This window comes from Schistocerca nitens, chromosome 1, assembly GCF_023898315.1.
Source record: "Schistocerca nitens isolate TAMUIC-IGC-003100 chromosome 1, iqSchNite1.1, whole genome shotgun sequence".
Lineage (NCBI taxonomy): Eukaryota > Metazoa > Arthropoda > Insecta > Orthoptera > Acrididae > Schistocerca > Schistocerca nitens.
Genome location: NC_064614.1, coordinates 571653560 through 571941917, shown reverse-complemented (window position 1 = coordinate 571941917; position 288358 = coordinate 571653560). Strand labels below are relative to the sequence as shown.

Genomic DNA, 288358 nt, shown 5'->3' with positions numbered 1-288358 from the left:
CACGTGCATTCATGGGGGATTGTCAATACTTACATTCTAAATCTATATACTACATACAATTGTTACATTTTTGATCCTTTTTACACAATTAATATATATTTACATACAGTTTGTTTGAACAAGCTGCTCGCCAGCGCAGTTAATGTTGTGCGCTTCCAGCGTTGGTTTCCCAATGCATCTCTAGCAGCACGTAGTCTTCGCGCATGCGCAATAGCATCACTGAATTTCGCGTGCGTCAGTTTCAAAATCGCTGTGTTATGACAATTTTGCACAGTATTCACTTTCACATAGTGTTCATTACAAGTTGTTATTCCAGCATAAATGGCGTGTTAAGTCCGGTGATACCATAAGATTGAACGTGTGCGTGATCTGAAGCAACGTTCATGTCTTCTGTTACGACACAACACTCCAGGTCCTTGTGTGTTTTCATGACTATTGTTCCCGGGGCATATATGGTCGATGTAGTTTTTAGCCTCCACATCGCTTACGACAGGTGCTGAGTTTATTGTCTCTAAAGCATCTGAAGGCCGGCCAGGAACAACGGCGTCGATGTTCGCAAAGGTAGGTGTTTCACCACATTGTTTACACTTGCCAACAAACGTTCATTTGCAGTGTGAAAATCCTCATTATCGTCGAAGTAAATTGCAGTTTATATCGATTTACAAACAGTTATTTGGTTTATGCACCATAAGTTTCACAAACAACACAAAATTCTTCGTTTATAACGTTCACAGTTTAACACAGTTTGCAACACTTTTTTGCCATATTTACATTTTAACAGTTCACTTTGTCCAAGCATGTTTACATCGTTAATTATGAAAGCTGACATTTCGTGGTCACATTTCAAAATATGTTGACAATATGCAAAGTTTTAATACATATACAAATACATATAAATTTACAAGAATCTGCATGTGAAATATTTACACTAAAAAATTATACTAAGTCCCATTGGCTTTCTTTTATTGGGGTATTAATTTTTTTTTATTCAGGTTTGGGCGTGCCAAGGGATATCAGACTTAATACTTAAAGCACGGGCTTTCCTTCATTTATTATTTATCTCTTTCTTTTGATTCCATATCTTGGCTAGTGGCTGACCAGGCTTGTAATGCCATACTTAATTTTCTTCATGTCTTTTAATTCATACCTGAAAGTTTACTGTCACACAATATATTCTTACATTCCATAAACAAACAATACCCAGCTGCAGGAGGTGGTAGGATAATGGAGAAAGAAAGAAAGATAGACTGGAAGAAACTATTCACTACCTATAAACTACCAAATCCTACAGCTAATACATAAAAAGAGAACATAATACATTATAACGTTTGCACCACCTTCAGGGGGTGTGTGAAAGGACGTGCTTACAATTTACCAAATCATGGGTAAATGTGTCCTTACCTCAAGTCTGTGTAGTGTGACATCATGACAGATTCTCTGTGTTCTGACTGTTCATATGACTAAGTGTATTATACATTAACAAATCCTTGCATGAGTAAATCACATAGCTGCTCAGTACTTCCTCGATATCTCCACTTCTTGTGGATACCGTCTAGCCCGCATCTCGTGGTCGTGCAGTAGCGTTCTCGCTTCCCACGCCCGGGTTCCCGGGTTCGATTCCCGGCGGGGTCAGGGATTTTCTCTGCCTCGTGATGGCTGGGTGTTGTGTGATGTCCTTAGGTTAGTTAGGTTTAAGTAGTTCTAAGTTCTAGGGGACTGATAACCATAGCTGTTAAGTCCCATAGTGCTCAGAGCCATTTGAACCATTTTTGATACCGTCTATACAAATGGAAAATATATCTCACAGAGATTGTCTCTCTCATAATGTGTATTATATAATAACGTACCAAATTTCCTCTCAAGAGTTCAACCATGAACTTTCTTCTACTTTAGTGAAGGTTAAACATCATGTGTGTGGTGTATACATATCATTTCTTTCTATAAAACATAAACAAAGAACATAGTATTATAATTGACAATATAATATCTCTTCCTCAGTGTCCGTTGCTCGACGTTGGTTGCACGGGTGGTCACTGCTCCTTTGCACTTACCTTGCATTACCTGAAAAGTCAAATGTTTTCAACGTAGATGTAATTTTGTCATCTGTTCGCTTAAGTGGAGGTGTTGTACGAATCGCAAAACGGCATTAATAACTCTCCTATCTTTCGTTTCCTCAGGGTTTTCTGTTGTGTGTATAATAAAGGCTAAAATGGCACTAAATTTCACTTTCGTATACACAAATGTATTCACATGAGGGATGTGTAAAAACTATATTTCAACTTAAGTTTCTTAAAATATCATTCTCCTGTCTGAACACGAACCATAAATGTTTTCTTCCACACAATGGCTTAACAAAACTTAACGAAAGGTTACTAAGTTACACTTCTGAAATAAATTAAAGCTAATGTGTTTCCAGGTTACATTCTTATTACACTTCTTTCCACAGCTGTAATCATCATTATGTTCACCTGCTTTTCTTGCATTCGTTCATTTTCAAGGGCACTGTAAATAGATTCACCTTTAACGTCTTGTACTCACGTGTTCTAACTCATCACAAATGTTTCCTTTCAAACTGAAATTCTTATGTAATCTTAAAGATGTAGAATGTTTACTCACTTCTCTATGTAGCACAATATTACCAAAACGTTCTCACTCATTCCTTACTCACATATTCATCATAATATATATATATATATATATATATATATATATATATATCCTTATACATTAAACATATTCCTCATCAAACATTAATATATCACATACGTGGGGCCATCTGGCGCTTCCATTCTCATAAAACTCCAATATCATCTTCCTCAAATAATCTCTTGTCTCCATCAACTACTTCACAGTAATTTACCTTCTTATATTAACCTAAATATTAACTCATTCATACTGATCATTCATTCTTACGTCCTCATTTATTCTGCTGATCTCAATAGCTATTATTTCCTCTCATTATAGTGCCTTGAAATAACTAACTAGTTGATGATTCACCTTATAATTTACAATTAACAACGAATGTAGTCTGCGTAGACCTCATTCCTATATGAATATCTTTTCTCATTCAGTAAGTGTACTCACCTGGGTTTACATTCCATTCATAATTATGTGTACAAGTGTAACTGCAGTATATAATTTCCATAAATTAATGTTTGTGTTCTTAGGCTGTATAACGTAATGTCCTGTATTCAATACAAATATTTATGATCTCATTTTCACAGCAACTTGCTCATGTTCAACTTAGTTATTATTATATTATGTTGTTTTAGTGCACAAAGGGTTTCAAATGTCTGTGGGGATGCAGCCCCCTCGGCTTGTGAGATAACGGGTATTCTAGGGAGTAACAACCTGGGTGAGGTATGCTTGCTATTCTGAAAGGACCTCAATATAATAGCTGCCGTTTTCTGTTCAGTTGTTTTAATTTTGTAGACTTGGGACGTGAACGCAAAATAACAAGGTCATCAACCTGATAGGTTTGTTAATTCCTGTTCTGCTGTCATTTTGTCGTCGTACCTGAGGAAACAAACCGTCTCAGCCGTTGCGCTCTTACAACACCCCACGACCGAAGCACGAGCGCTTAGCTCGGTCGTCGACTGTTTTCCGTCGTTTGCTGTGTTTGGCCGGGTTCATTGACCAGCTCCACATGTTTACATTCCGGCCGGTTGGCGCCAACGCGTCAGCTGATGGCGCGCCGCAGTTGTTATTGCTACTTCGTGGCGGGGAGTGCATCACTGTACTGGGAAACGGCGGCGGATTCCGTGGAGGGTTATGATTTGTCATGCGTGAATTTTGTGTGTTCCACATATTCTGTCGGTGATTGTTGGGATTGTTATTGTTTTGGTGGTAATTATGTCTGTTATATGGCATGTTCCTGTCAAAGTAGCCCTGGTTGTACCGGTTATTCTCACGTCTCCCATTGCGGTTGTTGTTGTACTGTCTGTGATTTTCATTTTGCATGTAGTTCCCATTTTGATATGGGTGATAATTATTGTTGTTATTATTAGCCGGCCGAAGTGGCCGTGCGGTTAAAGGCGCTGCAGTCTGGAACCGCAAGACAGCTACGGTCGCAGGTTCGAATCCTGCCTCGGGCATGGATGTTTGTGATGTCCTTAGGTTAGTTAGGTTTAACTAGTTCTAAGTTCTAGGGGACTAATGACCTCAGCAGTTGAGTCCCATAGTGCTCAGAGCCATTTGAACCATTTTTGTTATTATTATTCCACGAATTTCTGCGGTTGTTCCTACCGTCATACACGTTTCCATTTGAATATGTTTCGCGCGCAGGCATCGTACTGCGTCGCGGCGCGGAGGGATGGTTCCACCAACCACCGTCACTACGATTCCTTTGGGGTGGGTGCTGATTGTGGTTACTAATATGAGTAAAATTTGAATGGCGTGAATCGCCTCTGTAAACTACGTCCATTTGATCTAAGAAGTTTAAGAAAGTCTTAACGTCATTCTCCGGCACTCCTGTTAATCTGTCTCGATATGGAAAGGGTAAGTGGCTCTTTAAAGTGTCAATTATCGCTGGCAAGTCGGCTGGTTTGGACCAGTACAGTGTCTTGTCTAGGTACCTCTCAAAGTATTGTCTTAATGTCTCTTTTTTAGGGTCATAGGTCTCGGGGTTGCACACTTCTCTCCTTAGACTCTGTTGCTCATTCTCGGACCAGGATTCGTCCAAGAAGGCTTCTTTGAACTGTTCAAACGTAAGGCACCGCCGTTTCATAGCGGCACCCCACTTAGCTGCTCGTCCTCTCATGAGATTGGTGACGTATCTGATTTTATCGACTTCTGACCAACTACGTGGAAAAAAAACCGTCAAATGATCTAATAAACACAATAGGGTGGACTTTGTGCTTGTCCTCACTGGAAAATGTCTGGAAATACCCATGCCTTACAAACGTGTCATCGGCCATGCCGGTGGGTATAGCACTATTGACATGGTTTGTGTCACTTGCTACTCTAGGTGTCGTACTGTAATATTGTTCGTTTGGTGGAAAAGAAAGCGGCACATTGTAATTTTGATTGGAAATAGGTGATTCAACAATAGGTGTTCTGTCTGTGTCATTAGCCATGGTTTTAGCTGTTCTGTCGTTCCCTGACGATGCGTTTGCACCAATCGCCAAACACGGCACAACATTCTCTCGTAATTTTGTCACTTCGTCTTCTATGCGTTTCGTCTCGTCTTTAACACGTATCATTGTTTTTGAAAGTATGCCCTGTGTAATTGTTTCAAGTTTTTTGTCCAGATAGTCGTCACACAACTTACATTCATGTACGATTCTTTCGGCCATGTTGGTGTCGTTGTTAAGTGACGCGAGGTCTTCTAATTTTTCTATCTCTTCTTTGAGGTGGGTTTGTTCAAGAACTACCATTGTGAGCTGTTGGGTAATATTTCCCACTTCTTCAGTCAACTTTTCTTGGGTGGAGCTAGCTGAAGTGTGGGCCTGAGCTAACTCTTCCACACGGGTGTTCACTTCCTGCTGCACATTAACTATTTGAGTTAACTGATTCTCACATCTGGTGATATTGTTTTTTGTTTCATGTGTGTATGTAACCAAAGTTTCTTCCTGTTTAGTGACTCGGTCGGACAATGTCTCAAATCGCTGGCTGAGCTGTTGAGTGGTGTTATTTAATTCTGTCATCTGTTTTGTCGTTCGTTCAAAATTTTCGGTCATAGTATGGTTTAATATGTCAATTTTCTGACTAACGTCTCGTTTCATGTCTGCAAATAACTCTAATAGTCGGTCCAGTTTGTCAGTTTCCTGTGTCCGATTTGTGTCACATTGCTGAATTTGTCTCATATTCGGGTCTGACATTGATGTTAACAATGACGCTGACGGTCTAGTCTCGCGTCCATTCCACATTTCGTCATTTAAAATCGCCATCTGTGTGTTATCACAAATGTTGCGAGTTTGAGGCAAAATCATTGCATTTATCTGTGAACTCGTCCATGGAGGGAAACGCGGACTTTTTTATTGGTTGAAAGATGAATCTACTTCACTTAACTCATCTGCCGAAACAATCTCTACCTTACCGCGTTCCATTGTAATAGGATGTATAATCGTAAGTCAAAAAGGGAATAATATAAGTCTGATTAATAAAGATTGGACTCAAATTTAGGATCAAATATTTTCTCGTCAATGTAAATGATTGCTCTATTGCAAACAATGCTTGAGAAAGATGCAGCAGAGTGGACAAAATTTTTCGTAACAAATGACTGTTTAGCGGTCAAATTCACGATCTTCATATGCTACAACAATACTATAATTACCACAAACTACAATGGAGATAGATAATTTTGGAAAAATCTAGAAGAAAACTACTGGATTCGTGGAAAGGGAAAAATGGATTCTGCAGTTGGCTATTGAATGTTTGAATGAAATATAATTGTGTGACTCACCATTAAATTTTCTGTCCTGCAGTGGCTGGTCAAACACTTCTGCATAAATCGTATTCGTCAAAATATGGATTTTCTTAATACATCTCCATCGGATAATCACCAAAAGGTCTCAAAATAACAGTTTTGCATTAATATATGCCATGAAAAGAAAAACAGATTGAATTAGTTACAAAAATTCTTTACAATATTGTTGTGTAATCATTTGCTTAGGTACAATAAAGTTGGTGTTTTAGTTACCCTTTAAACTTCAGGATTTTTGGTTATTCTCTCTTGGGAAAAAATACAAATTAAAGTTTCAAATTTGCTCAAAAACGACACATCCGAAAATTGCGTCCTGTCACGGTCGCCAGTTGTAGTGGTTAATAAAAAAAGAAAAGAGAGAAGAAAAGAAAAAGAAAAAAGGTTGAAAATGTGGGAAAAAATCGTGAGTGAAAAGGTTTTTTTTAAAAAAATCGTTAATGACCGTGAAAAAGGGAAAGAATGAAAAGCAAATCGGACTTCGTATTACAGAAAAGCTATCGGACTTCGTGATTCGGAAAAGCTATTGTTGGGTTGGTCCTTGTGGCGTTTTTGAGCAAAAGTTAAACCAATTTCCACTACAAAAATTATTGAAAAAGAAACAGAGAATAACAAAATGTAACTGACAGGGGGATGTGGCGTAGATAAGAGTTCATCCTTTACCAGGTTAACTTGTCTTCTTCCGTGCGGCGTCCAGGTCTTCAAAAATCTCCTTCATTTCTGCGTGAAAAGTCTGCTCCGAAATCTTGCGATAAGTTTCATTGTCCAGGAATTTCTAATGTATCCAAAACCGTCTTGATATTAAATGCAATTTATTTTAGTTGCTTCTCTCCATCCTCCGAATTTCATAACAACTCCCACAATGTCTACACATTAATAAGTTTTTTTCGTCTTAATCAGGTCACGTCTGCATTAAGCGTCGGCTATCAAGAGACAATCAAGAAACGGATAGAAAACAAAAAAAGAGTTACAATTTTAGTATTTTCTCTGCCGTCAAGCGCTCATACCGCTGCGACGGGATATTTTTTATCTGAGGGAACGAGTGTAGCGCTGCGAAATTCAATGTCCCGCTACACTACAAAGCACGACTGCTCTCTGCGAGCAGTATATGACATTACTGATAAATAATGTAAGTAAAGAACATATTAAGAAATGTCTTAAAGTGCACACTGTCGCGTAATCCCAACAGCACACCCTTTTTACTTTTTATGTAGTTTATATGGTATAATATTTTAATTAATTTTATATTGCTTTTTGTTGCGAGCACGACAGATAAAATACGATTTTCACAATTAGTTTTTGCAGTTCAAAATATTTTAACTTGATGCACTTTGATCTATTATGTGGGTATACGCACAACACTGAAAGATTTCCTGCTGTGTACGTACGATCTTTAATTTGCACACTATTTTTGGATAACACTGATCTGGCTTGTTAGATATGGAACATGGTATAATTACTGTAACTAATTATGGAATAAAAAAATGCCTTCGCTACTTTCACCTCTTGAATGCTCAGACAATTACTCTTATTACCTGTACGGAAGTTACAGTATTTCATGTTCACTAAACATAAAAGGTGCAGTGGATTTTTTTAATTAAATATATGTACACTATTAACTGCTACGACAAACATGAGAGCATGAAACTAAAAAAAAGGGAACGAAATTTGATTATTATGTTATTAGCCAGAACAGGTTTTGCACAGCAGTCTTTGATCACATGCAAGTAAAATTTTATTGCTCATGAATTTCTTACGTAACTGATGACATAATAGCAGCTGCCCATGTCCACCTGAAAATGACATAATAAAATCCACAATTTCCCTCTGAAGTCTCCAGGAAGCTGAAAGAGATAATTTTAATGTACCGTTACCTGCCCACTATATTGCGGGAAAACTGCTTTCATTTAGTTTAATTTGAATTTGCCACGGCAAATGAAATCTTGGGCAAGCTAGCAATAAATTATTACAAGTAATAATTTTAACAATTTCTATATTCAAACAATCAACATAAGTTGAAAGTACACACCTTTTACAAATATCAACCTCCAATGGCGTTTTTCTCAATCAAAGGACAAACGAAGGCTACCTACGCATTATAGCGAGCGCCACAGGCTCTTAGAACTTTAACGGCTACAAGAAGACAAGAAGACAGAGAGAGCAATAAATTATTACAGGTAATAATTTTAACAATTTCTATAAAGAAAAATCAACATAAATGGAAAGTACACACCTTTTACAAATATCAACTTCGAATGGCGTCTTTCTCGATCAAAGGACAAACGAAGGCTACCTACGCATTCAAGCGAGCGTCACAGGCTCTTACAACTTTAACGGCAACAAGAAGACAGAGAGAGTAATGTTTTAACTTCCACTATTTATAGGCAATTTAATAAGCATCTTTATAATTATTTTTCATTATCTGCTCTGATACATTCGCTGACCACAGAAGTTATTTGTGAAATATAAGTACATAAATATTGCACAAACATAAAAATGAAAAATTGTTATTTCTTTTTATACATAATCTACTACCATTCATACAGTAAGGAAATAATAATAATACAGATAAATGTTTATTTTTTAAAATAAATTCTAACGATTTTGTAAATGTCTTGCTAGGAGACGTTACAACACGCACTGTAAAAGTCTTTAGCATTTTTACAAGAATTGAACATACTAAAAACTGAAATAAAGTGCACACACACTGTAAAGACTTTAGCATGTTTAGGAGAATTTGTCATATTAACAAATGAAATGAAGTGCACATGCACTGTATAAGTCTTTAGTATTTTTACAAGAACTGGGAAAGGAATGGGAAGGATAGCATCATGGTTGTAGCACAGTGGGTTGCACTAAAAGTCCATATCTTTTTACAGAAGCACAACAGCAAGTGTGACAATCTGAAGTTCTCTTCCCTGAAGTATTTATCAGTGTAGCCAAGACACTGAAATGTTGCATTAATATTGTATGTTATCATTTTGGTAGTACATTAGGTACACCAAACAGTAGGTCCATAATAGCATCTCCGTTGTTTAAGGTGGTGGAAAGCTTGATATGACAACACCACATTCTTGTAGAATCCATACTCTTACATCAACGTAGAATTAGTGCAAAAACCAAACACAGTGCTCCATGACCATGAGGATGGCAGGATAAAGGGATGCCTCAGCAATTGGTGGTAATTAGGTCATAAGGCGAAGGATACATTGAGTTTTATACTAATCAACATACAGAAGTACATATTAGTATATCATCTTAGTTGAATAACTGTTGGCACTCAGTGGCCTGTTCCATTATGTATTACAAAACATTCATTGAGCATTACAAAGCATCATTCAGAAGTACTTATTGGTATATCATCTTAATTAAATAAGTGTTGGCACTCAGTGGCCTGTTGTTCCATTATCTATTACAAAGCATTCATTGAGCATTACAAAGCATCATTCAGAAGTACAATTGGTATGTCAACCGAAGTAAATAAGTGTTGGTACTCAGTGGTCTGTTGTTCCATTATGTATTACAAATGATATAGAAGTCATTCTTCAAAAACAGGAGTTATTGCATGTAGCAATAAGCTGCTAGTGAGTACATATGATATTATGCAAGTGACATAAGATATATTTAAAATGTAAGACATTTGACCTAGTACTCAAGGTGCTTAGCCTAATAATACATACAGGTAATGGAATCAATACATCAGATAGAATGGACCATTGCATTATATTTTGGACTAGCAATATCTTTTAGACTGGTAACATTATTTATTTGAATACTGGTAAAAGTTGGGACTGGTAATAATTTTTTTCTGTACTTGGGATTAATATTTAATTGCTGGATCATGAAAATATTTGCCTTTTATGTACTGCTGGAAATAAAGTAATGAACGTCGTTTGTCATTCGTCATGAGCCAGCTGTAGCAAGGTTAGCAAGCAAGTAGAGTATATGTGATCATATTCATGAATCATAGAAACAACTGGGTAAAATGCAAGTACTGGAACATGTTTAATAAATAGGTGCCTGTAGCACATAACATATTTCAGAAATCATCTTAATATCATGAAAAGCTTCTCTTGGAAAAAAATTCCAAGTGTGTTATTTGGCGGAAAGAAGAAATGTATTCATATTATGCTGAAAAGTAGTAAACTTCGAATTAACAGGTAATGAAATGTGTACTTAATATGTATGTACTCTAGCTGTCTTTCCCAAAACATTCAGTCATATACTATGCAACATATGACATACTGTCAAAAAGAACTGCAACAAATACTTAAATAACTACATAGCATCTCTTAACTAATAGAAAAAATATAAACTTCTTCATTATCATCATCTTCAAAGAAAAACTTCATTATTCATATTACCATATTTTTCATATAACTATCATCATCATTTATTATCATTTCCAAAAAAATAGAGACTTCATTATTCATATTACCATTTTCTTCATACAACTATTCATCCCATCATTCATTATTTCATATATTATAGAGTTTATTATGGTACTTCTAGCATATTTCATCACTAAAATTAGCATGTGTAGTTTTGTCTGAGAGCCTGCCACAATTGCGTCATATTCTGAAAGAAAAATAATTAGTGAAGACTGCTATCATATGGTGTGTATAGTATATTTTTGTTAATGCTTGTTAATTCCGATCCATTTACTTTCCATGACAAAATATTGCATCTTCTTTCTTTCATTCTGATGGTTAAATGTCCAGATCATTTTACAGTAAATACTGTGATTGTTTAATTTATTTCTTTTATGGGGTATTGCTTTCTGAAAATGATGAATATGGATTATTATCTTGCATTTATATCATACACTCATTGAAGGAACTCATGTTTCTAATAATATAATTAAGCATACAGAAAATGTATTAGGTCAAATCCATAGACAAGAATATTTTCAACTGCAGAAATGTATACACAATATCATAATGTAGTAGCATAAAAATGTAGAACAGTCTAGATAGTGCGATGTCACAAGGCAAAATGTCAAGGTCACCTGGTGTTTGTGATATCTTAAAGACTACATAGTGCTTACAGAGAATATTCTACTTTCTATAGGAAAACTATGATATATACATTATAAAGTGGAAAATGTCTCAGGTCTGTGATTATAGTACATGGATTGACTTGCTAAGTTCAACTTCTTGGGACTTTCCCAAGAAAATTATGTCATTTAGGAAATGTGCATGGTCAGATATATAACCGCAAGAAAAGCGACCTGCTAATCTTACTTTGCCAGGCACTTGCCAAAAAAATTACGATTGTCATCAGTAAATCGTCATATAAATGTAAGTGTATCTGGAGAAAATGGCATTACAGTGTGATAAATCATAAAGTATGTTCATTCTATAAAGGGTTTAATATTTGCAATGTGGTGGTTGCCCTTGGATTTTCTGGTTCTTGAAGTTTCAGTATGTACTACACTGGGGTGAGGAATGCTGCGAATTATATATGGACCAGCGTATAGAAGCTCAAATTTACTGCATCTACTCTTTCCTCTGTTGGATAAATAGTGTGTGCGTACTAACATCTCCTGTCCGATGTGAAATTCACGGCATTTGCAAACCTGTTTTTGCTGTCTTCTGTGGCGCTGTGCGGCACTCTTGATATTGTTGAGCGCAATGTCAATTATTTCATGATGGCGTATTCGACGTGATGTAGGAAAAGACAGTAATTCTTTAATTTTGTTCGGTGGTTCAACGTTTTTCAAGATAACAGTAGGAGATAACATAATATATTCATTTGGTGTAGAGTTAATGAATGAGAATATGTGTGTGGCCCAATCAATATGTCTTTTATGGAAGTATATTCTACATAGTTTACCAATTCTTTCACCAGTAGTTCAGAAGGATTCGAGAAGCGTGATACTTGGATACATCGATCGGAGAAATGTTTCTAGCTTGTAACATACGTGTCCATGTCACAGGTCGAAATTGTGGTCCATTGTTGGAAATTACTTTCAATACATTACCTACATGAGATGGAAAATGTTTTACAAATGCATTTGAAATAGATTTAGCAGTAGCTTTGCATAGCGGAGTCAAGGTAACAAATTTCGAATTGAGTTCAACAGCGACAATAATGTAACAAAAACCTCTATTAGATCTGGGAATCGGTCGAAAAATGTCTACAGAGGCCATATGTCTTAATTTAATTTAATGGGTACAATAGGATATAACGGTGGAATATGTGAAGTCGTGTCTGATTTAGCTTTCTGGCAGATTTTACATGACGCTAAAACTCGTCTAATACATTTCTCCATGTTGGCAAAATAACAATTCTGTCGTAGGATAAGAAAACATTTTCTGGCTCCATAACGTGCGTAGCTTAAATGAGTATAACAAATTAATTTGTTAACCAGTTGTTGCTGTCAGGGCGAGAGCGGCGAAACAGAATGTTGTTGCATACAGTATAATTTTTTCTAATGGTGACATTATTCCTATCTTGCCAAAAGTATATAATTTCTTTCCACACGTTGCCTTTGCTCTGTTCTTTTGCTATGTCTCGTAATGACGACGAAATAAAATTTTCAATTGCAACTTGTTGAATATACATGAGGCTGAAATTTGTAAGGCAGAAGTTGGTTGCGACGTCTTGCTGAGTGTTGCTGAGAGAACAGGATAGTGCGTCTGCTAAAATATTTTTTGTACCGGGAATGTGCACAATTGTCAAATTAAATTCCTGTAAATAAAGTTTCCATCTGCTTAACCTGTCATGTGTAAATTTAGTGGAAAGTAAAAACTGTATAGCTCTATGATCTGTGCAAACGGTAGTATGTAATCCATAAAGAAAACGCCTAAATCTGGTACATGCCCATACAGCACATAATGTTTCAAGATCTGTAACAGAATAATTGCGTTCATCGGGTGACAGAATGCGACTTGTAAAGGCGATGTTTTTAATTACTGTAGTACCGTCTTCTTCAGTTTCCTGAAAAATATGTCCGCCTACAGCGGTGGTAGAACTGTCAGTCGCAATGGAGAAATTTCTGGTGGGATCTGGGTGTGATAAAAGTGGTGCGTTCAACAGGGCATGTAACAGATTAACAAATTCAGACTGTGCTTGGCTATCCCAGGACCAAATAGTGTTTTTGCCAGTGAACTGGCATAATCTAGGGGTGTCTAAAGCAGAGTAATGAATAAATTTACGAAAAAAGTTAACCCATCCTAGAAAGCGGCGTAGTTGTTTCTTGGTCATTGGAACAGTAATGTCACGTAACGCTTGAATTTTTTCCGGGTCAGGCGCAATGCCTTCTGCTGATATTACATGTCCAAGACATTTTATGGAGGTTCTGCCAAAGTGCGACTTGCTAAGATTAACTATGAGTCCTTGTGCACGAAAAGTTTGTAACAGCTGTTCAAGAATCAAATTATGATGAGACCAGTTAGCTTCTGCGATAAGGATGTCGTCTACGTGCGTTGTGATTCTTTTAAGTTCTGTCGAAAGTATTGAATTCGGGCCACGAATAAATGCTGCTGAAGAAATTGTTAGATAAAACGGCAATTTGCAAAATTGAATCACCAAAACAGAGAAAAGCTGTGTACTTTCTGCAGCTCGGATGGAGCTGAATCTGCCAAAATCCCGATTTTAAATCTAAGATGGAATAAATAGCAATACCATGAAATTTCTGTAGAAGTTCCTCTAGTGTCTGTGGGTGATCAATTTCATTAATAATAATGTTGTTGACATGACGGGAATCAAGTACGAGGCGAAGTTAGCCATCCTTTTTCGTAACAATATGGAGCGGGTTTGCCGGCCGCGGTGGTCTCGCGGTTCTAGGCGCGCAGTCCGGAACCGTGCGACTGCTACGGTCGCAGGTTCGAATCCTGCCTCGGGCATGGATGTGTGTGATGTCCTTAGGTTAGTTAGGTTTAAGTAGTTCTAAGTTCTAGGGGACTGATGACCACAGCAGTTGAGTTCCATAGTGCTCAGAGCCATTTGAACCATTTTTTTGGAGCGGGTTTATATACGGACTCAGTGCCGGTTCAATAATACCCTGTAATTCTTTCTTAATTTGTTCTCTGTGGATATAAGGAATAGGATAATGTTTAGCTTTCAACGTGTCGTGCTGTTTAACTTGAAATTCGTATATAAAACCGGACATAGTACCAGGAATGTTGTCAAAAACTGGGGCTTGCTGTAAAAGAATTTTGCTTAGCTCTGTACGTTCATCATCTGTATTTGCATTGCTCTGTTTTACTTTATCAGAAATCATTTGCATAACGTCGCAATCGGCTTCATCTGGTGTATTGTAATTGTCTACATAAGTATCTATGTTATGGGACACAGAAGTGACCTCTGATCGATTAATTGCCTGTTCTGCTGACAATGCGTGCTGAAATCCCAATGCCAGTTATACCTTTTCATCCTTTAACATCAAATAGGAACTTTGAAAGTCGATAATTGCGTTATGTTGCACCAAAAACTTCGTAGCTAAAATAACTTCTGTTGTCAGTAATGGAACAATCCAAAAATTTGTTTGAAACATACGACCTTCAATAAAAAATGATATGTAAGTCTGTAATTTTACATCTACTCCTTTACCAGAAACTGCTCCTCTTACTTTAGTTTTGTCTAGTGGTAATGTAGGATAAGTACTCTCTTTGTTACATTTGTTGAAAGTCTGTTCATTTATCGCTGACATAGGTGATCCAGAATCGATTGCTGCTGAAAATGTGGATGATCCCATTTTTACTTCTATAACAAGGTGGGAAATGTTTTTTTGTATAACTGGTTTTTCATGTAAAAGTGTGTTTCGGCTATCGTCAAAAGTAATAACATTTTCGTGAACAAAATCCTGTGTGCCAAAAGTATTGTCTATGTTGCTGGAAGATGTAACCTGTAATGTATCCATTCAAGTTTCTTCTGACGTACTGTTATTTGCAGGAGGATGCTGTGACATTTCGACTATTTGTAATGTTCTGTTACTTCGTCGTGACGTATTTGGCTGAGGATGATACCGACTATATGGTTCATTCATGATAATCTGTGGTTGTGGACGATTCTGCTGTTATTAAATGTGCGTTGAAAACTATGCTCATTGTATTTACGTTTGTCATGATAGTTACTATGATACGGCGCGTTGCGATGAGAATTGAAATAATGGGTTTTCTGTGCGTACTGGTTTCCTTGTTGCTGAGCGTTACTACTCGGCGGAGCCGATGCTGTATTTGTAGGCGGCGTAACATTAAAAGTTTGTCTGACCTTGGAAATTACGTTGCTGGCTAGATACGCCAACCGGCAGGTTTTGTTGCTGTTGTGGGGAAAAGCCCCGATTGTTGCCAAAATGTGTCTGCGGTTGCTGATAATTTTGTACATACTGATGATTAAAATTCTGTCTGTCATTAAAGTTGTGTTGGGAGTTCTTGTCTCCTTTGCTATTAAAATAGCCATAGTTGCCATATACATGTTGGCCGTGGTTTTGCTGTGAAAAGTTTTTATTTATGAACGAATCATCTGATTGCTGTACTTCCAAAATGTGTAATAAATCTCTAAATGCCGAAATATTTTCAAAACTCCTCTGAGCACTATGGGACTTAACATCCGTGGTCATCAGTCCCCTAGAACTTAGAACTACTTAAACCTAACTAACCTAAGGACATCACATACATCCATGCCCGAGGCAGGATTCGAACCTGCGACCGTAGCGGTCGCGCGGTTCCGGACTGAAGCGCCTAGAACCGCTCGGCCACACCGACCGGCTGAAATATTTTCTTTCTGTTGTCGAGTTAAGAGCAATACTCTTAACGTTCGTGGTAATTTCGAAATACATAACTGAATTAATGCTGACTCGCTGTATGGTTCGCATAAATATTGGTTTTGCTGTAACATATGTTCAAGAAATTGCGTGATAGTGGAAAAATTTGAGTTTTCATAATTCGGTAGGCTAATTAACTGGTCCTTGATACCGCGCTGTGTCGTCTTCGACCAATACGTAGACAGAAAAGCAATTTGAAATTCTACTGAGTAACATTGTCTCGCGATAGGTCTCATTCGAGTTGCCGCTTCGCCTTCCAAAAGGCTGCAAATAAATTCTAGCTTGTATATTACAGGCCAAGTTTGTGGAAATGCAAAAGTAAATTGTTGTATCCAGTCCAAAAGGGTGAATCTGTGTTCTGTCATTCTTAAATACCGTACCTTAAATTTCCTCACGGACAGAAAGTGCTTGTAATCAAAATTATCGTCTCTAAATGTCTGACTAAGATCAGGATTGTATAAGAATCTGTTTGTCTGCGTCTGTTCGGAATCTAAGTCACATACTCTCTGTAATCTACTAAGTTGTGTTGGCTGTGGGTGTGTGACAAATGTTCAGAATGTGGGTTTGCTGTGAGATCTTAGAGGCTGAAATATTGTTCATATCTGTCACTTCATGCTGTAAAGATGACATTTTTCGATGTAGCATATTATTTGATGTACCTAGCTCACTGACAGTTTGCTGCATATTTTGAAATTCGGGTGTCTGATTGAAGGTAACTGGTGACGTATCATCTGATTTAGTGTCATTATTGTTCTCGATAATGTCAACTCTACTGGCTAATTCATCAATATTTCTCAGTCAATGCTTTTACCTGATTGTCATTTCTGGCGTCGCAAGCATCGATTTGTTTTTGCATTTTACACGTAGTTTTATTTAATTTCTTAATGTCTGCTTTAATGGCATCGGGATCTTGTACTAATTCCAACTGGTCAATTCTACTAGAAACTGTATGAAAGTCTTCTGTGTATTTATTTTCTAAGGTCTGAATATTAGTGTCTGGTTTTGTTTTCAGATCGGTAAGTTCATCCTGTAATTCTGTGTTCGATTTTTTGACTGTGTTAATTTCATCCGATGCTGTAACAATGTTGGTGTCTACGTATGTTTTTGCTTTTGCGAACAACTTACGCTTATCTTCCTGTCTCTGTGTAGTAATTGTTTGCATTAGTTGTTTCTTTACTTTGTTCTGTTCTTGCATGAATTTGCGGTAACGCGTTTTGTTGTTTTGTGAGGTGGTGATTAAAACATTCGTCAATTTGGGTTTAATGCTGTTCAAATTTATCATCAACTTTCGCATCCAAGGCGCATGAAAGTTCTGCTGCTACTGCTTTAAGATCATCGCGTAACCGTGTTGTGTTTTCTGAACACCGTTCAGCAACTGCGCTGATTTCATCTCGGTGTAACCGTGTTGGGTTTTATGAACACTGTTTAGCAACTGCGCTGATTTCATCTCTAGGTAATTTTGTTTTGGCTTCGTGTGTGTTGCGTATCTCTTGTGCAACGGATCTGATTTCTTCACTACTATGCCTAGCACAAGCCTTAATTTCCTCACGTAACTGTTCTTTAGTTTCATTGCACTGCACGGCAATGGCTGTAATCTGTTCGGTAAGCTGCACAATAGAGGTGTCAAGTTTTTCATTAATAAGTTTCCTGGTTTGTTTGTTCGATTCATAGAGTTGTCTATAGTTGTTGTCTTGTTGTCCATTTGACTGTTTGAAATTTTCATTAAGTTGTTTGTTCGATTAATTAAGTTGTAGCAATATTCCCATAACTTGATTAACATCAAAATTAGCTACTCTGTTTCGTGTGCTGTGTGATAGTGCATCTACATTTGATACGTGTTATGTAACCATTTGGTCATTGTCTGATTCATGAAAAGGTCTACTGATTGGTTGTGCACTGTTGGTCACTACATCGGAATTAAATATAGCTGACATATTTTGAGTAAATTGTTCATCTTCATTATTAATATTTATCTGATTACTGTGTAAATTTTGCACATCTGATGTGTCAAGCCGGCCGGTGTGGCAAAGCGGTTCTAGGCGCTTCAGTCTGGAACCGCGCGACCTCTACGCTCGCAGGTTCGAATCCTGCCTCGGGCATGGATGTGTGTGATATCCTTAGTTTACTTAGGTTTAAGTAGTTCTAAGTGCTAGGGGACTGATGACCTCAGCTGTAAGTCCCATAGTGCTCAGAGGCATTTGAACCATTTTGATGTGTCAAACTGGACAGCGTTTGTTGTGGTGGAACGCGCCGCGTCGTCAATTGTTGTTAAATTTACAGTGAACATAATTAAATTTGTTTGCTCATCATTTAAGTTTGAATTGTTACTAGTGGTTGACAAACACTGATTGTCTAAAGTTGCGAGATTAGAATTATGACACTGAATGTCTCTAGTATTATTAGTCAAACTACTCAAATCGGCATTTTCATTCATTACACTTCGCGATGTACTATTCGCAGTTTTTCGCGGCATTTTTCATAAATCAAAGGTAGACACAAAATCAAATAAAGACAAAGCGGATACGAAGTGGAACAAGTACAATGACAACAAAGAGCAATAAATTGCCGATGATCTGTGAAAAAAATAACAAATTAGCAAATGCGTTGCGCCAGATTCAAACTACACTTAACACTAGATAAATAAGAGCAGATATATAGCTGACTACTTCTCAGAAAATTTTCAAAAATTCGATCCCGGCCGGATGTCTACAAGTGTAACCTTCCAACAGAAAAATAAAATTATAATATTAACATTTAGTGTAACCTTCCAACAGAAAAATCTCGTTTAAGTTCCCAACAGAAAAATTTCTTTCCAATAATGAAATTCCCCCCCCCACCCTGAACCATGGACCTTGCCGTTGGTGGGGAGGCTTGCGTGCCTCAGCGGTACAGATGACCGTACCGTAGGTGCAACCACAACGGAGGGGTATCTGTTGAGAGGTCAGACAAACATGTGGTTCCTGAAGAGGGGCAGCAGCCTTTTCAGTAGTTGCAGGGGCAACAGTCTGGATGATTGACTGATCTGGCCTTGTAACATTAGCTAAAACGGCCTTGCTGTGCTGGTACTGCGAACGGCTGAAAGCAAGGGGAAACTACAGCCGTAATTTTTCCCGAGGACATGCAGCTTTACTGTATGATTAAGTGATGATGGCGTCCTCTTGGGTAAAATATTCCGGAGGTAAAATAGTCCCCCATTCGGATCACCGGGCGGGGACTACTCAAGAGGACGTCGTTATCAGGAGAAAGAAAACTGGCATTCTACGGATCGGAGCGTGGAATGTCAGATCCCTTAATCGGGCAGGTAGGTTAGAAAATTTAAAAAGGGAAATGGATAGGTTAAAGTTAGATATAGTGGGAATTAGTGAAGTTCGGTGGCAGGAGGAACAAGACTTTTGGTCAGGTGATTACAGGGTTATAAATACAAAATCAAATAGGGGTAATGCAGGAGTAGGTTTAATAATGAATAAAAAAATAGGAGTGCGGGTACGCTACTACAAACAGCATAGTGAACGCATTATTGTGGCCAAGATAGACACAAAGCCCATGCCTACTACTGTAGTACAAGTTTATATGCCAACTAGCTCTGCAGATGATGAAGAAATTGATGAAATGTATGACGAGATAAAAGAAATTATTCAGGTAGTGAAGGGAGACGAAAATTTAATAGTCATTGGTGACTGGAATTCGTCAGTAGGAAAAGGGAGAGAAGGAAACATAGTAGGTGAATGTGGATTGGGGGGAAGAAATGAAAGAGGAAGCCGCCTTGTAGAATTTTGCACAGAGCATAACTTAATCATAGCTAACACTTGGTTCAAGAATCATAAAAGAAGGTTGTATACCTGAAAGAATCCTGGAGATACTAAAAGGTATCAGATAGATTATATAATGGTAAGACAGAGATTTAGGAACCAGGTTTTAAATTGTAAGACATTTCCAGGGGCAGATGTGGATTCTGACCACAATCTATTGGTTATGAACTGCAGATTGAAACTGAAGAAACTGCAAAACGGTGGGAATTCAAGGAAATGGGACCTGGATAAACTGAAAGAACCAGAGGTTGTAGAGAGTTTCAGGGAGAGCATAAGGGAACAATTGACAGGTATGGGGGAAAGAAATACAGTAGAAGATGAATGGGTAGCTCTGAGGGATGAAGTTGTGAAGGCAGCAGAGGATCAAGTAGGTAAAAAGACGAGGGCTAATAGAAATCCCTGGGTAACAGAAGAAATATTGAATTTAATTGATGAAAGGAGAAAATATAAAAATGCAGTAAATGAAGCAGGCAAAAAGGAATACAAACGTCTAAAAAATGAGATCGACAGGAAGTGCAAAATGGCTAAGCAGGGATGGCTAGAGGACAAATGTAAGGATGTAGAGGCTTGTCTCACTAGGGGTAAGATAGATACTGCCTACAGGAAAATTAAAGAGACCTTTGGAGATAAGAGAACCACTTGTATGAATATCAAGAGCTCAGATGGCAACCCAGTTCTAAGCAAAGAAGGGAAGGCAGAAAGGTGGAAGGAGTATATAGAGGGTTTATACAAGGGCGATGTACTTGAGGACAATATTACGGAAATGGAAGAGGATGTAGATGAAGATGAAATGGGAGATAAGATACTGCGTGAAGAGTTTGACAGAGCACTGAAAGACCTGAGTCGAAACAAGGCCCCGGGAGTAGACAACATTCCATTAGAACTACTGATGGCCTTGGGAGAGCCAGTCCTGACAAAACTCTACCATCTGGTGAGCAAGATGTATGAGACAGGCGAAATACCCACAGACTTCAAGAAGAATATAATAATTCCAATCCCAAAGAAAGCAGGTGTTGACAGATGTGAAAATTACCGAACTATCAGTTTAGTAAGTCACAGCTGCAAAATACTAACGCGAATTCTTTACAGACGAATGGAAAAACTGGTAGAAGCGGACCTCGGGGAAGATCAGTTTGGATTCCGTAGAAATGTTGGAACACGTGAGGCAATACTAACCTCACGACTTATCTTAGAAGAAATATTAAGAAAAGGCAAACCTACGTTTCTAGCATTTGTAGACTTAGAGAAAGCTTTCGACAATGTTAACTGGAATACTCTCTTTCAAATTCTGAAGGTGGCAGGGGTAAAATACAGGGAGCGAAAGGCTATTTACAATTTGTACAGAAACCAGATGGCAGTTATAAGAGTCGAGGGGCATGAAAGGGAAGCAGTGGTTGGGAAAGGAGTGAGACAGGGTTGTAGCCTCTCCCCGATGTTATTCAATCTGTATATTGAGCAAGCAGTAAAGGAAACAAAAGAAAAATTCGGAGTAGGTATTAAAATTCATGGAGAAGTAAAAACTTTGAGGTTCGCCGATGACATTGTAATTCTGTCAGAGACAGCAAAGGACTTGGAAGAGCAGTTGAACGGAATGGACAGTGTCTTGAAAGGAGGATATAAGATGAACATCAACAAAAGCAAAACGAGGATAATGGAATGTAGTCAAATTAAATCGGGTGATGCTGAGGGGATTAGATTAGGAAATGAGACACTTAAAGTAGTAAAGGAGTATTGCTATTTAGGGAGCAAAATAACTGATGATGGTCGAAGTAGAGAGGATATAAAATGTAGACTGGCAATGGCAAGGAAAGCGTTTCTGAAGAAGAGAAATTTGTTAACATCGAGTATAGATTAAGTGTCAGGAAGTCGTTTCTGAAAGTATTTGTATGGAGTGTAGCCATGTATGGAAGTGAAACATGGACGATAACCAGTTTGGACAAGAAGAGAATAGAAGCTTTTGAAATGTGGTGCTACAGAAGAATGCTGAAGATAAGGTGGGTAGATCACGTAACTAATGAGGAGGTATTGAATAGGATTGGGGAGAAGAGAAGTTTGTGGCACAACTTGACTAGAAGGGATCGGTTGGTAGGACATGTTTTGAGGCATTAAGGGATCACAGGTTTAGCATTGGAGGGCAGCGTGGAGGGTAAAAATCGTAGAGGGAGACCAAGAGATGAATACACTAAGCAGACTCAGAAGGATGTAGATTGCAGTAGGTACTGGGATATGAAGAAGCTTGCACAGGATAGAGTAGCATGGAGAGCTGCATCAAACCAGGCTCAGGACTGAAGACCACAACAACAACAACAATGAAATTTCAAGTTTTAATGTGACCTTCCATTAAAGACTGACTGCATATCGCGATTAATAAGTTTTGACGTCAGCAGGGCTGCGTCATGACCCTGTGAAATCATTCTGAATAAACTAAAAAATTCTTACCTCACAATGATGTCGCCGGATAACGCTATCTATATATCTGCTCCTATAAGAAATTTTTAGCACAGCCCTGTGCAATGCTGGCCACTAGATTTTCATTTGTAGGAAAACAACTGATTTTCTTTTGCTTAATCAACATGAGTATGCACAGGAAAAATTCGTAAAATCTTTAAACTCAGATAAATGACTCGCAAAAGTTTTCTTCAGAACAAAAGTTATTATTGAAACACTTCTGCAAGGAATTACATGGGACTTTAACATTACAATTGTGGTTAAATCAGTTGTGGAAATTAACATATGCGCATGGCAACAAAGAACAATAATTTTTTTTATTACCTTATACTACATCGCTCAGCACTGCCATCGTTCTGCACGACCGGCCCAACACCAGCCTACCGCTGGACTGCCCTGTCTGAACTCCAGAACTCAAGTGCTCTGTGCGAGCTACAAAGCACAACTGCTCTCTGCAAGCTGACCAGTAACTTGGATAGTAATACATCGATGTGGTCTATTACTGCGGTGAAGCACTGTTCTACAGTGTAACGTAGCAAACATGTAGGCGACTTCTCATTAACAAAAAGTGTCCGCATCTTAGTGCATACGAAGTGTGGTATCTCAGAAGTGAAACCAATTTTTCATTTTTATAATCACGTAAGTTTCATATCGTTATCACTATGCTACTTAACTCCCTAAACTGTTATCAGTTATTTGCTTCCCTGCTCGGAAAGAAATGAGTCGATTTGAAATTTGGCAGTGTGGTGCCATAGTCAGATTGGTGACACCTTTAGCAAATCTTATAAAATTTGCTGTAATATTATCTTGACGCTGCTCGCCTGTGTGATCCGCCTTTGCCTGCGTTGAAATTACATAAAATGTAACGTTCTAATGAAACTTAGGAACTTCAGCAGGAAAAGGCAAGATTATAAGCTGTAGAGGCTGCTAAAGTGCTGTTCGAGGAACCATCTCACTAATCTTTCAGAGTGACTCAAGTACGTCACGAAATCCGCCCCCACTATAATACGACAGATTGATGGTTGCATCACATCAGTCACCCGTGAAACAACTACGGATACTTGACTGGATACCGGCAGCGCGGTTCCAATCTCCACCTCAGAGTTACGAAACTTCCTATCAGCTAAGACATCAAAAACGCCCTTTCCCCTTCCCTACTCCCTTCTCCTCCTCTCCTCCTCCCCTCATCTTGAGAGCGACTAAATATTGCATTGAAGGACATGTGGACACATGGTAAAGCCGGTAATTAAGATCATATCAAGATGCTGGCGGCCGAGGGCCACCTGTTCATTTTGTTAAGCGATCTTCCAGAGGCGTCATTCTCGATCTGCCTTACACCACATGGCCAATGGTTTAACGCCGCATCGTCCTGGAAAGGGCTCAGCTCACCCACCTTGACTTTTGTTTTGCTTAAACATCATAAGTGTACCCCAAAGTAATTTCCGCAGCTGATTACTCCCTCTCTCACTGTCACAAGTTTGTTTAGCGCTCCACCTGTTATTATCTTGCTCCCTAGTGAAAGTCGATGGCTTACAGGGGTATAGGAGAGGGAAAATACAAATAAAACAAATCTCTGTCGCCTATATGATTCGTTTCTTCCGATATCCTGCTCTTTCGATTTCCAACTAAAGGAAGTTGTCACTTTATAAAATACTGGTTTTGTCTCTGACAAGAATGTACTTTTTTCCAGTTTATTGGCTTTCGACCCGGGTCCATTCAGCCACCTCAACAGTAATATCAATTATGATGATACGAATGAAGGACAACACAACACTCAGTCCTGGAGCGGAGAAAATCTCCAAGCCGGCTGGAAATCGAACCCACTGCGCTCCTCGCGCAACTACCGAGGCGGATTAAGAAGGTACTTATACTGAGAAAAACTACACATGAATTCATTTATAATGAAAGTTAGTTGAATTCCCGGACTTTGCTCGATACCACACTCTACGGCACGAAAGTGTTTAAAAGAATGCTGCTTTATTTATGGATTAAGAGAAGCGAAACTCGTTCTTACTGTGTGACGACCTTCATCTTTTTTCGGGATAGACTGATAGAACCATCTAATAGCGAAGAGCAGAACCAAATGGAGTTGCATTGCCTGCGCACTGTAAATGATAATCGTGCAATTATTATAGCGTGTTGTCGTTTAGGGAAAAATAAATAATAAAATTAAAAATATTCTTGCAGATTCCAGATACACCTCAGGCTTTAATAACATGTGCTTCAACACCACTTGAATGTGACAGAAGCATCTAAGACTAGTTTCTCAGGGATGTGTAGCAGAATCAGAAGGATGACGAAGACTGAAATGAGTGTAACCAATATAACGGATGTCCCAAGTCCTCCCTCAATGATAAGAAAGGAAAACTAATTGAAACCACATAAACGGGGCTTTCGAAAGTTATAGCAGACTGCATCACATAAGCAACGAAGGTGTAACAAAATTTTTGAAGGTGTTCTCATCAGCTTAAAAATATGAAAGCAAATGTACTAGAATTTCGCAAAAGGCTGCCACAACTGAAGAGTCTGAGCTCTGGTCCTGAGTCGTGCGTTGATAACTTAATCGCCAAGAGCAGTGCCCTCGTGAGGCAAAGGTCCGATTTCGAACCCCGGGCCGGTGCCTAGTTTTAAACAGTTACTAAGTTTCACAAGAGCGTAGACTCGAGTACAGAGTGAACGATTCATTCAGGAAACCGTAACTTACGTTCACAAATAACGTTTAATAAAAAAATCTCGATATTATTTCACATAAGTGGGTACTGTTTGGTGACCACTTTACCGTTTACAAAATCTGCTTGGTGTTTCATTCTCCTCGTGTTTCTCCCATTTTCTATTGAAACTCATTGCTAGCCCTATTACCGAGCTAGACGCTTAATCATGTAAATTGAAGGTGGAAGAGGGAGTGAAAAGAGAGGAAAGGGAACGGACTAATAATATCAGCTGTATCGGGACTTTTTGTGGAATTAATGACGACGAATGAAAATGTGTGCTGGACTGGAGCTCCTGCTTACTAGGCATTTGCGTTAGTTAACCACTGCGACACCTTGACGCCATTGGGCGTACTGTGTAGACAAGCTAGCCGGCTGACACACACTGCCAACCAGCGCCACCTATCCGCCGTCGGCGTCCATGTCCTCCACCCTCGCTAATTTTAGATTCCTGCTGGAAGTCAAAAGTAAATGTGCAGCCGCAGTGAAGGTAGAGGATTCATTGCCCATCGAGGCGAATCAACTTTATGAATACGCGGTGTCTGTTCTTTCGGACACGTCCGCAGCTGTGATACATATAATGTAAATTGTAGATGGAGCGGGGACCACGTGGAGGACGTGTCCAAAAGATCAGACACCACGCATTCATATAACTGACTCTCCTCGATGGGTAACGAATCCACTGCCTTCACCGCAGATGCACATTTACGTTCGACCTCCAGCAGGAATCTAAAACGAGCGAGAATGGAGGGAATGGACAGGGTCTGCGGATAGGTGGCGCTAGGTGGGAATGTGGGTCGACCGAGACAGCCCGCTCTTTGCCGGGTGGCGCAGTGGTTAACGCAGCTGCCTAGTACAGCCGTCGGCGCACGGACCGTGCATTTGAGCGTTGAGCGTGCCGAGTATCTGACGTCATACCGTGGAATAGCACGTTCGGGAGTCTTTCCGAACGTGCAGAGCAATATCTGGCATGTCAGATATTCTGAGCGTGCGTCTGAGCGTTGACCAATGAGATGGCACAACACCACCTACGTCACACGCACGCCGTCTCCCTTTAGTATAGAGTTGTGATACGCCATATTGGCATTCATTTCAAGCCTATATGTATATATGCCGTTTCTGAGCACCAGCAAACTGAGAATCACTGGAAAACCAGTTGTTAACTGTGTAATTCGTTCCAATAAAATAATGAGAAACATCAAATTCGTGGCAAAAGAATTATTGTAACTTGCGTATTATGAGAGTAGTCTATTTGAAGGCAGCGACACACTGAAGATCCACCCAAACCGCATTGTTCTTGGTACAATTTGTTATAATTAAATTTCAATTAGTAACATATCTACGATTGAGATTTTCAGCAAGGGGTAACATACTATGTTGGATGTTACAGATGTGCGGTTGGTGTAGCGTAATGACTAGCGTCACTGTCCTGTATAGCGTTGTTTGTTGGGGCGTTGGTCCACGTCTTGACACTCAAACTGTTTTTCCTGACATTCGCGTTTTTATTAGGTTCTGATACTTTATTATTAGTTTAATATAAGTATATAATATGATATTTGATGCTATGTAAATATAAATTCACCTTTTTTTGAGGGGTGACTTTGTTCGATTGGCTTAATCTACAGGACAGCTTGCGCTACTTGTATAAAGATATTTTGCTCGTTTTTCTTTTACGCTACGTAATTCACGTGTTGCAAAGATTCTGCTACCGGGGAGGAACAGTGATCAAGTAAGACTGACCTTGGGGCTTTACTAAAATGTGGGAATGATGAAATAATGTTTATCTTATGTGGAGAAGTATTCCAAATTTGTACCGCACTGTTTGTAATGGAACTTTTATAAGCCTGTGTCCTTATTGATTGGCCACGGTACTTTCCTTTTCGTGGACGATGGAGGAAATGTGCATTTTAATAGAGATAACGTGGGAATTTTAAGCGCGCCCGTTGAGTAAACAGTGTGATTTACGAACTAGAAACATCCCTCAACTGCCGCTGTAGTGCGTTGCGATCGCGTATACCACGTTGGGGCCCATATTCCGAAAGCACAGGTCGCGTCGTTCCTGAGTGTTCAGCAGCACGTTGAACTTGGCACGATCAACGTTAACGTTCGACAGCACGGTCCGTGTGCCGACGGCTTAAGCAGGAGGTCCTGGGCTAGAGTTCCGTCTGCCACACATTTTCATTCGTATCTGCTTATTCCGCTAAAAACCTGATGCAGCTGATATCATTAGTTCCTTTCCTCTCCTCTCATCCCCCTCCCCCTCCACCATCAATTTAGATATGTATCACAGCCGCGGATTCATATAATAGATGCTTAATGTTGAGTGATTGTGGTGGTGGTGGTTAGTGTTTAACGTCCCGTCGACAACGAGGTCATTAGAGACGGAGCGCAAGCTCGGGTTAGGGAAGGATTGGGAAGGAAATCGGCCGTGCCCTTTCAAAGGAACCATCCCGGCATTTGCCTGAAACGATTTAGGGAAATCACGGAAAACCTAAATCAGGATGGCCGGAGACGGGATTGAACCGTCGTCCTCCCGAATGCGAGTCCAGTGTGAGTGATTGTTAGTTTATAGTTTGGTGAATGATTTATTTCTTGACACAAGTAATTTTTTTGCATCAGACTGTGTTTCTGCTTGAAACAAACACTACATTTTATTGGCGAACACCGAATTTCATCCAGTTGGGTGTTATGAAGCATCACACAAGCAATACGTTATTCACTTCCATTTTTCAGCACGTCATAATCTATACAACAGTGCTGAATACGTCGACATGTAATTGTGCCCCATATTCTCGGCGAACGGGCGAACGACCTAACATGACACATTCAAAGATGTGACGTTGTATTCACAAAACGAAAAATCTTCCTGAGGGCGTGATGCTTATGATATCAGATTACACGATGTTGTCCAACCAAGTTTGTCATTATTGTAAGACAGATGCTATTACATTAATGTAATCTTTGTGCTGTTACAGTGTTTAAATACGCATATGGATTGCACTTCTTGTTTCTAGTTATAGAACGTTACATCTGTGATTGTATGACATTACGTCATTTTATGTGTTCGAAAGTATTTATGCTGTAAAGATACCTATATCATGCAGAACTCCCAGCTTGCAGGACGAAGGCTTTGCTGACAGTTTTCCTTGTCTCAGCTGAAATGTTTGTCTTGGCCTTGAAACACTGTAGATGTGGAATAGAAATCCTTAAGGTAAGAGTGGTGTGAAAAACAGTACTGCGTTACCAAAGTAAGAGTGAAACAACGCAGCCGTTAGGTACACGAAACATATAGCGATGGAGAAAAGCTATGGAATGTCGACACCACACGTTTCTTCTCTGGGACGCAATGGTTCAAAAGGCTCTGAGCACTATGGGACTTAACTTCTTAGGTCATCAGTCCCCTAGAACTTAGAACTACTTAAACCTAACTAACCTAAGGAAATCACACACATCCATGCCAGAGGCAGGATTCGAACCTGCGACCGTAGCGGTCGCGCGGTTCCAGATTGTAGCGCCTAGAACCGCTCGACCACTCCAGCCAGCGGGACGCAATGGCATTGCCTCATAAGGCTGCAGTTTTTCTTTTACCTTGATAGTGACATCCCGTGCCTCACCTGGAAGGTCTCTGGTGAAATGAAGTGTGTACATGAGTTTCACGTAGTGTTCAGCAATGAGTCGCAGTGGGCTTGGCAACGCAAGCGGAGTGTCTGCATAGGACGAACGTTGAACAACAAGGAGCAAAGGCCGTCCTGTCCGAAAACGTCGAACCGTAGAATCTCTCTAGTCGTGGAAGACTGTTTGTGACACATTAATAAATCGAAAGTGAAACAAAAACGTTAAATTTTATTTTTGATACTTTGCACTGCTTGAACACAACTGTTGGCAGCATCGTATGGTGAACAAATCCAGTGATTTCCGTGCACAGCAGCATTGTTGCAGGTGTAGTTCCACGCATAAAAATATATTAATTTAGTTTTGATAATTATATGTCATATTTTTTATCGTGATTACATAATCTCAACGGATGAAGACAACGCTACCTGCTTTTATGAGACTCACGAATCTGTAGTTGATCCAGTGGACTCTGTTGAAAACAGTTTGCCTGAATACTTAGACTATGGTTTGCTTTACATTCCGACACTGAATTTTGACTGCAGAGAACTTGACTGAATCTCTCGAAAACGTAATTTTGACAGCTACTCATCTGTTTAGCTGTGTATTCAGCTTTATGAATGAGTCAGTCAGATTTCTTCGGTTATTTAACATCATAGGCTGCAATGTTAAGACGACTTCTAGTACACTAGTGAAAATGTTATTAAATACCGTGGCCTCCAAGTAATTTGTGTGTGGGCGACAGAAGCGCAGTCTAATAACGACTGCTGATTTTACGCTTTTTGTCCTCCTGGTATCTGCAGGTTACTGTTACGAGAGACTCCATTTGATACTTATTTTAACTAATTATTTTTGGCGCCTCCGCAGTGAAGCTTCTTGGAACATTTGTTATGGAATTCATTGCTTATTCCTTTAAATACTGCGTCTTTCTTACCTATATTATTTATTATTTTCGTAACTTGTTGAGGCATGCATTTAATGGTTTTACTCAGACAAAACATCTACATCTACATTTATACTCCGCAAGCCACCCAACGGTGTGTGGCGGAGGGCACTTAACGTGCCACTTTCATTACCTCCCTTTCCTGTTCCAGTCGCGTATGGTTCGCGGGAAGAACGACTGCCGGAAAGCCTCCGTGAGCGCTCGAATCTCTCTAATTTTGCATTTGTGATCTCCTCGGGAGGTATAAGTAGGGGGAAGCAATATATTCGATACCTCATCCAGAAAAGCACCCTCTCGAAACCTGGACAGCAAGTTACACCGCGATGCAGAGCGCCTCTCTTGCAGAGTCTGCCACTTGAGTTTGCTAAACATCTCCGTAACGCTATCACGCTTACCAAAGAACCCTGTGACGAAACGCGCCGCTCTTCTTTGGATTTTCTCTATCTCCTCCGTCAACCCGACCTGGTATGGATCCCACACTGATGAGCAATACTCAAGTATCAAATAGTTCCGCACGCATACTCCCAGATATTTTACAGAAGTAACTGCAACCAGTGTTTGTTCCGCTATCATATAATCATACAATAAAGGATCCTTCTTTCTATGTATTCGCGGTACATTACATTTGTCTATATTTAGGGTCAGTTGCCACTCCCTGCACCAAGTGCCTATCCGCTGCAGATATTCCTGCATCTCGCTGCAATTTTCTAATGCTGCAACTTCTCTGTATACTACAGCATCATCCGCGAAAAGCCGCATGGAACTTCCGACACTATCTACTAGGTCATTTACATATATTGTGAAAAGCAATGGTCCCATAACACTCCCCTGTGGCACGCCAGAGGTTACTTTAACGTCTGTAGACGTCTCTCCTTTGAGAACAACATGCTGTGTTCTGTTTGCTAAAAACTCTTCAATCCACACACACAGCTGGTCTGATTTTCCGTAGGAAAAGCGTGGTTCCAACATCATTGACTATTCCTCTGTCTGCAGGGTTGGTATTTTAACATGCTACCCTGAATGCAAGCATTTCACTTTTGTGAGGCCATCCACTGTCTTTAGTCCCGCTGTGTCCGTTTCGCAACGCTTTCTCGGCATAATTGTAAAGACTTGCAAGATGAATCCACAAAACTGAGCGCCGGGCGCAGTTCGTATGGCACTGTGATCATTATCAAGGGAAGCGGGTTTAAATCATTATACTGGTCATTCTGATTTGGATTGTCTACGGTATGCCTAGATCCCTTCAGACGAACGACAGGGACGGTTCAAGAAAGCCACGGTCGACTACCTGCGCCATCCTTGCCAACTCTTGTCTCTAGTGACCTCGAGCTAAACGAGGCGTTGTACTGTAATATTCTTTTCCTACTTACAATCTACAAGCTAATTTTTAAAACAAGTCTGGTAACTACATCCTGCAATTCGTTTCAAGATCTCTGCCTTCGTTTAACGCAGACTTCATCCAGTACTGATAAATTTGGTGTTTGTACCATTTTCAAAACCTCTTCGTCACTAACGATTTTTTGATAGTAAATCATGAAGATAACTAAACTCAATCATATGCTTCTCAATGATGATACTCTAATGTCACTTGCAATCTTGTTCTTGGCCTTTACGAAACTGCTTACAATTTCCCATATCTATCTTTTATTACTATCGATAACAGCTTCTTCAGATACTCGTTTGAATTACACCAGACAAAACATCTTTAGAAAGCTATAGTCACATTCCACAGGCGTGAGACGAATGTCTGTGTTCATCATGCCTATTTTGTGTGTTTTTCCTACACATTCCTAGTCCTGATTTCTAATTCCATTCTTGACGCTGTTACTTTGAATAAGACGCTAAGAGCTATCTTCTAGGGACCTCCAGTTGTTTGGCGAAAGTGACATTATGTCAAAGAGTATAAGCAGTACAGAACGAATAACTGTTACCCATGCTACGACACTATTTGAAATTGTCTCTTTCATATTCAACTTGTCGCTACATCTATTCACAGAGTAAAGGCCATACTGTTGGTTCCTGAGGAGGTTAACCACAAATATGTAATTTATTGATGACACTGTCTGTCCTACCAGTGTGGTGATTAGACACAGCAAATGTTAATCATATGTGATGTGAAGATTGTTAGCCGTTTTAGCTAGTTATCATGATTATAAATAATTTTTGCGATCTTGACTACTGAAGCATTATTAATAAGAATCCATAAATTTTAAAAGTCGTGCTTGAGACATATGAAATGCGACTGAACTGAACCAAATTTCCGGCTGATATATTTCTCTTTGAATACAGAAAATCGAGGGGGGAAGAGCAGAGGTTAAGACACGACGGCATGATATGTACTCGGAGCATCACAGGTACATATTACTTGACCACATATCTTTCAGACTAGACCTTCACTATGATTAGAAGCCGGCCGAAGTGGCCGAGCGGCTCTAGGCGCTTCAGTCTGGAACCTCGCGACCGCTACGGTTGCAGGTTCGAATCCTGCCTCGTTCATGGATGTGTGTGATGTCCTTAGGTTAGTTAGGTTTAAGTAGTTCTAAGTTCTAGGGGACTGATGACCTCAGCTGTTAAGTCCCATAGTGCTCAGAGCCTTTTGAACCACTATGATTAGAAGACAGTCCGTCCTCTCTTATGACAAGTGGAAGACAATATCTGCAGACATGTAGCGGTAGAAGCACAGAGAACACAACAGCAGCCGAATGATAGTCCAAAATAATACTGATTTTAAGAGAAATTAATGAAAACTAAATGCTGTGAATCCCCTGTCTATAGAGGAAGTATAATATAGATTTCTAATAGAACAAGTTTAAGAAAAGAGGGGCCACAACGTCAGTCTCTCTCTTTGGTTAGTAAAGTGATAAAGGCACAGTACATCCATTATTTATTTTGATGCAAACGTCTGGATTTAGCGTATGTTACCGACTCAGTGAGAACTTCGAAGTTTCCTCTCTGCTGCCGATATGTACCGAGCTTGTACTTCAGTTCCAACACGAAACTGCTCTGTGAGTGCGTATGCGAGTACTTACAACTCACAATTTTCTCATAAAGTAGCATACGAAAGCATAAAGCGCAGCTATCTCACACATCAGTGATTTTTTGAACACAACTGTTTCCAGTGGAGCCGAGTATCTGAGTCAATGTAGATCAAATACAAATAAACACTTAGGGAAAAATAATTTCCTGTTCATGAAGACTGAGTGAATGATTGATTATGTTCTTTTATTTTTTAGTATTGTATATTTTTGCGACATGCCACTGTGTAATTCTCGTGTGGTTCTATCGTGAAATACACTAAATAAAAAAAAAAAAGAACAAATAAACGTACCTCACCCTTATTACTAAACAACACTGAAATTGTGATTGAGCTCACCTGTCGTTTAATAATGATCATATACTTTTTGTGCTCTGATAAAAAGAGGAATGCGCCTATGTTTTGTGGCGTATTATTACCTTGCTTTAGTTCAAAAAATAGCTCTGAGCACTATGGGACTTAACTGCTGAGGTCTTCAGTCCCCTAGAACTTAGAACTACTTAAACCTAACTAACCTAAGGACATCACACATATCCATGCCCGAGGCAGGATTCGAACCTGCGACCGTAGCAGTCGCGCGGTGCCAGACTGTAGTGCCTAGAACCGCTCGGCCACTCCGGTCGGCCCTTGCTTTAGTGCCACGACTCTAATGAGCGTAATAAGACGACGTTTACCATCAATAACCGCGTTTGAAATGCTCTCTCATTCGTGGTAGCGACACTCGTCCGTCAAAGTGCAACGACAAGGTCAATAATTTCACGAAAAATGAAGAATAATTACTATACTGCCGGAAAAATGCGACAATATCAAGGGCAAAATCACGTGATGTGACAGGTAGTTTATCATAATAGCAGTGCATGATAACAAGTTCAGACCCAATGAAACACACGTATCACAGCAAAGGATATCTGAACTGTTGCATCAGAAAACAGTAGACCTATCTTTGGCGGCAACATACTCTTCTATTCTCACATTGCCATAATCATAAAGGAGCCGAATGTCATCCTGCGATAGATTGTTCCAAGCATCCTGCGCCTTTTGTTGCAATTCGGCAATGGTTCTTACAGGGCTGGAGAACGTGTAGGTTCCCTATTCGTCGTTTCCCGTAGGTACTTATTTTGTGAGAAATCTGGTGATCTTGCTGTCCAAGGCAGCTGTTTTGCACCACGGAGAGTACTTTGCATATTTTTGGAAATTTGTGGTAAGGTCTTATGGGACCAAACTGAGGGGTCATCGGTCCCTAAGCTTACGCACTACTTAATCTTATTTAAACTAACTTACGCGAAGGACAACACACACACCCATGCCCGAGGAGGACACGAACCTCCAAAGGGAGGGGGAACCGTGCGGACCGTGACAAAGCTCCCTAGATCGCGCGGCTACCCCGTGCGGCTTACACGTGCCTGGATTTAGGCCCTGGGTGAGGTTCACTCGGCCACCATTGCTCGTATTATGCATCGATCTTGACGTGCACACGTACTACACGAAAGTCCCTAAGCTTATCTAAGTGGGTGGAAATGTTCCATAGACGATTGGTGAAAAGAGGGACATATCACTGATACACTGTGCCCAAAATGTGCAGAATTTCGTCGATACGTCCATCCAGCTTCGCGCAGGGCCAGAATGTGACACCGTTCAAAGGTGTGAAACTGTTCAACAGGAGCACATACTCGTTGGTGTGCTATGTTTGTATCCTAGAATGAATGTTGCAAACACTGTCCACTTCCAAACGCAGAGCAGTTATTGAGTGTAGAGTCAAAACTGAGGGGGCACAGACAGGCCTTTTGAGCGCCATCTGATCGCCGATGACCGCGAAAAATGATTCACTAACATTAAAACCCCTCAGAACGCACATATTATACCCTGGTGCCACTGAACACAGTCTTTGAGGGTGTTGCATTTTTTTTCCGGCAGTGAAGTTATGACTGTTCGTGAAACTGGATTCCCAGAAACAGAGAGGATTAGAGAGATTAATAAGACGTGGAACATCGATAACAATGATAACTCCGCTTTTTATGCCACCAATCTATCTTCTTTACGTAATTTACGGAAACGGAATTAGAGAGGGTCTCAAGGAGGTCACCGCCTGAGATACGAACTTAAGCGAGTAAATATAATTTTATTGACTCAGTGCTTACACAAATAAGTGGTACACCCGTTTATGCAATACCGGTGGAAGCTGATCGTCAGTAATATCAGCAATGTGGAGATACAGTGCGGACTTCCTCAGCAGTGAAATGGCAGATCGAAATTGCTGAAAGCAGTATTCTGTGTTTCCAACTTGGAACGTTGTACATCAGACGAAACGCTTTAATAAACCGTTTATATGTTGGTAGAAAATCGTGATGTTATAAGAAAAACCGTGAAAAGCTGTAGTGCAGTGAAAGGAAAGTCGAGAAAATCTTTATTTGTTATTGAAATATACAGTTTAGGAATTTAGTTCTTGAAAATAATGTCATTTAAACGCAGTCCAGCACGGCTACGGCACACATTTAAACCATGAACAAAATTTTACATGACGGCTCGGCATGTAGACACTCGGATGGCTTCCACTTCGATACGAACATTTTGTTTCAGTTGCTCCAGAGAAGTCCGATTGTCGCTACTGGAGTACAATGAATCCTAAGCAGAAGCTTGAAAAACCACTTCATTCGCCAAAAGCAACAGCATGGGCTGCGATGTTGGCTCGAGGAATAATTGGCCTGTGCTTGTTCGAGGAGGAGAGCGTTCGTGCAGTCACAGTGAACTCAGAATATCACGTGATGATGTTAAATGACTTTTCGGTGCCTGAACTGCAAAACTTTCCCGGTTATAGCCAAAGAACATGGTTTCTGAAAGACGGAGCCACAGCACACACGTCCAATGCGTCTTTAGATTCGACGCATCACCATAAGAAAAAATCCATGGAGCTCAAATGTGTGTTGCGTGGATGCCAATTTATGTTAACCATCCTGGAGATCAATTTACCAGGGAAAATTCCACGAACTTGCGGTATAGACGCACTGGACGTGTGTGCTCTTGCTCCGTCTTGCTGAAACCTTGTTCTTTGGTTATAACCAGGAAGGTTTTGCAATTCAGGCACCAAAAATCATTTAACATTGTCACATAACTTTATGTATTCACAGTAATTGCAAGACCGCTCTCGTCCTCGAAAAAGTACGGACCAATTATTCCTCGAGCCGACATCGCAGCCCATACATTAACTTTTGCCGAATGAAGTGGTTTCTCATGCTTCTGTTTACGATTTGTTGCACTCCAGTAGCGAAAATTTTGTTTACTGATGTGACCGTTCAGGTGAAAACGAGCCCCGTTAGGAAACAAGGCTTTGTTAAATGAAAGGCACTCAGTCACATTATTAACGAACTGCAGCCTATGTCTGGCATCCTGAGGCTTCAATTCTTGCACCAATTGGATTTTCTAAGGGCACAGTTAAACGTCTTTTTGCAGAATTCGGTGCATTAATAATCAACGCACATTTAAATAAGTTGCACGCTTACGCAAGGAGAGTCACGAACAGATGATTATCACTCTCCAAGGATTCACACGTTCCTGATGATTTTGGTCACCCCAATTTCGGTTTGGCCAGTGTTGAACCGGTCCCCTCAAACGTTTTGACCCATTATGCAATGCACGATCACCGCAAAACTTCCTCTGTCTTACAGTCACTTATTATACCTAAAGGCAAAGCAAGCGATGAGCGCACAACTCACTCTCCTTCGATTTGCTAAATATGCGCAGAGTGCCCTTCAAATATAGACTTTCTTTTGAGACATCCTTAATTAACCGTCCTGCCTTATGTTCAGCTATTCAATGTCTGTCGGTGACGCTTTCTCTCACCATCGACTTTATGGACTATTCGTGAGGCAGAGGTAGTTCCTGGCGCTGCATCCGCACTGTACTCTATACGTGAGAGGTTTGTCACTTACTAACCATTCTACGAACGCCATATACCACGCCTTTTGAGTTTTAGTAAAAAACAATATGTCCTTGGTACAACCACAAATTACTGATGTTACTATTGCGTGCGTTAGACAGTTGCTGTATGTAATTTCAGTCAAAATAAAGGTGTAAAGGGACGCCTGGGAATTCTCACACATAGTGTTAACCTACATGTGGTTAATTAGGATTTGAAAGAGAAAAATAATTAAAAGAAAAAGATTACTTGTTGCAGATTGTCCCACAAACTATATATAAAGCTTTAAAGCTTTTGCTTGCATCACCCCCTGTGTTAATTGAGATTTGTATACCTCTCAAAAAAAAAAAAAAATCACTTTTCCATGTACAAAGCGATACATGATGTGGCACCCTGCGCCAGACATCAGGTTACGTCACTGTTCTGCTTTGAAAGTGAATCGAAACGCGGCAAGTCGAGACCAACTCCCGTAATGTGTGAAGCTCCTTCTGTGACGGGGCAAGCGGGAAATTTATTGGCTTCCATTGTGACAGGCTCTGAAACCTGAGTCGCTCAGCATCCGAGAATAAGATACAAATAATAGGAAGGTGCTTCTGGCTTGAATGGTGAATGAAGGTATTAAAAACATCAGATTTCTGTGGCTGTCAGCTGGCACCACGTTTATTAAGATACGTTAATCACTTCTGATCGAAGTGTTTTTCCCAAGATCTGTGTCAGCCCATTCAAAACAAACCTCGAGGAATTCTGTCCCAGGAAATTTGCTTACTGCAAGAAAATACCCGTCCATCACGGTGTGATTCAAGTGCGAAGCTTCGGTCTATCGACAGTCCTGACCTCCGTCAAAGTGACGATCAAATGTTTCGAGAATCGAAGGAAATAGCATCTGTGTGGAAAGATCTTCCTCTGCAGCGATGAATTTCAAGAGGCACTCATGAAGTGGTTGAGTGAACTAGTTTCTAAAATTTACAGTAACAGGACCAAACCATGTAAGCACCATATTTTCATAGTTTGCGCTTATATCTAACAACAACAAGAGGTGTATTTTAAGCATATGTCTAGTTAATGTTTCTGTGTATTCAAGAGCAAGGAGGTTAAAGTTTAATGACGAGACCATTAGAGATAGGAAAAGGATTTAAGAAAGTCGACAATGACTTTTCCGTAACAATAATCCCAGCATATGCTTCATGTAATGGAGGAAAACCGCTGAAAACATAAATCTGATAGCCAGATAAGGATCTAAACCACGTCCTTTCCGAATACGAGTCCCGTGCGTTAACAGTCTTCTTCCTCACTCGGTTTGTGCTTTCGCTATTCATTTTTTGGATTAAGTCGTTTTTGACACCATTAAAGGTTATCTGTGTACGCATTACAAAAATTTTTAAGACTGAGCAACTGTGTGGATATTTGAGATGTGGCAGGATCATCAGATGAAACTCTTAGTATATGACAGTTTATTCTAACAAGGTCAGCCACAGAGCCATATCAACGCAGAACTTCGATCTTTCACCACACATAAATCGGACAGTGTTGTATTGCCATGACGCAATTTTAACGCAGATTTCAGATTATGATGTTTCGCGATACCGCACAGCTACCAACGTTCATGACTTAAACAAGTTGTTCCAGATGCCGTATGAGTTTTGATTTTTCGTGTGCGTTTCTCCGTGACTATTCGTCCCCATGTTCAGTGATTCAGATTACGTACCGTTGCTTTATGTCTAGAATTACATTTCGATTATGACGTCCACTCCTCGTTGTCGCATCGACCAATGTTCCTGTCGACACAACCACAATGTCAGTCATCGCGGCAGCCGGCCGGAGTGGCCGACCGGTTCTAGGCGACCGCTGCAGTCGCAGGTTCGAATCCAGCCTTGGGCATGGATGTGTGTGATGTCCTTAGGTTAGTTAGGTTTAAGTAGTTCTAAGTTCTAGGGGACAGATGACCTCAGAAGTTAAGTCCCATAGTGCTCAGAGCCATTTGAACCATCTTCGTTGCACTTGCATTAATTAAGGATGCTGCTATAATATGCACAGTTGAAGGCAAATGGGGTTATTCGTTCTGCCTCACATGGGTCTGTTAAGTAACCAATAAGTAACACGCTGATAAGCACACTGCGGATCAACTTAGTGCATTCCAATCACACACAACAGTTGGCGCACACACCTGAGCGCTGCTAGTGTCTGGCTATGGCTCTCAGCACTATGGGACTTAACTTCTGAGGTCATCAGTCCCCTAGAACTTAGAACTACTTAAACCTAACTAATCTAAGGACATCACACACATCCATGCCCAAGGCTGGATTCGAACCTGTGACCGTAGCGGTCGCGTGGTTAAAGACTGAAGCGCCTAGAACCGCTCGCCCACTCCGGACGGCTGCTAGTGTCTCACGAAAACACATTCCTCCATCGAGAGCGCACCCACGATCTAAGGAACACTATGTGATCAAAAGCATTCGGACACCTGGCTGAAAATGACTTACAAGTTCGTGGCGCCCTCCTTTGGTAATGCTGGAATACAGTACGGTGTTGGCCCACCCTTAGCCTTGATTACAGCTTCCACTCTCGCAGGCATACGTTCAATCTGGTGCTGGAAGTTTTCTTGGTGAATAGCAGCCCATTCTTCACGGAGTGCTGCACTGAGGAGAGGTATCGATGCCGGTCGGTGAGGCCTGGTACGAAGTCGGCCTTCAAAACATCCCAAAGGTGTTCTATAGGATTCAGGTCAGGACTCTGTGCAGGCCAGTCAATTACAGGGATATTATTGTCGTGTAACCACTCCGCCACAGGCCCTGCATTATGAACAGATGCTCTATCGTGTTGAAAGATCCAATCGCCATCCTCGAATTGCTTTTCAACAGTGGGAAGCAAGAAGATGCTTAAAACGTCAATGTAGGCCTGTGCTGTGATAGTGCCACGCAAAACAACAAGGGGCGCAAGCCCCCTCCATGACAAACACGACCACACAATAACACCACCGCCTCCGAATTTTACTGTTCGCACTACACACGTTGGTAGTTCACGTTCACAGGCCATTCGCCATACCCACACCTTGCCATCGGATCGCCACTTTGTGTACCATGATTCGTCACTCCACACAACGTTTTACCACTGTTCAACCATCCAATGTTTACGCTACTTACACCCAATGAGGCGTCGTTTGGCATTTACCGGCGTGATATGTGGCTTACGAGCAGCCGCTCAACAATGAAATCCAAGTTTTCCCACCTCCCGCGTAACTGTTATACTACTTGTAGTGGATCCCCATGCATTTTAGAATTCCTGTGTGATGGTCTGTATAGATGTATGCCTATTACACATTACGACCCTCTTCAATTGTCGGCGGTCTCTGTCAGTCAATAGACGAGGTCTGCCTGTACGCCTTTGTGCTGTACGTGCCCCTTCACGTTTCCACTTCACTATCACATCGGCAACAGTGGACGTAGGGATGTTTAGGAGTGTAGAAATTTCGCGTACATACGTATGGCACAATTGACACCCAATCAGTCAGGCAGCAGTAGCCGCCCGAGCCACAAGCAGCAACAGGAAAGCAACCGATATTGTGACTTTTACGAGTTCCTAGCCAGAAGCGAATTGTATATCATCTGTGTGCTTTAATAGTTTCGTTTCTTGAGTTTCTGCGTGTTAATTTAATACCTAATAGCCATAGTTCTCGTGTTTTCGTTTGCGTCAGAAAATAAACCGATTTTGTGACATATTACAATTTCCTAATCAGGGGAGAGTTCTTCGGTAGTTGTTGGTGTTGTTGTGGTCTTCAGTCCTGAGACTGGTTTGATGCAGCTCTCCATGCTACTCTTCCCTGTGCAAGCTTCTTCATATCCCAGTACTTGCTGCAACCTACATCCTTCTGAATCTGCTTAGCATATTCATCTCTTAGTCTCCCTCTACGATTTTTACCCTCCACGCTGCCCTCCAATGCTAAATTTGTGATCCCTTGATGCCTCAGAACATACCCTACCAACCGGTCCCTTCTTCTTGTCAAGTTGTGCCACAAACTCCTCTTCTCCCCCATTCTATTCAATACCTCCTCATTAGTTACGTGGTCAACCCATCTAATCTTTAGCATTCTTCTGTAGCACCACATTTCGAAAGCTTCTATTCTCTTCTTGTCTAAACTATTTGTCGTCCATGTTTCTTCTCTTCTTGTCCTAACTATGTATCGTCCATGTTTCACTTCCATACATGGCTACACTCCATACAAATACTTTCAGAAACGACTTCCTGACACTTAAATCTATATTCGATGTTAACAAATTCCTCTTCTCCAGAAACGCTTTCCTTGCTATTGCCAGTCTACATTTTATATCCTCTCTACTTCGACCATCATCAGTTATTTTGCTCCCCAAATAGCAAAACTGCTTTTCTTCTTTAAGTGTCTCATTTCCTAATCTAATTCCCTCAGCATCACCCGACTTAATTCGACTACATTCCGTGACCATCGTTTTGCTTTTGTTGATGTTCATATTATATCCTCCTTTCAAGACACTGTCCATTCCGTTCAACTGCTCTTCCAAGTCCTTTACTGTCTCTGACAGAATTACAATGTCATCGGCGAACCTCAAAGTTTTTACTTCTCCATGAATTTTAATACCTACTCCGAATTTTTCTTTTGTTTCCTTTACTGCTTGCTCAATATACAGATTGAATAACATCGGGGAGAGGCTACAACCCTGTCTCACTCCTTTCCCAACCACTGCTTCCCTTTCATGCCCCTCGACTCTTATAACTGCCATATGGTTTCTGTACAAACTGTAAATAGCCTTTCGCTCCCTGTATTTTACCCCTGCCACCTTTAGAATTTGCAAGAGTGTATTCCAGTCAACGTTGTCAAAAGCTTTCTCTAAGTCTACAAATGCTAGAAACGTAGGTTTGCCTTTCCTTAATCTTTCTTCTAAGATAAGGCGTAAGGTCAGTATTGCGTCACGTGTTCCAACATTTCTGCGGAATCCAAACTGATCTTCCCCGAGGTCCGCTTCTACCAGTTTTTCCATTCGTCTGTAAAGAATTTGCGTTAGTATTTTTCTGCTGTGACTTATTAAACTGATACTTCGGTAATTTTCACATCTGTCAACAACTGCTTTCTTTTGGATTGGAATTATTATACTCTTCTTGAAGTCTGAGGGTATTTCGCCTGTCTCATACATCTTGCTCACCAGATGGAAGAGTTTTGTCAGGACTGGCTCTCCCAAGGCCGTCAGTAGTTCTAATGGAATGTTGTCTACTCCCGGGGCCTTGTTTCAACTCAGGTCTTTCAGTGCTCTGTCAAACTCTTCACGGAATATCGTATCTCCCGTTTCATCTTCATCTACATCCTCTTCCATTTCCATAATATTGTCCTCAAGTACATCGCCCTTGTATAGACCCTCTATATACTCCTTCCACCTCTCTGCTTCCCCTTCTTTGCTTAGAACTGGGTTTCTATCGGAGCTCTTGATATTCATACAAGTCGTTCTCTTTTCTCCAAAGGTCTCCTTAATTTTCCTGTAGGTAGTATCTATCTTACCCCTAGTGAGATAAGCCTCTACATCCTTACATTTGTCCTCTAGCCACCCCTGCTTAGCAGTTTTGCACTTTCTGTCTATTTCATTTTTGAGACGTTTGTATTCCTTTTTGCCTGCTTCATTTACTGCATTTTTATATTTTCTCCTTTCATCAATTAAATTCAATATTTTTTCTGTTACCCAAGGATTTCTACCAACCCTTGACTTTTTGCTACTTGATCGTCTGCTGCCTTCACTACTTCATCTCTCAGAGCTACCCATTCTTCTTCTGCTGTATTTCTTTCCTCCATTCCTGTCAATTGTTCCCTTATGCTCTCCCTGTAACTCTCTACATCCTCTGGTTTAGTCAATTTATCAAGGTCCCATCTCCTTAAATTCTCACCGATCGGTCCTCACCGGTGGCCATCCCAGTTACTGCTCGCACTGAAGTTGACCCCTTACCTGTGGTCGAGTGGGAGGTATCTCCGGGGTGTAGCAGGCGGCGGAAGACTGTCCAGGCGGCCGCACTAAGGCCTCCTCGGTTTGTCTGACAAACAGGTTCCAGGTGCTGTCTGTGGCTGACACTGTCGCTGAGCCACATGTTGTCGCCTGTCCTGTTTCAGAGGAAACCTTTCGGCCTGCAGGAACCGGACAATCACGGAGGGTGGGATTATTGACAGCTGGGAGCTCCAACTTAGGCGCATTATGGGGCCCGTTAAGGACATGGCTGCCAAGAAGGGAAAGAAAAGCAATGTGCACTCCGTGTACATACCGGGTGGAGTCATCCCAGATGTGGAACGGGTCCTCCCGGATGCCATGAAGAGCACAGGGTGCAGCCAACTGCAGGTGGTTGCTCACGTCGGTACCAATGATATGTGTCACTTTGGATCAGAAGAGATTTTTTCTGGTTTCGAGCGGCTAACAGAAGTAGTAAAGGCTGCCAGTTTTGCTTGCAAGATGAAAGCAGAGCTGACCATTTACAGCATCGTCGACAGGACCGATTGCAGACCTCTGGTACAGAGCCGAGTGGATGGTCTGAATCAGAGGCTCAGAAGGTTTCTGCTACGGTGTAGGCTGCAGATTCCTCGACATGCGCCAAGCGTTGGTTGGGTTTCGGGTTCCGCTGAATAGGTCAGGTGTCCACTATACGTGGGGGAGGGGGGGGGGGGGCGGCTACAGTGGTAGCAGGGGCTGTGTGGTGTGGACTGGGCGACTTTTTAGGTGAGAGGGCCTCGGGAAAACACAAGAAGAGCTTCAGTCACAAAACGTGCAGGCCGAACACAGGAAGAACGTAGAACAGTTGTAAATTGTCTTAGTTGTGTTGGGAAAGTACCAGAGCTCCAAGCGCTAATTGAAAGCGCTGATGCTCAAATCATTATAGACACAGAAAGGTGGCTAAAGCTGGATATAGGCTCAGCTGAAATTTTTGCGTACAACCTAACGGCGTTCCGAAAGGATAGACTAAACACGGTTAGCGATGGCGTATTTGTTGATGTTAGAAGTAGTTTATCTTGTCTTGAAACTGAACTAGATACTTTCTGTGAGTTAGTATGGGCAGACGTCATTGTTGGCAACCTAAATGAAATAATAACTGGATCCTTTTACCGACCTCCCCATTCAGATGATACAGTTGCTGAAAGGTTCAAAGAAAACTTGAGTTTTATTTCAAACAGGTTCCCGACTCATACGATAATAGATGGTGGTGACTTTAATTAACCCTCGATATGTTGGCGAAAATACATGTTTAATTCCGGAGGTACGATTAAAACATCATCCGAAGTTGTGCTAAACGCATTCTCTGAAAATTATTTCGAGCAGTTATTTCATGAGCCCACTGCGAATAGTAAACGCTGGTGAAAATGCACTTGACCTCTTAGCAACAAATAATCCTGAGTTATTAATGAGCATCAAAACTGATACAAGGATTGGTGAAGACAGAGTTGTCGTAGTGAGATTGAATACTGTAGCCCACAAATCCTCCAAAAATAAACGAAAAATATACCTATTCAGAAAAGCAGATAAAAATTCACTTGACGCCTTCCTGAGAGACAATCCCCACTCCTTCCAAATTAATAATATAAGTGTAGACCAGATTCAAAGAGATAGTATCGGCAGCAATTGAGAGATTTATACCAAATAAATTAACAAACGACGTAGCTGATCCTCCTTGGTAGACAAAATGGGCCAGAACAATGTTGCGGAAACAACGAAACAAGCATGCTAAATTTAAACAGATGAAAAATCACCAACATTGGCGATGTTTTACAGAAGCTCGAAAGTTAGCGTGGACTTCAGTGCGAGATGCTTATAACAGTTTCCACAACGGAACTTTGTCTCGAAACGTGGCAGAAAATCCAAAGAGAATCTTGTCGTATGTGAAGTATGTTGGCGGCAAGAAACAATCAATGCCTTCTCTGCGCCGTAGCAATGGAGGTACTATGGAAGACAGTGCTGCCAAAGCAGAGTTACTAATCACAGCCTTCCGAAATGCCTCCACAAAAAAAGACGAAGTAAATATTCCAGAATTCGAATCAAGAAGAGCAGCCAACATGAGTAAAGTAGAAGTGGATCTCCTCGGAGTAGTGAAGCAGCGTAAATGACTTAATAAGGGCAAGTCTTCTGGTCCAGACTGTATACCAATTACGTTCCTTTCAGAGTATGCTGATGCATTACCTCCATACTTAACGACCTTGTAACAACAGTTCGCTCGACGAAAGATCCGTACCCAAAGACTGGAAAGTTGTACAGGTCACACCAATATTCAAGAAATGTAGTAGGAGTAATCCACTTAATTACAGGCCCATACCGTTAACGTCGATATGCAGCAGGATTTTGGAACATATGGTATGTTCGAACATTGTGAATTACCTCGAAGAAAACGGTCTAATTGGCACACAGTCAACATGGGTTTAGAAAACATCGTTCTTGTGAAACACAACTAGCTCTTTATTCGCACGAAGTGTTGAGTGCTATTGACAAGGGATTTCACATCGATTCCGTATTTCTGGATTTCCGGAAGGCTTTTGACACTGTACCACACAAGCGGCTTGTAGTGAAATTGCGTGCTTATGGAATATCGTCTCAGTTATGTGACTGTATTTGTGACTTCCTGTCAGAGAGGTCACAGTTCGTAGTAATTAATGGAAAGTCGTCGAGTAAAACAGAAGTGATTTCTGGCGTTCCCCAAGGTAGAGTTATAGGCCCTTAGCTGTTCCTTATCTATATAAATGATTTGGGATACAATCCGACCAGCCGTCTTAGGTTGTTTGCAGATTATGCTAATAAATTCATCAGAAGACCAAAACAAATTACAAAATGATTTAGAAAAGATATCTGAATGGTGCGAAAATTAGCAGTTGACCCTAAATAACGAACATTGGGAGGTCAACCACCTGAGTGCTGAAAGGAATCCTTTAACTTTGGTTACACGATAAACCAGTCTAATCTAAAGGCCGTAAATTGAACTAAATACCCAGGAATTACTATTACGAACAACTTAAATTGGAAGGAACACATAGAAAATGTTGTGGGGAAGGCTAACCAAAGACTGCGTTTTATTGGCAGGACACGAAGAAAATGTAACAGATCTACTAAGGAGACTGCGTACACTACGCTTGTCCGTCCTCTTTTAGAATACTGCTGCGCTCTGTGAGATCCTTACCCGATAGGACTGACGGAGTACATCGAAAAAGTTCAAAGAAGAGCAACAGCTTTTGTATTATCGCGAAATGTGGGAGAGAGTGTCACTGAAATGGTAGAGGATTTGAGATGGACGGAATCTTCTCACGAAATTCCAATCACCAACTTTCTCCTCCGAATGCGAAAATATTTTGTTGACACCGACCTACATAGGGAGAAAAAAAAAAAAAAAAAAAAATGTGTGTGAAATCTTATGGGACTTAACTGCTAAGGTCATCAGTCGCTTAGCATACACACTACTTAACCTAAATTATCCTAAGGAAAAACACACACACCCATGCCCGAGGGAGGACTCGAACCTCCGCCGGGATCAGCCGCACAGTCCATGACTGCAGCGCCTGAGACCGCTCGGCTAAGCCCGCGCGGCTATGGAGAAACGATCACCACGATAAAATATGGGAAATCAGACCTCGTACGGAAACGTATAGGTGTTCGTTCTTTCTGCGCGCTATACGAGATCGGAATAACAGAGAATTGGCACTTAAATGTGGTTTGCAGAGTATCCATGTAGATGTAGATGTAGAACCATCTGACCACGTTCGAGTTCCTTGAGTTCCGCGGTGCGCTCCATTCCGCTCTTTCACGAAGTCTTATGACTTCTAAGGTCACTGGTATGGAGTACCTGGCAGTAGGTAGCAGCACAATGCACATAATATGAAAGACGTATGTTTTTCATATATAGGATACCTTTGATGACATAGTGCAGGTGGCGGGTGGGGTCGGTAGAGGGTGGGAGGCAACACCTATAAGTTTCGTGGTGGACGGCGCAGTAGTTTTGAGATTTCACAGTGCATCTTTCTGTGTACACATGCTGCTAACCAGTATCCAATACCTGTTCCACCTTTCTTCAAAGTGATGCTGTTCATTTGTACATGTGGACAAGCTCGAATTCGGAGAAGCGCGGTGGTGAAGGTCAGTCCTTGTTTACGCAAATACGGTACTTGCATCTACGGAATCAGGTGAAAACGTAAATTTGAACCCCAGTCCTCTCAGTTTATTGTATTTTTTCCTTGAGTATATTATATGACTACTCTGCATTATGGTAAACTTCGTAAGAATACAGAAGCTAGACTAGACAGCATTGAAATTACTCTGAAATAACGAGTTCTAAATGTGTGCGTTTATGTGTCTTGAAGTGTGTGTATGTATCGTGAAGTAATATAGCAGGATGTCACCAACATCATCCCCATGGCAGGTACAGGAGATACTAAATGTCATGTCGTTATTGTGGTGGTCTCCAGACCGTGAACTAATCTGATGCATCAATCCAGCTAGTCTATCCTTACGAGTCTGTTCATCTCTAAATAGTCACTGCAACGCACCTCCATTTGAACCGCACCACTATGGTCAAGCTTATATTTACTAGTATGACTCTTATCTCCCTCTCCTCCCCATTTCCCCCATATAAAAACGTCCCTCTCTTATCAGATCAGCTACTCCTTGATGCCTTGGGAGGTGTACTTTTTGCAAAGTTCTGCTTTATACGTCTTTTCTTCCATATTAGATTCACGATTCTCCATTAGTTACTGCATCTATCCATCTAATCTTCCTGTAATATGACATTTCAGAGGCTTATAATCTCTTATGACCTATACAGTTTATATTTTATGTCCTCTGTACTTTAATTGCCTCAATTATTTTGCTTCCAAAATAGAAGAACTCACTTGCTGCTTTTAATGTCTGATTTTATAATGTAATTCCCTCGTCGTCACTTGGTTTAATACGATACATTCCATTACCCTGGTTTACCTTTACTAAGGTTTACCTTATAATGTCTATTCGACACTATCCATTCCGTTCAACTGCTTTTCCAATCTCTTTGCTGTCTTCGACAAGATTACAGTATTGTCGGCAAACGCTGAAATCTTCTTCCTGAACTGTAATTGCTTTTCGATTTCCTTTAATGATAGCTCTATGTACATCGTGCACATATAACACAGGACACAGACTATAATACTGACTGACTCTCTTCTCAAACAGTCTCACTCAAATTATTTGACACTTAGAACTGGAGTCAGGTTTTTGTGCAAGTTTTACTCTCTACGTTTTATCCCTTGTAACCTTATAATTTCAACGAATGTATTCTAATAAACTTGTCATCAAGCTTTTTCTAAATACACAAATGGAATAACATGGGTTTATCTTCATTCAATTAGCAAGATAATATGCAGAGTGATATATCCAAAACAAAAGAAAGCAGGTGTTGATAGGTGTGAGCATTACCAACTATTTGCACCTAACGCGTGAGGTTAGGTGCAGATAATTGTTAATGCTCACACCTATCAACACCAGATTTCTTTTGTTTTGGAATTATTACAGTCTTCTGTCAATACACTGTAAGATTCTTTTCGCAATATCATGTCTCCCAGTTCATCTTCATCCACCTTCTCTTATTTTTTCGTAATATTGTCTTCATGATTGCGTCCTTTGTATAGCTCTTCTATATTTTGCTGCCATCTTTTAGTCTTCTCTGCCCGCATCTCGTGGTCGTGCGGTAGCGTTCTCGCTTCCCACGCCCGGGTTCCCGGGTTCGATTCCCGGCGGGGTCAGGGATTTTCTCTGCCTCGTGAAGGCTGGGTGTTGTGTGCTGTCCTTAGGTTAGTTAGGTTTAAGTAGTTCTAAGTTCTAGGGGACTTATGACCACAGCAGTTGAGTCCCATAGTGCTCAGAGCCATTTTTTAGTCTTCTCTTCTTCGCTTAATATCGGCTTGATAATCATGAAGCTACTTCTCTTTTCTCCAAAGATTTCTGTACCTTCCCTATCGGTGGTATCTACGTTTCCTATTGCCGTGCATGCTTCTACAACTACGAAATTCTCATCAGGCTGTTCCGGTTTTGCCATTTCGCACTTACTTTTTTCCACATTTTTGGGAAAGACACCATTATTATCAGCTAACGGTGTGATATGATGTCTAATGGCTTTATGAGGTCTAGGAAGACGGAGTTAGCTGTAGGCCTGCTACATATACTGCTTGCTCACAATTTTCCACACTAGCGGTTCCTGAAATACACTACTGGCCATTAAAATTGCAGCACCAAGAAGAAATGCAGATGATAAACGGGTATTCATTGGACAAAGATATTATACTAGAACTGACATGTGATTACATTTTCACGCAATTTGGGCGCACAGATTCTGAGAAATCAGTACCCAGAATAACCACCTCTGGCCGTAATAACGGCCTTGAGACGCCTAGGCATTGAGTCAAACAGAGCTTGGATGGCGTGTACAGGTACAGCTGCCCATGCAGCTTCAACACTATACCACAGTTCATCAAGAGTAGTGCAACACGCGGTCGTGCATTAGCCTGCTGAAATGTAGAGTTCCGCAGGGATCGAACGAAGGGTAGAGCCACAGGTCGTAACACATCTGAAATGTAACGTCCACTGTTCAATGTGCCGTCAATGCGAACAAGAGGTGACCGAGACGTGTAACCAATGGCACCCCATACCATCACGCCGGGTGATACGCAAGTATGGCAATTACAAATACACGCTTCCAATGTGCGTTCACCGCGATGTCGCCAAACACGGATGCGACCATCATGATGCTGTAAACACAACCTGGATTAATCCGAAAAAATGACGTTTGGCAATTCGTGCACCCAGCTTCGTCGTTGAGTACACCATCGCAGGCGCTCCTGTCTGTGATACAGCGTCAGGGGAAACCGCAGCCATGGTCTCCGAGCTGATAGTCCATGCTGCTGCAAACGTCGTCGAACTGTTCGTGGAGATGGTTGTTGTCTTGCAAGCGTCCCCATGTGTTGACCCAGGGATCGAGACGTGGCTGCACGATCCGTTACAGCCATGCGGATAAGATGCCTGTCATCTGGACTGCTAGTGATACGAGGCCGTTGGGATCCAGCACGGCGTTCCGTATTACCCTCCTGAACCCACCGATTCCATATTCTGCTAACAGTCATTGGATCTCGACCAACGCGATGTCGCGATACGATAAACCGCAATCGCGATAGGCTACAATCCGACCTTCATCAAAGTCGGAAACGTGATGGTACGAATTTCTCCTCCTTACACGAGGCATCACAACAACGTTTCACCAGGCAACGCCGGTCAACTGCTGTTTGTGTATGAGAAGTCTGTTGGAAACCTACCTCATGTCAGTACGTTGGAGGTGTCGCCACCGGCGCCAACCTTGTCTGAATGCTCTGAAAATCTAATCATTTTCATATCACAGCATCTTCTTCCTTTCGGTTAAATTTCGCGTCTGTAGCACGTCATCTTTGTGGTGTAGCAATTTTAATGGCCAGTAGTGCATATCGGCAGCATGGCTCAATATTTGTGCACGGGACTTCCAGCATCGAGTTGCTGCACTACGCGTGGCAAAAGGAGGTCCGACACTATACTGGGAGGTATCCCGTGACTTTTGTCGAGTCAGTGTATGTGCTGTACAGGAGGGAAGAGCACCGCATTCGTGAGAGTCCAGAGAGAACGACAGTGCCCCGTCTCTTCAGAATGTTTAGCGTGTGGCGAGCCAGCAACCGCAAACGACGCAACTGCGGCTGGAGGCGGCGCGTGCCGCGAGGCCAGCCGGCGCGCAGGGCCGCCGCTTGCGACACACGCAGGCAGGCAGAAACACTGCGCCGCTGTCCGAATGCCCTTCACTGCACTCGCCCACCTTGCCGACATTTTTCTTGTCTGTCCCGCAACGATATTTTAAGCTGTCTGTGGCAGATATACTTCCTTTCGACGGGAGTAGGTGCATCTCAGACGTGAACTTTAGCAGGAAAATAGTTATCCTGAAGTTTTAAAGGTCCCTCATTTGATCTCGGGTTTCTGCACACTTTGGTTTTTCAGCTTCACCAATGGAATTACTCTGCGCCCATGATAATGCCATTACTGTTCAACGCAAAATCACACCCCCCTACAGCAGTCGAGCTTGTACAGTACGAGCAGCGTTCAATAAGTAATGCAAACCCTTTTTTTCTCTGCCAATTTTGGTTGGAAAAATGCAGAATTTACTGTGGGATATCGTGGATATTTCCGCTTCAAACTCTATAGGTGGCGGCGCTATACGAAGCCTTCAAAATGGTGCCTGTAACAGAGACGCGCTCCAAGCAGGAAGCTGTCATTGAGTTTCTTTTGGCGGAAAACCAAAGCGTCGCAGGTATTCATAGGCGGCTGAAGAATGTCTACGGAGACCTGGCAATGAACAGAAGCATGCTGGGTCGTTCGGTGAGGTACCTATCATCATCGCAACAAGGTCGCGCAAACCGTCCGATCTCTTGCGTGGTGGCCGACCGCACACAACTGTGACCCCTACAGTGCTGGAACGTGCGGACACTCTCGTTCGAGGTGATCGACGGACCACAATCAAACACATGTCCGCTCACTTGGATGTGTCTGTTCGTATTGGTGAATACTCGTCCACAATTTCGGGAGCTCATAGGTGTGTGTCCGTTGCGTTCCTCGCCGCCTTACAGAAGGCCATGAAAAGCAACGAAGAACTATCTGTGCGAAATTGCTTACGCATTGCGAGGCTGATCATGAACATTTTTTGTCGAACATCGTCACAGGCGATGAAACACGAGTTTAATTCTTTGAGCCGGAAACAAAACAGAGTGGCACTATATCACCTCTCCTCCGTAGAAAAAATTCGAAGCCGCATCCTCAGCCGGAAAAATCATGACGACGGTCTTTTGCGACTCTAAGGGGATATTCTGTTTGATGTCTTCCTTCATGGTGCAACGATCAACTCTGACGTCTGTTGTGCTACCCTCAGCAAATTGAAGAAATGACTTCAGTAATTTCTTGGCCACAGAAATGAAATCGACCTTCTCCTTTTTCGTGACACGTGCTCACAAAACTTCATAGCACTGTTCTTCCTCATCCACCCTACAGCCTGGATCTCGCACCATCCAACTTCCATCTGTCTGGCCCAATGAACGATGCGCTACTCAGGAAGCAATACATGGGTGATGTTGAAGGTTACTGATGCAGCAAGACGTTGGCTCAGACGTCGAGAAGTAGACTAGTTGGTTGATTCGGGGGAGGAGAACATACAGCGAGGTCATCATCGGTCCCATCGGATTAGGGAAGCGTGGGGAAGGTTGTCGGCAGTGCCCTTTCAAAAGAACGATCCTGGCATTTGCCTGAAGTGATTTAGGGAAATCAGCGACAAGTAAGCTGGTACCATGTTGGCATACAAGCCCTCCCATTAAGGTGGCGCAAATCCATTGCATCGAACGGAGATTATGTTGAACAATAAGGTTTCGCAGCAAAAAGTATGGGGAATAATATGATGTATTGGAATCCTGAATAAAACCAACGCGATTTCAAAAGAGAAATGTTTTACATTATTTATTGAATGACGCTCGTACCACAGATATAGTACTGTCTTCTGAGTTCGTAATTTTTCCACCATACCACAGATCACGGTAACGCGTTTTTACTACACTGTTTTTCCAACACTACAGGAGCTTACTGTCACAAAAAAATGGTTCAAATGGCTCTGAGCACTATGGGACCTAACATCTGAGATCATCAATCCCCTAGAACTTAGAACTACTTAAACCTAACTAACCTAAGGACATCACACACATCCATGCCCGAGGCAGGATTCGAACCTGCGACCGTAGCGGTCGCGCGGTTCCAGACTGAAGCGCCTAGAACCGCTCGGCTACACTGGCCGGCTTACTGTCACATTTAACTATATGAGACGGATGTCATGTCATGTCTTTCCCACACGCTAGAAAATTCCGATAGTGTATTGATCTGAATATACGTCTGTGGCAGCTGTAATGATTTTTTATGTTATATCGGGTCTTTCAGATTTACAGCAACGGTAAACTGTGGGTCCTATTTAGTTTATAAATCTTTAGCAACAGTCGAGAATGCAATCCAGGTATTAAGACCTATCGTATCTCGTCGCATGACTAATTTGAATTCACGAAAAACACAAGGTGTTTACAGCATGTAAGCCATAATGGCTTACAGCGAACCACAGTGTTGTAGGGGCATAGAGACGAACAGTTTTATGTATGAACTTGTGGTGTTTCAAGTCGGGAAACAATCTAAAACTGGCCTAAAAAAGGCATCTAACCTACAGTGCACGAGCTCCGTACGAGATTTTACATTTGTCCTCTTGCCTTCTTACGCCCCCGGCTCAGTCGGCCTAAACTGTTTGGTCTCATACCTGTACTCACTAAAATCGTCCTTGAATATTACCTATATCTTCTTCTTGCACTTACGAATTGTAAAACTGATTTTTTGTGAATATCTTACCTCAAAATTTTAAAACAGTAAAGTTAACAATTAAATTTTCTTCCTTGTCTTCTTACTACAAGACAAGTTTGCTTGTAAGATCTAAGTTTAAATCTAATTGTAAACGTAATTAGTTTTTGCATAACATTAGGAAAAGTAATTTTTCTCTCATTATCTCACAGGAAAGTTTAAATTAATGTTGAAGAAGCAACAAAATTTCAGAAATATGACTGACAAAGCTGGTGGCTTAAAAGGACGTGTGAGTAATCCAAATATCTCGCGGCGTGCAACCACCATGGTCTAAGTGGTGGGCAATTACTTTGGTTCAAGAGCCACACAGTGGGAGCGGAGTTTAGCGGAACACCGCACCTTTTAAAATGATTACATTTCACAAAAGTTATAAACTGTACCCTAAAAATCAATAAGTATAAATAAAATAAAATAATGACAGTTTTAATAAATTTATTTATTGCGCTAATTTCATATCATTTATGGCTGCAAACACATTTAATTTTAGAATCAGAAGACAAATGTATCCTGTCACCCTTCTCTACAATTTTTTTGGAATCAGGAATGAATTGCCTGTTCAGGTTCTCAACACAGCCTGCAAGTTCATGTCTGTCAAAGAGCATCTAGAGGCCTAAATTTGCTCTTGCTGTTCTCCAAGCAAGAAAAACTTTGCTCACAACCATCTGTAGACCCAAATATAGAGAACACTCTCTCAACAAATATCTTCACACATGGACATTTTGCTGCAGGCAAAGATTTGTAAAATTCAGCTAACGTCATAGCATCGAGTACGTCATTCACAGGTGATCTGACTGCATGTCAGAAAGTAAATGGAAAATATCTTTATGGTTGCTCCCATAATCCACCACGCCAAGTTCAAATGGTTCAAATGGCTCTGAGCACTATGGGACTAAACATCTGAGGTCATCAGTCCCCTAGAACTTAGAACTACTCAAACCTAACTAACCTAAGGACATCACTCACCTCCATGCCCGAGGTAGGATTCGAACGTGCGACCGTAGCGGTCGCACGGTTCCAGACTGAAGCGCCTAGAACCGCTCGGCCACACGCCGATTAGTATCTACACTGCGCATTGCGCATGCATATTAACGGAGCTATCCTAGTGGAAATTCTCGGTCGCGCACGGGAAGGAAATCTTGGTTCACGATGGATTCTTCTGACTGTCTTGGTGGGCCACACAAAAGCCGTGGGCAACATGCCCATTCCTGGGCTATGTGGCTTTTGTAGGCCACTTTCAGGCTGTTTCTCGGCTCTATAGACCACAAGTGTCCCACGTAAAATTCTACCTCTCTACTTCCCCCACGGGACTGTGGTACGTCCCAAATTGTTATCGTTTACATCCTGTGTAAATTATCTTCACAACTTTAGACTTTAACGACTTTAAAACCGCACTAGATGATGACAACTGATTTTCAACAGGTAACACGATAACTCATAATTTGTCTATTTTTATTTTCCAAATCCTGCAGATCCGAGGAAAGATGTCGCCACAGGAGACAGTTCAGTGTGTGGCATGGTTCACAGAGACCGAGTACGACGCCCAAGAGTAAAAACACTTTCCGACAATGTACGAAAGGGAAATTCCGTTCCGATCAACTGTTTTGTGCTTGACATACATTTATGGAAACAGATAGCGTTCTCCACAAACAGGGGCGAGTCACCCCTCTGGTTCAGAGGTAACGTGAATGAGGTAGCGTTGCCGTTTGCAAAATGTCCAATATAGAGCTTACAGCGGTCAAAGAATTGGAAATGCCACGGTCGACGGTACACAAAGCATTGCGTAATAGGTTACGCCGTTACGTGCACAAGGTGCATCTGATTCAGGCACTAAAGCCCGCGGGCAAACCTTAGCGCAAACTGTTTGCTGTGTCATCCAAGATTGACTTCCACAACAATTTTTTGGAAAAGATTTGCTTTTCCGATGAGTCAACCTCTCATGTATCACAGAAACTGAACTGTAATAACACTCATATATAGGAGTTCAGAGTGTTTTCATGCTATACATCAAATGCAAAGAGGCATCCCAAAGTTAAAGTCTGTTACGGAATTAGGCACAATTATATCATTGTTCCTTTCTTTTACAGCGAGTCTGCCCTCAACAATGATGTTCACCTGGATATGTTACAAGAGTTGACTTTGCCACTATTGGAATTCCATGACGTCATATTCCAACAGGATGAGCCACCACATTACTGACATCTAAATTTCCGTCACTTTCTGCAACAAGAGCCTCCTGACAACTGAATCGTATACGATAATCCGATTCGATGATTATCTCACCTTGCAACACTAGACTTTTTTCCTGTGGGGTTTTGTAAAGGCTCAGGCGTAACGAACCATGGCTAGACACCTACAGCATTGCATTCGTAATGCATTTTAACATTTTAAAATGTTGCCGTGAATTTTCTGAAGCGTACAAGAAGAGAAACTGAATACCAAGCGGAATGCACACATGCTGAAAAACAGCTGTATTGCCTCGTGTAGTTTTAAAGTTATTAAAGTCTCAAGTTATAAACATAAGTCTAGGACACTCGTTCACTCTTTCTAGCACAGGACGTGTTACGTGTTGCATGGAAAACACCAGCGGGAGCTTACCATACACGCTATCTTCCTGTTACTATAAAGCACGGTGAATGTTATTTAAGTATCTGGAATGTAGCATCATGATTTTGAACAGTGGTAACGAAGGAAAGGATGACTTGTAAGACCTAAGAACCTATTTTAGTGGCGCAGTCATTCTTCCCAGTAAGTAGCTGCGTCTTCCGAGGTAGCAATGTTCCCACTAACACGATTGTAGACGTTTACTATAGATTTCATGAGCACGAAGATGAAATTAGACGTTTTCCCTGGCCTACAACTCGTCAGGTTTCATTGTTGTTGATCAAATGTAGTCTCCAACGTGCAAAAAAAAAAAAAAAAAAAAAAATGGCCCGTCACTTTTCCTTAGGGTCTCTCAAGGATTTGAGGCAGTTTTTCTTCGAGAGATGACATGGACATGAAATCACGTTCATTAGCATTCAGGTTTTCATATGCATCCATTCCCATCTCCAGAAGGTTTCGGGCTGTTTTGAATACCAAAGGTAGGATTACATGTTTTATTCAACTCTTGTCCATCTACCTTTCCTAGACGTGTGACACACTGAACTGCTTTTACTTAAATACCTCCCATGTCACTGTGACACGTGTGCCACTGATAGAGAAGAGCTTGAGTATTCTCATAGTGTCTCCATCGAGACTGTTCTACTCACGACAAGAATTGGAAGAAGTCCTTGAAAAAGGCAATTCACAGCTCATAGAGCTTCAGTAGGCAGAGTCTTATACTGATAGCTTTTTTGTTTATATCGCTTCCAAAATGCTTGTGTGAGGGACTTCAAAAGTAAGTTATACATATTGTCTGACGCTAAGACCATTGCGCAACGAGAGTGGCGCAATGTTAGAAGACAGTCCGTGTTCTGAGTTTTCTACAGAGACATTTGTGCTGCGATATCACAGTGTGGGAATGAAATGGCGTGGCAACTGAGAACGTACCACAAAGCTGGAGTACGTGGGAAACTAGAATTCTCGTGTGTAAAAAGTCTAAACTGCACATAGATTCACAGTGAAGTTCTGGCAGTATATGAACCAAATGCAATCTCATGTCCAGCAATAGCAAAATGGTGCCAACAATTTGATCAAGGCGCCTGAAATGTGAGTGATGCTAATCGGGGAGAAAGGCCACCGACATCGACCACAGACAACGTCCAGACAGTCGTGGAACTGATTCGCAGGAACTCCAGATATCCCGAGTATGAGGGCGTCCACAAAGAGGTTCTCGAATGGCTTCGTCAGCAAGGAGAGGAATTCTATCCTCAAGGAACTGACCGACTGACAGAACCCTCCAACCGTTGTTAGCAGAGACTTGGTATTTATATTGGAAAATAGTATCGTGCGTCCGCCACGAATTCGTCTCCTGTGCCAACCTCTTCATCTCAGAGTAGCGCTGGCAATTTACGTCCTCAATTATGCCTTTTATGCCTATTTGTCTCTCCTCATTTCTGTTACTTCTCATTACTTTTGTATTTTTTCGTTTTACTCTCAGTCCGTATTCTGTGCGAATTAGATTGTTCATTCCATTCAAAAGACCCTGTAACTCTTCAGGGCCTTCGCTGAGGATGTAGTGTCATCACCGAATCTTGTCATTGATATACTTTCACCCAGAATATTAATTCCTTTTTTGAACATTTCTTTTATTTCCATCATTGTTTCTTCGGTGTGTAAACTGAACAATAGCGACGAAAGACTGCATCCCTGTCTTACGCCCTTTTTAATTCGAGCATTTCGTTCTTGGTCTTCAAGTCATATTGTTACTTCTTGTGCATATTGTATATAATGTCAATCCATGAAGCTTACTCCCGTCTTTCTGAGAATCTTGCTGCATTTTACACTGTCGAACACTTTTTCCAGATCAACAAATCCTATGAATGTGTCTTGATTTTTCGTCAGTCTTGCTTCCACAATGACGCGCCATGCGAGGATTGCCTATCTGGTGCCTTTACTTTGCTTGTCCTAAAGCCAAACTGATCGTCATCTAACAGATTCTCATCAGACGTGCGTTAAATAAAAGGTACTTGGTTCGCAGTAATAACGTACAACTTAATTTTTGAAGCTTTTCAACTTTTGAAGTTCGCACATCAATATCTCTGCTCTCCATTTCGTACTTCTACTGTTTTTGCCGTTGTGGAAGAAATGCCCGCCTCGTTACCATTGCATTGTGACGAGTATGTAACAGCCAAAGGCCTTGCCTCTTTGAATACATCAGTTCTCATTAGATCACCGAATCTAAGCAACATCGGGAATCACAAGTACCTGGATGGGTAGCCGCCTGGGTACAAGACGTGTTGGTTGGCTGTTTTATCTTTGCCTTCACGGCTAAGGGAGGAGACGAGGTGGTGTAAGTTCCTCATCACTAAACTTCCGCCAGTTTCCTGTAATAAATTCTAAACTTCTCTGCAGTGTCTCACGAAGTGACGACACGTGACACTGATGATGGTGATATGTCACTCGGAAAGGGACGTTAAACTCGGCAGCCTCTTTGGCGCTTTTCGAGAGTAGGCTACGTACCGGCACCACGTTTTATCCTCTCCCTTCCCTCATTGTCATCCAGCACAAACGTCTCACCGCAGTACACACACACACCTTTTACAGTTACTTTAAAAACACAACTACCGCACTTCCGAAGGAAAGGTACCGTTCTTCCGAAGGAAAGGTACCGTTGTGAGCGAAGGACAGACGAACCTTTCAAATCAGACTTCCGTACCTACTCTTCGTGTCTCACAGCTAACAATGCCATACGACCTTTTTTTTAAACAAATATTTAATGACCACACTTCTTATAAGCTGCCTTCTTCCTAGTTACACCCTAGTGATAGAGCGTCACAAACAATGAATTTTTCTGCAGAGCCATTCTATATTGTGCCAGCCCCTCCAGCTCCGAATCACAACTACAACTCACATCCATTTGATTTATGTAATGTTTCTTTGTCTCAATCTACTATTATATCCTCCACCCTTCCTTCCAATACACCCTTCTTTTATTCAAGTTATGCCAAAAATTTCTTTTCGCCCTAATTTTATTCAGAACCTCCTCATTACTTAGGCGATCTGCTCATCTAATCTCCAGGATTCTTCTGTAGCACCCCTTTTCAAAGTCTTACATTCTCTTCTTGACTGAACTGCTTATCGTTAACGTTTCGCTTGTGTACAGGGCTACACTCCAGACAATGCCTTCAGAAAAGACTTCCTAACACTTAAATTTGTATTAGATGTTAACAAATTTCTCTTCTTTCGGAACGTTGTTCTTACCATTACGTTTCTACATTCTATATGCTCTGCGCTTCGGCTATCATACGTTATTTTACTGTCGAAATATAAAAAACCGATCTACTTCTTTAAGTGCCTCATTTACTAATCCCATTCCGACAGCGTCGCCTGATTTAATTCGTCTTCATTCCATTACCCTTGTTTTGCTTTTGTTAATGTTCACGTTGTATCTTCTTTACAAGACACTATCCATTCCGTCCAACTGCTCTTCCAAGCCATTCGCTGTCTCTGTCAGAATTACAGTGTCATAAGCAAACTACAAAATTTTTATTTCTGCTCCCCGACCTTTAATTCCCTCTCCAAATTTCTCCTTGCTTTCTTTCACAGCTCGCTGAATGTGCACACTGAATAACTTTGGAGACAGGATACGACTCTGTCACACTGCCTTCTCAACCACTGCTTCCCTTTCATGCCTTTCGACTCTTATAACTGTCGTCTGGTTTCTGTACAAATCGTAAATTACCTTTCTCTCCCATGTTTTATCCATTACCTTCAGGAATTTGAACATTGTCAAAGGCTTTCTCCAAATCTTCAAATGCTTGCGTATTCCAACATTTCTCCGGAACCAACCTGAACTTCCACAAGGTCGGCATCTACCAGTTTTTCCAGTTTTATGTAAGTAATTTGTGTCAGTATTTTGCAACAATGTCTTAAAAGCTGATAGTTAGGTAATGGTTCCAGCTAGTTACGTAATATTCTCATTTGTCATATGCAGTTTGATGTGGAGCTTGAATCATTACACGCTTCTTGAAGTTTGGGAGTATTTCCCCTGTCTCATATATTTTACACACTAGTTGAAACAGTTTACTCTTGGCTGGCTCTCCTAAGGATATCCACAGTTCTGAAGGAATGCATCTACTCCTGGGGCCTTGTTTCGACTGAGGTCTTTCAGTGTTCTGTCAAATTCTTCTCGCAGTATTATATTTGTCATCCAATCCTCATCTAGTCGGTATTCTCTTTCTGTAGCATCATTTCCCCCTCTATACATTCATTTCATCTTTCACATTTCCCTCCTTTACTTGGTACTGGTTTTTCATCTCTTTTCTCCAAAGATCGATTTAATTTTACTGTATGGGATATCCATCTTTCCCCTAGTTACATATGCTTGTATAGCCTACTTTTGTCCTCTAGCCACTCTTGCTTAGCCATTTTGCAATTTCTGCCAGTCTCATTTTTTAGACGCTTGTATTCCCTTTCATCTGCTTCGTTTGCTGTGTTTTTCTATTTTCTCCTTTCATCAGTTACAATCAATACTTCTTGCAATTTCCAAGTATTTCTACTAGGCCACATCTTTTTACTTATTTCATCCTTTACTGCTTTCACTATTTCACCTCTAAAAGCTACCCATTCATCTTCTCCTGTATTCCTTTCACCTGTCCTAGTCAGTCGTTGCCTGGTGCTCCCTTTGAAACTAACAACAAAATGATTCAAATGGCTCTGAGCACTATGGGACTTAACATCTGAGGTCATCAGTCCCCTAGAACTTAGAACTACTTAAACCTAACTAACCTAAGGACAGCACACACATCCATGCCCGAGGCAGGATTCGAACCTGCGACCGTAGCAGCAGCGCATTTCTGGACTGAAGAGCCTAGAACCGCTCGGCCAGAACGGCCGGCAACTATCAACAACTTCTGATTCTTTCAACTTATCCGGTTCTCGTCTCCTTAATTTCCTACTTTTTTTTTTTCAAATTCTTCAGTTTTAATTTACGTTCATAACCAATAAATTATAGTCAGAGTCCACGTCTTCCCCTGGAAATGTGTTACAATTTAAAATATCGTTCCAAAATCTCTGTCTTACCACCCACTAAACAAACTTGTCATGTGATTCTTAAACCAAGTGTTATTGATGAGTAAATTATGCTCTGTGTAAAATTCTACCAGGCGACTTCCCTTTTCATTCCTTTCGCCCAGTCCTTATTCTCCTATTGTTTTCCCTTCTCCTCCTCTTCCAACTACCTACTATCTAAATAATTTCTTTTATCTAGTCATGTATCGTTTCAACCCCTTCATCATCTGCTGAATTAAGTTGGGATATAAATTTGTACCACGGTGGTGAGTATTCTATTGGCTACGATAATGCGGTCACTAAGCTGCTCATAATAGCGTACCCGCATTGCTATTTTCTTATTTATTACGAGACCTACACATATATTGCTTCTATTTGATTTTGTATTTGTAACTCTGTTCTCACGTGACCAGAAGTACTGTTCATCATGCCACCGAACTTCACTAATCCCCACCATATCTAACTTCGACGTATCCATTTCCCTTTTCAAACTTTCCAAACTTTCTATCCTAGCTACCCGATTAAGTGGTCTAACATGCCACGCTCCGATCCGTAGAATGCCAGTTTTGTTTTGCCTGATGACGACATCGTGCTGAGTAGTCCCCGCCCGGACATCCGAATAACAGACTATTTTACCCCCGGAATATTTTATCCAACAGGATGTCATCCTACAGTAGAGATGCATGTCCGCGAGAAAAGTAACAGCTATAGTATCCGGTTTCTTTCAGCCGTTCGCAGTACCGGCACAGCATGGTCGTTTTGGTTACGTTACAAGGCCAGATCAGTCAACAATCCAGACTGTTGTCCCTGCAACAACTGAAAAGTCTGCTGCTCCTCTTAGGAACCACACGTTTGTCTGGCCTCTCCACAGCTACTCCTCCGTTGTGATTGCACTTGCAATATGGCCACCTGTATCGCTGAGGAACGCAAGCCACCCCACCTAGTTGTATCTGTGGTTCGTGGAGCTGTGGGTGTGCTGCGAATATCCAGTGCATTTGTGAAGACTCATTAACTGGAATATGCGCCTGCTCTAAAAGCCCATTAGTAAGAATCCAACAAACGGTTTTTCACCTACTAACACGTACCCGATGTTAATGCAGTAATGGGTTTTCCAGCATTGCGCTTATTGTGCTGTCTGTGACTGTGATGGAGACTGAAATGGAACTAGACATTATGCTGCATTTATGTTGACATAAAACGTGCTTCCAAGTACATTCGCGATGGTTATTGCAAAATGTCACTTCTATTGAGCTCGTGTTTATTAAATTTCTTAGTATTGCGACACTCTTCACTAATTTTTATTACAATTATTCACGCACAAATGATCGGCCTGAGAAAGGAATTACAATGAAATAATAATGTAATATGGTTTATTGAAACGGTGATTGCGTCATTCGCAGTATCCATGTAATACATCAACCAAAACTTCTTGAATACACTTTTGATATAACAAAATCACGTTTCCGATGTCATTTGAACCTTAGAATGCAGGTAATTGTCTTCTTGCTTAATTTCATTCTATCAGCATTTCGTATTTAAATTTTTGTATTATTCAAAAACTGTCTCCCCATTGGAAATTTTTCACATATTTTAAATCACTATATTTTGGTAAATGCATCAAAATTAATGTTATTTCTATAGGTTTTATGTATAATGGAAATAGTTAGGACTGGTTACTATATAAAAGAGTTCTTCTTATGAGGCAGCCGTAACTGTACAAGTCCATTTTGAAAAATAAAGAAAACCGCAGGACAGTTGCTTAATCCACAATATTTTAATGGGCACACGGCCGTTTTCGGAACGGTTACTGTTCCAGTATCTGATGTAAAAAATAAGATCAGTCAATCATCTGAGGTCATCCTCACCCCAATGCCCTCATGGAACTAACGGTTCCATGCCTAAAGAGTAGAAGAGTATAATTACTAGTACATAGTCTTCATGTTTGTGTTCCAGATCGTCGCAGCACGGGGGAGCCGCTATTATCGAAATTTTGTCCCTTTTACTCTTTTGGCACGGAACCTTTCGTTCCATGACGGCATTGGGATGAGGATGATCTCAGATGATTAACTGACTTTATTTTTTACACCAGATGATGGAACTGTAACTGTTCCGAAAACAGCCGTGTACCCAATAAAAAGACTGTGTATTAAGCAACTGTCCTGCGGTTTTCTTCATAGTTCAAAATGGAATACGAAATAATTAAAATTCGATATTGGTATTGGTGCCAGCTGAATGCCTTAACCAGTTTTTATTTTTTATGGCCTTTGTATGGAATTTTGTCAGACATGGAATATATAATTAATTACTTAACCAGACCATACTGATGAAATAACAACAACAGTAATAACGTCACGGTTATAAAAAAAAAAAAACTGTAGTATTCTCATATGCTGAAAGACCTGAAAGTACTGTAAGCTCTAGCCATGCGTTTTTGAAATGGGCTGGATCTGTAGGGATAGGAAGAATGTATGTTTCAGTGATCAGATTTGTGGATTTTGGGAACCTGCCGAAGTTGACGGTGTTATAATTCCTTTTAAGTAGAATATCATACTGAAGTAATGGGCAACGTAGGAGAACTAGTTTAGTAATGAATAGTGCAATCAACATACCACTCAAATCTTTTGCAGCAAGTAATCATTGGGTCGACGACAAGAACATCACGAATGACGACTGCAAAAGACTAGACTGAACAACAGATAAGACGAAATCTTATTACATAGCTTGATAAAAATCTGTTGAGTAATTCTGTCGGCTTCTCATTATCAGGCCCAGTATGGAATGTTGGTGACAGGGCATCATTTGATCAAATAAACGTCTTACATTATCAGTTACTAACGAGAGGGCCGTTTGTTAGAAGACCAACAACCCATCTCGCTAGTTATAAGAAAGAGTATTCCTGACTGGATTGGACCACTTGAGACACGCTGTAGTTTGGTTGTCATAGTTGTGTACCTATTTTCAAAAGTAGTATTCGAGAACTGGCAGTTGGTAGCGGTCGACTGCAAGACTACAGCCCCCCCCCCCCCACCCCCCCTCTCCGTCCGCCGCTCCGCACCAACCACTTCCAATAAAATAATGGTATGCGTTCTAAAATTTAAAACTGTGAAACCCAAGTAGTTTTTTTTTCAGTTTGGTCATTTTCAGCACTCACCGTTAAGTGTAACTGCGACACTTTCGGAATATTAGTTCGATCGTTTGCACACGGCGCTGGTTCGCTGCAGCAGAGGCTGCCCCTGCCTTTTGCCTGAACTTCCGGTCGAGCGCAGTGCTGTTTCTCACCACCCCTGCAGCTCATTTTCTTACGTCGGCTGGCCCCGTTGTTGCTGTGGACACTGGGCTGCAGTGACTTGCAGTCTCAGGTGGTCGCACTGGCCGTATGACTTGAATTTTCCGAGTGTCAGGTTCGAAAATTCGTCGTGCTTACATTGTAACTTGGGTATGTTTATTTACAACGAATAATGAGAAAGTGGAAACAAGAATGATATTTGACACGGACAAATCTGTATAAATAAAAATCTAAATGTTCGTTTGTTCAAAATCGTATAGCTCCGAAAGTTCTTCACCGATTGCTTTGAAATGTTGACACAACGTTGTATTCTAGAACGCTCGTGTTTTTATACACGCACTGAAGCGCAACGTGTAATTTATAAATCTATTCATAATAATTATAGAAGAAACCTGTATAAAAATATAAACGTTCGTTTGTTCAAAATCTTGAATCTCGCCGGCCGCTGTGGCCGAGCGGTTCTAGGTGCTTCAGTCCGGAACCGCGCTGCTGCAACGGTCGCAGGTTGGAATCCTGCCTCTGGCATGGATATGTATGATGTTCTTTGGTTAGTTCAATTTAAGTAGTTCTAAGTTCTAGGGGACTAATGACATCAGATGTTAAGTCCCATAGTGCTTAGAACCATTTGAACCATTTTTTTCTTGAATCTCCGGACGTCCTTCACCGATTGCTTCTGAGCTTTGACACAACGTTGCGCTGGAATGCTTGTTAAAGGTCGAAGAGACATAAAAAGGGGGAAGGAGATGGAGAGAGAGAAGGGAGGAGAAGATGGATATAAAAAGGGAGGAGGACATCATGGAAAGAGAGAGGGGGGGGGGGGTCGAGAGGATGGACAGAGATAGAGGGTAGGAGGAGATGGAGAGAAAGGGGGAGAAGCAGATGGACATACAAATGGGGCAGCAGGAGGTGGGCAAAGAGAGGGGGAGGGAGGGGGGCAGGAGGAGATGGAGAGAGAAGGGTGGAGAAGATGGATGCTGAGAGGGAGAGGAGGTGATGAAGAGTGAGAGGATGGATACAGACACGACATTCAATTTGAATTCTGTTTACCACCAAGAATTTTGACCTGTTATATGGAAATTCTAAACAAATCCTGCTGTAAGTAGGCTGTTTAGGTTTTTTTATTGGTAACGCCACCTCTGTATGAAAATCACTGGCTGTGCTGTGTGCAGTCTGTGGGTTCTTTGCATTGTTGTAATACTCGCCATTGTAGTGTTAGGCAGCTGGCTGTGAACAGCGCGTAGCGTTGCGCAGTTGGAGGTGAGCCGCCAGCAGTGGTGGATGTGGGGAGAGAGATGGCGGAGTTTTGTAATTTGTCATGAACTGCTATATATATTATGACTATTGAGGTAAATACATTGGTTGTTCTCTACCAAAATCTTTCATTTGCTAACTATGCCTATCAGTAGTTAGTGCTTTCAGTACTTTGAATCTTATTTAGCTGGCAGTAGTGGCGCTCACTGTATTGCAGTAGCTTGAATAGCGAAGATTTTTGTGAGGTAAGTGATTTGTGAAAGGTATAGTTTAATGTTAGTCAGGGCCCATTCTTTTGTAGGGATTATTGAAAGTCAGATTGCGTTGCGCTAACAAAATATTGTGTGTCAGTTTAAGCACAGTCGTGTATAAATAGTTCAAAGGGGACGTTTCATATGGCGACCCTGCCAGGATACCTCACTGGAATCTTCTGATTTTTTCTTGTAGTTTGTGTAATTAGTGTAGATTTTGTTTATTGCTAGCGCATAATTGTAGAGAGAATCTCCTTTGTAGTTGTAGTTTTTCATTGTTGTACAGTAAAACAGTTGTGGCATGTATGTAGATCTGCAGCAAGTATTTTGCAGCTGCGCTTGCAATTAACTAGATATTATTTTCAGTGCTATGTTAATGTGTTCCCCTATTTTTGCTCTTCAAATTGTGTTTTTCTGTGTTGTCATGTGAAATATTGTGACAATAATGGCGTGTGAAAAACGTAACACTAGGCTCCAAAGTAAATTGAGAAATGACAGCGAAGACGAAAGCAGTGTGTTAGCGCCACCGTGTAATGAATTAACTAATACTCAAAGTAGTAATTTGGTAACTGTGCATAGGGAAATGGAGCGGGTGGCAAACAATGGTGTGGACAGTGAAACAATTAGTGAAGAGGGAAGCATTATCGATCGATCGGTCGGCAACAGCTCGCCTCAGGAATCGGGAATGACAGGACACAATTTTGCAAATATTGTAGACTCAGGTTTTGGGTCTTCACCGTTTTCTCAAATGAGTCAAGAGACATTTTCTGCTTGTCAAAATGTGAATGTTTCCGGTGAAAATGCACTGCAAAAAAGCATAGAGAAACAGATTCCAGACACTAATACATTACTATTGCAATTAATGCAACAAATGGGACAAAATCTTCAAAAATTAGACACAATGGAACAAAATCAGAGACAAACACAGCAAAAGCTTCAAAAATTAGACACAATGGAACAAAATCAGAGACAAACACAGCAACAGTTAGACACAATGGAACAAAATCAGAGACAAACACAGCAAAAGCTTCAAAAGTTAGACACAGTGGAACAAAATCGTAAAAAGTTAGACTCATTGGAACAAACTCTTGAACAAACACGTGAAGATTTAACTACTGAGTTACATAACATTGAATCGAAATGTCAAAAGGTCTGTAATGACGTAAAAACACAAATTTGTGAGCATTTTCAACCTATTTTTTCGCGGCATGAAAATGCATTACAGAATCACGAAGCAGCCATAAAAGAACTGCAAACCATTGTTCATGAAAATCATGAGACCTTGTGGGCTAAAATTGACTCAGTTGCATCTACCGATTCGGTTATGCAACTTGCAAAAACTCAGGAAAACTTGAAGGACACAGTAGATTCGATTTCAACACAAATGGACACTCTGAAACTTGGTTCAGAAAAACACACTGAGGAAATGTGTTCACTATCGGAGAAAGTAGCCAAACTTTCGGATCAGGTCACTAACTTATCTACAAAGGTAGATGATGATCTGAATGACACAAGACCTGTAGCCTTCACTGACACAGAAGAGTATGAACAAATTAGACAATTCAAACAAAATCAAAATCAAATCAATTCACAGTACAAAAGAGAAATCCGGGAAGTACAAGATCAGTTGACGCAGGTAATAAAAGAATTACATATTTCAGAGGACACTCGCGCTCCAGTACGGGAAGAGGGACATAGAAATACGGAACAACCACAAAATAATAACACAGGACATTTCGGAAATTATGAAAGAAATTGGCAAGGCGCATTGGATTTTGAGATGGAACTGCCGACACGACGTAACAATGACCGATATGCTATTCGCCGACATGATGATTTTGACTATAAGCTGTTCATTACTACACATAAATTCAAAACGTTTAAGAATTCTGCCAACGACATTCATCCACAAGCGTGGCTCCATCAATTCTCTCATTGTTTTCCTCCCAACTGGTCATTGCAGCACAGATTAGAATTTATGTGTGGCTATTTAGAGAATGAACCAGCTGTAAGAATGCGATCGGTCATTCACGATTGCCACAGTGAAGGAGAATTTTACCATGCCTTCCTCTCAGCATATTGGTCTCAAGCCACACAGGACCGAGTAAAACATGGCATCATAATGATGAAACATTTCGAACAATCTGAATTCTCCAGTCTTGTGAAATATTTTGAAGACATGTTGCACAAGAATCAGTACCTGTCAAACCCATACAGCCCCTCAGAACTCATCCGCATTTGCTTAATCAAATTACCTGAACATTTACGACATATTATTTTAGCAGGACGTTGCAAAGAAGACATTGAGGCTTTTCAGGGACTGTTACAAGAACTGGAAATTGACACTGACAATCGGGGAACGCGGAAACAGGAGCACAACAATTACAGGTCACATCTGTCACAATTCCGCGATGAAAGAAATAATAACTGGACACGACAAGGCTATTCTTACAACGTAAATCGTGACCAAAACAGACACCACCCGTATGACAACCGTTGGCAGAGTAAAAATAATTACAGAGAAAGATCGCATTTCCATAGTAATGACTATCACAGAGATTACCATAGAAACAGACAATATGGGAACCAAAACAATTATTATCAAGGGAGACAGAATAACTTCAGACGCAACAGTTCGGCGCATAGTTACGATTCAGGGAGAAATTCTCCACCACGTGACGGACAAGCAAGAAACTATGGAACCTACCGACATGACGACAGACGATATATTCGTAACGACAGACCTGAATTGCATCAGAACTGGCGGGATTCAAACAGAGCAGGGCACTTTCGACAACGTGAATTTGTAGAAGTTCGGTTTCCTAATCCCAATAACGGCGCGCGCCAACAAAGAGACAGACAATGACTCGCACCGCAGGCTGCCACGTGCGTCGGCTGGCTCAGAGAAAAATAACATAGACGCTAACCTTGAGAAAAATTCCAGTATTCTTTACCGACGTACACCGCATGACAATTGCATTCAAGTTCAAACTCTGAGCACTAGGAAGAGTAAAGGTTTACACCATATTTCACATGTAAAACCGTTTATTGAAAGATAATCTGCTTTTTAACTTTGTCTTTGCCACAAAATTTTTCACTTCACATTTCTAGTATGCTTTGTCAGACTTAGAATCTGTTAATATGCAACAATGTTTGAAGTTAAATATCCATTCAAGAACCAAGAGAACTTATTTAAACAGAAATTACGAATGCATTGTTATTGTGAACAGACGACACAGTGTTATTGTGTGTGTGCATTCTTGCTTGTTTGTTGCACGATTACGTAACGACTATAAGGCTCACATACTTAGAACATTTACCAGTACTGCTAATGAGATTTTAATGCAACATTTTGGTTTATTTGAAAATAAATTCTGAATTTAAAGTGCTTTCTGAGAGATACCAGATGACACAGAGGTTAGTTTATGTGACAGCTACACGATTTTTATCACGACGCTACTAATGAGTGACAATTTACAATGTTGCTTTTGCGGTGTATCTGTTTAATATCTGCACAGTTTTCTGAATTCTTCTGGAAAGAAAAACATGTTTTAGTAGTAACTTTTGTGGTATAGCAACAATGAGACAGCCTTTTTCGTGGCACAACAATACATTACTGTACAGTACAGATGGACATACAAATGGGGCAGCAGGAGGTGGGCAAAGAGAGGGGGAGGGAGGGGGGCAGGAGGAGATGGAGAGAGAAGGGTGGAGAAGATGGATGCTGAGAGGGAGAGGAGGTGATGAAGAGTGAGAGGATGGATACAGACACGGCATTCAATTTGAATTCTGTTTACCACCAAGAATTTTGACCTGTTATATGGAAATTCTAAACAAATCCTGCTGTAAGTAGGCTGTTTAGGTTTTTTTATTGGTAACGCCACCTCTGTATGAAAATCACTGGCTGTGCTGTGTGCAGTCTGTGGGTTCTTTGCATTGTTGTAATACTCGCCATTGTAGTGTTAGGCAGCTGGCTGTGAACAGCGTGTAGCGTTGCGCAGTTGGAGGTGAGCCGCCAGCAGTGGTGGATGTGGGGAGAGAGATGGCGGAGTTTTGTAATTTGTCATGAACTGCTATATATATTATGACTATTGAGGTAAATACATTGGTTGTTCTCTACCAAAATCTTTCATTTGCTAACTATGCCTATCAGTAGTTAGTGCTTTCAGTACTTTGAATCTTATTTAGCTGGCAGTAGTGGCGCTCGCTGTATTGCAGTAGCTTGAATAGCGAAGATTTTTGTGAGGTAAGTGATTTGTGAAAGGTATAGTTTACTGTTAGTCAGGGCCCATTCTTTTGTAGGGATTATTGAAAGTCAGATTGCGTTGCGCTAACAAAATATTGTGTGTCAGTTTAAGCACAGTCGTGTATAAATAGTTCAAAGGGGACGTTTCACTGCATATTCAATAGTCATGATATGGCATACAATGATTTATATTCTGTACATAATAATAAATTGTGTCAACAGCAGTCATTGATAATGTTAAAGTATAAATAAAATAAAAAATAAGAATCAGTTTAAAAAAACAATCCCCGTACATACTGGAATCGTGTGCTTTCTCTTTTCTTTCTTTTCCATTTAACTAGTTAGAGCTGCAGCAAAGCTTGATCGTGAACAGCTAGTTAATAATAGATTTGGCAGTGGGTGTATCAATATATCTTAGACAGCCTTATGAAGAATCAGTAAGGCAACGTATGGTCCCGTTTTGTATAATCATTACCTTTCTTAACATCTGTGGCTGCCGCAAATTGGCTTTGTTTGTGCTGATGTAATAAAATTGATAGCCCAGATACGTCAGGAATACCAATTCAAAAGCGCTTATTTCTTTAAAGGGACACTCAGGACAAAATAAATAAACTATTTCGCTGCATTCTGGAAGTTAGCAGACAAATAATTTCACAAGGTATTAAATGAGAGGAGTTTGTGTCCGTCGTGCTAGCTAAAACTACTTATTTGATATGTTTTCCAATTTATTGCAGTGCTAAGATACTGGAATTGTCAGCGTTGCCCTGTTAAAATATTTTAATCCTAATGGTGACAATAGCTTTGCCTTGTGAATGATACGTACAACAGGGGAATGTGTGGCATCATAATATGACATAGAAAATCCAAACAACCAAAAGTCTGATTCAGCAACGCAAAAGAAAGCAGTAGCTGACAATGAGTTTTGCGGCTGACTGAATGATCTCTTCTTTATTTTTAGTCAGTCCATCGAGAGGAGGAAGTTACTGACAGGAGCAAAACTTTGACGGAGCACCGTGGTCATGCATGGTGTGCACCTCTAACATTAATTTTTGGAACAAAATCGCTGTCTGAGAGAATAATTCGGGTAGAGAAAGCACCTCGCCTTCGAAGTAACCGTAAAGTAAGTAAATTTCTTCAACATACGGTAAATATGTTAAATTTTTATTATATTTTCGTTCTCTCTAATAAACAGCAAATATTATGGAATACAAGACACCTCAGTCGAAAGGCAAAGTCCCGGGTTCGAGTCTTGGTTCAGCACACACTTTGAATCTGCTAGATAGTTTCGAAACAGCGCGGAGTGGAAATTTCATTCTACCCCCTTGGCTGAGCTGTCACATTAAGTTGATGGCTGTGTTTGCTCTCCATTAGCAATAGGCTAACTTACATGTCAACGATTCAGCACTTTCTGTCGTAACAAATGTTTCGTGTTCACTGTTAATCCATAGCACGCTGTTTAAATGTTGATCTGAGTACGAAATATTGTTGCTAAACAGTGTTATGAAAGAAACAGGTGCTCATTTCGATGGTGACAATCAGTACAGAAAGAAATTAGGGAGATGATGAAATGGATCAGTCTTGGTTCGGCATCAGTTTTGGAGAATGCTCGCCTACACGCCTTCATTGTTCGTTGCCGGCATCCTCCACGATCGTCACTTTTAGATGAGTGTCTATCTATATTTTTGGTTTTAGATAGTACCAGTTACTACTAACATGACAGTATTCATTTCAACCAGTTCATGGGAAAAGTGTTTAGTAGGTATAGGAAAGTGTTTAGTAGCTATAGAAAAGATTAACAAACATCACAGATGGAATTTCGGTACTGTCATGCCACTAATAATGTAAATGCCAGAAGGTGCTGTCGCGTTTTATCTGTGAGTGGCTGCTATCACTCCGTTTTTTCCATCTTACGAAACTTACAAATTTGAGAGGCGGGATCTTAGGTGTGTCTGATAAGATGAAGTGCTGAGAGCATTGTGTGCGTCTGCTGGGTTATCACAGTGCGTTAGGTAAGCAGTGGGCGGGTGCGATAACAGCATCCGCGTGACTGTGAGAACCACTGTCGCTCCCAGGAAAAGAAGCCGTCCACGACAGTGTCTGGAAATACCTCTGAGACGATATGCATTGAAATGACAGGGCCGTCAAAATGAATAATTAAGAACTGAAGGTTGTAATTTGCTATCTAGGCCTACATCTATACTCCACAACCCATCTTACGGTGTGTGGCGGAGGATATTTTGCATAGCAGTGTCACTTCCCGCTTTTCCTGTTCCAGTCGTATATGGTTCCCGAGATGAACGATTGCTGTGTGGGCTGGAGTCTCTCTAATTTTATCTCCATGGTGATTTCGCAAGATACAGTAGGAGAAAGCAATATATTAGTTGAATATTCCAGGAACGTACGCGCTCGGAACTTTAATAGAAGACCATACCGCGATGCAGAACGCCCCTGTTGCAGCGTTTGCCACATGAATTTGCTGTGCATCTCCGTGACACTTTCGCGTTTACTAAATGAACCTGTAACGAAACTCTCTACTCTTCTTTGGATCATGTCTGTTTCCTCTATCAGTCTTGTCTGGAACGGATTCCACGCTGACGAGTAATATTCAAATATTGGTCGAACGAGTGTTTTGTGAGCTACGTCCTTTCTTAGTGGACTACATTTCCTGAGGATTCTTCCAATGAATATCAGTCTAGCATCTGCCTTACTCGCAATTAATTTTGTGTGTTCGTTCTATCTCAAATCGCTCCGTACGCATACTCCTAGATATTTCATGGAAGTATCATCGAAGTTAAGCGCTGTCGGGCTGGGCTAGCACTTGGATGGGTGTCCATCCGATCTGTCGAGCGCTCTCAGCCCTTGTAAGGCAAACTGAGGAGCTACTTGATTGAGAAGCAGCGAGTCCGGTCTCGTAAACTGACTTACGGCCGGGAGAGTGGTGTGCTGACCACTTGCCCCTCCATATCCGCATCCACTGACGACTGTTGGCTGAGGAGGATACTGACGACTGTTGTTGAGGATGACACGGCGGCCGGATGGTACCGTTGGGCCTTCATGGCCTGTTCGGGCGGAGTTCAGCTTTTAACTGCTTCTGGGGATTTTTCTGCAATTGTGTAATCATAAAATAAAGGGTCTTTCTGCCTATGTATTCTCAACCCGTTATAATTATTTATGTTGAGGGCCAATTGCTACTCCCTGCACCAAGCGTCGTTCCTTCTTGTATTTCGCTACAATTTTCTAGCGTCGCAACATCTCTGTATACAACAGCATCGTCCCATGTAACTTCCGACGTTATCTCCTCGACCATTAATCTATATTCTGAAAAGTAACGGTCCTGTAAGACTGTTGGGGCACACGGGCGAAGCTACTTTTGCGTCTGAAGACTTCTCTCCGTTCAGAATGACGTGCTGTGTTCTGTTTGCTAGAAACTCTTCCATCCACTCATAGAGTTGGTCTGATATTCCGTACGCTGGTGTTTTGTTCATTAGACTTTACTGCGGAACTGTATCGATGCCTTCCAGAGGTCAAGGAACACGGCAACTATCTGGGAGCCCGTAACTACTGCTTTCTGGGTCTCGTGGACGACCAGAGCGAGCTGGGTTTTATACGACCGTTGTTTTCGGAACCGATGTCGGCTCCTACAGAAGAAATTTCCGGTGTTCATAAATGTCATTATACGCGAGCATAAAACACTTTCTAAAATTCTACTACAGTCTGATATCAGAGGCAAAGTCCTATAGTTTTGTATGCCTTTTCGACGATCCTTCTTGGATACGGGAATGACCTGTACTTTCTTTCCAATCATAAGGAACTGTTCGCTCTTTAAGAATTCTACGTTACACTGTTGCCAGAAGAGGAGCAAGTTCTTTCGCATACTCTGTGTAGAATCGAATTAGCATCTGTCGGGCCCGGTGGCCTTCCCTCTGCTGAGTGATTTCAGTTGCTTTTCCATCCCTCGGTCACTTGTTTCGACATCTGTCATTTTGTCGTTCGTGCGACGATTTAAAGAACGAACTACAGGGCCATCTTCCTCTGAAAAACTGTTTTGAAAAAGAAAAAAGTTTAGTATTTCGGCCTTTTCTGTATCATTCTCTATTTCATTACCATTACGGTCACAGAGCAGCTGGACAGATGGCTTCGATCCGTTTATATATTTAACGTAAGATCAGAACTTCTTAGGAATTTGCGTCAAGTAGGTATAAGGAGTATTACTTTCGTATTTGTTGAACGCTTCACTTATAATCCTCCTTACGCTAATTTTGGCTTCAGTAAGTTTTTGTTACTCCGGGAGGCTTTGTCTACGTTTAAATTTTGCAGCGAAGCTCTCTATTTTCATAGCATCTTCCTAACACGAAATCTTCCTAAGACGAAATTTTCGAGCTGATTGCTCAGGTAATCTGAAATCTGTGTCTCGTCGCTCTTGCTGAACAGAAAGACCTTCCGGCCTTTATTTGTATTCATATTTACAGCCATATTCGGTGATGCTGTAACGGTCTTGTGATCACTCATTCCCTGTGTTAGGCTAACTCATTCGGAAAGCTCGAGTCTGTATCTAACCAGCAGGTCAAAGATGCTATCTTTACAAGTCGATTCTCTGATTAACCGCTCAAGTTATTTTTCGGATAAGCCACTCGGAACAATTTCACATGATTCTCTGTCTCAGTCCCCTGTCCTAGTCATTGGCGTCTGCCAGTCGAGAGCTGATAAGGTAAAATCTCCACCTAAAGCTTTAACATGACTAGGAAATTTACGCGAAATATCCTCCAAGTTTCCCCATAACTGCTCCGCCACTACTGTTGCTGAGGCAGGGGATCTACAAAAGCCTCTGATGACCATGATCGGCTAACTTTAACACTTACCTCCGTCCAGATTATTTCGCATTCTGAATCTCTACTAATATCACTAGTTATTACTGTATTTTTTATTGGTATGAACACGCATCCAACAACTGCGTTCAAACTACCTTTGAAATAAAAATTCCAGTCGGAGTTTAGAATTTCGTTGGTATTTCAGCCAGCTTTCTATCGCTAGTACAATGTGGCCAGTGTTACCGTTTATAAACAAGACTAGTTCCAGGACCTGTCCACAGACTCTCCTGAATTTCACTAATACTGTGATTTTATTTTATTTCTCTGATCTGTTGTTCCGAAAGCTTCTCTGCCTGCGCTCAGAAGGAATCTTATCGGTCCTGTGGAGGGATTTCTCTATCACTAAAGACCAACAAGCGCACGCCCCACGTACTCGGGTACACTAGTAGTAACTTCCTGCGTGTAGTGCACGTCTGATTTATTAAGAGCGTCTACATTTCTCCACCCGATAGAACATCCGCTTCCAACATTGTCACAGAATTGTTTGAGCCTCCGGTTTCATCCTTCCACTCGGCTGCAAACTGGTGGACCACGTCGGTTCTGGGAACACTGCTACAATATGATAGCTCTGCTTCCATTCCGCGAGTGAGGCTAGCTGTTTTCACCGAGTCAGCCAACTGCCTGCAGGAACTGAGGATAGCCTCTGAACCCATACAGCAGGCGCCATTCTGAACCCATGCAGCCTGGTGCATCCAGTGCACTCAGCAGCTAATTGCAGAGCTCCATCCACATCTCGGACGAGACCCACAGCAAGCACACAGAGTGGACATTGGCCTTCTTTCCCGACCGCCCGCTATTTCCCCGAGTGGCTCTATCATCTGTTCCTAAGGACATGCAGTTCTAGCCTCTACATTTGTTCAAACCTCTTAGGAACATCGGCCACGTTCCCAACAGGCGAGGTATCTCGTGTTGCTTCGGATGTGCTTTCAGCAGCGGGTAACCCATGAAACGTAACGTAAGGGGACAGCCTTTCGGCCAGTACCCACTTTCGCCTTCTGCCCAGAGATTCGCCACTCTGCCACCGTTTGCCAGACACTGTCAGGTAAGTGTCGACGGCCGGGATGTACGATTCGGGAGGCGTAGCAGCATCAGAGATCCCAGACAACGCTATAGGTTGTAGAGGTTCCAAGGCATTCGCCATCGCAGCCCAGGGCTGCAGCCCGAAGCCTGTCGACCGTGTCCAACACAGCTTCCAGCTGTTTACAGACAGTGGCCAATTCTTCCTGCATCTGCCCACAACATTTACATTCCATATCCATCTTTAATTGGTAAACAATAAAACAAATCCAGCTCTGATGTATTTTAGACGACGCTGAAGGTGATACTAATAATCAGTCTCACAAAATGAAAAAGTGGAAGCTGCTATGTGAACACTGGCTCCTGAACACAAGTGCACAGCACACAGACAGACAACGAACTTCTTTGGTGTTGGAGATCTCATCATTAACCTAAATTGAAACAGATTCCTTTTTTGACAGAAGAATTAAAGAACTAAGAAACTTCCTGGGAGACTAAAACAGTGTGTCAGACCAAGACTCGAACCCGAGGCCTTTGCCTTTTGCGGGAAAATGCTCTCCGAACCATTTTTTTTAATTTTTTTTTTGTTCGATATAGTTCGTTGTGTTTGGTCTGTGCGGACGGCACAAGATATCCGTTTAAGTTGATCGTTGATTTCTTGACTCTGTTTTTAAGTACAGAGTGCACGCAGCCCTCTGATCGAACGCGCTCAGCTACCGTCCCGACATCCAACTGAGCTACCCAAACACGACTGACGATCCGCCTTCATAGCTGTACTTCCGTCAGTACCTGCTTTCATACTTCCGAATTTCGCAGCACTCCTGAGAAATGTTTGGGGGTTGCGCTCCTCGAAGAAAGCACTTACGCAGACATGGCACAGACACCGCCTGGGAGATTGTTTACATAATGAATTTTCACTCTGAAGTGCGCTGATATGAAACTTCCTGACATATCCTTTTCTTCCACGAGTGCTAGTACCGCAAATTACCCAGGAGAACTTCTGGAAAGTTTGGAAGGTAGGAGATGAGGTACTGGTGGAAGTACAGCTGTGAGGACAGGTCATGAGTAATGCTCGGGTAATTCAGTTGGTAGAGCACATGTCTGTAAATGGCAAACATCCTGGATTCGAATGCTGATTCGTCACACAGTTTTAATCTCCCTGGAAGTTTCATATCAGCGCACATTTCATTGCAGAGTGAAAATTCATTATTAGAAAACTATGTTTTTATTGTCACGATATCAGCCACAAAACGGTAATTTATGTTATGTGGATTTATTTCACCTATAGCACATCTTCAAAATTCAACTAATCGCCGGACGACCATTCTGATAACGTAAATAAATTATACGGTACTATTTAAGCAATTAGTAATGCGGCACTTTGCTAAATCTTATTCACATTTCACTTCTGGTATTCGTTGAGTGTTTATTGTAATGAAGGATGAAGTGTTAGTGTGCAATACAAACTAGAGTTTGGAATTATTGATCTGGTAGCTACTACTTTTATGCATTCACACACACACACACACACACACACACACACACACACACACGTACGCACGCACACACAGACACATACACAGATACACGCACTCACATGCACACTTTGAAGTTAGAAGTTCGTTTATACGTAATACTTCATTGATTTGTTTCACCAAATTACAGTCGAATAACAAAAATTATTGCACACAACCTGGTTTGTCTTTAGAACAATGTCACTCTATCTCTAACACATACGTTTTACGTTTACATTATCCTTTAAACGTACTTAACAATTGTTGCAGATGTATTTATTATGTGGTAATAAAAAACTGAGATATTACTCTAATAATACGCATACTACTTTAATATCACCTGACTGTGTGCTAGACGTGAAAATAAATAAAATACCAGTAAACTAGAACATCAATGAAAACAAATATTAGGCTTATGAAGTAAATGCAGAAATTTTGTATATAAATTATGATATGAAATTCTGTTAGTACTTGGTGTCATACCCCTCAGTTTTACAATTTTCCGTTACGAGATGTTTAGTGCCTGAATTGTAATTCACTGAAGAGCCTAACATCGTGTAGGGCCCTCGTGAGTACGCAGAAGTGCTGCAAAACGACGTGGCATGGACTCGACTAATGCCTGAAGTACTGCTGGAGGGAACTGACACCACGAATCCTACAGTGCTGTCCATAAATCCGTGAGAGTACCAGGGGTCGGAGATCTTTTCTGAACAGCACGTTGCAAGACATCTCAGATATGCTCAATAATGTTCATGTCTGGGGAGTCTGGTGGCCAGCGAAAGTGTTTAAACTCAGTAAAGTGTTCCTGGAGCCACTCTGCAGCAACTCTGGACATGTCCCTTTATCCTGCTGGAATTGCCCAAGTCCGTAGGAACGTAAAATGGACATGAATGGATGCAGGTGATCAGACAGGATGCTTACGTACGTATCACCTGTCAGAGCTGTATCTAGACGTAACAGGGGTCCCATATTACTTCAGCTGCACACGTTCTACACCATTACAGGGCCTCCACCAGTTTGAACAGTCCGCTGCTGATATGCAAGGTCCATGGATTCATGCGATGGTCTCCATACCCGTACACGTCCATCCGCTCGATACAATTTGAAACGAGACTCGCCCGATCAGGCAACATGTTTCCAGTCATCATCCGCCCAATGTTGACGGGCCCAGGCGAGGCGTAAAGCTTTGTGTCGTACAGTTATCAAGTGTACGCGAGTGGGTCTTCGGCTCCGCAAGCCCATATCGATGATGTTTCGTTGAATGGTTCGCACGCTGAGACTTGTTGATGGCCCAGAACTGAAGCCTGCAGCAATTTGCGGAGGGTTGCACTTCTGTCACGTTGAAAGATCTCTTCAGTCGTTGTTCGTGCTGCTCTTGCATGACCTTTTCCTGGCCGCAGCGATGCCGGAGATTTGATGTTTTACATGAGTACACTCGTTAAATGGTCGTACGGGAAAATCCCCACTTCATCGCTACTCTGGAGATTCTGTGTCCCATCGCTCGTGCGCCGACTATAGCACCACGTTGAAACTCACTTAAATCTTGATAACCTGTCACTGTAGCATCAGTAACCGATCTAACAACTGCGCAAGACACTTGTTGTCTTATATAGGCGTTGACGACCGCAGTGCCGTATTCTGCCTGTTTACAAACGTATCTCTTTACTTGAATTTGTATGGGTATACAAGTTTCTTTGGCACTTCAGTGTATATCAGCATCATATTCAGTCTTGATACAGATTTTCGTACCTCAATTGCTAACATTTTCATAATTCCTCTTTTGTGATCCAGTACAGAGATTACTCTGAAATTTTAATTCACCCTTCCCAGAGCCCACAACACTTTAACTTCCTGTATGTCCTTGTTGCACCATGATATTCTTGATGTCAACAGTCAGATAGTCGCCAACTAAGACCTCCATTCTTTTATGTAACAATTCTAGCAAAACTTAGGAATGGAACAGAGATTGATGGAATAATGATAAACCGAACCTAGTCAAAATTTTCCATATCTATATTGAATTAAATAAGTTGCCTGTAAATCAGTGGTTAAGGTCCAACAATCCCGCTAGGGCTCTTTAGAATAGCAGCAATTCCGCGTACATCTAGATGTTGTGGAGGGATGAGACAGTGACTTCCTTCATTGGATTTGCAATCGAGGTAATTAAATTGTGGATAAATCCTTCTTCATTTAAAGAATGGAAGTATGATGTCCACCTCCCAGTCTAAGCAGGCATCCTTTAACCTTGCTGCAGAGCACAGATGTCTTTATCCAAAGTTCTCAGCGGTCTGCTACAGTAGCATAGTTTCTTAGTCTAAGAACGGCTATCTTGCAAGCTAATAATATATTGATCTGAATCCTCATGCAAAATGATGCATTTGCAAACCTTAAATAGTACGAATTGAAACATCATTTCGTGTTCGATGAAATCATTCCCAACATACCAAATGTAATTGGATGTAGGTTGATAGCTGTTGCTCACAATTTTGAACACATAATTTCAACCAATATTTATAAATGTTTCAAGTTTCGCATACAAGTGACTTTCGTTAGGCAGCAGTGTCACGTGGCATTAGAGGTTACTTTATTCACAAACATCATATGTTAAAAATAAATACAAAAATGAGAAGGGTATGAAAATAAAGACCGTATCACAATGAAAACATCGTAATTAAGTGTACAAATGAATAAACGAATAATGTGGTATCCAGAGCAATTTCGTCCATTACCGTATGGCCACTGATTGTTATATAAGATATGCTGTATCCCTAAACAGCACTAGTCTTGGTACCAGAGTGTAGGTGAATTGATTAAATGCAGCGTATCGAGGATTTAATTAAGATATGTCCTCGTTTTGTTCTATAAAATGTATCATTGTATCTCTAGTAGAAATATTACTTTTCATTTATTCTGTTTATCGGACAGATGCCGATGACGGCTGTGGCCGAAACATGTCAAGACGTATATTTAAAAAAAAATAAAAACTTAAATAACCACCAAGACGAAGAGTTATTTTGAATAATGACTCATACAATGTTTTTATGTCATTTATAGTCAAACTGTTATAAATATAAAATACGTGTAATTTTCACATAGGCTATATAACTATGAACAACAGATTTAGATGGTAATACTGGGACACAAGTGGGTAGTTTATGTATAGTTCATGAGTCGCATTTCATGGGCAAACCTTTCATAGTTGCCTCATTCATTCGCCTTCATTGACGTTGCGTATTTTCCTCGAGCACGTACACTATGTGATCAAAAGTATTAGAAAACGTATTAGTTGACATTAAAGAGGGATGTGGGCACCATTCACCTTTATGACGGCTTGAAATCTGCTGGGGACACTTTCATTGAGGTGTCTGAATGTCTGTGGAGGAATGGCAGCCCATATTCCACCAAGAACCGAAACCAGAGAGGGTAGTGATGTCTGACGCTGTGGTCTGGAGTGAAGTCGACGTCCTGACTCATCCTTAAGGTGTTCCACCGGCTTCAGGTCGGACTCCGGGCAGGCTACTGCATTTTACGAAGGCTCTTGTCCACAAACCATTGTTTCGTAGATGTTGCTTTACGGTAGAGTATATCATCATGCTCATGTAGTTATCGTCTCCAACTGTTCCCTAATACTCACAGTACACAATGTTGTAGAATGTGGTCATATCGCCGCGCGGGGTAGCCGCGCGGTTAAAGGCGTCTTGTCACGGTTCGCGCGGCTCCCTCCGTCGGAGTTTCGAGTACTCCCTCAGGTACGGATGTGTGTGTTGTGCTTAGCATAAGTTAGTTTAAGTTAGATTAAGTAGTGGTAAGCTTAGGGACCGATGACTTCACCAGTTTCGTCCCATAAGACCTTACCACAAAGTTCTAAAAATAATGTATTTCATTAAGCGCAGTATGGGGACCACAGAAATGTTCATTAATGTCAACAATATTACCCTGGTAGAAGAAGGTGATGCATAGATAACTATTTAACGTTTATGGTGTAACACCCACACCGTCACTTAGCTGGTATTGGCGTGTGTTCACCCCAACTAATTGACTGACAGATCAACAGAGAGTGCAAAACTGCTGCAATATCGGATAACGCAAAAAAGTAATATGGCCCTGTGACTCCTGATTGAACTGCGGTGGCAGTGTTGACATTAATTTATTCAGAATTGATCACTTTTAATTAAAAAGGGGTGCACATTGATGTTATATTCAGCTATTGAACACCAGATGCAAATGTTGAACATAAAATTAATTAAGAAAGTGACTTGGGATTTCAACTACTTGATTGTAAACAGATGCAGTCGATTAGCACAAATTTATTTTAACTCCCGACCTTCAATCATCACATTACAAGACTCTCCTATCAGGCAGTGGTAATAAATTGCGTTTGCGTGGAGTAAAGCGCGATAACTCAAAGGTAATTCCTATCGACTGACCCAGGTGTAATGTGAAGTGCGAGAAGAATTCTACAATACACGACCCACGAAACCCTCATGGAAACTTAGCTGACGTGATCCAACAAATTAATCAGTGGCCGGAGCGGGTGCAATATCACCAAATACAGCGTGGCGGAGCGGCGTCGTTGTGTGCACGTCGGCCGACCTCGTGGTGCTGCAAGGCTGCACTCGTCTATTTACTCCTAGCTATCTTGCTCAGTACATAGCTGAGCCAAAACTTCCTATCTCCAAGCTCAATCGTTCCATTTGGTAAGTCCTAAACTGCAGAGATGCTCACTCTTTCTCAGGCAAGCTGAGTAAAGAACGCCACGTCCGCACTCTAGGCAAGCTGGGAATGGAAGACCACTACGGGGACTTCTCCCAGTCCACTCTTCGCCTCGGTTTCCCCTCCAGCAAAATCACTTACGCCAATTGCAGCGCAAGTCACATTAATTATGCGTCGCTTCCCAGCGCCGACCAGTGCCTGCTCTGGGAAGTGAACAATTTCCCACAAAATTTCCCTTCCTCTCAACTTCTGCTATTTAGCTCCTCCCAGGCCATCCATCAAGGTTAGCGTCTGCACAAAACGCCAATTTTTCTGGAATTCTGACTCCCAGGAAAGTACTTCAAATTCCTTGGTCCTACGTTCCCATTGGAGGCCGGCGTATTTCATTCTGTCACTCTTCACCTGATTTACTTCAGACTCTGTAGACTGTGAATTCAGCGTGAAGTTGCTATAGTCACGAACACGCATATTTTGGCCTCTGTTGACCGCTCCACCATAGCTTTGCGCAGCTTACTCGCATGTTTCACTGAAAACAGGACGACGGACATTTATCAACGGGGTGTACAAGTTATCCGTCTGCTTCCCGGTACACCAGCATGGGGTCAACCACCCACTCACTGTCACTCATCTTAAGGCAGCTGGAGGCCGCATCCCGTTACCGCTTTCTCAGAGCTTGAGCCGCCCTAAGCTGCCAACTGTCGCTTCCCCAGCCGCACGCCGCGGTCTAGTCTTTAACTAAACTAGCCTCCAGTAAATCGACATGTTCCACAAAGTTTTTCATGTCGTGTGAATTGCTTTAAAGCCATCACCTGACATTAATTATTCCAATACGTCCATACTATACCCTCTACAAGATGCATTGTGCCTTGTCAGTCATTTTTGTTCAGCCCTACTGTTGGCTCAATGTGAGTTAGGTGATCTTTAATGACTTCATGTAAGGGGCATAGTTCTTGCCATCTTACATAGCCCCTCTCTTCAAATCAATTTTGTAGTACAGGTGAAGACTCCTATGGTGTTACCACCTATGGTACAAAATTAATATCTCCATAACTGGTATTGTTAATCCGTTCGTGTGTTAGTTACGGGCGATTGATTACCACTGCCTCCTCTCTGATGCAAACTCCCACTCATTCCTAGGGTACCTGCCTTCAATGACTGGATTTACTGGTAAAGACGTGGTCATTATTTAGTCTTAATTTTACTTTAATCTCTGCCGAGTCCTGAGACAATTATTGGTCAGAGTACTCAAAAGAAAACTACAATTATATTACAAGGACACACGTCGCAAAGGGCAAATACACATGTTTAAGCACCTCTGTGCTTGTCATTTGAATGGCAAGACCCGCAATTATAACTTAAGGTCCATTCACTCTCAGTTATCCATCCCTACTCGACTTAAATTACTAAAAACATACATGAACAATATTCGTGTAACATTTTGTTAAGTTGATAATGGTTGCTCTCATTCAGTTATATGTGAACGCCCGTTTGACATTTTATAAATAAAGGTTTTTTTTGTGTCTCACTGTTTCTGGACGTTTATATTGTGCATGGTGTAAGTGTCATCTTTACACAATTCAACAAGGTCTGGCCCAGTCCAGTGTCTGGGATTGTGTACACACATGTACCCTTTTTATATATACATATCTATAAAACACAACCAAAATAACAAGAATCATTGCGTATTAGCAACCACTGTTCTGTATTTGTAACAAGGTATAAGTATGAAATCTTATTCTAATACAATGAGAGTGGAATGACAAATTTATTACGTTTTAACAAATGGCAGATTTATAAAATCATAACCTTCTTATAACATAATTCATAAACAGAACAAATGAGTACTTTACGTTCGTTGAGGTGCATGTTATTCATTTGAATCCACACTGACACACTCACACACACGGCACAAGTTTCTTGCAGGAACGGAAGTGACATTAGTTCTGACTAGCAAGTTGAGGGATGGATAACGGCTGAGAAGAGATCAACGTCGATTACCGAAATGGCGCCACAGGCACCCGCATCTTCTTGAGGCAGGATGGCTCTCACCTAAGAGCTCGTTGTTGACATCTTGTCCAACAGGCACAAGACCCCATCGGTGCATCTATGATCGGTGACCTCTCGCGGCTCAGCTGCAGGTCATTGCTCCTTCTATAGACGTTTTAGGGCAAGGGAGGGACCGTGATCAGACAAGAGCCTACTTTTTTTTTTTTTTTTTTTTTTGCTCAGGCCTTCAAAGTTGGTGTCATTAGGCACAAAAGGTCAGCTGAACTGTCGCTCCACCTGACGTGGCGAGCAACAAATATAGAAACCTTCTTGGACCTCTTCACTGCTGCCCCCAATCCATACCGTGTACTGAGACCAGGACCAACTCCCCTTGGCTGCAGAGCTGACCACCGTCCCCGTCGATTCAGGGCGTGGTCTGCATGCCATCACCTTCGTCAGCTGTGTGCTTCCCTCATTGCTGTCGTCCTCGTTCCTTGTCAGCTCGTGTGTGGTGTGCCAGGTGTCGTAGCTTCAACTCCCTCTTGCTCAATTACGCCACCTTATCACACTAAGGCGACTAATTTTAGTACGTGGAAAGTGCTCATGTTTAACTATCAGGACCATACTTTTTTTTTTGAAGACAATGAACTTATTTCATTACAAAAAGAATAATTTTACTTGTTTGTAAATCAGCTTCAGGATCAATTAGAATAGAAATGTAAAAGAACTTTTTTAACATAAACATAAAATGTACAAGACAACTTGCTTCACAGTCGTTCACACACACACATAATCAAGGGATAGGGAATCAAGATTATCTGGACAGGATCCCATCACCATTTCTAACTACCAATTCCTACGACTAACATGGTGTTGGCCAATCCGACTACATATCTACTATTGACTACGTTTTATCTCTAATCTTGTTTTTTTTTCTTCTAAATTCCTTATGTGGCAGACGTCCCTCTTATTGTGCCTGCGAACATGTATAAAACACAACAAACTTAGACATGTGTCAGTCTTACCGAGATTTTTTGTTGGAAGTTTGGATAGCATCCTTTATCGTGTTCTATTGCGACACTTCTTCTTTCCTCTATTTTCTTCCCGTTTTCTCCTTTTGTCACGAATGGTTTTATAAGGCCTGTGAACGTGTTACGGATTAGCAATGTCATAATGGCACAACACAAATATAGCTCAGTGCTCACACTCGCAGTTGTTACACTATCTTGGTATCAACAAGTATTTGAGGCGAATTAATGCTGCTATTTGCTCTGTAGATGGTTACATCCGGTTCCTTTTTAACATGTACTGGGTGCGTTAATTCACGCAACTGCGTATAGCTGTCCACCTCTTACGTATCCAGGGGCATACGAGATGCGTCGGTGCGTCCACGTAACGACCTACGGGACAGGCCACCTTAAATATGTTCTCCAATGACGGAGATACAATTATGGGGAACTTTTCTGTAGTTTACAGAGTTCCTAATCTATCTTTTTCTAGGGGTACGCCCAGAAATACTTGTTTTCCATTCTTTAATCATGTGTTTTTACAAAATACTCTAGTGCACTTCAATTTCTCAACACCTAGAAGCGAGATATCATTATTAATAATAAAAACACAAAATATAGGCACATATAAACGAGACATTCTACCACTAAGATCAGTACATATACAAACAAACAAGACACTTTAGCAAAAAGCCTTATTCTAAGCCTATATTTACTACGTCTGCGCTCTGGTCTAGTCATTCGTAATCCTTCCCCGTTAAGGTGGGATGGACCAGGCTTCGGAGAGCGGACTTCGACCTCTTCCTGGTTGTTATTTTGGTAACCATTATTCCTGTTCCTTCCCGACTGCTGGTTACCGCCCCAAGTCCTTTGTAATTTATTATGTTGCACCGGAGAGTGTCGCTCTTCTTCCGTGTACCTCCTTTTCGAGTTTCCATTACTCTTATCTTGATTGTGGCCGTTGTAGTTCGGCACTGGCCTACTGTGCCACTGAGGTCCATTATTGCGACGGTTGTTATTTTGTTCATACTGTCGGCGTTTCTCCCGCGCCTGTTCCTCTTGAAATGCGAATTCCAGTTCGTGCAAAATGCCCTTAAATACCTCAGTATCGCTACCACAACGACCGGCAAGTGATTGTTGATACGAGATGGGAAGTTCCATGTAGCATAATTCGATGATTTCCGCACCGCTACATGGGTTGTCTAGGCACTGGTTCCTCTTTGTCATATTTTCAAAAAATTTGACCGGACTCCGGTACCCTGCCCCTTCCATATCTCTGGACTTCATAATTTCTTGTTTGATCCTTTCTTGGGTTTCTTTAGACCAATATTTGCCCAAGAAGGCATTTTTGAATTCTTCGAACGAGAAGCTCGTCTTCGCTACATTTCTCATGTAATCAGCGGTCGCGCCCTCCATATGGGAGCACACAAAATCCATCTGGTACATCAATGGCCAGTGTGGGGGCAAAGATAACTCGAATTGTCCCATAAAAGTTTTTGGATGCAAGCTATTACCTTCGTCCTTGTAGTGATGGAACTTTCGGACTGATACAAAATGCTTGTAGTCAAACCGGTCATCATTCCAGTTATCATTTCGCCCGTTCTTATGATTCGTATGAACTTCGGGACGTGGACTAATTCGTTCCGACACGCTATCATCATCTCTCCCCCTCTGTATGTTCGACAGTTGTTCGGTACATCTAATCAGCTGACAGCAATTGTGCTCATGGACTGTTGCGCGCTCTCCGTGTTTACCTCGGTCGTTGCCTCAGAGCTGTGAATCAAGGCGTGGCACCCGTTGCTTATAGTGTCAACTTTGTCGCACCGTGAAGCGGTTATCTGTGTTCCGGCAAGTGACGGTTCAGTCGACGCAGTAATTAGACCCTTCTCCTTTCCTGATGTCTCTGTAATGAGACGTTTTACCTGGTCCTCTAAATGTCTTTTTAATATCGCCACCTCCTCTTTCAACATCTCGTTAGGCCCTATGTCCGGTTGCTTTTGTTGCTTTTCTTCGACACGTTTTATCCGGCTTTGTAGCCTTGATAACATGACCTTTCCTACTTTTGCCGTGCTTTGCGTGGAGTCCCCAGTTTCTCTCGCTATTTTCCTTGCACATTTAGCAATTAATTTGGCTTCAATTGCCGTTCGTTTGATGATGGCAATCTCTTTCTCTATTTTGACGCCGAGATTCTTTACCTCCTCTCTGCTCTAAGTTCACCGTTTGCATCTGTTGCAACAGGTCCGTAATGTTTTTGATAGTAGCCACATTTTGATCCTCGTCCTTTTGTGGTTGAAAATGCGACTCTTCTCCTCCGTTCTGAGGAACCCTTCGATATATAGACAAGTACCGTCTCCGCGCCCCCATCGGATCACTTGTGAATGAATCGTTTGATAATGGTCAGACACCGTTTTGTTCCAACACACTCTGGCTTCTTAGGCTGGATCTTCCATACTTATGGATTAATCCTGTACTCCCTGCGTCCCCAGAGCCCTCAGTGTCACTGCCTGAATCAACGTCCTTACTATTCAGCGGACTAAACCAGTCGTGAGACGCAGTTTCAGGAAGTTGCAACTCCCGTTCGTCATTCTCATCGGTAGAGCTTTCCCTACTATCACCCATGTTCTCCCGAGTAACAGACTGATTATATTCTGCCGTGGTCTTGGCTTTTCCCCTCGTTATCATTTGCACTTTTATGTTACACAAAAACTCAAAACCCAAGTACTCCTTACACTCAATAATTAGATAATGCAAAACATATATCAGGACACAAATTGATACACTGGGTGTGAACAGTGACCCGACAAATAGTTCATGCAGCATTCACCCAAAAGGGCTAGTACCAATGATTGTGTTCCGTGTGCTCAGCATCGGCTGATTACGGCACTGCACATCATAAGTACTCCAACAAATCAAAAATATAATGCATAGGCACCTATAAATGTCAATTTGAAAGGACAGCACACGAAGAAGACAGTGTAACTTATTGTAACTAATGCTACCCGTTTTTTTTTCAATTAAAAATGGCTAAGCAATGGATCACGTGGAAACATTTCCTTTGTCAAGACTACTTCCAAGCAAATCCCGAAGTATCGTAACCTGGCATGGGTCAGCCATATGTAATACCCCACCTGTCACTTAGCTGGTTTTAACTAACAGATCAACAGAGAGTGCAAAACTGCCGCAATATCGGATTACGCAAAAAAGTAATATGGCCCTGTGACTCCTGATTGAACTGCGGTGGCAGTGTTGACATTAATTTATTCAGAATTGATCACTTTTAATTAAAAGGGGGTGCACATTGATGTTATATTCAGCTATTGAACACCAGATGCAAATATTGAACAAAAGATTAATTAAGAAAGTGACTTGGGATTTCAACTACTTGATTGAAAACAGATGCAGTCGATTAGCACAAATTTATTTTAACTCCCGACCTTCAGGGATTTCGACTACGTGATTGAAAACAGATGCAGTCGATTAGCACAAATTTATTTTAACTCCCGACCTTCTATCATCACATTACAAGACTCTCCTATCAGGCAGTGGTAATAAATTGCGTTTGCGTGGAGTAAAGCGTGATAACTCAAAGGTAATTCCTATCGACTGACCCCGCCATAATGTGGAGTGTGAGAAGAATTCTACAATACACTGCCCATGAAAACCCTCGTGGAAACTTTGCTGACGTGATCCAACAAATTAATCAGTGGCCGGAGCGGGCGCAATATCACCAAATACAGCGTGGCGGAGCGGCGTCGTTGTGTGGACTTCGGCCGACCTCGTAGTGCTGCAAGGCTGCACTCGTCTATTCACTCCTAGCTATCTTGCTCAGTACATAGCTGAGCCAAAACTTCCTATCTCCAAGCTCAATCGTTCCATTTGGTAAGTCCTAAACTGCAGAGATGCTCACTCTTTCTCAGGCAAGCTGAGTAAAGAACGCCACGCCCGCACTCTAGGCAAGCTGGGAATGGAAGACCACTACGGGGACTTCTCCCAGTCCGCTCTTCGCCTCGGTTTCCCCTCCAGCAAAATCACTTACGCCAGTTGCAGCGCTAGTCGCATTAATTATGCGTCGCTTCCCAGCGCCGACCAGTGCCTGCTCTGGGAAGTGAACAATTTCCCACAAAATTTCCCTTCCTCTCAACTTCTGCTATTTAGCTCCTCCCAGGCCATTCATCAAGGTTAGCGTCTGCACAAAACGCCAATTTTTCTGGAATTCTGACTCCCAGGAGAGTACTTCAAATTCCTTGGTCCTACGTTCCCATTGGAGGCCGGCGTATTTCATTCTGTCACTCTTCACCTGATTTAATTCAGACTCTGCGGACTGTGAATTCAGCGTGAAGTTGCTATAGTCACGAACACGCATATTTTGGCCTCTGTTGACTGCTCCACCATAGCTTTGCGCAGCTTACTCGCATGTTTCACCGAAAACAGGACGACGGACATTTATCAACAGGCGTACATGTTCTCCGTCTGCTTCCCGGTACACCAGCATGGGGTCAACCACCCACTCACTGTCACTCATCTTAAGGCAGCTGGTGGCCGTGCCCCATTACCGCTATCTCAGAGCTTGAGCCTCCCTAAGCTGCCTATTGTCGCTTCCCTTCGCCGCTCCCCAGCTGTGCTCCACGGTCAACTCTGTATACTTCCCTGGGCTAAACTAAATCGACGTGTTTCCACAAAGTTTTTCATGTCGTGTGAATTGCTTTAAAGCCATCACCCGACATTAATTATTCCAATACGTCCATGCTATACCCTCTACAAGATGCATTGTGCCTTGTCAGTCATTTCTGTTCAGTCCTACTGTTGACTCAACGTGAGTTAGGTGATCTTTAATGACTTCATGTAAGGGGCATAGTTCTTGCCACCTCACAATGGCTCAAATGTATCAAAGGTTTTTCCATGCGCCATTGCATCCTGTTCCTCAAAATTATGGTCACTGAAAACAGCTGCAGTTATTCACAAACAATGTTTTAGTGCTGATTTAAAATTAGGGTAGTCGACACACTTGAGAACTGAAGTTCAATTAATTGTTTGGTACCCTAAGGCGTACATTAAGTGTGGAGGAATTATTGGATAATTTGGGCTTAAGTGACTATAAATGCTAAGCCACAAATGCATGAAAGAAATAAATTAAAGTTAAGCTAAATGTGCTTAGTTCTACGTGGTTTTGTTGACAGATAGAGCAATCATGCAGAACTTATAATAGCCGCGCGGGATTATCCGAGCGGTCTAGGGCACTGCAGTCATGGACTGTGCGGCTGATCCCGACGGAGGTTCGAGTCCTCCCTCGGACATGGGTGAGTGTGTTTGTCCTTAGGATAATTTAGGTTAAGTAGTGTGTAAGCTTAGGGACTGATGACCTTAGCAGTTAAGTCCCATAAGATTAAAAAAAAGAACTGATAATAAACGTTCATAAAAATTCCAACGAGTGTCATCGAAGAAACTGATGGACTGACTAATTTCTCTAAGTCCCATTGAGCCTATCATTTCTACGAGCAGTAATTCTCGTCAAGAATCAAAATATCATGGGTTGTTGTCATTTACAAAAACGCCAAGCCCCTCCGAAAGTTCAACTCCTGAATTCAGCACTTTTCCAGACAAAAGCTTTACCATGCAGATAGCCGTACCATGTGCACAGGTACTATGGAGGGGTATTTGTGGAAGAGGCCAGACGAACTTGAGGTTCCTGAAGAGGGGAGCAGCCTTCTCAGAAGTTGCAGTGCCAACAGTCTTGATTATTGATTGATATGGCCTTATAACATCAGTCCACATGATCTCTCTGTGTTGGTACTGCGAATGCATGGGTGAAAACAAGGGGAAAATAGAACCGCAGTTTTTCTCGAGGTCATGCAGCTCTACTGAACGGTTAATTGACGATGGCATCCTCTTGGGTAAAATATTATGGAGCTAAAATAGTCCACCACTTGGTTCTCCGGGCAGGAACTATTCAGGAAGATGTCGTTATCAGCAGAAACAAAACTGGCGTTCTACGGATGGAGCGTGGATGTCAGATTTCTTAATCGGGCAGGTAGGTTAGAAAATTTAAAAAGGGAAATGAATAGGTTAAAGTTAGATATAGTGGTAATTAGTGAAGGTCGGTGGCAGGAGGAATATACTTCTGGTCATTTCAATACACGGTTATAAGTACAAAAAAAAAAAAGAAAACAGGTGTAATGCAGGAGTAGGTTTAATAATGAATAAAAAAATATAACGCGCATATGCTGCTATGAACAGCATTTTGTACACATTATTGTAGCCAAGATAGACACGAAGCCCACACCCAGCACAGTAGTACAAGTTTATGTGATATCTAGTCCCGCAGATGACGAAGAGATTGAAGAAATGTATGATGAGATAAAACAAATTGTTCAGATAGTTAAAGGAGAAGAAAATTTAATAGTCAAGAGGGACTGGAATTCGATAGTAGGAAGAGAAGGAACAATAATAGGTGGATGTGGATTGGGGGAAGGGGATGAAAGAGGAAGGAGCCTGGTAGAATTATGCAGAGAGCAAATTTTAGTCATCGTTAACTCTTGGTTTAAGAACCATGAAAGAAGGATGTGTACGTGGAAGAGACCTAGTGACACTGGAACGTTCCTGATTGATTATACTGTATAATAGTAAGACAGAGATTTCGGACCCAGAGTTTAAATTGTAAGGCGTTTCCAGCGCCAGATGCGGACTCTAGTGACAATTTGTTGGTTATGAACTGCAGGTCAAAGCTGAAGAAATTGTAAAAATGTAGGAATTTAAAGAGGTGTGGCTCGGATAAATTGAAAGAACCAGAGGATTTTGAGAGTTTCAGACTGAGCATTGGAGAACGATTGACAAGAACAGGGGAAAGGAATACAGTAGAAGAAGAATGGGTATCTTTGAGGCAAGAAATAGTGAAGGCAGCAAAGGATCAAGTAAGTAGAAAGACGAATGCTACTAGAAATCCTTGGGTAACACAAGAGATATTGAGTTTAATTGATGAAACGAGAAAATATAAAAATGATGGGAATCAAGCAGGCGAAAGGGAATAAAAACGTCTCAAAAATGAGATTGACAGGAAGTGCAAAATGGCTAAGCAGGAATAGGCAGAGGACAAATGTGAGGGTTTAGAAGCATATATCACTAGGGGAAAGATAGATATTGCCTACAGGAAAATTAAAGAGACCTTTGGAGAAAAGAGAACCACTTTTATGAATATCAAGGGCTCATTCCTAAGTAAAGAAGGGAAAATTGAGAGGTGGAAGAAGTATATATACGATCTACACAAAGGAGATGTACTTGAGTGCTACGTTACAGAAAAGAAAGAGGACATAGATGAAGATGAGATCGAAAATGCGATACTGCGTGAAGAATTTGACAGAACACTAAAATACCTAAGTCAAAACAAGGTCCCAGGAGTAGACAACAGTCCGTTAGAACTACTGATAGCCTTGGGAGAGCCAGCCGTGACAAAACACTTCCAGCTGGTGCGCAAGATGTACGAGACAGGCGCAACACCTTCAGACTTCAAGAAGAATATAATAATTCCAATTCCAAAGAAAGAAGATGCTGACAGGTGTGAATATTACCGAACTATCAGATTCATGCGTCATGGTTGTAAAATACTAACACGAACCCTTAATTGGAGAATGGAAAAACTGGAAAAAACCGACATTGGGAAAGATCAGTTTGGATTCCGGAGAAACGTAGGAAGACGCGAGGTAAATCCGATCCTACGAGCTCTCATAAAAGATAGGTTCAGAAAAGGCAAACCTACGTTTATAGCATTTGTAGATTTAGAGAAAAATTTTGTCAATTTTGAGTGTAATACTCTCTTTGAAATTCTGAGAGTAGTAGGAGTAAAAAACAGGAGGCGAAAGGCTATTTACGACTTATACAGAGTCCAGATGGCAGTTGTAAATGTCAAGGAGCATGAAAGGACACCACCAGTTGAGAAGGGAGTGAGACAGGGTTGTAGCCTATCCCTGATGTTATTCAATCTGTATGTTGAGCAGGCAGTAAAGGAAACCAAAGAAGAATTTGGAATAGGGGTTAAATTTCAGGGAGAAGAAATAAAAACTTTGAGGGTTGCCGATGATTTTGTAAATCTGTCAAAAATAGCAAAGGACTTGGAAAGGCGGTTGAACGGTGTGGACAATGCCTTGAAAGGAGGTTATAAGCTGAACATCAACAAATGCAAAAAGAGGATATGGAATGTAGTCGATTTAAATCAGATGATGCTGAGGGAATTATATTAGCAAAAGAGACACTTAAAGCACTAGATGAATTTTGCTATTTGGGCAGCAAAATAACTAATGATGGCTCAAGTAGAGAGGATATAAAATGTGGACTGGCAGTGTCAAGGAAAGCGTTTCTGAACAGGAGGAATTTGCTGACATCGAGTATAGATTTAAGTAGGAAGTCTTTCCTGAAAGTACTTGTATGGTGTGTAGCCGTGTATGGAAGTGCAATATGGAGGTCAAACAATTTAGACACGAAGAGAATAGAAGCTTTTGAAATGTGGTACTGCAGAAAAATGCTGAAGGTTAGATGGGTTGATCACGTAACTAATGAGGAGGTACTGCAAAGAATTGGGGTGAAGACAATTTTGTGGTATAACCTGACTAAGAGAAGGGATCGGTTGGTAGAATACATTCTATGGCGTCAAGGGATCACCTGTTTAGTACTGGAGGGAAGTGTGCGGAGTAAACATTGTAGAGGGAGACCAAGAGATGAATTCAGTAAGCAGATTCAGAAGGATATAGGTTGCAGTAGTTACTCGGAGGTGAAGAGGCTTGCACAGGAGAGAGTAGCATGGAAAGCCGCATCAGACCAATCTTCGGACTGAAGACCTCAACGACGATAACAACAACAAAAGAAACGAAAGATATACCCAATCAGAAAAGCTGAAAAACATTTACTTGACACCTTCCTGCGAGGCAATCTCCACTGCTTCCAAATTAACAATGTAAGTGTAGACTAGATGTGGCTTGAATTCAAAGAAATAGTTTCGGCATCAGTTGAGAGATTTATATCAATATGTTAACAAACGACGGAGCTCATCCACCGTGGTACACAAAACGGGTCAGAATACGGTTGCAGAAACAACGAAAAACACATCCCATATTGAAATGGAAGCAAAATCTCAAGTTTGGCAACTTTTACGGAAACTCGAAATTTAGCGCGGACTTCAATGCGAGATGCTTATAATAGTTTCCACGACGAAACTTTGTCTGGAAACATGGCTGAAAAGCCAAAAAGCTTCTGGTCGCATGTAAAGTATGCTAGCGGCAAGACACAGTCAATACCTATTCTGTGCGATAGCAATGGAAATACTACTAACAACAGTGGTGCCAAAGCAGAGTTACTAAACACAGCCTTCCAAAATTGCTTCACCAAAGAAGACGAAGTAAAGATTCCAGAATTCGAATCAAGAAGAGCTGCCAAAATGAGTAACGTAAAAGTAGATATCCTCGGAGTATTGAAGCAACTTAAATCACTTAACAGAAGCATGTCTTCCGGTACAGACTGTATACCAGTTTGGTTCCTTTCAGAGTATGCAGATACAATAGCTCCATACTTTACAATCATATACAAGCATTCGCTCGACGAAAGATCCGTACCCAAAGATTGGAAAGTTGCACAGGCACACAAATATTCGAGAAAGATAGTAGGAGTAATTCACTTATTTACAGGCTTATATCATTAACGTCGTTATGCAGCAGGATTTTGGAACATACATTGTGTTCGAACATTATGCATTACCTCGAAGAAAACGGTTTACTGACAAACAGTCAACATCTATTCAGAAAACATCGTTCTTGTGAAACACAACTAGCTCGTTACTCACTCGTAGTGTTGAGTGCTATTGACAGGGAATTTCAAATTGATTCTGTATTTCTAGTTTTCCAGAAGGCTTTTGGCACTATTTCACACAAGCGGCTTGTAGTGAAATAGCGTGATTATGGAATATCGTCTCAATTATGTGACTGGATTCGTGATTTCCTATCAGACAGGTCACAGTTCGTAGTAATTGAAGTAAAGTCATCGAGTGAAACGGATGTGATTTCTGGCGTTCCCCAAGGTAGTGCTATAGGCCCTTTGCTGTTCCTCATCTATATAAACGATTTAGGATACAATCTGAGCAGCCGCCTTAGGTTGTTTGGAGATGATGCTGTCGTTTATCGATTAGCAAAGTCATCAGAAGACCAAAACAAATTGCAAAACGATTTAGAAAAGATACCTGTATGGTGTGAAAATTTTCAATTGAACCTAAATATCGCCGGCCGGAGTGGCCGAGCGGTTCTAGGCGCTACAGTCTGGAACCGCGTGACCGTTACGGTCGCAGGTTCGAATCCTGCCTCGGGCATGGATGTGTGTGATGTCCTTAGGTTAGTTAGGTTTAATTAGTTCTAAGTTCTAAGGGACTGATGACCTCAGCAGTTAAGTACCATAGTGCTCAGAGCCATTTGAACCATTTGACCCTAAATATCGAATTCTGTGAGGTCATCTACATGAGTGCTAAGAGGAATCCGCTAAACGTCGCTTACACGATATATCAATGAAATCTAAAGGCCGTAAATTCAACTAAATACCTAGGAATTTCAATTATGAACAACTTAAATTGGAAGGAACACATAGAAAATGTTGTGGGGAAGGCAACCAAAGACTGCGTTTTAATGGCAGGACACTCAGAAACTGTAACAGATCTACTAAAGAGACTGCCTACACTACGCTCGTCAGTCCTCTTTCAGAATATTGCTGCGTGGTCTAGGATCCTTACCAGATAGGATGAAGGAGCACATCAAGAAAGTTCAAAGAAGGGCAGCACGTTTTGCATTATCGCGAAATAGGGGAGAGAGTGTCACTAAAATGATACAGGATTTGTGGTGGATGTCATTAAAACAAAGGCGCTTTTCGTTGCGGCGGAATCTTCTCACGAAATTTCAGTCACTACCTTTCTCCTCCTAATACGAAATTATTTTTGTTGAATGATTATAAAGATTCCGCCTCGATTGCAAATTGAAACCGGATGTTGACCTAGGTTTCGGCGCGTATAACCACGTCTTCTTCGAAACACACAAAAACTACAAACTGCCTAAAGAGGCATGGTCCAACATTAACACAGAACGCCCAAAAGGGCAAAAGACTCGCATAAAATGTAAAATAAACGGTACGTATGTACCATGTCAATAGCTGTACTTGGCTCAAACGTCAGAAGCGCGCTTCCTCACTCCAGCCAACGTTCGGTGGGCCGCGGGGTCTCAGGTATACTCCGTTTATTTTACATTTTATGCGAGTCTTTTGCCCTTTTGAGCGTTCTGTATTAATGTTGGACCATGCCTCTTTAGGCAGTTTGTAGTTTTTGTGTGTTCCGAAGAAGGCGTGGTTATCCGCGCCGAAACCTAGGTCAACATCCGGTTTCAATTTGCAGTCGAGGCGGAATCTTTATAATCATTAAATTATTCATGATTGCTGACGCGCTGCAATGTTAAAAGTTGTGAAGGTTGTTCAATGAACCCTCTGCCAAGCACTTAAATGTGATTTGCAGGGTATCCATGTGAATGAAGATATAGATGAAGATGTAGACAATGATATGCTTGTAGCAACTAACAGCAGAATCCGAAAACGCCAACTAACGTCAAGAGCTTCTCAAGAGTGTATTTTTGTTGCATAGTAAGAATCAAAAATACTTACAGAGTCAGTAATATTTAGACATGTACTTATGAGAAAGTTCGCCGCTTACTTAAAGGGCAAAGTAATACGTAGTGCGGCCACTGTAAGGTTAAAAGAAGTGAGAGGGGAATATTTTGTTGTTTATCTTCCAGTGCTGACAACTCACAACCGTGCTCAACTAGCATCAATCAGCTGCTATGGTATAAATTTCAAACGGGAGTAACATAGATTCGTGAACGCGTAATATCGAGACGGTCATCGGAAATGTGGTAGATATTTGTACTAAGTAATACGACATCAAATTGAGGTTGTTGTAATACAACGCAATAAGTAAAAGAAAAGACATTAAAACATTTAATAAACATCTGTCTCATATTGCAATTACTGTTATTAATTACTACGACATTGTAATTTATGTACAATAGGTTACTAATTAATAGTAATATCGGCAGGGTGTGGTAAAGTGACCAGGACGGGAAAAGTAGCCATTGCATATTTTTTGCCCTGAACGGTGCTGCTGTGTCGAGAAGCGGTCACTCCAGTACTGATTGACTGTACATCACTATTGTTGTCCGTGAGGTTGACAATGGAAGCTCGTTCCGTTATTTTTTAGTAAAAACTTTTTTTGTTATTGAGTGGTCTGATGTAAGATAAGTAAATTATATCATTCTCGTTACCTCACTTTTAGGAAGAGTCATTATTTTTATAATATCAATGTTTAAAAAACGTCTTTTGGCTTACAAATATAGTTCCTTGTTATTTATTTCGTCCTGATCATTTCTTCCGTAGATAACTAATGCCGTCATGTAGCCTATCGGGAAAAGTGGCCTCACTACTCGTCATGAAAATGGGGCAGAAAAACACGCATAATTCGACGGATAAAACCGACTTCTAAACCTTTTCATGTACAAAGCTGTCATCTGCCAATCTATCACTTTGTGATAACTTTGAATTAATTAAGTTACGTTATTTTAAACCGTCTCTGTTCTGTTGTATTTCGCCTAACACACAAGTCCGATTGAAAACAGTCTGTGGCAGCCGCCTGGTGTTCTTCTAGATAGTAGGGCGCGAAGTCGGCCATAAAACGTGCCCAATAAATCAGAGAAACAAACAAGGAATCCTACTGCGATGGTACTTGTCACAGTATCCGCTTGGGTGCGGAAAACTGCCCACTATGTAAGCCCCCAGAAAAATCCTAGTAGTTCCAATATAGTATTTTCTTTTTCACTTGAAATATTTGCTGTGATACCTTATAATATGTAGATTCAAAATACGCAAGTGTTTCTGTGAAAATTTTATTACTCTTTTAGTGGTCACTTTACCCGCCCCCCTCCCCCTCTCTTTCCCGGTCAATATTGGCTCGTAAGCAACAGGGTTTGACGACCACTGTGCTAGGATCGGTCGGCAGTAGGCGTGTGCAAGAAGGGTTATATTCAAAGTGTCGAGGGGCAGAGTTGTTCCTTAAAGCAGTACAAGATGCATATAACACATGTGGCCGTTGTAATATCCACGCCTAAATTTTATTCAAAATATTATTCACGACAGCATTGTTCGTGAAATGTGACTGAAATATGATCCTATTCTCGTAATATTAATAAAAGAACTTCATCGTTAATAAAATAATAAATAATTTTTTCTACGACGTACTTTAATATTTTGTAAAAAATTATATCTCAGAGAACACCTGTGTAAAAAGATAATGAAAATCTCAATCTTTCGCTATCTATGATTTTTGTAGAAAAATCCTTCTTGTTCGAACTGTTTTACTCATAGGATGTGATTGATCCCTCGTAACACAGAGGTCTGTAAAAAACTATATTATGCTGCTAACCGATATTTGAAAATAGAGTATATGTGTTACTGAAATGAATCTTCTTTGTTTGGAGTTTTATTTCATTGTAATTCTCGTCCTATATATACGTTAAGTTTTCTGCTCAGCTAAAAAAGAGAGCCGTCATTGGCGCTATTGATCTACAGTGTAGTTTACTGCTGAATGGTGAATATTAAGTCTTGTAACACTGAGATATATTTTCAAATGTTAATCCATATAGTGAAGGTGCAAAAAGATTTAATATACAGGATGAGTCGCTAACTATTGCCACCTAAAATAACTCCGAAAGTGTGATACTAGCTGAAAATTTTGAGGGACAAAAAAACACAGCCTGAACCAGAATCGAGAAGTAATTGTCTTACGTCAGCCGCCACCTTAGTAAAATGTTGGAGCGGCAGTTTGGAATTGATTTTCTATACAGACATAAATGTTGTCGGTGGTAATTGCGATAATAATTGTGTAATGGTGGCCGAGGATTCACTATGAGGTAATAAATTCCAGTTAGACTGTGAATACATTGAACTTATATGATTGCAGACAGCATCTTACATACAAATGAAGCCTGGTTATTTTGTGACAACTTTTATGAAATGTTTTGACAGGAAAGTGTTGCCACCTTGAATAACAGTAGCGTTAAATTTGATAAACGATCTGCAACTAGAAAAGAGTCTTAAATAACAGCACCAAAATTACTGAAAATCTTTACTCTTGTTTAGTTCAGAAAACTTATACATTTACTTGTTTGCTGGTTATAAATGGTTACTTTTGTGAATGAGCTTAGTGACATTTACATTGCTTGACAGACAACATTGCTACACGTTCCCAGGTGGAGATTTCTGTAACAAAATAACGATCATTAGCCGGGAAAAGCAGTGATCAAATAAAACCTATTGTTACATTAATAATAAGTAACTAGTTTTATTGTAATCTTGGTGAACTTTTACAACACAACACACGCAATTACACCACACGCCACACCGTCTCTCAACACTTACACTAAGGCAAACGCCAACATGTGATAAAAGTTTTGATCACTAAAAACAGTAGTGTTAGATAAAGATATGTTCAATAAATTTAACATTTATCCTAAAAGTATGTGAAACATTTTACTCGATTGGAAGAAGAGACACAATGGCAAGAAATTCTAGGAGATAGCTACAGAGAAAACTGGCCCTCGTGAGACCCTTTCATCCTAAATAAGGGCCATTAGGAACATTGTTTCTGAAAATGGGCACGACGAAACTTACAATACCATTGAGGGTACGCTTCGTCACCTAATATTTTCCTGATCATTTACCCTCCTCGTGCTTAGTTTCAGGTTGTAAAGGTAGTCCTTTTCTCTAACCTGGCAGTTTCTGTTTGCGTCAGCGTCTGTAAGTATGTATGAAACAGACTGAAAATAATGTAGGGAGTGCTTTGGGCAACGTGATGAACATCATCTGGCACAGCGCAGATGCTCTAAATGCCAGCGGTTCGCACTGGCAGAACGTGTATGCAAAGCTGTTATCACCAGGTATTCCCGTCTCAAGGCCTCCAAATTTGGGAGGTGAAGGACTAAGCGGTGCTGATAAGTCAAAGTACTTGGATAATAATGTTGACGTTGGAGGGGATATCAGCTCGAGCAACGTAAGCAATGCGCAGGTGTGATAAAATCAAACTTACTGTATGACTGTAACTGCTATCTTCAACAAACTGAGGCATGACACGGGGCTGGAAAGATAAATGACGTCATTTACTTGGCAAAAAAGGAAACACGTAAGAAATTACAAATGAATTCAGTGTACGCACCAGTGTGAGTCAAATTATTAGCATTAACTGCTAATAAAAATACGATCCTTACCTATACAGGAATGGACAAAATTATGGAAACGCAAGAGACACAACTCGTTACCACATCTCATACCGTGAAGGAAAACGACTTCCAGTCGTCTCGGAATGGATAACAAGTATTTTATCGTTTTTCAAAAGAATCTTACACCTCGTTCCTGTAAAATAGTGGGAAGTGCAAATAACCATGAGAGGTGGATAGCTGTTACGCACTGTTCTCTCTGTAGTAGGCCACAAATAAGATTGAGATCTGGTGACTGTGGTACCCTGGAAAAATCCTCGGGATCACAAAACCAGTCCTGGACGATGCGAGCTATGTGGACAGGGGCTCTGTCGTCTCGGAATACAGCATCACCATTGGGGAACAAACATTGTATCGTGGGAGCGATCTGACCAGGCAACATGGTTACATAATCCTTGGCAGTAGTGCAGCCTTGCGGAGTACCCATGGGGGCCGTGGAACACCACGATATGGCTGCCCAAACGATCACCAAACCCACGCCATGCTTCACTCTTGTGGCGTAGACTCGTCCAGAAATCGGAAACAGTGTGAAACAAGACTCACCCCACCGTTGTTCCATAGTCCAGGTTTTATGGCTTCGGCACCATGTTTTCCTGTTACGTGCATTTGCATCACTAGAAAAATAGGAAATGGGCGTATGGGATCGTTGGCCGGGAGGCCCCTATTTGGGGAAGTTCGGCCGCCAAGTGCGTCTTATTTCATTCGACGCCACATTGGGCAACTTGCGCGCCGGTGATGAGGATGAAATGATGATGAGAACAACACCACACCGTCCACGGGCGGAGAAAATCTGCAACCAGGCCGGGAATCGAACCCGGGCCCGCTTGTATGGGAAGCGAGTACGTTACCACTCAGCTAAGCAGGCGGACTACATCACTGATGAGTGGTTTTGAAATTCGAGATCGCCCTGTAATTTCCTGGTTATGGAGCTCCATTCGTGTTGTTTTGGTGCTGACAGGTTTCGCGACTGCGACATTCAGTTTTTCAGTGACTCTTGCAGCTGTCGTCCTTTTATTTTTTATCACAATCCTCTTCTGTAACAGTCTGTCACGATCACTCAACACACATTTTTGTCGACGTTGTGATTTAGAGGATGATGTTTGTCCACTTTCCTTGAACGCAGTTTAAATCTTCGATATGTTGCCTCTTGAAACACCATACACTTCAGCTTCCACCATACGAGCACCAATAATTTGCCCACCTTCGAATTCAGTGAGCTCCGGCATAATGCAATCACAACTACACAGCACACTGTTCTGACCACGACATAATGGGGTGATTGCACAAGTGCTCTTAGCAGTCAAATATAACAGCGCAACCTGCAGGTTCGACTAAGATCTGGATTTATGTTTAAGCATGCGTTTCTCGTGGTGCTTTCATATTTTTGTCCAGTCCCTGTATGTACGAATTATAGGGTTAAAGATCTTTTGGAATTCATCTCTGACAGTAAAATTTTTTGAACGATAGTAAAGCAAATTAATTATAAAAGGAATGTTAACAACAAATTAGTTACAGCGAGCTAAAACTCTACGCTGGAATAACCACAGTTAACATAAAGTGACTATGCAGCATGACTTATTTTTTAAAAAGCTAACGATTACAGTTTTTTCGTAATGAACTATGTTTCTGAATAAAAAATATAAATAAAAGAAGACTTATGGATGGTCGCGAAATGCAAGCTACTGTTTATCACTTGAGTGCGTGAAAGCAGTTGTGCGTTTGTGTGGTTTTAAGATAACTCGTGCCAGACAGTTCTAATAAGGTTTTACAGTTTACTGGTGATAGATTCTGAAGGAGAGTGATGGGCTTGTTGATGAGTGAACGTATTTGAAGAATTTTTAATGGACAGCGAGTCAAGCTAACCTATAGACTGAGATGACAAGAAGTCATGGGATAGCGATATGCAAATAAACAGACGGCGGTAGTGTTATAAGGTATAAGGTGTAAGAGGCAGTGCATTGGCGGAGCCGTCATTTGTACTCAGGTGATTCATGTAAAAAGGTTTCCGACTTGATTATGACCACTCGGTGGGAATTAATACACATTGAACGCGAAATGGTAGTTGGAGCTAGGAACATTGTACATCCCATTTCGGAAATCTTTAGGAAATTCAATAGCCGAGATTCACTGTATCAAGAGTGTGTTGAGAATACCAAATTTCAGGCGTTATCTCTCAACACGGACAGTGCAGTGGCCGATGGCCTTCACTTAACGACCGAGAGTAGCGGCGTTTGCATAGAGCTGTCAGTGCTAACAGACAAGCAACACTGAGTAAAGTAACCGCAGAAATCAATGGGGAACGAACGACAAACATATATGTTAGGTCAGTGCCGCGAAATTTGGCGTTAATGGGCTATGGCAGGAGACGACCGACACGAGTGCGTTTGCTAAAAGCACGACATCGCCTGCAGCGCTTATCCCTGGCTCTTGACTTCATCGAATGGACCCTAGACGACTGGAAAACTGTGGCCTGGTGAGATGAGTCCCGATTTCAATTGGTAAGAGCCGATGGTATGGTTCGAGGGTGGCACAGACCCCATGAAGCCATGTACTCGAGTTGTCAACAAGGCACTGTCAAAGCTGGTGCTGGTCCATAATGAACTGGATACTCTGGTCCAACTGAACCGATCGTTGATTGGAAATGATTATGTTTGGTTACTTGAAGACCATTTGCGGCCATTCATGGACTTCATATTCCCAAGTAAAGATGGCATTTTTATGGATGACAATGAGCCGTCTCACTGGGTCACAATTGTTTGCGGTTAGTTTGAACATCCTGGATAGTTGGAGCGAATGATTTGGCCATTCAGATCGCCCAACATGAATCCCATCGAACGTTCGTGGGATACAATCAACAGGTCAGTTCGTGAACAAAATTCTGCACCAACAATATTTTCGCAATTATGGACGACTATAGAAGCAGCGTGGCTCAATATTGCTGCAGGGGACTTCCAACGACTTGTTGAGTCCATGCCGTTTCTAACTGCTGCACTACCCCAGGAAAATTGAGGCTCGACACGATTATTAGGAGGACTTCTGTCACGTCAGTGTAGACAAGGGAAGAATCGATTAGTGCGTGTGAAGCAGACTTCGAATGCAAACGCTGAACTGTGTTAGAGACAATATTCCAACTCAACTTCTACACTTCAACCAGTGCAGCAGTTACTATTAGAAATATCCGGTATTTGTAACAACGTACACTGAAGAGCCAAAGAAACTGGTACGTCGGCCTAATATCGTGTAGGGCCCCCGCGAGCGTGCACGAGTGCCGCAACACAACGTGGCATGGGCTCCACTAACGTCAGAAGTAGTACTGGAGGGAACTGACACCATGAATCCTGCAGAGATGTCCATAAATCCGTAAGAGTACAAGGCGTTGGAGATTTCTTCTGAAAAGCACGTTGCAAGGCATCCCAGATATGCTCAATAATGTTCATGTCTGGGGAGTTTGATGGCCAGTGACAGTGTTTAAACTCAGAAGAGCGTCCCTGGAGCCATCTGTAGCAAATCTCGACATGTGGGGTGCCACACTGTCGTGCTGGAATGGCGCAAGTCCGTCGGCATGCACAATGGACATGGATGGATGCAGGTGATCAGACAGGATGCTTACGTACGTCTCACCTGTCAGAATAGTGTCTAGATATATCGGGGGTCTCATATCACTCCAACTACAAACGCCCCACACCACTACGGAGCCTCCACCAGCTTCAACAGTCCTCTTCTTACATGCAGGGTCCATGGATTCATGCCTGTACAAGTTCATCCGCTCGATATAATTTGAAACGAGACTCGTCCGACGAGGCATCATATTTCCAGTCATCAACAGTCCAATGTAGGTGTTGACGGGCCCAGTCGAGGCGTAAAACTTCGTGTCGTGCAGTCAACAGGGGTACACGAGTGAGCCTTCGGCTCCGAAAGCCGGTATCGATGATGTTTCGTTGAATGGATCGCATTCTGGCACTTGTTGATGGTCCAACATTGCACTCTACAGCAACCTGCGGAAGTGTTGCACTTCTGTCCTGTTGAACGATTTTCTTCAGTCGCCGTTGGTCCCGTTCTTGCAGGAACTTTTTCCGCAGCGATATCGGAGATTTGATGTTTTACCGGATTCCTGATACTCACGGTACAATCGTGAAATGGTCGTACGGGAAAATCCCCACTTCATCGTTACCTCGGAGATGCTGTGTCCCATCGCTCGTGCGCCGACTATAACACCACGTTCAAAATCACTTAAATCTTGATAACCTGTCATTGTAGCAACAGTAACCGAACTAACAACTGCGTCACACATGTTGTGTTATATAGGCGTTCCGACCGCTGCGCCGTATTCTGCAAGAATCGTTCAACGTGACAGAAGTGCAACCCTTCCGCAAATTGCTGCAGTTTTCAAGGCTGGACCATCAACATGTGGGCTGTCGGAGCCGAAGGCGCACTCGTGTACCCTAGATGACTGCATGACACAAAGCTTTACGCCTCGTCCGGGCCCGTCAACACCGACATGGACTGTTACTGACTGGAAACATGTTGCCTCGACGGACGAGTATCATTTTAAATTGTGTCGAGCGGTTGGACGTGTACGGGTATGGAAACAACCTCATGAATCCATGGACCCTGCATGTCAGCATAGGACCCTTCAAATTGGTGGAGGCTCTGTAATGGTGTGGGACGTCTGCTGTTGTAATAATATGGGACCCCTGATACATATAGATGCAACTCTGACAGGTGATACGTACATAACCATCCTCTCTGATCACCTGCATCCGTTCATGGCCATTTTAATTTCCGACGGGCTTGGGCAATTCCAGCAGGATAAAGCGACACGTCCCGAATTGCTGCAGAGTGGCTCCAGGAACACTTTACTGAGTTTAAACACTTTCGCTGGCCACCAAACTCCCCATACATGAACATTATTGAGCATATCTGTGATGCCTTGCAACGTGCTGTTCAGAAGAGATTTCCACCGCCTTGTACTCTCACGGATTTATGGACAACCCTGCAGGATTCATGGTGTCAATTTCCTTCAGCACTACTTCAGACATTAGTCAAGTCCATGACACGTCGTGTTGCGGCACTTCTGCATGCTCACAACGGCCCTACACGATGTTAGGCCGTTATATCAGTTGCTTAGGTTTTTCATTGTATATTACTGTCAGCTTTGGACTCTGATATCGAATTGTACTTCAGGACTGATAAAAGTTAAGTAAAGATATTTACACATCACTGGTGCATTATTATATACACTCCTGGAAATTGAAATAAGAACACCGTGAATTCATTGTCCCAGGAAGGGGAAACTTTATTGACACATTCCTGGGGTCAGATACATCACATGATCACACTGACAGAACCACAGGCACATAGACACAGGCAACAGAGCATGCACAATGTCGGCACTAGTACAGTGTATATCCACCTTCCGCAGCAATGCAGGCTGCTATTCTCCCATGGAGACGATCGTAGAGATGCTGGATGTAGTCCTGTGGAACGGCTTGCCATGCCATTTCCACCTGGCGCCTCAGTTGGACCAGCGTTCGTGCTGGACGTGCAGACCGCGTGAGACGACGCTTCATCCAGTCCCAAACATGCTCAATGGGGGACAGATCCGGAGATCTTGCTGGCCAGGGTAGTTGACTTACACCTTCTAGAGCACGTTGGGTGGCACGGGATACATGCGGACGTGCATTGTCCTGTTGGAACAGCAAGTTCCCTTGCCGGTCTAGGAATGGTAGAACGATGGGTTCGATGATGGTTTGGATGTACCGTGCACTATTCAGTGTCCCCTCGACGATCACCAGTGGTGTACGGCCAGTGTAGGAGATCGCTCCCCACACCATGATGCCGGGTGTTGGCCCTGTGTGCCTCGGTCGTATGCAGTCCTGATTGTGGCGCTCACCTGCACGGCGCCAAACACGCATACGACCATCATTGGCACCAAGGCAGAAGCGACTCTCATCGCTGAAGACGACACGTCTCCATTCGTCCCTCCATTCACGCCTGTCGCGACACCACTGGAGGCGGGCTGCACGATGTTGGGGCGTGAGCGGAAGACGGCCTAACGGTGTGCGGGACCGTAGCCCAGCTTCATGGAGACGGTTGAGAATGGTCCTCGCCGATACCCCAGGAGCAACAGTGTCCCTAATTTGCTGGGAAGTGGCGGTGCGGTCCCCTACGGCACTGCGTAGGATCCTACGGTCTTGGCGTGCATCCGTGCGTCGCTGCGGTCCGGTCCCAGGTCGACGGGCACGTGCACATTCCGCCGACCACTGGCGACAACATCGATGTACTGTGGAGACCTCACGCCCCACGTGTTGAGCAATTCGGCGGTACGTCCACCCGGCCTCCCGCATGCCCACTATACGCCCTCGCTCAAAGTCCGTCAACTGCACATACGGTTCACGTCCACGCTGTCGCGGCATGCTACCAGTGTTAAAGACTGCGATGGAGCTCCGTATGCCACGGCAAACCGGCTGACACTGACGGCGGCGGTGCACAAATGCTGCGCAGCTAGCGCCATTCGACGGCCAACACCGCGGTTCCTGGTGTGTCCGCTGTGCCGTGCGTGTGATCATTGCTTGTACAGCCCTCTTGCAGTGTCCGGAGCAAGTATGGTGGGTCTGACACACCGGTGTCAATGTGTTCTTTTTTCCATTTCCAGGAGTGTTTTTGCCCCTATGCAAGCTTAGATGCAGAGAGAAGAGTGTGCATTGGTGGAAAGAGAAAGTGAACGAGCTGTAAATAAAATGCTAAAAAATTTGAATGATGCTTGTGTGGAATATAGGATGAGAATCAAATAGCAAAAATAAAAGAGTATGGTGATCGGCAGAGGAATGAGATTAGCGCATATTATGATAGGAAAAGTTGTTATTAGCCAAGTGAGAGCACTTAAATACCTGGGAAATACCGTTAGTAAGGACTTGAGATGCCACCAGGAAGTGAAAACTCGCATTGCTGTGGCGATGAAGGCCTTCAATAGAAGGAGGAGATTATTATGTGCCAACTAGCTAAAGATCTAAGGAAAAGACTTGGTAAATGTTTTTTTTTCAAGAGTGTGGTACTCTATAGGGCAGAAACATGGACACTGAGACGAGAGAAGACTAGAATCATTTGAGATGTGGATTTGGAGGGGAATGGAGAGGATAAGTTGTATGGATAACGGAGACAACGAAAGAGTGTTGCAAAGGCTTGGTGAGGTGAGAAGACTGCTGCAGGTTATAAGAGAAAGGAAGAAGAACTGGATGGGGGATTCTATGTGCCTGCTAATAGACGCTTTGGAATGTCTGGTTCGTGGGAGGAGACTGAGAGGAAAGAGACGATACAAGATAACGGACGACATGAAGGGAAGCTGATGGCAGAAGGCAGAGGATAGCAGAAGACAGGAGAGCATGGAGAGTCACCACGTGAAAACCTGCCTTTGAACAAAACGCTGATGTTGAAAAGATCTGTGACGGCGAAAGTTTGTTGCTCCGTTACTCATTGCCACCTGTCTTCCTACATTGATATCCCACGGGGGAATAAAACAGTATGATGCTCCAAGATGAACCCATAAACGCAGCTGTGACTAAGGCTGGTTGTGCCGTTTGTAAACCCAATACAAGAGCTGCACAACATTTAATAGTTCCCACCCTACTGACTGTAACATGCTCTCATTGCAAACAACGTTTGTAAGGCGAAGGTCCTTTGTGAGGACGTAGTATTGGACCAACAGTAGTACTCGCTCCACTACATCTCACTGCTTAGCAGATATGTTCAAGACGGCCAAGTACTGCCGATTCTCGACAACATGCAAATGTAGAAACTATATGGAATATAGTGGAAGTTCGAACAGTACAACCACCCACAGCAAAAGGTAGTATCACAATTACACCAAATAACCATACCTGTTTATGTACCGGACAAAAATACGAGTACACTTGCTGGTACAAAGAGGATTCTTTGGTTTACTCTGATAGGAAACCGAGTGGATACTATAAAACATTGGCGCACTTTATTACAACATAGGTAAGAAGAATTACTTCGTACAATCCACTTGCACTGGTATATCATTAGTATTTACACCTGCCTCTGAACTTCAACGGATGACTTGACGCAAACAAAGTGAAATCTCTCACTCAGGGTACATTTAACAATAACTTACACGCAGTTTTTTGCGTAATACACTGGTCACACAGCTGGCCGACTAGAAGACGACGGTGGACCCGGCTGAGGGGTCCTGTGCTCGGCCGTAAGTAGACGGACCGCTGCGTTTGCGCAGTGCAACGTTTGTGGGCATGGCTACGCCGGCGTCGCTCATTCGTCGATCCGACTTGGCACCCCACTCTTCAGATGACGCCACACTTGTGCTGTGAACAATAATTCAAAAATTTTTGCAAATACTTTAATAGTCATTTTATGGTTCTAGCAGATTTAAAAGGGTCAATGGTAAATTAATTCAAGGAGCCATGCTATAACACAAAACAAAAATTTAAAAAACGAACATCCTTTCTTGAAACTGACAGTGTTAAACAAATTCTCAGAATCAAAATTTCATCAAACATCTTGTCAATAATTCATAATCACATGATGCTCAAAATATTCGTTATCTTGGGCACCATACCAGAAAAACAAAGCATCTTGCTTGGACTTCCAGTTTTCGGTGCGATTTAATGAATGGAGAGGTGCTACAGACAAATGTTTAATAACTACAGTGCACTGATTATTGACCTATGTACTAGTGAATCATGGATTTGGGTTTTGCCTACATTCAAAACACCTCCAGATATCACAGTTTAAACTGAGTATAGACTTATACAACAGTAACTTTGTGTGTGTGATATAGTTGTAATTACCCAAAACTTAATTTCTATAATTGTTTTTGTTATACTGGTTGAGTGTTAATTGTCACCACGCCTAGAATATCTTCAAAATTTTCCAGATTATTTCATCAGTGGTTTATTATTATTACTATTATTACCTGAGGTCAAGAGTTATTTCCAAAATTATCCCAAAGGTCGAGGTGGTAATACAATCTCTTCGATTTTTACGAGGTCTTGTTCAAAATCATTCGAACTTAGGTTGTTGTTGTTATAGTCTTCAGTCCTGAGACTGGTTTGATGCAACTCTCCATGCTACTCTATCCTGTGCAAGCTTCCTCATCTCCCAGTAGTGTATTCATCTCTTGGTCTTCCTCTACGATTTTTACCCTCCACGCTGCCCTCCAATACTAAGTTGGCGATCCCTGGATGCCTCAGAGCATGTCCTACCAACCGATCCCTTCTTCTAGTCAAGTTGTGCCAAAAACTCCTCTTCTACCCAATTCTATTGAATACTTCATTAGTTATGTGATCTACCCATCTAATCTTCAGCATTCTTCTGTAACACCACATTTCGAAAGCCTCTATTCTCTTCTTGTCCAAACTACTTATCATCCATGTTTCACATCCATACATGGCTACACTCTATACAAATACTTTAAGAAACGACTTCCTGACACTTAAATCTATACTCGATGTTAACAAATTTCTCTTCTTCAGAAACCCTTTCCTTCCATTGCCAGTCTACATTTTATATCATCTCTACTTTGACCATCATCAGTTATTTTGCTCCCCAAATAGCAAAACTGCTTTACTACTTTACGTGTCTCATTTCCTAATCTAATTCCGTCAGCATCACCCCACTAAATTCGGCTACATTCCATTATCCTCGTTTTGCTTTTGTTGATGTTCATCTTATATCCTCCTTTCAAGACACTGCCCATTCGGTTCATCTGCTCTTCCAAGTCCTTTGCTGTCTCTGACAGAATTACAATGTCATCGGCGAACCTCAAAGTTTTTATTTCTTCTCCATGGATTTTAATACCTACTCTGAACTTACGTAAGACTGTCGATATACTTTGAAACTACCAACCAGAAGGAAGCAGCCATACTGACTATTCTCTAGGAGAAAAGACGCTGCAAGAACAACAAGCAGTCTAACTGATGCTTGCGAAGGTCGTGCGGGGCACTTTGCACTGTCGGTTCCCTTTTCAACAATACACACACATATTTCTTAAACGTTTTGTTTTAGGCCAACTTACGTGACTTTGGCGGCTAAAACGATTTTCTTTCACTAGATTGGGCACTGTCCGCAGCTCGTAGTCTCGCGGTAGCGTTCTCACTTCCCGAGCACGGGGTCCCGCGTTCGATTCCCCGCGGGGTCAGGGATTTTCAGCCGCTCTGAGATGACTGGGTGTTGATGTGTCGTCATCATCATTTATCCCCCTTACGGTCGGAGGAAGGCAACGGCAAAAAACCTTCCCGAGGACGGGTCACCCGCGACGTTCCCCTACGCTCTGTCAAGAAGCACGGGACTTCATTTCCATTCCAACTTGGTCACTAGCTTGCCTTATAAGAGCAATAAGGGTCCCGATGAAATAAAATTTTAGGAATACTATCTACTTAAGACGAGTAACTTATACATCGAAACTGACGATGCGAGTAGGATTATCTTACTCTTGTTTTCATTAATTGGGAAGAGTTTTTCCAATGTCTCAAATTGTCAGCAAGGGGAAATAACTGTTGCCATGCGTTTCGACGCTCTCTCGTACGGACTGCATCGAAATTGATTATTGCTGACACAGAAAATTAAAATGCGTCTTATTGTATATCTGCAGATGGAACAACATTTCGCGACACTCTATAGGACCGCACTACAAAGTAATATGTTGCGATATATCTATTGGGAGCCTGATGTGTGTTGTATGTAGCCATGGAAACTGGAAACATGGCAGTGTGACATTCGGCGAGAGAGAATGTGCAAACTGGTATACCCGAATACAAAGCATTAATGTGAAAGTACTTGTCTAAACTTTATAGAAATTCATTGAAAAATGCAGACAGACTTACTGTGGGGGCAAACTGGCAGAACTTAAAATTTGGGAAAGGAATGTAAAACGGGATCCCAAAAGCAGCACTCTGTGACCTACGTTACCACTAACCTAATTCAAAGAAATTCTGGTTACCAGACTGCTTCGCTTACCGGCCAACATCGTTGGCGGAAGGATATATCAACAAATGATTTTTAGGGGAGCTCTGTTGACGGTGTAAAGTAAACATTCTCTGTCGGTAATACAGGGTTACTATAAATTGATTACACAAATATGATTGTCACATGAACAGAAGCGTAATCTCACCAAGTTTGCATTTTGCACTGTACAAATGTCCTATGAGTACCCCTCTCGTCACATGACACAGGTCCAAGTAAAGCTCGTTGCACACCTTCTGTAGCAGTATTCTGGCAACTGTCATCAATGCGACGTTGATGCTTTGTCTGAGTGGTTCCAGTGCTCTTGCTAATAGAGGTTTGTAAACATGGTCCTTAATGTAACCCAAAAGAAAAAAAAATCATAAGGCGTTAGGTCAGTAGTCAGTAGAGCCACACCATCTTCACCACCACACACTACACACAGCAACATGAAAGTTCGTCATTTACTTAGCGACGAACATTGATGCTCCAATCAGCCATCAGGTATAGAAACAACCACAACTAAAAGGTATCAAGGTAAGAGGTACCCGACACAGTTTTCTTATAGAAGAAACACGGGCCATACATCTTCGTGTTTGATACTGCTCAGAGACATTAATGTGCTGGCGTAAGCTGTCGCCAACACACTGGTCGCAAGAGATGTAGCGCGAAGATCGATAGAAGCCGCTGCATCATACACGCCTGTCACGAGAGATGCCAGAGACACACGGACAAGCAACACGTCGCCAGCGCCCTCTCGACAGCATGTATTCAGGCCGCCACCGCTGACCGGAGGGCCTCTCCAACTCACACGCCAGTTTGGCGTCTGTCATTCACTCGTGAAGTGGGTATCGTGCATCTCAGGCTACGACAGCACATAGCGACCAGATTAGTGAGACTATAGTCTGTAATAGCAAGATTACCGATATTGTCTGCAAGAGGGCTATTACTGATGAGCTTGTACCATGGATACGCACTCTATTCAAGTTAAGTATTGTAGCAGCTTCTTGGAAAAAAGAACCGTATTAATTCACGTGTGCATTTGTGTTGTAGAAAGAGGATATCGGCCACCCATAACAACGTCCTCTCCCTTGTTTCCTACGGTACAAGAGTCTACAGCGGCGATGAGGGTTCTGCAGAGGCGACCAGGATGATTCAGTGGAGATCTAAGTTAATCAACTTGGCCGAAGATTTTGCTTGCTTCTCTTGTGTCTTTGCTTGCAGGAGTGATTGTTTTCAAGTATTTGTAATTGCTAATTTGTTTTTGTGTTGGCATGTATTCTAGGAGGGAAGCTACAGAACTAATGATATTTCTCTTTTCAGAGGCTTTGCTTACTCTTCGTATTCGTGTAAACGATCGCTACCCCGCCCCCTCCACCCCATGCCCCCGCCCCTCAGCAGCAGACGGCCAATGTGATGGATATAACACAAGTTTTTCAGTTTCAGAGCCAACAAATCGCAACGTTACTGACGACGGTACAACAACTACTAGCTACACAAGTTGCGTCGGCCGCACAAGCGACCAACCAAACCAGCCCAACACGCGCCGCCGACCAGCATACCACCGTTCCGACACAGAAGAGAAATGGCTCGAATATCTGTCTCAGTTCCAAGCACATCGTCAAGTTCAACGTGTTCAAGTTATTGTAAAATTAATATACTTCCTTTCTATCGCAGGATACCCAGTTTACAAAAACTCAGCTATGAACTCAGCTATGACCAAGTAATCCCTGCGTTAACTCAATACTGTGACCAGTAAGTTTAATTAGCTGCATCCAGATACAAGTGTTTTCCCTTGCAGATTTTTTTTTTTCTTTATTGTTATTTTCAAACCCGTACAAACAGGCAGGCTGTCAGCAGCATGGTACGCCGCTCTTCAGCCGTAGAGGAGATAAAGAAAGAACAGAAAGAATACACAAATGTGACATAACGGTGGGTAATAAAACAGTAGACACATAAAGACAAACACGGAGCCGTTCACACTCGACGATAATTCACTACAAACTGTTGTCACGACGCACTAACACTGAAGATGGCGATGGCACAGGTGAACGATGGAGTATGACGGGAACACTGAACACTAAACATGACGGCACTCACGAGACACTGATGGCGATGATCTCCGGCGCGCGAATGTCCACTCAGCGTGTACGAGTCCGGGGACCTGCCAAGAGAGGAGGTGGAGGAGGAGGAAGGGGAAATGGGAGAGGGGAGAGCAGAGATGCCATGGGCAAAGGAGAGAGGGGGAGGGAGGAAGGGGGAGGGAAGCCCGGAGGAGAGGGTAGGAGGGAGGGGGGAAAGGAAAGAGAAGGGAAGGGAAGAGGGGGGGAGGGAGGGTGCCTGAAGGAAAGGACACAGGAGGTGGGGGGGGGGGAGGATCAAAGTTGATAGGAGGGGTAGATGCAGGGGAGGAGGACATCATCAGGGAGGGGGAGCTGGCGGAAGCCACCTTGGGAGAGGGTAAGGAGGGTGGAGAGATGGAGACCGGGTGGGACGTGGGAATACAGGCGCGGCAGCGGGCGGGGGTGGGAGAGGATCGGGGACACGAGCGGGTGAGGAGGATCAAGTTTACGGGAGGTGTACAGGATCCATATCCTTTCAAGGAAAAGGAGGAGGTGGGGGAAGGGGATGAGATCATACAGGATCCGCGTGGGGGAGGGGAGACGGATGCGATAGGCAAGGCGGAGAGCATGGCGTTCAAGGATTTGGAGGGATTTACAGAAGGTAGGGGGGGCGGAGATCCAGGCTGGATGGGCGTAACAAAGGATAGGGCGGATGAGGGATTTATAGGTTGTGAGGATCGTGGAGGGGTCCAGACCCCACGTGCGGCCGGAAAGGAGCTTGAGGAGACGGAGTCGGGAACGTGCCTTGGCTTGGATCGTCCGGAGATGGGGAGTCCAGGAGAGGCGACGGTCGAGGGTGACGCCAAGGTACTTAAGGGTGGGAGTGAGGGCGATAGGACGGCCATAGACGGTGAGATAGAAATCAAGGAGGCGGAAGGAAGGGGTGGTTTTGCCTACAATGATCGCCTGTCCCTTGCAGAAAAAGCCGGTTCAGAAGTACTGCCAGTGGTACACAGAACTAACAGGCACGACTAGGGAGTCTAAATTTAAGTGTAGTTGTGGCAACTTTTGCAGTGATTTAAAGTTCCGCGGTGCAATAACATTCAGTGTCCCAGATAGTAGATTACGGGAACAGATCTTAAAGTACTCTGGTCTATCACTTCCCCAAGCATTGCAGATATGAGAGCAATATGATTCAGGTGCTGTAGCGGCCAATAAGGTTGACCAGGGTCCGATTTGTCGAGCCGAGTCGCCCCTTGCTCGCGACCGCTCCAAGCAGCCACAACAACGAGCGCGCGGACAGCCGCGGAGACAGCCAGGTAGATATGTAAACAGGCCTTGCCTTAGATGTTTTGCTCTCCTTAAAAGACACGATTGCTCGACACGTAACGCAACGTATTACACGTGTGGAAAACAAGGCCATGTCCAAGTGGTCTCTTTGCAACGGCGCAAAAACGACAATTTTGCCCACTCCCGGTAGAAACAGTCTCGTGCACATACAGTGAACGTACAACGGACAAGAAATTCCAGTGCTTGGACAGTGTAGTTTGCCTGCCACTTACAAATCTCATAGTAGAACAGTGAATTGTACTATGTTGAAATCAGGAGACAGTGAGAACATATTCGCTGTAGATGCCTTTGATTGGTTTGGACTTGGTATCCAAGTCAATGTAGTTTCGGTGACTTCTTTTAATCGGAAAGACAGTGCAGCTAGTTTGCTTCAAGAATTTCCTGTACTATTTTCAGAAGGAATGGGAAAAGCTAAAAACTTTGTAGCGCACGCTGCATTGAAAAACAATTCACAAGCTAAGTGCAATTGCTTTAAGAAACAAAGTAGCCAATGAATTGAAAGAATTGCAAGATAATGGTGTAATTGCTTCCATTCAAGATCGTCAATGGACAAGTCCTCTCGTTTTGTTGCCTAAGCCTTCTTTTCGCATCCGCATTTGTGTTGACTTCAAGTCTACAGTCAACCCACAGACAGTAGTTGACACTTACCCGTTACCTGACCTTGAGGAACTCATGGACAGGCTTGGTGCAAGACGTTACTTTTCTAAGATAGATCTGCATGATGCCTACTTGAAAATTCGATTGGATGAAGAATCACAGAAAGTTTTTGTTGTAAATACACACTTAGAACTGTTCAAGTATTTGCTTTTGCCCTTCGGTAGTGCTTCCGCACCCGCCATTTTTCAACGTTACTTGGTACAGTTGACTGCAAAAGCGCCATTTTGTTCAAATTACCTTGACGATATTGTCGTCTCAGGTCGCACACCAGAGGAACACTTTGCCAATTTGTGTACTCTTTTTCCAATGTTGTCAGGACTCAAGTGTCGTCTAGAAAAATGTGACTTTCTTCAAACAAAACTTCAGTACTTAGGTTATGTGATAAACAGTCAGGATGTGCACCCCCTCCAATCTCATTTGCTTACAATCTGTGACCTGCTCGCTCCTCGCAATGTGTCTTAACTGCAGTCAGCACTCGGCAAGATGACATATTACATTCGCTTCATACCAAATGCCCCTCAGATCGCGGGTTGTATGGACTAAAGACTATCAAGACCCATTTCAGAAACTCAAAAATGCCTTGCTCAGTGACAGACGTTTAGTGCATTTTGACCCTGCCAAGCCAGCAGTTTTGCAAGTCGACGCTTCTTCCTATGGAATCATGGTTAATTTAGACTCAGTGCAATTATTCACACATTGAAAAAGAAGCTCTCACTATTGTGTATGGTGTGACTAAATTCCATCACTATTTGTACGGTCTCAAGTTATTTTTAGTGACAGATCACAAGCCTTTGCAGTCCTTGTTTCATTCTTCAAAGCCTATTCCTACACGCACTGCTCAAAAATTGCAACGTTGGGCTTTGTTGCTTTCGCAGTGTCAGTATGAAATTGTCTACAGATGCACGGCAAAACATGGCAATACTGACGCCCTATCTCGCCTTCCGATTAGCCTAGACTCTGATTTGATGCATCTGCCGCGTCTTGACAAATCAATGTGCAGGACTCCGAATTGCTGGAGTCTTTTCCTTTGCACTACAGAAAAATTGCACAGGCCACGGAAGCAGACCCAGATCTCAAGATTTTGTTACATTACATTCGCACGTCTTGGCCTCGTTCATTGAACAGTAAAATGACAGTGGACAATCGTGTGTGCTTATTCCCAAAGTGTTGCAAAAGGATGTGTTACGATTGCTTCACCAAGGAGATTGCGGAATTGTTCGCACTAAACAGTTAGAGCGACGGCTCTGTACTTGCCAGGGCATGGACGCCCATATTGTACAGATGACGTCACAGTGTCGCGCATGGCGGAAAGCCAATCCGCTCTGCCACAGACATTCTCAGCTTAGCCTAAGACTCAATCGCCATGGCAACGAGTGCACATAGACTTTGCAATACCATTTTGGAACACTCATTGGCTCATAGTGGTAGACTTTTAGCAAGTTCCCATTTGCGGTGCCTATTGCTTTTACAGCATCACGTTGCACCCTTCAAGTGTTGTCCTCCATATCTTGCATAGAACGTTTGCCCGAAGTACTTGTGTCAGACAACAGACCACAGTTCACTTCACGTGATTTTGAACAGTTTTGTGAACGAAGTGGCTTTCGTCATCTAGTAAGTGCTCTGTTTCACCTCCAGTCCAACGGAGAAGCAGAATGCTTTCTACTCACTTTCAAACAGCAGATGGCCAAGCTTCGCACCACCCACATACGGGAATAGGAGCTGCAAGTCTTTCACGCCTCCTATCGCTGCCACCCACGAGACGGACCATCACTGGCGGAACTTCTGCATGGCCGCTGCCACCGGACGCTGTTGTACTTGCTGCACCCACCGCAGGATCCGGCGCCGCCAATGGTCTGCAAATATCGCTTTGCACCGCGCGATCTTGTTCTTTTCAGGGTTTATGGCAACCGTGGGCGCTGGGAAACAGGCGTGATCCGTAAACGCATTGGCTCTTCTATGTACTCGATTGCAGTTCACGATGTTTGCAGCGCCGCCACCAGAACCAAATTTGTGCACGTCATTTGCCTGGTGATTCTGCTGCTTTTCTTCTCCCAGATTCACGGCTTCACGGGACCGCGCGATCTTCGTAGCCGCCCGCTGGTGCCACCAGGGCGCCCCAGGAGGAGCGGCTGGACGATGTGACCTCGAGCCCGCGGCCTCCTCCCGCTGACCCGATGGCCGTGGACCCGCCATCGCCGTCAGCCCTTTACGTGTGCTGTGACAGCAGTTTTACAGAGGATGCTCCTGTTGCCTCACAAGCCCGATCCCGGCGCATCTCTACGTTCAGCGTCCTACCTCCGCCCGCCCCCTTGTCGTTCGTGTCCTCCCTACATGACAACGGAGCGGCATTTTGGGAACGCGGAATGTGCTGGAGTAAGCTGTCGCCAGCACACCGGCTGCCAAAGATGCAGCGTGAAGATCGATAATAGCCGCTGGATCAAGCTCGTCTCTCATGAGAGAGGCCAGAGACACACTGACAAGCAACAGGCAGCCAACGCCGCCTCGACAGCATGTATTTAGGCCACTGCCGCTGACTGGACGGCCTCTTTAACACCCCAGTTTGGCGTGTGTCATTCAATCTCGGAGTGGATATCGTGCATCCCAGGCTACGACAGTACATAGCGACCGGATTAGTGAGACTAAAGTTTGTAATAGCAACATTGCCGATATTGTCTGCAAGAGGGCTATTACTGATGAGTTGCTGCCATGAACATGGATTCAATTCAAGTTAAGTAGCAGCTTCTTGTAAATAAAGAACCGTATTAATTCACATGTGCATCTGTGTTGTAGAAAGAGAATACCGGCCGCCCATAATAACATTCTCTCCCTTGTACAACACTCTACAATTAAGGTTCGGTGAATATCGTTCATGCTCGACAATTTCATGAGGATGTTTAGTGCCCCGCACTATCACGATTAACATTTCCAGATAAATGGAAGGGTGCTTCATCAGCTTGGAGGCTAAATGATCTTCCTCTAGTTCATTGTGGTGAAGAATTAAAGGCGCCGTCCATAATCTCCTGATTTTACTTGTTCCGCGAGCTGCAGGCGGTATGGTTTGAAATTCAACCGCCATCGCAAAATTTTCCACACAGTTCGCTGTGATATTCAAAATTCGTGGCTTGCGCGGGCCGTCGATATTTTGGACTGTGTACTAAACTTTCCCTCACTCTCTTCACGGTAGCACCTGCCACACTTGGCTGACCAGTACCACTCTGATTAGAGAGACAACCATTGTCCCCAAACTATCGATACCAGCACAGTTATCTGTATGAAATGTGACGGTACATTACACATTTTGTTGACATCTTCAGAAATGCCATTTTGACTTTTTTATGTCGATTTGAAAATGGGTTCGGCCCGAAACTAGTCACGGAATGAAAAATAAAATCAAACTTCCTGGAAAGGAAAGTTGCCGAGTTCGATTCTAGGACCAGCACACACTTTCAATCTGACAGCAAGTTTCATATCAGCGCACACTCCGCTGCAGAATGAAAATTTCATTTTGGAAAAATAAAATTTTTGCATCTTGGACTGGTTTTTCATATAGTGGTTAACAGACGTTGCTGACCCAAGTTATTTCAGCATGCTGAAAGTATGCAGAATGCTCTGTTTACATGGCGTTTCTTTTCCATAATGTCTTCTGAATGCACGCTGCACTGCTGTAACAAATTTCTCACATATTCCAACACAAAAAACTATTTTCTTACTTTGTCATCATTTTGTCAAGGCACTGTACTCCTAACGCCAAGTGGTACGCGCAATGCAAACTCGGTGAGTTTATGGTTCTCTTCATGCATCAGTCATATTGGTACATGTTATGCTTTTGAAGACGTAGAGCTTTGAAAACAAATGAATCATTTATAGCAGCTGTGTATTGCGATGCAGCTCCATCGTATGCAAATAAAACTATTGCTCCAATTTCTAATACGTAAAATGTGGTGTAATAAAGTAGAAGTACCAGCAAAGCTTCTGTAGACAAGGTCGCTAGCGCATGCTGTGCAGTGTGGTGACGCACAATTCGGAGGAAAGGCGGCTGGTTCCCCGATGGTGTATGAAATTTTCATTGTCAGTACCCGGCCGGTAAGTGCAGGAGAGGTCGTGGCGTACAGTACCTGGTCACCACTCGTGCGCCAATATCCCGGATTAAGTTCCAAACCACTGCGCAGTGTCTCATGAAGTGAGGGCATGTGTCACTGATGATGGTCATCCAGCCGTCCGATGGTGATATTAAGTACGGCGGCCTCCGTGGTGCTCTTCGAGAGAGTATGCTACGTGACGGCACGGGGCTTCACCCTCTCCCATCATCATCATGCAACACAACAATACACTACACTATACACGAACGTGTTATACTCACCTAGACTCCACAAATCCATATACGACACACCTCTCGCATATCCGCAAGGAAAGGGGCCAATTTGCGCGGAGAAAGAAAAGCGTTTCCGACTTGCGGGCTAACCCAACCAGTGGTATTTTCCCGCCAACAATGCCACAGGACGTTTAATTTAATTCAGGGCACACATAATTCTACACAGCATTACCAGCTTCAATTCACAATTTGTAACAATTAATTTTACCACACTAAAGTAGGCAGTGAGTCTGTGGGATCCCCGACAACGAGGGGCCTGTAGCGTGTCTGCTACAGGTGACGTGTGTGTAAACCGCATTTGGTGCCATGTAGGTAGGAAGGAAGGAAGACTAGGGTTTAACGTCCCGTCGACATCGAGGTCATTAGAGACGGGACAGGCACCCTCTTATGGAACGCTGTATCCGGTACCCTCATGCGAGAACCGTATTTTTCAGAATAAGATGATGGCTCTGAGCGCTATGGGACTTAACATCTGACGTCATCAGTCCCCTAGAACTTAGAACTACTTAAACCTAACTAACCTAAGGACATCACACACATCCATGCCCGAGGCAGGATTCGAACCTGCGGCCGTAGCGGCCGCGCGGTTCCAGACTGAAGCGCCTAGAACCGCTCGGCCACACCAGCCGGCTTTCAGAATAAGATTTTCACTCTGCAGCGGAGTGTGCGCTGATATGAAACTTCCTGCCAGATTAAAACTGTGTGCCGGACCGAGACTTGAACTCGGGACCTTTGCCTTTCGCGGGCAAGTGCTCTGCCACCTGAGCTACCCAAGCACGACGGACGGGGTCTGAGTTGTGCTTGGGTATCTCAGATGGTAGAGCACTTGCCCGCGAAAGGCAAAGGTCTCGAGTTCAAGTCTCGGTCCGGCACACAGTTTTAATCTTCCAGGAAGTTTCAACCGTATTTTTATCCACCATGCTTCTAAGTAAAGTGTGGATAACACAACGTAACTGATTTTCAGATGAGGAGTTATTCAAGTAGTATTTGCAAAAGCAAACACGTAGGTTCTGTCTGTTTCATAAATATCAGTAGCACGTACAAAAAGATTGTGGTTACTAGATCACGATTTTTTTCGTACGTGCATTGACCAACGAATTCGCAGTTTAAATAGTGGATACCAGCAAATAATACTAATTCTGATTGAATTTCATTGTTATAACTATCAGAAATGATAAAGATATGTGGCTCAGCGCCGAATAAATTTCGAAAATTTGACAAAAGGATGAGTTAAATTGGTCATGATCCTGGAACACGGCTCCGACGTTTGCATTTTCACAAAATGGTTCAAATGGCTCTGAGCACTATGGGACTCAACTTCTGAGGTCATTAGTCCCCTAGAACTTAGATCTACTTAAACCTAACTAACCTAAGGACATCACAAACGTCCATTCCCGAGGCAGGATTCGAACCTGCGACCGTAGCGGTCTTGCGGTTCCAGACTGCAGCGCCATTAACCGCACGGCCACTTCGGCCGGCTGCATTTTCACCACTGCCAATTTTGTTCATGAAGATTACACAATACTATTCTCCAGCGTTATCATTGGGTAAGAAATTTTATATAATACACTCATCAAAAAAAGTTTTGCGTCATCCCGGTTCTCAGAACTCCTGAAGACAGACGTTGACTGCGGATATTGTATCACAGATACAGTCCCTTAGAATGTTCAGAGATGTCACTAAACCCGCCCAAAGATGTAAATAACCATGCATGAGCAGCGCCTATTAGACGGAGGGGGTCCGACAGCCGATCAGTTCCAGTCATTCCACCAGGAAGGAGGTACACGGCATGTGTTGTCTGTAGTTACGCCATGATGTTGTCCGGACATGGAGGAGATACAGAGAGAGTGAGGAACTGTCGATGACATGCCTTGCTCAGACCTCCCAAGGGCTACTACTGCAGTGTATGACCGCTACCTACGGATTATGGCTCGGAGGAACCCTGACAGATACGCCACCGTGTTGAATAATGCTCTTCGTGCAGCCACAGGACGTCGTGCTACGACTCAAACTGTGCGCAATTGGCTGCATGATGCACAACTTCACTTCCCATATCCATGGCGAGGTCCATCTTTGCAACCACGACACCCTGCAGCGCGGTACAGATGGGCCCAACAACACGCCGAATGGACCGCTCAGGATTGGCATCAAGTTCTCTTCACCGATGAGTGTCGCATATGCCTTCAACGAGACAATCGTCTGACACGTGTTTGGAGACAACCCGGTCAGGCCTTAGACACACTGTACAGCGAGTGCAGCAAGGTGGAGAGTCCCTGCTGTTTTGGGGTGGCATTACGTGGGGCCGACGTATGCCACTGGTGGTCATGGAAGGCGCCGTAACTGTTGTACGATTCGTGAATGCCATCCTCCGACCAATAGTGCAACCATATCGGCAGAATATTGGCGACGCATTCGTCTTCATGGACGACAATTCGCGTCTCCATCGTGCACATCTTGTGAATGACTTCCTTCAGGATAACGAAATCGCTCGACGAGAGAATCCAGTATGTCCTCCAGACATGAACCCTATCGAACATGCCTGGGATAGATTGAAAAGGTATGTTTATGGACGACGTGACCCACCAACCACTCTGAGGGATCTACGCCGAATCGTCGTTGAGGAGCGGGACGATCTGGACCGACAGTGCCTTGATGAGCTTGTGGATAGTATGCCACGACGAATACAGCCAAGCATCAATGCAAGAGGGCGTGCTACTGCTTATTAGAAGTACCGGTGTGTACAGCAATCTGGACCACCACCTCTGAAGGTCTGGCTGTATTGTGGTACAACATGCAATGTGTGGTTTTCATGAGGAATAAAAAGGGCGGAAATGATGTTTATGTTTATCTCTATTCCAGTTTTCTGTACTGGTTCCGGAGCTCTCAGAACCGATGTGATGCAAAACTTTATTTGGTGTGTATATAATATTTGAATAGATATGTTGGCACCGTTTCTGGATATTGTCTGTTCCCTAATTTCGCACAAAGGACGTTCGATGGTTTCGTTAAGTTATTCAAAGGTGTCGTTGTAAACTATTCACTTCCAGCGTAGAATTCACTGTGCTCAGTGTCCTTGAATTCTACATCATATCAAGACTTGATCTCAGACAATGCTGTTTCTATTACGCTATGTAAATATTGAAACTTCTTGACAGATGAAAACGCTGTGCTGGTCTGGTACTCAAATCTGCGACGTTTGTCTTTCACGGACAAGTGCTCTACTGACTGAGGTACCCAAGCACTTCAGGAGTGCTAGTCCTACATGGTATTTTCCGTATACTGACGAGATTCACGATCAACCTTCGACGACGATTGCGTCAGTTCCTCGTGTGCGACGTCAGTAAATGAAACTTGTCTAAATTTTTCCGTAAATAAAAGCCTTCAGATGTACGCAATTTGAAACAAAAGTTGGAGCGAAACTGGCAGTGATTAAAAGACGAGATCCGTATTCGAGAGCCGCCAGAGGTGGCCGAGCGGTTCTAGGTGCTACAGTCTGGAACCGCGCGACCGCTACGGTTGCAGGTTCGAATCCTGCCTCGTGCATAGATGTGTGTGATGTCCTTAGGTTAGTTAGGTTTAAGTAGCTGTAAGTTCTAGGGGACTGATGACCTTAGAAGTTGAGTCCCATAGTGCTCAGAGCCATTTGAGCCATTTTTGAACCGTATTTGAGAGAAGCAGAACTGAAATCTTCGTCGTATCGTCTTCATTTGGGTTTTTAGTAGGTGTAGTGATTCACTTCATGCAGTTACCGACGTAGTTTCTTCGAAGTAGACCACAGAAGTTTTCCAGTCATGTAGTTGTCCAGTTGGTCTAGTAGCCCAAATTTAATGACCACGCAGCCAATTGGGCTCTTAAAACCTAATCGTCCTTCCCAATTTTTCCATTACGGAAGTGGCGTGTATATTTAGGTCGTTACTTGACTGGAAGCTGATTACAACACGCCTACAAAGCCACTTAATGCTCAAACACGCTTTCCTGGCTACGCAAAACAGCTGGAGAAGTACACCTGCAGACGTCACTCACACGGTCGCGCGCACACGCACACACACAAATACACGCACTCGCTGGTCTGGAGGAGGGATGGCATCTCGGTTTCCGCCAGAGGCTCGGCCACAGCCTGGGTGGGGGGAACAAGGACGAAGCGCGAGTCGCGGGCTCGCCGCGGCCTGCCTGGGCTCAGTCGCCCGCCGCCGATTGCCCGGTCAGCCCGCCAGACGCTGGAGGGCGATACTCGTAGGCCAGGTCGCCGCACGCTGCGCTGTCTACGCTCTACAGGTAGGCAGGCGCGGACACATCGCTATGTGGCGGCGGCGGCGAGTCACTACACACCGGCTCTCCAGCCGGCGGGTGCGCCCTCTCTGGGACATGTTTACAGCGCAACCGCGGCCTTCAACCTCCCAACCTGCATTCCTGCCCAAGTACTGCTGCTGCTCGCTACTCACCTGTTCCATTCGTTCCGAGTGTGGTTAAAAACTTGTGATTCACTAACTTGCCAGGAAAAAAACGCGGCCCACGAAATTTCTAGCCGGTTGTATCCGTGTATTAGAGATTTCCCTATAGGCAGAGTTTTCAAGGCGCGCGCGCGCGCGCGCACACACACACACACACACACACACACACACACACACACACACAAATGATTTCTTGGGCGACTCGAAGAAACATGACAGTTCAACTATTGTTCGTGTTGTTATTATTAATGTTATTATTATTAGCGAATTCTCCCAATAAATGGAGGATGTTAAGCAAATAGCTCAATCACTCTACTTTAGGTTCTTCTTCTTATTCCAATAGACTGCCGTTCTTTCCGAGAAGGCTTGTTTACGTTGTTCCGACCAGTTTGGTCTGTACTACCTTTGTTTTGGTTGCTCTGATGTAACTTCCCATTTCTTACTTTGTGTCTGAAGATGACTCTTTGTAAAACGTCGCTTGGTCTTGTGTTTGTGACTTTGTCCAGCCAAGGTGTTGAGTTCCTAAGTGATGCCACCTATCTATTATCCTTTTTGTCAATCACTTTTGTGGTAGTCTATTGAGTTCACCTTTTCGTAATATCAGTTTTGATGCTTCAAAACTTTTCTGTTGTTTTAATTGATTATAGCCTGTAACCGTGTTTGATATGTTTCGCTCCTAAAATTTTCCTAATGATCCTTCTCTTTTCTTTCTTGATTTCTTCAAGTTCGTGTTTTCTGTTAACTGTCACTGTTTCGCTTTCGTAGAAGACTGATGGTTTTATGACTGTGTTGTAGTGCCGAATTTTTGCCTGTCTTGTTAATTATTATTATTACTACTACTACTACTATCGGTAATTTCCTCTTAAGGACCGAGCGAGGTGGCGCAGTGGTTAGCACACTGGACTCGCATTCGGGAGGACGACGGTTCAATCCCGTCTCCGGCCATCCTGATTTAGGTTTTCCGTGATTTCCCTAAATCGTTTCAGGCGAATGCCGAGATGGTTCCTTTGAGAGGGCACGGCCGATTTCCTTCCCAATCCTTGCCCAGCCCGAGCTTGCGCTCCGTCTCTAATGCCCTCGTTGTCGACGGGACGTTAAACACTAACCACCACCACCACCACCACCTCTTAAGGCGAGCGCTAAAACACAGTCAGCTTTCACGGTCTTTTTCCTGTCTCCTTCTTTCCTCCCTAAAACCTCTCACATAAATACGGTTTCTTCTTCCACTCTTCTCTCCACTCCTTTCCTTTTTTCGCTTTGGGCGTTTAAGCAAATTTTTTTCTCATTTTTCCTATGTATTTTTCTCCTGCCTATTATGTCTTCTGTGGAGAAGTTTAGTCTCCTGAGATCTTCCTAGGTTTCCTTTGCCTAAGTGGTTTTCACTGTATTAGTCGCCACTACCTTAAAAATCTTCTTGGTCAGTCTGTCTTCGTTCATCCTACGTATGTGTCGGCAGAACTTAACCCTTCTTTTTCCTTTGTAATTGTCTCTTTTCTGTTCATATAGATCTTCTGTCGGTCTCTTTATCCAAATCCCCTCTTTCTGAAACAGCCCATAGATCTTTCTCAGTATTTTCCTGTATCGTTTTTCTTTTTAATTTTCAGTCTTTCCTTGATTACTGTTGTTTCTGAGGCTTTGTACAAGTGTATTTTAAGACTACTGTATTATAAGGCCTTAATTTTGCATTGATGGTTGTGCTTCTTTTGTTGGAGTGGTTCCAAGTATGTCAGCGTGCTTTCTGTAGTTGATAGTGTTGTGTATAGGGATCGAAGAGTTCCATGGACCACGGCCATACAACCCGGAAGAATTCTCGGCAGCTGAAACATCCGGTCGTGAAAGCCTTCATTGTATGATATGTATATTAATGAGTTGGCGGTTGACACTAATTGTAATATAGACATTATAAAATCCCTGTGGTGTTCAGCTGCGGCTGACAAATGGAGACAATGGTTATAAAAGCAGCCAGTTGTGTAACAGTGAGAATGAGAATTGAAACAACCACATTCGTTCTGTCTTTAGTCAATCGAATGACAAATTTCGAATGAGAAGTAGGTAGGAGAGCCCAATCGATATGCGCCTCATTAAGGGAAATCCAGAAGCTCATCTACACAGCAGGTTGCGAGTGAAATCTCCCGTAGCTTTGTTCGATGAATCATCACGGTGTTCGCCTTAAGCTGTATGTAGAACCGTGGAGGGCTAAAGTAAGTGGCCGGATGGGCCTTCGAGCCCATTCACTCTCACTACGGTGGCATATTTTTGTTCATTGTTAGAGTGAGTCTGATCTGGTAGTCGAGGTGCTTATAGCCGATATTACGGAGTACCCCCCAAGTGTATGAGCTGATATCAAGTTTGGCTAACATAGAATATCGAACGAACAAAAACCTGTAACTTGTACAAAATGTTTCAGTACATCTGATACATCGTCAACTCTTTTGATGCTAGAGAGTGCTCCTGGCATTCCATGCTGCGGTGACTTTTGTTATGGCTGTACTGCTCGCCAAATGTCCCTGCCTGTGCTTAGAGACTGCATGCCAGCCAAACTAAATTTATTTTCTTATCCGTTATACTTACTACACTGCAAAAGAACAGTGCACAGACTTTGATATACTAGAGTCACTGAAGAAATAGGAATAGTGAAACATATAATTTGGTAGACACTCGAAAGAAAAAAAAAAGGATGTTCCACTAAAAATCACTTATATATTACCAAGAATAAGATTACAGTGCTGAATCCATGTACACTGAGCTGCTCACCACGAACTAAGAAGGAAGGAAGATTAAAGTTTAACGTCCCGTCGATGACGAGGTCATTAGAGACGCAGCACTAATTCAGAGTGGTCAAGGATGGGGATATAAATCGGCAGCATCAGTTTAAAGAAACCATCCCGGTATTTGTCTCAAGCGGTTAAGGAAACGTCGAGAAATCTAAATTTAAGTAGCAAGACGATTCACGAATGCATGTTCACTATGAAAACCGTGTGCCACCTCCTTCGGTACTACACAATAGTCCAAAGGGATAATCCGTATTGCATTACATCTAATACCGTTCGCACGGAGTGACATGGACTACCAGTCTTCCGAGGATCCAACTGTGATTACTCCACATTCATACTCCAGAAGCCACCGTACGGTGCGTAGCGAAGGGTACCTTGAGCCGCTACTAGTCACTTCCTTTTAAGTTACACTCGCAGATAGAGAGAGGGAAGAACGACAGTCTATATGCCTCCGTATGAGCCATAATTTCTCGTTTCTCATCTTCGTGGTCCTTACGCGAAATGTATGTTGGTGGCAGTAAGATCGTTCTGCAGTCAGCTTCAAATGCCGGGCCGGCCACGGTGGCCTAGCGGTTCTAGGCGCTTCAGTCCGGAACCGCGCGACCGCTACGGTCGCAGGTTCGAATCCTGCCTCGGGCATGGATGTGTGTGATGTCCTTAGGTTAGTTAGGTTTAAGTAGTTCCAAGTTCTAGGGGACTGATGACCTCAGATGTTGAGTCCCATAGTGCTCAGAGCCATTTTTTTTTCAAATGCCGGTCCTCTAGATTTTCTCAATAGTGTTCCTCGAAAAGAACTTCGCCTTCCCCCCCCCCCCTCCGCCCCCCCTCCCTAGGGATTCCCATTTGAGTTCCCAAAGAATCTTCATAGCACTTGCGGGTTGTTTATACCTACCGACAGCAAATCTTTTTCTGTGTCTCCTTGAGATTTTTTTCTGGAAAATACATAGTACTGATCGATTGATAGTTTTGTGGGCGAACTGGAGATATCGCAAGTACAATGGGCGAAAATTGAAAAGTTTCCAGTTTTTCATTGTAGTCAGTACAGAAGAAATCAAATTATTCCGCATTTGGTCCCGGCGGGGGTTCGAGTCCTCCCTCGAGCTTGGGTGTGTGTGTTTGTCCTTAGGATAATTTAGGTTACGTAGTGAGTAAGCTTAGGGACTGATGACCTTAGCAGTTAAGTCCCATAAGATTTCACACACATTTGAACATTATTTTTTATTCTGGATTTGTTTTTACTCTCTACAGAAGTCGAAAAATTACAATAAATCATTCTAAGAAATTTTGTGAAAAATTATGTTCTTGTGATGGAATTTACTTTTATTGAACTTTTTAGTTTATTTCCCATGTTAATATTAAATGCATACATTGAAATGCGAGTAGGTAGGAAGTCAGACAGTGGTAACTCTTTTTCTCTGAATACTGCCACACAGCATGTTGGTTGTACTGTGTGAAATATATTATCTGCAACTTTATGGAGCTGAAAAGATAGCTGCAATTCGTCTGACCTCAGCTGTGAATAGAAGAAGACATGTAACGTGCTAAGTGAGCTAAAATCTAGGTAAGACAATGCAGAAAGATGATCCGCACAGAGAAAGTGGCAGTTGATGATTAAAATGGCTCATGAACCAGCCAATGACGTACCTCTAGCGACGAGATAAGTTTATCGGTTTCCTGCCAGCTATAGCGCAGTTTCCGGAGTCTGCTTATTTCCTCCTCCTTCACTGAATCTTCCGCGTTTCCATGCAGCCAGGCTGACATTTTCTGTTGGCATTAAAAAGCAATTAACCGTCCTGTCTCACTAGCTCCCAAACTAGTATGTTTACTTCGAAACTCCCTTTCTTTTTAGCCCGCATCTCGTGGTCGTGCGGTAGCGTTCTCGCTTCCCACGCCCGGGTTCCCGGGTTCGATTCCCGGCGGGGTCAGGGATTTTCTCTGCCTCGTGATGGCTGGGTGTTAGGTTTAAGTAGTTCTAAGTTCTAGGGGACTCATGACCATAGATGTTAAGTCCCATAGTGCTCAGAGCCATTTGAACCATTTTTTTCCCTTTCTTTCGGGATCTTTAATACAGTGCTAGATGACAACATTCGATTTCTGAATTCTGACTGGAACGTACTTAGTTTCCAGTTCGTACGAGTTAGCCAAATAATTCTTTATTAATTCACTGGACGTGAAATGGTGATATGTATTTTTACTGTTACAGCCTTTCTACAGATGTTCTAACCTGATCGGGTGGCACATAAGTTCACTAATGGATTGATATAGTGTGTGGGTGTGTGTGTGTGTTTACGTGTTTTCTGTTGGCAGTTGTAATTTACGTTTATAATTAATTTATCGAACGATTGCTGCACTCTGAGGTAAAGTTAGGGCCAAACTAATTTCACGTTGTCAGCGAAATTCCAAAGAGCACATCTGTCAAATTCATATGATAGTATGACATATGATTCGAAAGGAATGTAAAATTGCAGGCTAGCAAAAGATTTTAGAGTACATTCTACTGTATATATAACTTAATTTCATTTATGCTCTAGAAATATCAAATTTATTGGGAGGGGGGGGGGGAGTGCAAAACCGGGAGTAACTGAAGTGATCATATAATTCGGGTAAAATTGAAAAGAAATACGGAAAACAAGGGTTCATAGGAGGGATTGCTTCCACTATGTCGCTCATTGTCTTTCGCGTGTGTTCTTTTGTGTCAGTGTGTGTAGGTGTGAGTGTGCGTGTGTGTGTGTGTGTGTGTGTGTGTGTGTGTGTGTGTGTGTGTGTGTGTATGCAAATGACTTTACTTTTATGAAGGCTGTGTAAAAATAATATGTCCTTCAAGAAGAAGTCCTATATGTCTGGAAAGATCCATATTCTGAGCGTTTCAAAGAGAATTTCCCCTTTTCGGTCTACTGAATTTATCGAAAGCAGCTTACTACAATTTCATATAGAGTCGTCATTGATTTGATATTCACTGCAACAACCACAGAAAGTTTCTAATTACAACGTAAGCAACATAGTAACGCACGAGCTCTAACGAACTTTCATTTGTCTCATGAGACGTTCCTTTGAACATATCTTAAGGAAGGTATGGATTACGTGATAAGAGGTGAGCAAGTATTATCATTGTGGGTCTGCGGATTACGTGGCATTACTCACTGTGTACACGGAGTAGTCCGATAAATGTAAAAGTAAGATACAGGAAGTTACGTCATACATACAGCAACAAGTAATGAAACAAAACGCTGACATCTTATCGGAATGTATTCGGTATAATCAACATATAGATGTACAGAAACAGCACAGCAGTCTGCGTGTGTCAAAGAAAGGAAATTCGATTACATCAGAACACCATGTGTAATACATCTAATTCTTTATCGACAATGACGGTCTTGATTCAGATGCTATACATAGACATATGAAACAAGAAAATGGAAGATTAGGGTTTTACTCCCGGCGACATAGAAGACATAGGAAACATAACCCAAGTTCAGAAGCAGAAATCATCTTGTTTGCAACTCTGGTCTTGGGTTGTTTAGAGAAAACACAAAAATCCTATCTTGGATAGTCGGAGAGCACTTGAACCGTCCTCCCGATTCCGTCGCACGGCGCACGGACGTGCTGCTAATACGAATGGCGGTAAAAGACGATACGGCACGACGGAGGAGCCAAAGACTCAGCCGTTCAAACTACCGTGCAGCAACAACATCAGCGACAGCAAAGCCCCGTGCGCCGCATCCTGTGTACGTGCGGCGATGCCAAGTGTGGTAACAATAATTTCCTTGTGATCTAATAGTAAATGCTCAAAGAGATATCTTTTCGTCACAGGTACTAAAGGAAATTAGTGCATCGAAAGCTATGATGTCGATAACAGTCCACATCTTTTACAGTAGAAAGAAGGGTACTACTATGTGCGAAATTTGAATCCTACCTACGAAGCACTTCTACTTGCAGCCTGTAATTTTGAGTTTATGACGGTATATATTGCTAAGTTAAGTAATTTTTACAAAGAAAAATCAAGTCTTTAGCATCCTGATGATGTCCTTTATAAAGCGCTGTTCATCGAAAGTATGTTCAATGCTTGCTTCAAGAGCAATTTTCGTTACATATTAATTATTTGGAAATCCATATTCTCTCTTTCATCTTACCCTATCGGGTTTGACACTTTTTTAATAATTGTAGAAGACATTATCCAGTAGACACTCAAGTAAAAAAATGTAATCATTGTGATGGTTTTCTTTCATAAATTCCACGTTTATAAATAGTCATGACATATGAAATAGTCTTAGAAAAAAATTATACATCTTGAAAGCTTAGCATATTTTCAATGCCTTGAAACAAGGACAAGGAGGAGGATCTCTTAATTAAAAGAAGTCTGCAAACAAGAATGTCCACAATGCCAGACAGCACACAGATGATACTGCAGTGGCTGATCGAGGACTGTCTACATCTACATGACTACTCCGCAACTCACACCCAAGTGCTTGGCAGAGGGTTCGTCGAACCACAATCATACTATCTCTCTACCATTCCACTCCCGAACAGCGCGAGGGAAAAACGAACACCTAAACCTTTCTGTTCGAGCTCTGATTTCTCTTATTTTATTTTGATGATCATTCCTACCTATGTAGGTTGGGCTCAACAAAATATTTTCGCATTCGGAAGAGAAATTTGGTGACTGAAATTTCGTAAATAGATCTCGCCGCGACGAAAAACGTCTTTGCTTTAATGACTTCCATCCCAACTCGCGTATCATATCTGCCACACTCTCTCCCCTATTACGTGATAATACAAAACGAGCTGCCCTTTTTTGCACCCTTTTGATGTCCTCCGTCAATCCCACCTGGTAAGGATCCCACACCGCGCTGCAGTATTCTAACAGAGGACGAACGAGTGTAGTGTAAGCTGTCTCTTTAGTGGACTTGTTGCATCTTCTAAGTGTCCTGTCAATGAAACGCAACCTTTGGCTCGCCTTCCCCACAATATTATCTAGGTGGTCTTTCCAACTGAAGTTGTTAGTGATTTTAACACCCAGGTACTTAGTTGAATTGACAGCGTTGAGAATTGTACTATTTATCGAGTAATCGGATTCCAACGGATTTCTTTTGGAACTCTTGTGGGTCACCTCACACTTTTCGTTATTTAGCGTCACCTGCCACCACCATACAGCAACTTTTCCAAATCGCTTTGCAACTGATACTGGTCTTCGGATGACCTTACTAGACGGTAAATTACAGCAGCATCTGCGAACAACCTAAGAGAACTGCTCAGATTGTCACCCAGGTCATTTATATAGATCAGGAACAGCAGAGGTCCCAGGACACTTCCCTGGGGAACACCTGATATCAATTCAGTTTTACTCGATGATTTGCCATCTATTACTATGAACTGCGACCTTCCTGACAGGAAATCACGAATCCAGTCGCACAACTGAGACGATACCCCATAGGCTCGCAGCTTGATTAGAAGTCGCTTGTGAGGAACGGTGTCAAAAGCTTTCCGGAAATCTAGAAATACGGAATCAACTTGAGATCCCCTGTCGATAGCAGCCATTACTTCGTGCGAATAAAGAGCTAGCTGCGTTGCACAAGAACGATGTTTTCTGAAACCATGCTGATTACGTATCAATAGATCGTTCCCTTCGAGGTGATTCATAATGTTTGAATACAGTATATGCTTCAAAACCCTACTGCAAACCGACGTCAATGATATAGGTTCGATGGATTACTCCTACTACCCTTCTTAAACACTGGTGCGACCTGCGCAATTTCTGTGTGTCATAAGATGTGAATTTTCACAGATTATTCTATACAGATTTCGAGACTGTACGGAGATCACAGTGACACCTTTAAAATAAAACCCTGTTAGCAATAAGCTGTTTCTCTGTTGCATTTGTCATGCAACCGACTTGTTTACTCGAATGTTACTTGTAACACAAAAAACAAATGCGGGTTACAGTGTTAGTGAAACTTTAAATTATATTCAACGTATAGACAACCATAATGGATGGTTTAACTGGCCGGCGACTTCCATCCATCTCTCAGAATTCAAGAGTTATGATTTCTCTACACATTCGGCCAGCTTCAGGGCACTGGCAGATGAGTGGAGGAGTTGTATTGTTACAGGTGTTATTGAGACTGACCTCGAGCTCTGATTGGGTATTTTATGGAGATGGAACCTGCGGCAGTGGCGCTATGGTTATCATCCTGGACCCTGTTCCAGACCAACTAGGTCCTAACCATTTAACTTAGGTTGTTGGTGGTTGACAGAAAAACTTTGAGCCGAATACCGCGCTGGTTTCCTAACAAGCTAACGGCATATTTGCCATCGCAAATCCGCCTGACCGGGCTAGTGTTCCTCCGCTAAAGACCTCGTAGCCGATGAGTCGTTGGATTTGAACTTTGCTTCTTTGCAGCAACTGGTACAATATTTCAGACTTCATACCTCACACTGAATTCCCTAGCACGTTTAACTAGAAGAGACAAAAACAGCGAAGCAGCCACAAGGGAAGGGGCAGAAGGAAATAAAATGAAATGAAACTTCGTTGGTTCAGGAGGTATGTAGTGTTATTTCGGTGATTACGGAATCGAGTCAAATTTACAAAGGACTTAGAAGTTCAAATGGTTCAAATGGCTCTGAGAACTATGGGACTTAACATCTTAGGTCATCAGTCCCCTAGAACTGAGAACTACTTAAACCTAACTAACCTAAGGACATCACACACATCCATGCCCGAGGCAGGATTCGAACCTGCGACCGTAGCAATCCCGCGGTTCCGGACTGCTGCGCCTAGAACCGCACGGCCACCGCGGCCGGCACTTAGAAGTATGAGCCCACTTTTCAACATGACGTGACACCCTTTCTGGGCCGGGTGCGAGCACTGATTTGCTGAAAGGTCAGCATAAAGCCACTGCATCCTCTCGTGAGGCAAGCTCGCTTATATCGTGGATACTGGCACTGGGGCGGTGCTGACATCCGAATTGGTCTCACACGTGTTCTAGCGGGTACAGGCCTGGCGATGTTGCTGCCCACGATAGTACCTCAACATCACGCAGACAGTTCACAGAGACACGTACCATGGGTGGACGAGTATTGTCCTGGTGAAAAATGGCAACACGATACTGTCGCATGAGAGGTAACACTTAAGGACGCAGACTGTACGTAACATACCACTGTGCCATCAGAGTTCCCTCGAGTACTACCTTCCGCGTCCTGAAGTGGTGCCTTATGGCTCTCCACACCAAGACACCAGGAGTAACGCCAGTGTGCACACTGGGAGAACGGGACCCCTCCCAGGGCCCCTATTCTGTATCTTTCCGTCATTTTGCCGATCGGTTCGGTAGGCGAGCGGACCGAACGGTCTTGTTTTCGAAACAGAGCCCCAACATTATTCAATAAGCATTTCGAAAGCGATGCCGAACGGTCCTAGCGAACCGAAACGCTGTTTTCAGTTCTCCTCGCGCCAACCACTGAAAAGCAATCTGCCTCAGGTCCGCGCATGGGCACTGCAGCGCCGCAGCGACACGAACTCGAAACGGCTAGCAGCCGACACTGGCATGCCATTCTTCATAGTACCGAAAATTGTGGTTAGAGTAGGTAAAGCTGTTCATATTTCGCTGACAATGGGCTTCCATGAATGGATGATAATGGTAGAATTTTGACTGTGTTCTGGAAACTGTCGTAAATGTCACATTATGTCATTTTATTTTCATTCACGTCGACGTCTTGTTTTGGATTCTACGTTTGGGAATATGCTTACTGAATAGGAAATTCAGATAAAAGAACCGAAAATGACGTCACTACCGAGACTAACTTACTGCACCGATCGGTATGAACGACGTAGAATAGGGCTCCAGGTCGCCGCCATACTCGCCGACGATTGTTATTTGAGGCAGTGCAGAAAAAATGTGATGTCATTCATCACAGTCCACGCTTCCCGGTCACAGCACCACTCCAAAGCCAGCCGTTTGCGACTAGTCTTGGTGTTAAGGGCGTCCTACGCATGGAATGGAAACTGCCTGGTTTGGCTGCTGTTAGTCTCCGCGGGATTACACACAACGTTGTAGGAAGTCCTTTACTTGCTCTCGAATGACAGGTGCCGACGTGAAAGTGTTACGATGTGCCTGGCGCACCGTACGGTGATTCCCCCTTGTGATGGTCAGACAGAACCTTAACGGCGACTACGCCGGCCGTTACATTCTCATGCAGTCCATCGTTGGGTAACTGTCACATCCGAATGCCCCATAAATTTGGATACTGTACGATTCGATAAGCCCTCCAAACAGACCCCCCACAATGAGATTACTTTCCTATTCTTCAAAGGAATGATACCCTGTCTCACACGAGTCATCACCGTGTCCTTCAGAGTTATCAGTCAATATCTGATGCTGTTAGCGCCCAGATATGCAGTACTGCACTCTGGTTATCTAACTCTTGCAGAGAACAGCAGCAGCAGTCATTTACATACCCACCTATAGCGTGTATGTCAACGAAATTATATTGACACCTGACCATGTCGTCTAAGTGCTTCACTTTTTCTGTCAGACTGTGCGTGTTGTTGCAACGTCAGCAGATGCAAGCTTTCCAGCAGTTACACAAAACTAACGATTACTTAGCGCCCCTAAGTGTGTGTACTTACGTTACTAACTTATCTACATTTACGTGCATGCTTCGGAAGCAAATGTACACTGTACATGTGAGGGTACTTAGTGCTAGTATTATCGTTTTATCGATTAATCGATTCGTGTGCTGTGTGCCTATTATAGTAAAAAGAAACGGCAAGTAGAGGACAAAGAAGGAGATAAACAATTGTAATAAACATAGGTCCGGAAACCAATGACTTCCTGGATGCAACGTATTACGACTGAGTCCCTGAGAATCCAGACTGGACACACGTGCGTGAGGACAAATAAAATACAATAAATGTTCCACAGCCACAGCTCATGGGAAGGCAGGATGAATCACGTCTCATCAATGCCCTATACATTTTAAAAAATCCCAGGCGTGTTCCGAATGCACTGACAACCATCCACAATGTGTTCCCGGAGTTATCGGCGTCATCAACAGGGGTTGAATACACCAAAGCTTTTAAATATCCCCAAACAAGAAGTCCAAACGTAGTCTTAGACATTAACAGTATAGTAACACTGGCATGCCGGCTGTTGCGCATACGTTGTGTCAGGGAAACCATTGGTTCGCGGACCTACGTTTGTCAGAATTATTTGCTTCCTTCACTGTCAAGCGAAATACGCCGTACCCTCATTTGAACGCTCCGTACTCCACCTTCTATCTACTTTATTCCCGTTATCCCTGTACAAAATTTACAATGGTGCTAGTAAAATTGTCGCAGTCCTCTTTGAATACTGGTCCTGTAAATTTACGAAACTGGATTTCAGTACAACGATGTCGTCTCCCTCCCAAAGACGTCCAGTTAAATTTTGTAATCACATGTGCTAGAAATTCGTATGAATTAGGCAGAGCTGTAGCCATCCTTCGAATTCGTTCAAATTGCTGATACTGCCACCTCGTATGCGATTTCCTCAAGACATACAACGCATTCTCTCAGAACCCAGCCGACAATTCTGTCCTCCACTGGCATTGCTTACCGCTGTTTTCGGTCCCTCTTGAGTACAGCTTTTTAGTACACCCATAAATATTTAAACTATGGGCGGGCTTCTGAACTTCACCGCTAATCTTGTAAAAGGATACTGTAGGAATTATTCTCTGCACTATTGGAGCTATTATGTATTTGACGAGTGTTTTATGACCTCCACATATCAGCTGAAAGGCAACGGGAACGTGCGATACACAACAGGCCTTCAGTAAAGAGCTAAATTATTAAAAAGTCGAGATCATGTTGTCCTGTGCACTAGACGCTTTCAGTGCTTCATGTTTCGCCTAAATGAACAGTTAACGGATAGTGTTAGTAACTGAGTTTACGTTCGAGCTGGAGTAAAAGTTTGTGTGCAGTCTAGAAGAACGTGGAATTTTCCGTCTTCCTGTGAGCAGCGAATTGCGGATACTGTTTACTACCTTGTGCCCTGACGCGGAACGAATCCGATTTTAGCATTTGAGAATCACGACACGCAGTGCCACATAATGCCACTGAGGCAACTGTGGCTTGCCGGGTACCATTAGGAAAGATACTGATGGCAATAGAGAATCGTACGCTCTCGCACCTGTGTTTACTGTAGAAATGATGTCTACAGGCACAAGTAGTGTGTCGAGGTCCGCATATGCTCCTTCTTATGTGAGAAATAAATGCAACAGGCTGACGTCAGAGCTAACAGTCACGACGCCTTCCAAGGGCCGTCAAGAGCCTCTTCTGCTGACAGGAGCGTCTTTTTGATGCCGTGGAGGTGTCGTCAACAACAAAACGCCAGACAGGTCATTCCTCGTATTCGAGAAGTATACCGGGTAGTTATAATAAAACTGTAGCTACTCGCGGACGCCCCGTGTATCAGCGAAACTTGGTAGATATGCTAATGCGTTAATGCGGAACCGATTTACACAAGAAAACAATTTATTCCAATTGTGGCCACCAGGTGCAAATCTTTTGCTGTACACTGACTGTATGACGGTATGACATTCACGCTGTCATTTCAGAAGCCTCAACGTGAGTGAACGGTATGACTATCAAGGAGAGAGGCCGTGCGCTGTTAGTGAAACTGTTTTATGGGAACGGCAGCAATTACAGTGCTGCATTGAGAGATTATCGCCGTGAGGTCTGAGAAGAAGCTTGGTGTGGCACCTAGAGGAGGAAGACGTCCTATACCGGTGGAAGTTGTTGACCAAGTTGCTGCTACTGTAACTGGCCATGCAGTATATGCCCCGGGTAGTGCTAGTGCTCGAGCAGCGTCACGAGAATTGCCTATCCCATACTGACAGTCTGGAAAGTTTTTCAGTCTATTTTACACTGGTGGCAGTACAAGACCCAGATGGTGCACCAGCTGAAGCCCCATGATCCGTAACAATGTTATGAATTTGCTCTTCGGTTTCTCGCATGGATCGAAGCTGGACATGTGGTCAGGCAATATTCTATGGAGCGACGACGCACACTTTACACTCCAGCGCGTGTTGTGCACGCACAGTCGTTGCACTCGCCGTATGTGTGTGGTGTGGATTCACGGGCCCTTTATTCCCGGTGCATTCTTCTTTGAAGATAAAACATCCAGAGGACACGTCAGATGTACCGTGACGTCTTCACGTTATCAAGACCTCCTTGTACAGCATGTCATTCCTGCTGTGGAAGAGCGCAATTGGGCGGAAATCACTGTTTTCATGTTAAATGGGGCAACACCTCATGTCGCTCGCCCAGTGAAAATTCTGCACAATGCAACCTTCCACCCATGAGCTATCTCCAGAGGTTTTCTACATGCATAGCCTGCAAGATCACCTAATGAAAATCTATGTAACTTGAGCTCTGGGGATATCTGAAAAGGACGCGTTTACCAGAGACACGTCCAGTCTCTTCCTGATCTGAAAGACAGTACACAGGAACAAGTTTCTCAGATTCCAGCGGAACAGCTGCGAGCAACTGTTGATCGCGTCGTTTTATAGATGTAGCACCTCGTCGACATCTCCGTTGCTCATATTGAACAAACTATGTAAACGGCGGTTAAGAGTGAAATCTATATTATGCCTTCCTCACATGTTTGAAATTTTCTGCTCATGTCCCGTTCCTAATCCATTAAACATGGAAACATTTATGTGCGTCTTTCTTGCATTTACAAAGCCAGATTTGCACCTGTTGGCCGAGGTTGGAACTAATTTTTTCAGCGTAAATCCGTTCCGCATTAACGCTTTAGAATATCTACCAACTTTCGCAGCCATACGCTAATTACAGCCCACGGTGGACCTTTGTGAGTAGCTCAACTTTAATTATAACCACCCAGTAAACTGTGTACCACCGCGGAGCGTATTTACCATTATTGTGCCGAGGTAGCCCGCCTTAGATCTTCAAGAATAACAACCAGCCTTCAAGTAACAACCAGCGTACCAAAAGTTCACGATTATCTACTTCATTCACAACAGCTGTCATGTTTGACATACTTCTTCAGAAGCATAAAGTAAATGTATTCTACAAAAATACCTGTACTGTAATGGGTTTATTCGGAGAATAGGTTCATCATCATCATCATTGTGTTCTCGCAAAACCATTCAATGAGAAAAACATGTGCACGAGGAAAATGAAGTAGCAATATCAACTCAGCCAAACGATTAGTCTTCTACAGCAAAAGAAAATACGAAGTGTTCGTTGTAGCCAAGTGACAGAAAAATGAGGACAAATACCTAATCATTTTACCACAGACGACATCGATAGCTGATCTAACCAGAAACATCCTGGCTGACAACGAAAATGAGGAAATCAGGCTTGATCTGGACAAAATAAGAACACCTTATGCACACACAGATGTGGATTTTGTGGAAGCCCTGCTATAAAGAGAGTAATCAAGGAGATAGTCAAGCTGAGAGATATCATATTGGGCTGTCCTAGCGGTTACTATAGAAACTGGGTATTATATTTATCATGACCTTCATCTGAACAGCAAAGGTAAGGACAAGGTTAATAGATCTAATTAGGACAAAGTATAAAGGGGTTCACCTGCGTACAAAAGCAAATCCTTTTGATTAATAGGAAGTTGGATGAGATATCTGTTTTGAATTCAATCCACAGTGTTAAAAGAAATTAAATTGACGGAGGCTCCCAAATCATCGTATAAGAGTAGAGGAAAATTAGAAAACTTGCTTCCTCAGAGTATAAGGATGGTAGAAAATGAAATAGAACAGTTGTCAAAATGTTTAGAAGCTCATAGTAGTAAGGAAGAAACTAAAGTCATTTGTCTGTCTCATCGCAATATAATTGCAGCCAAAAAGTCCTAAAGCAAGTGGCTCCATATTAGCTGGACATTCATGTAGACCCGATAGATTAAAGATGAATATAACATTAATAAAAATGAGCTTACATTCAAATCCATAACAATAAGCAAATTATTTGTGTCATGTACTTATGTATTAATACTGGACAGCGTTGTACTTGTTGTTTTAACCATATACAGTATGAGTGTAAATTCAGAAATCATGCAATTATATAAAGATCAGAACGTTGAACCACGTGCTTGTATGTTAGTATTAGACAGTGCATTTATCGTTCAAGCGTACAAGTTGGGCAATTAGGAAACATTCATGAAAAATTATGATGACTTATTGTGCTGTCTGCCAGACAGAAAGAAAAATGTTTATTGATTAGTGGTTATTTTCATACAAATTGCTCAAAGATTCCCGTAGAAAAGGTGATCTAGAGACGTTAATGGACACGTAAATTTATTTTATCATTCATATTCGAGTTGCTCAAGATAGTGATACCGTAACAGACAATCTATTCATACAAAATAACCAAATCTATGCGTCGGTCGAGATACGTTGCTTGTCGGATCAGGAGGAACAGTTTGTCACTTTACATAACTTATCATCAGGCACAGTCCAGACAATGACAAAATATTTTATAGAAAGCTTAAAAAATGTCGTGTGAGGTCAAATTTGCTTCAAATGTGCTTGAGCCAAATGCTAGCCCGTAAGTTCAACGTATTTGTAATAGGATTTTATAAGTTTTTAAAAGCATTTGTCCCAACAACAAGAAATTCAATATTAGAAATTCTTAAGAAAAACGATGGTCACTGAAGGTATCAGAGCTTCTTCAAAACGAAAAATGAACATCTACAATAGAGTGTTCAGAAATACTTTCCTGCTATAAAAAGTGTTGTAACATATTAAGAAAAATTGTAAGGTGTTTTTGGAAAGCCTGCAAGCGTGTAATTCGTGATTTAAATAATGAAACACTGTACCAACTACGTATTTTTTTCATGCTAAGCACGACGCGTTTCCAGAATTTATTGTCATTATCGAGTGCATACATCTACATACACAATAACTGTATACATATTTGCACTTGATAATAAGAATAAATTCCCGATCATGTGCTGCTTAGCATGAAAAAATACAAGGCTGATGCAATGTTTAATTATTTAAATCATGCGAATTGTAAGGAATATGGACTAGTGTCAGTAGTTGTACCGGACCATGAACTAAAAGCATCGTGGAATAGTATTAAAAGAGACGGAAAGGCGTCATAAAAGATGCCATTCGCTTTTATTAAAGACAATGAAAGCGTTATAACACAGTTTATGTGTGACAGAAATTTGCATTTGCCTTAAGATATTTAGAGGAATCATGGAAACTTAAATGTAAACAACCGGACGAGGATTTGAACCGTCGTCCTCTCGAATGCGAGTCCAGTGAGCTGATCACAACGCCACTTCGCTCCTCCAGTCATTAGACACAAAAAGTGTGTTTTCATTCCTCAAAGACTGTGGAAGGTGACTGGCCATTTCGTTGATTACTGAACCGCCATGGCATTCGAACGCTCTAAGAGTTTTGCTAAAGATAAACAGCCGTGTAAATCGAGAACCGAACAAAACTTAATGACAAACCAAAGCCTAAAACGTAACGCCTGAATAATACATAAATATTTCGATGACGTTTATAACAGTCTTTACAAGTAAAGCTGTCCTTGAATTTAGGGTTACTTTGAACTCCGCAGTGTTGAATTTAGTATGGCTTTCCCTTCCTCCGAGCATTTAATTCACTTAAACCGCCTGTTATAGTGGATTTTGAGCCACTTGCCATGTAAGCGTTTTTCACATCTACAGTTCTCTTCCAGAAGTGAAAGAGCCGACTGGGAATCGAAAGCCATTCGGATTTTTAACGTAGCACCCGCCCACTGAGTCACCAAGCCATACTGGCTTACGCTTGAAAATGGTTTGGACACTGTGAGGTCAGCATCCCGATATGAAAAGAATTCGTATTTTATGTTAAATTTACATAATATCATCCCAAGACCTACCTCAACAGGACCTGTGGGTGCGACACAGGAAATTGCTCACCTCGCCACGTGGGGCTCGCTGCCGTGGCAGACTCTATAACCGGCAGTGGGTGTGTGAAGCGAAAACTTGTTCCACGGGCTAAGCTAATAAGGGGAGCGGCCCAAACCAAATTTAGTATACTGCCCAAACGAATGATATCTGGTTTTTTCGAAACTATGAGACCCCTATATTCAGTACCCATTATTTTCTGTGTACGAAAGAAAATGTCCTCACCAAGTCACTGACTCATCATCGCCCAACCCAAGACGCTGACAGAAACTTGAAATCTGCTGAAGGTGTTGATATTACACTGAAGGCATCGTGTAACAAGGTATTTTTCGAAGTAGGGCATGAAACATTTTTTGAAAATATGTCGCTATTAAGGCAATTTTGAAGCTATAACTAAGAAAATTAGTATTTGATTTATCCTTCAGAAATAAAAATAAAAAAAACGTGCTTCAGGATTTGTGGAAATTCAGCCAATAAGAGGATGAAATAATGGGGAAAAGTTTTCTTTGAAAATAAATCATTATTGAAGAGCTACTAAAGTATTTTTAAAGCTAAATCTATGAAAATTGGCATTTGACTTCTCATTTAGGAATAAAAAAATACTTGTTTCAGAGTTTTTCGAAATTTAACTCCTGAGGGGGGGGGGGTGAGATAGTGGATTAAAAGTTTTGTGGAAATATTTCATTATGAAATCATTTTTAAAGCTAAATCTATGGAAGTTTATATTTGGCTTTTATGTTGAAAATAAAACAAATACGTGTTTCAATGTTTTTGAAAATTTATTCCCTAAGAGGGTGAAATAGGGGATGAAAATATTTAAGCATATAAATATTGTGAATTTATATACCGTGTCTACTGATGCATGTATTGCCAATTATAGATGGTTGTCATTAATATCAGGCACTTTCAGAGCAGCATTTGTAGGTCAGGCTTGAGATCAACCGGTTGGTTCGAAAATAGTCTTCAAAATACGTGTACTGCAATTGTGATGGATTTGTAATAAATACTTCAAGAGTGATGAATGTTTATTATCCCACATAAAGTCACTTTTCATCAGTTTTATGTCTCGTCGACGACCACGACATTAGAGACAGAGCACAAGAGTTGGATTGTGCAATCGTGGGGAAGGAGATTGGTCATGGGGTCTAACAAAAGAGATCATCCTTGCATTATCCTTACGTGATTTTGGGAAATCAGTAAACTTTAAATTTAGATGGCTAAACAACACGGTAGATAACTTTAGGCCGTCTTTAAGTTACGAAGTTATAGCCGTTGCAGCCATCAGTTCGCCTGACCGATGACTGGATAGACACAGCTCTCCTCCGGGTACACGTCTTTTCACATCTGCATAACAGCTCTCCCCTGCATCCACTTTAACTTGCTTACCGTATTCAAGCCTTGGTCTCTCTCTCCACAAATTAAAGATTTTATTTGTTCTCTCTTTCCATATTTCTCCTAAGTTTTGTTTACTGCTTGCTCAGTGCACAGATACAGTAATACGAGGGATAGGCTGCAGATCAGTCCCAACGCTTCTCAGTTACTGCCTCCATTTTATTTCCTTTGACAATTATGACTGCAGTCTGGAAGCAGTACAAGTCTTAGATCACCTTTACTTCCTATATCTAACTTATATTAAATTAAAAAGATTATATTTAAGGTAAAGTTATAAGCTTATTATATGTCTGCAAATGCTATAAAAGTGGGTTTGTCTTCCTTAAACCTATTTCCTAACACTAATCGTAGGGTCAGTATTGCCTCCCATGTTCATACATTTTGCTGATGTTCCTTCAGGTAAGATTCTTTCAGTCCCTACATCCTTTATCATAAGTCGTGTTAGTATTTTACAATCATGACTTATTAAACTGATGGTCCGGTATTGGAGTTATTTTTCTTGAAGTGTGAGGTTGCTTTGGTCGTCTCACATGTTCTGCATAGCAAGCGCACCAGTTGGTTCTCCCAAGTATGGGATCAACTCCAAGTGCCTCGTTTCCATTTAAGCCTTTCAGTGTTTTGTCAAATTCTTCTCGTAGTACCGCATCACACATTTCATCTTTGTCTATTTTCACTTCTCTTTCCACAATGTTACAAGTTACCTTTCTTAGTTCAGCCTTTCCCTGTATTCCTTCCACCTTCTAGTCTTGTGTTCTTTGGTTTTTGATCGTCACCTCAGCTCTTGACGCTTATACAGTGTCTTGTCTTTTTTTTCAAAAGTTGCTGTAATGTTCCTTTAAGTTACATCTACCTTTATTATAGCCTTGCATGCTTCTACAGTCAGTTTCACATTTTCACCTCCATATTCAATTTTACCTTTTTCCTGCGCTGGATTTTTAGTTTTTCTTCAGCAATCAAGTTCAGCATCTGCTGTGTAACCTCAGCTACCTTCTGCGGATCATCTGTAAACAGGAAAGTTCGTATGCCATTGTTGGACGGTGTTTTCCATATGTGGTTTTCGGACGATGAGGACAACTCACACATACAAGTTTCTAGCAGCGAAAACATTCAATTCGGGCGGGAATCGAGCCCGTGGTGCACTTGTGAAATGTCGGATTCTCGAGACAACGTAGATGAATGTTTGCTTGCCAGGTGATGATGCATCAGAAAAAACATTATCACTGATACACAGCATTAGGGATAGGTTACTTGAAATTTGGCCGATGTTCACCACGCGTTTCAGTTTACTGCACGCAATGGAAGAGCTGCGGTCCGATGCCATGCTGACACTGAGCTGTTCCCGCACCAATGGCAGCCACACCACAGGTACTTTTGCATCCGCAACTTTCGCAACTCTTCTTGAGTCAACCTTCAGTAATGCTGTGTATCGCTGCTAACGAGAAACTAATACTGCAGCAAAAAACAAGTCCGACACAGAATTCCGCAGCTTGAAGGCGAAGAGTAGGGAGGGCTTTACAGTTACCTGCAGTAAAAATCACGAGTGAATGGAACAGGTTTGTTTTCAGACAACACACACAGAGCATCCCGTCGACATTTGTACTGCTGTGCAGATATTTTCAGTGAAATACAAAGATAAAAATGCAATTTCTCTGTAAGGAGCCGCCGGAGTCAATACTAACTTTACGCCAAAATACTCTGAAAACCTCCTTGAACAATCTTCGAAATTCTGTCGGTGGAGTTCGGATTCGCCCTGTATATAATTTTTGTCTTTATTTGTCTAAACGTGATCAAGACGCTACAGCGTCAAGAGGGCAAATGTGTCCGGTGCAGTTACGAAATGCTACAGCGGTGGTCCAAAATTTTCTACTCCGCGATACGTTCTTGCAATTTAAGCATCTGACCACTGCGGAGTAGAAGGTGTTGTCACTGGTGGAAAGCGTCCTTCTTAGACTGCGAGGGCGAGTACTGATGCTGCGTATAAATTATTCCGTTGAGTGCAGGCTTTTGAAAGAAGAAAGAAAAGACCTAACGTACATATTTAGGAGTATATAAAAAGGAAATGTCTAGTATTTCACAGATAAGTGATTGAATAACCTGTAAGGGCCAAAGCTCTCCAAAGAGTGGTTTCAGAATGCAACAGAAACCGAGTTAGATAGTAGCAACATTTTGAGAAATACTGCGCTCTACTGGATGAAAACGTGCGACATTGCGACTGAAGCGCTCCAAAACGGTTTTCATAAATAAGAGCAGAATATTTTCCAGAAACACCATATTTTTGTATTAACTTGCTGATTTACGTGAAAGAAATACCTGTACTTAAATTACAGAAAAATGTCACGTATATCCATACTTGTCAGAGAGCGTACACGCATCTTTTACTTCGATGATCTTCGACCCACTTTATCGCCCTCTATTGAACCTCTTCATACTTCGCAGCAGTTGTTTCATCGTGGCGTCCTTTAAAATCTGGAAACAAACGACAAGATTCTAGTACAGCAAGATTTGAACAATACGAAGAACGCGGAGGACTTGCCGCCCAGGGCACTGCAACAGTGGTCCTTTTGTGTCAGAGCCACAAGGATTATGTTGAGCGATGAACAGATTTCCCGCGATAGAAATTCTCGCTGTTTGTTTTGATTAGCCGAACAACGGACACCAGCGTTTATATGCGTCGTCGAAACGAAATGACTCCTATGACATACTTTTCTGTCCCAGAACGTGGTTGCCAAGGCTTACCAGCGTAATGGTCTTTGTAATTGTAAATGCATGTGGCTACTCTGTTTTAACTGTTTATTTTTGAAATAATTATATGTAAAGAATTGAGATAATGAAACTAGCAGATCCTTTTTGACTGGTTGGGGAAGACAATAACTAACGAAGGTGTATGTAATGAGGACATAATATATACACAGGCAATAACAAGAAAAGCTTTATTGAAGGGAAAGATTCTGATATTTACTACAAGTTTAAATGTGGTAGAAATTCTTTTCTGAAAGTATTTGTTTGGAGTGTACCCGTGTACTGAAGTGAAACGAGCGCTATAAACAGTAGAACCAAGAGGAAAATAGCAGCTTTTGAAATGTGGTGCTGCAGAAGGAGGGTGGATCCTGTAACTAATGAGGAGGTACTAAATCGAAACTATAAAAATAAATAGATTTATGACACATTTTGACTACAAGGAGAGATCAAATGATAGGGCACATCCAGAAGCATTAAGAAATTGTCAATTTAGTGTGTAGAGTACAAACTGTAGATGAAGACCAAGATCTGACTCTAGTAAGCAGGTACAAATTGGTGTAGGTTGTAGCAATCACGCAGAGATGAAGAGCTTTGCTAAGGATAGAATACCGTGGAGAGCTTCATCAAACCAGTCCACTGACTGAACATCACAACAATATTCTTAAAAGAACATGTTAGTTACCAAGTTTTATTACCCACAAGAAAAGAACGGAAAACCGTTTCGCTATTTCGCCACAGGACAAATTTCATTTAAACTTGGCGCTTAAGAAACGAAATGACAATAGTGAACTCGCTTTCGAAGCGTAACATTGACTCTAGAGAGCTCTGATGAATGGACGTATTTAGTACGGACAGTAGAGGAAACGCTACTGCTTGCAGATTTTATAACGTTTTTATTAGACATGTATCTTTACTTTCTAGGTGGCCATTGTATTTGGGTCAACTAATGCGGAGATTAGCACTCAACATGGAATTTAAGGTGGCGAAAAAACCTCTGAAATACGTGCCTACCGTTTACTTGCGAGGTGCCGGGGCTAGTAGTGTATTTATCACTAAATTCTACTAGAATCCACATGTGTAAATCATGCTCTAAGCCCCCCCTATTCTAACTCCGACTTTTGCTGTTGCACAAGGATAAAACAAATACGCGAACTGACTCTAATCAACCCTGCTAGTGGAATAGAAGAGAGTTTGGCACCTGCAATAATTTAATTTGATAAATAAGTTAAATAAACAAAGGTTTCATTAGCATAGTGAGGAATGATAGGGTTGCTCTATTGATTAACAGAAAGAAAGTTCTGTCCAAAATAACAATATGATTTATTAAGATTAAACGCAGAATAGTAAAAGAGACACAGGAAATGTAAAACATCAAATTGGCTAAAATTGGAGATTCATACAAACACAGTAAAGGTGAAGTTGTCCCTAACTTAGATCGTGAGGTTTAAGACGAAGTGGTATGTGGAGCCAATTCCTTTCCACTCAAATCTCAAGAGAGACACACAGCTAACCCAATAGTAATTGCTGCTACTCGAAACTGAACAAAGTTAGAAAAGGATGAACAGGCGCGCTCTACTGAGCTCTGATTATCACCTAGGAAAATCCCTATCTGCCGGTGCTGCGGACGTACATTACCAACAGTCTTCTTATCTCCCAGAACACGATCTGGCGTACCGCAGGCGAGGGCTGGTTGCTCCCACGTCCTCGACCGAAAGGCGACTGCCGACTCCCCAGAGCACCCGCACAGGCCGAACACCGAACATTCCCGCCCCCACGACAGTGGCCGTGGTTACGTTCCAATCAGCAACTCGAAAACCGGCGGAAATTCCACTCCATTGCCGGAGCACTACCATTCCACCAATGGAGATTCTTGGCGCCAATTTCTGTGCTGATTTTGCAGAAAGTGCGGGAATTTTCCCGCCACAACTGCGTGGGTACACAAGTCATTCCCACGCCTCGCTGGTAGCCCGCCAGAAAGTGTTTTCGCAAGGTTTCTCTGAAGTAACGGAACCTCTAGCCCAGCCGCTACTTCACACCCCAGCGGGCGTGTCTCTTGACAATGTCGGCGTCTGAAAAGCATTCACTCGACTGCCTCACACACGTCGGCTTAACTCTCTCCTGTTCCACAGAGCCCGCCTGTCACCGGCCCACCCGGGTGACGAGAGACGCTGCGTGGGAAGTACGCGTGTTACGGAAAAGCAACCCTCCACCGCATGCAACTAGAGAGGAGAATCGTAAGATAGAAATATGAGAGGGGGCTCATGCCACCTCTCATTGCCCCTACGCCATTTTAGATTGTAATTGGTGAGCGGTTGGCTCACTTAGGAGCAAGGTAGTGAGTCAATCGCCCAAGAACAATCTTACAAAGTGACTCCACATACCGCACTCTATAAAAAAGATCATTGCAACTGAAAAATGCAACTCATAGAGGGAGGATTATTTATGATGTAGCCAACTTCACCTTCTTAATATGGAACACTAACACTCACATCACACATCCATACCCAGGGAGCCCCTTCCAAACACCGATTCACGCAGACATTCACGCTCTAAACATGGCCCGGGCATCTGAGCCAAATATGGAGCAGTTTATTCTTTACAATCAGAGTTGGAGTGCTCCGCAATTAAATGCCCAAGATGTTACAACAATTTTAATCATTAAACTAACCTGACCTCATTCACACATGATAATATTTAAGTTAACAATCTCTTTGTGAGTTTTCAGAATCTAGTTACAACCTCCGATTCATTCTGTCTCCCTGCAGCAAGAATAACCTTTACAAAATGTTCCCTGAACTGATGGTCCATTCACAATGACAGTGGTGGTATCTGCTTCAGTTTATGGGGACTTCAGGCACACTGTTAGCATACACACAACAATAAACACAAAATACAAAAAAAACATGATGTGGAGAACAATACAGTAATCTGTAATAAGAATTACAGTGTAAAACACAAACGCATACAAGGTATAACATACATTACAGAAACAACATAAGAGAAAGAAATTTAAGAAAAACAAAAAAAACAAGGTTCATGGGGCATCAAATTGTGCGTGCACATTGCACAAAGTTCACGACTGTGCTGAGAATGAGGCACTAAATCACATTGTTAGAAATATCCGTGGCACTTCACTGATTCCACTGTACTGACATCACATAAGGCTAAACGTCGGTTGTAGTTGCTACGTTGTGGCAACAGCAATAGGGAGTTCTGGAGTGTCTGCAGTACGCTGTTGAGATTGTAGTCAGACCCACGCATATGATCACGGCAGTACGGTAGGAAGACACAGTGATAGGTTCTCCTCACGTCGATTAATTGTCTCTGAGATCTCCTTGTTGGGATACATCACTAGTCTAGGTCTCTTCTCTCGCTGGACAGAACTTTACGTTTCCCAATATTGCAGTTCGACGAGGGATGATGGCACGTGGAGTGACTCCACAAGTGTGTGAGGTCATCCATACAGGATCGAACTAGGAGCGACTATTGTTAAAAACTGCTCTCTAATAGAGAGGAGAAGTAAGACATGAGACCATACATTTGTTGGTGTGGCACGATACTGCTTTGTGTATGCAGATCGGCCAATGCTAGTGAGTTGTAAAAACCCAAACAGGTGAGTATAGAGCGTCCCTTTCTGTCCTGAGGCACATGAGGCGCAGGTTCTGACACGATATGTGATCTTCTTCGTGTACTCACGACAACGTGGTCTGCCGCAGGGAATCCCTCCAAGCGGCTGCCGCGTCCGGAGAGCTAGCAGGCTGTCGCGTGTCAGGGTCAACGGCCAGCCCCACTTTCGCTTGTGGCGGGGCAAGGGTCCCGTGTAATCCCTCAGGTAGGCAGCCGGGTGACTGTCAGCGTGTAGGACGGGACGCTCGCCCTCTATCAGGTAGCCGAAGACCTCTACTTCACTATCATAATCACGGCCGCAACGCTGCTCTGAGATCGCGTCCAAATCACCTTCCTCATCAATGCCCCTGGCGTCCTGTCCTGCTAAAAATGTGCCCATCTCATCTCCGAACCTATTCCCGTCAGTAAACTGCCCCTTATCCATTATGCTATCCTCTTTTGTTTTAGCTTCGCCCGATAATAGTCGTGCCTTACTTCTCGTTATCATTCATAAAAACAAATTCATCTAAAATGCACAATAAAATTAATCTACTCCATATATTTTTTTACACATAAACATAAAATTTCAACAACGCTGTTCCAACGCTGTAATCACAAACACAATTTGATGTGGTACAGAAACCACACACAAATCCGACAAAGTGCGATGCGGTACAGACACCACATCAGCGAAACACAAAAAAAACAATGAACAAAAAATATATACACTGAAAACAAAAACTGTAGTCATGCGCCGCTACTTAAAACTAAACGCGGAACTACCAAAACAAAAAAAACTTGGGTATTAATCATTAAAAAAAATAGAGAGAAAAAAAATTGAATGTTCCTACTAAGAATCCTGTTTGTTTATCAGAGATTCACAGGAAAGATCCGAGGCCAAGGGTCGCCATATTATGCGAGGTGCCGGGGCTAGTAGTGTATTTATCACTAAATTCTACTAGAATCCACATGTGTAAATCATGCTCTAAGCCCCCCCTATTCTAACTCCGACTTTTGCTGTTGCACAAGGATAAAACAAATACGCGAACTGACTCTAATCAACCCTGCTAGTGGAATAGAAGAGAGTTTGGCACCTGCAATAATTTAATTTGATAAATAAGTTAAATAAACAAAGGTTTCATTAGCATAGTGAGGAATGATAGGGTTGCTCTATTGATTAACAGAAAGAAAGTTCTGTCCAAAATAACAATATGATTTATTAAGATTAAACGCAGAATAGTAAAAGAGACACAGGAAATGTAAAACATCAAATTGGCTAAAATTGGAGATTCATACAAACACAGTAAAGGTGAAGTTGTCCCTAACTTAGATCGTGAGGTTTAAGACGAAGTGGTATGTGGAGCCAATTCCTTTCCACTCAAATCTCAAGAGAGACACACAGCTAACCCAATAGTAATTGCTGCTACTCGAAACTGAACAAAGTTAGAAAAGGATGAACAGGCGCGCTCTGCTGAGCTCTGATTATCACCTAGGAAAATCCCTATCTGCCGGTGCTGCGGACGTACATTACCAACAGTCTTCTTATCTCCCAGAACACGATCTGGCGTACCGCAGGCGAGGGCTGGTTGCTCCCACGTCCTCGACCGAAAGGCGACTGCCGACTCCCCAGAGCACCCGCACAGGCCGAACACCGAACATTCCCGCCCCCACGACAGTGGCCGTGGTTACGTTCCAATCAGCAACTCGAAAACCGGCGGAAATTCCACTCCATTGCCGGAGCACTACCATTCCACCAATGGAGATTCTTGGCGCCAATTTCTGTGCTGATTTTGCAGAAAGTGCGGGAATTTTCCCGCCACAACTGCGTGGGTACACAAGTCATTCCCACGCCTCGCTGGTAGTCCGCCAGAAAGTGTTTTCGCAAGGTTTCTCTGAAGTAACGGAACCTCTAGCCCAGCCGCTACTTCACACCCCAGCGGGCGTGTCTCTTGACAATGTCGGCGTCTGAAAAGCATTCACTCGACTGCCTCACACACGTCGGCTTAACTCTCTCCTGTTCCACAGAGCCCGCCTGTCACCGGCCCACCCGGGTGACGAGAGACGCTGCGTGGGAAGTACGCGTGTTACGGAAAAGCAACCCTCCACCGCATGCAACTAGAGAGGAGAATCGTAAGATAGAAATATGAGAGGGGGCTCATGCCACCTCTCATACTAACAGACGGTTCTGTCTCCGAAACACAGATCAGATATTTCGCTAAGTGACCATCGCATCTTTAAGCATTTCCTTCAGTTTCTTCTGGAAGAAAAATTAATAAATTAAGCGCATCTAAAATTTACATCGAGAATTTTTTTCTATCGAAAATGTTGAGTTTCTTGAAAAGCACTATTGATGCACTTATTCTTCTTTAGTAGAGTTACTGTTGAACTATACCTTCTAGGCGAATGAAACTTTCACCATCATATCTCATATTTCACATGCTGATACTTGTCGAGGAAACACATAGCTTATATTTATGCGATGGGCTATGTCACCGTATTAGATTCGTAGTCATGGGAAGAAAGTTTAACACAGCTCTCATACACATATCTTCGATCATTTGATGGTTGAATGTCTATGAAATGTAATTCGTGGTTTAGTAAACTTCCTATTTAGAAGGGTACAGGGATACAGCTGAATCTGGAGGTACTGCTCAAAAGACCGGTTTGGTAAACAGGACTTGTTTATTGGTCACAGATAAGTAACGTCGATAATTTTCGGTTTCAGTTCCTCATTTTAACTTCTTGAGATAATATGCATCATGTGCAACAATATCCTCTTCATCGGTGGATGGGGAAACACAGAGGTATCTGTTGGTTTGAATTATTTTTACTTTACGAAGTGTCTGTAAAAGAATTCCAAAATACACTTCGCAAAATTTATTTCCTCAGGTAGCGCTCCAAAGAGCAAAGTAACAATGAACAGCAGTTGGGTGGAGATGCCTGGACTATTAAGTGTGTTTTTCCTTTAGTTTTTCTTTGTGAACTATTTCACTTTCAACGACTGAAACGTAATTATATCCCCCGCAATAAACTGTGGGAGTTACATACAGCGATCAACCCAAATTTATGAGATGACTGGGTCAGTTGTCACTAGAGATCTCTTTACCAGATAATTTGAAGTGTATTACGTAACTGTTGTTCACATCGTAATTCTGTACACATAATATCAGCAATAACCTTAGGTTGATCTATCATTACATCTTTCTTTGCACACACACGCCATGCAAGGAAAATCATAATAAATTATGAAAATGTTTTCATATCTTTACAAGTTAAGTAGATTGACAGAACGATGTCAGCATCCGCATATGAGAATGTATGACGACATCTACATCGATACACCATTGGCGCCCACGCAGATGATCACTATGATTCACAGGAGTTTTCTGTTCGGCGTATTTTCAGTCATTAATTATTGAATGCGTCGTCAGTATTGGATATCGTCCACTGGGCTGAGTGGGCAGGAAACCGAAGGTAACGTTATCTGTAGCAGTCAAGAACGTGACTCTGATAAAAGTGTTTGCTGCTGCTGACGTGTTCTCTTACAGAGACGTCTGTGATTCTTCAAAGAGCCAGCAATATCCTGTAAAGTAATATGAAAAATTGACCACACCGATCATGGTTCGAGTTTTCAACGCCGTGTTAACTGTCAGAAAAAGTCTGCAGTATCGACGAAGTGCTGAAAGGACTCGTCCTGCACACATGTTCGAAAACTGCGCTTAATTTGCCATCGCCGCTGCTCCGAAATACTTAAATGGTAACAAGAATGATCAGTGATATCAATCACAACGATTATTTCTGTGTAAGGTGTAGTCATTTTAATTGTGTTATTTATTGCGTGTGAGAGACAGAGAGAAGGGGAAGGGAGTTGGGATTGAGATATATAATGTGCCTATCCGTAAAAATGAGTGAAAGAGTGGTTAACTAAAGACAGGGAGCTGGAGACAGACAGAATGATTTCAAAGATAAGGCTTTCTGGTGTTTCCATGCTTGGCATTATTTACTTATAATCTTGACGTTCACATTCGTGAAAGTGGACAGTATATACTTAAATGGGTCAAATGGCTCTGAGCACTATGGGACTTAACATCTATGGTCATCAGTCCCCTAGAACTTAGAACTACTTAAACCTAACTAACCTAAGGACATCACACAACACCCAGTCATCACGAGGCAGAGAAAATCCCTGACCCCGCCGGGAATCGAACCCGGGAACCCGGGCGTGGGAAGCGAGAACGCTACCGCACGACCACGAGCTGCGGACAGTATATACTTAAAAATTTACTTAAATAATATGTGGACTGTCTGTTAACTAATACCCCTACCCTCTTCCATCCTAGTGCACTGGTTGGTTGTATGCATTGAGCGCTCAACGTCAACGTAATCAGCGTACCTGCTGTAACATTTATCGTGTACGTATGCAGAATACGAACTACGCGGACAAAATTTCGATGTTCAGGTATCTTTTCTGAGGTTTTTGATTTACTGTGTCGCGTTGCAGAGTAACAGTGTTATTAATGTTGATTCAGTTTGTTGTGCCACCTGCCTTTGTTTCTATGAAAACGTTCGCACCTTCCAATTAACACTGCCGGAAAAAGTAAATCCTAGGTAGAACCGAGCGGTAATAAGAGTCAAGTGAACATTACTGGTATCTACAGCACGTACTGTGAGTGAATGGGACAAGTTAGTTTCCAAACAAGACACATAGGGCTTACTGTCGACATTTGCACTATTGTGTAGACGGAAGTTGAAACAAACGAAATGCAGTTACTTTGTAACGAGCCACTCCGAGCCTTTTGTGGGTGCCGCAGCTACCGTGGCACTTCCGACCAACCAGTTTTACATCGTGGTATTTCCGACCATAGCATCCCTTATTGCCCGCCGCTGTGGTTGAGCGGTTCTAGGCGCTTCAGTCCGGAACCACACGGCTGCTACGGTCGCAGCTTCGAATTCTGCCTCGGGCATGGATGTGTGTGATGTCCTTAGGTCTGATGACCTTAGATGTTGAGTCCCATAATGCTTAGAGCGTTTTGAACCATTTGAGCCATCCCGCATTGTTGCGGGTTCTTCTGACGCGGCGCAGAGAGCTGTAGCGTCATTGGTGCTCATTTCACTTGCAGCAATTTAAGCTGTTCTCCTTAATCCTTGCATACCACACCCTCAGAAATCGCGACATACTTGGGACTGGCCGGCCGTTGTGGCTGAGCGATTCTAGGCGCTTAAGTCCGGAACCGCGCTGCTGCTACGGTGGCAGGTTCGAATCCTGCCTCGGGCATGGATGCGTGTGATGTCCTTAGGTTAGATAGGTTTAAGTAGTTCTAAGTCTAGGGGACTGATGACCTCAGATGTTAAGTCCCATAGTGCTCAGAGCCATTTGAACCATTTTTTGAACTTGGTAATAAGCAGCCAAATATTTTTGTCACGCAAGAATATAAACGTCGTTGCGGCTCGTTTCGCTCGCAGCAATTTAAGCTGTACCCTTAGGTTCCTACCTAAACACACCCTCGGAAATCGCTACTTGTTCGGAAAAAACAGCCAAATATTTGTGAAACCCTGGAAAGAAGCCCGAATAAAATGTGAAGGGGTGTTCTTATTATAAAGCGGTAGGAAAAGCCACGGCAAAAGGTGCTTTTACACTGAAAACCAACTCCAATGAATGCAAACTCACAACTCTTGGAAGTTTGGCAAACCAGCAACTGTTGTGTGTTCGACAAACTTACAATTATCGCCAACTGTTGCAAACTGTCGACAACAGTTTCAAACTCTTGTAGACACATACATTCGGATTTTATTATCATTATTATTATTATTATTATTATTATTATTATTACAGAAAAGAAAATGGATTCTGACTATGAAGATGCATGGGAATCAATCTAAAAATGTTCAAATGTGTATGAAATCTTATGGGACTTAACTGCAGAGGTCATTTTGAAGGCAGGCAACCTTTCACGAATTTTGTGAGAATGACATGTGGGCTATTCGAAGAATCTTGAGGCTAGTAGCACCGCATATTCAACGGAAAGACATAGATTTTAGAGCTGCAGTGTCATCAGCAGAACAACTTATTGCAAACTTTCGATATTTAGCATCAGGTGACAGCTATACAAGTTTAATGTACTCTCACTGAATATCACTGGCCAAGATTAGCGGAACTTTGTCTAGTGTGTGCTGAATTGACGTGAATGTACTTAAAAATTTTGTACTCAGCAGTCGCCATTGTATAAAGACAAGAAAGAAACCAAGCAGACGACACGGCAATGTATACGCGCCAGTCGCCCAACTCTGTCGTGGTTTTGCTCACTGACCATAAACTACTAATGCTCGAGACAAAATTTCCCTCAATTAGTTCTTCAAATTCATGATTTGAAGCTACTGATGGCTACAGCTGAAAACCGTTGTCAACCACGATTCTTGGAGTTGGTTTCGGATGTGAAGGTACCTCAGCATCAATTTTGCATCGTAGTATTTCCGACCAGAACCTCTCCCACTGTTGGGGCTTTCTTTGGCATTCGAAAGCCACGGCTAAAATATTTGTGGACCGAAAAAACAACGTTGACGTCGCGGGTCGCAAAGGCCACGTAAGAAAGTCCAAGACACCTAGAAAATATCCTTGAAAAAGCTACTGTATTTTGTAGATGTAGTTGGGATTCACTTTGTATACTGAAGGGAAAATGTGCTCTGTTTGAAGTACTCTTGTAACTTGCAAGTAACTAATATCAATGTTGTACTAGATTCTAAGAAAACAGTAGTTTCTTTGCCAGTCTCTTTCAACTGTAAGCACTTAACGAAAGTTTAATAACATGGTGAACGTCTAGAGAAACATGCTTGCGGCAAAAGTAATGATTCAGAGAATATCTGAACAGTGCAGAAAATAGAAGAGGAAAGTTGTTGTAGCCTTGTGAAACGATAACAGAAAACTCAATATGTTTAGCGGTAGCTACGCAACGACATCATCTCTAACGACAAAGAAAGTGAGGAAAAATAGCGGCGGTACTGCATGTCGATGCAGCGGCAACAGGAGTTGCTGACCGATAAGGCGGCAGCCAGCCAGCCACACGCACGGTGGTTCGCGCCCGGCTGCGCGGCAGAGCGAGCGCGGATTGCGCAGAGGACGGACGAGCCCTCGTGACGTAATGTGTGGAAACCCGCCGCCGCGTGCTGAGCCACGTGCTGCGGCCTCTCCTCGCCGCGCCCACACTGCGCGCACAGAGCGGCTGCTACAAAGGAAGCCTGCGGTGTCACAGTCCACGACGACTGAATGCGGGCCGAGGAAACTACTGGACACTAATGTTCTGTCTCTGGCTATGAAGGAGGGTATAAGATGAACATCAACAGAAGCAAAACGAGGATAATGGAATGTAGTCGAATTAAGTCGGGTGATGCTGAGGGTATTAGATTAGGAAATGAGACACTTAAAGTAGTAAAGGAGTTTTGCTATTTGGGGAGCAAAATAACTGATGATGGTCGAAGTACAGAGGGTATAAAATGTAGACTGACAATGCAAAGGAAAGCGTTTCTGAAGAAGATAAATTTGTTAACATCGAGTGTAGATTTAAGTGTCAGTAAGTCGTTTCTGAAAGTATTTGTATGAGTGTAGCCATGTATGGAAGTGAAACACGGACGATAAACAGTTTGGACAAAAAGAGAATAGAAGGTTTCGGAATGTGGTGTTACAGAAGAATGCTGAAGATTAGATGGGTAGATCACATAACTAATGAGGAGGTATTGAACAGAATTGGGGAGAAGAGGAGTTTGTGGCACAACTTGACTAGAAGAAGGGATCGGTTGGTAGGACATATTCTGAGGCGTCAAGAGATCACCAATTTAGTATTGGAGGGCAGCGTGGAGGGTGAAAATCGTAGAGGGAAACCAAGAGATGAGTACACAAAGCAGATTCAGAAGGATGTAGGCTGCAGTAGGTACTGGGAGATGAAGAAGCTTGCACAGGATAGAGTAGCATCGAGAGCTGCATCAAACCAGTCTCAGGACTGAAGACCACAACAACAACAACAACAACAACTGGCTATGTACTCGCTGTGTTAGCTTACAGCTGCCAAAAAGGGAGGTATTTGTGTAGCGGGCCAGGTCTACCAGCCCGGCACAGTGATGCAATTGTAAGGCACTCCACTCGCGTTTGCAAGGTTGACGATCCAAGGCCGGGTCCGGCCATAGTGGCTTAGGCCTTCTATGGTTTCCATAAATCGCTTAAAGCTAATATTGGCTAAATTATCTCAAAATAACACAGCCGATTTCATGCACTATTTTTTTGCAGTCTGAACTCGTGCTCCACCTCTGATGAGCTCGTCGTCGAAAACCTGAACATTCGCATCTCTATCTCTTGAAGGTATAATTGCCGGCCGTTGTGACCGAGCGGTTCTAGGCGCTTCAGTTCGGAACCGCGCGACTGCTACGGTCGCAGGTTCGAATCCTGCCTCAGGCCTGGGTGTGTGTGATGTCCTTAGCTTAGTTAGGTTTAAGTAGTTCTAAGTTGTAGGGGATTGATGACCTCAGGTCCCATAGAGCTCAGAGCCATTCGAAGGTACAATAAAAATTTTCAACTTGGTGTGAAAATTTGAAGTTACTGGGTCCCACAATTTTTTTCCAGTATAAGTCAAGGTTTAGAACGTTCTTCTGCACTCTAAGAAAAGAAATTACAACTTTAGAAAAATCAGATGTTTACTAAAGAGAAATAGCGTCACAAATTGAGCAAGTCCATGACGCGTTGATAACCCTCTGGCCCTTATGCAAGCAATTATTCGGCTTGGCATTGATTGATAGAGTTGTTGGATGTTCTCCTGAGAGATATAGTGCCAAATTCTGTCCAGTTGGTGCATGTTACATCGTCAGAATCCCGAGATGATCGGAGGACCGTACCCACAATGCTCCAATCGTTTTCAATTGGAGAAAGCTCCGCGATCTTGCTGGCCAAGGTGGGATCTGGCAAGAAGGAACACAAACAATAGAAACTCTCGCCGTGTGCGTGGGGGCATTACCTTGCTGAAAAGTAAGCCCAGGTTGGCTTACGATGAAGGGCAGCAAAACGAGGCGTAGAATATCGTCGACGTACTGCTGTGCTGTGAGGGTGCCGCTGATGACAACCAAAGAGGTCCTGCTATGGTAAGAAACGGCATCCCTGACTATCACTCTTGGTTGCGGGGCGTATGTCGGGCAACAGTTGTGTTGATATCCCACCGCCGTCTGTGGCGTCTACAGACGCGTCCTCGGCATGGAATCTCACTGACTGAAGTAGAATTGTGTTCAGTGATCAGTACCGCTTCAAACTGAGCCCCGGTGACCAGAGAAAACGTGCCTGGAGACACCCCATACCTGACTGTCGTCCGCTATACGACTCGACAACCAGAAGTCAAGGTCTGGGACACCACTTCACTTCATGGCGGGACCACTTTGGTTGTCATCCACGGCTCTCTTACACTACAACAGCACGTTGACAATATTCTAGCACCCGTAACATTGGACTCACATTTTAGCAAGATAATGCTCGCCCGCACACGGCGAGAGCATTATGGTCAGTGCTCTCCAACCATCTCGGTATTTTGACTGTACAAAGCGCCATTACGGCAGAATTTGGCACGATATCCCTCAGGATTACATCCAACAATTGTATCAGTCAATACCAAGCCGAATAACTGCTTGCATTAAGTCCAGAGGAGGACCAATGCTCTATTTGTGAAGTTAGAACGTGCTCGATTTGTGAATCTCTTTCACGTGAATAGGTCATCCAATTATTCCAAATCTCTAGTCATTTGTTTGTATGTACATATACGTCACACCTACCGATTTCCGTTCCATTCGGATAATTCTATCGTGGAGCGTCGTTTTTTATTCATCTCTATTTAATTTTCATGCAGAGTGTAGACGAATAACAAAAATTTGTTGCAAGAGGAACAGATAATTGATGACACTCGGCATTTTACGGATTTCACAGCCGATGGATCGCACTCTAAAGTAATGGGGAGTTCAATACTTTTCACATGGCGAAAGTGACTAAAAATGCTCAGAGAGATCAGGGGTTGACACCCTTTCGACGACGAGATCGCTGTGGGCGGAGCCTAGTCTTGGACGGGACAAGTGAGTGGAAGACGATCCGCTGTATCCATTTCAAAGGAACCAGTCTAGCATTTGCCCTAGTCAACATTTAAAAAGCTGGAACAGGCTAGCTGTACGAGGATATGAGTCCATCCCTTCCTAATGCAAATAATCCGTTCACAACAACATCCGGTACACCTCGGGAGCGCGAAAGCCAGTTGCTTGTATATCTTCACTATGCAAAAGATAACGGATAAATAATTGACATAAAGAAACGAAACTGCAGTGCTCTTTAAGAAAATATTAAGATAGCGTCCGTCTTCTGTCTTCGTCACGCCAGTTGGTTCAGGCATTAAGACAGTGCAGTGTTCGAGACAAGTGGGCTCAGATAGCCAGCTGACCTTCCAGATTAACGACTTCTCTCTCCCTCACCTAGCGTTTATCCTGTCGTATAGGGTCCACTTTTTCATGATTCGGCAAATTTATGTTATTTTAACTTTGTGACCTGACGGCTTTCCTGTTGCCGCAGTAATGAATTTATCTAACGGAGGTAAGGCTTGCGCGACGTCTGCCTGCCAATCGTTTCAACTTTTTCCTGTCTGTTATCATATTTCTTAACTTTTTATGCATCGTGTTTTCTGAATCTCCTGAGACCAACGCCGAGATCGTTACTAAAAATGTAAAAATGTTCATCTCCTATTCCTTTCCTTACCTTTTTTCAACGACAAGGGGACAATATTTTTTATGCGTATTGACAGGATGTGTAGGACACGTCTAGGACTTCAACATATGTGAACAGGAAGACTCAACTGTCAACTTTTTTCGAGAAAATCGAGTTTCAAAATTTTAAGCGAGCTTATACAGTTTGTAAGATTGCTAGTATTCAAGGAGTCTGCAGTCAAGTGAGTAAGCGATTAGTTTCGTAAGCGCGAGATCTCTGGATCGAATCTAGCTCCGAGTCTGTTTTATCTTTATTTTTCATTCTCACTTAATTCCAACAACAGATACGTGTGACACGAAACTGTATGTTGAAGCAGAATCGTTGATGAACAAAAACCAAGTTTGTTTTGCAATAGACACATTGAACACACTACACACGTCCAAAAATTCGGCGTTTATCTCATGTGCTGTATGTCACAACAATCAATGCTTTCGCTGTTTTTATGATCAGCATTATCCTGATTCGTGCAGTTCTCCAAAAGTTACAGATTTTACTTGTGACAAATGTAAATACAACAATATAAGTGAAATGACAATACTGATTTGTTTGCAAGTTATTGTCTATCCATTTTTAATTTCCAATCTTCTTAACGAAAAACTTTTTTCCTCCTTTTTTCAGGATAAAAATGATGAGAATAATAAATGAAACATTAAATATTGATCATTTGCAGAGTCATAATAAATCCGTGAACGGAACTGCATGGGAACGAAATAAAAAGAAGTACTGACAGCCACATTCATCCAGAGATTTCGGCCTTATGAAACTATAATGGCTTTCTATCTCAGCTACGCGCCCCTTATAATATTGGATCGGAATTGCGTTGTCCTGTTTACATATGCTGAAGTCCTACTCGTGTCCTGCACACCCAGTCAACATGAACCGAATGGGCAACGGGAAGTTCGTAAGGTCCCCTAGAGAACATGTACCCTTCACTATAATAAGTTATCTTCTTTCTTATAGCTTAGTGCGTCATTCGGCTGTCCACATCATCTGTACAACCTACTGACTGCTTGCATTGCGAAGTGTAATGTTTGTTGCAATACATGATAATGGAAATGATAGGAAGAGATATAATCAAAGGCAGCGCTAGTACTTAAAACTACGGCTTGCGAATAGAGCCGCGGAGTTAAGCGACTACAACGTCCTCTTCCGACGGTCATATCGCCAACAGTCTCACCTGTTTCCAGTCTGTAAAATATTTCTGACAGCTGCCCGCCGCCATTTTCCCACCACATTCGGATCAATAAACAACTTCCCCACCTCAGCATTCAAATCGGCTACTTTTGGGTCAAGCGGAGGAGCTCAAGCTTACGTTAGCGGCGGAGGGAGGTATCTATTTTCAGCTTTACAGCGCAAATGTACACCAAGTAAATTAGTTGCGGGAGGAGCCTTCAGCGAAGTCGAACTAAGAGTTTCTCACAGATCAGAAGAGTATGGAGAAGAAGCAGGAACCGGGGCGAGTTTCTTGAGGCCACGACTACCTGAAAATCCAGCTCGAGTCCTCAGATCGATGCTGAAGGGTGGCGATCGTGGCTACTAGACTTGTCAGTGAGAAGGGAATCTTCGGCACGTGTTCGGTCGTGGAGTTTCTGTTTATTGATTGATGCATTTATTGATGCAGTACTGTCCGTTACTTAGCTTCTAAAACGGGCTGTGCTGCTGCTGTACTATTCCGCTTATTATATTACAAAGAGTGTTCCAAAAATTTATATTTTAATATAAATTCTTTATTATTGCATCTTATTTTGTGGTCAATTACTCCCATATCGGTCGCCACCGCAACGCAACAGAACCTGACTGCTGGTACTATATCGTATTTCATATAACTTAAAGTACATATCTTAATTCACGTATCTAAAAATGTATCTACAGAATCAGCGCTATGCAACTATTAATACAGTTTACATTAATGCGAGAGAAAGAAACTATTTACAGAATAAATCCAATAACTGGGCAGTATGGAAAAGCAACCTGCGAATGCCACTACGCCGTTTTACGATACAAACGGCCTCTCATGTTCTTCACTTGTGTGTAGTATAAGTGGCCATTTCAGTCTGTTTGACCCTTTCTTGAAATCTGTACTGCAGTTTTACCCAGTGTTCCGCAGTTTTCTTTATTTATATGACAAACAATTGTCTGGTATGTGATAAATCATTACCCTCAGAGACATTACGCATTGAAACAGAACGTGACCATTCCTTTTTGCCACAAAATTTATAACCAAGTATTAACCTTTCTCCAGTCGCCCACAGATATGTTGAGTAAGGTCTATAATAAATGAGGAAATGTGTATTGGTTTGTATTGGTTCAAAATGTCTTATTTTTAATCGTGTCGATGTTCTTCAGTCACTTTAAACGTGAAAAAAGTGTGACCATGGAACTGTTAATACTTGAACTATCCTTGATATAGTGCAAGTAATTCCCCACTGTTGTTGCCACAGTATCTACTATCACTATAGATGCATTAAATAACTGCTGGCCTTGTATAAATTTAACTTTTTCAGAGTATCTCTATGTTAAGCAGTAATTCGAAGCCCGATTTTTTAAATTGTTATGTCCAAAGGATATACCTGCAAGAGTATGGACAGTGAATCTGCAGAAGACGCTGCAAAAGCTTTCCAGAGTGCTATATCTCAGCACTCCTGCAGTCTTCTCACATCAGCGGCAGTTTCTTGGGAATCTTCCACAAAGCAAAAGAAAAACTTGAAAATAACTGAGCTTGTCTTATTTCGCCATTCCCGAAGGCCGTACAGTGTTTTTCCTGTGACGCAAGCGGCAGACTAATAATTCAACCGCATTGAATACAGGATGTGAGCAAAGAGACTCTGAATAGGCTGAACTGATCACTGCATAATAGGAATGTACCGGAAAACAATTTCCCTTCCTGTAAAACGCGTAATGTCCGATGCAACGCAACCACAAATGGATTACGTGCAGTGTTGGAAATGACAGCAATACGTCTCTTCTTTTTAGTTTTTTCGTGGCCTACACTGAGTGATACATGTGTCGCCTAGGAGACAAAACGAGAAAAAAGAGGTGATAAGGTATGAAATACGAAATCATGTAACGCTTTGAAAATTATTAAGCCTGGCGTGATAGTCTAAGAGCATCATAATGAAATACTAAAGAATGATGATCACTTATGTGTATCCGTGGGCTGGATGCCGTTTTAATGGGCTTTGTAACTCATCTGTAGCACAAGCCAGACTATTTTCAACGCCACAAACAAAAACGAACCCTCTGGAAAAAGCGGAATTCTACAGATAAATCGAAAACGATTATTCACACAGACGGCCACTGACGCTAGTGGAGGTCACACCTGGCCGTTAGTGAGTGAGAATGAGTGCATTAAGCCATACATCGTCAAGACCGACGATGCGACGAATATTGTTCAGTCAGTTCTTACAAGTTTCCTGCCAAGGCTAAAGGGGGCACGCATGGGAAATTAACACACAATTACAGGAAGTATACGCTATCTCTTTCCTCAGCTTACTGTGAAGTATATCCTGCTATTAATAAGATTTTTCATCTTTGTCCTTTACTTATACGCTCAAATTTCGACATTTTTATGACCCATAAAGAACAGGAATGGGTTTGGTTTGATACAAAAATTTGACACTTTCTGAAGACAGAGTTGCCTTGACGGGCAGAGCACGTTTCTACTACATTTCGCGTTTTGCTGGAGATAATCTATGATATACATTTAGAAATTAGGCACAACTTATTGGTTTGGTAACTAAATTTTGGTGTTTTTGGCAAACCTGAAACTTTAAATGATGTTAAAAAAATAAGGGAACAGATAAAATCTGAACTGAAAAAGTTCTAACAAACGTTGGAGAGTAAAGAAAAGCATGAATAATCTCGCAGAAGAAGGCTGCAAGGAGTTTCAGATGGGAGAAGTCTGTAACTACCATCAAATTAAGAGTGCATGAAGTAGAGAAGTTATTGAGGAAGTTAATAAAGTTTGCCGATTAGCACAAAGAAGGAAAAGACGTCCATATATTTTCAGTAGGCGGCGCCCCAAAGCTCTTACATATTTGAAAACTGTCATACTACTGACTTGAGCTGCTGGTAAAGTTCTTATTTACACTGCCAAAAAATGGTTCAAATGGCTCTGAGCACTATGGGACTCAACTGCTGAGGTCATAAGTCCCCTAGAACTTAGAACTACTTAAACCTAACTAACCTAAGGACATCACACACATCCATGCCCGAGGCAGGATTCGAACCTGCGACCGTAGCAGTCGCGCGGTTCCGGACTGAGCGCCTAGAACCGCTAGACCACCGCGGCCGGCTACACTGCCAGTTTCAGTCTTTGGCTATCATCAGGTTCGTAGAAGGATTCACAGCTTCATGTTAGATGAAACATAAAATCATTATCGTCAAGTGGTAAAACCAAGAATCAGACACTGTTATCTTATCGGAAATTAATTTACAGCATTACCTTATAAAAATTGGGCTGGATAGTGCACTCGATCGTGTCATAACAGTAATCAACGTTAACGCTGTGAATAGCTTTATAGACTGGTGATGTAATTTATATTACGACATGATAACAATGTTTAATTCATGATTTTATCATCTGACGACAATGTTTTTGTATTTTGCCTAACATCAAACCGCTAATTCTTTTATGAATCTGATAACGGTCAACTGATGATTGTCAGTCGATGGAAAAACTGACGACTAGAAAAATACTTAAAGGATTCTGAATAACTCTTCTATCACCGAAATTACTTGAAGTGACAAAGTTGCCTCGCACGCAATTTCTTGCTACGGTCGCAGGTTCGAATCCTGCCTCGGGCATGGGTGTGTGTGATGTCCTTAGGTTAGTTAGGTTTAAGTAGTTCTAAGTTCTAGGGGACTTATGACCTAAGATGTTGAGTCCCATAGTGCTCAGAGCCATTTGAACCATTTGAACCACGCAATTTCTGTGTTGAACTACTTTGTGAAGATGTGAAACCATCAGGAATTTATTAGTACCGAGACAATACCTTAGCCGCGCGGTCTGGGGCTCTGCAGTCATGGACTGTGCGGCTGGTCCCGGTGGAGGTTCGAGTCGTCCCTCGGGCATGGGTGTGTGTGTTTGTCCTTAGGATAATTGAGGTTAAGTAGTGTGCAAGCTTAGGGACTGTTGACCTTAGCAGTTAAGTCCCATAAGATTTCACACACACACAATTCCTTAAAGCAGCGGTTGTGTACACGCATCTCTTGACTAATTTTTTTTTTTTTTTTTGGTCGCCAATTTAGTCATTGATAAGACACATTATTACTCAATTGACTACGCTTATGACTGACAATTCGTTCCCTCTTCTTCTCTAACGGTCTACTTCTTATAGACGTGTCAGATAACATCTTGCATTTCCAACAAATCATAATCAAACCCTAGACAAAAAATGGTTCGAATGGCTCTAAGCACTATAGGACTTAACATCCGAGGTCATCGGTCCCCTAGACTTAGAACTACTTAAAACTAACTAACCTAAGGACATCACACACAGCCATCCCCGAGGCAGGATTCGAACCTGCGACCGTAGCACTAGCGCGGTTCCGGACTGAAGCGCCTAGAACCGCTCTGGCACAGCAGCCGGCTGAACCCAAGACATATTATCCCCGGGATGATGTACTTATCGGTGCCAGTTTCTTTTCAGGTGTAGTTTATAAAATTTATGCAGCGGGCATGCCATATTTATTTTGTGATGTTTTGTGCGAATCTGATGTGTTCACTTTGAATAAGGACCACATATACACTGAAATAGTATATATGGGTGTAATATTCTATAATCAAAACTCAAGTAAGCGTGATAGCGTTACGGAGATGTTTAGCAAACTCAAGTGGCAGACTCTGCAAGAGAGGCGCTCTGCATCGCGGTATAGCTTGTTGTCCAGGTTTCGAGAGGGTGCGTTCTGGATGAGGTATCGAATATATTGCGTCCCCCTATTTATACCTCCCGAGGAGATCACGAATGTAAAATTAGAGAGATTCGAGCGCTCACGGAGGTTTTCCGGCAGTCGTTCTCCCCGCGAACCACACGCGACTGGAACAGGAAAGGGAGGTAATGACAGTGGCACGTAAATTGCCCTCCGCCACACACCGTTGGGTGGCTTGCGGAGTATAAATGTAGATGTAGAAGTAATAACATACTTAAAAGTGAAATGCTACTAAAGAAAAGCGTAGGAAAGTGATAAAAGAAACTAGGACAGATGCTCGTCCGTCACAGCAGCCAGACGGCATAAACACAGACAATCTGAAACTAACGAAGGCCCCGAAAATGGACGGTGGTACCCAGGATAGGCGAGCCATAAAGAGAGTTGTGCGGTCCTTCGACTAGAAAAGTTTGTGTTTTTTGATCGGAAATCTCTTCTCAGTACCCCACTTGACCTCTGTAATGGAGCTAAAAGTAAACCTGCATTCTCAGAGCACTCCAGTATCTCCAGTCGCGAACGAGGCCTCGCGGCTCGTGAAGACTGTTCAGTTTTCTGACAGGCCTCTAAGGCTGAGTTCGAGCTTACCGCTCGGGCGTGCATCGCCACTTCACGGGCAGCTGCTCACCGAATTGACGTATTGTACAGGGTTGTTGTATTGTTGGGTTCTACTGTACGAGAAAACAAGGTGCGTGTAATTTGAGCTCAGTGGAAAAAGAGGAAGGGGTCTCCGAACATCCGTAACAAGAACCCGATAAATAGCTTCAAAATATCATTTAAATTTTTATAGTTCAGAAGTAACTGGTTAGTCAGTTTCAACATAAAAACTAGCATCGAATTATTAACTTTAATGACACAGTTTACAGTACTGTTAGGTGCAACGTTAGTGAGGTACATATAATGAGAAAATCACATTTTTAATAAAATCTTTGTTCCTTGATAACATCTCTTTTCTATGCCCTGAAAACTTGTGGAAATACCACTTCTGTTTCCCATGTTTGTAACTAATGTATTGAAGTCTCACATGAGTTTGGTGCCTCCCTCAGCTGCGTCGTTTACAATTTTTAGTTTATGCTCTTCGGAGTATGGGACCTCACCATCAACTAGGCTAGAGCGTTGACGATATCAATATTTTCCTGCCACTGTGCAAAGTCTGTCTAAATGGACTCTTCACTCAAGTCAAACCTGGTAAAAAATAATCTTATTTTGTAACAAACAAAGCGGTCCACCCAAATAGTGATAATTTCTGAGTATTAATTGGTTCCTGCTTGAACTTCTTTAATATTTTGGTCCAGTGGTTCCGCCTCACGTTTCGGTTCATTTACTATTTTCATTTTTCATTCAGAAGACAAATTAGTATCAAAGAATGCCAAAACGACACATTCAGATTTTGTAGATCCACGATCGGTAACTTGATACATAAAATGTTTTGAAAGGGTGCTCAAATCCAAATGCAAACCCCATGCTGCAGAGAGTTACAGAACTGTGAGATGCACAGTCAAAAGGGAAATACTAAAAATGTCGCAAATCACATTTTCTCCTTGTCATAACATAAGCGCCGCCAAGCAATAAATAGCTTTTGCCATCCAAACTGCATTAAAGATAGCTTCTGGGACATGGAAAGGTGCTCCACGAGATGAAGTTTCGTCAAGAAGAGTGCAGACAGGGTGCCACAATTGCAGATTGTGAAAAGAAACCATTAACGTTTGTTTGACATGTGCTATTCTGTCTTCACTTATTTTTCGCGAATAATAACCGAACAAAATAATTTTTTGCTTCAAACAAACGGAAGACGAAGGCATTATGTTTAGTGCAACTGCTACATTCCCTCGAAAATAAAAGACTAGACAAGAAGTGAATCTGTCATGCAGAAGTAATCTTTTTTGTTCTGGGTTTTCAGATTTGAGAGTCCCAGGGGAGCCTCCTTGCCATACCCTACAGAGCCAAAATTTTCTCACAGCTCGTTTCTAAATGGACTGAAACCATACCAGCGAGATAGAGAGAGTGAGGAATTGGTAGCCCAAGAATAAGAACAAAAAAAAATTAAAAAAGGAGCGTTAAGAACCACTTTACAGAAAATGCTGAGAACCTGTTCCAGTTGAAACTTCTACTCCATCATTGCAGAAACCTTCACAAAGTGGATGACCTCAGGAGGATCACTGGCAAAGACTGGGCAGGCTTGTGCAGCACCGTCTCGATCACCTTGTGGTCAACATTTTAGCATATTTCACTGCACGAGATACAGCAGAGCGGTATTTACGGCTAACGAGCAGCAGGTTTTGATTTCACAGATGTGCGAAGATGGTTCGAACAGACTGCCTTTATTTTGGTCATTGTTTTATTTTTTTCTCTGAGGTGTTTTTTTTTTTAAGTTCCAAGTAACTTACTGTTTAATTCCCTGCTCTTCGGAATCTAGGCCTACACCTTCGTAAATGCAGAGATGGTGCAAAACTATTTCTGAGCGGTTTACGTGTTTCAGAGTTTTAAGAACTTTAAACACTGGTGTCGCCAGGAACACTATTCTTTTCATTCTTTGTTTTTACTCGGAGGACAAGGGCGAGGATGCGCACTCACTGAATGTTATGCGCCGTTCACCTCAAGTCCTCCGAGAAGTGGCACCGTAGCACCGTCCAAGGTCTGTTCTCGACGAGGGAGACGTCGGTGCTGTTCTGGCGGGTGAGTCACTGTGTTCGCAGTGACTCGCGAACAGTTGACACGCAGCTAAACAGTCACCTGCTTGACAAGTCACAACTGTTCTGCCCACCAGCCCGCGACGTGGTCACCAGCGTCCAACAGTGGAGCCTGGCTGTTAGTTCCTTCCTCCAGAAATATCCTGCAATGAGGCCCGCAAATAAACACGCGCACTTCAGAGAATTTAGCGCCATCCTTTGTTTCTTCCTGCCACCTCGCCCTCTGCGGACACATGGGAACCACCGAACGAACAATCCCTCCGTGTTACTCGTTACAGCCTCAGGTTTCACCTGTAGGTTTTACCTCTCGCCACAGTTTTAATTTCCGTGTCAGGTAACCGCTTCGACTCACAGAAGGAAGTTCCAAATACGTTTCTAGCACTCACATTTTCTAAACGGTATTAAGAATTTTATTATGACAAAAGCACTGACGCAATGTTTTCAGTTTTGCATTTGTCGACTTATGACAGTACACATTTCGATTACCGGGGTCGTTCTTGTAAATTAAACGTTTCCTTCGTCTCTCAGTTTTTCGGTGCTGTCCTGTTAAACAAGTAAATAAAGCTTTTTACGGTTCAACTCACCTGCTTTATTTATTTATTTATTAAACATAATCCTATTTGGGCCTCTCTTACATCGGGCCATGGTTTCATACGTACAGTACTTGATAGTTACCTACGGAAAAACAATTTTAATATGACAAATTGTATTGAAATGATATGCATGTCTATAGTGACAATGTCAGTGAGTAGTACTGACTATGAACTACAACAAGGTTTATACGGACAGTACTTCTACTCCTGCTGCTGCTGCTACTAATAGCGATAATTGTAATAATAATAGTAACTAGAATACCAATAATAATGACAATAATAACAGTGATGATAGTGGAAGATACAAAAATAATTTACTGATGTACAAAGTAGATGCTATCTGATATAGCGAGTTATGGTGAAAGGAAATATAAGCAGCCCGTATTAGCTAAGAATACTAGGGGATGGGAACGATCTGGTTGGAAAGGAGGATGCACAGGGATAACGAGTGCGTACAGAAACAATGGTAATCATTATTGTTGTTTTAGTAGATATGTCATTAACTGCCTTCTGAAGCCGGAGGTGGTGTTCAGTTCTCAAATATACTACGGGAGGTTTTCCAGAGCCGGGTTCCTGAGAGGAACCTCGAGAAAGCTGAACGATGAAGGGGAAGAGAAAGATTTTTGCTCTGACGGAACGGATGCTCTGCCATGTTGTTCAGACAACAGCGTTAAGGTCGAGAGACAGTGTACGTTGATAAGGCGTAGAGAAGACACAGGATACAGAAATCTCTGCCCTTGTCCGTTCGCAGTTAGGATAGTTGTGCATATGATGGTGAAATATGATCAAAGAATCGAACATCACATGTATAACGAACAGTGGAATTCATAACCATGAGCTTTCCTGAGGAAGGCCTTGGAGGATAACATCTCTATAATCAATAATTGTAAGTAGGCTATAAGTGTTTCTTTTACAGATCCAGAGGGAAGAGATTTTTTTTGTTTTTGTAGAGCATGGAGAGATGCCGATGTCTTCTTGCACACTGCAGTAACGTGCTCAGTCTAATCTAGATTTTCATATATTATTTCTTTACTCTGTGCTGAAGGATGTTTGTTCCATATACGGGTAAATATGGCAGGGATCCCCAATAATTTGGGCTAATGAGCCTACAATGACCAACCAGTATCGCTTGGTTTTGGATGGGATGAGCTTTAACGCTATATACTGCGCCCATTTTGACAGCGAACGCAGATCGGTACTGAGATTCTCGAAATCTGTCTTAATTGGTTTTGCACTTAGATACAATTAGAGGACATCATCGTACACGTGATATTTGCACTAAAAAAATGATGACAAATCACTGACATTCTCATACAATAAAAAAGAGTATAGGACCTAATAACGAACCCTGGGGGACACCTGATGCTACCTGCCACCATTTTGACTTTACGGTAAGGGACATGACGCATTGTTGAAGAGACCACTGCATTTGGTGAGAAATTTAGACTACTAAGTTTGGCAACTAGACTATCAAAGTCGACAGTGTCAAAGATTTTGCTGAAGTCTAAGAAGCACACGATACTTGCCTCTTGTGTATCCACTTCAAGTCACCTGTTATCTTTACTAAGTCAGTTGTTGTGCTGGAAATCTGACTGGTGTTCGTCTTTACAGGATTATATTTCCTCCATTAATTGTTTGGGATCTTATTTTGCGTTCAGTATGACTATGTTGTTCACCTATTTTCATTGTCAATCTAAGTTCAATTAGGCTGCGTGTGTCCAGCATTCCTTCCGACTTTCTGTCTTATTCACTCCCGTCATTACACCGTCTTCCAGCGGGTTTGCCGCTCATTTGCTTGAAGAATTCTACTTTCCCTCGCCTTCAGCAAGAAACGCAACGAAAGACTTATAGAAGTGTTCTCCCTCCCGTGTATACTTCACTACTTCAAAGCAAATGTTTAATGGAGACATATTTTATTTTCCTTCGAGAATGAATTTTCACTCTGCAGCAGTGTGTGCGGTGGTTTGAAACTTTCTGGCAGATCAAAAGTATGTGCCGCAACGGGACTCCAATCTGGGACTTAGCCTTTCCCTGGTAAGTGCCCTACCGACTGAGCTATTCAAGTATGACTGACAACACACGAAAGGTAGGAGTCCCAGGTTCGAGTCCCGGTCAGGCACACAGTTTTAATCCGCAAGAAAGTTTCAAATCAGAACACACTCTACTGCAGAGTGAAAATTTCATTCTGGGAAAATCCCCTAGGCTATGTCTGAGCCATATCTCCACGATATCCTTTCTTCCAGGAGTGCTAGACCCACGAAGTATGTAGGCAAACTTCAGTGAAGTTTGGAAGGTGGGAGATGAGGTCGTTGCGGAAGTATAGCTGTGGATCGGCTTACGAGTCGTCCGTAGCGAGTTCAGTGCCGCCACGGTAGATCAGCGTGTTCGGACAGGGGATTCACCACCTTCTCTAATAACAACACTGAATAAAGTTTTCAGCGGAGGAAGCGAGAAGATGTCGTGCTACTTGTGCAAAGAACTTCAGAACAAAGAAAAGAAAAGTAAAAGAAGGGAAACAAAGGAAAGTCGGTAGAGCACTTCTCTGAGAAAGACAATGGCATTCTACAAGGGGCGTTGAATATGCGATCCAACATATTTTTGTTTCCTGATAGCAGGTCGGTTTTACCCAAGATTCCAATACCAATATTATTCCCCATTCTTTTGGCTACAAATCCCTATTTTTAACACGGTCTCCGTTTAAAGCGACGACCGTACGGCACATTGCCCGGGAGAGACTTATGCCCACATGGCACCACTCGACAGATCTATGTAGGAGCCAAAGTATTTCTGCATCAATAACCTCCACGTCATCCATTTATTGCTTCCCGCGGAGTGCATGCTTCCTTAGGTCACACCCTTGGAACTCGGAAGGTGCGAGATCTGGGCTATAGGGTGGATGAGGAAGAGCAGTGAAATTTTAAATTTTTGTGAGTTCCTTTCGGATGTGCAGACTTACGTGAGGCCTTGCGTTGTCATTGGGAAGGAGAAGTTCGTCTGCATTTTTGAGGCGATGAACACGCCTAAGTCGGTTCTTCAATTTCCTGATGGTAGCACAAAACAATTCAGGGTTGAGCGTTGGACTATGAGAGAGAACATCAAACAATAACCCCTTCAGAGTCAATGAAGACCGTCGCCATTACTTTACCGGCTGAGAGAACGGCTTTGAACTTCTTCTTAGGAGATGAGGTGGTGTGGCGCCCCTCCATGGATTGCTATTTTGTTTCCGGTTCGAAGTGATGAAACCATGTATCATGACCTGTGACGATGATCGACGAAAAATGTCACGATCAGCCTCGTAACGCGCGAGCAATTCTACACAGATGGTCCTCCGTTGCTATGTATTGTCCTCTGTTAGACGGTGAGGAACCCAATGTTCACACACCTTTGCGTGCTCCACAACTGGTGGACGAGTGTGTCAGCGCTATCAACTTTGACTTCCAGTTGAGCAGCGGGGTGAGTGATAGTGATCCGTCGATAACCTGAAATGAGAGTGTCCGCACGTTCCAACATTACAGGAGTCACAGCTCTGTGCGGCAGGACAGCGCACGGGAGAAGATCGGACAGGTATGAGCGACGTACTTGCGATGATGACAGACGCCTCGCCCAATGACTCACCGAGCTTTTGTTCACTGCCAATTCTGTGTAGACATTCTGCAAGCGCCTATGAACAACGACGATGCTCTAGTTTTCTGCCAAAAGAAAGTCAATGACAGGTCCCTGCCGGCCAGAGTGGCCGAGCGGTTCTAGGCGCTACACTCTGGAACCGCGCGACCGCTGCGGTCGCAGGTTCGAATCCTGCCTCGGGCATGGATGTGTGTGATGTCCTTAGGTTAGTTAGGTTTAAGTAGTTCTAAGTTCTAGGGGACTGATGACCACAGCAGTTAAGTCCCATAGTGCTCAGAGCCATCTGAACCATTTGACTGGTCCCTGCATAAAACGCACCTCTATTCCAGACGCCATTGTGAAGTCTACGTATAGCGTCGCCACCTATTAGAATTTCATAAAACTGTAAGGGCTGTAGAAGGAATATACCACGTTGTGCCATAACAAATTCCGCATTTTCTGAACCGAAATTGGCAGAGAAAGAAATGTGTTGCATTGTATGTATCTATTAAACCGGGGACCTAGAAACGACGGAGAGACTTCATCCCGCCGTAGCCCTCAGTCGTTCGCAACGCCGCAACAGGCCACAGCAGTCCACTCATCCCACCGCCGCCCCACACCGAACCCAGGGTTATTTTGCGATTCGGCCCTCTAGTGGACCCTCCCCCCTCCCAACCCCTCCAGGAACGTCTCATACTAAACGAAACGAGTGTTACACCAAATGTTTGCGTGGTAGAATAATTATGGTGTACGCGTACGTGTAAACAGTGTGTAACTGATGCAGAATAAGGGGAACCAGCACGCATTCATCGAGGTAGATGGAAAACCGCCATAAAAACCATCCACAGGCTGGCCGGCACTCCGTACCTCGACACTAATCCGCCAGACGGATTCGTGCAGGGGACCTCCACGCCTTTCCGCACGGGAAGCAGTGCGTTGGACCGCGCAGCTAGCCGCGCGGGCAATGTGTTGCATTACTTATTGAACAGTCCTCGTATTTTCATTACACCCTCTTTGAATCAAAGATTTTTTGTGGCTCTACTACAGTTAGAGGAAATAGTTAGTCAAAAATATGAAAGCATTGCAAATACACGTCTATAAAATGTTTCACTAACATTAAAGAAAAGATGTTTGTTTTATAATATGTTTTCTTTTCTGAAGTTAACCGTGGTACCCTGCTTTACTGCTTTTCTCCTTTCGTTACTCAGTGGACAATGTCTTCAGTTTCAGCATGAATCTGAGCCATTAATCATCTAGCACCTATTCAATTTGCCATATATACCGAATAATTCAAATGAAGCTTATTTTACATTTACCATTGCACATTCACTTAAAAAGGATTTTTGTAATATTTCCTGAAGCTCTGATTAAATTTTTCTCTGTTATTTTACGCTTAAGAGCTAGTTCCTTTGGAATTTTAGAGCCTTTTAGCGTATTTTCATTGTTTCACATAGAGAAAATTCTCTGACTGCTGATATGAAATCACCATAAGTACAAATGTGGGACCTTTTCCCTCCAATGTCTGACACAGACCTGCACTGATTATAAAGATGTGCTAACGGCTGTCAGTCCAAAAAAGACTTGTATGAGTATGTCAGCCACCGTTCAGCTGCGTGCGCTCACGGGTTAGAACTTCGCGTTAAAAGCCTTACGTAGAAATATTTGCTGTATTGCGCAAATCGCCGTCAAACATTTAGAGATAGCTTTGACTTTGATAAAAAGAGAGATTTTAAAATTTCAGGAGAAGTGGGTGCCTTGTGTCTGACAAACTGAAACAGCGTTATTGAAATGGAATACTACCAACTATCAGCACCTTGATTTCAGTTACACAGTACATTGAGGATAATGTTGTAGAAAGACTTTTATATTGGAAGTGGAGAACATTGGGGAAGGAAGAGGGGCGATGGAGGTAAGACAATGTTCTTTCGAGAGCCATCTCATTAGAAACAGAACACAACTATTTTTCTTTTTGGTCGGGGGAACAAGTCGACTACGATGTTTCTGGTGTTATTTACGGAAACCTTGGGAAACTTGACGTAGATCGCTTGTACCCGGATATATGTTGGATAAGATAGAAGGTCACATCCGCGTCCTGTTACGTAGGTTTTGGTTTTGCTAAACCAGTAAAAGAGAATTCCGGGATGGACACAATCGACTTCCACCGATCTTCGTCGGGTCATAGCTGAGTTGTATGGACGCTTTCAGAGTCCGTTGTTGGTTTTACTGATGCTCCATAAAGTAACGAACTTCTGTAACCAATGACTGTGTTATGCGGTTCAGTTTGCCATTATGTCAGTGCTCGCCTGAGTATATGTATATATCCAGCCATAGTTCGGAGCAAAAGATGGAAAAATGAGGAAAACGTTAACAAAAATAAAATGGTTCAAATGGCTCTGAGCACTACGGGACTTAACTGCTGAGGTCATCAGTCCCCTAGAACTTAGAACTACTTAAACCTAACTAACCTAAGGACATCACAAACATCCATGCCCGAGGCAGGATTCGAACCTGCGACCGTAGCGGTCACGCGGTTACAGACTGTAGGGCCTAGAACCGCTCGGCCATTCCGGCCGGCGTTAACAAAATGCATCTCGTTGATATTAGAAAATAGGAGTAAATACCTACTTAGGAGTAGCCAGTTTTAAAAGTGAATATAAAATTGGCCTAACCTGTACATGGCAGTTGTTATATTTCCACGGCCACAAGCTATTTCTATCCCGACAACAACCTTAATGGGAGGGACTGAGGTAGATAATGTCTGTCTGAAAATAGAGTATTCAGCATGTTATTGTGTTTTAACTGTTTATGTGCTATATTTGTGAATCGGACTTGGGGACGAACTAGGAAATCACATAGGAGGGCATGGAAAACCGCCTAAAACCCATCCCAAGGCTGGCAGCTACTCGACCCGCTCAGATTCCTGACTCACAAGCCAGCTCTCTAAGCGCAAAGTGAAGAAATAACTTATTTAAGGAAATGAAACAGCTCCTTGCAGATGAACGTTAAAACTATCTTAATAACAATGTGTTATGAACTTCTGAAATCACAGTGAGAAACAAGGTGACCCCGAAGTATAAAGACGAATCCCTGAAACTTAGTTGCAAATTATTTAGTACTGTTTACCTGCAAATCGGGAAGAACATCAAAAGTGGGATAGCTCTCCTCGTTATTAAGAGAAACAGAGCCGGCCGAAGTGGCCGTGCGGTTAAAGGCGCTGCAGTCTGGAACCGCAGGACCGCTACGGTCGCAGGTTCGAATCCTGCCTCGGGCATGGATGTTTGTGATGTCCTTAGGTTAGTTAGGTTTAACTAGTTCTAAGTTCTAGGGGACTAATGACCTCAGCAGTTGAGTCCCATAGTGCTCAGAGCCATTTTAAGAGAAACAGAAATACCGAAACTGTGGAGTTTAAATGAGAAAATATTAAGGTACGGTATTTATAAAGACTGGCCAGTGCTTTTTACGAATATTTCGAAGTATACCAATGTTAAGAGCAGGAAGGGCCATAGAAAGTGCCTAAAGCAGAAGAGGTATCAAAAAATCGAGATAAATCATCATAACTTTTCTATAGTTTGTATGAGGTGCCTTCTACTGAGACAGTATATACATGAGCGACGGTGCAAGAGAGTCTTCGAGAGTCCAGCCAGGCTGTGGATGGCACCGATGTAACTCAGATTATGAGTACATCAATTTAAATGCTATGTGAGACTCCAGGAAAATTACCTGAGACGATATTGAGCCCTCAGCACTAGGAAAGCTTCATCAAATATTGAACTTCGTTTTGTAACTGTATTTCATTTCATCAAAATTTTTGATGTCATAAACATTTCTGTATCAATAGTACAACCTCTCATAATTTTTAAAAAAAAAATTTCTGTTTTTAGTAATGATGTGTTCATTTGTAGGGAGTCGCCATCCGGTGGACTGCTTTCTCGGGGCTAATTGGGACCGAGGTTAGAGATCACGCTCGCCAGCAGTGTCGTTGCAGGCAAGTATACACCTGTTGTGCTCTCTGGTGACTGACACAGTACCTACAAATTTTATAGCTGTTGCTGTAAATTTTAGGACAGAGTATAGTTCGTTAAATTTTATGAATGCTGTTGTCGTACTATGTCCGCCTCCGCAGCCGAGTTATCAACGTGACAAATCCTCATACAGATGAGCCGGGTTCTATTCGTGGTGCTGCTAGGGATTTCTCCTTGGTGGAAGGCATGGGCTGAGGTGCACTCGGCCTCGTGATGCCAGTTTAGGAGCTCCCTGACTGAGCACAGTGGACCCAAGGTCTAAACGTCGACAAAGCCTGGGAGTGCTGTGCGCCGACCCCGTGCCCATCCGTTTCGCATCGTATTGAATAACCGAGGATGACACGGTCGTCAGCTGACTATCACGTCGTCTTCAAGCTCGCGCTATTCGCCCACGAGACTCAGAGGGCCATAGACACGGGTTCCCGGGTAGATGCCGTGTTTCTTGACTTCCGCAAGGCGTTCGATACAGACCCCCACAGTCGTTTAATGAACAAAGTAAGAGCATATGGACTATCAGACCAATTGTGTGATTGGATTGAAGAGTTCCTAGATAACAGAACGCACCATGTTCTCAATGGAGAGAAGTCCTCCGAAGTAAGAGCGATTTCAGGTGTGCCGCAGGGGAGTGTCGTAGGACCGTTGCTATTCACAATATACATAAATGACCTTGTGGATGACATCGGAATTCACTGAGGCTTTTTGCGGATGATGCTGTGGTATAGCGAGAGGTTGTAACAATGAAAAATTGTACTGAAATGCAGGAGGATCTGTAGCTAATTGACGCATGGTGCAGGGAATGGCAATTGAATCTCAATGTAGGCAAGTGTAATGTGCTGCGAATACATAGAAAGAAAGATCCCATATCATTTAGCTACAATATAGCAGGTCAGCAACCGGAAGCAGTTAATTACATACATTATCTGGGAGTACGCATTAGGAGTGATTTAAAATGGAATGATCATACAAAGTTGATCGTCGGTAAAGCAGATGCCAGACTGAGATTCATTGGAAGAATCTTAAGGAAATGCAATCCGAAAACAAAGGAAGTAGGTTACAGTACACTTGTTCGCCCATTGCTTGAATACTGCTCAGCAGTGTGGGATCCGTACCAGAGAGGGTTGATAGAAGAGATAGAGAAGATCCAACGGAGAGCAGCGCGCTTCGTTACAGGATCATTTAGTAATCGCGAAAGCGTTACGGAGATGATAGGTAAACTCCAGTGGAAGACTCTGCAGGAGAGACGCTCAGTAGCTCGGTACGGGCTTTTGATGAAGTTTCGAGAACATACCTTCACCGAGGAGACAAGCAGTATATTGCTCCCTCCTACGTATATCTCGCGAAGAGACCATGAGGATAAAATCAGAGAGATTAGAGCCCACACAGAGGCATACCGACAATCCTTCTTTCCTCGAACAATACGAGACTGGAATAGAAGGGAGAACCGATAGAAGTACTCAAGGTACCCTCCGCCACACACCGTCAGGTGGCTTGCGGAGTATGGATGTAGATGTAAATGACCTCGGTTTCTCCTTTCTTCATCTGCCGTAACTATTTTGTGGTACCAATTGGGCACTTTTCCGATACGAAACATTAAATTTTAACTCACTGCTAATGGAATATACAGGGTGTTACAAAAACGTACGGACAAACTTTCAGGAAACATTCCTCACATACAAATAAAGAAAAGATGTTATGTGGACATGTGTCCGGAAACGCTTAATTTCCATGTTAGAGCTGATTTTAGTTTCGTCCACCTACGCTCAATGGAGCACGTTATCATGATTTCATACGGGATACTCTACCTGTGCTGCTAGAACATGTGCCTTTACAAGTACGACACATGTGGTTCATGGACGATGGAGTTCCTGCACATTTCAGTCGAAGTGTTCGTACGCTTCTCAACAACAGATTCGGTGACCGATGGATTGGTAGAGGCGGACCAATTCCATGGCATCCACGCTCTCCTGACCTCAACCCTCTTGACTTTTATTTATGGGGACATTTGAAAGCTCTTGTCTACGCAACCCCGGTACCAAATGTAGAGACTCTTCGTGCTCGTATTGTGGACGGCTGTGATACAATACGCCATTCTCCAAGGCTGCATCAGTGCATCAGGGATTCCATGCGACGGAGGGTGGATGCATGTATCCTCGCTAACGGAGGACATTTTGAACATTTCCTGTAACAAAGTGTTTGAAGTCACGCTGGTACGTTCTGTTGCTGTGTGTTTCCATTCCATGATCAACGTGATTTGAAGAGAAGTAATAAAATGAGCTCTAACATGGAAAGCAAGCGTTTCCGGACACTTGTCCACATAACATATTTTCTTTCTTTATGTGTGAGGAATGTTTCCTGAAACTTTCGCCGTACCTTTTTGTAACACCCTGTATATGTTAGAATATTGCTCGCACAGGGATAAGCATTCCGATACAAGAAGTGATACACAGTGCAGTTCAGTAAGATGATACTTTCCTTAGCTGGTAATTGTCTTCTCATTCGGAAAGCACAGACCAGAGGGGGGAAAAAACAAATAGAACTTTGTGGACTAATTATTGATAGCTGGAAACGGGAAGTACGTGGTCTCGGCTCCAAAGTCAACACTAGGTAACAATATTATTACAGTGAAGAACGACTTATTTAGAGAGTTGCCTTGGTGGAAGGGTAGGATTAGTGTCGGATTAGTTCGGTGTGCCACAGGGCGTAAGAGTGACATGTGACTCCTGCTGTCGGAGAGGCTGCGACGCACGTGGAGTCTTAGAAAAGTAAGGCACAGCAGGCCTTCCCTCCTGGAACTTTACACAGCACGAAATCTTTGAATATGGATGAACAGAGAACTGGCGTAACTTTAGCACCCACGCCATCTTCACGCCTCATTTTTCTTCAAACCTGTCAGTGCCATTATCATACTCATCAATTTCATTGCTTTCTCAGAAAACATGCACAGTAATCGAATGGTAATCGACAGCTTTAAGGAATATTTCCATCGTGTGGAAACGTCAGATGTGATTGCTACCGGTAAATGCATATTCATTCGGCGCGGTTTTCTTCATCGGTTGATAATCACATTTTTGTTTGGATTCTACATTCTTAGTATTTACAGATTACCTCGTCATCTGTAAATGTGCTCCATCTATACGGGTTAAGATGCACACTCCCCCCCCCCCCTCTCCCCGCATCAGGGTCTTTAGCAAATCTCACACATCTACGAACTTCACGCTTCGGCTTGTAGTTGGCTTTTATGTTGTAAATCCTTAATATTGGTCCATTTTTATTAAAAACTATAGTTGGTAGGATCGAGCCTACGTAGCCGAGGTGGATTACGCACGCCAGAACGATGGTGCTCGGAGGCATTTAGTTCGAATCCTGGTTGTGGAAGAAATTGTCACTGCCAATATTAGATGGGAAAGGAGAGGAGAAGAGAGTATAACGGTCGCCTTCATACAGCCAATCGGACGAAGGATTTGCTTCAGCGGTTATGTTGGGATACACTGCAACATCGTCCGCACAGCCCAGATCTTTCACTGGGAGACTTCCACGTCTTTGCGACGAAAGCCATGCGAGAACGTTTTCAATCCGACTGGAAAGTGGAAGGGTGGGTGCGGTTGTGGATCTGTCAGCAGTCCACCGCGTTCTACGAAATAGGAGTTGATTGTCTCGTTTCCCGGTGGGCTAAATGTCTTATTAGATAATTCAGTTCAGTTACAGAAATATCTGATAAAGTCAACAATTATCATCCATCTATGTTCCGAGAGATTATATAATATTTTTAAGGTAACTTGATAGGGAAAAAGGGAAAGAAAGGTTAAAAACTAAACGGAGTGTGTGTGCTCTCGTTACGTGAAACTATTTTTTTTTTAATTATGGACTGAATGTAAATTCAAGAACAGATGACTTCCCATTTGCCTATTAATTGTAACTAGTTCCATGCTAATGTCAGCAATCTGATAATAGAAGTTACAGATATGCGAGCTCATTTCTGTGGGACAGTGCTGGCTGCTTACAGAAAAGTATCAGACCCTGAGATAAACAGTTGGAGAGTTTTTTCATGGGAAACGGATCATCCTATTGTAGTGAAACTGTAAACTGATAAAAAAGCATTTTTATTTCGTGAGCAGTCAAGGCACAGTAGGAGGTCGAAATAGTATGAAATTTTCTAAGATCACCGATATAGCATCATAATCCACACTCGTTCGACCTATACTTGAGTATTGCTCATCAGTGTGGGATCCGTACCAGATCGGGTTGACGGAGGAGATAGAGAAGATCCAAAGAAGAGCGGCGCGTTTCGTCACAGGGTTATTTGGTAACCGTGATAGCGTTACGGAGATGTTTAATAAACTCAGGTGGCAGACTCTGCAAGAGAGGCGCTCTGCATCGCGGTGTAGCTTGCTCGCCAGGTTTCGAGAGGGTGCGTTTCTGGATGAGGTATCGAGTATATTGCTTCCCCCTACTTATACCTCCCGAGGAGATCACGAATGTAAAATTAGAGAGATTAGAGCGCGCACGGAGGCTTTCAGACAGTCGTTCTTCCCGCGAACCATACGCGACTGGAACAGGAAAGGGAGGTAATGACAGTGGCACGTAAAGTGCCCTCCGCCACACACCGTTGGGTGGCTTGCGGAGTATGAATGTAGATGTAGATGTAGATGTAGATGTAGAATCAAGTAGAGGGAATGGAGAGAAAGTAAGTTTTGACTTCCCGTCGACGTTATTAGAGACGGGACAGAATCTGGGATTGAACAAGGATAGCACAGGAAGTGGACGGTGTGTGTGTTTTTTTAAATAGCAGCCCGGCATTTGGTTTGAGCGATTTAGGGTAACGACGTAAAACCTAAATGAGTATGTGCCGACTGGAATGTGATCCAGGGCCCTATTACAGAAATGTTCCGCGTGTGCAACTGAGTTGCATGTCAATCACCGCCACGACGACAAACAGTGGGCATTACCATTGCAGAGCGGCCGCCTATCAGGGGCTGACGTCGGTCGTGTGGCTGCATAATAGCGCAATCATAAATGCTAAGAGCTGCTTAACACGGCTGGGAACCTTTATTCACTTCACAACAACAGACGTGGCGACGTTTTCACAGTACTTCCTGTGTGACGGAAGTCGTTGAATGGCCTTCTTTCCCGCCAAAAGTTGGGAAGTTTCCGTAAGGGCAGTGATTCCACGGCTAAAGTATTACTAAAAATACGAGGTGGGACGTCTTACAACGTCTGTGCTGAGACACCGGTATCTGAATATCTGTTGTCGATGATAAGGTCACGGAGCCTTTAAATATTACTGAAGGTGTCAGACAAGAAATCTGCACTTATTTAGATGATATAATCAATAAATGAAAGATGAAGGAAAGGAAGGGAGATTACGTTTTAACTTCCTGCCGACACCGAGGTCATTAGAGAAGGAGTACAAGCTAGAACTGTTACAAGGACTGGGAAGGATATCGGTCGTGCCCTTCAAAGGAACCATCCCAGCATTTGCTGGAGCGATTTTGTGAAATCACGGGAAACCTAAATCTGGATGGCCGGACGCGCATTTGAACCGTCGTCCTCACGAATGTGAGTCCGTAAATGAAAAATCTGGGTATCTGGAGTTAGAGCTAACACCGATATAAGTAAATTAGCCTTTTCTTAGGTGGCGATTAGGCCATACTAGCCTCCTCTGACAATAATTGCCGGGCTCTGTGACCGAACGGTTCTAGACGCTTCAGTCCCGAACCGCGCTGCTGCTATGGTCGCAGGTTCAAATCCTGCCTCGGGCATGGATGTGTGTGATGTCATTAGGTTAGTTAGGTTTAAGTAGTTCTAAGTCTAGGGGACTGATGACCTCAGATGTTAAGTCCCATAGTGCTTAGAGGCATTTGAACCATTTGACAATAATTGAGGATCATCAGGCTTCTACTAAACTGCAATCGTTAAATGTCAGAAACAAACTGACGACATTTTATAGCAAATATATAAGAACCCAAATATGATTAGATACTGATTCACTCATAGAACAGACATATTTGCATTGCTCACATGTCATTTTAAACACGTAAGGACGACACTCTTTTATGGGTTTTAGAAGTATCAGAAATGACACAACCAATACGGAGACACAGATTTTCTTATAACAGCATAGAACAGTACTCGTGCTTTCAACGTCTGAACATACCTTCCGTCTGGTATATCTACAATGCGCAACAGAATTAAAGTAACACTTATTGGAAACCACGTAATTGCCCCCTCCCCCCCCCCCCCCCCCATTGCAACAAATAAGTTTGAAATTTGGTTAAAGGTGCCCACACCCTTCTTCTGTAATAGTGCAAAAGCGTGCCGTTCTGCGACGTCACCCTCGAGGTCGATGACGCTTCATATAGCAACGTGTCGTCACATGTGGAAAAACAGCCGCAGCTCAAAAGTTAATGTGGGCTGTAAGGTGGGTTAATGACGTCACGTTGGCACGAAATTTTACAGCAGTTCTACTCGTCGCCACCGTGGACACGTCACACGACGTCGAGGTCGTCACAGCCCCTCTCACCCACATTTCACCCATTCTTTTGACGTCACTGCGATGGAAGTCAGTACTGCGACAGCAGCGTTGAAATGACACGGTTGTCTTATGGGTGGCCGAGGAAAACATATCAGAGACAGCGCTACTCAGAATTGACGTGATAAGGCCTCACGAGGTGGCATAAAGAGCGTCAAGGAACCCACCTTTGCCTTGGGGCGTTGATTCGAACACATTTCGCTTTCGAAAAAGACAGTTCGCAGTGCGGAGGGCAACTGAAAGATGTTCTTGATAACCTTCGCCACTGTTGACACCCTCGGACGTCTCTCCTTCGCACATCTATAAGGACAGCATCCCCATTGAATGGCATCACATCCCAGCGCGACGGCAATTTTTGTTTTCGTGTATGGATTGGAACCACTACAGACCCTTCAAAACCATTCGACGAATGCATTTTGATCCGTGCTATTTCCTGCCTTCCTGTGGCGTGATCACGCGGGAGTGTAACATTAATATATTCGTGAATAAAACGGCACAGGATGCCTCCAAGACCATTGAGTTCGGGAACACCCACAGCGTCACCCACGCAACTTTGATGAACACGCTAGAAATGTGCCTGCCAAGAACTTCAGCACCAATTCAACTTGGCGGCTGCTCTAGCTTCTGAAGGTAGGCAAACCGCACCAAACGAATGTCCAACAGGATGCATAAGCAGCTAACGGTACAATTCTAACGTGCTCAACAAAGTTGCATGTGTGGTACCGAGGGTATAGCCGAAATGAAGGAGTCTTAAAGGGACCTTTCGAAATTTTATTCACGCACATGTTAATGTTGCACTCCCGCCTGATCACGCCACAGGAAGGCAGAAAACAGGAGGGTCGAAAAGGCATGCTTCTTGTCATGGATGTCCTTATAGAAAGGTTGAAGCAGCCAACGGTGTCAGCTGTGTCAAAGGGTGTCACGAACATCTTCCTGGTGGTCAAAGCTCTGCGAACTCCTTTTCGACCGCGAAATACATGGGAATCAAAGCTACAAGGGAATGGATGGTTTCTTTGACGTCCTTTATGAAACCCTCTGACGCCTTCCCTTGTCGATTCTGAGTGGCGGTGGGTCCAATATATTTTCCTCGGCTACCCGTAAGAAAAACGCTTGATTTCAAATCTGGCCGGAGTGGCCGAGCGGTTCTAGGTGCTACAGTCTGGAACCGCGCGACCGCTACGGTCGCAGGTTCAATCCTGCCTCGGGCATGGATGTGTGTGATGTCCATAGGTTAGTTAGGTTTAAGTAGTTCTAAGTTCTAGGGGACTGATGACCTCAGAAGTTAAGTCCCATAGTGCTCAGAGCCATTTGAACCATTTTTGAACTTCCATCGCAGACACACCAAAACTAGGGGTGAAATGTGGGTAAGACGGGCTGTGACGACTTCTTATTATGTAACACGCCCATGTCACGTTGGGCAGAATTGTGGTGAAAATTGGTGCCAATGTGTCTTAATTAACCGACCTCACAGCTCACTTGAATTTATATGTGCCGAAACCTCGATGTTTGAGGCTTTGCAGAGGCCGAGGGCGACGTCGCAGGCTGCCACGCTTTTCCACCGTACCAGAGGAAGACTGTAGGCACTTTTGAGCCAAAATTCAAACTTATATGTCGCAGTGGTAGGAAATTACGAGATTTCGAATAAGTGATCCTTTAATTTTGGTGCGCAGTGTACTTTATAAAATTGTTTAGCATCATAATGTCGTATTTGTCAGAGACTCATCAATTTAGAAGAAAACTAGTTAACAGGAAACGTACGTAGGATATTCAGTGTTCAGATTTTTAAGTGTTAAAAACCAATCATTGCAAATTGAAATACTACAAGTCACTTAAAGTCATCACGTTTCAGTCGTGCCTACGCACAGATTTACTTTCCGTTGTTTACTTGAGTGTGGGTTTATGTGGCATTCTAACTACGCTGTTGAGTCCCACAGAGCGCGCTGGTAGAACGGGAGTCCACGAGCTACGCATTAGACTTGTTTTCGTGTGACAGTAATCACAGCGACCAATTTTTCCAGTTATTACGGCAGCTCTACTTGTTACAAGGCCGTGAATAGCTACTGGCCTCCGGGCAGGTCTGAAAAACCAGTTTTCCGGCAATTCAGTTGGCAGCAGTTGATCAAGGCAAGCAGAGTTCACATCCAAAAGAGTCGTCGACCTTTATTTTCGCACAAAGTCCAGATACAAGAGAATGAAACCTTTACTTTTCTAGATGAGAAATAATATTGAAACGGTCTGACGCCGCTCGTCAAATACAATAGGGCTCTCTCAACGACCCCAAACAAAAAACTGAATATGTTCGCTCATGACTGAGAGTTGTGCAAGTTTGCGAGTTAATAACTGGTCTTAGATATGGCGGAGTTAAGGTTTTGAGTAGCGTTATGGAATCACGTTCTGAACCAATTTTCATGGATAACTGATGTAAGCCTGTTGTGAATAAAATTCTTGCACATTGGAGCCGCCTCAGATAAACATGCGACAGAATAGATAACGGTCAGCAAAATTGACCTACATTTGATAGTGCCAATTATATATGACAGATCAGTTAGCAATGACTGTATGACGGCCATTTAGATAACATTCGCTCTTGCACTGCTTACTCTCTACAAGAGACGTCTTCATCTTAATAATATATTTTTCTTTTGTATATATTGCTGACATTTATTTCTCGAGCGTTTATTCCGGCTTTCGAAACTTGTACACGTAAATTCTCAGTGAGTCGGAATTTTAGAACATTCTAATACAAGTTCACATCTATGGTAAGATCCGACCTGAAAAGGGCGCAAAGTGATATGTTATAAAGTATTTCCTATGGATTCGTAAAAGTGTAGCTCATGGAAGAATATTCTTCCAAAACGCGAAATGTGAGTTGACATCATTTCCGTGAAACTGAGACATTTCAACAGGAAACTGATTATTGGCGAATGCCTGTATTCGTCGTGGCATGCTATCCACAAGTTCATCAAGGCACTGTTGGTCCAGATTGTCCTACTCCTCAACGGCGAATCTGCGCAGATCCCTCAGAGTGGTTCGTGGGCCACGTCAACCATAAACAGCCCTTTTCAATCTATCCCAGGCATGTTCGATAGGGTTCATGTCTGGAGAACATTCTGGTCACTCTAGTCGAGCGATGTCTTTATCCTGAAGAAAGTCATTCACAAGATGTGCACGATGGGGCCGCTAATTATCGCCCATGAAGGCGAATTCCTCGCCAATGCGCTGCCGGCATGGTTGTACTATCGGTCGTATGATGACATTCACGTATCATACAACCGTTACGGCGCCTTCCGTGATCACCAGTGGCGTACGTCGGCCCCACATAACGCCGCCCCAAAACAGCAGGGAACCTCAACCTTGCTGCACTCGCTGGATAGTGTGTCTAAGGCGTTCAGCCTGGACGAGTTGCCTCCAAACACGTCTCCCACGATTGTCTGGTTGAAGACGTATGCGACGCTCATCGGTGAAGAGAACGTGTTGCTAATCCTGAGCGGCCCATTTGGCATGTTCTTGGGCCCACTTGTACCGCGCTGCGTGGTGTCGTGGTTGCAAAGATGGACCTCGCCATGGACGTCGGGAGTGAAGTTGTGCATCATGCAGCCTGTTGTGCACAGTTTGAGTCGTAACACGACGTCCTGTGGTTGCACGAAAATAATTATTCAACATGGTGGCGTTGCTGTCAGTGTTCCTCCGAGCCGTAATCCGTAGGTAGCGGTCATCCACTGAAGTAGTAGCCATTGGGTGGCCTGAGCGAGGCATGTCATCGACAGTTCCTTTTTCTGTATTTCATCCATGTCCGAACAACATCGCTTTGGCTCACTCCGAGACGCCTGGACACTTCCCTTGTTGGGAGCTCTTCCTCGCACAAAGTAACAATGCGGAAGCTATCGAACAGCGGTATTGACCGTCTAGGCTTGGTTGAATTACAAATAACACAAGCCGTTTCCTTCTTTCTGGTGGAATGACTGGAAATGATCGGCTTTCGGAGCTCCTCCGTCTAATAGGCGCTGCTGATGCATGGTTCTTTACATCTTTGAGTGGGTTTAGTGACATCTCTGAACAGTCAAATGGACTGTGTCTGTGATACAATATCCACATCAACGTGTGTCTTCAGAAGTTCTGGGAACCGGGGTGATGCAAAACTTTTTCTGATGTGTGCACATTACGTTCGTTCATGGGAGTCCTCTGGGGAGTATACCACAAGGTCCGACAAACCATTTACCGAGCTTAGGTATGGCCCATTCGGTTTATGATGTAACACCGCACCACCTTGACTTGTGTCAGTACTGGGCACTCGGAGTTTGACTTGGAAACAACGAATATCGTACTGGTGAAGATGAACGAACCTGCGCTTTATACAGGACGATCATATCGCTGTGCAAAATTCTTAGCGAAACGAACGTCTTTTAACGAACATAAACTCTTAGTGAACATTCAAGAGCTAACCGATATGAGTTTTATCTCGAAGAACAAGCAAAGAGGTATGTCTCTCGAATAGTGTCGAAGTCTGCTATTAGAAGTTCTTACTAACACCAGAAAGAGATCTGCAGTCTTTCAGATCAAGGCCACTTTAGATATACTTTTTGATGGATACCCAGTACCCTACTAAACTAACTTTCTAGATAGAAAAAACAATATAGGTCATATTCAATCATGCTTCGCCAACCGAATGATGTGGTGGCTCTAACTGAGCTCTTATTGGCAAAACCAAATGGAAACTTATGCTGCGACGGACCGATTCTTTTCTATCGTCAGTGTTCACTGTCATCGGATTGTGTTTCGACTACGCTAACCAAGAATTCTAAGAACAGATCATCATATGATCGTATGTCGGGTGTGCGCTTACTCTCTTGAAAAATTTACACAACGAGAAAAGAGAACACCTTGTTACGCACGATATACAAGAACTACTAGTATTTAAAAAAAAGAAATAAGAGATCTTCTTCTAGATAAAGGCACATTGTTTCTATGAAGGACAATGAGCTGATAGATATTTTGGCCAAGGAGAGCATTTACGATGGAGCCGATGCTTACTGTGGAATCCCAACTATAGATTTGCCACAACGACTTAGAGTTACAGAACAGTGTAGAGTAAGAATGCTACGTGCCCTACAGTAATGTCTGAAGAGCTTACAGATAAATATAGCCTTTGCTACTAGTGCGTCACTGACATGATCACTGCCGGTATTCACGTAGCTTCAGAACCACCATCGCAAACCTAATCCATAATCAGGGTTCCTTTAAAAAGTGGCTCCACCAGACCGATCTTACACGATCCCTGATTTGTGTATGTGTTTAAGATGAGCATGCCAAACAATTCTTCTTTATGCCTAGAAAGAGTGAGATGAGGTACTGCGGAAATAAAACTGTGAGGGGGGCGGGGAGCGTGAGTCCTTCTTGGATAGCTCAGTCGGTTGAGTGTTTGCCCGCGAAAGGCAAAGTCCCTGAGTTCGAGTCTCGGTCCAGCACATAGTTTTCATGTGCCAGGATATTTCAGATCTTCTTTGATTACGTAAATCACCGTTACTCCACAAATGCTGTATTAAAATGTTTACTAAAACAGCACTTTACCCGCTGACTACAATAACAAAATTATCCGAAAAACCTTCAAGGTTTACTACAACTATCTGTAATTTTACTCATCTTGTACACTGGGCTTTAATATAAAATCACTAGTGAAAAATATAAAATGTAGTCTGTAATGGTAACAACTGTCTATCGTTTATTTGATTGCACCGTGTTGTAACAGAAATATTCCAATTAAAAACCTCGAAACATTATCTCAGAATACTGCTACTATAGTAGCTCATGGAATAAATGTCAGAAAGTCTGCTGTAAGCAAGGGGTCATAATATCTCGCAAGAAACAATGTTACGTACAGGTTCTCAAGTGTCCTCGAATGCTACGCGGAACGGAATGTTGCTGTGTTTCTGCAGTTCCCTTGTGTGTGTGCGTCTTTCGCAAGGCTAACAGCTGTGTTGCGAGGAAGGTAAACTGGCGCACGAATTCGCTCAGAGTCATTTTATGGACAAGAAGCCACAGGATGAGGCATCTCTTTTTCTGCGGTATTGCAGTGCCTGTGTTATTCCGAATGTCTGAAGGAACTTTACATCGTAATTCGGAATAACACAGGCACTCCAGTATCCTATTTATCCGCTGACACCGGGAAAGCAACTTCAAGCAAAATGTCCTCCCCGTACGGGAATATACGTAATGAATGTACGAGTACAGGATGTTGATACATGGTTGACGACATATGGAAGTTTGAATGTGGCTGTGGGTCGTGCTCGGGTAGCCAAATAATAAGGCGATACCACCCGATAAGAGGGGAAATCCGGGTTCGAGTCTCGTTCAGACACAAATTTTCATTGACGGCATTCCATTACAGAGATGATGGCAGTCTATGTTCGCAACTGCGAACGTCCTTCATGTAACGCGGTGCACGGTGATCACAATTTTAGGGTGTCTATTTAACGACTTCCAGGGGCAGTAAAAATTTGATTTACAGTATTTCACACGATTATTGATCGAATTTAAAACATTTAAATTCTATCATAATCTACTCATTAACTTACATAATCTTATGTTAAACGTTTTATGCCTTGAAGCAGCATAAACAGCGCGCAAATTACCCGGACTATGTTCATACACTACTTGAGAAAGAGAGTACTTAGAGACTTCCAACAAACTGTATCCATAGTTTTAAACGTTTAAAAAATTCTTCTCGCTGATACTGCCCTAAAAATCATGAAATGAATAGTGTTTATCGCTTACTGCACTACTGGCCATTAAAATTGCTACACCACGAAGATGACGTGCTACAGACGCGAAATTTAACGGACAGAAAGAAGATGCTACGATTTGAAAATGATTAGCTTTTCAGAGCATTCACACAAGGTTGGCGCCGGTGGTGACACCTACAACGTGCTGACATGAGGAAAGTTTTCAACCGATTTCTCATACACACACAGCAGTTGGCCGGCCAGAGTGGCCGTGCGGTTCTGGGCGCTGCAGTCTGGAGCCGGGCGACCGCTACGGTCACAGGTTCGAATCCTGCCTCGGGCATGGATTGTGTGATGTCCTTAGGTTAGTTAGGTTTAATTAGTTCTAAGTTCTAGGCGACTGATGACCTGAGAAGTTAAGTCGCATAGTGCTCAGAGCCATTTGAACCATTTTTGAACACAGCAGTTAACCGGCGTTGCCTGGTGAAACGTTGTTGTGATGCCTCATGTAAGGAGGAGAAATGCGTACCATCACGTTTCCGACTTTGATAAAGGTCGGATTGTAACCTATCGCGATTGCGGTTTATCGTATCGCGACATTGCTGCTCGCGTTGGTCGAGATCCAATGACTGGTAGCAGAATGTGGAATCGGTGGGTTCAGGAGAGTAATACGGAACGCCGTGCTGGATCCCAACGACCTCGTATCACTAGCAGTCGAGATGACAGGCATCTTATCCGCATGGCTGTAACGGATCGTGCAGCCACGTCTCGATCCCTGAGTCAACAGATGGGGACGTTTGCAAGACAACAACCATCTGCACGAACAGTTCGACGACGTTTGCAGCAGCATGGACTGGGGTCAGGGATTTTCTCTGCCTTGTGATGACTGGGTGTTGTGTGCTGTCCTTAGGTTAGTTAGGTTTCAGTAGTTCTAAGTTCTAGGGGACTGATGACCATAGATGTTAAGTCCCATAGTGCTCAGAGTCAGCATGGAGTATCAGCTCAGAGACCATCGCTGCGGTTACGCTTGACGTTGCATCACAGATAGGAGCGCCTGCGATGGTGTACTCAACGACGAACCTGGGTGCACGAATGGCAAAACGTCATTTTTTCGGATGAATCCAAGTTCTGTTTACAGCATCATGATTGTCGCATCCGTGTTTGGCGACATCGCGGTGAACACACATTGGAAGCGTGTATTCTTCGTCGCCATACTGGCGTATCACCCGGCGTGATGGTATGGGGTGCCATTGGTTGCACGTCTCGGTCACCTCTTGTTCACAATGATGGCACTTTGAACAGTGGACATTACATTTCAGATATGTTACGACCCGTGGCTCTACCCTTCATTCGCTCCCTGCGAAACCCTACATTTCAACAGGATAATGCACGACCGCATGTTGCAGGTCCTGTACGGGCCTTTCTGGATACAAAAAATGTCCGACTGCTTCCCTGGCCAGCACATTCTCCAAATCTCTCACGAACTGAAAACGTCTGGTCAATGGTGGCCGAGCAACTGGCTCGTCACAATACGCCAGTCACTACTCTTGATGAACTGTGGTATCGTGTTGAATCTACATGGGTAGCTGTACCTGTACACGCCATCCAAGCGGTGTTTGACTCAATGCCTAGGCGTATCAAGACCGTTATTACGGCCAGAGGTGGTTGTTCTGGGTATTGATTTCTCAGGATCTATGCACCCAAATTGCGTGAAAATGTAATCACATGTCATTTCTAGTACACTATATTTGTCCAATGAATACCCGTTTATCATCTGCATTTCTTCTTGGTGTAGCAATTTTAATGGCAGGTAGTGTACATTTCCGGTGTTCACGCAGTGAAACTTCAGCATCAGACATTACGTTTTTATTTATTACTTCTTTATTGCTGACTGTATTCGTGACACATTTTGCAGGCAGTATTCACATACACCACTGTATGTACCTGCAAAATTATATGAGTGTACAAATCACAGTTCTGAAAATATGACGTCATAACATGGAAATTATCTTTCGTTTAATACGGAGTGCAGATTACCGAAACTATGTAGTTTGACAGTGAGAACATTAGCGACATCCACAAACTTCGATCATAATTTCGACTTTTTTAAAACTTTTTGTCGCTTGTATTCTTAGCATAAAAAATTTAACACATTTACTCATTTGTAATCAGACGTTTGAAGCTGTTTTATAAGAGAGTGTTTTGAAAAGTTCTCTGAATCATCACGAGAGGTCAGCGCTAGAACAACGGATTGTTCACGTGATATTCATTGGACGATTGTTTGTAAACACGTGCCACGTCAGTGCTCTTGGAAGAGAGCTGTGGCGATGACGTGGTTGTGTTGTTTCCGCGTAGTGATTTGTGAAGATGGAAAAATTCGAAATTCAAGCGATGATTAAGTACTTCGTAAAGAAAGATATGAAAGTAAAGGACAATCATGCTGGATTCAAGAATATATTGGGGGACTCTGCTCCTTCATATTCAACTATTGCCAAGTGGACAAATGAATTTAAATTTGGCAGGGAGAACTTAGATGATGATCCGCTAAGATCGGCCAAGATGTGTCACAATAGTGAATTATAATGTAGCCAAATATTTTTTTATGTAATTAGTAAATTCTACGTTATGAATTAAACTAGAAATAACTTACAACAGACCTGCTAAAACGTTTAAGTTCTGCTACTTGTGTCATCAGGACAACTGAACATTTCAGGGACAGAAAATCTGTGAGTTGTATGTGGTATACATTCATTCGTTGATGTTATGTGGTCTAATCCTCTTACTATTCATTCAGGGAAAAACTATTAGGCCGACCGTTGTGGCCGAGCGGTTCTAGGTGCTTCAGTCCGGAACTGTGCTCTTGCTTCGGTCGCAGGTTCGAATCCTGCCTCGGGCATAGATGTGTATGATGTCCTTAGGTTAGTTAGGTTTCAGTAGTTTCTAAGTCTAGTGGACTGATGACCTCAGATGTTAAGTCCCGTAGTGCTTAGAGCCATTTGAAAAACTATTCGTGTCGTAAAATAGATCATATTGTATATAGCGTGTAAAGATGTACATCTTGCTGGCATCTGTTCAGCAGTTGGAATATTAAACACGACCGCACAGAACGTTTTGCCACTGATGATGTTGTTAATGTATTCGCAGACATAATACCAGAAGAAAAAAAGTGCTGATCTGCTGTCTATTAAATCTGTCTTTGGTTCAGAACGAATTAAAACACACTGCTGCAAATCTGTTTAACAATCTATCAGTACCCAAGAAACTACAGTGACTACCAGGGAGTTACAGTATTTACACTTAGCACACTTAGCACTTAGTTACAGTATTTTCACGTGCAGATTAAAGTTGTTTCTCCTTCATAATTCCTTTTAAGCAGCAGATAAATTTCTTGAGCTGCAATGTCATCCTGTAAGTGGGCAGCTTGTAGCAACATAAAAATATTTTTTATAGAAGTGCATTCAACTTTAGTTTACTTGATAAGTTTCATGTTACAAGCTTATGGTGAATATGATACATAGGACTCGTAGTTAGCCGGCCGAAGTGGCCGTGCGGTTAAAGGCGCTGCAGTCTGGAACCGCAAGACCGCTACGGTCGCAGGTTCGAATCCTGCCTCGGGCATGGATGTTTGTGATGTCCTTAGGTTAGTTAGGTTTAACTAGTTCTAAGTTCTAGGGGACTAATGACCTCAGCAGTTGAGTCCCATAGTGCTCAGAGCCATTTGAACCATTTTGAACTCGTAGTTAGCAAACTATAAATTCAGATTTTCACGAGACTTTGATTTACCATACGAATGTAGAGTTGATAAGAAATTATGATGTTATGTAGTTGATTTTGTTATTAAAATAATTAATACTGAGAAATTTTGCTTCCTTTCATGAAACTTGGTGTGACGGTCTGTTAGTGAAGATTCTCCTCTTATCAGTTATTTTTAAATAATGCCTTGCGCTACATTGAAAAATTTTCTAATAATAAAGAAACGTGATAGTCCATCTAATTCCCAACGACACCGCGTCACTGTTTCGCGGTAATTCTAAACCAGTGAACAACGAGCACCGCGCCCGTTCTCTCACCCCCGAAACGTTAATTAAATCAGAGCATCACTGCATTTTCTTCGCGTCCGCTCGACAGCCAATTGTCTTCACGATAGAAGTGGAAAACCTGGAGCGGAGTTAGGTGACGATAACGATCACGTGTTTTAGATGCGTTTATCAGCCGCGGTGTGGACTCGCCAATCTTCACCACATCTCTCGTGTCACGCTCCAGAAGCTCCCCGTAGTTGTTGAGGGCGTAGCATGACGTCATCGGCGGCTGAAATCGGCTAGGAAGTGTTACGATCACGTACCTTAAGTTCTACGCGAAATCGAGAGATGCTGCGTATCTCGAAAGAGATACGGGATTCGGAGAATGTGGAATCTAGCACTCATGGTTGTTTTAATCTGTGAGACTAAATGACGATCTCCTTTGGATCGGTAAAGAAAAGAGTGGATCTTCTTATACTTCTACAACTGACTTCCATGCCACAGGAGGAATTATAGCTATATAAGCGTGATTTTTAAACCCTGAGATGGAGATAAGACTTGTTACTACGCTGTGAAATATTACTTAGGCCGCTCCCAAAACATTGTAGAGGCATAGAAATTCGGGATAAAGCCTTTTTTAAATATATAGTTTTAGTAACTGCTTTTGAAGATAGTGAAATAATATAAAGTGTATCGTGACCATTGATACAAAAGAAAAGTTTATCTCACGTTTGGTGTATTGTCCTCTGAATCTGAAAACACATTTATTTTGTGTTCAGGTTAAAATAACATGCGAATACTATAACTGAAAATATTCCATATCTTGCTGGCAATCTAAACCTTAGCTCCAAATCATGGTAATCGAGGTGAATCAAAACGCTCATCGTTTCTAAACTACTTTTCGTCCACTCCACAGGAACAAACGAGCAAATATAATCTTGTTAGTAGTTGAGGCAGGCAACCCGCCGCTGAACATCGCATCTTTTACAGAATTCCTAAGAAGAAGTAAGTTGAAATGCTCTCTGATAGGCGTGAACTTGTGTGGACCATTTAATAGTCTAGACTCTGGAGAGTTGACTACAGCGTATTTGTGGAGCTCAGCTTCTTACGGCGCTCTTCAGTTCTCGCTAATTCTTTGCCATGACAACACTAGACACGTTGTTTTCGCAGTACAGTGATAACTAACTACAAGAAAACAACATTTTGAATTAAAAAACAACGCTATAGTACCTGTTTTCTTGGATTTCACGTGTATAGTCCTGTAGTTTCAAATTTATGATGGTTTGGTGGTTCGTCATTGAGTTTATTGTTGCGGTGTAAGTGAATATTGAAACGATGATTTGGAGTATTACTCGAAAGGCGAACTGGTTACATGGCCGTAACGAGAATTAACGCCTTCACGTGACCAACTTAGATCCTGCTCCAATTGAAACTAGCGTGTGTTGTCACATCGCGGCGTGACTTCGGAAAAGGAGCGCGAAAAATATGTTCGAGGAAAGTCGTGATAACTTGTTGCTAATGTCATTAATGTTACTGACAATGAGAACGAGAAGAATTTGGCAGTTCTGACAGAAATGGAAATGAGTGTTTGGCGTCATTGGCTGGGAGGCTCCTTGCGGGGCACGTCCGGCCGCCTTGATGCAGATCTCATTACATTCGCCGACACATTGGACGACCTGCGCGTCGGATGGGGATGAAATGATGAAGACAGCACAGCACCCAGTCCCTGAGCGGAGAAAATCCCTGACCCCGCCGGGAACCTAACCCGAGCCCGTAGGGCGGTAGTCCGTCACGCTTACCACTCAGCTATCGGGGCGGACAGTTCTAACAGAGAAAGCGTCGGAAGGTGACAGCACATGTTAACGAGCAAAAGTTAAGTCAGTGGCGTGCACGTTATGGAAGGAAGGGCTTGATGTCGAGTCCCTGCCTCGAAGCATAATAAGTAGAATGCACACAAGAAATGGTTCATTGATGATATACATAAATTTATTATTAGTAATTTCTCTGATACCATGGATAACACAAATTACTCTTGTCGCGATGAAATGGACTTTTACGCTAGTAAAAAAACTCTGAGAAAATTGTTCCATCTATAGGCTTTGATCTCAAAAGGAGACAGAATCGAGACATTATATGCGGTTGAGAGAAAATACTTGCTAAAGGAGTATACTAGCTTAGATTTTTTATGAGAAAATAAGGCATCAAAATTAAAACGCCAAATGGCTTACTTGATCGAACGGCGGATTCATACACACTACACTGTGAATACAATGACACGAGTGACAGTGTGCGAAAGCATTGTCAAACAACTGTGCTAGGCAACTTTTCAATTTCGTGAATGCAAAAATTCGTTTCGCTTTCAATTTTCCTCAGTGAATATAATGGGAATACTTCAGACTGTCAGGTGGATATGGACAGAATGAATTGTTTTTCATTAATAATTGATAGAATAAATTATTTGTAGAGACAAGGAAAGCCAAACTTTTGGAATTAATTAAAGGCCACCAACCTTCTCCTTATCATTGTTTTGACAAAAGTTTACGAGAAAATGGTTCTCTTCCTACTAAATCCTCACCATTTACAGTTAAATACTATAAAAATGTCTGGAATCTTGAAAAAAAAAATACGACCGGTAGTCAAGCATTTCGCTCCGTAGCCCGAATAAATAACGGCTGACCGTTAATAAACAAACGTCGCGTCTCACCCAGACCGGTGCAAGCCTTTCGACGTAACTCTCCTTCGACGACCTGCGCTGCTCTGCTTTTCAGTTGGCCCTACAAGACAGAGTGGACCTCCTAGCAGACCCTTTCACCAGAGAGAAATTTGCATGGCAACCGGAAATCAATTCCTGGATCTCAGTGTTACAAGCCAAAAACGCTAACTGCCAGAGCACGCGGACAGTTTCGTTTTATTGATGCCTGTTCTCACATTAGAAGACTAGAAAAGTTGTATATCACACAAAAAAGTGTGTGATGATTACTGGGGGAGAGGTATTGAGACGGACAAAAAAACTGGAAATTCGAGTATAATAAAAACAATCGGCATAGATTCGAACGTGTCGGCATTATCATCCGCGAGTGAAACAGCAGATGACGAATCGACAGGTACAGCTGTGAAAAACAGCGCTATCGCCGGGGAGGGTAGCTTTACGGATACTACAAGTAAAGCGTTCTGATCAGCCAACGCGAGACGTTCATTTCGTCCCGTTTCTGTCCTTTTTTCTATATGGGAACTTAATGCAGAGACGCATATAGGCGTAAATCGTGTGACAAGATTCCACCGAATAATACCCGACCACAATGTTATTGCACTTGGCTTCCCATGGCCACTATCGGAAACACGCGGTGACGTAACAGTAAACCACAGTGGTGACTGTGGAAGGCGCATTGTACTGTGAGTGAAGAGTTGTGCATATACTACCAAGTGTTACAGCGTGTACTCCTTAAACACTGGGTTGGTGCGCAAGTTCGTAGCATTTTTCCATAAGTTTAATAAACACGACAGATACACATAACAGAGACTTAAGTAATCAATAATATGTTCTCCTTCGCTATTTACAACATTCTGCCAACGCTGCGGTAACTTTTCGATTCAGCGGCTGTACAAATCATGTGGTTTTGAGGCGTAGAACTCTTATAACCACGTTCGGAGCGCATTTTCATCCGAAAAGGAAGTTCCTCTAAGGCTGTTACAGAGCGGAAAGAATGAAAATCTGAGGACGAAAGACCAGGTGAATAAGGTGGGTGCGGAATGACTTCCTAATCCAACTCCTGTATAGTGTTTTTTCTCAGTCTAGTAGAATGCAGGCGGTCTTTATTGTGGAGTAGCATCACTTCACGCAATGATCCTGATCTTGGTTCTTGGATTGCGCTTCCAAGACATCTGTTGCTGAAAATAAATGTCAGCAGTGATGTTTACACCTCGGCGAAGAAATTCGTAGTACACCACACACATAATATTATCTTTTGTATGGGGAGTTGCCGCTTTGTTTGGGCTCAGGTATTCCTTCCTCTTACTTAAACTAGCATAAAGACACCATTACTCGTCACCAGTAGCGATACAGGATATGAATGGTCGGTGTTGTTCACGAACCAACCGATGACAAGCAAGCAGAGATGCACATATGACACCCGCTGGTTTTTGTGATTTCAGCTTCGAGCATGCGGTACTCATAAATCCTATTTGTGAATCTTTCGCACTGCACGCAAATGTCACACTGTGTGGAATGATCACAGTTCATCACAACTGTCAGTTCTAGAGTACAGTGACATGGATCATTGTGGATTAATGTGTCTAAAAGACCTTTATCAAACTCACTAGTGTCAAAACGATCTTCCTTAAAACGAGAACACCATTTTCTTCCCGTGCTCTGTCCAATGGTATTATCCCCATACTCGGTGCAGATATTTCTGGCTGCCTCGGCTGCTGTCACCCCTCTACTGAACTCAAACTGAAGAACGTGTCGAAAATGTTCCGATTTCTCTACTTGGTACTTCATTTTCTAGCGTTCACAACTCCACTCACTACCTCCAAATGACAAACTGGCAGTATGTAAACTCAGATAGTAACAGTGACAACAAATAAAAAATGGCGACCGGCAAATAAGCCCATAGAACCGGAATACCAACATAAAAAGCAAAAGCGCTACGAACTTATGCACCAGCCTAATATCACTATAAAAATTGGCGATAAGCCGACCGAAGTGCCCTCACTACCAGAGTGTACGGTCTTGCTACCCCCCCCCCCCCTCCCACCATCGCTTCTCAGGCGTAAACACGACGGTGCTGACATCACACACATCCATACTCGAGGCAGGATTCGAGCCTGCGACCGTAGCGGTCGCGCGATTCCAGACTGCAGGCCTAGAACCGCTTGGCCACAACGGCCGGCATACCCGCCGAGTAATAGATGCGTAAGAATTCATTCATTAAGCTAGTCATTGTTACGTGATTCGATGCTGATATTTCTTTACATGCTAATAGAAAACACAGCTTTGAAAATATTTTATCATTTTCTAGCACACCTATCACAACATTTCCCACTTTCCTGTCGCTAGAGTCTGGTGATTCTTCAATGCTCACCTAATTTTTTTTCATATTCTGATCCAAACTTTGTTTGGATTTCTTCGTAACAGACGGGCAAATGCAGTTTTCTTAATGTGTTTCAAAATTTGTGCCTTTACTTAGAAAATTTCTGAGCACCGGACTACTCAGTTTATATAAAAGAATATCACGTAAAAGAGAAATGGTGTTGGTTTTGAAGGGAATCTGGCATCACTCTTCGTCCATAATAGTGCCAAGTTCAGTTAACTATTATGCAGGTGAACAGCGATCACGCACCCTTCTCCCCAAAGTAGCCCACAAAGGCTTAATGGTATTGAGATCAGGTGACTGTGGTCGCCACGGCAAATACGACAATTCGTCCTCGAGCTCACGAAAGCCAGTACTGTCTTTTTGGAAGACAGCATCATCACTGGGTAACAAACGTTACCTCATGCGATGGACCCGATCAGTAGACATCGTCACATAATCCTTGGCAGTAATTCGGCCATGCAGAGTAACAATGAGGTCCATGGAATACTACAATATGGCTGCCCAAATCATCACCGAACCCCAGCATATTTTACTCTTGAGTGTAAACTCGCCCAGAAGTTGAAAACAATGTCAAAGAAAACTCGTTTTACGGCTTCGGCACCTCGATTTTCTGTTACAAGCATCTATATCACTGATTAATAATTTTGGAATTCCAGTTTGTCCCACAATTCTCCCCTTATGGAGCTTTCGCAGCTGTCGCCCCGTTACTTTTCGTCACAGTCCTCTTTAATCAGCCTCCGTCACCGTCACTCAACACCGACATTGGTCCACGTTGCAAGTCAGCGGATGATATTCTTCCGCTTTCCCTGTTCGCGGTATAAATCTTCGACGCGATTCCTCTTGAAACACCAGACATTTCGGCTACATTATTTACGGAAGCATCCAGCATACGAGAACCAACAACTTGATAATGCTGGAATCTGTATAACTCACTCGCAACTACACAGAACACTGTTCTGACCACGACTGACACTTGCAGTGTGTTGAGGACGTGGCACAGGTGCCGTCCGTGGTCAGGCACAACAGCGCTACCTGCAGGTTTGGCTGGTATCTGCACTTATCTTCACGGATGAATTTCTCGCTGTGTTTCCGTATTTTTGTCCAACCCCTGTAGCAGTCACTCGATCAGAGTGTATTTATTTGTTTCAGTATACAGTCTCATTTTTTTTAAATATAACATCTTCAGGAACTCATATGTAAGTACGTCTATACGCGTTCTGCGCAAGCCACTGTACAGTGCATGGTGGAGGTTACAATGGTCCAATGTTATTAATTGCCGCGCGGGATTAGCCGTGCGGTCTAAGGCGATGCAGTCATGGACTGTGCGGCTGGTCCCGGCGGAGGTTCGAGTCCTCCCTCGGGCATGGGTGTGTGTGTTTGTCCTTAGGATAATTTAGATTAAGTAGTGTGTAAGCTTAGGGACTGATGAGCTTAGCAGCTAAGTCCCATAAGATTTCACACACATTTGAACAATTTTTTGTTATTAATTTTGTTTCCTACCCCATTCGAGAACTCAGAGAGGGAAAAACAACAGTCTACATGCGTCTATATGCGTCATAATCTCTCTTAATTTTTTCTCTTTATTCCTGCGTGAGATATAGACTACTGGCCATTAAAATTGCTACACCACGAAGATGACGTGCTACAGACGTGAAATTTAACCGACAGGAAGAAGATGCTGTGATATGCAAATGATTAGCTTTTCAGAACATTCACACAAGGTCGGCGACGGAGGCGACACCTACAACGTGCTGACACGAGGAAAGTTTCCAACCGATTTCTGATACACAAACAGCAGTTGACCGGCGTTACCTAGTGAAATGTTGTAGTGATGCCTCGTGTAAAAAGGAGAAATGCCTACCATCACATTTCCGACTTTGATAAAGGTCGGATCGCGATTGCGGTTTATCGTATCGCGACATTTCTGCTCGTGTTGGTCGAGATCCAATGACTGGTAGCAGAATATGGAATCGGTGGGTTCAGGAGGGTAATACGGAACGCCGTGCTGGATCCCAACGGCCTCGTATCACTAGCAGTCGAGATAACAGGCATCTTATCCATATGGCTGTAACGGATCGTGCAGCACGTCTCGATCCCTGAGTCAACAGGTGGGGACGTTTGCAAGATAACAACCATCTGCACGAACAGTTCGACGACGTTTGCAGCAGCATGGACTATCAGCTCGGAGACCATGGCTGCGGTTACCCTCGACGCTGCATCACAGATAGGAGCGCCTGCGATGGTGTACTCAACGACGAACCTGGGTGCACGAATGGCAAAGCGTCATATTTTCGGATGATTCCGACCATCATGATGGTCGCATCCGTGTTTGGCGACATCGCGGTGAACGCACATTGGAAGCGTGTATTCGTCATCGCCATACTGGCGTATCACCCGGCGTGATGGTATGGGGTGCCATAGGTTACACGTCTCGGTCACCTCTTGTTCGCATTGACGGCACTTTGAACAGTGGACGTTACATTTCAGATGTGTTACGACCCGTGGCTCTACCCTTCATTCGATCGCTGTGAAACCCTACATTTCAGCAGGATAATGCACGATCGCATGTGCAGGTCCTGTACGGGCCTTTCTGGATACAGAAAATGTTCGACTGCTGCCCTGTCCAGCACATTCTCCAGATCTCTCACCAACTGAAAATGTCTGGTCAATGGTGGCCGAGCAACTGGCTCGTCACAATACGCCAGTCACTACTCTTGATGAACTGTGGTATCGTGTTGAAGCTGCATGGGCAGCTATACCTGTACAAGCCATCCAAGCTGTGTTTGACTCAATGCCGAGGCGTATCAAGGCCGTTATTACGGCCAGAGGTGGTTGTTCTAGGTACTGGTTTCTCAGGATCTGTGCACCCAAATTGCGTGAAAATGTAATCACATGTCAGTTCTAGTATAATATAGTTCTCCAATGAATACTCGTTTATCATCTGCATTTCTTCTTGGTGTAGCAATTTTAATGGTCAGTAGTGTATGTTGCCAGAATGGTCGCACATTCAACTTCGAACACAGGTTCTCTAAATTTAAGCAACAGAGTTTCGCGAAAACTAAGTCGTCTTTCTTCCAAGGACTGCACTTTCGAATTCTGGGGAATTACCGTTACTGTTTCGTACGATTTATGCCGAACTGTTTCGATCCTAGCAGCGCGTCTCTGAATTCTTACAATGTTCGTTGTCATGTCTACTAGATTAGGACTCCAAACACTGGAACAACACTGTAGAATCGGTCGCACTAGCGTGTTGTATGCCATTTCCTTTACTGATGGACTGCATTTTTCGAAAACCCTTGCAACATACCCAAGTCTTTCATTCGCCTTTCCTGACACTCGTTCTACGTGATCGCCCCAGTTCATATGTCTTCTTAGTATTACGCCTAAATATTTATGCGCTATAACATGCTCAATGCTTTTTCGTTGTTAACGGCATTATGCTGCATTTACCCACGTTTAAAGAGAGTTGTCATTCCTTACACGCACTGGAAATTTTGTCCGAGCCTTTCTGGAGTTCATTTCGATCGTCCAATGAGGCTATTTCCTGTACACAACGGCATCCGTCAGCGAACAATACTATAGCGCCGCTGAACCTTGTGTGACTAAAAGTTTAGGTATATTGGAAACGTTACAGGTATTGTTGCGTTTTCTTCAGACATGCCCAGTGTTACTTACATCTCTGTGGAGAGATCACACGAAGTAACGGCACATTTGAATCGCGCAACCACACTCGGTCCAGGACAGGTTCACGATGCCTTCGTTGAGAGACTGAGGAGCTGCCTTCAGACCATAGATGCCACCATGTCTTGTTTTATCATTTTATTTGTTTCTGTTCCTCTTTATGGTGCAGTCGAGACATTAAGTCGTTAGAAAAAGCCTTTACAATCTGATGTCAATCCGGAAACAAAAATAGTGCCTTAGTCCAGGAAGCCATTTCGTTAGTCTTCCGTTAAGTGTCCAGGAAAAAGTTTAAAAAGAAACCGATAATCGTACAGCGGTTCTGTTCCCTCTCGGAGTCTAAGGTGCTGTCACCCCGCCAGTAGCGGTTGTGACGCTGCACTATGCGCAGCGGACGTGTTTGGCCTGTTACGGCAACCGCCGGCGCCTGAAGCGCGCATATGTCAGCGACTTTCGCCTGCCGTGCCCCTGGCAACCATCAGAAGTGGCCCAGTGGCAAGGCCCAAGGACGGGCCGCTGCTCAGCCGAGGCGTGCGCTGCCTCGCCGATCGCCTCCGCGCCGCTGGCCAACTGATGTCAGCGCACTTGCGACACTCGCCGCTACCAGCACCGGTCCTTACCTGGCGCAAGTGTTGCGGCCGGAGCACTCGTCAGCCGTCTCGACACTGGCAGGCGAACAAGTGTTCTTTTCGTTTGACATGGGTATAAGAACCAGAGGGGCCACAGATCTCGGCAGCGATCGACTGGGAACCCAATGCGTGATCGTGTTAAGAACTATCTCACTGGTAACATACCATTCCTGGCTGCACCCGTCGGCTCGTCCTCGCCTACTTCAATGCTAGAGTCGATTTCGGATATCCAGTGGTGCGGGCTTTTGTGCAGCCTAGACATAATATCAGTCTTCTGACTGATTTGATGCGACCCGCCACGAATTCCTGTCCTGTTCCAACCTCTTCATCTCAGAGTAGTACTTGCAACCTACGTCATCAACTATAGTTAAGATTTCTGTAACCCACTTAAATGGGTTGTCGTCGGCGCTTACTATGAAAGCTAAAGGGTCGTCGGCGCTTACTATGAAAGCTAAAGGGCTAGTAACTTCCTCATTGTTACAGGTGTTTTTCCAGAATCTCTCGGTCATAAACTTTGAAAAGACCTGGTGGGAGCAGATCTGTACTGGGGAGTATTATTGGTGGGAGCAAGAAATAGCCAATGGAAATACTCGGATTTTATCACTGAGGTTTAAAGGGCAAAACTTTAAAATAAATTTCGTGGAGCAATACTCGCATGTAGGGAGCAAGTTGTGTTGGAGGAGGTATTTCGAAGTGTATTTTTGAAGTCGGTAGTCAGTGACCCTATTGATCAACTAAGTTACCTTTGAAATACGGAAAGCATATAAGAATTCGGAGGTGTGTTTCTGACTGTGGGCGTAGAATTGTGCCCCATTCATTTCCCACTTCCTAGACCACTGTTGCGGTTTGACGAGTGTACACGTCCTCAGTAGGCAATGGTTCAGACTACTCTGCCGGGACATTATCTAGCTGGATGTGGTGTCGAATGAACGATACAAACTTTACTGAGTCTAAATCAAACCAATAAACTACATTAGTCACTATAGAAATTTTATGTGTGATGCTTTGCGTTAATTTTGACCTATTATTGAATTATCATGTTTTGTCTAGAGGGAGACTGTCAGCGTACGTTGCTAGAAAACTCGCTGGAAGTGGTGTGTGTAGATATTCTAGTCTAGAGATACCAACTCGGAATCTTTCTGAATGTAGTCAGACTGTTATAAGGCACATGTTAGCAGTGCAGGAGTAGTGAGAAACTTAAACCTGCCTCATTGGTCAGAGTCTGGCGACCCAAATTTCGATTGATTTCATATTTCCATTTCTGCCGAGGATTAATCCAGGTCTGCCGATAACTGTTTCCGACTAAATCTGCCACCTGCTGAAATAAGTAAAACAACTGAAAGTAACAGAGTTTTTTATTTGTACGAGATCAGAATAGTTTCTGAAGAGAGACGAGTGTGGGCCTGAAAATAATCGATTTCAAGTACTGTCCGCTCCGTATACTCATAGTGACTATGTACTACGTATTTTACAATAGTAACCTGAAAATTTCATTTTATAATGTTCCTTCTTATTTAAGATAACGTTTCCCGCTACCACAATCTTTTCAGATCCTCAGTCTTAAAAGCTGAGCGCGAAGCTTTTCAAGAATTGATTCTCATTGTCAGTTTCTTCAATTTATACAGGGTGGAGAAAAGTAACGTGACGATAAGGACGGAGCAAGGTAGGGGATTTAGACTCGAGCAAAAGTTTCCAAATAACAAGAAATCGGAAATGTACCGTTGTGGAACTATGTTCTTATTACAGTACCCAATCAGCAACAAGCTTGTGGATGTTTGTCCAGTTGGTGAATGTGTTTGAGTGCGTCCAGCAGTGCAGTTCTGTCTGACCAAGTTTCTACTTACTGATCTACATTACCTATTACATTCAAAGTTCATTCATCCTCTCCGTACATTAGCAGAAATTCAGACATGTGGGAGCTATATTTCTATTCATCGGCATTGCACCTTACAGTACCACTATAGACTATCTTACTGCAGCGCTGTTTCTGCAGTACAACTTATTATTTCGACAAAACAATGTAAGTGCAGAACGGTTAGCGTAGGTGGTGTAACGGTCACAGAGAATTCGCATCTACCGTAGCAATCCATGGATGTGTGTTCACTGAAACCATTATCTGCAGCTATTTTTGTCAGTAACTGCTCACTTTAGAATACCAGGCATTATGAGGAGTAACTTAGTTTAAATGCACACACTACTGCGTGCTTGACGCTGATTGGTTGTCGTTTCCTGGCCATAGTTTCACAACAGTGCATTTCCGACCAATGTTTGTTGCGGAAATTCTGCTAGCTTCCGCGCCCTCTACCCTGCTCTTATCTTCTTATCACTTTGTTTTCTTCCTCAGTCCGTATATATGAGATAGGCGATACGTGCTTTTTTTTACATTGTATGCCTTTCTCTTAGTCTCACTGTAACAGCAATCGAGGTATAAGTTTCAGGTAAATGACCAATCAGCACTAAGTCGTCTAGGTTTAAGTTCCCTAAACCATTTCAGTCGAATGCTGTAATGACTCCTTTAAAAAGGACTCGGCCAATTCTCTCATTCTTGCGAGTTCGTGGTGAGTTTCTAACGACTAGGGAACGAAGTTTTATGTAAGTAAAAATGTCTTACATATAGATGAAAAACTGTAACTGAAACAGAAATTCCCGAACTAGCATATTTCAATCGTATACGACATTCTATTTCACATAAAATATATGTTCTTTAATATTTTATGTAAATAAATATTTTAAATAATGTTGCTAAAACCCCAGAATTTGTGACTTTTCTTTATTATAATTTTTAATGCACGAGATCTCAATACCATTAAGTCTTTGTGGGCTACTTTGGGGAGAAGGGTGCGTGATCGCTGTTCACCTGCATCATCGTTACCTGAACTTGGCACTATTTAGGAGGAAGAGTGATATCAGATTCCCTTCAAAACCAACACTTCTCTTTCGTGTGATATTCTTTTATATAAACTGAGTACTCCGGCGCTCAGAAATTTTCTTAGGAAAGACACAAAACCATGCAGGACCTGTATTTATCCATTCCGAGACGAATGGTAGCTATTTTCACAACGTGTTAGGCCTGGTAATGTGTGGCGTTTTTCGTATTTCCATCCCCCCCCCCCCCCCCCTCCCGTACGTACATGTCTGCCAAGATTCAAAACCGATGATTTTGCTTTAGGGTGAAAGGCCAAATTAAAAGAGAACACGACTACCTCGTAGTTCTCGTAAGGCACTTTCGTCCATTAGATGGAACATTGTAAACACAGCTTTATGTACATAATTGTTAACATGGGAAATGTTACAGAACTGCATACCTCGTTGAGGAAAGTGAGCGACCCACTGTAGTATTATGTTTGACAGTTAGGTGCATACTATAGGATTTAAAATGATTAAACGCATGAGCCTACAAATAAACTGTAAACTGTAATGAGATAGAATACAGTATTGATAGTTAGTTACTTGTTTAAACATTTCTTCCGCAGTAGTGGAATCATTCATTGAAATTCAAGACATTGCACCGCTGCTTGCCATTAAAACTGCCCAACCCGAAAGGATAGAAAATAACAAAATTTTACTAATTGTGAGTATACTGAATAGTTCAAAAAAGAATAGGTGATTAAATTTGTAGGTGATGTGGGGTATACTGGTGGTCAGTTATAGTAAAGAAAGCTGCAACTTCTACCCCCAACAATGGGGTAGGAAATGAGACTGGATGAGAGATATGGGTACACAATTCGATGCTGCTTCACCTCTGTGCCACTGCCTGGCAAGTGGTGGTGCGTCAGTGTCTCGGCAACACATGACCAGATGAGAGACCTGGACAACGTGCTGGCCAGGTCAAGAGTCGAACGCCCTCTACATTGAGGTAGGTCAGCACAGAGGCCATTACGTAACGCTCTAGGTTATCTTGTTGAAAGATAACGTCACAAAGACCTCGCAGACAGGGTACAGCCGTGGCCTTAACACGTCAGAAATGTTACAGTTGCTGTCCGAATTACCCGGCATGCAAGTCAACGGTGACTGTGTTGTGCACGCAGTAGGATCTCACACCAAGACGCTAAGTGCAGGACCCCCACTGCAATGAAAAATTCAAATCCGACAACCTCGGTGCTTGTCGGAGCCTTCACACACACACACACACACACACACACACACACACACACACGGCACCCCACTGACGTCGCTGTCTCTGTGCTGCCGCGTCATGGGTCACCACGACAATGCTCACCGTGCCGAAGGTCTGTGGTGTTCCAGACGTTGTCGCGCTGATCGCGTGGTGACAATTATTGAAGTACATGAAATAAAAGCGTCATAACTTCTGAGCGGTTTGCGTTAGGTCGTTCAAACTGCACTGCTGGCCGCAGGGCATGATGGGAATTACTATGTGCGTGTATGATTTGGTTTGGCCACGAAGCCCACTTTCATTTGGATGGGCTCGTCAATAAGCAAAATTGGCGCATTTGGGAGACTGAGAATCCGCATTTCACGATCGACAAGTCTCTTCACCCTCAACAGGTGACTGTGTGGTGTGCAGTGTCTGTTCACAGAATAATCGCTGCAATATTTCTTGATGGCACAGTGACCACCAAACGGTATGTAAAGGTTTTGGAAGATGATTTCATCCACAATACCCAGAGTGACTCTGATTTCCACAAGATGTGGTTCATGCAAGACAGAGCTCGAGTCCATTGAAGCAGTAGAGTGTTTGACGTCCTGGAGGAGCACTTTGGGGACCCCATTTTGGCTCTGGGGTACCCAGAGGGCCTCGATTGGCCGCCATATTCTCCGGATCTGAACACATGCGACTCCTGTTTGTGGGGCTATATTAAAGACAAGGTATACAGCAAAAACACCAAAACCATTGCTGAGATGAAAACAGCCATTCAGGAGGTCATCGACAGGATCGATGTTCCGACACTACAGCGGATCATGCAGAATTTCGCAATTCGTCTGTGCCACATCATCGGCAAGGATGGTAGGCATATCTAATATGTCATAACCTAAATCTGTAGTGATGTTTACATGTTGAATAAAATGAATGCACGCCGCAGTTTGTAACTAATTTACGTTTATTTCCCTATAGTTTAATAGTTGTAACCCTGTACGTTGCGTGGCTGTACGTCCCAGCGACAGTACTTCTGCCCTCTCTGGCCCTAGTCTCTCGGGGTCGTTCACATACTGAATGGCGTTCAATGCTGTTTCCCTCAACCCATCGATTCCATATCCGAACGACAGTCGTGGATCCCGACCAACGCGAGCTGCAGTGTTTTTGAACGGTGATCTGCGGTTTCTAGAGGCCACGAAGACATCAGAGTGTTGCAGATGTCACGACTGTCCAGTGTGGTCTGGCATTGTCATGCAGAACGCAAGGCTGCTCCATGTGTGGATCAACTCTTCAAATTGAAAACTGAAATGCTGATCACACTCATATATAAAATGTAGTACACTTAATGCCAATTTGACGTTCGTTGCATGCCACTTTCATGGTTATACAATTTTAATAGCCATTGGAGTATTTAAAAGAGCAAAGTATTTCTTCAGTCGAATCGTTTTCACGTTATGTTGCTTTGCAGATTCAAACCTATGTACTGAATTTTTCAGCCGGCCGGAGTGGCCGAGCGGTTCTAGGCGCTACAGTCTGCAGCCGCGCGATCGCTACGGTCGCAGGTTCGAATCCTGCCCCGGGCATGGATGTGTGTGATGTCCTTCGGTTAGTTAGGTTTAAGTACTTCTAAGTTCTAGGGGACTGATGACCTCAGAAGTCAAGTCCCATAGTGCTCAGAGCCATTTGAACCATTTTTTGAATTTTTCAGTCGATGAAAAATTACTCGAGGGAAGTCATATTCTTGCGTAGGCTATTTTCATTTTTGAAATAATAATAACTGAAGAGGGGCAGCAGCCTTTTCAGTAATTGCAGGGGCAACAGTCTGGATGATTGACTGATCTGGCCTTGTAACACTAACCAAAACAGCCTTGCTGTGCTGGTACTGCGAACGGCTGAAAGCAAGGGGAAACTACGGCCGTAATTTTTCCCGAGGGCATGCAGCTTTACTGTATGATTAAATGATGATGGCGTCCTCTTGGGTAAACTATTCCGGAGGTAAAATAGTCCCCCATTCGGATCTCCGGGCGGGGACTACTCAACAGGACGTCGTTATCAGGAGAGAGAAAACTGCCGTTCTACGGATCGGAGTGTGGAATGTCAGATCCCTTAATCGGGCAGGTAGGTTAGAAAATTTAAAAATGGATAGGTTAAAGTTAGATATAGTGGGAATTAGTGAAGTTCGGTGGCAGCAGGAACATGACTTCTGGTCAGGTGAATACAGGGTTATAAATACAAAATCAAATAGGGGTAATGCAGGAGTCGGTTTAACAATGAATAAAAAAATAGGAGTGCGGGTACGCTACTACAAACAGCATAGTGAACGCATTATTGTGGCCAAGATAGACACGAAGCCCACGCCTACTGCAGTAGTACAAGTTTATATGCCAACTGCCTCTGCAGATGACGAAGTAATTGAAGAAATGTATGATGAAATAAAAGAAATTATTCAGATAGTGAAGGGAGACGAAAATTTAATAGTCAAGGGTGACTGGAATTCGATAGTAGGAAAAGGGATAGATGGAAACGTAGTAGGTGAATGTGGATTGGGGGCTAAGAAATGAAAGAGGAAGCCGCCTGATAGAATTTTGCACAGAGCACAACTTAAACATAGCTAACACTTGGTTCAAGAATCATAAAAGAAGGTTGTATACACGGAAGAAGCCTGGAGATACTGACAGGTTTCAGATAGATTACACAATGGTAAGACAGAGATTTAGGAACCAGGTTTTAAATTGTAAGACATTTCCAGGGGCAGATGTGGACTCTGATCACAAACTTTTGGTTATGAACTGTAGATTAAAACTGAAGAAACTGCAAAAAGGTGGGAATTTAAGGAGATGGAACCTGGATAAACTGAAAGAACCAGAGGTTGTACAGAGTTTCAGGGAGAGCATAAGAGAACAATTGACAGGAATGGGGGAAAGACATACAGTAGAAGAAGAATGGGTAGCTTTGAGAGATGAAGTAGTGAAGGCAGCAGAGGACCTAGTAGGTAAAAAGACGAGGGCTAGTAGAAATCCTTGGGTAACAGAAGAAATACTGAATATAATTGATGAAAGGAGAAAATATAAAAATGCAGTAAATGAAGCAGGCAAAAAGGAATACAAACGTCTCAAAAACGAGATCGACAGGAAGTGCAAAATGGCTAAGCAGGAATGGCTAGAGGACAAATGTAAGGATGTAGAGGGTTATCTCACTAGGGGTAAGATAGATACTGCCTACAGGAAAACTGAAGAGACCTTTGGAGAAAAGAGAACCACTTGTATGAATATCAAGAGCTCAGATGGAAACCCAGTTCTAAGGGAAAGCAGAAAGGTGGAGGGAGTATATAGAGGGCCTATACACGGTTAATGTACTTGAGGGCAATATTATGGAAATGGAAGAGGATGTCGATGAAGATGAAATGGGAGATACGATACTGCGTGAAGAGTTTGACAGAGCACTGAAAGACCTGAGTCGAAACAAAGTCCCAGGAGTAGACAACATTCCATTAGAACTACTGGTGAGCAAGATGTATGAGACAGGCGAAATACCCTCAGACTTCAAGAAGAATATAATAATCCCGCTCCCAAAGAAAGCAGGTGCTGACAGATGTGAAAATTACCGAACAATCAGTTTGATAAGGCACGGCTGCAAAATACTAACGCGTATTCTCTACAGACGAATGGAAAAACTGGTAGAAGCTGACCTCGGGGAAGATCAGTTTGGATTCCGTAGAAATGTTGGAACACGTGAGGCAATAGTGACCCTACGACTTATCTTAGAAGCTAGATTAAGGAAAGACAAACCTACGTTTCTAGCATTTGTAGACTTAGAGAAAGCTTCTGACAATGTTGACTGGAATAGTCTCTTTCAAATTCTAAAGATGGAAGGGGTAAAATACAGGGAGCGAAAGGCTATTTACAATTTGTACAGAAAGCAGATGGCAGTTATAAGAGTCGAGGGACATGAAAGGGAAGCAGTGGTTGGGAAAGGAGTGAGACAGGGTTGTAGCCTCTCCCAGATGTTATTCAATCTGTATATTGAGCAAGCAGTGAAGGAAACAAAAGAAAAATTCGGAGTAGGTATTAAAATCCATGGAGAAGAAATAAAAACTTTGAGGTTCGCCGATGACATTGTAATTCCGTCAGAGGCGGCAAAGGACTTGGAAGAGCAGTTGAACGGAATGGACAGTGTCATGAAAGGAGGGTATAAGATGAACATCAACAAAAGCAAAACGAGGATAATGGAATGTAGTCGAATTAAGTCAGGTGATGCTGAGGGAATTAGATTAGGAAATGAGACACTTAAGGTAATAAAGGAGTTTTGCTATTTGGGGAGCAAAATAACTGATGATGGTCGAAGTAGAGAGGATATAAAATGTAGACTGGCAATGGCAAGGAAAGCGTTTCTGAAGAAGAGAAATTTGTTAACCTCGAGTATAGATTTAAGTGTCAGGAAGTCGTTTCTGAAAGTATTTGTATGGAGTGTAACCATGTATGGAAGTGAAACATGGACGATAACTAGTTTTGACAAGAAGAGAATAGAAGCTTTCGAAATGTGGTGCTACAGAAGAATGCTGAAGATTAGATGGATAGATCACATAACTAATGAGGAGGTATTGAATAGGATTGGGGGGAAGAGAAGTTTGTGGCACAACTTAACTAGAAAAAGGGATCGGTTGGTAGGACATGTTCTGAGGCATCAAGGGATCACCAATTTAGTATTGGAGGGCAGCGTGGAGGGTAAAAATCGTAGAGGGAGACCAAGAGATGAATACACTAAACAGATTCAGAAGGATGTAGGCTGCAGTAGGTACTGGGAGATGAAGAAACTTGTACAGAATAGAGTAGCATGGAGAGCTGCATCAAACCAGTCTCAGGACTGAAGACCACAACGACAACAACTACAGCTCAGAACAAAGCGATTATTTGTAAAATAAAAACAGCCTACGTGAGAAAATGACTTCCCTTAAGAAATTTACAACGGCTGTGGACGTTGTGTATAAAAGACTAAAGACTATTAACAAAAAGTTAGAATATATGAAGAGTTATATGTCTCTGAAGCACAATCAAGATTTTGGTCTGATAGTTACTTCGTGCATAAGAGGTCAACATTACTGCAATGTGTATAAATAGATAATATACGGGACAGAGGTAGTACAAACGGCATCATTTGCGCCTCAGACTATTTACTATAAATTCCAATTCCAGTTTCGGTCTTTGTCTAACTTTCAGATGCGTTACCACATTTCGATCACTTTGTGTGCGTATGAGATCAGTGTTTAACTAGATTCTTCTAGAAACGGGAAGCGGTGAACCGTCTAGATACTGAGTGTGGATATATGATGCACCGGTTAATCTACGGAAAATTTTTGTTCCACGTAGTTTCACACTAATTATATAGATTTTTTGTGTTTGTGCATGTAAACTGTACTTGCATCAAAATTAATTGTTTTTGCTTACATAAAAGTGCGGAAGCTACACAAGCATATAATTTTTAATTACTTGTAAAATGCAGTTTACATTTTGTAACGATATAAAACACACAGTAGCCTATATTGAACGATCTTCGGTTCTAATTATGTGAAAAAGAAACAAACAGACAAATAACAAGGAGAAGTCGTTAGATCCCGTTCCTGGCTCACTCATTCATTTACGTTTCTTTTCCCACCAATGTTACCAGTACGACTGGTAATCTTACTGTTTACTACATTTATCTACAGTACCAAAACTACCGAACGATATCTTTGTTGGAGCGCAACTATAGACACAGTTCACGACCAGAAGAGGAAATGGGCCAAACGCTAGCGGTAGGACAAATGAGTACTCTGCGCCGAACACCACAATGTGGCTTTCAGTGCACAGAGGAAAAGGAAAACAGACAATAATATCACTATATAATAGTTTTACATTTGGTAAAAGCATCGAAAAGTGAAACTTCCTGGCAGATTAAAACTGTGTGCCGGACCGACACCCGAACTCGGGGCCTTTGCCTTTCGCGGGCAAGTGCTCTACCGACTGAGCTACCCAAGCATGTCTCACGCCCCGTCCTCACAGCTTTACTTCCGCCAGTACCTCGTCTAATACCTTCCAAACTTCACAGTAGCTCTCCTGCCAACCTTGCAGAACGGCCAAGGTCCCGAGCTCAGTCGGTAGAGCACTTGCCCACGAAAGGCAAAGGTCCCGAGTTCGGGTCTCGATCCGGCACACAGTTTTAAACTGCCAGGAAGTTTCATATCTGCGCACACTCCGCTGTAGAGTGAAAAAATCATTCTAGCATCGAAAGGTGTTTGCTATTAAGTTATAGCCTAACTGTGACATTAACATTTCTTTCATGTAACATTATAGAGCGGTCTTCATTTATCCATTCATAGAACATAATTTATTGCTTTAAAAATATCCCCTGGCTTTCTTTACTTCAGAAACAAAAATTTTATAATAAATATTGAAAAACTGCAATTGACTGTTGAAAGAGAACTGAAACTCAGTTTTTTTGTATCTAAACTTTTTGCATTTTTTCTTTCTACGGAAGTCACCATTAGTTCAAAAAATGGCTCTGAGCACTATGGGACTTAACATCTGTGGTCATCAGTCCCCTAGAACTTAGAACTACTTAAACCTAACTAACCTAAGGACATCACACACTTCCATGCCCGAGGCAGGATTCGAACCTGCGACCGTAGCAGTCGCGCGGTTCCGGACTGAGCGCCTAGAACCGCTAGACCACCGCTCACCATTAGTTCCCCTTGCTGCTCTTCCTCTCACCCCTTCTCAAGCGCGGTTTCTTAGAACTGTTTCGTAACAAAAATAATCTTGTGTTTGAACAGTCGACCATTTTCCTACAAGTATCATTGTTTATTTGATACATAATTATTAATTTATCAACACAAATTTTACTGTTCACTGATTAGCAGTATTTAGCTACTAAAGGAGAATCCCTGATGTGGTTTCACTACAGAGCAGTTACAATACTAGGTATTCATGTTGCAGATTATTTTGTCCGTACTTTTACTTTAGTTGTAGCTCAACTTAAAAACGCAATATTGTCCGATAATACTGATAGCTTCTACAACCCAGCTATTACAACTTTTTAGATATAACATGAAAGTTTCCTAATCATATGTATCAGAACTCTAGTGACTTCGAGCGAAACTTTTGCATTATCATAACAGAACTCAATGTAAGTGCTCGCGAGCTATCATTCCGCAAATAAGTTTGTGATCTTTTCTTTTTTACAGACTTTCACTGGAAGCAGGATGTCGTCGACTGATTCTCTGGGTGCACCTACCACCTTCCTGGGCGACTACCACATGAAGTTCATTAAAAGACTGACGTCAAGCAATCTTTTACGGAGACCCCACTTCACGATCTTAAAGGTAAATCTTAGCCGTTGCACTCTGATTTCTGCATTTATCTGAATCATATTATTACTATCCACAGATATATTTCTTTACAACAGCTCTCTTATTTGCTATTATTTCATTTCCTAAAGCCATGAAAGATTTTTTTATTATTTACTTAAATAGCAATATGAATATGCAACGGGTAAGCGCTATGGCAATGAATAACTTTTCCTAAGTTTCTACGTTTAGAACATTCGTTAGATCCTCACTAATGACCAGCGTTTCCACACAAAAACTTTTCTTTTTTGTGAACCTGTAGGTAAATTTTATAATAGGGATTTCTCTGCTATGAACACTGTATCGAGATGTACTGGCGCTATGCTGTACAGGAAACGATTAGGATGACGCAGTATTTCACTAACTAGGACCGTACTTTGGAAGAAGGTATTTAAAATGCTATGCATGTATTTCGGTTTGAGATTTATGGCTTAATTCTCTTTAAAAATTCTTTTATGGTGACGATCCCTTCATCCAAGTGACGGCGGTCCTTTTTCCAGTATCCACTCAGATAAATTAGCACATCGCCAGTAAGAACACAGACTACTGTGAGGTGTTCATTTCTCGGCACCAAATAATAGCAATAATGTTGTATACTGTAGGTATTATCGGGTTTCCCTCTTCAAAATACCGGTCATGGAGGATATTAATGTTTTGAAATAGTTACCCCCTATCATTTGGTGTTAGCCATCGTTAACACGAAGCGCAGATGTTGCCGAAAGATGCAGTCTACGCAGTGTTAACACGTTTCATACTTCATTTGTCAGGCGTTTGCTCTACTGCAGGAATGTCATGCTGTTCTGTATGAATATTTTGTTGGAGTGAAATCTCAGGGATGTGGAAAACTCGGTACGAAATAACTTTTTTTTTTTTTTCAAATAACTTTGAGCAGGATATGACAGGAGACGAGATAACAGTTGCTCGTTGGAGAACTGATTTAATTTAAGGAAGTTAGTTTCCCTCTAAGGCAGAGACCATAGAGGTTAGGTGAAAACTTGTCGGCTCCAAGACCTGCAGATCTGTTAACTTCGTGCGAAATCGTATTTTCACTCATCATCAATATGTAATCAACAAACACTAAACACTGGGAGTGTTCATCAGTGGCACTATTTTAAAACTCGATCATGTACACAAAGAGAAATAGCTGTGATCGGATGATAAGACTATTAAATAGGTGGAACAGCTTGTAATCGGAATCAGAGCGAAGTGCTGACTGATATGTGTGGAGTCAGTCAAAAACGGACATAAGCGCAACAAAAAGTCAAAGAAACGAATACGAAAGGAACATTCAACAGGGATCATTCGGTCAGTCAAATTAGAACATCACTCAAGTGATATATGCTGAAGACATTGACTAGATCCAGGGAAGAAATAGTACTAATGAACAAGACCATCCAGACCAATCGAGCAGGTTTTGTATGCTTGTGAAATAGTAAAAAAACAGAGCGTCTCATCATTAGGTGGAATCCAGTGCAAGAAGTTTATCCCAGCCACCGCAAATGTGAAGACAAGCCTATGAAATAACCATCACGTAGAATATATTTCCAAGCATTGTTCACAGCAGGCATATCACATCGGACAGAAGTCAGTGTGCGTTGATCCAAGCTGGGAATCGCGCTAGCTACACTTTCTGAAAAGTGGGTTTAGGCTCCAGATGAACAGAATATTGAACCAACCACTAATATTTTATGAATGGAAGACACTGAGAATCTCTAGAAAAATTTCTATAATTTCCTTGTTTTTCAGTGAAATGTCTTTGGTACAGAGAACGGAGAATGGTGGAACCATTACTGTCACGAGCTGGATGAAATGTAGAACCGCCGAAACGTTGTAGTCCCCCTGAGTATAGCAAATTTCTTGCATGGGTAACTCATACCAGTAAATCTATGCTAGCCGATGGGTTTTGAAATACATGATTTAGTTTCTAGTGGAAGAAATCACAAGTGAGAAAAAGAAAAAAAATGTTGAAGAGATGAATTCTTCATTGACCTGATGCAAATCGGAGCATATGACTTGTCAGAGAACAAGAAATATGAGAACACAGTAAAGAAGAAACATTTTAGATGCATGCGATTCCTTAAGCCTGATTGTGATACGATTATGATGATACACGGCACAGAAAAGGAATGACGAGTCCTGCGTTTCTTATTTTGCGTGCACGTAATTATGTGTTTAACTGAAGGAATGTCGTGACAACGGTCTGAAAAAAAAATCATTCTCAGTGTCGGAAAATTACACTAATTACACGACATGTGGTAACCTTGAAGAGACAAAACGACCATTGTTTTCAGTCTATTTCACTGACTGAAAAGACAGTGTTAGTTGCTCTTTCTGAGAGTTTACGTTTTACGCCGCCGTTTGTAGTGACGTTCAGAATATCGTCTAGGTTGATCATAGAGCCAGTGTAGCTCTTGAAACTCAGATGAATTGGGTAGTCGTTTGCCTTGACGATGTGTTCTTGCTGATACACGATTTTTACAGCTGGGCACTACAAACTGAAACGATCAGTTGTGATTGGATAGGAAGCACTGAGGTTAAGAACGTTGGTGGAGTAGCTGGAATACACGATAAGTTCAATTAAATTTGACGCCGTCAGGTTGAAGCAAGCAATCTACTTGAAACACATTCTTTTATTTACCAATTTTTGGCCTGGAAGTCTACCGATAAAGCGCGTGCCAGGAAACAAAGGCCGCGTGATCGAATCACGATGGGACCATGGTTCGAGTTAACATTCCAAAGATGTTCGGGCTCACATGCGGTTCCTCTTCTTCGAAATGTCTTGGCTCAGACTCGTGTAGGAGTTGAACCGCACGTGTCGCATTACACGCGCAAAATTAGACACTTGTCATCCTTTGGTTAAACTGTCTGGCTGAAAGCAAGTTTGCGAAATTGTGGGTTTAATATAACATATAACAACAGTAATAATAATATCGGGAGTTAAATTAACGACCCATAAATGATGTAGTCCACACAGTTGCGATTTGGTTAGAATAATGTTTGTTCAGAAAGCAAACTAATAGCGACAGTAGACGTATTTAAGATTACTATTACACTCGAGTGCATATCCATTTGATACAGTTCGATCATTCACAATCTCATCGCGTAGCACAAGTCCAATACTCAACTTCGTTATTTACGCGAAAAATTAGAGTTCACACAGGCGCGCGGCTGCTTACCGCACAGGGACTAAGTCCCGTAATACCACACAATGAAAAAATTTCAAAGTCTTTTCACTTGCTAGCTATTTAAAGACCGACAGTCCGCTTTCGCGTCTCCACCAGCACTGTACTTCTGGTGTCTAGACCAGGACTGTCCGCTTTTGCGTCTGCACCCGCACTGTTGTTGTGCCCGTCCCCGACCGCGTCTCCAGCGTGCCGAACATCGTCGCTTGACCACTTTCACATTCTAAATAAAGTAACAGTAATATCCATTACATAATAAACGTTAAATTCTTTTACATAAAACCATACAGTTTCCCTTCTCAATTTTGAATGTCACGGCCAGTAGCCTTTCACCAATGCGCTTTCTGATAAATACGTAAAGAACAAAAGTAACTATTATGCACTAAACTTTACAACAAATATCCTATTATAGGTTTGTTTATAAATAAATAAATCTTCTGCTACCAGTCACGATTTTTCTTTATTTTACTATTTGCACGACGCGTTTCGAGAAATAATTCTCATTTTCAAGTGCGTTTTTTTTTTATGTGTGTTAAGCCATTTCTTTTGATGTTCTCAGTGTGTGTGAGTCTGCTTCATTTTGTTGACTTTTACTGTAATACATAAGAAACGCGATTTTTAGTTGGGTATCAATTCTTTCTGTGAGGTTAGTGGCTAAAGTTTGAGAACAATTTGTACTTACAGTTTTCTAATGGTCCATTTGTGTAGAGTCTCACACACACTTAACATCACACACAACTTGTACACTTTACACATCGAAAATATCTTATATAAACAAAACAGTTACAGAGATCTTCTTACAGGTAGTTCACAGAGATAACATTATAGATCTTCCACAGATTATGATATGCTTTTGTACAGAGGTTATTTATCTTAACAGTTTGATTTTACAATTGTGCTTATTTATATGTTTTACTATTTTTATTTAAGTATATTATCGAAACATCTGAAGAAATTCACTGATTCACTTTCAAGTTTTTCATTTAATATTTTATCTTCATATTTTCTGTAATGTGAATATATCTCCAGTTCTTCAAGCAAATCCATTTTATGTCCCTTATTTAGTCGGTGGAGTACTTTGACATTTTGCTCTATTTTTCCAATTGGGTGTCCTGTATTATGTATGTGTGTTGCTATTGCTGATGTAGTGTGTTTGTTGTGTGTGTATGCTCTAATGTGCTCTGTGTACCTGGTGTTAATATTTCGGCCTGTTTGTCCTACGTGGAACTTGGAGCATTCCTGGCATGTTACCTTGTATATTCCAGAGTCTGAATATGGATCATGATTACACTTTATATTATGTATTAGTTTTTGGTGTAGTTTATTGGATGTAGAAAGCCCAATTTTTACTCTGTGATTTTTGAAAATATTTGCAATCTTCTGTGATACATTGCCTATGTATGGAATGCTAGATATATATTTGTTTTTCTCTTTTTCTTCTGTGGTGCAGTTTGTACCTGGGTTTCTCTTCACTTTGTCTAAGATTGTGTCAACCATGGAAGCATTGTAACCATTGGCAACTGCAATCTTCTTCACTGTGTTTATTTCTTGTTGCATATTTTCTTGGTTCAATGGTATTTTAGTTGCCCTATGCAGCATTGACCTGTATGCTGCCTGTTTATGGATATTTGGGTGACATGAGGTTGCAGGGATTGTGGTGTCAGTCATTGTGTTTTTCCTATAAATTTTGAATGTGCATGTGTTGTTGTGTCTTGTAATATTTAGGTCCAGAAAGTTGATACTTTTATTTTGCTCATGTTCCACTGTAAATTTGATTTTCTCATTTAGATTATTGAAGTGATTAAGAATGTCTGTGATGTCTTTGGTATCTCCTTTCACTAACAGTAGTGTGTCATCTACATATCTCCTATAACATTCTATTTTCTTTAGGCAAGGTTCTTGGCTGTCAAATAATTTTTGTTCTAAGTGATTTATGTATATGTCAGCTATGGTACCGGATATACATGATCCCATTGCTAGGCCATCTGGTTGCTTATAAATGTCGTCATTAAAGGTAAAGTAGTTGTAACTTAGGGTTAGCTGAAGGAGTTCCATAAATTCGACAATCTCTGTGTATGAAAGTTTCTTGTGTTGCATAAGGTTCTTTTGTATTACTGTTAGAGCTTCTTGTATGGGTATGTTTGAATAAAGGTTGGTGATGTCAAGTGATATAAACTGTGCATCTTGGGGGAGCTTTCTGGTTCTTAGTTCTTTGGCTAGAATCATGCTGTTTTTTATGGAATATGTTGTTTCATATGTATAATTTTTCACCAGTATGTTATTTAGTTTTTGTGACAGTTTGTATGCTGGGCTGTTTATAGAGTTAACCACAGGACGTATCGGGTTTCCATTTTTGTGTATTTTTGGCTGTGCTCTTAGGCGTGGTGCTTTTGGATTCATACATGTAAGGTATTTCTTTTCAGTTTCTGTCAACAGAAAATGTGTGTTCTTTAATTGTTCCTTAATTTTATTTTGGAATTGTTTGGTTGGGTCTTTTTTAATGTGCTGAATATTATTAGCAGCAAAAAATTCATTTGTTTTGTCTATGTATTCTTTTTCTTTCATCACAACTAATGTATTACTTTTGTCTGACTTTACAGCTATGGATTGGTTGTTTTTCAGTTTATTATTTATAGATTTTAAAGTTTTTGAATCATTTATTGTATATTTAGATCTAAACTTCTCTTTATTCAATTCTTTCTCAAGAAGTTTGCTTATTTTGTGACCTATTGCTGCTTTTGTATTTGAATTTAATTTTGCAGCATCTGCTGCACTTTTAGTTGCAGCTATAACCTGTTTCAGTGTATCGTTGTTGAGGTTAGGTTTTACATTGTATTTTAGTCCTTTTTGGAGTAGATCGTTTTCTCTTTGGTTGAACTTTATGTCAGTGTTGTTCACCACTCTACTGTAAAATGTGTGTTTGCTTTTGTCAGTTATCTCAAGGTTGGATCTCTTGTCTTGTTTGGATGTCAAGGTCTGTAGTTTCTTGTTATGTGTGTTGCAAATGTTCAAGTACTCCTTGTCGACTATGTCCTGGATATGCCTGCAAATGCTGTCATAAACTGTAGGTTCCATGTTGTTTGCTGCTTCTATCTGCATGTTGAGTAGCTTTCTGTTTAGTAAGTCCTTTTTCTTATGTAAATGCCTTATTTCGGTTTTCAGCCAGAGTTTTTCTGCTTTGTGTTTTATAAGTTTTGCTATGTTGCTGCTAGAACATATTTTCACCTTTATATATTTCGGAATTATGCCTAGTTGTTGACAGTGCTTGTTGAATCTTATGTGTGCAACTGTTTTTAGTACTTTCATTTTGAGGTTTTTGTATTTATATATAGCTTTCATTGCCTGGCTTGGCACTAATAATTTGATTTGATCCATTATAAATGGTTTCTGAAAGCCTGCGACTGTAGATACAATAGGTTTGTTTATAAATAAATAAATCTTCTGCTACCAGTCACGATTTTTCTCTATTTTACTATTTGCACGACGCGTTTCGAGAAATAATTCTCATTTTCAAGTGCGTTTTTTTTTTATGTGTGTTAAGCCATTTCTTTTGATGTTCTCAGTGTGTGTGAGTCTGCTTCATTTTGTTGACTTTTACTGTAATACATAAGAAACGCAATTTTTAGTTGGGTATCAATTCTTTCTGTGAGGTTAGTGGCTAAAGTTTGAGAACAATTTGTACTTACAGTTTTCAATCCATAGCTGTAAAGTCAGACAAAAGTAATACATTAGTTGTGGAAAGAAAAAGAATACATAGACAAAACAAATGAATTTTTTGCTGCTAATAATATTCAGCACATTAAAAAAGACCCAACCAAACAATTCCAAAATAAAATTAAGGAACAATTAAAGAACACACATTTTCTGTTGACAGAAACTGAAAAGAAATACCTTACATGTATGAATCCAAAAGCACCACGCCTAAGAGCACAGCCAAAAATACACAAAAATGGAAACCCGATACGTCCTGTGGTTAACTCTATAAACAGCCCAGCATACAAACTGTCACAAAAACTAAATAACATACTGGTGAAAAATTATACATATGAAACAACATATTCCATAAAAAACAGCATGATTCTAGCCAAAGAACTAAGAACCAGAAAGCTCCCCCAAGATGCACAGTTTATATCACTTGACATCACCAACCTTTATTCAAACATACCCATACAAGAAGCTCTAACAGTAATACAAAAGAACCTTATGCAACACAAGAAACTTTCATACACAGAGATTGTCGAATTTATGGAACTCCTTCAGCTAACCCTAAGTTACAACTACTTTACCTTTAATGACGACATTTATAAGCAACCAGATGGCCTAGCAATGGGATCATGTATATCCGGTACCATAGCTGACATATACATAAATCACTTAGAACAAAAATTATTTGACAGCCAAGAACCTTGCCTAAAGAAAATAGAATGTTATAGGAGATATGTAGATGACACACTACTGTTAGTGAAAGGAGATACCAAAGACATCACAGACATTCTTAATCACTTCAATAATCTAAATGAGAAAATCAAATTTACAGTGGAACATGAGCAAAATAAAAGTATCAACTTTCTGGACCTAAATATTACAAGACACAACAACACATGCACATTCAAAATTTATAGGAAAAACACAATGACTGACACCACAATCCCTGCAACCTCATGTCACCCAAATATCCATAAACAGGCAGCATACAGGTCAATGCTGCATAGGGCAACTAAAATACCATTGAACCAAGAAAATATGCAACAAGAAATAAACACAGTGAAGAAGATTGCAGTTGCCAATGGTTACAATGCTTCCATGGTTGACACAATCTTAGACAAAGTGAAGAGAAACCCAGGTACAAACTGCACCACAGAAGAAAAAGAGAAAAACAAATATATATCTAGCATTCCATACATAAGCAATGTATCACAGAAGATTGCAAATATTTTCAAAAATCACAGAGTAAAAATTGGGTTTTCTACATCCAATAAACTACACCAAAAACTAATACATAATATAAAGTGTAATCATGATCCATATTCAGACTCTGGAATATACAAGGTAACATGCCAGGAATGCTCCAAGTTCTACGTAGGACAAACAGGCCGAAATATTAACACCAGGTACACAGAGCACATTAGAGCATACACACACAACAAACACACTACATCAGCAGTAGCAACACACATACATAATACAGGACACCCAATTGGAAAAATAGAGCAAAATGTCAAAGTACTCCACCGACTAAATAAGGGACATAAAATGGATTTGCTTGAAGAACTGGAGATATATTCACATTACAGAAAATATGAAGATAAAATATTAAATGAAAAACTTGAAAGTGAATCAGTGAATTTCTTCAGATGTTTCGATAATATACTTAAATAAAAACAGTAAAACATATAAATAAGCACAATTGTAAAATCAAACTGTTAAGATAAATAACCTTTGTACAAAAGCATATCATAATCTGTGGAAGACCTATAATGTTATCTCTGTGAACTACCTGTAAGAAGATCTCTGTAACTGTTTTGTTTATATAAGATATTTTCGATGTGTAAAGTGTACAAGTTGTGTGTGATGTTAAGTGTGTGTGAGACTCTACACAAATGGACCATTAGAAAACTGTAAGTACAAATTGTTCTCAAACTTTAGCCACTAACCTCACAGAAAGAATTGATACCCAATTAAAAATCGCGTTTCTTATGTATTACAGTAAAAGTCAACAAAATGAAGCAGACTCACACACACTGAGAACATCAAAAGAAATGGCTTAACACACATAAAAAAAACGCACTTGAAAATGAGAATTATTTCTCGAAACGCGTCGTGCAAATAGTAAAATAAAGAAAAATCGTGACTGGTAGCAGAAGATTTATTTATTTATAAACAAACCTATTGTATCTACAGTCTCAGGCTTTCAGAAACCATTTATAATGGATCAAATCAAAATATCCTATTACCTAACGATTCAATAAGGTGTCATGCTGTCATCGTCCAGTGTGTTTTGTGAAGAGGAAATGATGATCTGATGCTTAACTGAAAATACTGATAATTTAAATTAAACTACATCTTTTAAACAAATAAAGTTAGAGTTGATATTTACAACCTTTGTCATTTTAATGATGCGCTTCTATATGAAATGTCGATCGTGAAGATCGACCAAAGCGTTCTGATTTTAGCCTTCAGGTCTTTGTTACAAAACTTGTGAATTTCACTTTAACAGTAAATCCTAAACTATTATAGATATGATCAATATTTAAGTTTTATTGCGATCACCATGAAAATTTATAGAGGATGGTAGATTAAAATTACTGTGGCTTCATTCCCTGAATTAATACAGAATTAAATAGTTTTCTTATATGTTTCCCTTTATGGCCGATCTTAGGTCCGTCATATTTAACACTGCTGCATCTCCCTGGCCACAAACGGCTTCTGCGGGATTTCCCTATGACGTAGGTTCTGGTCTGTCTCACTCGCACACTACAGCGCTTAGGCCTCATTCAGCATAATAGTCGCCTGTGAATTTCCCCATCTCGAGGCGATTCTGCGCTCTTTGTGGCACACAGTCCTGGACGACAGGGTTCGTACTGAAGGCTGACTCTTCCGCCCATAGATTTAAATGAGAGCGGAATGCTCGTTAACTCACAAAGAGGAGGAGGAGGAGACTAGTGTTTAACGTCCCGTCGACAACGAGGTCATTAGAGACGGAGCGCAAGCTCGGGTAAGGGAAGGACGGGGAAGGAAATCGGCCGTGCCCTTTCAAAGGAACCATCCCGGCATTTGCCTGAGATGATTTAGGGAAATCACGGAAAACCTAAATCAGGATGGCTGGAGACGGGATTGAACCGTCGTCCTCCCGAATGCGAGTCCAGTGTGCTAACCACTGCGCCACCTCGCTCGGTCGTTAACTCACAGTGAGATGTATCAGTCTGCCTTTAACTTGACGCTGACGCTGAAAAGACGAGCGTATCCTTGGCTCGAGGTGGTGCAGTTTAGACAAAATTTGTCATTCCTGCGGTTCCTGTAAAAGAGAAGATGATATATTACCACTCTTGTTGATTGGTCCTAGCTGGTGTAAACCTGAAAAAGAGAAAGACACACTCTGTCGAGGGATTAGTAAAACTTAATCCCTCAACAGGTCAGGCCAACGCGTGGTTGGCCTGTGATGTGGTTGTTGGCCCAGTCCACGGATGAGCCGGTTGCGGGAGCGTCTCGTTTTCTCGTAGAACTTCCTGGCGATGGCGCGGAACCTGTCACGGAGAGGCAGGATCTCGGTGTCCTCGTGGAGTTGGTGCGTCGAGAAGCGCCTCGGAAGATGCATAGCAGTCTTCAGGGCGCGGTTCTGTGTCCGCTGCAGAGTCACAATGTGAGCATCTGCGGCTTTCCCCCAGACCACGGCCGCATACTCCAACAGTGGGCGAAACAATGTTAGCTAAAGCTTGATAGCGTGTTGCGGTGGCACTGCCTTTAACTTAGCCATCACATCTCATTTATGTGAAGATTCATTGGGAACAACACGTGACTCCGATTCCATGTTATCTGTAGGTGCCCTCTCCCCAGTAGGATTACTGTAGTAGGTAACTGACACGCTAGTCGTCGAACTGGCGTCCAGTCGAAGGACTTGCACCAGACCGTTGAGCCACACGGATTGTCATTATTATTATTATTATTATTATTATTCTCGAATACCTTGATCGCCTCTAGTGGATTTAATAACAAAATTATATAAAAAATGCGATGAAGACATTTGTGAATAAAAGAATATACGAATACAGAAAATTTGCAAAAGAGACTACTAGAAAATATTCCTGCGATGTAATCTTGAATCCAACCGAAAGCTTTTATGAGAACGGAGACGTTATTAAAGGTAGATTTTCGACACTGGAATAACCGAGCAAAGCTGTTGAGTGTTATGACATCGGATTCTCATGCAGCGGAGGCTGAATTCAGATCGCAGGCCGATAATTTTGATTTAGGCCTTTTTTAATGCGTCTACGTTGATGCTGGGCAAGGGCGATACCAAACCTGTTCTCTTAACGGCCTACTTATCGCTAGGACTAAAAAGGCTGGCGAGCAGGTAGGGAGCAAGCAAAACAGGAAAAGTGACGCGTTTGTTGTCATGCTTATTCAATCTACGTCAGAGCGGTTGCAGGCTCGGTAAAGGTTAACTCCAGGTAATGTTGCTGGATGAAAGCTTTATATCTTATGAAACGGCTGAAAAAGTTGAAAGAACAAGTTTTTACTAAGGTGTCTATCACCGTTGAGCGTGTGATTACCTATCATCCAGAAGGCATAAATACCTGATGCTGTTAAGCGTGGAAGCGGATAAACATCAATCGTCTTCGCTCCACCGTGAATGCAGACGAGCAAACTGACACCTCTTGTTTCAGACCTTCACAGTGGTCGTAGCAAAAGATATTTACATGGAGCACAACCATGAGATCATGAGGCACACGCACTGGCTTGTACGGTTATGTCGGAATATTCTCTCTGGTACCTCAAGCCTTATGATGTTCAGGGAGTATAAAATGGAAACTTGTGAAATGTTAACCAGAAAATGCGTGTATTTGCAGGCATTAGTTACAATGTTAACAGTTCTTTCACATTTCAGGAAACCAGTGCACAAAACCTACATTAATTGAAATATCTGCTATTTGATTTCAATACTATGTCCTTAGTGACCGTAGGTAGTGTTTGGAAATTACAACGTGCTTATTTTAACAAAGCAGGTCGAAACAGTAAGAACATACGAAAAACTTAACAGCTTAAAAATATCGTTTTTTTACAGATGTCATTGCATGCTCGAGAATTGAACTTGTTTTTCTTATGTTTCGACGGTGATGTAATAGTGGTGTAATAGTTATATTTTTATTTTTATTTACTGCGTGGAACTAGAAGTTTGAGCTGAAGGAAGTATGACCGTTGTTTGCAATATCTCAAATTTATATTTGATAAAGAAACTTCCAGTTGATATTTTTCACAAGTTCGTTTCTTTGTCTGGTTTCCAGAACAACCTGAAGTGCAGGATTTATCCCTTTTCCTTACGAAGTGCTGTAGCTGCCTGTGCCGTCACCGTCGCCTTGTATATGTCAGATGTTGGAGTAATACCTCAGATGGTTGATGGAGCAGTCACTCATATTGAAAGGTAATGCCTACATATCTAGCATTAACTGTAGCTGTTAAGTGTTGTGGCACGTTGCATTATTGGAACATATGCTGATGCTACAGTAAAATAAATTCAGCGACAATATAAGTTACATACATCCTTTCTTGATAATAGACAGTACGTATCCGTGGAGACTCTGGGCCAATTCGTTTACATTTGTGACGTCACGTGGGCAGCTCAGTGCCTTATCCATGACACACAGGCTACACCCTCCTTGTCAGTCACGTTATTACTCTTATCAATGATGTCATCAGACTTATCAATGAGGTCGTTACCATCACGCTGCAATTCATGTCCTCCCTCTTCCCCCTCCCCATATCCAGTCACCACGGATATTAAAATGAGGCAGCCAGTCACAATATAGCTGTCAAATTACTTCATTCGAACTGCGTAAAAACGGCGCCAAGTACAAAGATATTTGCCTCTGAATTGCATAAAATGGTGCCATGGTCAAAGATAATTGTTAATAAGCATGTTGATAGATACTTGTCTCTGAATTGCATAAGTTGTCTCCATTCAGCGCGCGCCCACACACACACACACACACACACACACACACACACACACACACACACAGACACACATACACACACACACACACACACACACACACACACATACACACACAAACCTAAATTGTGCTCCATGTTAAAAAAAAGTCGATCTAAAGTTTTTGGGCCTTGTTCAAAAAAGTATGGAACTGAATTTTTTTGGGCTCTTTGCAAAGAAGTGTAAGTACGCCAGCTTCATTATTAATGAAAGACACTAACACACACACTCATTTTACGTTTTTCTACATTTTTCAGCTCTTTAAATAATTTACAATAAAATCAATCATAATCATAATTTTTCAGATCGTAGTAACCCGGAGCCAATGTATTCACCTTATCTGGAATTATAAAAGGTTTATGGTCCTGTGCAGATAAGCCTAGTTCGTGTTGTTTAATAGCAGAAATTACATCGTGCTTTGATTGAATAACATATCCCAGAGTTTTTTTAACTTCCGAATCCAACACACGTTGCCTGTACACATCTACGTTTAACCCATTAATAGGACAGCATTTTACCTACTCGTTCGCTCTGCAATACGCGTCCAGACTCAGCCTCGAGTGCATAAATCTTTGCTTGTATAGTGACGAATTCGGTAATAACTTCACCACTCAGTTCGTCAGTTATTTCCGCATATCTTATGTCCGCAAGTGGAACATACTATCTGTTATTTACAGGGAAAGCCGAAGTATCACACCTTGTACGGATATCATTACTGATATCTTCGTAAATGTTAGGAGTTTTAACGTAATAAATTAAGCTAGTGATGTTTGTGTTGCGTAGTTTTACATGATTTGCCGGTAACTTGATTAATATATACCCGTAACGAAAGTCATTAAGAAGGTTTTCAGAATATACAAAGTAGCAATTCCTAATGCAATGCGCATTTAAAAGAGTACATTAAGCCTGTACAATTCAGTGCCAACTAAATTTTCGTTAAAAAATACACTCCTGTGAAAAATTGGTTTGTAAATTAATGTAGTTGCTCCAATCCACCTTCCCAGCTGTAGCTATTGTTGTGTCCTGCATGATTTGCACATTTTGCATGGTTTTTCTACAGAAATTTTTATTTCTCAGTTTGAAAAAAGTTTGTTCGAAGTCATTGTTTGCTTTCATATGTTTTTGTGCATTAATCTCAATGTAAGACTTGCTTCAAGGAGCTTATCTGAATGATAAAATTCTGTGAATACATTTAAAACTAATTTATCTTGAATACATTGTTTCACATTTTTGTAGTGAATAACAAAGTTTCCCTTATCATACAAGGTCGAAATTAATTCATGGGTTTGGATGCTACTGCTGACGTTTATCTCGACGTAAAGGTACTCTCAAAGAAAGTTGTGAATATTCTCTGCTAATTCGAGCCACTTCTAAAATGTACCCTATGTCAGAATCGTCTGGTATGTTTTTCCACATCAAAAGTTTCAACACTCTCTGGAGAAATCCATACAGTATTGGACACTGAAAGATACTGTAACATAGTCCAGCTGTAATGGCTACTCATATGTTGATATATAAAGTAAGACTCACCAATTTTATCATCATAACTAGCCGTGAATCTGTTTTTGGAAACAGCATGTCTGGAAGAACAATGGACAATACCATCTCTTATGCCTCTTTTATCAGAGTGGTGTTGTGCGATATAGGTAATAAGCTGCAATTCTACTTTAGCAATTTGCAACAGAGCATCCAATGACAAGCCAGGTGCAGCAATGTAATGCACATGATCTAAATCATAGTTTTAAAGACATAGACTGTAAAAGTTTTTTAACACATCAGCAAGACGTAGCACGTTGGTTTTCAAATATAAGACAGCATAGTTTTCAGGTGTTGTAGACTTGAATGCATTCCGCATATTGCGTCTTAGCTACTCGTCTCCTGTTATCTTTTCTCCTGCTAATAAGCTTTTCAGTTGAAACTAATTAATTTTCCAGTGAAACCGATTCATTACTCATATTGTCATATAGATAAATACCCTTCTGATTAACTAGATTAAAGAGTAGATTATCAGAGAAACATGTCCTCATTATCTTGAGTTCATCTGATTTCAGGTACGTTGCTCATTTTTGAATGAGCACATAAAAAACTCAGTGAACTGATAATTCTAAATTTAAAATTACAGTGCCTCTCTTGGTGCAGTACTGCAGTACCCTTAACAAATGATTTATATTTGTCCCTATTCTATGCCGCAGGGGAACACAAACATGATTTAACTTCTTTGTCACCATACGTTGTCGTTTGTTCACATATGTTTATGATGAAGGAATGTCTGTCATAATTCTTCAGATTTTGGAATGTGACTAGAACTGTATAGAGATATCTGTAGAGTACATTACACCTGGCATGTGCTATACCTCGATATGCACCAGTGAAATGGCAGTGGTCCCTACTTTTAATATCTCCTTCTTTAAATGGTTCCTGGCAAATATGTTGGCAAAAAAACTGCTGAGTAAAACGCTAATTCCTCTTTAGGACCTACTTCCATCTTCTTATTTTGCAATGAAAACTCTTTCGCGTTCTCAGCTATTGAATACAGTTGTTCAGTAAACAATGTCATGCAACCGCAACCTCTAAACGATTTAAACTCTGAATACTACAGTTGTAACAGGCTATAGTTAAACGTATTTCATCAGAACATGAGCCACAGTTACTAGTATGACTGCAAGTAGTAACTTGTTCTAATATACATCTGTATCAGCATAAATTACAAAAGACAACTTTTGTAATAGGACAACTTTTTGTAATAGGAATCTGCAACATCAACAGATTTGTGTGTTTCATGCAATAGTGCATTGTAACATAAAGTGGTATAACTTGAAATTTTTTCTCATCCCTCTTGTCATTTACAAACCATCCAACTATAATCTGAATGATGGTTGCTGTAGACATTAACAGAGACATATTCATTCTGCTTTTCGAAAATGTGAACTTGTTCCAGTTCTAGAGGGAACGGTGTTTTAACAGAGTTTAATTTGTTTAGATGTGGCCAATATTTCGCTTCAAGGCCTACATGGTTATTTACAGAATATAAAACTTCTAGAATTGACCATATAAAACAAGCACTGTGTTTTGAGCTGACATTTATTACTGCATGTTTATCTGCTGTGACCTTGTGCAGTTTTTTTTGTACAGCTTTGCATAAAAAAGTTTACATTAACATGCAGCTGAGCTATTTCTTTCAACGCTAATACGCTTCTCGAAAAGTCGCAAGTTTCTTCAACAGCTTGTCAGTAACTTTAGTAGAGTACCAACCATCTGCAATTTGGATGGCATTAAGCACACATTCTTTGTATTGAGATATGATTGTTTTTCTTCGCCTGATTTGGAAAACAGAAACTTGCATTCTAGCAAAAATTTGATTTTAAGATGTTCGTTAAGTAGATGGACTCTGTTCTGAAAAATGTAATAACAGGCATGCAAGAAACGTCTAGGCTCTTTAAAGCTACCAATATTAGCTATCAGACCAGTACATATTCTACTTCTACATACTTCTACATAGATACTCCGCAAGCCACAGTACGGTGCATGGCGGAGGGTACCCTATACCACTATTAGTCATTTCTCTTCCTGTTCCACTCGCAAAAAGAGTTAGGGAAAAACTACTATCTATATGCCTCCGTGTGGGCCCTAATTCCTCGTATCTTATCTTCATGGTCCTTACGCGCATCGTATGTGAGAATAATTCGGCAAACAGCTTCAAACGCCGGTTCTCTAAAGTTTTCTCAATAGCGTTCCTCGAAAAGAACGTCGCCTTTCCTCCAGAGATTGCCACTTGATTTCCCGAAGTATCTCCGTACCACTTAAGTGTTGTTCGAACCTACCGATAACAAATATAGCAGCCCGCATCTGAACTGCTTCGATGTCCTGCTTCAGTCCGACCTGGTACGGATCCCAAACACTGGAGCAGAATTCAAGAATAAGTCACACCAGTGTCATATATGCGGTCTCCTTTACACCACACTTTCCTAAAATTCTTCCAGTAAACTGAAGTCGACCATTCGCCTTCCCTACCACAGTCCTCTCACATGCTCGTTCCTTTTCTTATTGAAATATGGACTCAATAGCGAGCCATGCAAGATCATTGATTGCATCTAAATTTGTTTAGGCGTTGGTTCATCCATTAGTACGAACCTGATACAAATACAATAATGTTACTGGGTTAGTTTAAAAGTCGATAATAATGTGCATGATGTTCTGCCTACCGAGAAACCTGTCCATCAGTGGTCTCCGTTAGTCTTCTCCTTCGGCCGGGTACTGGACAACAGCCACTGCTGATCTCCAACTGCTGTACCGATCGAGTGCTAGACGTCAACCGCTGTTGCAGATTCTGCAATATCGGATAAGAAAACAGCATCTTTGAGTTACAGAAATTAGGCTGATTTGGGAAAGACATCATAGTAGCATTTATAAATATGGCAATGTCTGAATGGACTGGAAACTGTCAAAAGGAACGCAACTCTGAAACATGCATAACAAATTCCCATCAACAGAAATGTATCGCGAAGAAGCAGAATCAGTAGTTGAAAGATGAAAGATTTACATTTTCTCTTTTTGTAGAGGATTGCCACACGAGTTGTATTTCGTTGTGAACGTATCTATTTTTCTGTGGACTACAGTCACTGCTTTCTCCAGCTGCCTGCAGAAACTGCAGCACTCAGTGGAAAAAAAAGTAAAAACATCGATAAGTTACAGCAAGTAATCAATAGGTGCAAGATGTAACATTGTTAATACTAATGTATACGTCATATTAATATTTTTTTGGAGATTTGCACACGTGTACACGTGTCCTTGAAAGAAAAAGCATTGGACAAGGATGTTGGCTATAAGGGCACATCAGTACCTAGCATCAAGTGGTAACTCTGTTTTTATACCCCCCCCCCCCCTTCCTGCTGAGTCAACTGAATAGTTTCGAATACTTCTAAGTACTTCCAAACCTTCTTGCTGAATCAGCAAATGGTGGTGGGAAAGAACCTGAACATGTCCATTGAAGTAATTTTCTTATCTCACGTTAAATGTCTAGTCTCCACGTTCCCACCAGTGCTAGACGTGTTTGAAACTGTTCCAACTGGAAGAAAGGTATATAAGTCCCGTCTTGTTGAAATAGGCATCATATTTAGTTTTTCACATTTCCTTGTTTACGATCTTGAGAACGAATGTCTTCTTCAGGGTATGCATAATCAAGGAAATTAAATCTTAAATGCATGTGTCAAACGTCTGTATTTTAAGTAACAGGAAACATATATGCACATTCAAGGAACACAGATCCAAGTGTTGGTTTATCACCTCTGTCCTGCATGGTTACACTGTGTGTTTCTTTTTACCAATAATTGTAATTTTGTTGTGAAATTAGCTCCTACTCCCTACCTCCCACAGATGAGTCTTGCAAGTTCCAGTAACAGTATCTTATCAATTCCATCTACTTGCGTGCTGCCGACAGGTGACAGCCGTTCGCCGCAGCCTTCGCCGAAGTGAGCTGTCAGAGCGCGTGTGGTACTGTATGCAATAACGTTTGTGTTACAGAAAGCTACTGCAGAGTAAAACGTAACAAACTGGGACTTAACAAAAGGCGATGTCCAAACATTTTCAGAGCATCGACATTCATGTGATAGAGAAAATGTATTACTTGCAAACAAGACAAATTTTAGCACAACATGAGTGAGTGCAGAAATTATATGTAAACATCAACGTAAAACTATCTTATCTAGCAACTCTGGCATCTAAGTGAATGAAATTCGTTTTGCATGGCTATTTGACATTCTCATCCATTCCGTTTCCTTATGGTCTCTGTCTGTGTCTGTGTCCAATCCCAAAGAAAGCAGGTGTTGACAGATGTGAAAATTACCGAACTATCAGTTTAATAAGTCACGGCTGCAAAATACTAACGCGAATTCTTTACAGACGAATGGAAAAACTGGTAGAAGCCGACCTCGGGGAAGATCAGTTTAGATTCCGTAGAAATACTGGAACACATGAGGCAATACTCGCCCTACGACTTATCTTAGAAGGTAGATTAAGAAAGGCAAACATACGTTTCTAGCATTTGTAGACATAGGGAAAGCTTTTGACAATGTTGACTGGAATAGTCTCTTTCAAATTCTGAAGGTGACAGCGGTAAAATACAGGGAGCGGAAGGCTATTTACAATTTGTACAGAAACCAGATGGCAGTTATAAGGGTCGAGGGGCATGAAAGGGAAGCAGTGGTTGGGAAGGGAGTGAGACAGGGTTGTAGCCTCTCCCCGATGTTATTCAATCTGTATATTGAGCAAGCAGTGAAGGAAACAAAATAAAAATTCGGAGTAGGCATTAAAATCCATGGAGAAGAAATAAAAACTTTGAGGTTCGCCGATGACATTGTAATTCTGTCAGAGGCAGCAAAGGACTTGATAGAGCAGTTGAACGGAATGAATAGTGTCTCGAGAGGAGGATATAAGATGAACATCAACAAAAGCAAAACGAGGATAATGGAATGTAGCCGAATTAAGTCGGGAGATGCTGAGGCAATTAGATTAGGAAATGAAACGCTTAAAGTAGTAAATGAGTTTTGCTATATAACTGATGATGGTTGAAGTAGAGAGGATATAAAATGTAGACTGGCAATGGCAAGGAAAGTGTTTCTGAAGAAGAGAAATTTGTTAACATCGAGTGTAGATTGAAGTGTCAGGAGGCGTTTCTGAAAGTATTTGTATGGAGTGTAGCCATGTATGGAAGTGAAACATGGGCGATTAATGGTTTGGATAAGAAGAGAATAGAAGCTTTCGAAATGTGGTGCTACAGAAGAATGCTGAAGATTAGATGGGTAGATCACATAACTAATGAGGAGGTATTGAACAGGATTGAGGAGAAGAGAATTTTGTGGCACAACTTGACTAGAAGAAGGGATCGTTCTGAGGCATCAAGGGATCACCAATTTAGTATTGGAGGACGGCGTGGAGGGTAAAAATAGTAGAGGGAGGCCAAGAGATGAATACACTAAGCAGATTCAGAAGGATGTTGGTTGCAGTAGGTACTGGGAGATGAAGAAGCTTGCACAGGGTAGAGTAGCATTGAGAGCTGCATCAAACCAGTCTCAGGACTGAAGGCCACAACAACAACAACATGGTCTGTGGGAATGCATACCTTGTGGTATTTTTTGACTTCTTGTTCTTTTTAGCAGTTTGTACGAATAAAATACCATGTCATGACCGGTGGAAACTCCAGTATAACGGGGGAGAGAGAATATTGCGTTGTCAGCAGAGAAGCAGTAACTACAGAATCTGATGGTCAAGAGAGCTCAGCGACTTTGAACTGGTCTAGTCATTGGATGTCACCAGAGGAACAAATCTATCAAGGACATCTAAACCCTTCTAAAGCTGCCCAAGTCAAATGTTGGTGATGCGGGTATGAAGTGGAAATGTGAAGGAAAAATCACAGCTAAACCAAGACCAAGCAGAACTCGTGTACTTTTGGAAAGGGACTGTCGAGTACTGAGGAGGACGATCGTAAGGAATTGCATGAAATCATCAGCAGGAATCACCTGGAAGTTCCAAAGTGCCACCAGCAGTAGAGGTAGCACAGTGAATGCGTAACGAGTAAAAACAATGAGGTACAAAAATGGTTCAAATGGCTCTGAGCACTATGAGACTCAACTTCTGAGGTCATCAGTCCCCTAGAACTTAGAACTACATAAACCTAACTAACCTAAGGACATCACACACATCCATGCCCGAGGCAGGATTCGAACCTGCGACCGTAGCGGACTCGCGGTTCCAGACTGTAGCGCCTAGAACCGCACGGCCACTCCGGCCGGCAATGAGGTACATTGGTCGACCAGCTCCTCATAAACCATAAATTTCTCTGGGAAAAGCTAAGTGACACATTAGTTGTTGTAAGGAGTGGTGCCACTAGGCACTGGGTGACTGAAAACTATTGATTTGGAATTGTTAATCACGCTGTAATGGGGATGTTTTTAGTGGTTAAGGTTCGTACACTCATTGATATTAAGAAAACACTAACTGCAGAAGGATATAAACATATTTTACAGATCGTAAGCTACATACAGTATAGGAACATTTCGGAGATGATGGTCGTTTGTATCGTCATGACAATGCACTGTGTCATAATGCAATATCTGTAAGACTATAGTTTGTGGACAATGACATTTCTAAAATGGACTGAACTGCCCGGAGACCTGACCTGAACCCGATGGAACACCTATGGGACGGGATGGAACGTCAAATTTGCTCCAGCCCCAACGTCCATTATCACTACCTTGTATGCCTTCGCGTCTTGAGGAAGAATGGATTGCTTTCCTCTACAGACACTCAGACACCTCGTTGATTGCTTCCCCAGCAGAGTTCAAGCCACGATAAACGGGAAGAGTAGTCACATCCTATACTGATGTCCAGTGTCACAGTTTTGCTGTCACATGGGGGACAATTTGTTACAGTTATGCTGTAACATGACCCAATCTAAAGTGCCAGGCAATAACTTACATGATAATAAAGTTAGAGACTCAGTCGCAGAATGAATGAGAACATCAGTTGAAAGATGCTCGAAAACAGCGTGTGTTCACGGATCTGCAAACATTTTTCATATTGAGCAGCACGCTCTGGTTCTTGAGAACAGATGATAAACTATCGTGTTTGATTTCAGAGTAGAATTGAAAATATAGACCAAATTATTGTGCCAATATCATGTACTTACCTGCCACTTAACAGAGTAGGCATGTAACATACCACTTTGCTGAGTATCTATCTCACTTCCTGAGGAGTGGCATCCACTCGTTTCAGCTGCGTACACCTGTGAGATGCTATGGCTTTACTTATGATGCGTGAGTTAAACATCAGTAATTAATTTTTTTATTCCCAAAATTGTGGCTGACATTCCTTGAATAGGCGTATCATGTAGCAGTCGTGCCTTTGACATCTTGTTCCTTGAAATGAGGAGAGCGGAATGTGATGCTTATGTTGACAGAACAGGACTTGTTGACTAATTTTACAACTTCTTGACTGATCACATTTTTCATCTGTCAGCACAAGTTGGACGTGGTTTCAACTTGTTGACTCAGCATTACGGAGTTTTATAAAAGTATAAATCCCACTGTGCGTAGCTTGTCTTTGTTGCTGAACCACCCTACACAACATCGTTATGATCACCGTAGCGATTGCCGTCATTAAATGCTATCCTCTTTTTGGACACAAAATGTAATTCTGACGGGCACTACATACTACTGCTACTAACAAAATTTATATTTTTCTTATCAGTTACTTGTTATAGTTCAAGACAGCAAATGCTGCAGACTTACAAGAATCTGTGTGAGGGCAGGAGTGCGTATTGCACTGAAAGACTGTCCGTGATAGAGAGCCGCGCGGGGTAGCCGTGCGGTCTCAGGCGCCTTGTTACGGTTCGCGCGGCTGCCCCTGTCGGGGGTTCGAGTCCTCCTTGGGCATGGGTGTGTGAGTTGTCTTTAGCGTAAGTTAGTCTAAGTTAGATTAAGTGGTGTGTAAGCTTAGGGACCGATGACCTCAGCAGTTTGGTCCCACAGGACTTATAACAAATTTCCAAATTTTTTTCGTGATAGAGAAAGGACAGTGTCACCCAATAATGAGCACATGATGCAGCAGTGCTCGCTTCCTGAAGGACTACAAAATATATCTGCTGTCGAGATTCTCAGTCATCAGTGATAGTGAAATTGACTTTTCAACAGCAGCACCATGTGCATAATATATTGTGAAAGAATGAGAAAAATGGACTCAGTTGATTACGAAAATAATCATAGAAACTAATGAAATTTCTTTTGATTTTCATAAGGACCTAGTAAAAAAAACGATTTATATAAAAAAGTCAGTTCCTTTTCATAAAGTATCAAACAGTAGAACTGTAACAGAAGCTAATGATCCCTCTCTAAAAGAAGACTGTTGTGGTTTGGTTTTTAATTCACAGGAATTTTTAGTTCTCACATACAAAGTCATTGGTTCTGGTTACGATCCAAACACTTTATCAGACGTAAACGTGAAAATAATACATTCGCTTAAGAGGGAGTGCTTTACGGATTCCAATTATGAACTTATTTACCACAACGAAGGATTTTCCTTCAGTATAACAAACTGGTTGATTGGTAAATTAAGAATATATTATTCATACAGTTTACAGTTGGTCCTCGAAGGGTAATTCAGTGTCATTTGTATTTTACTAAGGCAGGTACAGTTTTCAAAATTTTATTCTATAATGGAAATATTTGAAATATATACTCAAATTGTAGCAACCCACTATTTGCAATAGATGATATTCTAAAAAATGTTGAGGTTGAAGTAGAATGTGTATTTCGTTTGTACGTTTCCACTGTGTGACAGCATAAGACGACAAATGATTTATACTGAAAGTCAAAGCAAGCATTACAGACAGATAGTGTGTGTGTGCAGAGAGAGAGAGAGAGAGAGAGAAAGAGAAAGAGAGAGGGGGGGGTGGAGAGAGGGGGAGGGGGAGGCAGAGGAGTGTGTGTGAGACAGAGAGAATGAGAGGCGCGTGCAGTGAATTTATTGAGGCAGTGCAGTATTTGACATAAACATTTTTTGTGGTGTGTAAACTTCGCTGAATATGATGATGATGAGGCAGATGCGGAAATGTTGTATGTAATTTTTGATGCTGTGTGCACACACTTGAGATGAAATTTAATTAGTGTTTTACAGAGACAAAGAGATGAAATACAGAGCCCTGTGTGTGTGTGTGTGTGTGTGTGTGTGTGTGTGTGTGTGTGTGTGTGATGAATGACACCAATTAACGCAACTCAGGGGCAAATATATTTGAATGTGATGCTATTTTTATGCAATTCAAGTGAAGCTTACGTAAGGTTTTGAACTTGGTGTGATTTTTACTCAATTCAAGCGAATCATACGTAACTTGACAGCTGCAATGTGACTGGCTGTCTCATTTTAATACCCGCTAAAACCCGCAACAGTACTATGGTGTGATAGGGTGGAGAGGGGAGGGAGTGTGGGAGGGGGACGCGAGACCGTGGCTTGCCACATGATGATGATGATATTGATGCCATTGATAAGAATGACGACATCATTGCCAAGGGCGATGGCGTCACTGAAGAAGAGGGCGTTGCTTGTGACATCATGGGTAGGGCACTGACCTGTTCATGTGTTCTCACAAATGTAAACAAAGTGGGCCAGAATCCCTACGAATATTATGTTATAGTATACTTTGACAATTAAACTAATCATATTGTGAGAAACTGATGCTAAGTTACAAAAAATTGTTCGCGTTTCATATTCTGGTGAAGAACATTGAGGTATTCAGTTCCATCATAGCTCATATAGTATAATTACGAAAAATATTTAGAGATTAACACATTTGTAGACACCACTCATACAGGTACTCTATCAAACATGACATTCAACGTCCCATTACAGCTCTAAAGGGTACTGCCGTATGGTGTCTTTATGGCAAACTTGCGACATTCTCAGCTAGGCTTTATTTCACCTAGACACGTGGCACACTGCTTGAGACTCTGGACTTGTATTTGGTAGGGGCGGAGTCTTAAGCCTTGCCCAGAGATTCGCATTAAAGGAATCCTGAGATGATCTCTTCAAACATATTTTGACAACGTTCTGCCCGTGTTACGCTTCTAATGTCCTCGATATCGGTGGGACGTCAAACTCCAGTATTTCTTTATTCCTTTTCAGCTTTGTGCCATGGAGGTGGAAAATAAATAATATTTCGAAATGTAGAATCACTTCCATATTCTCAGTACATAGATGAAGTTCCCAAATCTCGAAAATGTTACGGAACATACATTTCGTACTGCGTATCATTCTAATATTTGCGAATGTGATGGTTATACATATTTATTTAAATACAGCTACTCATTCGTTAAACTATTTCAATAAATGTAAACTCCAGACAGACAAAACGAAGCAGAAAGAGAAGTACAAGAGATATTTCATAATGGAATGTTTGCTGTTTAACAGGGGCCTCCGTGGTTGAGAAAATACCGACGGAGTAAATTACTTATAATGAGGCGTTTGCTCCACTCGAGGGCTACAGAGATAATCGATTTATTCACTTCTTCACAGTCAGTAAGCACTCAAAGTAAGAATGTAGGGAGATGAAAACATAAGGAAGAAACCGAGTTTAACTTCCCATCTATATCAAGGTCATTGGAGACGGATGTGGACAATGACGAGGAAAATTGGCTGTGTTCTTTCAAAGCCACAGCATCTCACAATACGCCAGTTGTGATTTAGAAAACCAGATGTAACCTACTTTTCGATGGTTGGACGGCGATTCGAATTTCTTTCATCTCGAATATGAGTCCAATCTCTTAATCGTTTGTCGATAGGAAAGGTCTATACACGGCAATAAGGCTAGCGGTTCTAGGCGCTCAGTCCGGAACCGCGAGACTGCTACGGTCGCAGGTTCGAATCCTGCCTCGGGCATGGATGTGTGTGATGTCCTTAGGTTAGTTAGGTTTAAGTAGTTCTAAGTTCTAGGGGACTGATGACCACAGATGTTAAGTCCCATAGTGCTCAGAGCCATTTGAACCACGGCAATAAGGAGTTAAAGGTGGCTTTGTAGTAACACTTCAGTTGTTCTTCTTAAATTCTGAGTAATTTGTGAAGAAAATCGAAGTACAGAATATATGTGACATAAAAATTGTAAGATCAAGATGCACAGAAGACAGTGCTGACAAGATTAAGGTCAGAAATACTTAAATTTAGTGACTAATGAACAAAGCTCTAATTAAATTTATTAATAAACGGAAAACTCTACCTTATGACAACCTCTGAAAATGAAACGTAGTATCCGGGTGCGGGGGATAACTGAAACGATGTGTGTGTGTAAGTCCCATTGTTCTATACTGGGTAAGGCCGTAGTGGAAGCGGCTGACAGTGGTTCCCGACGTACCTTGTCCTTTGTGTATAATTACGCACTATATCGGGTGTCTTTTCTATGGATCATCGGGGAATTTTCTCTGGTCCTTCGGCAGATATTTGCAGTTTTATTTCTGCCACGTGCAGCTGATGTCAGCCCAATCAAGCACTGCCCATCACGTCCGTCATACGGCGCCCTGCGTCGACGGAATGCGTCATTATGTACCTGACTGCAAACGAAATGATTTTTAAATCGGAATTTTACTTGGCCATTCGGTAGAGCGAAAACGGTTAGTCTAGTGCGATATTCGTTTTACTGATATACAGTAACAGAGACAGCAAAACACGAAGAGCAATCAGTACTTCAGCAGCGGCTGAACGGCGCACTTATACATGGCGGTGGCAGTCATTGCAAGCTAGGGAGGTGCCGTCGCTGCAGCAGTTCTCGTTATTCCTGTTAATACACATAGACAAAACGAATAACGTACTACATTAATTTGGGACCGCTCTGTCTAATGGGAGCGTAAAATTCTACTTTAAAAATCATTTTGTTTGAAGTGGGAAACAAACCGACGCTTCCCATCGACGCTGGGCGCCGCCTCAGAGCCGTGATTAGCAGTATTTGTTTGGGCTGACTCCAGTTACACGTTGCAGAAATAAAACTGCAAATATCTACCGAAACACCACAGAAAATGCGCCTGAAGACCCATTGGTGAGACACCCGGTATATAAGTACGACGACATAAAATCGAGTGCAGCAATACGTTTCTTTCGAAACTGAAGATGGAAACGAAATGAAAAGAATGTCCGAAACCAGAAGGCAGTACACGGTCTCCACCCACTGGAAGGTACCGTGGAGATTTTCCGGCTTAACTCCGTGTTCCGACGACGTCTTGTTTTGCGGAATATGAGGCTCCATACGGAGATCTAGAACTGAGCTCAGTCACTCGCAATGGCATCAACATCAGAGGCCGCACGGTGACACCTCGTCCATGCTGCTAGTACTAATGACAACACTATTTACCTTCGACAAAATTGCACCTATCCAGCTAAATACTGAAGTTTGCAGCAGAAACTCATTTTAATTACCTTCGTTTCGAATTGACAACCAATTCAGAAAATGAACAAATAACCTGCTAATGATTCAAAGGAGGAATCCTATGACAAAAGCACACATATAAATATCAGTACAACAACTGAAGATTGTGTGTTACATATTGGTGGTATGAGCTAATACGTAATTACAGCTGCCATCACAGCTTTACGATTTCTTTCGGACTTAGGACTGTCTCTGTCAGAAAGAATTCCTCCTATTAATCCTGCCCAAACAAGTTAACATTGTTTCCTAAACTCGATAGGGATCGTCAAAGTTAAAGAAAGACGAAGAAGGCCTATTTTGTATTAATGCCAAAAATGAATTCAAAGATGATAAAAACTGGAAAGGTACAAAGAAAAATTTGAAAACCGGTTTTCAACACTGCATATTTTTAAACACAGTAGGTGTACTTCCTGTAAAGACTGTGAACAAAAAATTTGCCAGTAATAACACGGAAGCAAAGAAACCATGATTCTTCCACGGTCCATACGTAAATGATATAACAAAAAGCGTATTCTGCCAACCACTTTGAGTGATCCTATCAGTATAGATGCTAAGAAACAGAGTTTTTTATTTGTATAATAGCTTCACCGGAGGAAACAAAATGAAGTTTCACTGGTTGAGAGGATATGTGACGTTATTTCAATGATTACAAAATAGAGACAAACTTACAAAGAAGTTGGCAGTGTGTGCCCACTTGTCAGTATGACGTTGCACAGTCTCTTGCGTGAATGCACGCACTGATTGAGTTGGGAAGTGTTTCAAAGCCGTTGAACTCTCTCCTGAGATTATGCTAGCCCACAACTGTTGTTAACTGGTCCTAGATAATATGGATGGTGGCACTGGGGCAGAGTTAACGTTCGAGCTGGTCCCATACTTTTTCTACCGGCGACAGATCTGGGGACCTTGCTGGCCATAGGATCACCGCAACATCATGCTGACAGTTCATAGAGACACGTGGTACGTGTGGACGAACACTGAACAGTTGGAAAATACCACCACGATACTGTCGAACGAGAAGTGATCACGTAAGGACCGAGGATGCCCGTAACATACCGCTGTGCCGTCAGAGCTTCCTTACTCAGTACCAGCCGTCTCCTGGAAGTCATACCCGATGATTCCCCACACCATGACAGCAGGAGTAACACCTATGTGTCTCTCCAAAAATAAGAATAGGACATCTCCTGAGGTCGTCGCCACATTCCCCGACGATGGCCGTCCGGGGCAGTGCAGAACCGTGATTCATCGCGGAACACACCCTCATACATGTAAGGGCAGAACTGTGTATCGTGCTGGCCACAGGACTGCCTCAGCTTCGTGCAGATGTTTCGTAGAGACTTATGCCATATGTAGACAAGCATTGACTTATTGATGAATGACACCATAACAGTGTCACTTGAGAGGCATCATGTGCGGACACAGGATGTCTGTAACATACCATTTTGCCACAAGAGTTATCTCAGTCACTACAGCCCGTGACTTTAAGTCTTACCCAATGTTTCCTCACACCATCAAGCAGAGTAACACTGCCATACCTCTCCAAAACTTAGGAAGAATGGGATATTTCCGTAGGTCACTCCCATATTCTCCGACCGATGGTCAACCAGGGTAGCGCAGAACCGGAATTCATTGCTGAAGACAATGCGATGCTATTCATAAGCAATCCATGCTTCTCGGTCACGGTACCGTTCCAGACGCAGCCATGTGTGTGGTGGCGTTTACGGCAGCCTACACATGTGACAATATTTGCCTAGTCCTGCTGCTAGTAGCCTGCGAACAACAGTGTGGGATGACGCAGAATGTTACAGCGAGTCCGTTACCTGTTCTCGGATGGCAGGAGCAGATGTGAAGTTACGATGTGCTTTGTGCATAACATGGCGGTGATCAGACGTGGCCGACCGGAACCTTGACGACCAGTATGTCTGCCCTCAAGTTCCCATTCAGTCCATCATCGGGCCACTGTCACATTTGAACGTCCCACGATTCGACCAGTCGGCCAAATGGAGACCCACAACGAGGCAGCTATGAAATACTGTCAGGTGCTGATTACCCTATCTCACTCGAATCAGCACCCTGTTCTTCAAAGTGATCATTCAACATCTGATACTGTTCACGTTCCTTTTACACCCTACTAGACTTGCAAGAACACTAAGCACGAACAACGGCATTACGCTCCGGTAGTCTTTCTACCTGTCACAGAGAATTGTAACTTTAGTCATTAACATATCTGCCGTTGATGTGTACGTGCACGATGCTACACTGGCACCTGACCATCTCTTCTGGGTGCTTCACATTTTTGTCAGGCAGTGTATTTACTTTGATAGTCATTCTATGGGTTAAAAATTATTTATTATCGTCCTGTATGCAGAACAAACATCTATTCAATTACAAAAATCCCTTCCCTGAACTGGCGTAAAGTATATGCAGCTCATACTATTTAGATAAGGTTGGTAGATTAGCTTATCGGATTGGAGAACTCTACGTTTTGTGGTGTGGCCAGCCAGAAATATCTCATCAATCTTGAAGTTACGCTCCAAGAGCACAAAGTGAAAAAACTTCCATCTATAGAAAGGTATGGAAAAGAAGAGCATCAACAGACTCTTAATAATGTACGTAACACTTTACTAATTCAGTATCTGTTCCAAAGCTTCGTCACACAGTTCACGATGTAGTAGCTGCAGCTGCCGAATGAGTTTTGACCAAGCTTACATATTGGAATACAGTAGCGTAGAGGCATCATAATTCGTCCCTATACCTATTTTCGCCCCATGGCCTTACTTACCAATAAACTGCTGCAGTCTGGTGGTGACTGTAGGAAATAATAGCACAGTTAGCATTAGTCAGTTTGCTGCAGTATCGTTGACGTCTAGCGACATCTTTGTCAAAGAGGTGATTTTGTTTTGAAACGTACAGTTAGATGCAGCATCATAAGCGTTTCAAACAATTATATTTCAGTATCGAGGTATATAATTTTAGAATGAATTATTACCTATGTATCTACATCTTCATCTACATGAATGCTCTGAAAATCACATGTTAGTGCCTGGCAGAGAGTTTGTCGAACCACCTTCATAATCTATTATCCCACTCTCGAACAGCGCGAGGAAAAAATGAACACATATATCTTTCCGTGCAACCTCTGATTTCCTTTATTTCATCATGATGATCGTTTCTCCCTATGTAGGTCGGCATCAATAAAATATTTTCGCATTCGGAGGAGAAAGATGGTGATTCAAATTTCATAAAAAGATCTCGCCGCAAGGAGAAATGCCTTTGTTTGAATGATGTCCACCTCAAATCCTGTCTCATATCCGTGAGACGGTATGGTCTGTTTTCTCTTTTTTTAATATTTTCTATCAGCTTTATTGTCTTCCCTTTAGTTTTGTTGGAATCGGCAACAATGTTTAAATGAAACATTTAACCTAATTTCCTCCCCTTTCATGGTCCTAATTTCGTCCGGGGAACGAAATTTGGAATGCTTTCGTCTTTGTTACGGGTTAATTATAACCGACTTAATTGATTCATTTTTTGTGCATATTTCGGATGGGAAAACGCGAAGACTGGAAACCTGAAGTAGTGGTTGTGGAAGGGATTTACAAAGGAAAATGTGACGCATTTTTCTCCATTCTAAAAGAAAAACTTGATAAAATTAATCATGACGCAATGAGAACATTCAGCGTAGACGAGACTGGAATTTCTGTTGTCCAGCATAAGTCTAGAAGAGTAATTGCAACCCAGGGCAAAAGTCAAATACAAAAGCTTGCTTCTGCAGAACGTGGAGCAACAATCGCTGTAATCACTTGCATGTCGGCAGGCGGGCAAAATGTTTCACCAATGCTAATTTTCACTCAATAAAGGTGGAGACATGAGCTACTCAATGGTGCACCCCCCGATTCAGTTGATTCCTGCTTAAGTCCGATCGAACCAATGGTCCTCTTTTTACCAAGTGGCTTGAGCACATTATTAACATGACAAAGCCTACAAAAGACAAGCCAGTTGTGCTCTGGGTGAATACTGTTCACATATTCGTAATACAGATGTCATCAATAGAGCTCGTGCAAATGGGATTTCGATATTAATATTCCACGCAACTCCATCAAAAGTTACAAGCATTGAACGTTTCCTCTATGTTCCCACTCAAAACCTATTATGCATCTGCAATTGAAAATTACTTGCAACTCATCCAGATGAAGTGGTCGGGAAGCTCTAAGTAGCTTATCTTTTTCCAGAAGTCTACAGTCGTGCAGCAACAGTACAGAATGCCACGAGTGGTTTTCACAAGACTGGAATTGCTCCATTCAATGCAGATATATATCGGTGCAGATTATCTGAGCCATCAGCAGGAAACTCAAAATCAAATCAGAGTGGAAGAGTCATCACAAGAGAAGGAAGTCTCTGCCCAAACAAATAGGCCTAGTGACACTTCAAGGTCGGATATCTGAGCCATATCGGTGCAGATTATCTGAGCCATCAGCAGGAAACTCAAAATCAAATCAGAGTGGAAGAGTCATCACAAGAGAAGGAAGTCTCTGCCCAAACAAATAGGCCTAGTGACACTTCTAGGTCGGATATCTGAGCCATCTGTTGTTAGTCCAAATGACAGCCTAGCCCTATCAAAGTTGTTAGCCCCAAGGATATCAGGAATGTTCCAGTAACTACCCCAGCAACCAACACAAGACGAGGTTCACCATTTCCTTTCACTGGCGCCCCACACAAAATTAATGTTTTGGAGGCAGATGGCAAACTTAATGGGCGTAATCCTCCCACAGCTGCAAAGGCAAAGACAACGAAGCAAGGAACAAAATGGAGCTTCAGATGGGAAAAACTGCAACTGGAAATAAAAGAAGTGCTCCTCAACCTAAAACATCATGATCTCGTAAAAGAACATCTTCAAAGAAGAATGACCTGGAAACGGACGTCCCCTTTGTGTCAACAGATGATAAGGATTTTGATGAGGATGTAGACTGTCATATGTCCGGCAAATCATTCTCAACTGACACCAAATGAGATTATGGCTTCAATGTTCTCGCTGTTTGAACTGGTGTCATGAGGTCTGTATGTCCAAGCCTACGAAGACGAATTTCTCATGAGAATTTGTATGGCTCAAAGACTTAGGTTATAATTTCTTCTGTGTTTCTCTCTGTCTTTGAAGGTGCTAAGGTGATGTATTTGTGTAGACCACTGTTTCTAGGTGCCAGAAAATTATTAAAATTTTTTTTCGCTTTCTTACCAACGAACTATGGGGACGAAATAAAGAACACTTCCGTAAAAAATTTAAATTGTTACTATGTTCACGTTTTATTAATAATTGTTTTTTTTTATTCGTTTCTTATGACCTAATGATTACAAAATCTGTTTACTAATATTTCATGATTGTTTTATGAATTTTCCCATATTATTACTCCTTGTCAGATTTTAGATAAAAGGCAGAACACCTTAAGAGTGCGAAATTTGGACACTGTACCCTATCGGTCATTAAGTATACCCTATCGCGTCCGATGTGTACACGTGAGTTGCTTTTCCGAGGAAGCGGTCTCATGATTCGATAGCTAGCTGTTTCGAAAAAATGTTTTTGTCAAGCGTAGATGGTTCAAAGGGCTCTAAGCACTATGGGAGTTAATATCTGGGGTCATCAATCCCCTAGACTTAGAACTACTTAAACCTAACTAACCTGAGGACATCAAACACGTCCATGCCCGAGACAGGATTCGAACCTGCGACCGTAGCGGTCGCGCGGTTCCAGACTGAAGCGCCTAGATCCGCTCGGCCACAGCGGCCGGTTGTCAAGCTTGGACAAAATAAAAGTGTATGCTGTGCATTTGTTTCAATTAGTTTCAGTTTCTAGTTTTATTCTGTCATATTTCTTTTTTACGTGTAGATGCCATGAGGATGAGGTGCAGTTAAGAACTTGCAAAACGCTGACGAGTTTGATGCTGGGACTCGTCCTGTGGATGATGATGGCGATGAGCGTGCGCTACTCGCTGAGCACCCTCCTAGTCTACAAGGGCTGGATTTACGAACGAGAAGGAGGTTCTAAGCCGTCGCTACCGACAAAGCTGTGGTTCGCGCTGCTGAAGGCGTTGACGTTCAAGCAGCGCCCCATGCTCTGCAGCTACCAAGGCGTGCTGCCCAAGCTACCTGTGCCAGCGCTGCGTGACACCGTCCAACGGGTAAGCTACATCGGAATAATTTTTAGATACATACTAAAGACAAAGCTGCGCTTTAGGGTACAAACAATATTCGTCACGTATTAGAAGGAATGTCGAGAGAATTTTGCCCAAGAGAAATAATTCCGATAGAAAGCCGTTCTTGCTATCAATAAGAAGTTGAGCGAGAATGTGAACTGAAGACAACGAAAGATGGTCAATGAAGAATATGGTCAACTGTGTGCTCATCACCAGATGGTCTTACATAGTGTAAAAAATCACCAACAACAAGTTGTGGTCGCATTGCTCGTGACGTACGATTTTCGATGAGCAGTTGTGCTACAGCAGGAGATCAGCAACTGCAACCTGCCAACAAACATTTGTAATGAAAAATCTGTAGTCGTTTCTTGTTTAGAATATTTCACGATATTTCAGATTTGTTATAAAAGCTACATTTTCGTTCATTCTACCACTTTCTTCTTAAATCTCGATAACAATGCAGTTGAGCTAGACGTTTCGGGCCTTTGGTTTCCACCAAAGTACTCATTAGAGCTTTTGCACATTATACTGACTCAGCTTGGAACTTCAAGAAAGTGATTTGGATTGCTTAAGTCTAAAGTGAGACACAGTACGCCGTTCCTTATATGCTGTTGTTATGGATAAGCAACTAAAAGTTACCTGGCAGGTATCTGGGAAGACACCACCGCCGTTTACAATAACATAACTAACTTTTGAGACATTCTCAGGATATTTTAATCGCCGTTTGATTAAGATGTTGCAATATGTCAAGGGTGACAATCCAAGAAATTTTATGTAAAATTCACAAAGAATTACAGATAATGTACGCTTGTTACAGTCACTTTCGTACCTACTTCCCTCGTCATTCATTAGTTCGAACCTAAACGTAGTGACATGATGGTGAAAGCTGGTGCTGTCTCAAGTACACCAACTTCTGTCGGACGGGTTGCAAAATGTCTCTCCTCCTGCTGCTCTGCTACCAAGTCCCAATCGAACGCCCATGTCGGAGGGTAACGCGTTGTTCTCAGAAAATGTACTCCATCTAGAATACAGCAAACGGGAGAGGGTGAAAACGAACGACTTCCGCTATGAACCCCGCGCTACAACACGCACAAACTTCTAGAACGCCATTTCTTTGTATTTTCCGTCGTTTATTAGTTGCTCCTATATCCTCCAAGTCCAGGACGCATTTGCCTAATATTCCTGCACTGTAAATACCCGAATACGGGTGCACAGTCTTAAAGGATCTTCCCAGGTCAATGGCGTGGTTCTTAGTTATTAGGTGGTCTCTTACGAGACAACCACGTGCTTTATACTGAGTAACTGTTCGGTTGTTACCATAAAATAAACTCGAAAAGCTTTACCCGGTCGCCACTAGCAGCAGCAGCACCAATGTACAATACGTAAGTGATGCTTCTCACACTAGTCTGTGACGATGGAGAACTGTGTGATTCGGACAACACACCATCACAATCTGCTGCCATGGATTGCGTGTGACACCATGTTTGAAATATGTAAGCGACTAGGATGGAGACAAATAATATCCAATGAAAGTTCAGTTATCTATTCTATATCGTGTACCACAGAATTTACATGCATTATTTTATGTTCCCTTAGAAATAGATATCTTAATTATGTTATCAGCATAAACGTTGACATTTGTCTGAAAAAATTTTATTAAATTTGTTTACAGTATCTCCGCACTGTTCGCCCACTCTATGATGATGTACATTACGCTCTAATCGAGAAACTAGCTTATGAGTTTGAGAATGGTGTAGGGCCAAAGCTTCAACGATATCTAATGGCGAAATCATGGTAAGTGGAAACCACAGATTTAAGTTATATTGCCTAATTATTGTATCCAAAAAATAAATAACATATTCGTAAAGGTTATTATATTCACAGTAATTTCTACACTGAAAATGCAGAAGACTGTCACACGCATAACGTATCTAACCTAAAGCGCTGAAAAAGGTAGTACTGATAATTTATCGAAAAAACGGCGAATGTGTAACTTTTTTTTCAAACAATTCGGTGGGAATAATATCAAGCTATACAGCTTCGAAAAGCACCTTCAGTAAGAGCTCCAGTGAGCAAAAACACTAAAGATATAAGCAGATCTAAATCTGGACTGGGTATAATAGCCCCTACAAATCGTCCAGTTTCAGGTCTGAACAGGCTACTCTGCTTAATTACTCACTAAAAAATATTTCGAATGAGCTCGCTGTATATAATCTACAGATTGTTCCTGTTTCACAGCTAGATGGGTGTTTTGTGAATTGCAGTTGTCGTTCTCTGTACTAAGATTTATTTCTAGTGGTAAAGTAAATACTACTACATCATGTAAGGTGCTTAAAAATGTTATTAGGAAGGCAAAGAGTATGTGGTACCAAACAGAATAGCTAATTCACAGGATAAAATTAAAACCATGTGGTCAGTTGTGTAGGATGTGTCTGGTTAGCAACACAAGATCGACGATATAAAGTCAGTTCGTAGTAAAAATATTTCTGTTACTAGTAAGTCAGATATATGTACAGTATTCAACAATCATTTTCTGAGCATTGATGGTGAATTAAATAGAAACTTAGCTTCTACAGGGAATCGTGTAAGTCTCTTGGAAAATGCTTTTCCGAGATTGATGTCTGAAATATTCCTCTGTGATACTGACAAAGGGTAGATTCAATCAATAATTAAATCACTGAAGACTAAGTACTCCCATGGATATGATGGAGTGCCTATCAGAATATTAAAGTACTGTGCTGCATACGTTAGCCCTGTACTTAGCCATATTTGTAATTTTTCCTTTAAGAATAGTCAGTTTTCTGAACGATTAAAGTGCTCAGTAGTAAAGTCGCTTTATAAATAACGATAAAGGTGTAATGTAGATTATTTTAGACCTATTTCTGTACCATCAGTGTATGCTAAAATTATTGAAAAGGCTGTGTGTGTGAGGATAATTGATCATTTTATATCACATAATTTGCAATCAAATGTACAGTTCGGCTTCAGAAGTGGTTTAACGACTGAAAATGCTATATTCTCTTTTCTCTGTGAGGTACTGGATGTATTAAACAAGAGGTTTCGAACGCTAAGCATATTTTTTGATTTAACTACGGCGATTGATTATGTAGATCACAAAATATTGCTCCAGAAGTTGGACCATTATGGAATATTGGGAGTAGCTCACAATTGGTTCGTCTCTTACTTTAACAACAGACAGCAAAAGGTCGTTATTCACAGTGTGGAGAAGGGCTGTGATGTGGGGTCTGAGTGGGGCACTGTCAAACGGGGGTGCCATGGGGATCAGTGCTGGGGCCACTCCCGTTACTTATTTATCTAAATGATAAGCTCGCAAGTATTACAGGCAATTCTAAAATATTTCTGTTTGCTGGTGACACTAGCTTGGTAGAAAAGGATGTTGTGTGCAACATTGGCTCTGTTTCAAATGATTTTCATGACATAAGTTCATGGCTTGTAGAAACTAAACATACGCTAAATCACAGTAAGACTCAGTTTTTACAGTTTGTAACACACAATTCAACAAAGCTCGACGTTTTAATGTCACAGAATGGGCATATGATTAGTGCAGCTGAACAGTTCAAATTTCTAGGCGTTCAGATAAATAGTAAGCTGTCGCGGAAAGCCCACGTTCAGGATCCTGTTCAAAGACTTAATGCCGGCATTTTTACTATTCGAGCGGTATCTGAAGTAAGTGATCGTTCGACATGAAAAGTAGTCTACCTCGCTTATTTTCATTCGCTTATGTCGTATGGTATTATATTTTGGGGTAACTCTTCACGTTCTCGAACGATATTTTTGGCTCAGAAACGAGCAGTTCGGGCAATAAGTGGTGTGACTTCGCGAACCTCTTGTCGGCCCCTGTTCAATATTCTGGGTATTCTGACATTGACCTCTCTATATATTGTTTACTGTCGTTTCTTATTAACAATATTAGCTTATTCCCAAGAAGTAGCAGCTTTCACTCATTTAATACTGGGCACAAATCCAATCTGCATTTGGATCGCTCTTCCTTGAATCTTGTGCAGAAAGGTCTGCAGTATACTACTGCATTCATTTTCAATAAGCTACCACAAGAATTCAAAAATCTTAGCATTAATCCACGCTCTTTCAAATCTAAACTGAAGAGTTTCCTCATGGGACACTCCTTCTATTCTGTCGAGGAGTTCTTTGAAAAATTAAGCTGATTCCGGTGTTATATTGTTGATTGCGTTTACTTAAACTTATGACTTGTCTTTTTTTGGGTTCATAAACATTTTATTTTACCTGCTATTACTTTCATGTTGTAATTTCATGTACTGACACGTTGCATTACCTTGGAGATATGCTCCTCAATTTGGTCATACAGGACTAGTAATCTATTGGATTTGCTTAGCACTTCCTGGCAATCTCATTGCTTTGATACAGCTATAATTTCACTCTGAATACTTATTGTGTGACTCTGCTCTCTGAGAGATACACAGAGGTTACAATATTTTTATTAGGTAGCTAGTCCAGTACTCAACAATATTTCTTCAGAGATAACATGCATTTTTCAAGAGACAGAAACAAGAGATTGTGATTCTGTTCTCACCTTTAATGTAAATATAATGAATATACGCAGAAACAGAGCCAGTAATAATTATATTTAATGGCTGAAAGACTGAAATCAGCAGGCCCTAGTACCGGCTAAAACAAAATAAAAAATATAATAATTTATCAGGAAAATACGATTCTTTTAAAAATTGTAATATAATGCTGATTACAAGAGGTGCTATAGGCTTTCTGTTTGTCTGTGTTTAAGGCTATCCGAAAATTACGTCTCTGACTGGTGGGAAGAATACGCCTACCTGCGCTGCCGCGCTCCAATACTCATCAATTCAAATTACTATGGCATCGACCTCATCCTTGCAAATCCAACACACGTGCAGTCCGCTCGTGCTGGAATGCTAATCCATAGATTTATGAAAAGTCAGAAGAAAATATTATACCAGACGCAAGACCCGGTAAGTAATGCTCCAAATAAAACTACATATGAATGGAAGTGCGTAAAGAAGTTCATCATCGACTCTTGGTACATTTCTTGGTATATATGTAATGAAGCGGCAGCAATGTCTACACTGTTTTCAAAACGTACCATTCTTAAATAACAGAGCGGAAAACTCCTATTAATCATTTTTATTAGACGTATTACACATTACACATGTAAACAGTGTGTTAGAACATTGACTTGTAGCAATTTAGGTGAAGGATGTTAACACTGGTAACATTTAACGTAATTTACATCATTCACGACATACAGAGTTTCGGATTTGTCTGATGTTACTGTACTTCTGCAATGAAAAGGCTTATTTTTGACGATGACATGTGTACATGTCGGAGGATTTTGAAGTCTTTCATGTGCTGATGCCTGATCTTTTGCAGTACTAGTTGGAATTGGGCCAAAGGCCAAAATGGCAGTGGCAAAATAAATAATTTGTACTGTCAACGGCGAATATTACGTCCTTTAAAAAATTCCACGTAACTGTGATCGGCGACCATGAGAAGTTAAACTAGAACGCTTGTTCAAAGCTTGCATAACCTTGGTATCTTTCTGCGACATCCACTGCTCACAGAGCGGCTTCACCTTGTAACTGGCTTGCGACAAACTGGATTTGTTGCTCGTCAATCCGTTAATTAGACAAAACACCAGGAAAAGATTTAATGAAAGACACTGGGTGTACGTTGTTCCTCCCGGGCATGAAGAAAGAGAATTGCTGGTAGTATAAAATGCTATCTTTCCCAGCAAGGACCTGTCCAGCTAATTCCAAAAAATGGCTCCAAGCACTATGGGACTTAACATCTGAGGTCATCAGTCCCCTAGACATAGAACTACTTAAACCTAACTAACCCAAGGATATCACACACGTTCATGCCCGAGGCAGGATTCGAAACTGCGACCGCAACGGCAGCGGGGTTCCGGACTGAAGCGCCTAGAACCGCTCGGCCACAGCGGCCGGCAGCTAATTCCACTCCCAGGTTTATTCGCAGTGGCGCTCCGATCTCGGCATGCACAGAATTTGCACGCTCGACTTGAGCGTGGAGATCTGCAAGTATCACGCACAGGTTTTCCACGATAGATCCTGCAACGGGGATGTTGTCTACATCAACGTCTTGGCCTCGTAATTTTGCTGTGCTAACTTTCGCTTGCACAGCGCTCAGATCACTTTGTACCTATCACTGAGATAGGACCCTGACTTCACTAACCTTCTCTGTCTCCAAGTTTGCTGATTTGACATTTAATCTTTCATCAATCAAGTTTTCAATTCCCTCGTTTTGTTGGTAAATACTCCCGTGAGGCTCTTTTTTAGGCCTTCCTGTTGACTCACGCACCATTCATCAAGCCTAATGTTTTGATTTTTGCCCCAATTATTGAAATTTTTCTCCAAAATTTCCGGGAAGTTTTGTCTTGCAGCTCGGTCTAGTTTACTAACTCCTTGCCGAGCTTACCTGTCTGTTCTTTAAATTTCAATATTTCGGCTTCGTTTGACGACCAGGCGTGTACCTTCTGTTTAAGAGTTTCTTGAGAAGCTGCTATCTCGTCAGTAGTAGGAATCTTCTCGCCTGTTGTTTTTTGCGAAGCGTTAATAGTGTTTAGCCCCTCAGCAAGGGTTTCTAATTGCGGCAACAGCGTGGCAAAGTGATCTTCAGTTGGCCATTATCGTAAAAAAAGGAAAGTCTCTACACACACAGCAAAAGAATTACAACACGAAAAATCTACATTAACTTAAGAATCTAAATATTTGCCCCCTGGGTAGAAAAACGTGGGCGTAGAGTCAATACCACAATAATATACGTTGGCCAGTCTAGCAGCAGACAACCATGTTTAGGCTCTCGCTCTACCAGTTTTTTGCTATCCTATATGAAATAAACCATCAGTGCACAGCCATACGGGCACTCTAGAATACCAGATCCCCCATTACGCATTCACAAAAGCCATAGGAAATTTAAGTTGCACTTTCCAGGCCCTAATCCTACGTTGTTTTTGTGGTCTTCAGTCCAAAGACAGATTTTGACACAGCTCTCCACGCTACTCTATCCAGTGCAAGCCTCTTCTACTGCAACCTACATCCCTCTGAATCTGCATACTGTATTCATCCCTCCATCTCCCTCTACGATTTCTACTCTCCAGTACAAAACTGGGGTTGGTGATCCCTTGATGCCTCAGAACATGTCCTACCAATCGATCCCTTCTTCTAGTCAGGTTGTACCACAAATTACTCTTCTCCCCCATTGTGCCTCCTCGTTATTTACATGATCTACCCATCTAATCTTAGTATTCTTCTATAGCACCACGTTTCGAAAGCTTCTGTTCTCTTCTTGTCTAAACTGTTTATCGTCCATGTTTCACTTCCATACATGGCTACAGTCATACATATACTTTCAGAAAGGACTACCAGTTTTTACATTCTTCTGTAAATGATTCGTGTTAGTATTTTGCAGTCGTGACTTATTAAACTGACAGTTCGGTAATTTTCACACCTGTCAGCGACTGCTTTCTTTAGAATCGGGATTATTATATTCTTCTTGAAGTCTGAGGGTATTTTGCCTGTCTCATAACTCTTGCTCACCAGATAGATTAGTTTTGTCATGGCTGGCTCTCCCAAGGCTATCAGTAGCTCTAACGGATAACTGTCTACTCCCGGGGCCTTGTTTCGACTTAAGCCTTTCACTGCTTTGTCAAATTCTTCATGCAGTATCATATCTCCCTCTTCATCTTCCTCTACGTCCTCTTCGATTTCCATAATATTGCCCTCAAGTATATCGCCCTTTTATAGACCCTCTATATACTCCTTCCACCTTTCTTCTTTCTCCTTTTTGCTTAGGATTGGTTTTTCACCTAAGGTTTTGATATTCACACAGGTGGTTCTCTTTTCTTCAAAGGTCTCTTTAAGTTTCCTGTAAGCTGTATCTATCTTACCCCTAAGAATATATGATTCTACATACTTACATTTCTCCTCTAGCCATTCCGGCCTAGCGATTTTGTACCTCGTGTCGATCTCACTTTTCGCCCGCTTCGTTTATTGCGTTTTTATATTTTCTCCTTTCATCGATTAAACTCAATATCTCTAATATTACCCAAGGATATCCATCAGCCTTCGTCTTTTTCCCTATTCTGATCCCTGCACTATTTCATCTCTCAAAGCTGCTCTTTCATCTTCTATTGTATTCCTTTCCCCTGTTCTTGTCAATGGTTCCCTAATGCTCCCTCTGAAACACTCTACAACCGCTGCTTTTTAAGTTTAGCGAGATATCATCGCCTTAAATTACAATCTTTTAGCAGTTTCTTTAGTTTTAATCTGCAGTTCATAACAATAAATTGTGGTCAGAGTCCACATCCGCTCCTGGAAATGTGTTACAGTTTAAAATGTAGTTTCTAAATCTCTAACCATTATATAATCAATCTGAAACCTTCCGATGTCTCCAGGTCTCTTCCACGCACACAACCTTCTCTCATGATTCTTAAATCAAGTGTTAGCTGTGTTTAAATTATGCTCTGTGCAAAATACTACCAGCCGGCTTCCTCTTTTGTTGCTTTCCCCCATTCCATATTTACCTACTACTTCTCCTTCCCTTCCTTTTCCCACTGTCGAATCCCAGTCCCCCATGATTATTAAATTTTCGGCTCCCTTAGCTATTTGAATAATTTCTTTTATCTCTTCATACGTTTCCTCAGTTTCCTCCTCATCTGCGGAGCTAGTTGGCATATAAACTTGTACTATGTAGTGGGTGTGTGCTTCGTGTCTATCTTGGCTACAATAATGCGTTTACTATGCTGTTCATACTATTTTATCCGCGTTCCTACTTTTTTACTCATTATCAAAACTACTCCTGCATTACCCCTATTAGATTTTGTATTTATAACCCTGTGTTCATCTGACCAGAGGCCCTGTTCCTCCTGCCACCAAACTTCACGAATTCCACTATATCTAATTTTAAACTATCCATTTACGTTTTTAAACTTTCTAACATACCTGCCCTATTAATCTGACATTCCATGCCCCGATCCGTAGAACGCCAGTTTTGTTTCTTCCGATAATGACGTCCTCCCGAGTAGCCCCGTCCGGAGATCCGAAAGGGGGTCTATCCTACTCCAAAGGTAAACAAAAGAAAAAAATAAACTATTAATTAGTAAACTATCGAATTACTACCTTACGAAAACCTATAATACAGCTGATGAGTAATCGCCACATACTAATTTTTACTGGCATCGCTCTCTGCGTACATTTGGTTTTTTTCTTTTTGATTCATTCCTCTCACCTTTCGGTCGTTTACCGTTTTTCTGTACTCGTCAGGTTAGATGCACCTGTGCTGGTTAAACATGAAATTACATTATATGAATTAGTACAAACCATTACAAAAATTGTATGTACGCATTAATTAAATCACAAGAACTTCACATCCGATGACTGCTGTTCTGCCCCTGTTTGGTTACCATTTACAACATATTTTTAGTGTGAGAACACAACTTCCTCCTAAAAATATGTTACATCGGCGATATTAGACGGGTGAAGCCTTAAACATAAAACAGATAGTGACGACTCGTGAATAATTTAGCAGAGGCGACCGTTTTGAACTCGCCCGGTTTTTTATTATCATTATTTTCCTCTTATAAGCACTGGTTCATCACTATTGCTTGTCAAAAAATTTTCTTGATTAGAAAACACGTCTGCTTCATGTCAAAACAAACAAAGAAGAATTGTTCTATTCCGGTATTTTTAATTTTTTTTTACCTGAAGGAACCAGCAGCGGCGATTTCTCTGAACAATACTTATGCAGGTGACACACTGAATGAACCTAACTCTCAGTGATAATTAAATTAATTTTGCTGAAATGCAAGTTGCAGCTCAGTATTTTTCACATTAATAAACATTGTGAGAGGCGAAAGAAGTAATGACTAGCACAAAAACTGAGGACTGACCGAGAACGAACGCGAGTCGTTTAGATCCTTAGGCTGGCACTTTACCCCCTTTTTGTCCTCTTTCTTTGGATCTGTATCTTCGTTGGTTTTTCGTCAGTGGTTCTGTGTGGATGTCGCATGACGTCTTTCTGATTCCGTCGATGAGACTTTCGCTCAGTTTTTATACTCTATATTCCCACAAGTTATGACCTGAGAGTTATAATTAGAATGGGTTGGTGATTTGGAGATTGAAAAAATTACGGATAAGTGAGCATATTATTTTTTAAATTTTTTAAATGAAAAACAATCTCTCATGCTTCAAGTCGACATACCCATGTTCCTGAATTGCAAAAATCACAATGTACTGTTGGCTTTGAATGTTATCCCTTTATACCGCGTATTAAGCAGGATCTGCCACCATTTGATAATGAAATTTAAGAGTATAAATATCTCTAGTATTTCTCTCTTTCTTTTTTCCATCCACTTCTCAAATATGACTTTCCAGTACCCACTTACCTAATGATTATCTTGCTCCCATTTGGCTTTGCTAGTCTGTTTGACTTTGTCATAATTATTATGTATAAATTTCAAATGCCTGCACGAATTATGACATGTCATTACATCGTAACGTTAATGTAAGTTCTTATTCGCAGATATGCTACTGCGACCGCTCGAGAGAGGAACATATAGCTTGTGACTGCTTAAAATGTTTCGCGTACCGTATTACATATGGTCGCTCTTTAAGAGCTTAGGGGCTCCAGCAAGCGGCTATAAGAATTTTTTCAGTTGTGTCTGATGCTTTCATTGGAATTCATGAAAATGCATTTACTCAGTACGTGTGGTACTCACACTACAGATACAGCAGACAATTACTGTGTTAGATCTGTTTCTGCCTCATTCGACACCTAAGTGCTCCCAGAACGCCAGATGATGCTGGCGGTGTCTGCCTCGGAAATATAGCGGCTGCAACCATTCTGCGATACATTATAGTTTCATTTTACATTTTATGTGCCTAATATCAGATTAGAAGAAAACCTGGTAATGGAATACTCGCAAAGAACTAAATGTATTGCGGACTGTCGCCCTGCCAGCATTATTTTTTACGCTAACGAATACATTCTTTTTTCCACAGCTTCTGATTCAACGAGTCATTCCCTTGTGTTCGTCGCAATATATGCAACTTTTCAACACGACAAGAGTACCAGGAGAAGAAACAGATAGACTTGTACATTACGAAGACTCAGACCACGTTGTTGTCTATCATCAGGGACGTTACTTCAAACTGATCGTCTACTGCAACGGACGAATTCTTGAGCCATGCGAAATTGAACAGTAAGTAATAATTAAGTGATGATTATTGTCGATTAATAATAGAATACTCGTTTCACAATAGCGCAAGACATGAAGTTATTTTCCTGTTATTTACAATCGCTGTGACCAGGACATTACATTCTGTTTTTGTAATATATTTTATCTTTATTTGATAACTATACTTCCGAGGACAGTTGCCATATTGAAGACACAGATATATTTCTGTTTCGGTCTAGAATGTCATGACACTGTTTTTGCAGATTCTGTTAATATTTGAGACAATAAATCACTGATATCATACTATTGTATTAAAGTACTATTAATCACGCAAACGCAGTTACCAAACTTTAACGAACGAGGCACTGGTCTTGCATCCGGAAAGAGTCGGGTTCAAATCCCGTCACAGCCATCCGGATTCACATTTCCCGCGGCTTCCCTAAATCGGTTACAGCTTAAGCTGGGATGGTTCCTTTGAGAGGACGCGGTACATCTCCTGCATCGCCTTCTGACGAAACTTGTGTCCCTCTCTCCAACGACCCCATCGTAGACGGGACATCATATCCTATTGTTCTTTCCGTCCTTCCTTATCAAAATTTTGCGAAATTAATAGAAGTTATTACTTTTTAGAAGATCCAGAAAATAAGTGTCACTAGAACAACAACTAATTTTGTAATCAGAACGCAACGGAAGCGGAGTCCTATTTCTATGGATGTCGTGTATTTGCTGTCTCGGAATGAGACGTTAGCGATCGATTTTATGTAGACTATGAGAATCCAAGTAATGACAAGAATTTTGCTCATCAAAACTCGACCGGGTAAGAAAAGATAGATGTGTGAATTGAATCACCAGTTAACTACCGTATGCCTTATTCTACCTTAAGATGCGAAATAATACAATTGCATGTAAAATCACCAACATAAGACAATATTGATTGCCATGGCGCAAATAGGACAGTAACACTTCAGTTGCGAAATGGTGAACATAGACGTCGTAAGGACTGGTGCACTAACTGAGCTAAAGAAGGTCAGGAGAAGGGAGCGACATCTGCAATCGTGAGGGAGTGAGGCTAACATTTGTCTCGAGTCATATAGAATAGTGGCGCAGAGTTCAGTATCAATGAGTGGACCATGTATCTCGGCCGTTCCTAGGAATCAGGTGCAAGATTATGCTCTAACGACAATCATGTAGGTGATGCTAGGTGATGCAGCTACACTCGTGACAGATTAAATCAAACACTAAAAACACCGGAAGAAGAAAACATGATGTCATCTTTAAAAGAAGATTCTCTATGACGGATGTGCTGTATACTCTCACGGTTCGGACAATGACGTAGGGTACGAGTGGGATCCCTTTGCTGTTGCTCGTCACCGTTTTGTGTAAGGCAACAGCTTTCTCTTCGCAGAATATTATTATTCTTAATTAGAAGGAAAAATCACTATAAGAACAGTCCCCTGTTCAGAACAAGTTGACCATACATTTTATTGCTAATGTGATGGGTAACTACAAAAACTGAATTAAACAGTGTCTTAATGCGAAACGTAGTCGAATTCTCCATGTAGTGGTTCACTTCATGTTTCAAGCTTGCGGCTGGTTTGGTGCACCATGGAAAACGGCAAAGAAGTAAGCTGTCTGACAAAAAAAGTGAGGCACCGAGAGAGACAGAAGGAAACAAAATGAAACTTCACGGTTTGATAGGGTACGTGATGTTATTGCAGTGATTATAAAATCGAGTCAGATTTAAAAAGATCTCGGCAGTATATGCCCACTCATCAGTTTGACATTCCACCCCTCCTGGACTGTATGCATGCACTGAATCTGTAGGGAAGGCTGTCAAAAAGCAGTTGTATCACCTCCTGAGGCAAACAGGTTCGTAACACCGAGCGGTGTAGCGCAGTGCTTAGCAGGGAGGACGGTTCAAACCTGCGTCCGGCCGTCCATATTTAGGTTTTCCGTGATTTACCTAAATAGCTTGAGGCTAATGCTGGGATGGTTCCTTTGAAAGTGCACGCCCGCTTTCCTTCTCCATCCTTCCCTAATCCGAGCTTACGCTCCGTCTCTAATGGCCTCGTTGTCGACCCGACGTTAAACGTTAATCTCCTCCTCCTCTTTTGTCCCATGACTCCCACGGCCAGCAAGATAGCCATACTTGTCCTCGATTCTTGGGCACTGGCACTGGGACGGTGTTGACGTCCGATCTGGCCCCACACATGTTCTATCGTGGACAGGTCTGGCGATCTTGCTGGCCACGGGAGTTCGTCAGCATACTGTAGACGTTTCGTAGAGACAGGCGCCATGTGGGTACGAGTATCGTCCTGTTGAAAAATGCATCCCGATACTAACACATGAGAGATAACACATGAAGATGCAGGATGTCCGAGAGTTACTATTGTGCCGTAAAATTTCTCTGTCACTACCAACCTTGACCTGAAGAGATGCCCGATCGCTTCCCAAACCGTGACACCAGGAACAACCTCACTGGGAAACTCCAAAAATTGGAAGAATGTACCGTCTCTGCAGATTGCGCCCATAGTCACCGGTGAATGATCATCCGGGATAGTGTAGAACATCGCTGAAAACAATGCAACGCCATTCACCAGAAATTCATGCTTCCCACTCACGGCACCCATTCAGAAGCAGCCGTTTCTGTTGTGATGTTAAGGGTAGCCTACACATGGCTGGTAATTCCGTAGTGTTGCTGCCAGTCTCTGTGTGGGATGACACACAGTGTTATAGGAAGTCCATTATTTGTTCTCGGACGGCAGGCGCAAATGCGAAGAGGGTACGGTGTGCTTGGTGAACAATACGGCGATCCTTCCTTTTGGTGGGCCGGCCGCTGTGGCAAAGCGGTTCTAGGCGCTTCAGTTCGGAACCGCGCTGCTGCTACGGTCGCGGGTTCGAATCCTGCCTCGGGCATGGATGTGTGCGATGTCCTTATGTTCGTTAGGTTTAAGTAGTTGTAAGTCTAAGGGACTTATAACCTCAGATGTTGAGTCCCATAGTGCTTAGAGCCATCTTAACCTTTTGGTGGTAAGACGTGGTGTACTGGAACCCAGACGACGAGTATGCCTGCCCTCGCCTTTGTATGCAGTCCAGTATCGAGCTACCGTCACATCCGAATGCACCACAGATATTGCTCGATTCAACCAGCCGGCCAAATGGAGGCCCTTTCTGAATCCTGTCAGGTGCTCATAACGCTGTCTCACGCGATTACGTCGCATTTCCGTGTCTTGTACAATGATTATTCGGCTTCTGGCGCTGATTAAAGCACTCTCGAAACCGTTCTACCTGCCACAGAGAATTCCAGTTCTAATCATTTACATACCCGCCGATGGTGTGTAGGAGTTACGAAATTACTTAGGCATTTTTCGTTGTTCTCGTTTTTACGATCGATAATATTTCTTTAATTGACATTCACCCGCCTAGCCTCGAATCCAGATCTCGTATAAAATGAAAAAGCGTAATATGCATGTAGTTTTTACTACCTTGAAGCTGGTCTCCATATAAAGGCAGTAAGAGACAAGTTGGGGAAGCCTGTTCTATGTAAGCCACATTAGAGGAATATGTGCATCGTGTAATGCTGGAACATCGAGAAGAGTTATCATTTGAAAAGGCGGTATCTTCATTCTTCTGTATTTTCAGGTGCTTTAATGTTCCGAAACACAGCTTCTGAAGGTAAGGGTGTGCGTACAATAAATATCCTTATATAACTTTGTATATTAAATAGCATCGGTTGCTCCAAGAACAAAATAGATTCCTTTATTGGTCACTCTGTTTTGGGGGACATACTTCTTTGATAACTGACTTTCTTTTACATCTCACAGTGAACGTAAATTAGCGCAATGTTCACCAAGTTGTATCCCTAAAAATGCTCCCTTCCATTAAATGTGTACTAACAGCACGTTTTTCCTTCTATGGAAAATAGATTTATTTAATTTTTGTAACCCATTAATCTTAGCGGACAATATTTACATGTGTTTCCCCTTACGGTAGCCTGTTGTACCTTCCTCAAGTATTCGTCCAAGTTCAGCAAATACACTTTTGTTCTCACAAGACTTCTTGATTACTTTTGTTAAGAACATCATAATCACGTAATCGGTGGAGTTAAGATTTCGTATTCTTCTTATGTTAATTTCTAAATTAGTTCTGTAGCTTTTTCTTAATTAAAACTAAATTCCAAATATTTCTATCTTTTTCATAGATATAAAGTCAGCACCGGCAGAATGTTATCTTCCATTGTTTGCTGTTCTCTCACTATTTTCTTCGTTATTCTCATCCATTTCCTTGAAGGTTATTTGTATTACTTCCAGTTGATATGTTAGGCAGTTAGACTTACAAGTACCTCGTTCTCGTTTGCACCAGTAAACGAATATCTGACTGAGATGCATTTAAATTCTTAAATACAGACTTAGTTACATTAATTCGAATATTTATGACAGGCTGGCTTTCTCGATATATGTCAGCCTCGATGGGGCGTAGTACATATTTTTTAACAGTTTGATATGTTAAAATGGGCAGGACGCGTTCAAATCTTGTTGTAATGATACCACTGCATTGAGCAATTTCGAGCTAAAAGAACATGTGAAAATGAGTGGTAGTTGTTTGAAATGTTTTTTAACTTTAGGATAAATTACGGCAGGAATATTTGAATATATGGCATAAAACAGCTGTTACAAGTACGGTATTTCTTTTACTTTTCTTTTGTTGGAAATGTTCATTGTTATCAACTGACAGGGACTGAACCCGTACATCAATTCTAGCTCCAAATGTGAAACTAATGGCTCCATCTCTTTCGACGTCGCCCTTGGTCGCTTCTTTCCATAGAGAAGTAATTTAAAATCTCTATATGTTCATTCCATAGATGTATCATTGACACTATTTCCTAAGTTGTTCTATTTTCTTTTAGACTGATTACATGGGGTTCTGTTTAAACGTTTTTGTTTAGTTTGCTGTATTAATAATGTTATGAATTTTAATTTTTACATCGTCGTTGAGTTTATGTTTGACAGTCGCTGGAATTTCTCATGGCAAGAAGTTTTACTGTGTTTGATCACTTACGTAACTAATTATATCTGTTTTACTGTATTCATACAATGTAAAATGACTTCTGGAAGCGTTCTAGTCGTTTATAATTGCAAATCTTTCACTCTTTCAGGCAGATAATACAGATTCTGCAGGATAGGAGTCTTCCAGCTATTGGCGAAGAGAAGGTCGCGGCTCTGACTGCTGGGGACAGACCTCATTGGTCAAGAATCCGCCAAAAGTTCTTCTCCTACGGAGTCAATCAGCAGTCTCTGGAGGACATAGAAACAGCTGCGTTTTTCGTTGCGCTCGATGACGGTCCACTCGAGTTCGACGAGGTAAACTGAGTAACAAAATGAATTAGCGTCACTATTATCTAAGCCTGGTAACGCCTCCTCGTAAATCGCAAGAGCTTCAGTTACCAATAACTACGATAAGTATATTTACGACGCACTCTGTTATAATCGAAAAAAAGAAAAGCATTTAGGTTTTAGTCTAGAGATACAGTATATTGTTGTTAACTAATATTCTAAAAAATGAGGCTGAAGAACGATATGTGGCTTCTTTTGTTTTTGTTAAGTACCATGCTCATACGGCTACATGCATTAAGATGAAATATTTTTTCTGGCTCACTGTGGTCTTCACAGAGTTTTGGCAAATGAAATCTCGATCTCGCATTTTTAGGGTCTCTACTTTCCCAACTAAATGTCTGATCTACGTGAAATCGAGGAGTATATGGTTACTTTATCTTTGAAAGACTTAAGATTAAGTCGCAACAAGAGGTGAGATTCTGATACACCGAAAAAAACCTCAAGAGATGAGTCTTTTGTCCTTTGTAAAATTCATTTAAGACGTTTCAGTTACCAAAGTGTAGAATGCTGCCGCATAAGTCGCAATACTTTACCATACCCCGCATTGGCCCAACTACCCTCTCCCCTCTTCCTCCCAGCTTTCGGTTTCCGCTTCGCTGAGGTACAAGGCTGAGACATTACTTTTCTCGATTTATTCCGAGGTATGTTGAAACTTTGCTTGGATTGTATCAGAGGCAAATTTCGCCAGTTCCGTGAAAGCCCTGCCCAAAGATTAATAGTGTAGTGTGTGGGCTGCCAGTCTGAATTAACACGTGCAGATGTGATTGCAGCAAACTAGGAACCATACTACTCACCACAGAATAAGAGAATTCCTGCTCAGCTTACTGATTTGTCTGCTGGGTGAAATCTAGGTTTCGGTAAAACGTTTCCAAATGCTTCTGCGCCTTCTATTGATTATCATTTCACTTTATCCTATAAGTTCTTAGCACGGCTCCTGTATACAATTAATCGCATTACTTCGAAAGATTTCTTAATTTTATGTGTATTGGTACATCGTGTTTCAGAATGATCCAAGGAAACTTGAGAATTTCGGCCGAGTCGGCTTTCACGGGAAAGGTTATGATCGATGGTTTGACAAGTCAATCACTCTTGTCATTGGATCCAACGGACATGTAAGTATGTTTCGGATATCAGTAAATTTATTGGTAGTAGAAGCAGAAGTCATTATGTTTTTGCTATACACGACTTAGGTAGAGAATACTTTATCATTCAGAGACACTAGTTCAAAACATCTAAGGAACAGCGGCATTCCTCTGATGCTCCAAATGAGGACGTTATCTACAGCCGTGTGCGCCATTATTCTGGGTGCTGCAACGGGGGTTGTAATTACTGGTTGTAACATCTGTCAATGTGTTTGCTTTAAGAGAACGTTCTCCTGGAATTAAATGTTCCATGAGGATGATGCTGCTGGTCAGGTCTAACATCATCTCACTATCTCATATAATGCATTTTTCCTTTTTTAGTTAAGTTTATATTAAACTTTCTCCTCTTTAAAATATATCACACTTAATTTCCTTGCACATTTTCTTCATTTTCCAAGCACCTACATCAATCGACTCCAAATGTCTACATCTTTTGCCCAACACATTCTCATTTAACATTCTATTGATCTATCGTGTGTAGTGTCAGTGCATCAGCCTATGAGTCAGAATGTTGTTATACACATTAGTATATTGCTCATATCTCTACAATTTTATATCACGGGCGAAATAAATTGAAGAGGAAACTGGTAGAGTCTAAGATGTAGTCGAGATTCGTACCAGAAAGCATAACACACAGAATGAGAAAAATAATACCATCATAAGAAAATACAGACAACAAGGTATACCTGGATTAAAAAACAGTTTATCAATGTAGTCCAGCTGCGCGGGATTAGCCGAGCGGTTTGAGGCGCTGCAATCTTGGACTGTGCGGTTGGTCCCGGCGGAGGTTCGAGTCCTCCCTCGGGCATGGGTGTGTGTGTTTGTCCTTGGATAATTTAGGTTGAGTAGTGTGTAAGCTTAGGGACTGATGCCCTTAGCAGTTAAGTCCCATAAGATTTCACACACATTTGAACATTTTGAATGTAGTCCAGAGGCATATATTTCACTTTTCAGGAGTGTTTTTCCTTAAGTGAGTTAATGAAATTATCTTTTTTTCCGTTTCAGGCCGGATTCAATGCAGAACATACAGGGTAAGTATTTTTAGCCAGGAGGCTGCCAAAATACAAATACAGATACAAGTGCAACTGTATGAGATAACATATTTGTTGCTATACATGTCGTAGAAATTGTAAATGGATTTTCTGTGCCGTATTACTGATGAGACACTTCTCACAAGGTTTAGGAGATAAAGCAACTATCAGCATTTATTTACTCTGGTGCAGCTGAAAACTGACATATGTCACGCAAAATTTATTTAGAGATTCAGTATATTGTGAAATACGCGAGTCTGTACTCACTACATACTTTTATTTAACTGAAAATTATTATCGTCATTTTTTTCTGTTTTCCGACTTTCCCTTAGTTGCTCTAAATTCTTGGAGGTATGTACCGTCTATGCAACTAAATGAAGGCAATTGGTTTATTGCCATACACGTTCCGCTTCTTTTATTCTGGAAGCATCATCAGTGGCCTGAAATACATGTTTCCTTTTATACATACAATAAACGTATTATGTGGTAGATATAATATGCTGCTATATTACATCTCGTCGTGTTTTTCTCTTGCTTTTTAGGTTAGAAGCAACTTTTGTTGCACAAGTTCCGTACTGTGAATGTATCATTCGGTGTTACGATTCCCAGCGCTTTTAACACATGTGTTGGTTTTCATACTCTAGCGGGCCGATTTCTGGAATTCTTTCATCCACATTTATTGATCACCAAATGGAAAGTGCAAGTGAAACTTGCGATGTAAAGACGTTCAGACTAACGGGCGACTACCCTATAGTTTGCTGTCAGTTGCAGCTTTGCCGGATATTATTTATTGGTTGAACGCATTGAAATAACGTGTGCAATTATTTCATACGAAAGAAGTAAAAAAAAATATCGAGTTTGTTCCATCTTCTTTTTAATAATGTTTTGACGAGGTTATTTATTTCTACAAGTCGCCGAAGTGTCCTGTCAAGTCACATCATCGATATGTAGAGTTCACGAGGTTCTATATAAATCGATCACTGGGCATCTGGTTCCAGTTTGCTGTTGAATGCATTTTCCGATCGCCACAGTTTGGGCCAGCTAGGGGAAACGAGATACGTGCGGGTTCTTACAGCCGGATTGTGCGTCATTGCCAAGGATTAGATTCCAAAGTTTGGACATGCATTACATAGTGGCGGTAGAGCGAAGTGTCACTATTAATATCTGCACGCTGAGTGAGGTGTCAAGCTCAGGGTCCTTCGCGATGTTCTTTACCGTGTTCGCCGACCAGCATTCATTAAAGCTGCCCGCACTGTGCAGTTTCCGAACTGACATACAACACATGCTTCCGAGCTAGACAATGGCAGGCGACCTCAGCACGAGAACAATGGGGGCATCAACGTTGCCACTATGCTAAATCACTGTGGGTACCGGACCTCGGAAACAGGGTCTCTGCAGGAATGGCTAAGTGAAGTATCGTTTCACCACAAAACTAATACATTGAGATACTTCACATTGACGGAACATGCATGTAAAATAATACAATTTTCCGCAAGAGATCACCAAATAATTTTATTATAGACAGCTGTTCTAACTTACAAAACCCAGTTTCATTATCGAATGCTGAGGGAGGCTACAGGAAAACAAAAAAGTAATATTACTTTACGCAATTTTGTCATATGATGACATAGTTGCAGACCGTGGCTGTTATTTGAAAACAAATGTTGATGGTATTGAGACAGCAACCACCTACAAATTTATTTTCAGTTCCTTTATTCAAAGGGTACCGTTACCGGTTTCGAATCGTTATGATTCATCTTCAGGCGGTTTTCATGTTTTCATTACAACATGTGGTGCGTTTTGAATGAAAACCGCCTGAAGATGAATCATAACGATTCGAAACCGGTAGCGGTACTCTCTGAATAAAGGAACTGAAAATAAATTTGTGGCTGGTTGCTGCCTCAACACCATCAATATTACTGTAATCGAAAAAAGGAAAGGGCAAAACCAAGTGAAAAGCAGGGTCCAACACTGGGTTTGCATTATCGTGAACTAAATGAAATAGAGTAGAATCATTTGGACAGGACACGGAGTGAGGCTGCTAGAAACCAGAATGCCACAAGAGGCATTCCGAAGAGTAGTGGACGGCACCGTGAGATGGTTTACCTTTGTTTGTTGGTGAGACGATGCTTCATTTAGCTGTCACTGCAAAGTACAAGTTTGTTAGGACTCGTAATCATATTGATATTCGTAGGCGTATGGTTGACGTCATATGGAAGTTTAGGTCTGGCAGTGAGTAGCTCGCGATAAGCGGGAAATCCGGGTTCGATTCCCTGTCCGGCACAAATTTTCATTGTCGTCATTCCATTCTACAGCTGATAGTCACTCTTATTCGCAATTGCGAATTCATTTGATGTGTGTCATACTGTTTCTCTCATTATTTTTGCGGCGGGGTATTGAGACAGGTCGCCTGCCATTGTATGACTTTGACCTATGTACGATATGTCAGATGGAAAAAGAGTATGGCATAGGTGTCTTTAATGAATATTGGTGGTTTGCAGTGTTATTAAGAAGTAGTGAAATTGTTTGCTTTCTTGTTGAATGATAAGCTAAAAGAGTACTTCTCTCTGCTTCTTATGTATCGTATTTTCTTTCAGCTTCGCTAGGATCATAGGATTTAGTGACTTCTATAAAAAAATGATCAAACGTACTTAAAATATCATGTAGAAATAAAATGGGAAACAATGAGTAAAGCATTTGGGACACAGGATACATATTTTTCGCATGCAAGCAAACCAGTGTTTTTGTCAAGCTAAGCAATGGACGTCTCCGTTTTCAGATAACTCTACACGAAAAAAAAAGTAAAGGAGAGAATCTAGTACCTATGGAGGACTTTCTCGTAAGTACAGTTCACGTCGATAGTGAAATGTCTTTTCTTTCATACAATTTTTCTTTCATTGAGCAAGCCAGTGCAGTTGTTGACAACTGGTTTCTATTCAGGAGAAAAGCGGTTCCATTGGCTACGATCATACAGTTTTAGCTCTTACGTGGTTTGCTTACGTCAGTGCATTCTGATTCCGTGATGGTTCCTACCAGACCATATCGATTCATTTCGAAATCTTTATTTAGTACGAGCTGGCACTATGACGTTTATGAGCTCGATGTAGGGGATGAACGCAAACAGCAGAGTCCCGTGTTCCCTTCCTTCTAATTATCCTGAAATGTGAGATCACAATAAACGTCAAAAACAAATTGCACAAACCAAACAAGCTTGTCGTGGATGCATTTATTAAAGAATTAATGGACGCTGTGACAGCCGTATTTTGGCGTGTAATAGCTGTGGTTTTATTTTTATCAGTCTGACTAACTGTCAAGTTAACGTGTACTGTTGTTTAACATAAACTTTGTGGAAGAAGAAAAAAAAAACAACTACGTTAGACAATCATATCTTTTAGACAAAGAAATCTTTCATACTGCTTTTATAGGTGATTACTGAAGTAAGTGTTTGTGTTCACTATTTTCTCGCTCTAAGTCTAGTGATGTATTCATTAACGATGCTAATTCAGTTCATACGATGTAATCACTGCTTCTTTTCACAGAGCGGATGGTGCAGCAATGGCCCAGACATGGGAATACGTGTTACAAGCAGAGGTGCTGACAACAAGAGACAAATCATAGTAAGACATGACTTTGTATGAAATTACCGTTCTGTTCTTTATTTCTAGTTTACATGGTTGAAATTGGACCATTTTTGCATTGTATATATACTCTAAGATAAAAGAAAAGACCGAAAAAAACGACACACCACAAAGAGAGTGGCAGTACATGTGATGTAAATGAACAGACAAGCTTACAGTTTCAGAAAATTATTCAGACAAAGAGCCTCACCAAGCGTTGGCCACCTCCTTCCCTCCCTATGTAAGCAATTATTCGGCTTGAGGTTGATTGACAGAGTTGTTGAATGTCCTCCTGAGGGCCAAATTCTGTCCAATTGGAGCGCTACATCGTCAAAATCGACGTGTGCGGCTGAGCATTATCTTGCTGAAATGTAAACCCCGAGTGACTTTCCATAAAGAGAAACAAAACTGGGTGTAGAATGTCGTCGACGTACCGGTGTGCTCTAAGGATGTCACGGATGCCAACCAAGGGGGTCCTACTATGAAAAGAAATGGCACTCCTGGTTGTCGGGCTGTATGGCGGGAGACAATCAGGTTGTCATACCAACATTGTCCAGGGCATCTCCAGACACATCTTCGCTGGTCATCGGGACTCAGTTCGAAGTGAGTCTCACCACTGAAGACAACTCAACTCCAGCCAATGAGTTTCCAGGCTAACTACGTACCAGGGCACGGCCCAGAGAGCGGTGGGATACCACACTGACTGTCGAGCACCATATGGCACGACAGCCGGGAGTGATGGTCTGGGGTGTCATTTCTTTCCACAACGAGACCACTTTGGTAGTCATCTGCGGCACCCTTACAGCACAGCAGTACGTCAACAGTATTCTACGCACCATTTTGTTGCCCTTCATTGCAGGCATTCTGGGCTTACATTTCACCAAGATATTGTTCACCCGCACAGGCGAGAGTTTCTACTCCTTGTCTTCATGCTTGGAAAACCATATCTTTGTCAGTAAGGTCGCCGGATCTCTCCCAAGTTGAGAATGTTTGGAGAATTATAGGCAGAACCCTCCAAACAACTCTGGATTTTGATCACCTAACGGCTCTGTTGGTTGGCACAGTATCCCTCAAAAAATGGCTCTGAGCACTATGGGACTTAACATCTATGGTCATCAGTCCCCTAGAACTTAGAACTACTTAAACCTAACTAACCTAAGGACAGCACACGACACCCAGTCATCACGAGGCAGAGAAAATCCCTGACCCCGCCGGGAATCGAACCCGGGAACCCGGGCGTGGGAAGCGAGAACGCTACCGCACGACCACGAGCTGCGGACCAGTATCCCTCAGGAGGACATTCAACAGGTCTGTCAGTCACTGCCATGCTTGCATAGGGGTCAGAGGTGGACGAAAGCGTTATTGAGTTGCTCAGTTTGTGAAGCTTTTTCTCTTGAATAAATCATCCAAATTGTCTGAAATTGTAATCACTTGTTTGACTGAACATTAAATCACCTGCCGATTTCCATCCCATTCGAATAATACCTTCGTGGTGCATCGTTTTTTTTCTCTCTTTTATTTTTCAGAATTAAAAAAAAAATTCAGATGCTTTTCCTCGGATAATCACAAGTAGCATGTTTATTATGCTTAACCAAACATCGGTGATATTGACATTAAATACCTATAGGAAATCACACAGCTGTGCTATGATCATGACTCTGCTTCTCAATATTACCAAAGGTTGACCAAAAAGCTCAGTTCACTTCGTCTGAAGTGCAACTACGCACCAACACAGACGCAAGCGGAGTTACATGAAGGCCACAACTGGGAAATTATGAGTGTTGCAGTAACAGGGGTTGTGGGCATTATCTTGCTGAAATATAAGCCGAGGATGGCTTAACTTGAAAGGCTCAATGCGGGGCATAGAATATGATAAACGTAACGCTGTGCTGTAAGGGTGCCGCGGAATCCCAAAATTCACCTCTTCCCAGGAAAGCAACTGCATCGAATGGTGGATGAAAACAGAAACATCACGGTGGTCCACTAAAGGGAGCAAATAAAATGGGCTATACTCCTGAGAGGACTGTGTCCATTGCAGCGAGTGTAAGTATTAACTGCATCAGATCGAAATTGAACCAAACCGTGAGCTTACGTGTATGACGGTGACCGTCCTGACTCCAGTTAATACCGAGATGCGTTTACCAGTCACCAAAAGGAATCACAACATTCGCAGAATCATTGACACGACCTAAGCTGGATATTACTACGTTATCTCACTAACTTTCTAATCATAGCACACGACTAACTTGCTGAGTGTCAACTGAAGAATTCGTTCATTACCCGCGGAAACAACCAACTGTGTTTCTTGTTCTTACAACAGCTTCGAACAATTTATTCTACTGTCCAAAAGCGAAGGTAGCATATTACATACATGGTGTAAACATCCCCAACTGTCTGGACACTTTTTTAGAGGAACGACAGCGATTAGCAACTACTATGCCATTACAGTGGTGATGCTTACCAAGTATAATGAGGTTATAAACAAACACAGGGGAATGTTTCTATTGTTTGGCAGACAAGACGGACAGTCGCTAGTATCCTCCCATAACCCGAAACAGTTCAGTGAGCCGTTAAGATACCAAATGAAGGATATTGTAAACGCAGGTGAGTAAAAAATTGAAATACTCTTCCCAGCATCTAGACAAAATCAAGTAGACTATGAAATAGAAGAAACTGCATCGGCAGAAAAGATTAGAATTTGGAAAATAGATTACTGTGGATGTTAGATGATGTGTCGGCAGCTGGGCCAACACCTTGTAGATCGAAGTGGCTGAAAGTGCACGCTAAACTAACGCAGACGGGCGTGAAGTACTGGAACATGAGACTTATTAATGAATAAGAAGAAAAGTACGTAGCTGGAATAATATACTTAACTTTATTCTCTTGTTGGAATACATCTCTTGAATAGTAGTAAGCTATAAGCACTGATACAAATGGCGCCTTGCTAGGTAGTAGCTATGGAATAAGCTGAAGGCTATTCTATCAGTCTCTCGGCAAATGAGAGGAAGACTTGGTAGGTCTGGTCGCAAGCTATGTCGTCCGTACAACTGGGGCGAGGTCATGTCCGTGTCTTGTGACCTGCCATGTGGTGGCGCTAGGATTGCGATTACACAGTGGCGACACGCGGGTCCGACATGTACTACAGGACCGCGGCCGATTTAAGTTACCACCTAGCAAGTGTGGTGTCTAGCGGTGACACCACATTCCTCCCCCGCAAATCGGCGAACGGTCGTGAGATAAGGCTTCCGCCCGCCGTGGGGAGGACCCCATGTTGACGTATGCGATGAGGTGGGGAGCCTAACAACAGGCGAGGCTGTGCCACCCGCACCCGGCCATTCGGTCCGAGGGGAGCTAGGAAACGCCTGCAAACCTAGCCCAGGGTGCACGTCAACATGAGGTGTATGCGCACGTAATGAGACAGAAGGGTCGACCTCCATGTGGTCGGAGCACCCGACGGGCGAAGACGACATCTGGTCCGGAGCGGGCAAGAGGTCCATGGCGGAGGACGGCCGGTCACGGGAAGCGAGCGGCGGCGCGTGACCCAGGGAGGCGCCAGGCGGTTGCAGCGACGCGTCCACTGCGGGCGGCGCCGGCGGCGGCTGCGGCGGCGGCGCGACGCCATGGGGCAAAATGGAAGGCAGCGTCGGCAACACCTGGGGATGAGGCGAGCCAGTAGATGGGTCCCCAAGGCGCTGACCTGACGGCTCCGTCGCTGAAAGCAGACGGGGAGCGGCAGAACCCAGGCGACGACAGAGGCGCAGCTGATTGAGATGCCGACGCACCTCACCAGAGGCCCCCAAAACCAAATACATCGCGCGGCCGAGGCAGCGAAGAATGCGCCCTGCGAGCCAACGCTGTGAACCGCGATAGTTGCGATAATAGACAACGTCGCCAGGAGCAAAAACAGGAGTCTGCCGCTGCACAGGAACCTGATGTGGCGGATGCAGCAAAGACATCAGGGTGCGATGAGATCGACCATGGAGCAATTCAGCCGGCGAGCGACCATCGCGGGGCTGAGAGCGATACGATGACAAAAAGAGTAACAAAGCGTCCTCCCGAGAATGCGATTCTTTCAATTTCAACATCTGTGACTTGAAAGTCCGGACCAATCGTTCAGCGGCACCGTTTGACTGAGGCGAAAACGGCGCGGACGTCAGATGTTTAATACCATTGGCCTTGCAGAATGACTGAAATTCTGCGGACATGAATTGTGGGCCATTGTCGGAAACAATAGTCTGCGGAAGACCTTCAATGCAAAAGATAGCAGACAAGGCTTGGATTGTGGCAGAAGACGTCGTGGAAGACATCCGGACAACAAAAGGAAAATTACTGAAAGCATCGACCACAACCAACCATCGAGCATTCCAGAATGGACCAGCAAAATCGATGTGCAAGCGTTGCCAAGGGGAAGTGGCTTTCGGCCATGCAAAGAATTTACGCGGCGGTGCGGATTGGTGTTCGGCACACGCCACGCAAGAGGAGCACATATTCGTAATCGCAGCATCGATTCCGAACCAAGTACAGTGCTGACGAGCAAGTTGTTTCGTACGCACTATACCCCAATGTCCTTGGTGAAGAAGCTTTAAGACAGAGGACTGCAACGAACGTGGGACCACGACTCGGGATTGATCATTATCAGAACGCAACAACAAAACACCACGTCGTACAAAAAGTCTCTCCTTGTGAGCAAAAAAACGGCGAACCAAAGGATCCTCGATCCGTGACTTTGACAAGGGCCATTGCGTAGCAACAAAACGCAAAACAGTAGCAAGGACAGGGTCAGCAGCTGTGGCTGTAGCTACACGACGAAAATCAATCGGAAACGATGCGACCACGTCATCGGCCTCCGAATCAATGAACATGCAAGCAAGTTCGGAAGAATCGAATGCTTTATCCTCAGCAACAGGCAAACGGGACAACGCATCAGCGTTGCCGTGCTTAGCAGTGGACCGATACAAGATAGCGTAGCGGTACTGCGAGAGAAAAAGTGACCAGCGAATGAATTTCTGCGCTGTACGTGGAGGTACAGGCTTGTGCGGATGAAAAAGCGATGTCAACGGTTTGTGGTCTGTGATGATGGTAAAGTGACGACCATACAAGAAGTCATGGAACTTGGTAACACCAAACACGAGAGCTAAAGCTTCTTTCTCTATCTGTGAATAATTTCTTTGCGCAGATGAGAGCAATTTGGACGCAAAGGCAATAGGGCGATCATGCGAGCCATCTTTGTGCGCAAGCACAGCACCGATCCCGCAATCCGATGCATCTACCATCAACAAAAGGGGTTTTCGGGGATCGAATGGCGTAAGGCAAGTATTTGAAAGTAACGCCGATTTCAACTGGCGAAAGGCGCGTTCGCATTCCGTCGTCCAGACGAACGGAACACCTTTACGGCGTAAGCGATGAAGCGGAGCTGAAATGGAAGAAGCATTGCGCAAAAATTTATGATAATAATTTATTTTACCCAACACACTCTGTAGCTGTTTCAAATCTTGCGGAGCAGGTAAGTCCTGTATGGCACGGAGGTGCTCTGGACTCGGATGTATACCTTGGGCATTTATGACATGCCCCAGGTAGGGTAAGTCCCGAGCAAAGAACACACATTTGTCCTTTCTCAAGCGAAGACCATTCTGACGCAATACCTGAAATAATGTTCGGAGATTTTGCAAATGTTCGGCTTCTGTCTGTCCGGAGATCACAATATCGTCCAGATAGTTCGCAGCAGTAGGGACCGACGCACAAATAGTTTGTAAATATTGCTGAAACAAAGCAGGGGCGGATGCACACCCGAATGGCAGTCTTTTGAAGCGATACAAGCCAAGATGCGTGTTTACCACCAAGACGCGCTGAGAGTCTTCGTCCACAGGTATCTGCAAGTACGCATCTGCTAGGTCCAATTTTGAAAAATATTTTCCCGGGCACAGTTTGTCAAAAAGATCTTCCGGGCGGGGCAAAGGAAAAGTAGCAGTCACAAGTTGTGGATTCACAGTGGCCTTGAAGTCCACACAAAGTCTCAGTTTTCCGGAAGGTTTTGGCAAAATTACTAAGGGTGAGGCCCAGAGAGAAGCCTGCACACGTTCAATTACACCTTGAGATTCTAAATCGGCCAATGTTCTTGCGACCCCATCACGCAATGCGTGGGGAACATTGCGCGCTCTGAAAAATGTCGGTTGCGCGTTGTCTTTCAATTCCAAATGTGCTTGATAGTTCTTAGCGCAACCAAGGCCCGGTGCAAAAATGTCTGCAAATTCTTCACAAAGACTAGAAACACTGGCGGAAGGCACAGTCTGATTCACTGATAGGACCTGATTTACTATAGACAAATTAAACAATTGAAACAAATCTAAGCCAAACAAGTTCACTGCAGTAGAAGAACGAAGAACGTAAAATGATACAAGTTTTGTTTGTCCCTTGTATGTTGCAAGAAGGCTGCACTGACCTAACACAGGGATCTGCTGTCCTGAGTAACTAGTTAACTTAACATTTGCGGCACGCAATGGCGGTTTGCCCAGTTGTTTGTACGTGTCGTGATTGAGCAACGAAACTGCAGCTCCGGTATCGAGCTGGAATGGGATCACTTTGCCTTCAAAGTCTAAGTCCACAAAAAGTTTATTGTCCTGCTGACGACAAGAGCGACTGTCACGTGCAATTTGAACTGATACAGGTACAGAAGCACTTGCGACTTTACGGGAGTTCCTGCGACGTCGACACACACTTTGGGTGGGACGAACACAGTCACTGTTAGCTAAAGTGTCACTGGACGGGTGGGAATGAACTACATTAATGTCCATGGGCGAAGGTCCACGAGCCTGATTGTCCTGGGTTCGATTCCGGCGCGAAGCAAAAGGCCTGGAATTATTGCGATTGTCTGATCTAAGCTTTTTCTGGCCAACACTTTGTACATGTCCTTTCTTTTGACAGTAAAAGCAAATAGCTTGGCGTGACGGGCAATTTTCACGCGAATGTCTAGTTGCACACCGCGGGCATGATTTCACTGCAGTTGCTTGCTTACGCGGCGCACGTGTTTGCGAGCGCGGCTGCGACGGGCGCGAGGGCCGCTTAGCGTCCCGTGCAGCGGGCCCGGCGGGCTGATTAATGTGACACACTGCTGGCGAAGTTTCAAATGAGTCCTGAGCAAAGTCAAGTGTGTCTTGCCTATCCAATATGTCTATCACTTGTTGAAGGGAGGGATTTACGAGTTTCAAAATCTGTTCCCGTATGCGAACATCAGAAACGTTCTGTGCTATTGCATCACGCACCATAGTATCTGAATATGGGAGGCCACATTCACATTCAAAGGCGCACTCCCTAGTAAGTCCTTGCAAAGTTGCAACCCACTCCCTATTAGTCTGACCGGCCGTACGTTTTGTACGAAAGAACGTATACCGTTTTGCAACTACATTGACTGTTTCTTTGAAATAGGCATCTAAAGCAGACAAAATTTCTTCGTAGGACAGAGTTGCTACGTCGCGTCGGGGAAACAATTTCACTATCACACGGTAGGTAGACACACCGACACAAGAAAGCAAAAACGGCTGCCGCTCTTTACCTTGAATTCTGTATGCTGCGAGATGAAACTGGAACTGGCTGGCCCACTCAGTCCAGGTTTCGCACGTGGCCTCAAAGGGCCTAAATGGCGGTGCGACAGCGTTGTGTGGCTGCGGTAGCGATGAAGCGGCGGCTGCCGCATCGGTTTGCAGCGCACGTTGACCCTGGACGAGCTGTCCAAGGGCTTCCAATAACGCCTGCGTCTGCTGATTCTGCAAGCGAAAAAATTCGGACAGTACATCTGGAGATTGTGGCGAAGCCATGACACAAGCAAATCAGAGCACAAAAAGGGAAAAAGAACAAATCAGTCCAAAGCAGAAAAAACACTTTCTCTCGTCGCCATGTGATGTGTCGGCAGCTGGGCCAACACCTTGTAGATCGAAGTGGCTGAAAGTGCACGCTAAACTAACGCAGACGGGCGTGAAGTACTGGAACATGAGACTTATTAATGAATAAGAAGAAAAGTACGTAGCTGGAATAATATACTTAACTTTATTCTCTTGTTGGAATACATCTCTTGAATAGTAGTAAGCTATAAGCACTGATACAAATGGCGCCTTGCTAGGTAGTAGCTATGGAATAAGCTGAAGGCTATTCTATCAGTCTCTCGGCAAATGAGAGGAAGACTTGGTAGGTCTGGTCGCAAGCTATGTCGTCCGTACAACTGGGGCGAGGTCATGTCCGTGTCTTGTGACCTGCCATGTGGTGGCGCTAGGATTGCGATTACACAGTGGCGACACGCGGGTCCGACATGTACTACAGGACCGCGGCCGATTTAAGTTACCACCTAGCAAGTGTGGTGTCTAGCGGTGACACCACATTAGATACAGGACGTAAATAGAAATGAAAAGATTATGTATGTAAGGGTGACATAAACCTCTCAGAATAATGATGGTTAAGGAAATCAAAACGAAACGAGAAAGTTCAACTCAAATGTATCAAGTGTAAACGTTAGAGTTTAAACATTTCGTAAATTCGAGAATAATTGTATAAATTCCTATTTTGTAGGAAGCTGTTGTACGTCCTATAAGAAATTCTAATTCTGAAACTAAACGTGTATGTGAAACATACAGTACGTAAATATTGTGTGGATGATCGCAGAATTATGTAAATAATCCTGACTGTTTGTAGTCTGAAGCTCGAAATGAAATGGTAGTTCTGAATATCCACAGTTTCTGGTGTATATGGAAGTCTACGTTTTAATATTCGTTTTATACTTGCATTCGATAATATGCGTATAATGAATTTAATAGCTGTTTGATACAGATTAAGATACTTTCGATTTATTCAGTCTTTCTGTGTTATAGTTATAGGCCAGATGGGCATACTGCAGGAACTCCGAAAGTCGTTCCTCCTCCACCAACGCGACTGCAATGGGATTTGGAAGACTGTGTTGATGCTATCGAGTCTTCATACCAGGTAACATAGATCGAAAATTCTGGTGTAGTAACTTGTGTGAAGTAATTACCTCTTCACTTTCTTTTTCGTTGTTTAAGGTTGCCTGCGAACTCATCAGTGATCTAGACTTACGGATCCTATATCACAACGCATATGGGAAAGGTTTCATCAAACAGTGCGGAGTAAGTCCGGACGCATACATTCAGATGGCCCTACAACTGGCTTATTACAGGGTACGTGCACATCTACAATAGACGGTGACACAGGCAAAAGGAGCAGTTAGAATTATAAGCTATATTAATTACCTATTTATATATACCCTCTTACATCATGTAAATCTGAGCTAAAAGGTATCAATTTCTGCCTTAGCAATAACAAATATGATAATGTTTGTTACAAAATCAACTGAGAGATATTTAGTCTTCTATTAGAATGCATGTTAAGAAAACCATTGTTAAATTTAAAAATTCGAATATTTTACAGGACGTTGGGAAGTTCACTCTCACGTACGAGACTTCGACGACGAGGTTGTATCTTAAAGGCCGGACAGAAACCGTTCGCCCGTGTACGATGGAATCTGTTGCCTGGGTGAAAGCCATGACGGATAAGAACTACCCCGTACGTAGACCCATTTAACGACATGTCAACATCTTCTGAGTTTTATGTTAACATTTATAATAGTTGTAGCCATTACTCTTTGACATTAATATTTGTGCATTACATATATTCATTATGCGCGTTTCTTCAGTACAGAGAATGACTTGTGTTTACACATTTTTCTTGTGAGATGGACAGTTTCAAAATTAAGTGTAACAGTCACACATGTTCCGAAGACAACTGACGGCCACTGGAAATTATGAGTCTCTCCCCCACATACGTGAGACGTCACTAACGTATGTTTTCTCCTTAATATTTTCTGTTCCCTACTGGTGGCTTTATGTGAGGGATGAATCGTGTTCATTGAGAGACAATATATAGTCGCAGTTTATCATTTATACAGACTTTCAAAAGAAACAAATGACAGGAAATAACTACCAGTGAAAAATAAAGTATTCACTTCTAAACATATTCTTAGATGCACAGTCATCATAAGTGAACCAGTACCTTACATATATTCGAGAATATTATCTTTTTTAATGATCTTTTAGTTTGGACCACTTATTTTGCGACATGACGACAAAGAAAAAATCTACCATGATGATGTTCAAGTAAATATTCTATCAAACACTTGGTGCGATTTAAGAAAATTCAGAAATCTAAATCTGTGTGCTCGAACTAGAATTGTACATTTCCTCGCAAACTAGAACCACCTGCTCTACTCTGACACCAACACGCTTAGATAAATTAACGTGCCTAAAATTTTATGCAATTCTCTTTGAAAATAGTATACTTAAGTGCTCGGTACATTGGCCTAATAGTTACCATCAGAGTTATCGCTTTTCTCGGTTACCACTCGATTATTCATGGAACTATTCTGCAGATCTGCTACACGTCAAATATTGAGAAGCCAACTCCTTTCATGTGAGTAAGCAACCTCTGTGTTCTGGAGGAATATTCAGTGCTCCAGAGAAGTGACGATCACACTGAGAGATTAAAATTGTGTACAGAATGGAGCGTTAAGATTTCACATTTCTCCTTTCCCGGGGATGGTTCAGTTAGTAGCATATTGTCCGAGAATGTCAAAAATAGTGTTGAGACCCGATTCGATATACAGGTCTAATCTGTTAATGTGATCAATAGGTTATATTCGATTCGCTTTATGTCAACATTCTCCAGGACACATCCTCCGTTCATTGAAACAAATCTCTGGCACCAGTATCCATAATGCCTATTTTTCTTCCTGGAAGCTGTCCTGTCGACTGACAGGATTATACTGACAAGAATGGATATGGTGTGCCTATTTTTCTTCCTGGAAGCTGTCCTGTCGACTGACAGGATTATACTGACAAGAATGGATATGGTGTTTCCTATATCATCTCTGGAGGAGTTATTCCACGGATCTAATCACTGTTTTTGTTTAATGTTGATAATTTTTAGACAGTTCGTTTTCCCTTTTTATATTACGTTAATCTAGCCAGTAGAGTTCATTATATTATGGAACACTGCATATTAACAGCAAAGCTTTCTTGTGCAGGTGGAAGATAAGATGTCTCTACTGAAGGCAGCATGTGCAGTGCACATAAAAAGCTGCAAAGACGCCATGTGTGGTAAAGGAGTCGACCGCCATCTTTTCTGCCTATACATTTTGTCAAAGTATTTGAAGACTGAGTCTCCATTCCTTCAGGAGGCACTTAGTGAACCATGGCGACTGTCGACGTCTCAGACACCACACAACCAGATAGGAAAGGCGGACCCTAGGAAAATTCCCAACTGTATTACGCCAGCAGGGGGCTTTGGTCCTACTGACAAGGATGGATACGGAGTTTCCTATATCATCTCTGGAGAAGATGTACTCTTCTTCCACGTAACAAGCAAGCGCAGCTCACCTGTAACGGTCAGTATCGTCACATTTCGTATAAGATGTATAACTGTTTTGGATATTTACGTGTACTTTTTAGAAAAAAAAATGTATTAACACTGGCATCCTCCTATTTTCAGGACTCCACCAGATTTAGTAATGGTATCAAAACCGCTCTTACGGATATGAGGAATTTGTTTCTGCAATGGAAGGAGATAAATAAAGAGAAGAAAGCTTTTAAAACGTGAGGTACGAGAAGGTCCTGGATTGGTGAACGTATCAGAAAATGTGCAAAAAAACGTGGTTCCACTACGGATGTATATAATAAACAATTTTTTTTACGCTGTGAAAATTCCGCATCCACATACTTTTTCCACCACGTAACGTCAAGCAGCAAACAGATGACGATTGCCGATGATAATTGACAGTATTCCTTCAGTATCTGGAGACAAGCAGATTTTCTCTGGAGAAAACCGTGTGACGTATGAAGCAAAACTCGTTTAGTCGTTGTCTTCAGAGCACAAATATATTAGAATGTTATGCATCACGCTTTTGATAGCGCTCCGCTCCATCTGCGACCATGTTCTGTTTAGCCTGCTGCAAATGACATTTTAGACAATTGCAACAATGTTGAATACCTAGCAGAGCCGTCTAAGACTACAGTGGGATATTTGGTCTCACATGATCCTCAGCTTGTCAGTAGCTCAGTATGATATCGCGTCAGTTATTTCTGTTTACGTCCAACAGTCTAAGAACCGGACGGATGACGTCATACAGCTATCTGGATAGTACAATCTAGGCAAAATGCTCAAGATCGTGTGCAACATAGCACTACTTCTAACGCTACCTACTTTGAACCATTTTCATTGCATACGGTTGTCGAGGAAAGCAACTTATTGCCGAAAAAAGTACTGTTTATCATTTATGGAAATTTTTTCCAGTAACTTCCAATATCATTATCAAGGCAATATAAAAATCTACAAACTATAATTAAGCTTGTGCAAACGTCTGGGGCGCAGAGGAGTACATGGGGCTTTGGATGTTCCCTAGAGCCTCGTCTGCTGCAAATAGAAATTGTAATAGTTAAAGCAGCAGAAACTACAGATTGTGGCCACGACTATACATGCAGCTGCCCACCAGCGAGAGGAAGACTGTTTGTCTCCGTACCATGAGTGCCGGAAGCTAGCTGGAGAGTGTGAAAAGTAACCGTGCAGGCGAACATGTCAGTCCGACAAAATGGACAGTGATCTCATCGGGTGCCATGTAAGGAGGTCCGAAAGCATTTTCTGTGACTGTGGGCGGAAGCCACAGAAAACACGTGGCTGCTGGGGCGAGTACTCACAGGGAAGTACTAGCCACCGCCGCAGACTGATCAACAGCTTCATGGCGGTAGCTCAGGTAGCTCAGCAGAGTTGCTTACGTTTTCGGTGGCACGAAGAGCAACGCCAAACCCACCAATCACTGCAGTTAGTCTGCATGAAGAATTTTCTTTTCTAGGTCAACTTACTCCAGTCAGTACAAGAAGTCTAGAAAAATGTCAATGACCAATGAAAGAAACTGAATTCCCGACAAATATTACGTTATACCCTGAACTACTGTCGATGGTATAAAATATGTTTCTCGATGTATCCTGTGAGAGTGATATTTATTTGTAAAGTTGTTACATTTATAATAAACTGTTACCAGGTTCTATGAATAAAAGTTATGCGGATCGCCAGCTGTGTTGTACATCATTAGATGTGAAACCCTAATGCATATTTTTCCCATCTTACTTTCCACATTCACTTTTTTACTGTCTCTTTCTCACTCCTACCTTTAGGCTCTACAAACAAAAGCCTCTCATTAATATGTAAATATTTTGTTCCACTAAGATGAAACAATATGGAGTAATATCGGCGTATCTCCAAAATCAAATTACATTCGACTGCTGAGTTTCAAACGTGGTTACCCATAATACTCTCGATTAGCCTCCAGGGAGGCTTTTCATCAGTTCGTCAACGATCTGATTTCGTAGTGAAATATGGCAACGTAATCCTGGATGTTATTTTGGTTTTCCTTCTGAAGTCTGATTTGATGCAGCTCTCCGAGCTTAGCGCGTATCTATCTTGTGTAATCCTCTTCATCTCCGAAAAACTACTACAACCTTCAACCATTTGAATCTGCTTACAGTATTAATCCCTTGGTCGACCACTACGATTTTTGTCCCCCCCCCCCCCCCCTCCCCCCTCCGTCAGCCACCTCCGAAAACTGAGGATTCCTTGATGCTTCAGAAAGTGCTCTATCAATCGATCCCTTCTTTTAGTCAAGTTGTGTCATAAATTTCTATCTTCCCCAGTTACATTCAGGACACTATGCACACTCATACCAGGCTGTTCACCCGAGATTTATTTCGTCATCTCTTCATTAGTTACTAGACCTACCTCTTTAATTTCAGCACTTTCCCGTAGTACCACATTTCAAAAGCTTCACTTATCTTCTGGTCTGTATGGCCTGTCGTCCACTTTTCACTTCCCTAGAAGACTGCACTCCAGACAAATACGTTCAGAAAAAGCTTACTAATCAATTAAATTTATATTAGATATTAAGAGATTCCTTTTTTTTTCAGAAATGTTTTTTGTTACAGCCAGTCTGCATTTTATATGCTCTCTACTTCGACCATTCTCAGTTATTGTACTGTTCTATTGGCAAATCTCATCTACTACTTCCTGTGTGTAGTTTCCTGATCTAATTCCTTCAGCATCGCCTGATTGAGTTCAGATGCATTCCAGTGCCCTTATATCGTTGTTCTCGATGTTCATCTTCTAACTTATTTTCAAGAAACATTCCGTTTCGTTTAAATGTATTCCAAGTCCTTTGCTGACTCTGGAAGAATTTAAATGTCATCGGCAAACCTTGAAATTTTTATTTCTTTTCTTTGAAATTTTATTCCCTTTCCAATTTTCTCCTCGGTATCCTTTACTGCTTTCTCAATGTACTGACTGAATAACATCTAGTGTAAACTGCAGCCCTACCTCACGAACACTGCTTCCCTTACATGTCCGTTGGACGTTATAACTGCAGTGTGGTTTCTGCACAAGTTATAAATAACACTTCGTTTCCTGTAGCTTATCACTGCTGCCTTCATAACTTGAAAGAGCGTATTCCAGTCAACATTGTCAAAAACTTTCTCTAAGTCTAAAAATGCCGTAAACTTAGATTCTCAGATAAACTGCAGGATCAATATTGCTAGTGGTTTCCTAAATTCCTCTAGAAGCCAAACTGGTTTTCCCCGAGGTCATCTTCTACCGGTCTTTCCATTCTTGCGTAACTGAATGGAGTGAGAATTCTGCAGTTACGACTTATTAAATTGCTAGTTCGGTAACATTCATACCTGCCAGCGGCTGCCTTATGGAGAATTATTAGAGTCTCCTTGAAGCCTGAGGATGTTTAGTCTGTCTCCACATATCTTGTAAACAAGCTGGAAGAGTTTTGTAGCGATTTGCTCTCCGAATGATGTCAATTGCTCTGAAAGAATTTAGCCTACACCAGGGGCCCTGTTATGAGTTTGGTCTTTCAGTTCTCTATCAAATTCTTCCCTCAGTATCGGATCTCCCATCTCACCTTCATCTATGTCCTCTACTTTTTGTATAATGGTGCTGTAAGCTGTGATGCAAGCAGTGTAGCTGGCTGATATACTGCGGGTCGCAAAATCGAACCCGACCACCACCAATTATTTGTTATTTATCGTTTCTGGAAGGTTCTCGAAATATCTTATGGTTGAAATGTCTGTATATTATGGAATATTCGATGTTGTACAAACAGCAGCACTCTTCGTCCAGGAATTCAGTTGTGTTCTGGCTGTACGTCAATGTTCGTATAAACGTTCTTCCAGTGCTAAATGTTGTATTTCATCTAGGTACATCGTTTCGTATTTGAACCTGATTGTTGTTACAACGTAACATTGTTTCATGGAGACGCTGAGTACTGTAAAACATCTTCATCGTCGTGACTCCAATTAGGCAACGTAAAATCCGTCGTCAACACGAACAAGAACCGAAATACAAGCAGTATATCGTTCTCACGGCCTATGTGCTCAGAAGAGTAATGGATTCTAAGCCAGCAGTAAGTCAGCTACAGGTCAGGCATCCATCGTGTGAATTCACAGACACTGATCAGTACTTGCAAAGGCTAAAAGAATTTGACCAAGTTCCAAATAAAACAGGCAAGATCACATGATGTGTTTGGCAAATGTGTACTTTTATTTGAACGGCAGAGTTCAGCAAAGGTTCGACAACAACGAAGAGAAGCTCAATAGCTGGGATAAATTCAAGGCCGGACTGAAGAAAACGTTTGGAGACAATCAGCAGCAAGTTCGCTCAGCGGAACACAATTGAACAAAAAGGGCTCACAGTATTACATACAGAATGTTTTGGTTCTGTGCCCCATTGTGAATCTAAATATGACAGAAATTGCCAAAATCTCACTCTTGATGGAAGTAAATGGAGAAGATGATAAAGGATATCACATCGATGGAGGAATCCATCAAGAGATTCAACGCAGCAGAAAAGAATCTGACGAAAGAAATATGGCTGACCCACGAATGTGGTCCCTACGGCACCACAACTCCTGTCTTGTACGCCAGGTAGTGAGGGAAGAGATATAGCATATTTGTGAAAATGAAGTACTAACAGAATGTCAGTTCCGTTTTCAGAATGACTTTTCAACAGAAAATGCTATATATGCTTTCACTGATCAAATATTAAATGCGTTGAACAACTAGACATCACCCAGAAATTCTCCTAGATAAGCTTAAGTATTGTGGTACGAGTGGGACAGTGCACAAATTGTTTAATTCATATTTCAGAGGAAGAATGCAGAACATTGAGTTAATAGTTCAGATAGTCTGCAAAAATCAGCAGAGTCCTCTATCTGGGAAGGTATCAATAATGGTGTCCCACAGGGTTCAGTCTTGGGCCCCTTATTGTTATTAATATACAGGGTGATTCAAAAAGAATACCACAACTTTAAAAATGTGTATTTAATGAAAGAAACATAATATAACCTTCTGTTATACATCATTACAAAGAGTATTTAAAAAGGTTTTTTTTTCACTCAAAAACAAGTTCAGAGATGTTCAATATGGCCCCCTCCAGACACACGAGCAATATCAACCCAATACTCCAACTCGTTCCACACTCTCTGCAGCGTATCAGGCGTAACAGTTTGGATAGCTGCTGTTATTTCTCGTTTCAAATCATCAATGGTGGCTGGGAGAGGTGGCCGAAACACCATATCCTTAACATACACCCATAAGAAAAAATCGCAGGGGGTAAGATCAGGGCTTCTTGGAGGCTAGTGATGAAGTGCTCTGTCACGGGCTGCCTGGCGGCCGATCCATCGCCTCGGGTAGTTGACGTTCAGGTAGTTACGGACAGAAAAGTGCCAATGTGGTGGCGCTCCATCCCGCTGAAATATGAATTGTTGTGCTTCTTGTTCGAGCTGAGGGAACAGCCAATTTTCTAACATCTCCAGATACTGTAGTCCAGTTACAGTAGCACCTTCGAAGAAAAAGGGACCAAAAACTTTATTGGCTGAAATAGCACAGAAAACGTTCACCTTAGGCGAGTCACGTTCATACTGAGTTGTTTCCCGCGGATTCTCAGTGCCCCATATACAGACATTGTGACGGTTGACTTTCCCGTTAGTGTGGAAAGTTGCTTCATCACTAAACACAATCTTTGAAATGAAAGATTCATCTGTTTCCATTTGAGCAAGGATAAAATCACAGAAATCGATTCTTTTAATCTTATCAGCTGCAGACAGTGCTTGAACCAATTTCAGACGATAAGGTTTCATAACTAACCTTTTTCGTAGGACTCTCCATACAGTTGATTGTGGAATTTGCAGCTCTCTGCTAGCTCTGCGAGTCGATTTTCCTGGGCTGCGAACAAATGCTTGCTGGATGCGTGCTACATTTTCATCACTCGTTCTCGGCCGTCCAGAACTTTTCCCTTTGCACAAACACCCATTCTCTGTAAACTGTTTATACCAACGTTTAATAAACCACCTATCAGGAGGTTTAACACCATACTTCGTTCGAAATGCACGCTGAACAACTGTCGTCGATTCACTTCTGCCGTACTCAATAACACAAAAAGCTTTCTGTTGAGCGGTCGCCATCTTAGCATCAACTGACGCTGACGCCTAGTCAACAGCGCCTCAAGCGAACAAATGTACAACTAAATGAAACTTTATAGCTCCCTTAATTCGCCGA

At 42.1% G+C, this 288358-nt stretch overlaps 1 protein-coding gene across 1 annotated transcript; it reads left to right on the top strand.

Moving 5' to 3' along the window:
- Positions 1–123834: 123834 nt before the first annotated feature.
- LOC126254978 (carnitine O-palmitoyltransferase 1, liver isoform-like) lies at positions 123835–283822 on the top strand. The gene is made up of 16 exons (XM_049955355.1): positions 123835–123917; positions 215103–215240; positions 227449–227585; positions 247988–248279; positions 249967–250088; positions 253075–253276; positions 259343–259542; positions 264674–264878; positions 265916–266023; positions 267059–267084; positions 270624–270701; positions 279557–279668; positions 279746–279880; positions 280131–280265; positions 281782–282141; positions 282246–283822. The coding sequence occupies exons 2-16, from the start codon at positions 215121–215123 to the stop codon at positions 282351–282353; spliced, it is 2340 nt and encodes a 779-aa protein (XP_049811312.1). The 5' UTR covers positions 123835–123917; positions 215103–215120; the 3' UTR covers positions 282354–283822.
- Positions 283823–288358: the final 4536 nt, after the last annotated feature.

Excerpts from the sequence above, each read along its gene's own strand:
- LOC126254978 (XM_049955355.1), top strand. The coding sequence starts at position 215,121 with ATGTCGTCGACTGATTCTCTGGGTGCACCTACCACCTTCCTGGGCGAC. Across the intron at positions 264,879-265,915 it reads GTCCACTCGAGTTCGACGAG|AATGATCCAAGGAAACTTGA; the intron begins GTAAACTGAGTA and ends ATCGTGTTTCAG. Across the intron at positions 270,702-279,556 it reads ACAACAAGAGACAAATCATA|TTATAGGCCAGATGGGCATA; the intron begins GTAAGACATGAC and ends TCTGTGTTATAG.